Source organism: Myodes glareolus, chromosome 2 (genome assembly GCF_982192425.1).
Source record: "Myodes glareolus chromosome 2, mMyoGla1.1, whole genome shotgun sequence".
Lineage (NCBI taxonomy): Eukaryota > Metazoa > Chordata > Mammalia > Rodentia > Cricetidae > Myodes > Myodes glareolus.
This window is the reverse complement of record NC_142027.1, coordinates 67,509,737-67,798,094: the sequence shown is the minus strand read 5'-3', so window position 1 is coordinate 67,798,094 and position 288,358 is coordinate 67,509,737. Positions and strand designations below refer to the sequence as shown.

At 44.1% G+C, this 288,358-nt stretch overlaps 2 protein-coding genes and 1 pseudogene across 10 annotated transcripts in view; 2 read left to right on the top strand and 1 right to left on the bottom strand.

Annotated features, from left to right (window-relative positions):
* The window catches only part of Znf148 (zinc finger protein 148), a 127,460-nt gene extending 15,525 nt beyond the window's left edge, over positions 1 to 111,935 (top strand). For 2 of the 6 annotated variants that reach the window (XM_085685482.2, XM_048454097.3), the window contains exons 2-9: positions 29,002 to 29,083; positions 35,835 to 35,970; positions 42,631 to 42,979; positions 63,827 to 63,952; positions 75,336 to 75,459; positions 76,707 to 76,790; positions 103,440 to 103,558; positions 103,806 to 111,935. In XM_085685482.2, coding sequence (XP_085541608.1) covers positions 42,647 to 42,979; positions 63,827 to 63,952; positions 75,336 to 75,459; positions 76,707 to 76,790; positions 103,440 to 103,558; positions 103,806 to 105,404 — 2,385 coding nt within the window. In that variant the 5' untranslated portion in view covers positions 29,002 to 29,083; positions 35,835 to 35,970; positions 42,631 to 42,646 and the 3' untranslated portion in view covers positions 105,405 to 111,935. Of the gene's footprint in view, positions 1 to 1,174; positions 1,222 to 7,317; positions 7,443 to 11,600; positions 11,623 to 20,181; positions 20,203 to 29,001; positions 29,084 to 35,834; positions 35,971 to 42,630; positions 42,980 to 63,826; positions 63,953 to 75,335; positions 75,460 to 76,706; positions 76,791 to 103,439; positions 103,559 to 103,805 lie in introns of those variants that run through there. The other 4 variants (XM_048454099.3, XM_087901312.1, XM_048454102.3 and 1 more) reach the window with 4 other exon arrangements.
* On the bottom strand, positions 50,861 to 51,194 carry LOC146895630 (small ribosomal subunit protein uS14 pseudogene; annotated as a pseudogene).
* An 11,353-nt stretch (positions 111,936 to 123,288) lies between the features above and the next one.
* Slc12a8 (solute carrier family 12 member 8) lies at positions 123,289 to 275,423 on the top strand. Of its 4 annotated transcripts, XM_087901327.1 has the most exons (13): positions 123,297 to 123,833; positions 144,140 to 144,286; positions 148,423 to 148,614; positions 157,836 to 158,067; positions 196,757 to 196,870; positions 216,988 to 217,075; positions 218,988 to 219,075; positions 228,928 to 229,074; positions 238,272 to 238,887; positions 258,317 to 258,414; positions 262,204 to 262,321; positions 269,361 to 269,421; positions 274,275 to 275,423. In XM_087901327.1, exons 1-13 carry the CDS (start codon positions 123,786 to 123,788, stop codon positions 274,435 to 274,437), a joined length of 2,112 nt encoding a protein of 703 aa, XP_087757453.1. In that variant the 5' UTR covers positions 123,297 to 123,785; the 3' UTR covers positions 274,438 to 275,423. The 4 variants fall into 4 exon arrangements, with proteins under 4 accessions (XP_087757457.1, XP_087757455.1, XP_087757458.1 ...); XM_087901331.1 differs by lacking the exon at positions 144,140 to 144,286 and having other exon boundaries at positions 123,289 to 123,833; XM_087901329.1 differs by lacking the exon at positions 196,757 to 196,870 and having other exon boundaries at positions 123,290 to 123,833.
* Positions 275,424 to 288,358: the final 12,935 nt, after the last annotated feature.

The following is a 288,358-nucleotide window of genomic DNA, read 5'->3' as shown; positions in this document are numbered from 1 at the left end:
CCAAACTTAGCCTGTCCAGTTCTGTGGAGATACTGCCAGATACTACTTTCTGTCACCTTTTCCTTTGTACTGTCAAGGATTTGATGATTTTAAAAAAGTACTTATTAGTGTATGTGTGTGTTGTATATTGAGGTCAGAGGGTAGCCTTGTGAAGCCACCTCTCTCCACCTTTATGTGGCTTTGGGGGATGAGTGGTTCAAATGACTTTTTAGAGAATATTTTTAAAGATTTTAAAGATTGATGTTAGGTTGTTGAAGGCTGAGTTGGAGATATAGTGGTTGGGACATAGCTCAGTGGTGAAGTGCTTGTGTAGAATTCCTGCTGTAGGTTCCATTCTATCCCTAGTATTGCCTACTGTACTAGAAAATGATTTTTTTAAGTGACCTTTCTGGAATAGTTTCACAGAATACGAATGTTTTAGGCTTGGGATTATTAGCTTTGAGAGAATGAGGGACCAGACCAGAAAAATGAGTGACTGAGCAGGAGCCTATTTTATGAGTTATTTGGTAGGAGCTGGTACAAATTATAAAAGTTAAAATTAGGTGAGATTTTTGAATAGCCAAGTGGGAGTGTCCTGGAAGAGATTTAGAAAACTTGTTAGGTAAACTCAAGAATAAGTGGAAAGATGGGTTAGAGAAAAATTCTTTAAGGAAAATACAGCTCTTATGTAAGACTAGAGTGAGGGAAGACTAAAATGAGTAAATTAAGGGATAGAGAAGAACCAGTAAGAGGAAGGACTAAAGTTATTGAAAAGTTTCCTATTGAAGGCTGTCCGTTTTCTACCGTGTGTCTGGGAACTTTTGACGGCGGACTGCAGTTTGTAGGGTTGCAGGTTCTTTCCAAGACTCCAGGAGCCTTACTTTTCATTTTAGCCACCCGGGAATAGGGAGTCCTCAAGTCCCCTAGGATTTTGGAGCTCTGTACAGATCTGGGAAGCCTGGCAGAATGTAGCCGAGGCAAGCCGCCGGACTGTGGGATCCACGCGCTAGCGGCCCAGGCCCCTTGGCGGCGGTCAAAGAAGCCAAGGGATCTGGGAGGAGGAGCCTTTGTGCGGAGCGCGTGCGCCCGAGGCCTCTCCGTGCTGCTTCCGGATCGGCTCGGCGGGCGGCGGGGCCGATCTGCCGGTGTGCGTCGTCGTCAGTGTTGCAGTGGGGCTGCCGGGGCCAGGGGCTGCTGCTTCTCCTGCTGGCTGCACTGTGCTTACAGCTTATGGTTTGTGAGGTCAGACTGGAACTTGGTCTGCAAGACAACTTTGTTTAAAACTTGGAGTTGGGCGGAATATGTGTGCCGCAGTCCTTATGTTGGCTGTGCTAGTTAAACCTGCGTGGTTAGTGGTGAGACCGCTCCTGAGATCTTTCTGAGGATTAGGCTGTGGGGCAAACTTTTGCTCTCCAGACTGCGAAGTACTTTTTACAGTGACAGAGAACGGCTGCGTGTATAGTAGACTAAAGTTAGGAAATGCAAACTGAAAGCCTGCCCCTCTGACTTGTGTTTGTCATTATTTTATATAATAATTATGACTTGTTCAGTTTCACATATAGAACTTTGAAAAAGACTTAACTAATTTTGTGGAGAGCAATGATAAAAGTACATACTTTTGAAATTTCAAATGTGTTGATTGTTACCATAAATAAGTTAAACAGAATTTTAGAACTAATACATCTAAAAGTATGTTTGCAGTTGTCTTTTGGGTGTCGAAGGCAACCCTGGGTTTTCTCTGCCATTTCTGGATAGTATTATCAGCATGGTATGAGTGTAGAACCTCAACCTGAGGGAGTACTTTGTTGAGATTCCCAGTGTGCTTTGCAGCTGGGAATAGACTCTGGGTCTCTTATTCCCAGTCTGGTGACCTATCCAAGAATAGACTAATGAAACTGGCTATTTATCTGTTTGGAGGGAAATGTGGCCAAGTTGGTTTTATAGTAGCATTAAAAAACTGAGAAGATGAATGTGGCAATGTTTAATTTATTGTTGAATTGTATAATCTTAAGTGTAATTTATTTGCATGGGGTTTCTTTGCCCTTTCTTTAAAAACTTAAAGGCCTTGAGAATATTCCTTAGTGTAATTCCTTTTATGGGATTTATGCTGCATTTGTATTTGATTAAATGGATCAATACAGATGCTTGTGGCATTTAACTGCAAGGAAATGTTTTTCATGTGCATATTCTCAGTGGTTACAAGTAACCTAAATGCTTAGCCTTTTCAGAATGCCAGGGAGAAGAGGAATTGTGTTAACAGTCATTTCAGTTTAAAACCTGCTCTGCCGTGGCACAGGCCTGTGATGCTAGGAGGAGGATTACCACTTCCAGGTGAGTCTGGCCTACGTAGCCAGACTGTCTCAAAATAAAAATGAAAACAAAGCCTTGGACCTCTTTATTGAGGATGCTTAACAAGACACAGATAGAAATGTTTATGAATGTCTCGCACAGCTTTTAAGGACAAGTGATTTTTAATTTAAAAAATTTAATTTAAAATTAAATTAATTTAAAAAATTTAATTTTAATGTGTATGGATGTTTTGCCTGAATGCGTATCTGTGCACCACATGTGTGCAGTGTCCCCAGAGGCCAGACATGGGTTTCAGATCCTCTGGAACTGGAGTTACACCAGTTGTGAGCTGTCATGTGGATGCTGTGAATTGAACCTGGGTCCTGTGGTAGAGCAGTAACTGCTTTTAACTGTGGAACCATCTCTCCTGTCTCTCCCACAGCTTGATATGTTGTTATTCTCATTTCTACAGTAGCCATACAGTAGTATTTGGTTAATGGTCTTTTCTAGTTTTTAAGACAGGCTTTCTCTGTGGAGCCCTGGCAGTCCTAGGTCTTCCTGTGTAGACCAGACTGGCCTCCCATTCAGAGATCTGCCTGCCTCTGCCTTTCCAGTGCTGGAACTAAAGGTGTGTGCCACCATTTGTGGGTGATGTTTCTAATTGAGCATACAAAACTAGTAGTTACAATTAGGTATTTTAATTTTGCTAGAAGATGTTCCTAGCCTCTCTAATGTCTTTCCAACTATGTAACAAAAGAGTCACTGTCTTTCCCCTTTTCAAAAGGCCTAGAGACATTTACATTTCGTATATTAGTTCTCAAACCAGAGATGATTTTGACAATGTCTGCAGGTTTTTTGTTGTTGTTGTTGTCTTGCTAGGAGATTCTTCTAGTTTTGGTTGATAGATGTTAAATATGCTACAATGCACATGACAGCCTCTATAAGAAGTAAATGGTTGAGAAATTGTGAAAAATAATCATCCATCCAAATGTTTGTCTGTGGAAGGTACTTAGAGTGTAATGAACTACTTGTCAGCACCGTATGCATGGCTGATCCTTCCCCAGAGCAGTCCTCAGGATCATGGGTAGAGTGTATTAGAATACAAGATTTTGGAGCTGAACGTGTAGTAAGTGTCACTTCTTTGGTTTGTAGATAATGAAATATTGGCACTTGTGCAGGGTCCCATAGAGAAAGCAGAGCTTGCCTTTTGTTATTTTATATATGGTTTAGTTTTAATTAACTTATTTGATTGAAATTACTTTTAACCATCACCAAGGGAAAGAGTAGTATCTTGATATAATTAAAGTAATCAAATTAAAAAACTTAAACACTTGCATGACAAGAAGTAATCTTTTTTAGTATCCATTGAATTACTTTTTCATATTCATGTATATTTGTTGAACTTTTCAACAAATTATAATCATTATAAATTTCAATATTTACTTTTAACATTTTGTTTGTGTGCCTGCATTTTCATGTGGTGCCTTTCTTGAATGCTCTCATTTTTTGAGACAAGGTCTCTCATTGAATCTGGCTAGACTGGCTGACAGTGACCTCTAGGAATCTGCCTTTCCTCACTGGGGAAATTTTCCTTACATGTGCACCATTGCACCTGGGTGCTCAGGATCCAAACTCAGGTCCTCACGCTGCCATGGCAAGGACTGTATTTGCAGAGCCATCTCCCAGTCCCCTTATAGCTACTTTTAAAAAATGTCCAAAATATTTTTAAAAAAACTGTACACAATTTTAAAACAAGATCACTTATAGTTAATTTTTACTTAGGCAAAAATTCCTTCCTTCCTTCTCTCTGTGCTCTTTTCTCTCTCCTCTCCTCTCTTCTCCTTTCCTTTTCTCTCTCATCCCCTCTCCTCCCCCTTCTCCCTTCCTCCCTCCTTTTCTTTTTGTTGGCTCTTATATAAAGCAGGTCTCCAGCTTCTAGGCCCAGACAGCCCTGACTGTATGTCCTCCCGCTCTTCTGAGCAGCTGGGGTTACAGATACATGCTAACATGCTGAGTTTAGTAGACAAAACTCCTAACACGCAGCTAGTTATTAAAACATCTTTGAGCGTATCCATTTTTGTTCTTTTTTATGAGGATCACTGTAATAATGACTGGTGTGTTGAATCTACATCCCGCCTTGCAGGGTCTCTTTCAGTTAATTTTAGAAAATTTTTTTTGGAATCTTCATAAATGTAGTTAGGTAGAACATAAGTTGGATATTTAGGTGAACTATTTTCACATTTTGTAATCAGTGTACTGTTAGAGGAGGAAGTATCAGTAGGGTCCTCTTAATGCTCAACCCCCCTCCCCATGTTGCTTATAAACAGTTCCAACAAAGAAACAAGACCTCCCCCACACACAAAGGAAAAGGACAAAATACAAGTCATTAATTGAACTTAACCTGCTAAAAATTGTTTTGTATTAATTTATTTTATGTTTTTAGGTTTTTTTTTTCCGAGGCAGAGTTTCTCTGTGTAGCTCTGGCTGTCCTGACCAGAATGGCCTTGAACTCACAGAGATCCACCTGCCTCTGCCTCCTGAGTGCTGAGATTAAAGGCATGTGCCACACTGCCCGACATTACTTTATTTTTTAAATTAAATTATTATTGTGTAAGTGTACATGATATGTTGTATGTGTGAGGTACCATGGTGTGTGTGAGAGCAGAGGACAGCTTTGTGTAAATCAGTTCTTGCCTGGTTTCTAGGGTTTGAACTCAGGTTGTCAACTTTACAGTGAGCGCCTTTACCTACTGAGTCAGTCCAAAAATCATCGTATAAAAACACATATGTTTTACAGAATTGAAATGCATGTTAGAAAAAGAAAAAACAAGAGAAACTGTTGAGTTAATACTTTCATTTGTAGATGGAATGGCTTTCTTACATTTTTATTAGTATTTTATTATAGACATTTAAATAGAGGAAAGCAAAGCCTAGGCTGTTGGCTGTTCTTGTTTCATGCAGACTCCACCTTTACTGTGCTCTACCCTTTCATTTCTCTAAAAGATTCTGCTTACTTGTGCATGTAGTCGTAGTCTTGTGAGTAGACGTGCACATGAGTACATGGATGCAAATGCTTGTACAGGAGCAGAGGCTGGAGGAGCATGCCAGGTCCTTGTAGTTGAAGTTAATAGGTATTTGAGGCCGGTTACATAGGTGCTGGTATCCGAACTCCAGTCCGAATGGTTGTGCTGCAAACTCTGGTCCATCCGTCCCTATTTCTCCTTTTAGTATTTTGTTCATTCACTTGTTTATTGTGTGTGTGCTTGAGTGTACACCCATGTGCCCTGGTTTATTTACCTGTTGAGGTCAAAGGACAGTTTGTAAGGAGTCTGATCTCTCTTCCTACCTCTTGGGTCTCAAGGATCAAACTCTCAGGTTCTTAAAAAAAGCAAGTGAAAACTTTTTTATTTGCCAAGCCTGTTAGTCCTACAGCTCCTGTTATTTTTAAGATAATTTTATTTTGGAAAATTATAGGAAGTGGCAAAATTAATATAGAAGGCTGTGCAACTGGGTGTGATTGGTGGTGTACACCTTTAATTCCAGCTCTCAGGATGCAGGGGCAAGCAGATTTCTGTGAGTTCAAGACCATCCTGGTCTACTACACAGCAATTTTCAGGTCATCCAGAGATACTGTCTCAAAAAAAAAAAAAAAAAAAAAAAAGAAAGAAAGAAAAAGAAAAATGTTTGGAGACCTGCTGCTTTTGCAGGGGGCGAGGCTTCGGGTCCCAAAGAGGATGTGTGGAGTTGGCGGGGAGTGGTGGTGTGGGCACACAACACACATGAACTGAGAATGAATAGGGATGGCTGCCTATAGCGTTTAATTGAAAAGAGACTACACTTTTTATACTGTATAGTTAGTTGAACATAGGATTAAACGGAGACAAGGGGCTGGAGTGTGACTTGAGACCAGGGCTGAGAAAGCTAGTCTTGACCTTGACAATAGGCAGGACCACAAGTTCCTCTTCTTAGAGATAAGTAGGCTGCTTTATCAAGCAGAAACTTTCTTCAAGCCCCTAAAGGGATGGAGGCCCTATTTAAATGTCTGACCTTGAGGAAAGGACTTCTGGGGAGCAGACACTTAGTACAGTTTCTTAGTCTTACTATGTGGGCCTGTTCTCCTTATAATGCTCCCAAAAGGTCCTGATGTCTTTCTCTTTTCCCATTGTACCGTACCATTCTGGTTTCTCTGTATTTATTAACTTGTCCTTAATGGCCTCAGGCTCTGGATCTGAACTGTCGGCATTTTTTCCTTGGGATCAGGTATGTCCAGTAAATCTCTAACTTTCCTGTTCTTGGTGTAATTAGGAGGATACAATGGAATTTCTGGTTCCACAGTGGTGGGGATTTTTTTTCCCCCCAAACCATTATTCTGGGGGCTGGAGAGATGGCTCAGAAGTTAAGAGCACTGACTGCTTTTCCGGAGGTCCTGAGTTCAATTCCCAGCAACCTCATGGTGGCTCACAATCATCTATAGTGAGATCTGGTGCCTTCTTCTGGCCTGCAGGCATGCATGGAAGCTGAACACTGTGTGTGTGTGTGTGTGTATATATATACACACACATATACATACATACATATATAACATAATTATTATGTAAATATTATATATTATATATAAATACATATAATACATAATTATGTAAATATTATATATGCTGTATATTAATATATATAAAGAATTATTCTGTTAGGCTATCATTCTACACATTTTCATCCTTTACCAAAGCCCATACAAAACTTCCCAAAGGGAAGGGCAGTAATGGTAAGAATCATTAAAAATAAAAGTACAAAGGTGCTGGAGAAGGGTGGTCTGCAGTGTTACAATGCTGGAACTTGGTGAAGCAGCCATGGTCGCCATGTGGTCCATGTCGGGTAGGTGGGGGAGAATGCTATGCTTTCTTCATCTAGACATCTTATAGGTCACCAAACCCAGAAAATTGACATGGTACTTTATGGTTAGTAAGACTACTAAATTTGTAGTTTTTATAATTCTTAGACCTATACTAATTATGTATGTATGTATAATTTTGTGCCATTTTCCTTATGTAGAAATTTATATAGCCACTGCAATGAAGATAGAAAACTTGAGTTACCACAGAGTCCACACCCTGTGATAGTCCCTTCACTCCTGGCAGCCTGTTCCCTAGCTCTGTGGTTTTGCCATTTCCAGAATGGTATGTAGTGGTAAGATAATTTGTCTAACCTTTTACCTCTTGAGCTCGTTGTGTGTGGTGTATGTGTGTGCGTGTACGTACGGAGGCCAGAGGGAGGACTAACACTCTTGTTATTTTTTGTCCTGTTTCGGTGAGACAGGGAGGGTCTTTTGCTGAACCTGGAGCTAGGCTGTCAGGCCAGCAATCCTTTCCCCACCCCTCACAGGGCTGGGATTACAGGACGAGTGGTTTTTCAGTTTTACTGAGCCAGTGCTCTTATCTGCTGAGCCCTCGCTCTAGTCTTGAGGGATGGTCGAGTTCTTCATTTAAACCTAGGCTTAGTGAACATTTGTATAGGAAATGTGAGGATTTTGTGTAAATAAAAGCTTTCCTTTTTTTCTAGAGTGAATGTCCAAGGCTGAGATGCCGAGTTGTGTGCTGTGTGTACTGCCTGTGGTGGCTGATAGTTTTGGACATCTTTCCATGTTTGTATTCTGCTCACACTTTTTTAACATTTTGGTGAAATATCTTGTTCAGTCAGAATAATTTGCTTATTTACTATTGAGTTTTGAGATCTCTCCCTTCTCCCCTCTCCCCACCAAGCCAGGGCTTCTCTGTGTGTCCCAGACTTTCTTGGTACACTCCCTGTAGACCAGGGTGACCTTGAACTCAGAGATCCTTTTGCCTCTGCCTCTCCAGTGCTAGGATTAAAGGCTATGCCGCCACCTGTCTATTTAAGACTTTTGTTAGGTGTGTTTTGAAAATATTTTCTTTGAATCTATGAGCAGCATAGACTGCTTTTTAAAATAATCTTAGAGACTTCATATCAACACAGTCTCCAATTTTGATAAGGTCTGATTTATTTTAATTCATGGTACCAAGTTCAAGAGCCCCTTGCTTCAGTTTCAGGGTTTGCCTCTGTGTCATCTTCTATGAATTCTGTAGTTCTGTGATTCATATTTAAATTCACGATTGCTTTTGAATTTAAGATGTGGTTGTATGGTTTAGAGGTCGCTTTTGTTTGCCCTCTAGGTGCCCAGTTGTTTTAGCCCTATTAGTTAAAAAAGACATTTCTTTCTCAGGTGAAGTGTGTTTGCCTTTCTCAGTATCAGTTGAACGTGTATTTCCTACTTTTGTGCACTCTGATTTGTTAGCTGATCTGTGTCTTTCATGGCTTTGAGGACCTGACTTGCCTGGGCCATAACTGTGTGGTCTTAGAAGGCAGAATGCTTCCTTCCATTTTATCACTGGTCAAGATTATTACAACTTTTTTGAGGCCTTTGACTTTTCATATAAAATTCATCCGTCCGTCCACCCACCCATCCATCCGTTTATTTTTTTGGTTCTTCGAAACAGGGTTTCTCTTTGTAGCTTTGGAGCGTCCTGAAATGCACTCTGTAGATCAGGCTGGTCTTGAACTCACAGAGATCCTGTCTGCCCCTGCCTTCCAAGTGCTGGGATTAAAGGCACGTGCCACCACTGCCTGGCTTTCATATAAATATTAGAATCTCAATAATAGCTGTATCTTGCCACAAACTTGATAGGAATTCAGTAAGCTTATAATTCAGCTTGTAATACATTGTTTTGTAATGTAGACTTTCAGTCACTGACCAGGAGCTTTATAGAAATTTAATAAGCCTGTAGTTGAGTTTGGAATGAATTACTTTATTATGTAGACTTTCAGTGAACAGCGATTTCTGTTTATTTAGACCTCACATTGTAAGCACCATTGAGTTTTTCTTAAACAAATTTGAGGTAGTTCTAATATACCATATATTTCATCTTTTTAAAAGAGCAATATGGTTTTTATTCCCAAGACTGTGTGTCATCACTGTAATCAATTTTAGAATATTTAGCATATAAAATATTTAGACTATTTCACTACCTTAAAAAGAAACTGCCCTTATTTCTTCCTCTAAGCCTCTGGCAGTTACTAGTCTTTCTGCTTCTAGGAGTTGTCAGTTTTGAACATTTTATTAATTATTATTATTGTTAGTTTTTCAAGACAGTTTCTCTGTATAATCCTGGTTGTTTTAGAACTTGTTGTATGGACCAGGATGGCCTTGAACTCAGAGACCTGCCTGCCTCTGTCTCCTGAGTGCTGGGATTAAAGGCTTGTGCCACCACAGCCCATTTTATTGGAATCATAAAATGGATGGTTTTCTAGGTCCTGTTTAGTACGCTCTTACATGAGTAGGATGTATCAGTAGTTAATTACTTTTTAATGGATTAGTAGTAGCCTGTGTGAACATACTACATTTTGTCTATGAACTAATCAGCACTTCGGTTGTTTAGACTTTTTAGTTATTATGAATAATTCTGTTTCGAATATATGTGTCCATATTTTTCAGAGTAATTTTTCTCTTTGTGTATGCAATGTGTATGTGCATAATTGCATGTTAGTGGCCATATATGTATCTTGATATCTGAAATCTTCCTGATCACTCTTCCACCTTAATATTTAAGGCAGATTCTCTTAGTCAAACCAAGAGCTCATAACTAGCTTGCTGTAGGACCCGGTCTCCAGTCTTCAGTTTTTGAGACTGAAATTACAGGTGAGCTGCTATGCCTTTTTCCCACTCTTTTACTTATTTGTGTTGGGTTCTGGGGATCTGAACTCTGTAAGCAATTTGGCCACAGGAGGTTTCCCAGGCCACCTCCTGACACTTTCCCTCTTTTGTTTGTTGAGACAGGGTCTCACTATATAGGCCTGATTGATTCAGGCTTGAATCAGGCTTGACTTGATCTCAGAGATCCACCCACCTGCTTCCTCTGGGATTAAAGGCATGCACCACTATACTCTGCTGAAAAGAGACTTTTTTTTTTTTTTAATATTAAATGGAGGCTTGACAGGTTCTCTACAACTGAGCTACATCTCTACCTGATTTTGGTGTAAGCATTTGCTTTCAGTTCTTTTGTGTATATGCCATGCAGTAGAATTGTTGAGTATTGTGCCATCTCAATATTTAATCAGTTAAGAACTTGCAACCTTTCCCAAAGTAGCTTTACTATTTTACATTTCCATTAGCCTGTATGAACTCTTCAGTTTTCCCACATCTTGCCAATATCACCTGAGTGCCCTCTCCTCCAGAGTAGCCCTTGCTCCTAATTTAGGATATTTTTACTCCAACTTCCCTAGTGCTAGGGTGAAAGGGTTGTACCACCATGCCAGACTGGGAACAGCTTTTTTGATTATAGCATTCTTTGTGGGTGTGAAGTTTTATTTAATTGTGTGGTATTGTGAAATGTGTGTTTGGGCTTTATCCATTTCCTGGCATGTAACTCCTAAAATGTTTGGAATCTCTAATGAGTTTCTTTTGTATTTATTGAGTATAGTTAGGCTGATCTGGGTGTTCCAAGGAGGGGAAGAACAGAAGTTGACAAGATTATCATTGGACAGTAGTATAATAATTTATGCATACTTAGTGAGACCTCCTTTTGAAGCCCAAAAAATTGAGTTTGGGGAGATTCTGGATAGCTCAACTTGGGGAGGAGGTTCCTAGAGCATGTTGTGCTTGAAGAGGGTGTGGAAGCAAGGCCATTCTTCCCATGTTCCTTGTACATATGTGTTCTGATGTTCCTTGGTATCTCTTGCTTATCTTTTGTAGTAGGCCAATGATTGTGTTTTTCTGAGTTTGGTGAGAAGCTCAGGCAAATTAATTGGAAATGTGGGGTTCATGGAAACCCTGATTTATAGCAGGCTCATCATAAGCATTAAGTTTACCAACCTGAGGGTCATAATTGGCATTTTAAGGTGAAACAACTTATCTCCAGATTGAGTTAATTTAAAGATCAATGTAATGCCGTGGCTGAAAACAGTTTGGGAGGAAAGGGCTTACTTCACCTTCTAACTCTCAAGTCAGGGCAGGAATATGAAAGCAGGAACTGACAGAGACCATGGAGGAGTGCTATTTACTGACTTGCTCCTCACAGCTTGCTCTGTCTGCTTTCTTACACAATCTTGGACCAGCTGCCAAGTGGGGAAGCCTCTCTCCCACATCAGTCATTAATCAAGACAGTACCATATAGGCTTGCCCATATACAGACCAATCTTACGGAGGCATTTTTTTCAACTAAGATTTCCTTTTTCCAGATATGTTTACGTTTGTGTCAAGTTGACAGAAACCAACCAACACAGATACCCAGCTAGTATCTGCTGCAGAATTTGGAGAAATCTCTCCCATACTTCTTGGTGACAAAGGTCAGAATCTTTGTATATTCTGAATATTGTGACATGGTTTGTACATACTTCTCCCTGTAAGAATTGTCTTCACTTTCTTGATGGTACCTTTGAAGTTCAACACAAGATTTTTGGTTTTAAAAATACATAGTATGAGATCAGTGCTCTCTAAATTTTATTTAAGCATGAAATTAACTAGAAGCAGTGTTGTAAAGCAGAGCCCAGAAGCGTTTTGCTTTTTAATCACTGAAATTCTAGACCCATGCAACATAACTCTTAACTTTTACGTCCTCAGTCTCTGGCAACTTGCATGCACTCTGCCTCACTTCTGTGGTTGCTTGAGATTCCTCATGGTGGAGTCATACGCTATCTGACCTTCTGTGGCTGACTTTATTTTGTATCATTTTGTTCTCAAGACTTGTCCATGTTGAATCCCCCTTTTTAAGCTCTAAATAATTCATTGTATGTTTATACAACACTTTATATTTTGACATTAGTTTTGTACATGCGTGCTGTGCTCACATATGGAGGTCAGAGACTACTTGCAGGATTGGCTCTTCTACTACGTGGACTCCAGGAATGGAGCTCAAGTTGTCACGCTTGATGGCTGGTGCCTTTACTGCTGTCCCAGGTTAAGAACTGGCCCATATCATACATGTTTTCTTTTTTATCTATTAATATTCACTTGGCTTGTTTCCACATTTTAGTTATTGTGAAGAATGTTTAAATACCTCCTTGGGAGCTGATTTTTGTTCTTTTTGGTAAATATCCTTAAGTAGGATTACTGTGGTGTGATTTTGTTTTGAGGAACCTCTATAAACTTTCCATAGTAGCTGTTACCATTTTGTATTCCCATTAGTAGTGCACAAGTTTTTCAATTTTTTTTCTCTCAACATTTTATTTTATTTTAATTTTTTTTGATCATGGCCATCCTAATAGGTGTGAGGTAATAGTTAGGTGTGATTTTTTTTAAAAGTTAACTTTTCCTATGATTATGGCTGTCAAGTGTCTTTTCATGGTTTTTAAAAAGGATTTTATTCTTTCTTTGTATGTGTGTGCGTATGCATGTTTGTACATATGTGCACACATACTGGTGAGGGCTAGAAGAGACAGCTGATACCCTGGAACTGGAGTTACAGACAGTTTTGAGCTGCCAGTGTGGATGTTGGGGGTCTCAGCAAGCACTCCTACCTGCTGAGCCATCTCACCAGCTCCCTTTATGGTGCCGCCCCACCAACCTCCACCCAAGATAAAGAGTTTTGTGTAGCCTTGGTTGTCCTGGAACTCACTCTGTAGACTAGGCTGGCCTAGAACTCACAGAGATCTGCCTGCTTCTGCCTCCCGAGTTCTGGGATTAAACACCGCCTGGTGTTTTAATGTGTGCTTTTGTTTGCTTGTAAAACCAGGTAATGACTTGTGGGAGTGTTGTGGGACTTTGTTCTGTAGGTTAGATGTTCCCCTCATCAGATGCGGTTTGCATATCTTCTGCATTTCACAGGGTGCCTTTTCACGTGACTGTTTTCTTTGCTCAGTAGAATCCTTTTGGTTTCATATAGTTTCACTTGTCTGTTTTTTGGTTTTTTGCGTATGTGTTTTTTGGGTCATATCCAAGAAACAACTGATGTGTTATGAATCTTTCCTTCTTTCTCCCCCAGGAGATTGATGGCTTCAGGTTTTCTGTGTAAGCCTCTAAGGAATGGTGGTAGTGGCAAGCACGCTGGGGGTTGAATCCAGAGCCTTGCCATAAACGTGTGCTGTATCCGCAAGCTGCAAGCCGTTATGTAGTAGTTGCATTGAATCTGTAGATGAGTTAGTAAAGTATTCATCTTAACCGTACTAAAGTTTCTGATCTGTAAATAACAGATATCTGTATTGATCATTCTTAATTCCTTTCAGTCATGTTTTGTAATTTCAGTTGAAAGTATCTGTTTTGTTAACTCTGTAAGTTGGTATTTTATAGGCACTTTTTATACCTTTTGGTGGTACATTTGTGACTTCTCATGTAAGATGTAATTTCACTATGTAGTCCAGGCTGGCCTGTAACTTATTAATATAGGCTGGCCTTAAACTTTTTAGCCCCCTTGCCTCAGGTCCTGAGCACTAGGATAACAACAAGCCTGTGCCTGATTTATAAATGCCATTCTAGTCCCCCCCCCCCCCCACGGTTCCATGTTGCACAAGTCTTGTACTGCTGAACTCCATCCTTAGCTAATACAGACACGTAACAGGGTTTTTTGTTTGTTTGTTGTTGAGATAGAGTCTGGGGTATCCTTGAACTCACTAGGTGGCCAAGAATGATCTTGAACTTCTGATTCTCTTGCCTCTTCTCCCCAAGTGATGGGATTATAGGCATGCACCACCATGCTTAGTTTGTGTGGTGCTGGAGATCAAAACCAGGGCTGAATGCATGCAAGGCAAGGACTCTACTATCTGAGCTATGTTCCCAGCCTGATTGTTGTAGTTTTGTTGCACACACAACCTTGTTGAATTCATTAGTCCTAGTATTTTTTAGTGGGTTCTTTAGACATGTTTTCTAGAGCTTGCCTCCTATAGCTATTTACTTCCTTTACAACATTAATACTTTTTACTTAGTTTTCTTAATTGTTCTAAATTCCTCTATAGCAACACTTTCTAGAAGTAGCAAGAGCAGACATTCTTGTCTTATTTCTGATCTTAGGGAGAAACATTTACTATTTTAGCTTTAAGTATAATATTAACTGTGGCTTTCTGATAGACAGTGTTTATTTGATTGCAGTAATTTGATCAGCCTGTTCTGTTTCTAGTTTGTGTGTGTGAATACACAAAGGTACTTAATTTCATTAAAAATTTTCAATATTTGCTGTGGGAGCTCCTTCCATTCCTTCAGCCAATAATCTTCAAGATACCAGCCCAATGGGCGTGGTCTCTTATACTGTAAATGCAACTGTAAAGCTTGTTTGCTCCAGTTGTTTCTGTCATCTACTGCACATTTTGGAAACTGCTTGATTGCACTTCCTGCCTACTCAAATAATATCTCACTTCTTAGGCCTTCGATGGGGTTGAAGATTAGAAAGTCATAGTTATCATCCTCTTTTTTTTTTTTTTTGGTTTTTCAAGACGATTTCTCTGTAGCTTTGGAGCCTGTCCTGGAACTAGCTCTTGTAGACCAGGCTAGCCTTGAACTCAAAGAGATCCACCTGCCTCTGCCTCCTGAGTGCTGGAATTAAAGGCCTGTGCCACCCACTGCTCGGCTCATAGTTACCATCCTCTTATGATCTAGCCAAGCCTTTTCCAATACAAGACTTAGACTCCTTAGGATGGAGTGTTTATTAAAACATTAGGATGTGTTCCTTGCTTAATATTGTTTATGCTGGTTGTAGTTCTAATCTTATACTTGATATCTGTTCCTAGTATATATAGTTTTGTATTGGGTTTGGAGCTCTCTTATTTAAACAGGAGGAGGTGCTGTGGGAGTTCGTTTCACTCCTTCAGCCAGTAGTCTTTTTGATACCAGCCCAATGGGCGTGGTCTCTTATACTGTAAATGCAGCTGTAAAGCTTCTGCTCACTTCCAGCTCTAGACTCTGTTCCTGTTTCCCATTTGTGCAGAGGACTGTGATCTAGGACAGTGATCTGGGAGTCTCCTCTAAATAAATAACCTTTTACTATATATAATTCTGAACTAGTGTGGGATTATTTCTTGAGATGATTTGTTCAAAGTAATAGTTTGACTTTTAATTCTTCATTGGTTAGATGTGGCATGTGTTTTAGTTTTCTTATGCTGTGAAAAGTACCATGACCAAAAGCAACTTGGGGAGGACAGGGTTTATTTAATCTTAGAACTCTCGGGTTATAACGCCATCACTGAGGGAAGTCAGGGCAGGAAGTCTAGGCAGGACCTGGAGGAAGAAACTAAAACAGAAACCTTGGAGGAATGCTGCTTATTGTCTTACTCCTTATGACTTGCTTGATCTGCTTTTATTAAACAACTCAGGACCGCCTGCCCAGGTGGCACCTTCTCCTATGGTCTGGGCCTGCACATTAATCATTAATCGAGAAAATGTCCTATAGACTCATGCCTACAGGCAATTTAGATGGAGGCATCTTTTCAGTTGCGGTTCTTCTTCCCAAATATGCCTAGGTTTGTGTCAAGGTGACAAAAAATAACCAGAACAGCATATTACATTGATTTTTTTTTTTCAGAGTTAACCAACTTTGCATTTCTGAAATGACTTATATTTGGCTGTGGTTCACAATCCTATGTGTTGGTGGTTATGGTGTACTAATATTTTGGTGAGGATTTTTTCGTGTATACTTATAAGTGATATGACTTGTTTTTTATGTGGTATGTTTGTCTTGTTTTAATTTCAATAGTACTAATGTGTTTTTTTTTTTAAATCTTTCAGTGTAGCACTAGCTGTGCTAGAACTCACTGTGTAGGCCAGGCTGGCCTCAAAGTCACTGCATTCCCCTCTCTGTTTTGGGAAAAATAAGTGAACATTTGGATTCAATTTTTCATTAACTAACTATTAGATAGAAATAACTAGTGAACCCATCTTAGCTTTGAGATTTTTGTGGCGATAGACTTTTCAAGAACCCAGTTTTCTTGAATGTTATATAACTATATATTATTATTTCTTTTTCTTTTCTCTTTTTAACTTTTCAAGACAGTATTACTTTCTTCTTGATTGAGTTTTGGTAGCAGTTCTCAGAACCAGGGGTCAAATTTCAGAGCATAAAACTATTTGCAATATTCCCTTATCTTTTAAATCCAGGATCTCTATTGATAATGTAATTTTGTTCTTTTTTATTTTGTATTTTTTTTCCAAGACAGGGTTTCTCTGTAGCTTTGGAACCTGTCCTGAAACTAGCTGTTGTAGACCAGGCTGGCCTCGAACTCACAGAGAGAGAGGCCTGCCTCTGCCTCCCGAGTGGTGGGATTAAAGGTGTGCACCACTGCCACCTGGCATATAATGTCATTCTTGATATTCTTGTCATTCTTAATATTGCTGAGAGCCTCCTTTTTTGTTAGTTTGTTAGAGGTGTGTGCGTGGGGGCGGGGAAAACAGAGTTAGAGGTAGCCCAGGCCGCCTTTTGGGGCTAAATTGCCTTTGGGTTTTGAATTTGCTATAAAGCTCAGGATGACAAACTTTTGGTCCTCCTGCCTCCATCTCTGCAGTCCTGGTATTGCAGGTGTGATTCTGAGGATGGAACATTGGGGTTTGTACGTGCTAGGCAAGCATTCTTAGTCTGCGTTGTATCCTCAGCCAGGTTTATTTAAATTTTCTCTATTTTCTATCTCATTGATTTCTGCTCTACTTGTTTGAAGTTCATTTTGCATTTTTACAGTTTATTTTTTTGTTTTTACAGTTTGCATGAGTGTTAATGCATGTGTGTGTATATAGTCATGGTCGTGTTTGTGCAGTACTGGAGTCACCGTTGGGTGTCCTCTTCATTTGCTCTTACTCTTATTTTAAAATCTTTGTTACGTTTGTTTTTCCCATGATTTATTTTGTTATTTTAAATTACATACGTGCATTTGTGTCTGTGTAAGGGCATGTACACATGAATGCAGATGCCTAGGAAGGCCTAGACACCTCTCAGATGGGTGCTAGGAATTAAATTTGAGTGCTCTGCAAGAGCACTATGTGCTCTTGACTTCTCAGCTATCTTTATACCTTGCTGTTTATTTACTTACTTATGTGTGTGTGTGTGTGTGTGTGTGTGTGTGTGTGTGTGTGCGCACGCACGTATGTACTCCACTCATGTTCCATACTGCACATGTATAGGTTAAGGACAACTTTTAAGAATCAGTTATCTGCTTCCATCATGTGAGTCCCAGGGATTAAACTCAGCTGATCAGGCCTGGTGACAAGCACCTTTACCAGCCTAGCCACCTCACTGGCCTGCCATCTTATTTTTTAATTTATCTTTTTAGGCTCTTAAGGTTTTTAGAGTTTTATTAACTTATGTGCTTGGGTGGTTTGCCTGTATGTTCTGGAGTCTGTCTTTTGTATATGCCTTAAAGCCATCTTAATTATGTTAGTCTTACGTAACCTGGAGGGAAAGTATGTAAACCTCGCTTTGTTTTTTACTTTCTCCAAGTTTATATTGTCTTAAGTATTGACTAATCTTATCCATTGTTTCAAATCATTAAGCATTATCTATTAAACTAGTGAAGGAAGGCAGTGTCTGTTGTGTATATGCACTAGGGTTTCCTACTTTTGTTGTCCAATCTTTCCCATGCGTTAAGCTTCAGCTTCTCCTTCCGTTTGAGATGTTTACTTAAACTAATCTTTTAAAAATATTTATTTAAAACATTTATTTCATGTGTATGAATATTTTGCCTGCATGCATGTCTGTGTACCACATGTGTGCCTGGTGCCAGCCAAGGTCAGGAGAGGTTGTCAGATGCCCTAAAAATCAAGTTAGGAATGGTTATAAGCCAGTGTGTGGGTGCTGGGACCTCTGTAAGAACACCAAATGCTTTTAACCACTGAGCTGTCATCTCTCTAGCCCTCTTCAGTCATTCATGATGAGTAGATCTGCCAGCAGTGTGTGGTTTCAGTTTTTCATCTTTTGAGAGTTATGTATTTTTTGATTTCTAAAAGATAGTTTTACTGAGTGTAATATTAAATCTTCATTGGCACCTCACTTCAGTTTTCTAAAGTTTTTGGTCTCTGGTTTCAGGTGAGGAAAGAGTGTGTGTACATGAGTGCAGTGCCTGCAGAGTCCAGAAAAAGGATCCCCTGTGGAGCTGCAGTTAGAAGTGGCTGTGAGCTGCCCAACGTGGGTGCTGGGGGTCTCACCTCTGGTCTTTTGAAAGAGCAGCAAGGTCTCTTAACTGCTAAGCCATTTCTCTAGCCCCCATGCCCAATTTTTAAATAAGCATATTTTGTTTTAAATGCAGCAGTTCTAGGGTTTTTTTTCCACTTTTCGTAGTTGTTTTTTATATTTATTATGTATACAATATTCTATCTGTGTGTATGCCTGCAGGCCAGAAGAGGGCACCAGACCCTATTACAGATGGTTGTGAGTCACCATGTGGTTGCTGGGAATTAAACTCAGGACCTTTGGAAGAATAGGCAATGCTCTTAACCTCTGAGCCATCTCTCCAGCCCTGTTTTTTGTTTCTTTAAGACGGTTTGGTTATGTAGTTGAAACTCAAAAGAACTTGAGCTTCTCCTATTTTGGCTTTCCAAGTGCAGAGATTGTAGGTGTGTACCACTATGCCTCATTTTGGTGGTGATTTTATTATTATATAGCTTTGTTCATGAAGAATTGACACCTTCGAATGTGTGTGGTGCACATGTAGATGCCAGAGATTTACATCAAGTGTCTTCTGTTGCTTTCCATCTTCAAAAAAATTGCATACCTATTTTGTTTATGTGTATGACATGGTGTACATGTGGAACAGAGAACAGCTTGTAGTGGTTGGTTCTCTCTCTTCACCATATGGGTCCTGGGGCTCAAACTCAGATCAGGCTTGACATCAGGGTAGCCCTCTAGCCTTTTGTTTTCTTTTTAAAATTTTAAAAAATATTTATTTGTGTGTGTGTGTGTGTGTGTGTGTGTGTGTGTGTGTCTGTGTGTACATGTGCTCAGATGCCTGTGGAGGCCCCTGGAGCTGAATTTAAACAGTAGGTAATTTTAAGCTGCCCATTGTGGGTACTGGGAATTAAACTTGACTGAGTCATATCTCCAGTCCATTTGCTTTATTTTTAAGGTAGGGTTGCTCATTAGGACCCGTGGATCACTGATAGGCTAGACTAGATGGCCAGGAAGTCTCCTGGATCCTCTATGTCCAGTGTTGGGATTGTAGATATGCACTCCATACATGGCTTTTAGATCTTTAATGTTGTATAGCAGTTGGGTTATGGGTGTGAACCACTATAATCACTGTCTAATGTGGACAATAGTTGATTTCTTGTTTGAAAAATGCTATTTTTAGTAATAGTTTATACCATAATTTGGTAGACTGAAAGTATACATAAACAACATACAGATATACTTTGGGATTACTTTTAGCTGTAGAAGTTAATCTGATTTTCCTGAAATCAAACAAGAAGCATCTGGCATAAAAAAAACAAAAACAAACAAACAAGCATCCCCAAACCCAAAACTTCCTGTATATTGCCAAATTCACATACTTATCTAAAATTTGTCTGAAATAGAATTTTGTCAGTTAAATGCATTAAAGATAGTCTCAGAGGTACCTGTATGTATGGGTCTGTCTCAATAAGGAAAGAAAACAAAGCACTTCCTCTTGGATTGGTTTGACTGAGAGGAAGCTCAAGTTTGAATTCTCTACTTCTTTCCCCTGTGTATGCTATGGTATCTGTAGCTATGGTTTCTGGCTTGTCTGTACTCTGTGTCTGCTGTGCCTGCGTGATGTCTGACTGTCTGTCCCTAACAAGGGCTCTCTGTGCTCTGTATTGAACAGAACAGAAAGCATCACATGAGGAAAGAGCGGGGAACACTTTACAGAAATCTTCAGCAGTTTTCCGAGGGATTCCGTCACTCCAGCTGACCCAGCTGAACGGGATAGCAAACAGTACCACAGACATTTCATCATCAAACAATATCTGTTTCCAGCCTTTATGAATGATATTTGCTGTATAAGGTCATTTTTGATATATTTGCTGTTTTCAACAAATAATTGTCATAACATACATACATGTTATTCTCTGGTCAGTGGTATAGAAGAATACATAATTTAAGATTAAAACTATGCATTAGTTTAGGTTGTTAAAGCTTATTACATGGTAAGTCTAAGGCAAATAAGGCTGTTTATATTGTTCCTTTTAAAGGCAGGATAAACAAATAGGCTGAGTACACAGCAAGATATCAGTCTTAAGTCTTAAGTGAGCTCGATGCCTATTATTAACCGGGCAGTGAGATGCTTCAGAAGTTCCAGTCTCTTTGAATGTAAGAGATCGTTTCAAAAAATACATTACCACAAATAAGAACTTCTGAAATTATTTGCTATTCTTTTAAAAATAAGCAGAACTTATTAGTTCTGTAGTACTAAATTATTCTTCACATCATGCTTTTAAAACATTTAGCTAGATAGGACTGAACTATTCTTTATATACCTAAGATTGATCATGGTGTATTTGCAGAAGGCGAATCTCCCAGTTCAAGGCCAGCTTGGTCGACAGAGTGAGTTCTAGGACAGCCAGGGCCAAACAGAGAAACCCTGAAGCATAAATTCATAGAGGTAATAAAAGCTGATTTATTAATTGATATACATATAGTACAGAAAAATGCTGAAGCCACTGCTCATCATGGGCTGCTTCTTCGCTGTTGGGTCCCCCTCACACCAAGCAGGAGCCAGGGCAAAAGAGCAAGCGAGACTCCTCCTTTTCCTTATAAGAAAGAGATCACATCCACAGCCAAAAGTCAGGCCCAGAGGCAGGCACCCCAAAACTACTATCCCCACAACATTTTCCCCTTTTGTCTAAATAAGAAGGTCCTAAACCTAATACAAAGCTATTTATGTTAAGAACAATAGAAAGAAACACACACAGAAATAGAACTACAACCGACAAGAACAACATCAAGCAAGAAACACAAACACATACTAAATGTCCAGGCTATAGGTAATAGGCAACTAACAGATTATTCCAACAGCTGTCCTATGCTAAGGAGTCTTAAAGTCTTGTACCTAAAATGTCTTAGCTAAGATATGAGAGGATTGTAGCTGTGACTGTCTAGTCTTCAATCCCATCAAAGACCTGAGAGGGAAAATAATATTACTTGAGTAAGCAGGAAGTGCAAGCAAGCCACTTCTAAAAGGTACAAGAAAGACTGAAACAGCTGACTACCCAAAAGTCTCACTGTAATGTTAGGGCAACCAACTTTGGCTAAGGCCTGCCTAGAGTATCTGACAGACCATTTTCAGAAGTAGGAGAAATAAAAAGACTGCTCTACCCTGCCTTGGCAAGGTTCAGCAGTTGCTTTTGCGTGTATCCTGCTTGTCCAGATTGGACAGTGTGCGTACTCTCAGCAGGCATGGAAAGGGCAGTTCTTTACCCAAAAGGCCAGTTTTGCCAAGAAGAAAACAAGCTCCATATGGAGTGTCTTCGGTCCCCAACATTCTCTAAGGAATAGATCGGTACTGCCTGGAGCAATTGTATCTCACATCAACAGACTTCTGAGTTATTAAAACATTTAAATGCCATATTATAGGGCTGGAGAGATGGCTCAGAGGTTAAGAGCACTGACTGCTCTTCCAGAGGTCCTGAGTTCAATTCCTAGCAACCACATGGTGGCTCACAGCCATCCATCATGAGATCTGGTGCCCTCTTCTGGCCAGCAAGCGTACAGACAGACAGAACACTGTATACATAATAAATAAATCTTTTTTTTAAAATGCCATATTCTACAGGTCTATGACGTGTTTGAAGATTACTTATCTATGTGGAGTACATTTCTTGTGGAGTACATTTCTGTGCATCTAGAGAATGTAACTAACAAAACCATAAGTGTAACAAACATGGGCAGCAATTGACCTGTGATTCTTTTTTTTTAAGATTTATTTTATTTATATATACAGTAATCTGTCTGCATGTTTTGCCTGAATTGAACTTATGACCTGGAAGAACAGTCAATGCTTTTAACCTCTGAGCCATTTCTTCAGCCCGACCTGTAATTCTTAATAACCTACATAGCTAAAAGAATAAAGGTTCGCCTGGGTGGTGGTGGTGCATGCCTTTTATTCCAGCACTCAGGAGGCAGAGGCAGGTGGATCTCTGTGAGTTTGAGGCGAGTCTGGTCTACAAGAGCTAGTTCCAGGACAGGCTCCAAAGCTACAGAGAAACCCTGTCTGGAAAAACAAAAACAAAACAAAACAAACAAACAAAAACAAAACAAAAGAATAAGGCTTCACATTATGAACATAAACAATCTTTAAGCAGATGTGCAGCATGAGGACAATGACCTTGAAATTGTAACTATAAAAGTATCTTGATCAGTGATAGAAATGTATGATGTAATATGATAAAAATACCTTAAATTGCATCAATATACAAAATATCTTAAATGGAGGTAGAAACATGCATGCATATAACAAAATAACTTTATATTACAATATAAAATATTGTAAACAAAAATAGGAACATGCACATATATATTGTGTCAATATACAAATTCTCTTAGATAGTACTGCAAAAATTTACATATGTATCAGTGTACAAGAATCTATACCAATGTAAATTGTCCGTAACTAATAGTTGCTAAAATAGTTCACAAGTAGATGCACTAATCTACCTATTATCTCATCTCTACCTATTCCTCCTCCTTCTTTTCCAAAAGAAGCTCCTGAGTCTAAACTTAATTATTTCACCCCCCACCCTATTACAACTTATAACCAACCCTTAACAGATGACAGTTATCCATAACCCTGAATCTGTTGGGAGAGGGTGCGTAATTTTCTAGAATTACTTCCAGTTCTCTTTTGGGGGCAACAGTATCTCTATGGGATCCTGTGAAAAAAGTAAAATGATGGTTAAGTATCAAGAGTACTCTCTTTAACAATTGTAAACAGTCTCTGAGTAGTGGGAAAGGTTTTTCTGAAGTTCTATCTAGTTCTGGCTAGAGTGTTGTAAGAAGGTGCACCATCTCAGCTAGCCAAATTGGAATCATCTTGAGTAGTTAGTAGCCCAGAGTCAATCTTTGGGTGATATTTATCGGCTTGATGGCATCACATGAACCAGGTAGAATCGGTGTTGTGGGGCCCCATTGTTCTGTAGACTTCAGAGATTGCTGTTAGGAAAATTTATTCTTCACTGTGGAAGACTTAAACATTATTAACAGCAAAACGGAAAGTTTAAATTTTTGATCATATATAGTCATCCGAAGAAAGGTACCAAAGAGATGAAAAATAAGTTTGCGGAGTAGTAGAGTTTTGGGGAGATAACAGAGTTTTGACAGCAGTAGTCCCTAGATTTTTGGTTTTCTTCTATCCTAAACCAGGTGGCTCTCCTGACATGAGACAGAGACTGAATTTTTTACTTTTAACGTGCTTGGATTTAGAAAAGGAGAGAGCCATGCTCGAACTCCAAAGGCAGCTTTGATTTTTCATTGCGTTGGGACTGCAACTTTTCCAAGAAATAAAGAGATCTTTAGGTAGTGAGAATATTGATACCGTAAATCAGATTTTTCTTTGCTTGGTAATTTTTTCTAGATAGCTTTCCTTTCTTCTTAGACATGTTCAAGATCTTTTATTTCTTTAAGGTGGGTGTCTCTATTTTTCTGTAAACAAAAAGAACAGAACCCTGCCTTGATCCTGGTGGCGCACGCCTTTAATCCCAGCACTCGGGAGATAGAGGCAGGTGAATCTCATCTCTGTAAGTCTCAGGCCAGCCTGGTTTTCAGGTACCCCCAAAACTATTGGTGGAATTAATTTCTACAGCAAAGCCCTACCCCCCCAAAAAAAAAATAAGAAAAAAGTAAAAATAAAATAAAAATAAAAAAAGGACCAGAAGCCTTTTGAAGGGAAATTTTGAACATGAATTCTGCCACTTCTAGTTGTAGCTGTATGTTTTTAGTAAATTGGTGAGCCTTCAGCCTTCTTGTCTGTGAACAGTGAGTAGAAGTGTGACTAGTGACAGTGACGGTACGGATTGGACCCTTATCTGAATTACGTAACTAGGGCCAGAAGTGTTTTGAGTGGTGCAATCTCTTTCAATTGAGAGAATATTCGTATACATGTAATGAGAAATCTTAGGGATGACATTCAAATATAAACTTAAAATTAATTCTTTTTTCATGTATACCTAATGTATATAAACGGACAGCAATTTTATATAGTATTTAAAAATAGAATTTTGTGCATATAACAAAGTTTTATGGTATGGGAATTTTTATTTGCATCAGATTGTTACTCAAAAAGTTTGGGGGTTTAGAGTGTTTTGAATTTCACATCAGAGATACTCTTTTGTATCAGCTACAGGTTTATTTCTTGGATAACTGTAAGTTTCTGCGAATGTTGATCAGCAGAATCTATATAATATTCCCTGTATCTTCTATGTAAGATTAAAGGTCACCCTGTGTTTTTGGTTTTGAAAAGTTAACAAAGGCAGATTATTCACTCTCAATTTGATTTTTCCTGTGATAAATTGGTTAAACTTCTGTTATAGGATTTAGTACTTTATTACCTCAAACATCTATGGCGTGTAATCATCACTGCACGATTGTAAGCATCTCTGAACACAGTGTCTAGTGTCCTCCTGTTGCTACAGCAATGTCCTAGAACAAGAGCAACTTGGGAGAGAAAGGGTTGCTCTCAGAGTTGCAGTTCAAGGTCAGGGCAACAGAAGCTTGAAGCAGCTGGTCACGTGACATCATAGTCAGGAAATGGGGGTAAATGTGCCTACTAGTGTTCGGTTCCCTTTCTCCATTTTATACAGTCCAGAATCCCAGGCCCAGGAGTGGTTGGTCTTCCCACCTCACTTACCATGCAAACATATCCCTTCTCTTGTTCAAGTAACAACACTAATAATTATAATTTATGATGGGAAAGATTTCCCATAAAATAATGTTTACGGTTTCAGACTGTATTTTGTGTTGTGTACAGTTTATTTCTTTTTTAATAAAGCTAGTTACACATGTGACAGCCTTACTCAGTGTGTTCAGTATGTAAGAAGGTAAGTGTTCTTTGTGTGAAAATGTTCCGCAGAACTTTTAACATTTCAGAATCATTTCTCTAGGCAACATTTTGTGGTTAGATAGTAATAATGTCTTGATTGTGGGGGTATATATTAAATCAGCTTTTGAAAGGCTCAGGTGGAAATGAATGTTTATACCCCCCCCCCTTTTTATTTATTTTTATTTTTTCCGGACGGGGTTTCTCTGTGTAACAACAGTTATGGCCATCCTGAAACTTGCTCTGTAGACCAGGCTGGCCTCAAACTCACAGAGATCATCTTGCCTCTGCCTCCCAAGGGCTCGGATTAAAAGTATCTGCTACCACTGCCTAGCTGTTTATGTAAGGGTGCTGTGAATTGAACCTGGGTTTGATGCAAGAGCAACAAGAACTCTTGACCTTTGAGCCATCTCTCCAGCCCCAGAAATAATGGCAAATTTTATTTTCTATATATAGATTTTGCCATTCTTTTTTATATATTTTATTTTATTGAGCTATACATTTGTGTGTGTGTGTGTGTGTGTGTGTGTGTGTGTGTGTGTGTGTTCCCCTCTCCTTGCCATTCTTTGTATATTTAGTTGTGAAAACTGAATACGCGATGTACGCAGAACTGGAGAATGTGTATCTCATAGGACAGAACAGAATAGTGAGTGGCAGTGGAGTGCAGTGCAGATACTCAGTATAATTTTGAGTTTCATGGCTTGTGTTTTTCTGGTCTATTACTGTAGAAATACATATTTAAAATAGTTTTCTGTGTGGCACAGTAACACGTTTTATAGTTCTGGATGTTTGGAGGCAGTAGTAGGAGGATTGCTTAAGCTTAGGTATTTGAGATCAGCCTGGATAACATAGTAGAACTCTGTTCTAGCAGTAGTAAGAAACACAATTGATAGGGCCGGTATCTAGGCTCTTTTGAATGCTTGACTGTGGCAGACAATGAAGAGTTTACTATAACCTTTTGTTGTTGTTGTGGGGGGGGCAGAGCTGTTGTATGACAAAACTTTTCCTGGGAGATGCCACACACATATCTGCTCACCCCAGATAGGGATCTCATGACAGATCAAAGTACAGATGCAGCCAGAGTCCAACTTGATGAACCAATGAGTTTTATTGGGGTTACTTATAAATATGGCTGAGGGATTACTTATAGGGGCAGAAATGACTCAAAGACAGCTGCATCACCAGAGCCCACCCCAGGCGTGGGTGGCAGCTCACAGAGGCTGGAACTTTGAGCACACTGACAGCTTGCGGTGTCCTTTCCAGGTGCCTCTTCCAGGCAGCTCCACAGGTTTCTGGTTTTTCCAAGCAGATGGTCTGGTCTTGGGTCTTCTCTGCAGCTTGGCTTATCTGAGAGTGCTTTTTAGGGAAATCTTGTCAGTTTCAGGGACTTCCTGGAAAATCACCCATGCCGGGGTGGGCTTTGATCTATTGTGGGATCTCTATCTGGGGTGAGTAGGTGTGTGTGTGTTTGTGTGTCTTCCCAAGGAAAAGTCTTGTCACACAAGAACTCAGGGTGTTCAGCACAGTAGGCAAGTGCTCTGTCACTCAACTATATTAATGTCTCATGAAACGAATTCCTTTTAAATTAATTGAGAAAATAAGAATAACTAATCAGTTGAGCTGCTCACTGACTATAGAATAATAAATATCAGAAAGGGTACTCTTTGGAAACTCTTTATAAAACTGTATCTTTTATCATGTGCTTATTTCCTGGATATTGCAATAATGGCTTTTATTTATTTACAAGATTCTTACCATAGCTTGAAAGTGGGTTAGGGGAGTAGTGAGATGGCCTAGTAGGTGAAGTACTTGAGGACCTGAGTTCAGGCATGGTGGTTGCCTGTGATCCCAGGACTTGGAAGGCAGAGGCAAGAAATCCTGAGGCAAGCTGGCTAACTAGACTATTCACATCATCTAGTTCTAGATTTAATTTAGAGACCCTGCCTCAATAAGTAAAGTGGAGAATGAATGAGAAAGGCACTAATATCAACTTTGGGCTTTCACATGCACATGTATGTGTGCCATATACACTGGCGGGCTCCTAGTGTTAGGCTGCCACATGAAATGCCATGTCTGTTATTTCTGAATAGAAAATTACTTTTTGCCTATTTTATATTTCTGTTAATTCAGTTTTTAATTTTTATGGCATTCATTGCATATACCTAGAAAGATACTCAAGTTAATGTAAAGAACGTTAGATCTGTGTCCTATATTATTAGTACAATACAAAAGGAATGTTAATTTTCTTAGTTTTTGCTAAAAGGTTGATTATTACATAAAAACTAAAAATCACCCATGGAATATTTTAACACTATTAAATAATATTTGCTTTACAATTTAAATATACACATACCTACATACACATATACTTTCTCAAACTACATTCTTCAGTTTTTTATTTTCTTTTTGGGGAACAAGGGGGAAGAGGATGTGAGTAACCAGAGTCTCATATAGGCTAGGATGGCCTTGAACTTGTTATGCTCTCAAGGATGATCTTGGGGGGGTTTCTGATCTCTTGCTGCCTCCTCCTCCTCCTCCTCCTCCTCCTCCTGCTCTTCCTCCTGCTCTTCCTCCTGCTCCTCCTCCTGCTCCTCCTCCTCTGCTCCTCCTCCTTCTGCTCCTCCTCCTGCTCCTCCTGTTCCTCCTGCTCCTCCTCCTCCTCCTGCTCCTCTTCCTGCTCCTCCTCCTCCTCCTCCTCCTCCTGAAGTTCTGGGGTTATAGACATGTACCACCATGCTGTGTTTATACAATTCTCAATATTGAATGGATGGTAGACAGGTACATTCACAGCTACCTGCCCTACCTCTACCCCCTCCTCGAGACAGGATCTTGCTGCGTAGCTCTGTGTTGCTTAGACTTTGCTGTGTAAGTCTCTGTTGACCTTGATGGGCATCTTTCTGACTCAGTTTCTTGAATGTAGAATTATGGATATGAGCCACCATTTTGTGTGTGTATGTGTGTGTAGTGATATGAGTTCAGGTGCCTGTGGAGTCCTGAATAGGTTAGTGGTTCCCTTGGAGCTAGAGTTCAGGCTTCCCAGAATGAATGCTGAGAATTGAACTTGGATCCAGTGCAAGAGCAACAATTGCTCTTAACTGCTGAGCAGCCCCAAAGCTACACTGTTAATTTTAGCATTAGCCATTTCAGCAAGAGGCAGTGTTGCTGTGGGGTTTATCAGGAAATAGTAAGTGAGTAATCAACACATGGAGGGCATCAGTGCGTGTTTTGTTTTATATTTTTAGTTTTTTGTTTTGGTTTTTGAGACAGGGTTTCTCTGTAGCTTTGGAGCCTGTCCTGGAACTAGCTCTTGTAGCCCAGGCTGGCCTCGAACTCACAGAGATTCACCTGCCTCTGCCTCCCGAGTGCTGGGATTAAAGGCGTGCGCTGCCACCGCCTGGCTATTTTTACTTCTTTTTAAGACAAGTGTTTCCAGCTTGTTTGTGATCCTTGTGTGCAGTTTCTTTGTACAAGCAACACATTTGTGTTTTTTTCTTTCTCTAGTTTAAAATAATCCAAAATTATTGTCCTGACTTTTAATACATCTTAGTCCTTAACTCAACGTTGAAAAAAAGGCAATTTACCTTCTTTGATAATCAGTATTGATGGCCATTGCAGTTGGAGCACTAGTTGTGAATTGCTTAATCCAATAGCATCTACTTATGAAAAGAACTTTGTTAGATTTTTCACATTTAATTGGAACTGTTTTGCCTAGCTGTAAGAATGTGTTTAATTTGATTTTTTTGGGTGACTAACTTGTATTTTCATCCTTTACAGGGTAGAAGAGAAGAATCGGTGGCTTGGAAATTGAGCCAAGTGACCTGGTGGGATGGGTCTTTGCCTGACACATTTTATAGAGGTAATACATCTTTGTTTGTCCAGACTCTAGTTTTCACATAAGATGTCCCCAGACTTGTATAGACCCTCTTCATGTCCTGGATAGTCCTGTTGTACTGCTTATGCAGAGCATAGGCTTCAGAGACCAGCATGGCAGTGCTGTAAGTTCTGCACAGCTAGACTCTGCAGAGAGGTAGTGTACTGGGTTGTGAGGTAAAGCCCATTGGCTTTCATTTAACCTGATCCTTTATGTTAGTAGGACAGGTGATCCTTTTCTTTCTTTGCTGCATATCTTGGTCATTGTGTTAAACCTGTGCCTTTAACAAACAACATGAAAGAAAATGCAATATTTAACAGTTATAAACTCATTTATATATCTTATTTATAACACTTAGTATTTTAAGACAAGGTTCTCTTTGTAACCCTGGCTGCCGTTGGAACTTGCTCCTTAAACCAGGATGGCCTTGAACTCAGCTCTGCCTGCCTCTCCTGGGATTAAAAGGCATGTCCATACCTCACTTGTAACATGTATTGTTATGTCAGTTATTAATGGTCATACAAATTTTAAAGTTGTATTATGAATTTTTAAATTTATTTTGAGAATTCTTTATAACTTGAGGATTGAAAATATTACCAGTTTTTAGGATCATATTTTAGGGTTTTCTTTGTCCATGTCTTCTGGCAAACGTGATACCTACTATTTGTAACTGCCTTTACCTAGATTTCACTGTAAACAGTAGAGAATTGTCAAAATGTTAAAAACAAATGGTATTCTCTCCCGTTTTTTGTTAATATTATATAATTCTCCAAGATGTCTCTCTGGATACACAAGCACATATTTACTTTAAAGCATTTTTTTTAATTTATTTTTTTCCCCATGACAAAGTCTCTGCATATCTCATCCTGGCTTTAGACTCATTTTGTAGCTAAAATGGCCTTGAAGTTTTGCGATACTTCTCCCTTAGCCACGAAGTGCTAGGATTACAAATGTGTGACACCAACCAGGCTATATTTACATTTTTAAATTTTATGTATATTGTATTTCAGTGTGCTTTTAAAATAAGTTCTCATGTTTTGGCATTTCTTCTCATATTCTTTAGTATTTAGATATACCATGATCTTTTAAATTAGCCACCTATATATAACTATTTAGGTTTTTAGAGTTTTTCATGTAGTACAAATTCTTGGACATATCTTTGTACATAGTTTGAATGTACTTACAGTTTAAATTCCTTTTATAAACATTTTTTGTGTTTATATGAGCACACTAGCCAGCAGGTCTGTCTGTGTGAGCACGCTAGCTAGAAGGTGTTTACACTTCTGTCTATAATCCCGAGGCCAGAAGAGGACAATCAGTACTTTTTATCACTTCCACTTCTTTCATTTGAGGTAAGGTCTTTCCTCGAACCTTGTCTTTGTTTTCTTGGGTAAGCTCCTTTTCTTGGACCCTTGGAGCTGGAGTTGCAGGCTTTTGCAGGGACACCTGGCTTGTGTGGGTGCTAAACTCTGCCCATCATGGATTTGGAGTAAGGACTTTTAACTGCTCAGTCATCTCTCCAGCCTCTACTTAAATTTCTAAGGGAAAAATTGTTGGGCCAAAGATAATGGATGATTGACAGCTTGGATGAGTGTGTATCTCTACAGTGTATACCTCACATCAGTGGCTGTCACTGTGAGCATGGTTTATTCTTTTGACAACACTAGCAAATGATTTATTTGTCAGGTTTTTTGGAGGGAGTGGTCCTATTATTTTTTGTGTATAGTTGTATGTTAGGGATAGACTCCTTGTCATTTTGTTAAAGAGAATTATTTTTACTTTGTATTTGCTTTTCTAGTGATTTTGGTTTTGTTTCAATCTTACAGAAGCTTATTTTTTTTAATTGTTAGATGTTTCTTATCCTTCTTGGCTCTGGTAAATGTAGAGTTGAGAACTGTGCATAAGCGTGAAGAGATTGCCATCCCTGAGTATGTGATTACTTTCCCTCTCCATTGTAGTTTCTGTGAGTGACCCAAATTCCTAACTCATCCTAGTTTGACTTTCTTTTTCTCTCTTGGTGATATCAAATAGTTGTGTTATAATACTAGCAGTTTTCTAGAGTTAGTAAACTGTGATACTTTGCTGCGGGAGCTCCTGCTCCTTTAGCCAATAGCCTTTGAGATACCAGCCACACTAGGATGTGGTATCTTTCACTTTAAAAAAGCGGTGGCAGCCACTTCCGGCTATCAGACGCTTTTCCTGGTCGTGCAGGAGGCTGTTGTCTAGGACGGTGATCTGTAAGTTTTTCCCTTTAAATAAAAACCCTTTTATTAATCTTAATTCCAAACTGGTGTGGGATTGTTTTGTGACTTACTTCATTAACTGGCTTCCAACATGGGGCTCGAACCCACGACCCCGAGATTAAGAGTCTCATGTTCTACCGATTGTGCTATCTGGGTGCTGGGAACGCAGCCCTCTCCTTATACAACAATACTTAAAAAGGTCAACAATAGGTCACAGAAATAGAGACATAGAAAATGTAGTGAATGGGTTACACATCAAGGTGTGCACCTGCTTTCCAGGACTTGGGAGGTGGAGGCAGCGGAGCAGCAGGACTTGTTCAGGACTAGCTCTGGATGTGGTAAATTTGAGGTCAGGCTGGACTTCTTGAGACCATGTCTCAGAAAAAGGAGAAAACTTAATAAGTTTGATGTTTAAAAATGTAGAAAAGAAAATAATAATCCACATGGCCTCCTTGGCTGATCCACCTGCATTTGTGATTGTGACCACGCCTGTTTCTGCCTCCCCAGTCAAGGCAAAGCCAAGGAAGAATTGGAGGAGTCAGGTGAGGGAAGGGGATTTTGTTTCTTTGATGACTCTCTCTGAAGCACCCAACTCAGACAACTTTATTTGAGAATCATGGAAAGAAAGGCTCACTTCTTAAAAAACAAAGAAAACAAGTAACCTGGTAAACATGTCAGGATAGTCAGCTTCTCCTCTGGAGAAATGCAGTGCTGGATCTCTGCATTTGCTGCTTATATAAAGACATCTGTGAGTTCAGATTTTATTTTTGTTTATTTTTTTTTTTTTGGGACAGGGTCTCACCTAGAACTCTCTCTGTAGGCCAAACTGGCCTTGAACCTGCAGAGATCTGCCTGCCTCTGCCTCCTGAGTGCTCAGGTTAAAGGCATGTTACACCTCTACCTGGCTATAAATTCAGATTTTAAACAATTCAAGTTATAAAAAGTAATAGAACCCTTACTTATCTAATTAAAATTCATTATGGTTGGAGAACATATCTTTAGGAGTTGAGTCCTTTTAATTTTACTTAGGCTGTCTTGCTGCTTAGTGTAGTGTCTGTAATAAAGAGTGTTCTGTGCCATAGTGGAGTAGTCTGCTGAAGATTGTTCAGTGTGGTCTCTGCTGGAGAGCGTGCGTTTAGAAGAAATATTTTTCTTTCAATATCCTCTCTTTCCATCCAACTCCCTCTTCCCCACCGCCAGTCTGTGATTCCACCATCTTCTAACCTCTGTTCTTGATGGTTGTATTAGTTACTGTTCTGTTGCAGTGATAAAACACCATGGCCAAAGCATTTTCTAAAAAGCATTTAATTGGGGTTATGCTTATAGAGGGTTAGAATCTATGATGGTGAAGCAAACACTTGGAGGCAGAAACAGCTGACACCTCCCATCTCCAACAGCAAGCAGGATGCAGAGAGTAAGTACACTGAAAATGGCTTCCTCTGAAACCTCAAAACCTGCCCCTAGTGACACATTTGTTCCAACAAGGTCACACCTGATCCTTCCCAAACAGTTCTGTCAGCTGGGGACCAGGTATTCAAACATGAGCCTGTGGGCTGTTCTCATCCAGGCCACCACTGTGGTTTCTTGTGCATGCTGCCTTTTCCTCCTTATGTTTACTTTCAACAGTTTTATTTGGACGAATCCAGGAATAGGCCATTTTGTATCTCTTGTAACAGAAGTTCGTTGAGTTTGGATTTGTAAGCTTGTTTTTTTATATTAGTCAAATTTGGGGAATATTTGACTTGTGTTTTAATAAATTTTACCTTTTCTGTTTCCTCCTTGTATTAAGAAATACAAGTAAGCAGGGTGTTGGTTCACTATCTCTGGGACTCTCTTTATTTTTTCCTCTCTATATTGAGTAAATTTCTTTCTTTTATAAAGATCAACTTACTACATTTATTTGTTCTTGTTTGTGCAAGGAGTGGCACATATGGAAGGTAGATGACAGCTTGTAGGAGTTGGTTCTCTCCTTCCACTCAGCTGATCATGCTTGGCAACAGACACCTCTACCTACTGAGCAATCTGGTCGACCCTAATTGGGTAATTTCTATAGATGTACATTTAAGGCTACTGGTTTTATTTATTTTCATTTTTATATTTTTGCAGTTGTGAGTTTGTTTTTGAGTACTTGGCATTCATTTTGTGTATTTCAGTAACCATATTCTTTAGTCCCCAAATTTCCTTTAGGGTCTTTGAAATAATTTCTTTGCTTTATTGAGAATTTTACTTGTTAGCTGATTGTTTTCATAGTTAAAATAAGGTTGAAACATGATTTGAATTCATTTAACTTAATTTTTTGAAATCTTTTTTTTAAACCAACCTGTGAGGGCACTTAGAAACACCTTATATTGCCTGTGCTTTTGATGATCCCTGCCTGCCTTCCTTACTTGCTTTTTTGAGACAGTCTTTCTATGTAGTCCTGGCTGTCCTGTTACTGGAAATATAGACCAGGCTAGCCTTAAACTCATAAGTATCTCCTGCTTTTGCCTCCCAAATGCTGGGGTTAAAGATGTGAATCACCACATCTGGCTTGTGTCATCTTTTTCTGGTTCATACTGTGGACGGAGTCTAAGCCTCATGCGTGCTATCCAAGTGCTGCACTACTGGCACAGTAGCATAAGTTCTCATTTCTGCTATTTAATACCTTATTGTAGTGAGGGGCTGCAGGCAGGCCTGCTTTTCGTCCTGCCCCCACTCCCGCATGGCTAGCTTAGTCCCGGAAATAACAACACACAAATTGTATTCATTTAAACACTGCCTGGCCCATTATCTGTAGAGAGTTAGTTGCTGGCTAACTCTCACATCTTGATTAACCCATTTCTAATAATCTGTGTAGCACCACGAGGTGGTGGCTTACCAGAAAAGATTCAGCATGTCTGACCTGGTGGCTGGCTCTATGGCATCTGCCTCATTGCCCTCTTCCCAGCATTCTGTTGTTTACTCCGCCTACCTAATTTTCTGTCCTATCAGAGGGCCAAGGCAGTCTCTTTATTAACCAGTGAAAATAACACATAGACAGAAGGCCCATCTACATCACCTTATGGTTGTTGAAAATGGGTATTTTGCATGGTGTATGTTATACACGTATAATATTGCAAGTCGAGATTGTTGTTCCCCAATTCTCATATAGTTGTTATTTTTAGTATTGTTTATGTGTGGTAACAGTTCGGTTAAAAAAGGGAGCATATTTTATTTTGTACATGTTTTATTAGGAAAAATAAGCATAAATATCCAGGAAAATATAGAAATGAAACACTGAGCACCAATAGGTCTGTCTTAACTTTCAGATGTTTATAGAAGCTTCAGAAGTCTATCTTTGTTTGCTGTAACAAGCCTCATAGTAGCCCTGGCTGGGCTGGAGCTCACGTATATGGACTAGGCTGACCTCAAACTCAGAGATCAATTGCCATTGCTTCCTGAATACTGGGGAATTGTTACTGTTCTTGCTTTAAGTGGGCAAGAATATTTTTGTTTTGTGCCATGGCAAATATGTACAGTCATAGGCTGTTTTGTAAATCAGATGCAAAGTGTCTATGAACCCACTAAGTTAGGAAATTTCAGTCATAGTTTGATATTTTGCTCAGAAGTGCTTGCTGTCAGAAAGTTCGTCTGTGTATAGCCTGTGATCTTTGGTATTGGTTATATTACACATTTTCTGAATGATTATTTTCATCTTTTTGTCAGTTTTTTCCTTCTCAGATAACGCTGATGACATGTTCGTATGTTAAGATGCTCACATGACCTTAAGATGGTACTCTTCCTGTTGTGAATACAACACAACTTGTGCTTGTAGTTTTGAGACCTATATGTGTTTGCTTCTCTTTCACTTCACAGACTTTTTTTTTTTTTTTTTTTTGACCAAGCTACCTCTGCCTTTCTAGAACTGGGACTAAAAGGCGCGTGCACCACCACACCTGTGCACAAACCTAATAAAGTAGTTATGACTAGTGTCTTTGTGTGGTTGCTTAATCTGTGTTTTCTATTTTCATTTAGTTATATAGCCCTCTGAATATTGATGTAGTATTTAATTTCTCAGAGTTGTAGATTCCTGATCTAGGCAAATTATATCTGCCTAAAATCTTATCCGTCCATTCATCTATCCATCCTCTGTCCATGCACGTGACATATAAGGAAGGGAGAATTGTAGAGATCAGAGGACAACTTGCTAGGTCAGTTCCTTGCATCTTTCATGTGAGTTCCAGGACAGCAGGCTTGGTATCCTGTGTCTTTATCTGCTGAGCCCTCTTTCTGGGCCCAAGGCAGATTATTTCTTAGAAAGCCGGAGTTATATCTTATTTCCTACCTGCCACTGTTGTGCTTTCTCAGTCTCATACCTAAGAAACAAGTCAGTGTATTCTCCTTCAGACATGGCTCACTAAATGCACAGATAATCTCTTCGGTATTCATACAGTTCGCACATACATACTGGGTCACAGCATTTTCCCCTTTGAATGTAATGTGTCTTGCTTATTGTGTATGTATCTTTATTTTAGGAATTGAATGGCACAAGTGACTGAGAGGATATTGAGAGTTCCTAGAGCCTGTAAAAGGTAGAAACTCAACCATGATTTCTCTCTCAACTCAACAGCGTTCTCTTCCTTGAAGTCTTCATTTTTACTTCAGTCTCGGGTAACTTATTTCTCATTATCTTGAAAAATAATTTTATTTATTTTTTAAACTGTATTTTAATTAAGTTATGAATAAAAATGGTATACAATTTGAAGTAGCCATTCTAACTGCATGGTTCACTGCTGTCCAGAGCTTTGGACTGGTCAAGTGTTGGGAGTGGCTCCTTAACCCACTGTGTTAAAGAAGTTAATTTTTTCAAATATATACAAACTTTTTTTTGGATGATAGATTTTGTATTGGGTTTGTATAATAGTTTTAGTTTGGAATTTTATATCTGGAGGAGACTTTATATTTTTCTCAAGAGATATTTTATTTTATTTTTGAGACAGGGTTTTATTTAGTATGTAGCCCTGGCTGTCCTGGAACTCACTATGTAGACCAGGCTGACTCAAACTCACAGAAATCCACCTGCCTCTGCTTCCCAAGTGCTGGAATTAAAGGCACGCATCACTATGCTTGGATTCCTAAGAAATTTTTTAAAATGAAGCTGATTAACATATCATGTAATGATAAGTGAAATTCAAGTAGTAATTATTCTCTTGATTAATCTTCCCTAACAAAGATTACACTTTTACCCTACTATCCTAACATTACATTTTCCAGAATGTCTAGAGAAACTTTATACTTGAAAAAAACTTAGACTATTAATACACCATATATTTTTTGAAATATTTACAGAACTATAAGTGATGGTTAATGTTGTCAGCTTGTTAGAATCTAGAACTGTAAAAGCTAAGCCTCTAGACTTACTAGTAAGAGATTATCTAGGTTGAGGTTAAGGTTATCCTCTGAGAATGTAGGGGGTTAACTGATGTGAGAAGACTCAGAAATTGTAAGTGGGACCATCTTGTGAACAGGGAATCCTGTCCTGTTTAACATTCAACAGGTGAGCTGAGAGCTCCTGTGCTTCATTCTGTGTATTTTATCACAACCAAAGGAAAAGAAACTAAGATAACATTGTACTCTAAATGTGTACATATTGTTTATTTACCTGTAGTAAAATAAGTAAGCAGTCTATAGCATATTTTAGCTTATAGAGTTATCTACTGTGATAGGCTTATAATCATAGAAATGCAGTTTTATCTACCTGAAAGCTTGTTGTAAATTATCTCATGGTCTTTTGGAGGGTTTACAATTCTGATACTCCAGGGCTTGCCATTGCTGTGATTTCTTTGGGAATTGGGATAGGATAAAGTTATTAAGAGTGATTGAACCTAGAGCATTGTTCCTTCTAAGTATATTATTATTATCTAGACCATCAGCCTTTGCAATTCTGAATATTTTTTAAAAATTTTAAACTTTAAAAAAAAAAAAACTGTGTATAAGCTTTTTGCCAGGTTGTATGTATGTGCGCCATGTGTGTGAAGTGCCCATAGAAGCCAGAAGAGGCAATGGATCCCTTGAAACTGGAGCTACAGGTGGTTGTCAGCCTCTATGCTGGTGCTGGAAATCCACCCAGGTTTTCTGTAATAGCAGCAAGTGCTCTTAAATCCTGGAGCCTCTCTCCAGCCTGTTTAGTAACCTTTAGATGCCATCTTACTGAGTGTGGTTGCTATAGTGCCTGCCATTGGAGAGAAGAAAACTAAAGAATACTTTGCAATTTATTATTTTATTTAATATGTATGGGTATTTTGCCTGCTTATATATCTGTAATCCATGCAGTTGCCTGGTGCTTGTAGAGGCCAGAAGAGGGTATCAGATCTCCTGGAACTGGAATTACAGATGGTTGTGAGCTGATGTGTGTATGCTGGGAATTGGAACCAGGTTCTCTGAAAGATCAATCTTTTAACTGCTGAACCATCTCTTGAGCTCCATTTTGCTTTCTTTTAAAGGAATTGTATGTATCTCTTCCACTTATATTCCTTTGGCTATAACTTGGTTATTTGACCACCACTTGCAAGGGAGGCTGGGTAATAAGTTTTACCTTGGCAGCTATGTGTCTTACAAAATTTAAAGGTTTTTTTTTTTTTTGCTGGTAGTTATTGTTATGGGTGTTTTACCTTTGTGTATATATGTGCACCATGTATGCGCCTATACCTATAGAGCTCAGAAGATGGTTTTGGAGATCCTGGAACTAGAGTTACAGATGGTTGTAAGCCACTGTGTGGATGCTGAGAATCAAGCCCAGGTCCTCCATAAGAGGAGCATGTGTTCTTTTTTGTTTTTGTTGTTTGTTTTTGGCTTTTGGAGACAAGGTTTCTTTTTTTTTTTTTAAATATATTTATTTATTATGTATACAATATTCTGTCTGCATGTATGCCTGCAGGCCAGAAGAGGGCACCAGAACTCATTACAGATGGTTGTGAGCCACCATGTGGTTGCTGGGAATTGAACTCAGGACCTTTGGAAGAGCAGGCAATGCTCTTAACCTCTGAGCCATCTCTCCAGCCCCTGAGACAAGGTTTCTTTGTGTAGCCCTGCTGTCCTTGAACTCACTCTGTAGACCAGACTGGTCTCAAATTCACAGAGATCCGCTTGCCTCTGCCACCCGAGTGCTGGGATTGAAGGTGCGCACCACCACTACCTATACTCCTCATCGCTGAGTCATCGCTCTAACCCCATCACATAACTTATTCTTATTATTAGATAAAAAATAATTGCTTTCGGGTGTGGGTTTGGGCACCCAGCTGTCACACTAGAGTTTGTGTCAAGTTTAATTTTATTAAAAGCAGTAATAAAATTACTGTTTTAAATAGTTAATGCCTCTTCTGTTCTTAAATAGATCTTGGTCAGTAATCTAGCATATTAAACAAAGTATTAGGTGTTAAACATTTTTTCATTGTGCCTAGGGAAGTTTAAGAAGTATTTCTCACGCCTGTGTTACATAAAATGATGGAATTCAGTTTTCTAATGAACAGTAGTTTGAGTCTGTGCTGGCACTAAGTGTAATGTACACCAATTGTAGCAAGGACTTGGTGCGAGCCTGGTGTGCTCCTCCCCTACACTCCTCGATACAGATAAGCTATACCTGTTTCTTAAACAGCTTGAGTTGGCAAAAGTGTAATGTTTTAATTTCTCTGTGCCACTATTTTCTGATTTTTATAATATTTGAAATATATTACATGCTTAGATCCTGGTTTTTGAGTGTTTTTTTCTATTATGTGAGAGTATCTACTAACTTTTCCTTAAGTATTTATAGATTATTTTTCTATGGTTAAAATTGGTCAGTTTTATCTAAGTTGTTTTTTTACAAAATGGAGACCCTTATCCTGAAAAATCTCTAATTAGTAATTTTATTAATATCTGTTAAAATTATATTTATTATTTCAATATCTTCTGTTGCTGCTGGCATGGATCAGAAAGACCATTTTGTCTTGTTGCCATTATGAACATGGTTCTTAAGGCTGTTTTGAAATATTAACACTTAAAAAAATGTAGTTTTCAAGAAAGGCTTTATAATATACAAAATGGTATTTATAGAAAGATGTGTCTGAGAGCTGGACACATTGTCATGCCTGTAATTCCAGTACTTGGAAGGATAAGGCAGAGGATTGCTGGATTGCAGAGTGAATACTGTCTGAAAAAAACAAGATTAAAAACAAAAGCAAAGTCATATATGAGATGTATCTAATATAGACTGTGCCTAGACAAGAAGTATTTTGTCCATTCATTGAAAAATAAACATTTTGAGTAGATCAAAACTGTATTTTGAAGGGTACGAGAGTATAGCACACTCTTTGGAATGGAATGGAAATGTGAAGGGTCTTTCTGTATTGATAGGGTTTCTTCATAGCACCAAATGTGATATCGTGAGGCTCATATATTATGTACACGTCACCCCCTGCCAAGCACCCTCACATATGTGCTTTGTTTTTTTTTGAGAGACAGAGTCTTGCTCTGTTGACCAGGCTGGCAGTGGTCCTTTTGCTCCTGCATCCCGTGTGCTTGGATTGTGGTCAAGTAGCACTACAACCAGCTGGCTGCTTGATATTTGTATTTCTCAAGTTATATGTTTATAATGGGATTTCTCTGTGATTTGTAAACAGTGGAACTATGAATATCCAGATTAATTTAACAGAAATCCTCCAAATAAACAGGGATTTGGTGAAAATGTTTTGGTTCAAAAGTCATTTGTGAGGTCTCGGGATACAGCCCAGTGAATGCTTACCTTGCATGCACACGCTTTTGCTTGTGTCCTTAGGGCCTTGGTGGTTGGCCAGAGAAATAATTGCTTTTCAGAGTAAATTCCTTTGAGTGTGGGTTCCAGTGTAACGGTGGCATATTGTTTACCCTTGGAGAATAATATGAAGTTAAAAATTACTCTTTTCATAGAAAATAAAATGATATTTAGGTTCCTAAGCTTGCCCATTGTATTATTTTGACTTATAATGTACATTTGAAGTTCCATATTACTCAGTGACAGAGTAGGAAATAATGTTACTACCAAGTTCAATAAATAAACAGAAAGGTCGGCACTTGAAAAGAGAAGTATGTTGCTTTTTAATACTTGAATGCGGGTTATTTAAAGGTATTTTGGGGCTGGTAGAGTCAGGAATAATTAATGTTCCCCAAAGACCCATCCCCATGACCTACTTCCTCTAGCTAGGTCTCACTGCTTTAAATTTCTAGAATCTTCCCAGCACTACTCCTATTGAGGTGTCAACCTTGTAAATAATAGCCTCTTTGGGTAGGGAAAGCAATCTATAGTCAAACCAAATGTTAGGTCAAGAATACACACAGTTTCCTGAGCGGTGGTGGCACACACCTTTAATTCCGTCACTCAGGAGGCAGAGGCAGTTGAATCTGTGAGTTGGAGGACAACCTAATCTACAGAGCAAGTTCCAGGACAGCCAGGGCTACACAGAGAAACCCTGTCTTGGGTGGTGTTGGGGAACTACACACAGTTTCTCTTTTGATAAATATTTCCAAGGCTTATACTTTAAAGTTTGAACAGTGATCATTGATACCAAGTGTTTTCTGGTGCTGCAGGAAAACTGTCCAGTTTGTAGTTATCCGGTTTAAGTGTAAAGGTTTAACTTCATTTAGGATTGTAGGAGTCAGTAACCGTGGGCGAGAAGGAAGAGAATTTTCATCTTGACATATTATCTTCAGGGAGATTTTTGAAGAGTCAGGTCTATTTTCTCCTTGGACTGGTTCTTCTTATTTTAATTTACTTGCTCTATTTGAAGCATGCTATGTTCCTGTTCTAAGACCCTTACTGAAGTACTTGATGCTTCCTCTACCCCAAATACCCTTTGTCTCTAAAATGCTTCCTTAATTCTTATGTTTCAGCTTGATGTTATATTTTATTAGTTTGTTTGTTTGCTTCCCTCCAGATTTGATACAAGTACAAGAATGTAGTTTTCAATTATTGATCAAAACTGTGGCAGTTAAGATAGCCTTTGCTATAGGAAAACTTTGGGCTGGAGTAACAGTATCAGCTGGATGCTTATCTCTTGATAAAACACAAAAACAAAAGCTGACACTTTCTCCTAAACCACTTACTTTATGTTGTTTTTTTCTTTTTACATTTTCTATATTCTCTAAAATCCTCAAGTTTTCTTTTTCTTCTTTTAAATAATGGCACATGTGATAGGAGTAGGTGCAGTAGAAGTGTTTTGTTCATGTGCAAGTTCCTGTGCGCTGGGGACTTTCCACATTCTGTAAGAAAACAGTAGGTAGTTTAGATATAAGCGTAGTTTCTAGTATTTCCAAAGAATTGGCCAGAAAATCAACCTTTACCCCTTACACAACATTTACTTAGCTGTAGAATAGCTTATTCTCTAAGAAATGTGTAAAACAGAACGTAAAGATAGAAGTTATAAATGGTTGACCTTTAAGAGTTTGTTTGCTATATGAGGATTTTGAAAAGTAAAATCAAATGTTGCTCTTTGGTCATCATATGTCCTTCAGTCTGATAACATCTAGTACCTGGGAAGGCAAGACGAGTCTGAATTAGACTTTTGTGTTATTTGCTGTTTATAAAGGTCAGTGAACTGTTCACTGAAGAAAATACCATTCCCTTGATGATATCCTTAGTAAGTAAAAGGACATTTTAATTTTAGTAGTAATTGGAATTTAATTTAATTTTGGTCACTGAACCAAAGATGATCTTCAGCACTGTCTTTAGAGAAGAGGTCAGTAAACCATAGGACTCACTCCCTGTGTGCCATCACTGGGAGTGAAGATCCCATCCATCCTCTGTCCTCAGCGTGCAACAGTATTTATGCCTCCCATGCTGGGCTTGCAGGCGTGTGCACCATGCCGTTGTGACTGACTGAGCATGCTAGCCAAGCGCTGTACTAACTGAACTGCATCACTGCCCTTTTTAGTATTATGAGGGTTTTGTTTGCATTAGTGGTTTAACTGATAGTGTCCTTTGTCAGGTTACGTTTCACTGAGTTCGTTTTAAATTTTACGGCACTATAATATGTTGAAATCTGAAGGTTCTTGAACTGAAGCTACAGATACTTCTTCTAACCTATTTTGTGTAAGGGTCACTTTCAGTAATGGAATAGATTAGGATTATGCTTTAATTTCAGAGTGAAAACTGGTTTTACTTTTCTAGCCCCTGGAAGTCAATCTTGGTAATTATATAAATTAGATGAATAAAAAGTTTCTATTTGAATGCATACCTTTTATAATTTGAAATTAAAATACTACCAAGTTAGACATACAAACTAATGTGTTATGCTTTGTTGCCAAACTTGGTCTTTCTAGGCAGTTATACTTAAGCATGAACATTGACGACAAACTGGAAGGATTGTTTCTTAAATGTGGCGGCATAGACGAAATGCAGTCTTCCAGGGCAATGGTTGTGATGGGTGGAGTGTCTGGCCAGTCCGCTGTGTCTGGAGAACTGCAGGAGTCAGTACTCCAAGATCGAAGTTTGCCTCACCAGGAGATCCTTGCTGCAGATGAAGTGTTACAAGAGAGTGAAATGCGACAACAGGATATGATATCACATGATGAACTCATGGTCCACGAGGAGACAGTAAAAAATGACGAAGAACAGATGGAAACCCATGAGCGCCTTCCTCAAGGACTTCAATATGCACTTAACGTCCCTGTAAGTACGAACTCTAACTTGAAACGTTCATACTGGAAGTCACCAAAGAAGTCACACAGTTTAAAGGCTAATCATTTGTTAGTAAGCCGTGGACACCTATCGGATCTAAAAGGCAGAATTGGTGTCATTATTTTAGAAATCTATTTTTACAACTTTTGTGTTTTGGTCAAGGTTATGTGTATACTAGATTTTAAGTGCTTGCTTTTGAAAGACTGAGTTTATTAGCATTTGGGTTTTAGTTTGTGTTTTTTTGAGACTGGATTTCTCAATGTAGCACCCCCCCCCCCCCCGACCTGGAACTAGCTGTGTAGACCAGACTGGCCTTGAGCTCACAAATACACCTGCTAGGGTTAAAAGTGTGCACCACCACTGCCCCTGCCTAGCATCTGCGTTCTTAAAGAGTATGGATCCTGAACCTTAAACCTATTTAGAGAAAGATCACAGTCTGGGGGGGTTGTGCATTCTGTTTCTGCCTTTTTCTTGTGTGCTGTTGTGATTGACGCCAGGGATTCATGTGCACTAAGAACACTCTGCAGCTCTTCCCGAGCTTGCTGCTCTGCCTCATTTTCCTAGATGCCCCATTGTGCCTTTGTACACACTTGGTTGAATTCTGGCTTTGGAAATGATCAGCCCAACACTCTTCCCTATCCTAGACATTAGGGCTCGACACTGAATGTGCTCTCTTTGGCTTTTTGGTTGTGTTTGATTGATATTTGTTCACTTGCTTGTTTGTGGCAGACTGCCACTATATCACCCAGGATAGCCTGGAATTTGCTGTGTGGACCAGGCCATTCTTAAACTTTCTGACATCTTCCTGCCTCTACTTCCCGAGTGCTGGAATTTCACCTAGCCCCAAGAAAATTATTTTTTAGACATCTGTGTCTTTCTTGTCTTCTTCCACCTTTGTATTTATCTATAATGGTTTGTTTTGATAAAGAGGCTTGCTGTCAAGCCCAGGCTAGCCTCAAACTCTCTTGCTTTGGCTTTAGCTTTTCACCACCCCTCGTACTGGCGTTTATAGGCAGACTGGCACCATGCCCAGTTGTCAGTGATGGGGAAAACCAGAACCTCTTCCACCATTGGGACTAGAACCTGAGGACTTTTCCCCCTTTATTATTAATGCTGTACTTTTTTTCTTTGCTTGAGGATCATCATATATCTTGACTGAATATTTACTTTAGCTCTAACTCATTGTTGTTTTTGAGAGTACATAGTGCGTCTTCGTCACCATCCTGCCACTTGTACAGACTCTGGGTTGAGCTCTGAGACGGAGATGTGTGATGACTTGTCCAGTGTGCCCCTTGATGGATTGTGGATTCTAGAAGGCATTATTTTGTCTAGTTTTGCTATATCCCAGGTGTTCACACAGTGTGAATAACTGGACAACCATTGCCAGCTGTGCATATGTGCCCCACCTGTACCTACTCAGCTGCAGGGGCCCTTATAGTGGGTTACATGGATTGGTGTTTTGAGTGTTGAGTTGCATACCTTTAATGAATTCTAGTATAATTCTTTTTATACATTATTAGATTTGATTTGATAATACTTTATTTTTCCAATTTATGAGAAAGAGTGTCCTACAGTTTTATTTTCCCTCTGGTGTCTTTGTTTAGTTTTGATGTTTGGTATTGGAAACCTCAGAATGAGTTAGGAACGTTCCCTGTTCCTGTCTGGTGGGAAAGAGGAGTGAGTTGATATACTCCCGTTACGTGCTTGCTTTCTGGTGCTTTCTATTTTGGAAGACTTCAGAATCTCTGATAAATTCTTTTTTATAGATGCAGCCCTATTTAGGTCATCTATTTCTTCTGTGAGTCCTGGCAGTTTGTTTCAAGAAACTGGTCAGTTCTGCCATGTTTCCCAGTTTTCAGGCACAAACTGTCCGCAGTTTTCTTTTATTGCCCTTTTTATGCACACGTGGTTGCTTCTTTCCTGTGTGATAGCAGTAGTTTTCCCCAGCCTGGCTGTAGGCGTGTTCTTAAGTTTACAGCTGAGTAGTGCTAAGCTGTATTTGCAGTGTTGTACAGCAGCTCTCCAGAGCTTCCTTGTCTCGTGAAACTGACCCTGTAGCTGGTGAGGACTGCTCTGTAACCTCCCGCCAGGAGGGACTTGCTGGTTGTGTTGATATCTTTAAGAAACTTTTTTATTTCATTGGGGTTTTTTTGTTGATTTTTTTTGTTTTTTTTAATTTATTTTATATTTGATCATGTGTACATCTGTGTGTCTGTGCATGTGAATGTGGGTCCCTGTAGGGACTAGGGAAGGGAAGAGGGCCCTGGTGACAAGTCATCTGGTGTGGGTGCGAGCAAGCATGTACTGCAGGTGCCTTTACTGGTAGAGCCATCTAATTGGCCCCGTTCTTCCTTTGAATTAATTAGGTTAATTGATTATAGGTGCTTCTATCCTGACACGCACCCAGTACTATAAATTTCCCTCCAAGTGCTTTTGTGTCACACACAAATTTTGATGTTGAATTTATACTTAGATTCTCATTCCTTATATCTTTGATTGTTTTGAACTATGTATTATTTAGAAGTACATAGCTTAATTTCCAAGTATTTGATGGGGAGATTTTTTTTTTTTGCGCTGTTAATCTGATTTCTAGTTTTACTTCTTGTTGAACAGTAAATACTATTTGATTGCTCTGTTAAGGTGTCTTTTATGGACAGATTGTGGTCTGCCTTGAGACATTTGAGAAGTGTATACATTATACTGTTGGTTGTATCCGGTAGTCTATAGACTGCAGTAACTTTCATTGGACAGGCTGTTAGCCTGAACTCTCTTGTCTTTTACTTTCTGTAGTGATCTTTCCAAATGAGATAGAACTTCTTAGTAAAATGACTTCTTTGACTCCTCCTTGCCGAACAGCTAAAATGCACCCACTTCTTTCTCAGGAGGTTACTATACTCTCCCATTAGGAGATTTTTAGGAAATCAGACTGCGTTACTTCACAGGTCTACTATAACATTTTCTGTTTCTTTTGTACATGGTATATTTATGGCTGTGATATTCGTGTTAATGTTTTAGCTTTTGAAAACTTTCTCTTTGTATGATTTTTATTATGGCCAACTTACTTTGCATTTCTTTGCTTGTAAGATTTTTGTTATCCTTTAAGACTTATTTTCTAGGTCTTGCCTTTAAATATTATGAGTTTAAATTTTTTTCATTATTTTTGATTATGTATATGTGTCTTCCTTTTTTTGAAATAGGGTCTCTCTGTTTTGTAACTCTGGCTCTCCTGGAACTCACTGTGTAGACCAGGATGACCTTAACTCACAGAAATCTGCTGCCTCTACTTCCCAAGTAGAGGATTAAAGGTGTGCGTCCCCATATAAGGGTATGTGTGTGTTTGCGTGGATGGATATGTGCATGTGGAGGCTCGAGGTTGTCTTCCCTGGAGCTGGAGTTACAGGCAGTTGTAAGCCGGGTGCTGGGAACTTAGCTCTGCTTTTCTGCAAGATCAGTATGCATTTTTAACCCCGGCCCATCTTTCTAGTCCCAAATTTTGTGTTCTAGATACCTAGGCTATAGGAGGCAACCCAGGGTTTTGAGTGAAGATGCATTTTGTTTTTAATTGAGGAAAGATTTAAATTGAAAAACTTCTGTTTCATTTCAGAGTTCAGACAGCTGCCTACATATAATCCACAACCCATCAAAATATAGAATGTTTTCATTATTCTAGATGGTTGCTTTGTAATTCTTCCCAGTCATTTACCTCCATAATTGTTCTGATTTTTTTTCTGTCCTAGTTTATTGTTGTCTTTCTTGGAAATTTTATGCAGTTGAATTATATGTAGCTCTCTTGTCTGGCTGCTTTGGTGAAGCATATTACTAGTTTATATCTGTATTGACTGAATATTTGTACTTAATTCTTTTTTCTTGTTGATTAATGTTTTATTGCTTTAATATCTGAACATCCATGATCTTACTGTTCCTTGTGTGTGCTTTATCATTTTAATAAAGCTACTATTAAATGTATTTATTGCACTTCCCTTTTTCTGCATTTTTGTATGTATTCTCTTGAGTTTTGATTCTATTTGACTGACTTAGTGTCTATCTTTAAGTCAGAATCACTTTTTGACTCTATCCTCCATCTTAAAATTTGAAATCAACTAGAATAATTTCTCCAGTTTTGTTATTGTATTCCTTGTATTCCATGTGCAGACTCAGTCTGAGTTCAGAGCTAGCTGGGTTTTTATTGTGGATCATGTTTGATTCTAGGTATTGGTTTGATTATAATCAACATTTAAACATAGTGGCTTTTAACTCATCAGAGTATGTCTGTGCAGGTTTCTAGGTTTTCTTTAAATCACCCCAGCATTGTCTATGGTTTCCAGTGTTGTGTAATTGAACATATTTTGTTTGGATGCTGTAGCAAATAATATTGTTTAAAGTATCAATTTTTAATTGATTACAAATAAGGATAAAGAACTGCAGTTGCTTCTCCGGTTGATTCTGTATTCTGTGGTCCTGTTAGGGTTGCCTGTCAGTTCTCAGTTACACTGTATATTCTACTTGTTTACCAGCCAACACGTTTGCCTGAGCTCCCTTTCTTTCCGGAGAACCTTTTGCACTGCCTGGGATCTAGTATCTTGAAAAACATCTTTTAAGAAATGTGTTTGTTTCCTGACCATTGTATCTGGCACCTCAAGCCTGCTAGGCATATACTACTCTTGACCTGCATTGCCCTCCATACCCCGAGCCCTGCTTTGGCATTGTGCATTGGGTAGGCTTCCCATGCAGTACCCTAACAGCTTGGGGACCAAGAAGCTCTTGGTTGGGTAATAGGAAAGAGCAGAAAGGGGAAGAGACAAAAAGTTAAACATTTGTAATCAATTCCTGCCCCCTTCCTAGCCCTCTGCTTACCTCAAATCTGGTTTCCGCTCTATAATTTGGTGTTTTTGAGAATAGACTGAGTTTTTCACTTGACATATAAATGAATCAGAGCTGTTATTTGTAATCCATTGTTGTTAGGTCAGGTCAGCATTCTCTTATTGAAAGACAGTGTGGTTGTTTGTTTCAGCTAGTTTGTAAAAAGCTGTTATGGACAGAAGTACCTGGGAATTGTGTGAATATAGGTGTTTCTATCTGCAGAATGACTGTCCTTCCATGTTCATAGCCCATCACCTACCCATGACCACTCCTAACATTTTGCTGTGCCTGTGTTTTTCATAGGCTGTTGCTTACAGGATTGTGAAGGTTTTTCCTCCTTATTAGCACGTTGGAACTTTTCTCAACTTTTTATTCTTTCAAAATGTCTGCTTGATACTCTATTTGTATGGTTACCCAAACTGAGCTGTCACTTCTCTTAAGATAATGATAAAGGAAACTTAAAAATTGGTCATGCTATTTAACAGATGGTCAGAATTTGGGATTTATGTAGCATTGTTTCATACTGGGATGTAAATAGACAAGAGGAGTTTTTTCTTTTCTTAGACACATATTGCTGTTGGTGGCAAGGAATAGGGTTTGGGCTTTAAGTTTGCCTTGTTTTTTTCATTGAAAAGAGAGTTTCACCCAGAGCAGTATGATCCTGTTTCTCAATGTGTGTAGACTTGGAGTAACAGGCTGCTCTCAACATTCTTTAGAGTGTGTTTTAAAAAATGACATTGAACATGGTTTTTTTCTTTCCTTTGTTCACACACTTGGAGATCACAAAGAACCCATTTCATATTACCTCTGGCTAGTTTAGAATTAACAGTTGGGTTTTCTCAAGCTGTTAATGACTTTAGATTCTGTACTCATAGAAATTCTCTCTAGTGTTTATTGAAAGTTATAGCTAAAGGTTCTTATTTGTGACAACTTCGTTCTCAAGATTTATTTTGATTTTCTACCCTCAATGAGTAGAGATTAACTGTTCAGTGTATAACTTACTCATTGGACATTTGTTCTCTGATATGCACATTTAAATTAAAACTTCACTTCCTTAGTCTCACTGGGGAACACTTGAGACACTTGTCAGCTATTGGTGTCTGTTGGGCAGTGTCCACGCAGGCTTTTTTCATCACTTCGTCTGTCTCAGTAGACAGTGCTGTGTTAGAGGCTTTGCAGCCAAACACAAGTCATCTTAGAAAATTAAGAAAGATTTCACTTACCTTCTTATTCTTACTGAGTTCATCAAAGAAGATTTGAGAACTCATAAACGTTTATGTTTTTTTCTTTTCCATTTTGATGACAAGCATTTTTAACAGGAAAGGTCGTGTGTGTGTGCATGCATGTGCAAAATGGGAGCAAATTATAGTGAACAATATTTGTCTTCTCATAAATCATTGGATTGTATCACTTTAGTGAAAAGATTTTATAAATTGGGAGTTCTCTGAAAATGCATGTTCTTGTCACAGAGGGGCATACAGAAAATATTTCAGCTGTATATAACCCCTGAAAGATCTACTTCAGGATTTATGTGATATTCTTTTAAACATCTTTTAAAGCTTACATGTGAAGGTCAGAAGAAGCTTGCAGGAGTCAGTTCTTACCTTCCACTGTGTGAGTTCTGGGAACACACTTTAGCCATCAGGCTTAGGGGTGGCTGCTTGTACCTGCTGCAGCTTCTCAGTGACTTTGTGTGACATTTTAAGTCATGAGTTTCTATGCTGTAGAGGAGCATGATAGAATTGTAGCTCCACTTCACTGTGCTTTGTTTCTTTGAGCCAGTTTTTAATAGGCCTGCAAACTCAAAATATATTTGGCTATTGGAGTTCTTACTGTTTTGCTTTGAGTTCTTACTGTTTTTCTGTTTGCTTGGGAGTTATAAATTTTCCTGAAATCCTATCATTAAGAAAGATGGTATAGGCGATCATAATTATATTGTATACTTTTTCAAAGTCATTTGTAAGTTATAGTCTGTTCTTAATTACTATTGCATATCTTCAGATTCATTCGGGAGAGTCAGTAGTAATTGTTACGTTTGTGAGCTGTTGATTCTTGGCTTTTGTTAGGGCTGTTTTAAGAGGATGTGTATTTTTAACATTCATATACTTTCTAACTTCAGCATAGCCTGGATATAATTTTTAGAGGCAGTTGAATTAGTCTCCTATTGGTTAGAATGGGGAATAGCAAACTTGTCACCTCTAGGTTGTTCTTATTTACTCCTGTGCTTCAAGCTCTTAGAAGTCTTACTTGACAGGAATCAGTCTCTAAACTGAGAAAACATAGCTGAATGACCCTTCATAGTCTTTGATGAGAAATATGTTATTGTTTACAATTGCTCATATCAGTTCTTTTTTATTAATTTATATATTGAGACTGGGCTATGCTAGTCTTGACTGGCCCAGAACTTATTCTCTCTCTGAGAGAGAGAGAGAGACAGAGACAGAGACAGAGAGAGAGTCAGTCTTGGGCTGGCCTCAAACTCACAGACATGCTCATCTCAGTTCAGTTTATAAGTGAATGAATTAGAGTAACAACTTTTACAGGTTGAGTTACTTTATCTGTAAGTAATATTTTATGTGCTATTTACATACGAATAATAAGATTTTGGTGATGGGACCCAGGTAAAAGCAGGAGAGTCAGTTTTGTTTCACATACACCTTTTTACACAGAGCCTGTAGATAGCGTTATGCAGTATTTTTACTTTGTGTTTAGAGTGTAGTCTTATACAGGAAGCCACGATCGCAAGGTTCCACTTGGACATCATGTCAGCGCTCTGATAGAGATTTTGGAATTTGGAATATTTTGTAGTTTTGGATTAGGAGTGCTTGATTTGTAGTGAGCAAACCCAACATATTCTGCTTTTCACTGTTTTCCTCTGATCTTAAGTGAATTTGACCCAACTCACCATCCTTTAACCCCATAGGTGGATGTAAATTATTAATAGATTTCTCTAGATGGCTTTATGAGAATTTCTTTTTTTTTTGTTTTTTTTTTTTTTGTTTTTTTTTGTTTTTTTTTTTGTTTTTTTTTTGTTTTTTTGTTTTTTTTTTTTTTTGACGGTCTTCACTTTTTTTTAATTCTTATGTACAAAGACTGGCATCGATCTGTTTCACTGGGTAGAGTCTTGAAGAATCCAATCAAGTTCGCTTAGTCCAACTTAATGAAGCCGATATCTTTCACGTACTGCCGGAAACACTGGCGGCACATGTTCAGCCCGTATTTCCGGATCAGACCGTGGCGGTTTGAACAGACGCGGCAGGAGCGGGATCCCTGGCCGAACTTCCGCGGGTGACTCCAGTAGAGCTGCTGGTGACCCATGTTGCCTCACTGACGGCCGACGAGCCAAAAGGCCTTTATGAGAATTTCTAAGTTGGATTTCGTTTAGGTCAGGGCTAGAGGGTCAGAGGTGTCTATTGTACTTGTATTTTATAAAATGACCAGGTAGTTATTAGATGTTAAAATACTATGACAAGAATAATAACACACAAAAAAGGTAAAAGTTCTTTAGGCTTATATATAACTCAGTTACAGAGCGTTTACCTTGGATGAGCAAGGTCCTGGTTGGGGTTTAATCTTTAGAAACAAACCACACACACACACACACACACACACACACACACACACACACACACACACACACACACGCCTGCCTGCCATCCTGCCTGGATGGATAGCTGGATATTCCTTGTTTCTGTCTTTAGCCTATTCTGATTATAAAGAGATTACTATATTGGTATCCTAGAAAATTTTTAATTTGTAGACAAACATTGTATATTTATTTCTATGTAGTATGCTTTAGAGATACTATATAAATAAGAGTTCCATCATCACATTTGAAATTGTGCTTATTTAATGATATTTTGTATAGATTTTCATGTCATTGCATATAAAACTGCCTTGTTTATTTTAATAGCCAATTAAATGGTATGCTATTTTTTACTTGACTTTTATGTTACTGCTAGGTCTGTTTGAGTGAAATAATGGTAAAAGGAATGCTTGTGCATGTATCTATACACATTTAGATTCTGCAATACATGTACATGTATTTATTAGATCAGAACATTCGTAAAGAAAATTGGAAGTATTCCAGGAGTGGCAGGGGCCACCAGAGCAAGCCACTTCCCCATAACCATCTTCCCATGGGATCCAAGACCTGAGATAGAGCAGCCTGCAAACTGAACCTCCTTCATCCTCTGCCTGTACAGATTGTGTCTGCCCTCTGAGCCCCAGAACAATGCTACTTGAAGAGAGGGCTGTGTGGCCCTGCACCAGCCTGGACCCTGGGTTCAGACAGAGGCGCTGAGCCCCGTGTCAGTTTGTTAAATGGTTCTGTTCTGTTGCTCTTTCCCACTCCTTTATGATGACATTTATAAAGGAAAGCAAGCTGCTTGCAAAGCCTGGAAGCCAGGGAAATGGTGGAGTGTACCGGAGGCTTGGGTTACCTGGTCCTCTGGATGGGAGCCCCAGAATACCTCTCTTGTTAAAGGGCCCCTGATTCTTCCCAGTCCCTCTCTCTCCTCCAGCTATGGCGATGGCAGAGGCAGAAGAGAACTGTCAGCCCAGTTCTCATAGGAGACAAAAACTCGTCATGGGCTTTTCAGAGAAAGTTACACCTTATGCTCGTACATTGTCTTTACCATGTGCTAGGATATCGCATTCAACAGGACAAAAAAAAAATGTAAAATACTTGAATGAACTTGTATCATAACATTAATATTATTGAGAGTGTCTGCTTCCCAGGCTGAAGTGATTCATTCATTATTCTGGTCCTACTCTAGTCCTTTGTAATCGGTGGTAATTATTAGCTTTTCTTTTTAATACAAAAAAAGTATAAAAATAAAAACTTGAAAAGGCAAAAAAAAAAGAAAATTGGATAAATTGTTAGGTTCATAAATTTGTTTCATAAATGCAATCAGTAGTAACTCCCATGTGCCTAGATTAAGGCATAGAACATCACTAGTGACCCTGAGACTTGCCACCCCCCATTCCTATTGTCCTTATGCTTTTATTGTGTTCTGTTAGTGTTCTTGAGTTTGAATTAAATATAAATAGAACCATATATACTGTGTACTCTGGGTTTGTTTGTTGCTTATGAAATATAACCATCTCATCCTTGTAGTAGGTTATTTTCATTCCTGAGTTTATTGTTCATTCAAGTATTGTTACAATTAGACTGTTTCTAGAGTGGCTGTAGGTGAGCTCAGACAGCAGAAGGGATAGTTTCCACCCCCAGCACATCTCCCCCCAGCACTGCCCCCCAAACAGTAGGCCTGTTTCTAGATACTGACCACCCTGAGAGCTGCTGCTTTGAGTTTTCCTGCATATTCGTACTCATTGCTTCCGGCTGTTTCTCAGCATACAGTTCTGTAGTTGGCAAGTGTCCTGCTTACTGCCAGAGTTTGTGATTGGTTTGGCAATTTATAAAAATTGCTCCATATTCTTGGTATCTGATCTTGTCATGTACTAGATTTCAACTGTAGGCATTTTAGTTGTTTAGTAGAATGAAATAGGATTTAGTTTTCCTTTCACTGGTACCTTGTTGTGTTTAGTGACACTTCTTGTGTTACTGCTTGAGTTGAGTTTTTGTAGGTGATGTGAGAATCAAAAAACCTTTCTGATTGCTATTTCGTTTTTGAAAACTAAGCCAGAGAGATTTTTTTCGGTTTCTCATTGATTGCACAGTTGGGGTATTGTAAGGTAAGATGTGACTAATACAAAGTGTTTTCCTTCCTTCATGCCTTTCTTACTGTCTCTCTGTCTCCTTCCTCCCTTCCACCCTTCTTTCACTCCTTCTCTTCTCCTCCCTTTCTGTCTTACTTATTCTTGGTTATGTCCAGGGTATCTTGCAGGTTGGCCTCAAACTCACTGTGTAGCTGGGGATGACCTTGGAGCCCTGCTTCTCTTGTCTCCACCTCCCAAGTATGAGGATTGCAGCCATGTATTACTGCTACTGGGAGTCTTTCGTCTAATTAAGGGCTTATGCTAGAGTGGAGTTGATGTCATTTTAGGATAAGGAAGTAATGCATACTTACTGAGAAAATACTAAAAGTTTTCAACCATAGAGAACATAAAATGGCTGCTATAATCTTACTATCCTAGAATAACCACTAGTATGTTTCTTAGATAGCTTTTTAGAATTTCTTTTTGTCTTTGTTTTCCTGTGTAGGTATTTGTATGTTTGGGCAATGTTTGTGTATTTGCAAAAAGTTGTAAAAATGTCTTTTCATACTTACTTCTGTTTACCACTTAACCTTTACCATGAATGTTTTTTGTCATTCATGCTAATCAAGTGTGATATTTCTAATAACTGTTTAATGCCTGTAGCTTATTATTGAGTATTAGATTTTGTAGTTTTTATTATCATAAATAGTTTTGTGATGTTATGTGAACATTGTAATGTTTTTGATTTCTTCAGCATGGATTTCTTTAGGTTTTGGATATATATTGGTTAAACTATAATTCGCACACAAAAAAGCAACAACTTGAGTTTTTGTAGTGGTATTTGAAAATTCCAACTTAATATCTCTATAAATGACGTAGCAGAAGAGTTTTAAAGTACATTTCTGTGTTCACATATGATCCTGAGAAGATAGCAAATGTTCTCGTAGGCTAGAGAAGAAAAGAAAAAGAGAATCAGTAGATGGGAGTCTATATGTGTATGTATGTGTCTGCAGATTATATATATGTATGTAGTTACATAATTTTTATTTAAGTTTGTTTATTATTTGGGGTGAGGATGTGTGCCATGGCACATGTGGAGGTCAGAGGACAACTTTGTGGGAGGCAGTTCTCTCTCCCTTTGTCTTTTTGTGGATTCTAGAATCAAGCTCAGGTTTAACATATTTGTACATACATGTTTTGCCTGCATACATGTCTGTGTATCACATGTATACCTTGTGCTTACAGAAACCTGAGAGGGTTTTGAATCCTCCCTCCTCCCCTGCCATAACTGAAGTTACAGACAGTTGTGAGCTGCCATGTGGTTACTGGGAATTGAACCCTGGTTCTCTGAAAGAACAATCAGTGCTCTTAACCTGAGCCATCTATCTAGCCCTGAAAGGAGTTTAAATGAAAGGAAAGATTAACGAGCTTTTAGTTGTATTAAATTATAGATAGTGAGACGTATAAGTGAAGCTATTTTGTAGCAGTTAGTTGTCCTCTGCATGTCTAAGCAGCCACACACCTGCAATATGTGCTGGGTATTAATGGCAGATATGTTTATTTGGTACCTTAGGTTTTAAAAGTATTCTTTTTGTAACATTATTTGCTTTCTTTCTGGTAGGAAGTGGCTCTGACTGTACCAGTGGACAGCTGCGGAAATGACTGAGCTAATGAGTAGCTTCATGACTCTCTTGTGTACGGCTGTCAGCTGCTCTTTTCTTTCTTTTCCTTTTTCCCCTCATGCATGAGTGCATGAGTGTGCTGCAGGCTTGTGACCTTATCAGTTTAGTTAGGGTTGTTTAGGCAGTATGGGTAAAGGGTGACTTACTGGTGGTACCATGAAAGAAATGTTTCTTCTCTCCCCCATCAACCATTGACTGACTATAAATCCTCAGGGAGAGAGGGTGCCTTGTGGGCTCTCCCTTCTGTGAAGGGTTGTTGAGAGGCCCAGGTGCGTTCCGGCCCTGCGCAGACAGGCACTGCTGGTGTGAGTTGTTGAGTGCTCTGGAGGTCTTGGTCCCCGACTATAGCATGAGAGTGAGAGACCTGACTCAAGTTACTTATTGGCAACAAGGGTATAAGAAATACCCCACAGAAAATAGGAGTTAGGGTCTTAGTGTCCCTGGATATAGAAGACTTAGATTTAAGTTTTTACATTCTCTTTTTAAATAATGCACTTTTAAGCAAGACTTAATCTTTTTGAGCCTTAGCTTTGTTTTCCAATGGGGTTAAAACTTAACCTTGGAGTTACTTTATAACTGCAATACTGTAAGAGTCTAGAGACTATGTATTCCCTACCCACCACTCCAATTCACAGTATCCTTAGCGCTCAGACAGAGCCTGGCATGTGGAACCCAAAGCTCTGCGTTTTTGACAGTGCCACAGTTGCGATCTTGTGTCCCCTTCAGGGAATCCAACAGGGGAGTTAATGACTTTTGTCATAATTGTCAAATTACCTTTGAAGAGATACATTGACACACCGTGTTTATCATTTCAATAGGATTATAATCCAGTACAGCCATTGCCTGTTTGTTCACTCATTTGGTTCCAGGCTGAGCCTTTAGGGATTCTTCCCCTCATTTGGCTCCTTTTGCCATATTCTGACCCTTTTTCATGCACTTGAATTTCTGGCACCACGGTGCTGTAGTTTTCACCACATACTCTGTTTTTTTTTTTTCCTGTCCTAGATGTGGAATCAGCTATTTCCTAAATAGTCATTGGTTTGTTATAATTGGATAAGGATAAATAGAAACTAAGTTCTGGGTGCTGGATGCAGTGAGTGTCATTCCTTCTTGGTGATCTCAGCCGACAGAACTAGGAAGTACAGGTATGTCTGCTCACCCACATGTGTGTGCAGCATTTATACGAGTGCTTTATTTTGATGGGGACATGCATTTCTATGAAAAGAGTGGATGGAGGAGGAGGAAAAGAACATGACTGAGGTGTGTCTACATCAACCGTCACTTTGGTGTGGGACACTCTTCACACTCTTAAACTGAGGACTTGGAAGAGTTTTTCCTGTGTTGGTTACATTTAATATTTACTTTATCAAAATTCAAAATGAAGTAATTTAAGGTTTTATCTTAATATATAAAAACAAAAGTATTATAAGTAATAACATCTTTGTTAATAAAAGCCTTAAATCATTTTGGATTTGTTTATATTTTATACTTTTGAATATTTTTTCCTACATATATGTCTTTGTGCCACATGTATGTCTAGTACCCATGGAGGTCATAGAGTTGGAACTGTACTTATAAGCAGTTTGAGCCACAGTGACACTGGGATCAAACCCAGGTCCTCTGTAAAAGCAGCATATGCTCCAAACACTGAACTTTTTTTTTTTTTTTCAGTTCCAGCCTTTTTGTTGTTGTTTTGGTTTTGGTTTTAGTTTTGAGACAGTATTTCTTTATGTTGCCTTAGAACTTGCTCTGTAGACCAGACTGGCTTTGAAATTAAAGAGATCCCCTTGCCTGAGTTCTGGGAGGCACCACCATGTCTGGTCTTCTTTTGTTTTTAAAGATCTACTCTGTGTGTGTGTGTATACCTGTGTAAATTTCCATGCACCGTGTGTGTAGGTGCCCTTGGAGGCCAGAAATATCTGATCCTCTGGAACTGAGGCACAGGTAGTTGTGAGCCACCTGATGTAGGTGCTGGGAACCAAACCTGGGTCCTTTCCGAGAGAAGTTAGTGCTCTTAACTTCTCTACAACCCCGAGAAAATAACTTTCATAAAATTAAACATTTTATGAGAAGTGAGTTGTGTATTTTTGTAGCTTTCGTTATAGTCTGTCTGACTCGGTATAAAATGTTTAGATTCTATACTTGCTAATGCATCCAGACTCTGATCCTGTCACCTGTTAAACAGCCATAGATACTGTACTCAGGAGAGTGCTGTGAGTAAGGAAGGTAGTGTTGTGACAGCTGTTTAAGCCAGAAATACGACATGAAGAGTGTGTCATCGCCCTCCAGGAGTCCCCCACACTTGAGAGTCATTGATGTGAATGTAGTAAAGCACTCATTGGAAGCGTGTTATTGAGCCAGGCCAGAGCAGTGGCCATGAGGCAAAGGAGAGGACTTGAGTTCATGCAGTATCGTAGAGGTTAGAAGAATGGAGTTTTCAACTGAAGTGGTCAGCACTGCTTCATTGAGACAACTGGATTTACTCACTCCATTCACTTTGATCGTTAACTAAAAGATGCTGACATTGGAGCAGCATTTACATTTATAGTAATAAGTATCCTTGGGATTCTGCAGCTTCCTCACAGTCAGATATGGTTTATAAGAGTTTGCATACAGTCGTGGGTCAGGCAGAGGAGGAGGTGTGATTTGTAACCCAAAAACCTCTGTTCATCAGTATGTGCATTTACCTTCCTACCCTAATCTGTAGCTTTGGGAGCTTAGAATTTGAAATCTTCCTGCTGGCTGGTTGTAACTAGTTCTTTCAAGTGTCCAGAGTCAGTCCTATAGCTTTCCTTTCCTCCTCTCTCCTCCTGTCTCTCACCTTAGATATCTCCTTTCCTGTATTCCATAAACGTCTCAAGTGGTATTAGCATTCTTTCTCCAGCCCAGTATATTTGCAGTACCAGTAATTGTGGCATAGCTTTCTTTTCACGCTTAATGTTTGCTATGCTTGTGATCATCTTGATTCAGATGTGTTCCAGGCAATGCTTTGGGACAGGTTCCTTCTGTTCCTTTTTGCATAACTGTGTATTACTTTTACTCTCAGCATAACTTTGGAGACAGTTAATTTGTTTGGATACGCCAAATAAGAATTATATTTTCAGAATCTTTAACTTTAAGAAGAATGTTAAGTAGAAAAGTTTGGGTTCATAAGAATTTATAGCAGACATTGCTTTGAGTTTCTTAGAAGAGGAATAGGAGCTGGTGGAGTCAGAGGCAAGGTGGTATTGTAAAGAGGTGGTGAAACAGCAGAACCTTGGTGATGGGTGGGGGAAGCCATTAACAGAGTTAGAGGGAAGCTGAAAGGTGCTTTTCTTAGTAGATAAAACAATAAATGAGAATTTAAAAATTGAAAGTTGACAAGAATATAGTGCTTCAGAAGTAGAGAGATGGGTAAGCCCAGATGTGTTTGCTAGTAGATCACAGTAAGTCATGAAGGCTGGGATTAGTAGCTGGTTGTTGATTCGCTGCCAGCAAGGCAGTATTATTATCCTGTTCTTCACTAGAGAAGTAGTTTATAGTAATGTGTTTACAGAAAGTTCGGCAGAGTTGGTGGTGTGGCTAGATTTGTATGTGTGGTGTTGGGAACAAGAAAGAAGGGACCAAAATGATCTCAAGGACTTGGTTATCTTCATTCTGGGAGATAGGGGGAGGAGAGTAAGTGAGCATTTGTAGACCTTATTAATATGTCAGCCAGTATCTGTTACATTATTAGCATTACTGGGTTTGGGGACAAAGTTGGGGAGGAAGGCAAGTTGTGAAGTAAAAATTAGAAGGAATAAATACTGACAGTTATAAATCTAATTAAGTCTCTCGTTTCATCCATGAAACCTATCAAGTTGTCATCTTTTTCTGATTCTCTCTTTGCTGTTTTTCCTTTGTACCATTTCATCCATTCATTTAGTTAGAGAAGGACGTGCTGTCTTGAAGTGTTAGTTTTTTTGTTATGTGCCAGAACTATGCCATTTGTACATTTAAAGACTTGGGAAAAGGAGATCTCATGTAAGAATGTGTTCATCATAGCTAGAGTGGGCACTTCACACAAAGAGCTCAGTAAGTGTTGTTTTATTCTTTAAACTTTACTGAATTTGGTACCAAACAGGCACTTAGTAGCAAGCAGATGAGTACAAGATAGAAGAAATTACAACAAAAAGTGTTTTGTGTATACATGGCATCTTTAAATAGTAAGACATACTTACTAATAGATAATTGAAATAAGTCTTAGGGAAAAATGTCATTTTGTACTCTGAACTTGAATTAGATTCTGGTTTTAAAAGTTCACTAGGTCTCTTTATTTATGTTCAAACTTGCAAGAATAAAAATTACCTTTGAGACTGTAACAGAACCACTTGGGGGCAATTAGTGGGGTGCATAGAACTTGGGGGACTCGGACCATAATAAGAGCAGAGAGTTTAGAGGTTTAGGTGGGTAACACATTTGGGTTTGATTACTGGGTTTTGGAGTCAGTCACACTGATATTTCTATACCGAAATTCAGGCTTTGAGGTAGCCACGGGGATGCTTTAAGGGGAATGGATGACATGACTAAACTCAAACGACAGGGAACAACAGGGTTTTGTTTTTAAGTTTGATATATTTTAACTGGGTGGTGGTGATGTGCACCTTTAATGTCAGTACTGGGGAGGCATGGCAGGTGGGTCTTTGAGTTTGAGGTTAGCCTGGTCTACAGAGTGAGTTCCAGGAAAAACAAAAATAACAAAAATGATGTATTTTGCAGACAGTGTTTTTAAATTCTATTACGGTTTTTAAAAATCTGGTAAGCTAGTCTTTTTAGCTATTTAGCCATTTATTGACACCTGCTTTTATCAATAACGCAGTTTAATATTTGTGAAACACAACACCAAGAAAATGATTTTCTTTTATCAAGAGTTCCCAGACTAAGGAACTCAGCTGGTAGAGTGCCTCCTAGTTTCAGGTTAGGTTCCAAAGCTGCAGAGAAATCCTGTCTAGAAAAACCAAAAGAACAAAATGATCAGTTTGCATGCATGTGTAAGTAAAACTGCATTTTGTTTTGTTTTGTTTTTCTTTGCTTGTTTGTTTGTTTGTTTTTCGAGACAGGGTTTCTCTGTGTATCTTTGGCTGTCCTGGAACTAGCTCTGTAGACCAGGCTGGCCTCGAAATTACAGAGATCTGCCTGCATCTGCCTCCCTGAGTGCTGGTATTAAAGGCATTACCACCATGCCTGGTTTAAAACTGCGTACTTGTAAAGACTTTGGTTTGTGAATAGCTGCTTATTGAAGAGTTTATGGGTCTGTCTTTACTCTCTTCTAAAGAGTTCCTGTTGCTTTCTTTTTTCTGTTTTTTTTTTCGTTTTTGTTGTTGTTGTTGTTTATTTGTTTTTTTGTTTTTTGAGACAGGGTCTCTGTTTATTCCTGTCTGTCTTGGAACTCACAGAGATCTGCCTGCCTCTTCTTCCCCAAATCTGGGATTAAAGACCACACACCCTGTGAGTTCCTGTTTCATATTGCTGCATTATCATGGTTTTTTTCCTTCAATTTATAAGCTGAAAAATGTTTGGATTGCCTTTTCAACCCTGTGAAACTGGAGCAATCCCACAGCTGCTTTCTGTCTCCTACTCTGTTCGTTGTGTGCCCAGCCTGAATATGTGCGTGTATTTCAGTGAGCCTCAGAAGTGAGGTGTGATTTTTACCATTCTGTGCTGTCTTCAAATAGCCCCTTGTTCTGTAGCCTAATAGAATTATCAGCTAAGTAATAATTTGCTTGTTGGCTTGTGATTTCACAGTTCTTCATTCCAGGAATTCATGATCGCTTCCATTTCTTTATTTTGTCATTCTGTTTGAAACCCCTGGTTCAAAGAACTTAAGTATTGTGCTCACAATCCCTAACAGCCACATGTCTTCTAGTTTACACTGTTAGTCTGTAAGGTGGTCTTAGTCTTTGGTACCATAGGTTTGCAGTTTTTTTTGCAAATATAGTCATGCTGTCTGTTGTTTTGGGGGCACAAGCCTGAGCCTTGGTGGCCCTAACAGCTAGGCTCAGTCTCCTGTCCACAGCACACCAGCTAACAGAAGTAGCAGTGAAAAGCCCAGAAAGGAAAGTTGGTTGTTATCCTCATACTAAGAGGAGGATCTGAGAGAGTATGACTTGCAGGTTCATCGTTGGGGTTCTTAGCAGTTTCGGTTTGAACAGAGAACAAGAGCATAACGGCATGACAAGGCAGTCATGGTCATGGTGTACTCCTGCCCGGCATTGGCCTGTCCTTGCCAGGGCAGAGTCTGAGGTGCACTGGCCTTTTGTCAAAATTGTGTGAAACCCTTTCCCAGGAAACCATCTTCCCCCTGCTGCCTCCCTCCTCCCCGCTCCCAGCTGGCTTGCGCTTTGGCTGTCCCCTTCCCTAGCATGAGATTCCTGGGGAAATAGCAATTTCTTGGGACCAGTGTTTGAATGGTCTCATGGGCAGTGAGAGGTACCTTGTTCTTGTCAGAACACTTAAATCATTAGCACCTTTTGTTTACTTGGATGATTTTCAGAGACTTTTGCTGTATTTTACAACATAATTTCAGAAAATTTGTTTTCATTTTAAGGAGAAATTTAAAAGGTTATGGTGAAGAGGGAGTTGACTGAGCATCCTCAGTCTGATGAGAATGGAGTGTGTGTTAAAGACAAGCAATTCTGGAACCAAGATTTGAAGACAGGACAACAGTGTTGACATAATATATCTCCTGGTCTCTGTTTTTCTGATTATTATGTAGTAAACATTATTTCTTGGGTAAAACTATATACATTTTCATAGTTACATATTTGGTAATGATTTGTTGAAAAGGCTAGGAAGAAAGTGGCTACTAGTCTGTAAAAATGTTGAGCTTAGGAAGGGGAAACAAATGTTGAACATGAAAACATTGTTTTCATCATTTGATTTAGTTTTCTCTTGATATGATCAGTTTTTAGAATTTTATACTGTTTTATTAAAAAAGACATCAAGATGTAAATGTAGACATAAGTTCCCGATGTTGTATTGACTTGTTGGAACCTAACCTCTCTTTGTGTTGTAACCTCAGTTAGTTCCTTAGTGTGACAATGAAGTTGGAGTTACTGACCTCCACTGTACACTGTTAGGTCTTACAAACATCCCTGTCCAAGACCTCATTCATCTCTTTTTTCCCTCTGGTTCAGTGAAGTTTCTTAGCTTCATATGCTCTGTTTTTGTTTCTCAGCAGCCTATTAGTTCTTTAGCACTCTGCATAGTTTGCACATATGCACAGCCACTCTATGTAGGTCAACAAAAGATGGAAATACAGTTTCGGGGTAGGTGGTCACAAAAGACTTTTATTTAAGCATGACAAACAGAAAGTAGGGAGGTTTTATTCAGTGTGCACACCCTGGGTAGAAAGATGTACAGAGGTCCAAACCTAAGCCTCGTGTTTTGAGCACTGCCCAGAACTTTAGAGTTAGAAGAATCCATGTAGGGCAAAGAGGAAATTAAAGATCAGCAGTTCTGTCGTGGTACAATTCTCCCATCATTGTCTTAGCTCTACTTGGTCTTGAAGAAGTTTCTTGCTTACAGGGATGGGGTGGTTATGAGGATAGGATTGCTTCAGCTCCAGGGGACTCTGTCCTCTGAGGATATGCTGTCCTGGGCATCCACGGTGACATAGAAGAAAGGCTAAGGACAATGATTTATCTATGCCATCGACCATTCAGAAGATGAGACAGATTACACAGATACTCCAAAAGTAAAGGCGACAAACAAGATCAAAGTAGAACCAGGCTTTTATCCTGAATTTAGTCACTTCGAAGCCAAAGTGAGGAGTTGGCACTTTTTGGCATAGGTGGTTTCAAAGTGCCTGCTGCAGTCCTCCCTTGTGTATGGATACCCTCAGTCTTGAGATAACGAGGACATCAGCTAGTCTAATCTGTCTGGTTGCCTGGGCGAATGATAAGCAGTATGTATGAAAGGGCAGACCCTAATGACAGAACACATAGGTAAACAACAGGGTGTTTGTGTCTGAAAATAGGAGTCATTTCTATTGGGAGCCACACTTGTTACAAGCATGAGTATGAATTCTAGTGAACAGAATTTAGTGTCAGGTAACCATGCATAAGGTCCATTTCTCTATAACTTCCTGGCTTAGTTACACTTACAAGGGTTAACCCAAGTGACTTTGGTTTTGTTACTGATTTTAAGACAAGGTTTTGCTGTGTGGCCTGGTGTGCCTCAACCTCATGATTCTTTCCCTTTAGCCTCCCAAGTGTTGGAACTACAGGCATGTGTTACTGTACCATTTCAGTTCTTATACCCACCCCCACACCCCTTGTCTCTGAACAGTTTTTCTCTAACATTGTGGACTCTAACAGAGTGGACTTTGTCCTGGTTGGTTTGATTTGGTTCCCGTGTGTAGGGAGAAGGGACAGGTGACAAGGAGTTAGTAGCAGTAAACCTTTTTGCCTAAATTCAAACAACTTAAGAAGTATAGAATGAGTAGGCAGAGCCTACTTGGAACCCATCCTCAAGTTTTAATTCTGTCTGCCCTGTGGGTAATGTCCCGAGCATCCCCCAAAATACCCCTCAGGTTATTTTGTTAGAAGCTGTACTTCTGCACAATGCACATTGGACTTTATGCATTTCTAAAATCAGCTTTGTTTTTTTTAAACAGATAAGTGTAAAGCAGGAAATTACTTTTACTGATGTATCTGAGCAACTGATGAGAGACAAAAAACAAGTCAGAGAGCCAGTAGACTTACAGAAAAAGAAGAAGCGGAAACAACGCTCTCCTGCAAAAGTAAGAGAATGTGTTAAGGTCTGGTCACTAACCTTTTAATTTTAAACTGTTGGATTATCTTGCGGGCAGGAACCTATTTGGACTTTAAGCCAGATGCAGAAGTCTTAACATGGTTTAGTACAGTTGGTGTGCTATACCAGCTTCTGCAGGAGGGATAGAGAAGAGAGATACGTACCTGTGGAGATGTGGTGGGCCGTGATTTTTAATTTCTCTCTTTCTCCCACCCGTATCCCTTTTTTCTGAAAGTGAACTTCTGTGTTTCCATATGTCCCTTGTATTTAAAAACCTACATGATATATAGGTTCTTACTTGTTGTTCATAATTAATACAAGTGTTAATGTTTTGTGAAAGTTTACTCTGATTATTCATCATAGATACCTTTAATAGAATGTACGCTCCCTGAGGGCAGAGACCTATTTTATCACAGCTGTATCAAAGGGTCTGAAGGGAGGCTAAATGAACCCTTAATATTTTGTGGCTCAAGGAATGGGTTGGTAATAAATACTTTTAGGAGTTGGTCTGCTTTTATGTTTTTTACTCTTGCAGTGGCAATGTCTTGATGTTCCCTAGTATGTAGCATTGACCATTCATCTTCAGTTACTTCTCCCATGCTTTTACCCTATATAGTAAAGAAGCTACTCCTCCATCCCCTTTTTAAAAACAAGATCTTATATATCCAAAGCTAGCATTGAACTTAATTTATGGCCAAGAATGACTTTGTGTTTCTGATTCTCCTGCCTCTACTTCTTAAGTGCTAGGATTACATAGGAGTGTGTCACCATGCATAGTGTTAGTCAGTGCTGGGTACTGAACCCAGGGTTTGATGCATGCTGCACAAGTGCTTTGCATCCTGAGCTACATCATTAGTTCCCCATTTAAATATCATATATTATAATATGTTTTTTTTTTTCAAGCAGGGTCTCAGTATGACCTGGACTAAGCTGGCTTTGAACTTGGAATCTTCCTACCTCTACCTACTGATTGCTAGCATGAATTACAATGCTGATTCAGTAGCAGGGTGGCTACTTACTGTAATTTTTATTTAAATTTTTATTAAAAGTCATAATCATTATCATGTACAATTATATGCTGTAATGGGCTAGAGCAACCAGTACTGGGTTGCAAGAGCAGATTGCTAAAGTTTAGCAGTTTTGTGAGTCAGTTGATAATGGCATTGTTAGCTATTAGCATTAACCATTGTGGGGTTGTTTACACTGTGGAGATGGGAACTGCTCCTCTCATTTCCCGTTGTTAGCGCACCTCTTGCTGCTGTTTTAGGGATATAGAACATATGCCTAGTGTATCAAAGTTTAAAAATTACAGTATAAAATCATTGAGTTCTATTTCTTTTTTTTAAAAAAAAGATTTTATTTATTTAGTATACAGTGTTCAGTTTGTGTTTATGCCTGCACACCAGAAGAGGGTACCAGATCTCATTACAGATGATTGTGAAATTGAACTCAGGACCTCTGGAAGATCAGTCAGTGCTCCTAACCTCTGAGTCATCTCTCCAGCCCCTAAAGTTATATTTCTAACAGATTTTGACTCTCTGCCATATTTCTGTTTTCAAAATTTAGTGAATTTTTATAAATGTAATTTTCTGATTTTTCAACTGTACAGTCTGTTTAATCTATTTTTGTACTAAAAGTTAACAACAGTAGTCTTTTGTTTTTATAGTGCTAGGGATCACACACACACACACACACACACACACACACACACACACACACACACACACACGTCCTTCTTATCCTGGGCAAGAATTATACCATTGAGCTATATTCTCAGCTCCGTAAAGTTTTGTAAACATTTTTCTTAGCTATGTACTGTCTTACTTTGACCAGCTCATGTTATAATTAACGATTGTTTCCTTGAGCATTGCTGTGTTGTTGTATTCTTTTCATCTCCATTTTGAGCCAATGCTGTACATTTACCATTGTGTTATAGAATCAGAGGGTATACGCTTGATTTCCATCACTGTTCAAGTTATATCTCCATGGGGTGGATGTGGCTGGTGCTCCCTGCACTCCCGAGAGCACGGGGCGGGGTCAGACTTGACCTCTTTAGCTTACCATGAAGTCACTCTGTGTTGGAATCATATTTCTTTGTTTTGGGTCACACTGAATTCATATTTCTTATTTGTTTGACATGTCATATTTCATTTTATGGAATCCTTTTTCTCCCCGATCCCCTTTCTTGTTTTTCTCAGTGATTGTAATTTGTTTTTATTGTTACTGTTCTTTACATCAATAAATCAAATTCCTCAGAGTAATTTCAGGGTTTGTGAAAAGTTAACTTCTAAAACTGCAATAATAGTTGATTGTTCTACTTTGTGCTCACTTGTTTACATATGGGGACTCTGTTTTGAGAATTTAAGATTTATCTATTTTTTATTGTATACATATGAGTGTTTTGCTTGCATGTATATCTATACATCACATGAATGCCTGGTGCCTGCAGAGGCTTTAGAGCTGCTGTGGACCTGTAGTTACAGGTGATTGTGTCCACCATGTGAGCATTAAGAACTGAATCTGGGTCCTCTGGAAGATTTTAAATTGTATATGTGCTAAGCTGTATATTTTCCTAGATATTTTATTACCATGTTTTTCTGGTGCTAGTCTGTAGTTTAATTCTTTTCTTTTTTTAAGGATTTACTTTCATTGTTTTAATTTTATAAAATTTTTATGTTTTATTTATAGGAGTATTTTGCCTCAGTGTATGTATATGCATTACATACATGCCTGGTATCTGTATTGGATCTTCCCCTGGGACTGGAGTTATGGATGGTTGTGAGCCGTGTGGGTGCTGGGAACCAAACCCAGGTCCTTTGCAAGAGCAACAAGTGTTGTGAACTACTGAACCATCTCTCCAGCCTGTTGCTGCTGTTGTTGTTGTTATTGTTATTATTATTGTTGTGGTTTTTTTGTTGAGGGTTTTCTGTAACAAACTTGGCTGTCCTGAAACTTACTTTCTAGTTCAGACGGGCCTCAAACTCGGAGATCCACCTGCCTCTGCCTCCCAAGTGCTGGCGTGTACTATCACACTTGGCAGTTATATTTTGATTGTGTGTGTATGTGTGCGTGCGCTTATGAATGCTGTTACTCTTGGAGGACAGAAAAGGATATTAGATTTTTTTTATTAAAGATATTTTATGTATATGAGTACTCCATCTACATATGTGACTGTATGCCAGAAAGAGGACATCAGATCCCACTATAGATGGTTAGTTGTGAGCCACCATGTGGTTGCTGGGAATTAAACTCAGGACCCCTGGAAGAACAGCTAAGTGCTCTTAACCTCTAAGCCATCTCCCCAGCACCAAAGGTTATTAGATTTCCTGCCACTGGAGTTACAGGTAGTTGTGAGCTGCCTGCTTGTTACATATAGTGGGCAAAAAAAGTGTGGCTAATTGATTTGCAGTGTCCCAGATGAGTGGTTGCTTTGTAGGCTGCCTGCTCACAACTGGGAGTCAAACCCAGGCCCTCTGCAAGAATGGTGCAAGTTCTTAACCACTTAACCCTTCAGCAGTCCCAGGTGAATGCCTTCTGAGATTCTCACTGAAGTCCACATTATTACTATCCAGTAGAGGATTACCCAGAACCTTTTGTGATGTGCTGTCTAGGCCTTTGGTGGGTGTGAAGAGGATGCTGAGGTTCACACCCAGTGCCTAATCTGTGGTAGACAGGTGCTTTACTTCTGAGTTATATTCGCATGAGTTATATGAGGCATTTCTCAAAACACATTGTGTATGCAGAGTTTTGTTTGTCTAAGTCAGTTTTTTGACAATTTCTAAAAGCACCACCAAGGTATTTTGTCCTGATCAGTGTTGTAGCCAGATGAGAGACAACCTGTTCTAAGTGCAGTATACACAGGACAGCATTTCAGGACAGTCCTTTTAGGGAGATCTTAGAACAGTGAAGTACTGTAAATAGTACAGAGCAGACATAAGTGAGAATAACAAAAATAGTTACTTTAAAATTGTTTACGGCAGCCGAGCGGTGGTGGCGCACACATTTAATTCCATCACTCATGACATAGAGACAGGCAGATCTCTGTGAGTTCGAGACAGCCAGGGATACACACACACAAAAACATCCTGTTTCAAAAAAATTGTTAACAGCAGGAAGTGGTTGCATATGCTTCTAATCCTAGCACTTGGGAGGCAGAGACAGGAGGATCTCTGTATGTTCAAGGCAGCTTGGTCTACAGAGTGAGTTCCAGGATAGCTAGAACTGTGTAGAGACCCTGTCTTAAAAAAGGACAAAAACCAAAAAAAAAAAAAAAATGTTCTTATATGTTACATGTAGTAGACAGAACAGTGTGGCTACTTTTAACATTGATCTGCAGTTTTCTAGATGAGTGATTTCTTTGTGTCTGAAGTGTTAGAACTTTGAAGTGTAAACCTAGTTGTTTCCAATCTCTTCCAAAGTGTGTTAGTGCCATAGTTCAGATATTTTATATAAGTAACTTATTCTACCATTTTCACATGAAGCCAGACAAGTTTATCTTGAGTTTATAGTTTATAAATCAATGCATTGATTGAAGTTTTTTTTTTTACAATTTTTAAATTTCTTAAAGTTCAAGATGTTGTGTATGCTAAGAAAGTGTTTATGACTTTGGGGAAAGTTGTCAGAGGGTGAATGTTTAGAAATAATACGTAGTAGATGGTGTGAGAACTAGAATTTATTATCTTTAGAGGGCTAGTCTCCTTCATAACTTTTTCCAAACCTTGGTCTGCCCGTCACCAGTGTCTGTAGCATATGCTGTCATTGTGTCAGATGGGATCTGGTGAACATATCAGAGCTCTCGTCAGGTTAGCTGTGCTGGCTGGCACATTGCTCCGCCATCATCAGCTGCTGCAGACAGCAAGCAGTAGTTACGCTGGGAACCTTTGTCATCTTAAAGTAGATGAAATGCTTTGTAACTGGGTTGAGGACTAGTATCTAGGTTAAGGGATTTTCTCCATTGTGAAATAATCTGTTTATGAAAATAGAGGAAACTGTAGTCACTTTCTCTTTCAAATGTCAGATTCTCTTTTGGGTGGGGGCTTTTATTGAAGTAGATTGGGTTAGAACCCAGAGCCTCATGCATGCCAGATAGGTGCCCTACTGGAAGTACCTGCTATGCCCCAACCACAGATATTTCATTTTTTACCAAAATAGTACATTTAGTCATAAATCACCCTCTGGTGTCTCAGTGCTGATGTAAATAAACCTTTGAAATCACATATATAGTGAAAGAGCTGTGTGAGGAGACTGTTCTTCCCCTCACGGTGGAGACTTGAGCATTGGACTTTGGAAATGCTTCTGCTTGCTTCACTGTCTCATTCCTTAAGGACAGGCCACTCATTACATTGCTGAACCTGTGGGCTACTCAGCCTCACTTTGAATCTGCCATTGTTCTGTATTACAGATAGCTAGAGTTGTTAGAAGCCTGTGGAGTCTGTCAGTGTAACCCAGTCTCAGTGTATTGTGTCAGTGATTGAACACCCCACCTCCCAGGCTCTGTTGCTTGCTTGTGGTACATTTTCCAGGTACAGACATCTAGGCTCCATCTGTGAAGACTCTTACTTGCGGGGGGTGGGGGGCAGGAGTGGGGATGTATGTATATATACGTGAAAAGAATACTAGGTGATTATGATGTACATGTAAGCTGAAGACCCTTAAATCTTGATGAATGAAGTATTGCCATTAGACTTTTATTATCTTTACGAGACGTTTTCCAGCTCAAAAGAATTTTGTTATTATTTCCTTAACATTCATGAATTCTACGAAGCTTTTTAATAAAGTTTAATATTCTTGTAATCAGGTAGTATAGACAATTGCTAGGCTTTTCAAACCCTTTAGTAATCAACTAAGAAAAAGCAGCATAATTTTAATTACATCTATTCTTTTGTATTTCTCCTTTTAATTTAACAAATAATTTGAGTGTGCAGTCCCTTGACAGGAGCTAAGGAAAGGAAGTGGGTTGTTTTAGAGCCCTTTAGGAAATCTGAGTAGAAACTGATTGTTTAGAGTGGTGCTGAACTCCTGAAGGATGGGCATGTTGCACACATGGGTTATAAACCATGTGGTCATCTCCCAGCAGTTTAGTATATGCCATTGGTCCGGGAAGAGAGTTGAGATTTGGGGATCAAAAAGATTTAAGAAAATGATTGTTAAATGAGAAAAAAGTATGTATTATTATTATTTTGTTTTTTTTGAGACACAGTTTCTCTGTGTAGTTCTAGCTGTTCTAGAACTCACTCTGTAAACCAGTCTGGCCTTGAACGCACAAAGATCCACCTGCCTCTTCCTCCCAAGTGCTGGGATTAAACCCATCTGAAAAAAATATTTTAAAAGAAGCAGAATGGGTGTGTTAGACATTTGTCACACTCTCTTTTCCATGTCTCGTTGGTTTTTGGAAGAACTGTCTTTGAAGATTAACTGAGACTAGAAATGAAAATAGGAAAGCAAACATAATGCTAATAAGAAAATGAAGGAAGAAAATTAGAAACGTAGCATACTAATAATCCATTAATCTGGTTTTCCCCAAAGAGTGACTGCATTGTGGAGAAATTGTTTTCCATAGAGGTGAACCATTAAGAAGATTCTAATAGTGAGAAGAGGCCATCTTTTAGAGGTTCTCACCTGCTTGTCTGCACTCGGGAAACATGAGTGTTTTTCAAAAAAAAAAAAAAAAAAACAAACATGATCTTTTCTAAGATCAGTGGTCAGTGAGATGGTGTGACTGTCAGGACCCATATGATAGACGGAGCAAACTGACACCCCCCCCCCCATATACAAGTCTTTTAAACTCTCAAGACCAGTATGACAAATATGAGTCAGAGTCCATTCTTATAACATAGTGAGTTTCATATTCTGACACTGGTAAAGCTTACTATTTGAAAATGAAATTTGCTAATAAGTAAAATGTGGTGTAGAGACATAAAATCCTGAAGAAGGAGATTGTGAATGTGAGGGACTAGCTCTGACCAGCTTAATCAGATAACTTTTACTCTGCCATTGTTTCAGAGAAGGAAGAAAATTCTTTTTGGCAGGGGGTTCAAGACAGGGCTTTTTGGTGTAGCCCTGGCACTCACTCTGTAGACCAGGCTGGCCTTGAACTCAGAGATCCACCTACCTCTGCCTCCTGAGTGCTAGGCTTAAAGGCTTGGGCCACCACTGCCTGGCAGGAAGAAAATCTTGAAAGTACCTTTCACACCCTCAGTTGTAAGTTTAATAATTTACAACTCATAATTGGTGAGGGTTTAAATCAGTGGTTCTCAACCTTTCTAATGCTGTGACCGCTTAATACAGTTCCTTATGTTGTGGTGACCCCCAGCTATAAAATTTCATTGCTACTTCATAACTGTAATTTTGCTCCAGTTATGATTGTAATGCAAATTTCTAATATGCAGGATATCTGATATACAACCCCTGCAAAAGGGGTTGTGACCCACAAGTTAAGAACCGTTGGTTTAGATCATTTCTAAGTTCTCTTGGGTTTGAGTGGCTTAAACACTGATGTCAGTTAATGTTGAAAGGTGTCATAAGTCCATAGTCATTAGATTAAAATATGAATGGATGATTTTAGTAGTATGCACATACAGTGTGAAAAGCCATGCTTGTCTTTTGAGAAGAACCTTTTCTCATGGAGGAGTGTGATTGATCCCGGAGTGAGGTCTCTCAATTGAATAAGCGGAGTTTAGACCTTTGCTTGGTAAAAAGAAGTGTATTACTAAGAGAGCCCTCCTCACTCCTAAGGCCCCTCCCACTCTCCATGTGCATGTATGTAATAAATATATAAATAAGTATATGTGGTTCTAGCTAGAAATAAATTTGTCTCAAAATAAAAATACATGGTGAACCATGAGATTAGGGACACAGAATAGCTAGGAAATTTCATAAGATACCAAACAGTTTTTTTTCCTGTAAAATCTTACTTTAACCCTGTTAGACAAATATGAAACTCACAAGAGTTGGTGGATGTTTGCATTACTGCTAGTTTGTTCTCCTGGGCAGAGGAGCCTGACTTGCTCGGTCTGTGTGATGCGCTGATTGTCTGAAGCAGTGGTGACGGGAGGAAGCTTGAGCTGCTGCTCTGAGGTCGAGCTTCAAGGAGCACACCTGTAATTCCAAGCTTGGAACTCTGGACTCTGAACATGCTTGCCAGCAAAACAGAATCCCCAACCAAAACTAAAAACTGCTGCCTCCTACGTCCTAGGAATTAAAACATGAACCTCCAGCTTCTGCTGCTGTAATGGTGATCATATGTTGAGTGGCGGGAAAGCAAATCAAAAATATTTTTTGCTACTAATAACAAGCAAGACAGCTAATCTTTAGGGTAAATGTCTCAAATCATTGGATCACAACTTAAAAAGATCCTGAAAGGGTGTAAACAAGAATAAGTCAAATTGGCTAGAGAGATGGCACAGCAGTTAAGAGCACTGGCTGTGGAGAACCTGATTCAGTTCCCAGCAACCACATGGCAGCTCACAGCCATCCATAATGGGGTCTGATGCCCTCTTCTGGCATGCAGGCAGACATGCAGATAGAGCACTCATTCATAAAATACATACATAAATAAAATCTTTGTAAAAAGGATAAGTCAAGTGTATACTGAGGAAGACAGTTTGGCAGAATTAGTATGCTGTTCTTCCATGCCTGCACTTAGTCTTGGATTGCTCTCCTTTCTATGGTACCTAGTCAGTGGATGATCTGAAGGCCACTAGATGGACAAGTACATTTTTAGAAAACTTTTTATTTTGTTTGTTTTTGTTTAAAGAATGAAGTGTTAAGTTGTGAGGGCTATTTGGTATGGGTAGCAGGCAGCTAACTCTGTCAGTGATAGGTGCAGAATCCACTGTGCCCCAAACTCCATGTTTGGACATTGGGATTATAGCAGTGAATGAAACAGGCAAGTTCGTGTGGATACATTTCGAACAGATTGCAAATAGGAAAAGCCATTGATGTTTGTTTGTGGCAAGGTGGATGTTTTTCTAACCCTCTAAACAAAAATATGTGTTACACTGGCCTCACAAAGGAAAAGAAAATTAAATTTAAAATGTCTGAGAATTTGATATTTGTACTTGAACTTATAAATATGCTGGGTTGGTTTTAGTGTGTTTGCCATAATGTAGTGGTATCTGTTTCATCTATGTAATTCTGCCTTGAATTAATACTGGAATGAAGATAGCATGACGACTTCCAGTGCTGAAAATAATTACCCAGAACTCCTAGCTGTCCATAAAGGGTTACATCCGCTTCACAGAATGCAGCATAGGCCAGAGTTATGCCTACAAGACCTTTTCTCCCCATTGCTGTGCTGTGGAAAGCCATTGAACTGCCATGGCTTTTGGCACTCAGATCTTATTTTTATCAACTTATGTGAGAAGCAGAAAGCCTGGTATTATCATCTTATTTATTATATGTAATACTTATCATCATTTTTTGCATATTTTGAATCCTATTTTAAGAGTGTTTGTGTATTTTCTTTTTGTACAATGTTAATTTACATTATTATTATGTGACTTAGAGGAACTGAAAAAAGTTGAAACCTGACTGGCCAGAAATCAGACTTTTATTCTCACTGTCTGTTCAGGAAGCTGTGACACCCACTTCCAGTCTCCTGCCAAATGTGTCCCTTCTATGTGTTGGGTGCATAGACTTGAAGCATTGTTGACCATATTGGCAATTTGCCCAGAACCCAAATACCCTGTATAATTTGCATACTAATTATCATTGATTTGCATATAGTATAGGCTGAATTGTCTCCCTGAATTCAAAGTAAAAAGATACTCTAAAGATTAAAGTCATTTTTCCTTCACTACTTCTCTTTTCTAGGTTGAAGAAGGGATCATAGTTGTGTGTTTGTAGGCCCTAGTCAGTTTCCACAGTCCTTTTGTATTTCTTAAGATGCTGTCCAGATCTCTCTCTCCTATGTTAAACAATCTGTTGCCTTCCTGCCTTCCTGCCTCCCTGCCTTCCTGCCTCCCTCCCTCGTGTTAGAGGTGAACTGTTGCGTTGTAACACGGGTCCCTCTACATAGCCCTGGATGTTCTGGAACTCTCTATGAAGACCAGGCTGGCCTTGGACTCAGAGAGATCCACTCGCATCGGCATTCTGAGTGCTGGGTTAGTGCGCCACTAATCTTAGTTTACTTTCTGTAGGCTTTCATCTCCACAGTTGTTTCCCACTCTGGCTCATGCCTCCTGATCTGGTCCCGTCTTTCCCTCTTTTCGTCCTCAGGTTCTTGCTATGTAGCCCTTGGACTCTCTGTCCTCCTGCTTCAGGCTCCTGAGCTCCATGACATCTGACATTCTCTTTTAGTTTTCTATGCTTCTTCACATCATATTCTGCCACCTTCCCTCACTCTTCAGTAATGATAAAAGGAATCACTTTTTCTTATCACTCTGCTATGTGTCTAATGGGATAAAATGCTCACGCTGAGTAAGTTGTTGTTAAGGTAGGATTCACGAGAGTGAAGGTGAGCTTTTATTGGTAACTGTCCAGCCCATACTCACAGTGTTCTTAATTGCAAGATACTCAGGGTGGTTAAACTGGTTTCTTTTCTCCTGTCTTCTCACTGGTTTATCTGATGAGTATTTTAGGACATGTTCAGCAGTGCTAGCTCTACAGTACTTTAGAGGTGCTAGATGAGACAAAGTACTGGGAAACTTCATTTTCTCGTTTTTAAAAAATAAGAAAATAATAACAGGTAAACTCTTACCTGACTCAAAAAATGTTTTAAGTCTGTACAGTATATCCATTATTTTATGTGCTTAGTTTATCATCCTTTTTATTATGTAGTATATTAAACATATACAAATAAGTGTATGTTCATGTATACACATGAACACTGTATATTTAGATAGATAATGTTTAGATGCTGTCTCTATAGATAGTGTCCTTTTGTATAAAAAATTATGCAATGGGTTCTGAACTTTTTTGTGTTAAACCATTCCTGATGTTTATTTTATTCATGTAGATAGAATTTCTCTATTTACAACCACATAGAATTAAGTTGTATTGGTTTTCTGTGCTTTAGCCATTCTCAGTAATTGATTGATACCTGACTTTTCTCTCTGCATGCCAGAGAATTTGAAATTGAAAATGTAACTGTGCTCATCCTAGCAGCCCCTTACAGGAGCACTCGGGCTCCGGTGGCCGTAAGCAGGACCACGGAGGTGGCAGAGTGCTTCCAGGGTTTATACTGCCTTTCCCCAATCTAAGTACACCGTACTTTCCTGCTTTAAAGGTGCCACTATTCTAATAATCGTTTCCAGATTATTTCTGAAGAATTTACAAGCTCCAGTGACCATTGCTTATATTGTCCTTTTAAAACGTAGTATTTATTTACATTTTAAAAACTTTCTTTTGTTTTTGCCTTTTTTTTAAACTAGATCCTTACAATAAATGAGGATGGATCACTTGGTTTGAAAACCCCTAAATCTCACGTTTGTGAGCACTGCAATGCTGCCTTTAGAACGAACTATCACTTACAGAGACATGTCTTCATTCATACAGGTATTGAACAAAAGTGGGCTTGTGGCCATTAAAATTATTATCATTGTTATTTTTATCTTCGTATAAATATCATCCAGTCTTAAGAACCTAGCTAACTTGGCATTGTCAATCAGAATTTGTAGACAAATTATCAGGAGGAAAGCAAGAAAGACTTAAAATAAGAAGATAAAAAGCATATATATATATATTTATATTTATATATACACACATTTAATAGTCTTAATTGGGTACTTACTTGGCTTAAAGCACTCTATTTAACTAGAGAAAGTGCTTAAGAATGTATTAAGAACCTGTCACCCTCCTCTTTCTATGCCAGGACAGCACAGGACCAGCACAGGAAATCAGATATTAGAAATGATAGCTAACAAAAGTAGAAGTTAAAAATTGTGAAATTGTTGAAAATAGGACTGAAGATTGAGAAGCTGCTGGAAATGTTAGATGACTTGGTGGGTAAAGGAGAGGGCAGTGAGGGAGAGTTGAAGGACCAGGACAATGCGGTGATGGCCAGAAGCCCAAGGAAAGGAGATGCAAGGAGGCTGTTAGGAGTGCCATACCCTCAGAGACAGAGTGTGTGGGGAAGGTTCTGCGGAGCGAACACCAGGAATCACCTCTGTAAAGGTCTGGCCACAGTGGGTGGGAAGGCATTTGAGACTTGAGACTGCTCTTGTGAGGTGTGGTGGGAGGTTGTCAAGGAGCATTGCAACATTGAAGCAAGGCTTTCTGGTAGAACAGACCACCAACACTCTGAAATGAAGCTGGATTTCAGCAGAGAGGGAGTGTTTCCAAGCATGGGTTTCTCTCAAGTGTGTTTATACACTTGTGAACTTTGTGAAGAAAATAGGTAAAAGGGCAAAGAGGGATGGGGATGGTCAGTCCCAGAGAACAGGGCAGGCATGACTTCAGATAAGGAAGAGGAGGTAACCTGAGGTGTCCTAGAGAGTGCTTTCTTAACTTTTGTATACCTTTCATTTTCTTTTTTTTTTACTAGACTCTTTTTTTTATTAGAAGGATGTAAGTCAGGTTTTATTTTTATATGATTATGAAATGTAAAATTTTAAATCCTGTAGGAAATTTTTGAGAGAAAATAAAACTGTTAATGAAAAATGGTTTTTTTTGGTTTTTTTTTTTAATTTTATGGTGTTTTAGAATTTTCCAAAATTTGGGCTTCTAAGACTTATCCTCAGAAGTAGTGACTTAAAATGTTGTTTTATTCGTTAACTAATGTATGGATGTCAAATTATTTTAAGGCGAAAAACCGTTTCAATGTAGTCAGTGTGACATGCGTTTCATTCAGAAGTACCTGCTTCAGAGACACGAGAAGATCCATACCGGTGAGTGCTGCGTCCTCCCTAAGATCGCTGGCATCCCATCAGACGGAGGGAGGGAAGGTGCCCAATAAGGCTCATGGCCTTTACCACCCTAGTCATTCTTTTTGCTTAAAACCAGAAATTTCAGCTGCCCTTTTTTTCTCTTGGTAAAGCAGTATTGTTAGATCTAGGCTTTAATGTTCTGTCCCAATGAATTCCTTTGAAATAGTTTCATAATAACGTAAATTAAATATGAGGAGGAAATGTTCCTGAAGTAACTGTTTCTTGAGCTAAGTAAAATCACTCACACCAATTAGCTTGTGGACAGTTGAGTGGTTTGGAACACTGTATGTTGCCCCTTCATGTCTGTCCTCTATATGGCTTACTATGTCAAGAAAGTGACAACTGCCAGTGTCTCCATCAGTGTTAATGATTTACAAACAAGTATTTTGGAAGATCACTTTTTAGTTTGTGTTAAAATTTTAAGACTCATTTTAAAGCAAATGTATTTTTTTTAATAAATGTAAAACCAAGTTTTATAAGTGACTTGATTTGGTAGACTGTTGGCTTTTCTCCTTTGATATCTCTAAGCATTGTAAAAGATGTTTCTTTGAAATTGATTAAAAGTTTTTGGGGGACTAGAGAGCGTGCGCAGCGCAAAGTTGGTATGTCTGTAGAGTTTTATATTTCAATGGAATTGAGAATGATGATGAAAATATACTAACAATGAAAAGATTAAGTTCTTTAGCTTTCTCTGGATTACTACTCAGTTAAGTACCTGCCCCACTGTTATTTAGGTGTAGTTTCATAGTGCATGCAGAATTTGTGAACTGGGGTCCTTTGACACACTCTGCCCAGTAGAAACAGCCTTCATTGTCAGTAACTTCCCTGCATCTCTGTTACCACCAGAAAGAAGCCTGAAGTGGCTGTTGTGCTGCAACACAGCAACTGTACAGCGTGTCTGTCTGCGTTTGTAGTTTCATTTTGAGACAGGGTCTTGCTCTGTGTCTAAGATGGCCTGGATCTCAAGTCTGTCCTTATGCCTCAGCCTCCTGAGTACTGTATTATCAGTGAGCCACCATGCATGCCTGGTTGGATGTTCTACTCTTTAAAATACTGTTTTGTATATCACTTTCATATATACAGTAAAGAAAGTGTGCAGATTTTTATGTGACTTAATAGTTAAATTGAAATTTCAATGCAGTAATGAAACCATCGGATAAAAAGTGAAAGTACTTAAATATTTTCATGTGTTTGTTAGATTTTGATGATTTATTTAACTAGTGGTGGATCCTCCAATGTTTTTCAGGGACTAGGTATACACAGACTGTATGGAAGGGCCCTCTGTTTTCTTTTGTTTTGGAGATAAGAGACATATAAATAAGCATAACATAATTAATTGTTGTAGGTTTCTTGAGTTATTCAGGGGAAGCCTTAGAAAAGCCACTGAGGCCAAGTTAAAAATCTGTGTATATGAATGAATGGATGAATGGAATCTGAAAAATGAGACATGTTTATTCTTCTGTCAGTTGGCATGTTCACAGCGGTGAACTCTTAAGGCCCTACTCACAGTCTTGTATGTAATAGCTCTGTCCTGTCCTAGTTTTATTCCTGACAGAACAACGTAGGGGAAAAGCATTTATTCTAGCTTAAAGTTCCAGGCTGCATCCTTCCTAAGCAAGACAAGGCAGCAGAGAGAACGAGTGCATACATGCTGGTTCACACTCTTCTCTAGGATCCTCACGGAACGGAGCTCCTCACTTTAGGCTGGGTCTTATCACAGCAGTTAATGTAGTTAAGACAGTTCCCCCACAGACACGCTCACAGACCTACCAGATCATTCGAAAGTGTGTTACATTCACTATTAAAACTAAGTCAGATTACTAATTGAAAACACCTGTACTATGCTGGGGTGCATTTTGGATTTGAGTATGATGAGCAGTTTATTGAGAATTCACTGAACACCAGGTGCCATCATCTAGTCCTCACATGGGTGTTGAAAGGCAGGGAGATTAGTATCCCCATTTTGTCAGTCAGAACGTAGTGGGACATGAAGAGAAGTGAGGACTTCCTTAACTTTCTGCAGTCTAGTAAATGTTGTCCAGACTACAGCTCAGGCTCTGTCACCGGAGACCAAGATGCAATCACTTAGCAAAACGAGCCAGGAAGTAGAAATACAGCTTTGGGCTTTTTGAGTTTTTCTTCCTGTCACTCAGCCAGTTATGACCTAGCTTCTCTGTATGCTTAGTAACATCTGAAAGGAAGGGAAAGCAAAGGCCAGAGTCCTCATGTTACAAAAACAGCTTAGAAGAACATAAGAACTCCAGAGGAATCACAGCGAGGCAGAGTCGCTAGGATTCCTGCTCAGAGCTCGCCCGCCCACCCTCCTTCCCTCTCTCCCCCTCCCTCCCTCTCTCCCCCTCCCTCCTTTCCCTCCTTCTTCCTCCCTCCCTTTCTGTCTCTCTCTCCACACATGTGCTACAGTACATACCTAGACATTAGAGAACAACTTTCCAGAGTTGCTTTCTAGTGTTCCATCTTGTTTTGGGGCAGCTTTCTTTTATTTCTGCCGCTGTGCTTTCTGTCCCAGGCTATTGTTCCCCTGCCCGTCTTGCGGTAGGAGGCCAGGGATTACAGATGTGTACTGCCGCATCTGGCTTTTGTGTGGTTTGGGTAGTCTGAACTCAGTTTTCCAGGCTTGACCTGCAAACACCCACTGAGTCAGCTCTCCAGCTCCAGAAGTTCCTTTTGAAGACTCTGCTTTGTTCCATTGTCTTTCCCTTTGCCAGCCCCCCATCACATTTCCTATCAGGAATTAATAAAAGGGGAATCAATTTCCCTTCTTTAGTTAGTGTTCAGTTCCTTTTGTTTAAATGTTTTAAAAACATTTAAAGACAGAAAAATACTTTGTCTTCAAATCAAATTGCCTATTTTGGAACACATAAGAAAAATACTTTCTGCTCTAATGTTCTGCTCTGCTTTCTGTTGGCTGTAATAAGCACTACGGTCAAAAGTGATTTGGGGAGGAATAAGTTTATTTAACTCTATAGGTTGCAGGCCATCATCAAGGGAGGTTAGGCCAGTAGCTTAAGGCAGAAACCTGGAGTCAGGAACTGCTGCAGAGACCATGAAGGAATGATGTTTACTGGCTTGTTTCCTCGGGCTTGTTCAGCCACTTTCTTATACAGCCCACACCTGCCCAAGGCTGGCACTGCCCACAGTGGGCTAGACCCTCCAGGCTCAGTCAGCAGTCAAGGAAGTGCCCACAGGTCAGTTAAATGAGGTAGGTCCTCAGGTGAGATTCCCTCTTACCAGTTAGTTACGTTTAGGTTTGTGTGAAGTTTACAAAAACTATGACATATACTTGTGTGCTTTTCAACTGTTGAACAAGGAATGAGTTACCCGAGGTCAGCTGATGTGAGGTAGTGCAGTGAGGTGAACCGTCAGTTTTTATTTGTTTGTGGAGACAGGGTTTCTCTGTGTAGCCCTGACTGTCTTGGAACTCAGTTTGTGTTTTGTAGACCAGACTGGACTTGAACTCAAAGATTCACTTACCTCTGCCTCTAGAGTGCTGGAATTAAAGACATGTGCCACCAAGTCTGGTTCTGAACCATTGGTCTTTCAAGACTCCTTTCTCTTTGCAGCCTTTGGCATCCTGGTAGCCCTCCTTACATTGCTCCTCCTAGTCCCTCACTGCCTTTCCCATTTCTCCATTTGCAACATGAATAAAAATGTTACTGGCTTGGCTGATTTGACAGACACTTCGATAGATTTGCTTTTCTATTTCAAACATTTTAACCTGCCCTGGACTGGTTATCACTTAAGCCTATTCCTCATATTGAGCTTGTTTGTTCAGCAAGGGGAAAATACTTTGTCTTCTAGAAACTAATCCCAGAAATTTGGTTCTAGACTAGAACCCTGAAAGCTTATGATGTGAGTTTCCTTGGTGATGTGGAACTCCTGCTCGGGTATATGCTTCCATGATACTGCCTCTGTCCCGTCCCTGCTGGCTCTACTTTGTGTGAGGTGCCTTTCCCTTTGCTTTCACAAAGAATCTGTAGAACAGGAAGGAAAAGTGTGTGACGACTGTGGTCTTCTCAAGACAGTTCAGTCTGTTCCCCGTGGAGAGGAGGGATGGGGGAGTAGGAATCTTAGGTAACAATTTTTAATATTTTCTAAATTTCTTTAGTAAGTTACAGAATATCTCTTCTCATATTTAGTTTTAGCAAACTATGGCTACTTTTTATAATGGCAGCAGTTTATTTCAGTAAAAGTTGCATGAAGCCATGTCTGTTTATAGGGAAGTTGATATAAATACTCCCTTCCAAATTACAAAATTTTTGAAAAAAGTCTAATTACTGAAAATTCTCTTTATTGACTAGGTTTGTTGTTTCCGGGGCTGGTGAGCTGGCTCGAGAGGGTTAAGGCAACTACTGTAAGCCAGGCCTCACAGTGTTCGTCCCTGGGACCTACATAATGTATGTGTGGAGTGCTGTGGTGTATATGGTCCACCCCCAATAAATAAGTAAATAAATGTAATATAAAATTTAAAAATTGGGGTCTTATTGCACAATGAATATAGTAAGTAGATGTGATGACACACCTCTGATCCTATTACTTGGGAGGTGGAGTCAGAAGCAGGAATTCAAAGCCATCCTTAACTCTACAGTAAGTTCAAGGCCAGCCTGAAGATCCTGTTTATAAACAAAATAAACAAAAATGTTTAAGAAACATTGGAAAATGTTGATCCACTTCTTGACCTTGACATAGTAACAAACATGGTAAGTAAGCTGGGCTATGTGAGACCCTGTAACAAAAACAGAATAACAGACCTCACCAGTGGCTTGGGAGAAACAGACATGACACCCAAGCCTAGGGAGCAGCTTAGGAACGTAAGCCATCGCTTAGCTTGGGCTGTGCAAACACTCTTCTAACAATGCCCTTGGTAGTCTGAGCCCCTCACCTGCCTGTCCTGCCCATGTGCACCTGCAGTTCTAACTACCTTGTAGGAGGAAGGCTCACTTGTTCATCCCAGCCACCCAGAACCGAAATAATCACACAGAAACTGAATTAATTAAATCACTGCTTGGCCCATTAACTCTAGCTATTATTGGCTAACTCTTACATCTTAATTTAACCCATTTCTATTAATCTGTATATCACCACAAGGCCGTGGCTTACCAGCAAAGTCTCTGGAGGCTCCATGGCATCGCTCCCACTCTGCCTTCTTCCTCCCAGCATTCCGTTTAGTTTTGCCCACCTACCTAAGTTCTGCCCTATCAATAGGCCCAAAGCAGTTTCTTTATTCATTAATTGTAATCACAGCCTACAGAGATAAATCCCACATCAGTACCTAGCAGGCTTCTCACACACAAACCTACACCAAGCAGCACCCACGCCAACCAAGTGTCTCATGTAGCCTATACATGCCTCATATTCACCATGTAGTCAAGGAGGACCTTGAAATTCTGATCTTCCTGCCTCCACCTGGAGAGTCCTGGTCTTGGAAACATGTGCTGGCATACTCGGTTTTATGAGGTATAGTAAAATGAACCCAGTAGCCCACAGTTGCTATACTGGGGACATTATCTCATCCTATTCTCAAAGCAGTCCTCATCAACAAAGGGTATTCCTGTTTTACAAATAAAGAAACCTAAGTTTTAAGACAATATTAGTCTTTTACTCTAATATATGCAGCTGGTTAATGACATCAGCCAGCTCTTCTGAGTTCATGCTGTTAACCAGTTGCTATTGAAAGGGTACATCAAGCTCAAAGGAAAATTTGAATTGGCAACTTTTGCTTCTAACAATAAAGGCTTATTTTTGTTCACTCAAGAACACTGGCAGTTCTGCGTCTGGCTTATAGCCTATGGGTAATTGGGTGTGCTTGCCTAAGATGAAGTCTGTGGAGCAGATTGTAGCCAGGATGGAGTGAATGGAGGCAGACAGGATGGGAAAAGGGTGTAAATGATTAGTGGGTAGAGGAGAGATGAGAAGAAAGATTGATTTTAGAATTATATTGGCTAATCTTGATATTAGGTTATTAACTATTGGTTTTCTTCTTTGTTTATAAAGCACGGAGCTTGAATTGCTATGTTAGAAGAACAGTGGAAATTAGGACACTATTGGGGATATTTTGTTGTTTGTTAACTAACATCAGATTTTAACATTTAAGATTTTCCTTGTAATTTATTCAAATAATTGGAAATGAGTTAACCGTATTTATATTTAGACACACAGAAATATTTCTTTCAAAATAATAAGACACCGTTGCTAAACCTCAGAGGTGTAATATTGCCTTAATTTGAAAATTAGAAAAGGCTTAGAAACCATAGGTCATTAGAGCAAAACAGGAAAGGAAAGTGATATTTCTGGGGGCTTAGATCTTTGCCATGTTTGAGTAGTATTGAAAGACCTCATTTTCAGGAAAAAAGCTGTGCAGATTTCTTAGATTTAATAAGTAGCACTTGTTTTGTAGTCACTTCTGACCACAGCAGCGGCTCTAGAGCCCAGTGTCAGTATGACACGCGCTTCTCTCCCTTGAGCGCAGACGTTTGGGGACCTCTCAGACTTCCATGTTTGAAGTTACCTTTCTCATAGCTGTTGCTTTGCTGTGTCAAAGCCTGGATTAAGTCAGTCATCAGCATTCATGACCTAAATAAGTTTGTAGATGTTTAGATTGGCTGACAGAGACTTCCTGTTTGTCAGTGAAGTTTTTATAATAACACTTAGCCTTAAAATTCATGTAATTAATTAATTAATTAATTAATTTTGTCTAATTTGTACGTAATCCTGGTGAAGAAGAGAGTGTAGCATCGTTGAGTAAATGAAAGTCCTTGCAAGGTTATTCCTACTGTTCTGAATTCTTTGACAATCTTTGCATATTATTTCTGCCAGGTTTTTCTTATTTTCTAAAAATACTTTAATTTCATCATTTCAGCCCACATTTGAGTGTTTGAAAATATCTTATTTGTTTTGCCCTTGTATTTATTTTTGATGAGAGTTTGGCTTTCATTCCCTTTCATTCCCAGAGGTGAATGAAATGGACATGAACAGCACTGAAAAGGAAGAACAACGTGGGTGAATTAACAGTTTAATGCGAAGGAAGTGAAGTCTAAGCCTAGGAGGGCAGTGGTTTCCAAACCCCCGCCCACCTCGTGACAGCAAACTTATCCTTTAATCTGATTTTCCTGTGAAATCCAGCATGGAAAGTTAGCAGTGAGGAAGGCCCGACTGTGGTCCCCAGCACTAACAATGAAAACAGCCAAGGAGTTAATGGTTTTCCTTAGCTCTTGATAAGTCGGTAGATGACACCAGTTATTATCATCTGGTTCTACCTAGTGATGCTTCAGACACCAAATATGTGGGATGGGGCTACGGGTATAGCTCAGTAGTGGTGCGGTATTTGTCTAACAGAAGCATGATCTTAGTTAGGGTCAGTACCTAGCACTACCAAAAAAGAAAAAATGATTCCTCACACCCATACTCCAACAACCAATTTTCTATCTCCTAGGACACCATTTGAGCCCTATAATTGGATGCAGTTCTGCCAGTACTTGAGCTGGAATGCAGTTCCACAAAAGGGCCTGAACAAAACCACCCTCTCTTCAGATGTAATTTTAAGTAAACTGAAGGCTCCCATGACTCTATACTTCAGTTTTATAATTCATAGAACTTAGAAAAGTCCTTTACTTGTATTTACCACTTTGCTGTAAAGGATATGGACGAGCAGAAAGATGTGGCGTGAGTCTGGAAGGGTCCAGAGTTGGAGTACACACTCTCCTCGGTGCATTGGTTACTAGAGGCGCTCTGAGTGTTATGCATGTAAGGGCTTCTAAGGAGAGGTTAGGGAAAGTATGATGAACCTCGAAGGCTGCTTAGTTAAGACCTGATCTTTTTGATGAACAACTTCACCTTGAAGCTGTCTAGGGTCCCACCAAGACTCAGTAAAACAAAAGAGGCTTTTCTGGCCCAGGAAATTCCCAGGGATTTAAGAGTAACAAAAGACTCTTCCACTTCCATTGTTGAGGAAGTTGGAGAGATTTCAGGCACTCTGTCAGGATTCGGGGACAAAAGATGGTGAATGATTACAGCCAGTCCGGAAGACATAAGTACTTTGGGAGCTGTGCTCAGAACCTGGAGGCAAACACCAAGACCATCTTACATTGTGCCAGGGTTGCTGGTGGTCTTTCTGCAAGAAGTCAGTGCTGAGCTTCAGTGCCTGAGGACTCAGTCTCTCTGGAACGTAGGCGAGAATATTTTTAAATACAGCCACATACTTTCAGTGAGTGAATACTGTATTGAGTTGAATCTCATTAAGACTTTTTTTTTTCCCTTTTAAGATTATTTTCAAAATGTCAGTCTAACCTGAAGCGAGTATACCAAGTTTTGTTATAACTGACAGTGGGAAAAATATCTACATAGAGCAGAGAAAAGTGTTTGGTGTACTAATACAAAGCTGGGGCAATGGCAACTATTTAAAGTTGGGCCTTTCATTGTGTTATCTGTGAGTACTGCCTGTAGAACACTTATAGGAATGAAAGCAATGAGATTTATTTGCTCTAGTGATTTAGCTCTCACAGACTGTGATCCTGACTTTCCTACTGTATAGCGCTTTGATGTTTTGGAAGTGATAAAGCTTTAGTGGCAGGTTTTTTAATGTTTATTTATTTATACATGTGTGTGCATGCGTGTGTATACCATGGAGATTTAGAGGGCAGCCCTTGTAAGTGGGTTCTCTCCTTCCACCATGTGGATTATAGGAATTGAATTCAGGTCCTCAGTCTTGACATTATGCATGCAGTATCTTTGATTACTCCTTGGATCAGCAAGCAAATCTAATCTATTTACTGTCTAGTCTTTATGGGAAAAATATGTTATCTCAGTTCTCTTCTTCCTCTCTTGGTTCTTAGGCCTCTGCTTTGTTGATATTCTTGTCTACATTCATTCATTCATTCGTTTGTTCATTTGTTCATATATTTTATTGAGACAGCATCTCACTGTGTACCTCCAGCTGGCCTGAAACTGTGTAGACAAGGCTGGCATTTCAGCTCAAGAGATCCACCTGCTTCTACCTCACAAATGTTGGGGCATTAAAGGTGTGCTCCACTACATCAGGCCACTGTCATTTATTTGGTTGCACTCATGGTCCCTCCTTACACTGAGGGTTGCTAAACTCCACTGTCTGTGGTTCCCACTTGCTGGCACTCTGTCCTGTCATGTTTGCCCACACTGTGTAGTACTTGGGCTTTAAGAGTCCTTTTCTCTACTGGGACCTATAAGTCAGTGACTGCTTCTTTTCTAATTTTTTGTTGTTGTTGTTGCTGTGATAAAACACTGACCAAAAGCAGCTTGGGTGAGGAAACGGGCTTTTTTTCAGCATATAAATTACAGTCTACCATCAAGGGAAGCCAAGACCCAAACTCAAGGCAGGAAGCAGCTTGGGTGAGGAAACGGGCTTTTTTTCAGCATATAAATTACAGTCTACCATCAAGGGAAGCCAAGGCCCAAACTCAAGGCAGGAACTGAAGCAGAGACCATGGAGGAAGAACGTTGCTTACTGGCTTACTCCTCTTGGCAACTTCTGTCTACCTGTCCAGTAGTGAAACCACCCACAGTGAACTGGGCCTTCTACATAAATTAGCAATTAATAAATGCCCTACAGACATGCTCACAAGCCTATCTGATGCATACAGCTCCTCAGTTGAGGTTCCTTGTCTGAGTTTATCACATGGAGAACTGAAGCTAACTGTGACATTCTAGGATACATTTTCTTATTCTAGGAGGGAAGAGCTGTGACATAGTTAAATTCTTATCAAAGCAAAACCAAAATCCAAATGTAAATGGTATCTGACATCTGGGACTTACTCGTGGTCTTCTCGACCCCAAAGGGACTGAGTAGTTCCACCTCTGTGGTTGTGCCGTTTTCAGCATACATAGCTTGTTAGGTGGGCTCAACTCCTGCTGCTGTTGTAGTCAGTTATCCCATGGTTCTGACATTTCCAGTGTCAAGGGATCTCAGGAGCAACTGAGGCTGCATCTTCACCAGTGACATCTTGGCTTTTCTTCTGACCATGCTGCATGATGCCAAGCTGCAGCTTCTCCAGGGACCCTTCAATACTGTGACTTTCATGCAGTCAGAACCAAAATGCACGTGATACTCTGCTTTGGTCCCATGTGGACCATCTGGACTAGAGCTTCTGTATTCAGCCTTGAGGAATACTTCCAGAAGACCCCTGCAGTGATGCTTCTCTCCTGTTACTCACAGCTGGCTACAGCTGACCTGCATCCACGGTCGCAGTGAAGCTCAGGTTTTACTTCAGTGATGCTGCTCTCTTCTGATTCTTGAGCACCATCTCACTAGAAACTGGGTTCATTATTCAAAATTAAACAAATGACCTGATAACTATTGCTTCCTTCTAAAAGGCAAAAGCCAAGCCTTCTTTGCCTGCCTCTTAGAAGTCTTCTGAGCTCCCACAGAACAGCCCACAGAGTTCTGAGCCCTCAATGGCTTTCCCTCTCCTGAGTTCCACTATCATCCCAGGAAGCATCGCGGTCAGGACCTTCACAGCAGTACCTAACTCTCTAGTAACCATCTGTGTTCCAGTTTGCTGTTCTATTGCTGGGATTAGACACTTGGACAACCCAGAAGGCAAATAGCCTGTCTTATAGGTAAAGTACTGTGACTGAGGGGAGCTCCCAGCAATAGGATCTGAAGCTGCTTTCCACTTGCTTCTCCTGACTGCTCGGATGCCTTTCTTAAAGAGCTCACTGCCAAGGTTTGGCACTCCCGTAGTGGGCTGAGTCCTTCCATACCAGTTAGCAATTAAGGAAATGTACCACAGGCCAATCTGAAAGCAGTTCCCTTTTCCCAAGTGTGTCAGGTTGACAGCTGAAGCTAATTATGATTTCCCCTGTTCATCATTTTTCATAAATCTTCAGTGTCTTCATCTAAATTCTGTCATTTATCAGAGCTACTCCCTTGCTTGTATCCATGTCCATTGCCCTTCTTAAATGTTTTTATTATCTTTTTTATGTATATTAGTATTTTTGCTTGCATGTAAATCTTTTTACCACTTGCAGGCCTGGCTACTGCGGAGGCCAGAAGAGGGCACCAGATTATCTGGAATTGGAGTAATTGATGGTTGTGAGCCCACATGTGGGTGCTGTGAATTGAACCTGGGTGGGTCCTCTGGAAGAAGAGCCAGTTCTTGTCTTTATAAGACTTTCTATTGTGTGCCTAGGGTCCCAGGGATTGAACTCATGACCCTATGCTCTGCTACCAAGAGCTATTTTCTTTTTTTTTTTTTTTTAATTTTGTGATTTATTTATCTTTTATTTTATGTGCATTGGTGTGAAGGTGTCAGGTCCCCTGGAACTGGATATTCAGACAGTTGTGAGCTGCCATGTGGTTGCTGGGAATTGAACTCAGGACCTCCGGAAGAGTAGTCAGTGCTCTTAACCTCTGAGCCATCTCTCCAGCCCAAGAGCTGTTTTCTTAGTCTCTCCCCCACTACCACCTCTCTTGTTCATAGTACTTACTTGACTGAACTTTAATTTTAGTTAAATATAATCATGAATTTCTGTTCATTTGACTTGGAATAAGAAAACTATGTAAAACTGTGTTTTTACGTTTTTATTTATTTTGTAAGAGGACAAGAGCAGTATGTGTATGCTACAGCTCATGTATGGAGGTCGGAGGACAACTTCCGTGAGTCGGTTCTTTCCATCATGAGTGTCAAATTCAGGTTGTCAGGCTTGGCAGCAAGCATCTTTGTCTACTCAGCCATCTCAGTGGTCCCAGGAGTGAGGATTTAACACTGGGGTCAGAATACCCACTATAAATGTTTTTCGTGGTTCACTCGTCTGGAATGGATCTGTATTCAGTCAGTGACCATCTCACCATCTGGTACTGTAACAAACAGAGCTGTGCTTATGTTGTGTGTTGTCTTGTGTCTACTTCTTCACTACATAGCATGCAACAGAGCTGGGTAGTTGGGACAGAGAGTGTAGACCCTTCAAAGTCATATCTATAATGTGGTTTTATTTTTTTAAAACACATTGAAACTTTTATTGTATTGAGACAGGGTTTTACTATCTAGATCTAGCTATCATGGAACTCATTCAAACTCAACAGAGATTTGCCTGCTTCTGCCTCCCAGGTGCTGAGATTAAAGACTGGTGTTGCATGTCTGTGCATAGTTCTTTTAAAGGAAAGGGTTATCGGCTTTTTCTCTTAAACAGGTTTTCAAACTTTCTCCTTTCTATAAAACCCAGCATTTCTGCTTCCTCACTCTTGGTTGATTGCCTGCTTACTGTGTAATAGAGAAGGTTGGGTTATTTAGGCGTTGAGATAAATTCCTAACACTGCATGTTTTCATCCATATGTTGGAAGGTGAGCTTCTTTTGAATGATAACAATCGAGAGTAGGTAAAGATTATAAAAGTTTGCAAAATCAGGGTGGCAAAAGGAGATAGAATCTCTGTGTCACAGGCTCTGTGAAGGCAGAGACTGACATCTAATAAGCAGTGAGTGAAATAAGCAGAAGTGATGAGGAGGTGGAGTTTGGGAAGATTTAAAGAGCTTAGTTATTGTTATACATAGCTTTTTTATTATTTATTCATTTGGATTTTTGAGACAGGGCTTCTCTGTGTAGCTCTTGCTGTTTTGGAACTTGATCTGTAGACCAGGCTGGCCTTGAACTCAGAGATCCTCCTGCCTTTGCCTCCTGAGTGTTGGAGTCAAAGGTGTGTGTCACCGCCCAGCCAATAGAGGGCTATTTTAATTTTAGGGGAGAATATATGTTGAGCTCAAACTTAACAAGATTTGCATATCAGACAATATTGCTACTTTTAGTGTTAGTTGTCTATCTTTTGAAGAACACATCCATCTTTGTAAACATGCTGTATATTGATGGAGAAGTTATGTCAAATTCTTCTATCATATTTGATGGTGGTACATTTTCTGTCTCTTTGGATTTACCTCTTCCAGAATATTATTTAAATGAAAATGTATGGTGTGTAGTCCTAAATCTGACTTTTCTTAGCATAGTAAATTTGAGACGCTTTTTTTGTGTGTGTGTTTTTGATGAATCAGTAATTTGTTCCTTTTTATTGCTTTCCATTTTATGGATATAAGCACTTGTTGAGGCATTATTTAGACTTGTTTTCTACTCTAGCTGGAGAGATGGCTCAGTGGTTAAGAGCACTTGTTGCTCTTACAGAGGACCCAGGTTCAGTTCTCAGCACCCACATGGTGGCTCACAACCATCTGTAATACCAGTTTCAGGAGATCTGATGCCCTATTTTGACTTCCAGAAGTATCAAGTAGGCACATGGTACATAGGTAAACATGTAAACATGCATTCATGCACATGAAATAAAGTAAATATTTTAGAAATTTACATAAAGCTTTTTGGTGAACATGTGTTTGATTTTTGAAAAATACCTTGTAGTGGAATAACTGGTCTATACAGCAGAAGGACATAGGATCTTATAAGAAACTAGTAAACTATTTGAAAATAATTGCCATTTTGCATTTTTATAGTAACTGATGAGTTGCTTATTTGGTTTTGAGACAGGGTCTCACTGTGTAGCCCAAGCGGGCTTTAAGCTCATCTTGCCTAGAGCTAAGATTACAGGTGTGTACCACAGTGTACCAGTTGATCTGCATCCTTGGCATTGTCCTATGTGATTTGGCCATTCTAGCAAGTTTGTACTTTGTATTATTGTGGTATTTTAATTTAAAAAATAAGTTTGTTTAGTTTTCTGTGTATGGGTGTTTGCTTGCAAATATGGGTATGCTTGATGTGATGCTTACCTGGTTCGAGTGGAGGCCAGAAGAGAGCACTGGATCCCTTGAGATTAGAATTACAGATGGTTGTGAACCACTTTGGAGGTTCTGGGAATCAGACTCAGGTTCTACACAACAGCAGCCAGTGCTCTTTATTTGGATTTTCCTAAGGACCTAAAGATTGAACATCTTTTCGTGTTCTTATCTGCACTGATGTAGTTAAGAGTGACATGTTTGATTCTCTCATTCATTAAAGAAAATTGGATTATTTTCTTACTGTCGAGTTTTGAGATAATCAATTGTGTAATTAGTACCTTGTCTGCTGTAGATTGATGGGAAAGACTTTATTCAATCTTTTCCTGGATAATATAACAATTAACATCATTTACCATTAATATTTCATACAAATACCATTTGTATTTCTTACTGTGATATAAAAAAGATGAATTTACATTACTATATTTTCTGAACTATATAGAAATGTTAGTCTAAACTGACAGATACTAGATTTTGTTTTCCCATTACAATTAGAACATGTAAGAAAAGGTTTGGAGCCCATGTTTTATTACTTATCTCAAAAACCAGTAATTTAGGTGAAGAGCTCTGGTTTAGTCTCTGTCCCCACTACCCATGCCTGAGTATGAGGCCTTTGAAGTGTGCGGGCACTGCTCTTCTCCAGTGGCTTGCTCATGACCACTAAAGACTTTACTAGCACTGCCTGGGCTCTGCAGCTAACAGCAGCTTCTGCCAAGTGACAGATGGGCCTGCTTTTTCTTTGGGTAGTCCGCCTTACAGTCATGGCCTTCGTGCTGAAATCCCCTGAACACTTGGCAGAGTCAGTCAGCCTGCCCAGTGCCAGGCCCATGCCATCTCTTGTCTTGACCTGGCAAAACCACCAGCTTAGGCTTTCATGTTATTAGGACATAGCCATACCAGAGGCCCAGCTCTATAAACCAGGCCGAGCACAGGATGCAGTGGACACTAGCAGGAGCCGGGGTGGGGGTGGGGGGCGCCGCTGTGTTTCACTGCCGTTCTGACCCTTTACTCAAACAAACAACGTGAAGTCCGAGAGTATCTCCCTCTGCAAAACAAATAAAAGTTCCTTATATTATTTTATATGTGGTATGTAATACAAACTTACATTTAAGCTGGGTGGTGGTGGTGCATACCTTTAATTCTAGCACTTGGGAGACAGAGGCAGGCGGATCTCTGTGAGTTCGAGGCCAATCTGGTCTACAAAAGCTAGTTCCAGGACAGGCTCCAAAGCTGCAGAGAAACCCTGTCTTGGGAAACAAACAAAAAACCACTTACATTTGAATAGCATATATTTTCTAGAAATCTGGTTTCTGTCTGTCTGTCTGTCTGTCTGTCTGTCTATCTAATCTATCTATTGATCGAAATCCAGCTGAAGAATTGAATTTAAGTTGGCCAGATCGATCGCTCGATCTATCTGTCTGTCTATCTATCTATCTATCTATCTATCTATTGATCAAAATCCAGCTGAAGAGTTGAAAGGAATTTAAGTTGGCCAGACATGGTGGCACATTTCTGAAATCTCAGCATTTCAGAGGCTGAGGCTGGAAAATCACTGTAAGTTTGAGGTTAGTGTGGCCTGCATGCCATATTTTAGCCAGAGCCACAGTGCAAGACTCCATCTAAAACAATGTGTGAATAAATAAATACGAAAAAGAAACCAATTGAATTGAAAATTGTCATTGAAAAATATTTGAATATGACCATTTTGTAATTGTATAGAAAGATTCATGCTATACTTATAATAGTTACCAAATTGTGTGTGAAAATACGTTGTAATCTCAGTTAAAGAGCTGCATTCATGTTGACTAATCTGAAAGTCAGTAGCAAATCATGAAAACTTGCTCCCATAGAAACAGTTCTGTCAGGTTGTAGGTTACTATTTTAATACTGCTGAGCTCTCTGTTTCCAAATACTGTTATAAATCACTAAAATAGTTTTTTTTCATATAGTGTATTCTGATCAGTTTTCCCTCCCCCATTTCTCTGATCTTCCCTTCCCTCACTACCTATTCAACTCACCCTCCCTTTGAGACAGGACCTTTATGTAGACCAGGCTGGCCTCAAACTCACAGAGATCAGCCTTTCTCTGTCTCCCCTGTGCTGGGATTAAAGTTGTACACCATCATGCCTGATCTTTTTGTCTCTTGAAAACAAACAGGCAAATTAAAATAAAACAAATGGGGAAAAATAGAAAAGTTAGAGACTCATACACATGCAGACACATGCACACACAAAAACACACTTAAAAAATTGGAAGCCATTAATATGTAAGCAAAAGAACAATAAGGTATAAACTCTAAAGTCCTTCCCTCCCTCAGACAGGGTTCGCTATATAGCCCTCGCTGTCCTGGAATTTGCTCTGTAGACCAGGCTGGCCCCGAACTCAGAGCTCCACCTGCCTCTGCCTCCCAAGTGCTGGGATTAATGGTGTGCACCACCACTGCCAGGCTAAAGTGACTTTGTAATCACTGACCAGAGACCGTAGAGTGAAAAAGAGGGCGACAAGGTGCAGGCTATAGAGGAGACAGAATCTAAGAATAAAAATAGAAACAAACAAGGGTCTGTCTAGTTAGATGGCTTAGTGTGTAAAAGAGCTTGCTGATACCTGGCTCATACAGTTGAAGAGAAAACCAACTACCCTGCGTAGTAGCTGTGTGTGGATATGCAAAATGAGGTAGGTATATACTAATACAGCTATGTGATAATTTATCAACCACGGTAAGCTTTGGATGTCTGAAAGTTTAAAAGAAAAAAAAATGAGAGTAATATAGAAATAGCAAGGAATGAAGCACTTTGAAAAACTATAATCTTAGACTTTTAATAATGTAGTCTAGATTTAAACTGACTCGCCCTCTTTTATGTGCTTTGAAGGAGAAAAACTGCTCTTCAGTAGATGCCACAGTAGGTGACTCAGCACTCTTTTGGGGTGTGTGGTCTTTTTGTTTTGTTTTTTGAGAGGAGGTGCACTAGTTTCTGTTACTGCAATGAAATACCATGACCCAAAGAAACTTACGGAAGATGCTTATGGTTCCTGAGGGAGAGTTCATAATAAGAGTGGAGGCATAGCAGCAGGCAGCCAGACGAAGAAACAGAAAGTGAACTGAAAGTGTCTCGAAGCTATAAACTAGAGGTTCTCATCCTGTGGTGGTTGGCATCTAAGATATCCTGCACATCAGATATTTACATTAGGACTTACAGCAGTAGCAAAATTACAGTTATGAAGTTATTTGGTGTTGACAAGCTTAGGGGCTTGTACTAGTGTATATAAGCTTGGCTGATAGGAAGATAAAGTGTAAAGCTTATATGGTGGCACACAGCTGTAATCCCAGCACTCCAGAGGTTGAGAGTTTGAGGACGGACTGTACAGTATAGCAAGGCTCTTACTTGTAAGAGAGATTGAGGGAGAGAGAGAGAGAAAGAGCAAGAGAGAAACAGTATGTCATCATAGTTGTGTTCATGTGTTGCTCAGCATCTGAGTAAGAACATACTTAAGTGCCTAGGATAGTGGTTCTCAACATGTGGGTTGCGACCCCCACAAGGGGGATCACATGCCAGATATCCTGCATATCTGATACTTATACTATTTATAGCAGTAGCAAAGTTACAGTTATGAAGTGGCAACGAAATATTTTACGGCTGAGGTCATCACATCATGAGGAACTGTATTAAAAAGTTGCAGCATAGGAAGGTTGGAGATCACTGAATAAACCCTCAAAACCTACCCCAGTGATGTACTTCTCCATCAAGGCCATACCGCCTAAAGATTTCTTAAGCTCCCCAAACAACATCATCATCACTAGAACCAAATGTTCAAACACCTGAGCCTACTATTCTCAAACCACTGCACAGTCTCCCCAGGCTGGTCTCAGACTTTCTGTATATATCCTGGGATAGCATTGAATTTGTGGTCCTCCTGCCTTGATTGCTGGAATGACAGGCATGTGCCCAATACCTGGCCCATGTTTCTCAATCAGAGATTATACAGCCTATTGATTATAGGAGGAAATAAGAGCCAGGAAATAGATCTGTTTTTTCAAGATTATCAAAAAGAGGCTTTAAAATGTAAACTATCACTAATGTATTTTGGAAAATAATTGAAAAAATGAATTTTGCCAGAGAATTGTATCCTATGAAAAAGAACATGGAAGTTCTAGAATTGAACAGTATAAGTGATATAACATAACCAGCTTAATGGAGGAGTAGCGACCATAAAAGAGATTAGCAAATCCAAAGTTACTGAGAGAAAAATAGCATGGAAAAGGGAAAAACAGATGAGCACCGATGGAGGGATATTTACTTGAGCAAGGACAGCTTAGCCGTGACTACACCACTGGGAATGAACTCCTCCCACACATAACCATTAAGGGCTGTAGCTACAAATATTTTCCATTCTGCTGGTCCCCTGGACTGGTTTCTCTCTACCCACCTGGTCCTGCTCACTAGCTACTGCAGTTGCTTATGAAATAATTACTGAGGCTTAATATTAATTACATATTCTTTGGCCTTTTAGCTCAGGCTTTTTATTAACCAACTCTTACATTTTAAATTAACACATTTTTATTATTTTTTATTTTACCATGAGGCTCGTTGTTTGTTGCCTCATTCTTGTTGTGTGGCTACATGGTGTCTCTCTGACTCCGCCTTCTTTCCTCCTCTATCTCTGCTTGAATTTCCCGCCTTGCTTTATTCTGCCCTGCCATAAACCAAAGCAGCTTCTTTATTAACCAATGGTAATAAAACTTATTCACAGCATACAGAGGGGAATCACACATCACCTCCCCTTTTCTCAGAGCGTGGTGAGGCCTTATGAGCTCTCCCCCATCCATAACCGAATGCCAATGGGTCCAGTTCTGTGGAAGTCTGGAGCAGTAGCTACTACAATAGCCATTTTGTGTCAGGAAAGCAATGCATAGCACTGACGCCTGCATCTTCTGGTTCTTACAGTGTCTGGGCTTTGGAGGGGCGATAGAGATGTTCTGTTCAGGGTAAGCACATTGGTCAGTCTGCGGGTCTTCACATTAATTTGTCACTGCAAACAGAAGTGTCTCTGACCAGGGCTAAGAGCAGCACTAACCTATGGCTGTAAACTTCCACTTTTGTTTTTAGATAGGATTGCACGTGTCCCACCCTGACCTTGAACTCTCTTTGTAGTTGAAAATAACCTGGAATTTCTGATCTGTCTTGCCTCCCCATTGCTGAGATTATGCACATGCATAGGCACATTCTGTTTATATGGTATTGGGGATCAAACCCACTGCCTTCTGTGTGCTAGGGATTCTGCCAACTAAGCTATATCACCAGCCCTAGCTCATTTTCGTTTCAGCAGATATAATAAAGCCATTCAATTTTATATGACAACTTCACAGTGTTGAAAATCTATGTAGAATTCTGTACCCAAGGAACTGCCCATTAAAGTTTGGATAGGGTAAAAATGTATTCAGATGAACAGGAACTAAGTGGTCTCATGATATACAAACTATAAACATTTTCTTAGGTAGAAAATAAATGACCCCATAAGAAAACGAGGAAATGGGGTCAGCAGCATGGTTTAGCAGTAAAAGTTCTTGCAGTGCAACACTGATGTCCTGAGTGTCAGTCATCCCTAGAACCTGTGTAAAATGGCCAGATGTGATGACATGTATCTGTAATCCCAGCGCTTGTACAGTGAGGCAGGAGATGTGCCTGAAGTTCATGGGGCTGCTGGCCTGGGTATATAGCCCAGCAGAAATAAGGAACATGTTTGCTGACCCTACATGGTGCAAAGAGAAAAACAACTCCCTAAAGTTTCCTATGCCCTCCACCTGCACACTAGGATACACGTGCACCTTATACACATACATCATACACACAATAATTAAAAAAAGAAAACATGGAAAGGCAGAAGAGTGACAAGAGACATTAAATATGTGGCTACAGGTAAGCAAGTGGCTTTTCAGAATCACAGTGACTTACAGACTTAATTTATTTTTAGCATTGAAGTGTATAGCTGTTGCAGTGGAACCCATCTTCTAAGTTCCTAGCGCTGCCATGGAAGTGATAATAATTTGCATGAAATAGTAGAAGCAAGTACGAGGCCAGCCTGGTCTCCAGAGTTAAGTTCCAGGACAACCAGTACCACATAGAGCCTGTCTCAAAAAAACAAACAAACACCAAAAAAAAAAGAAAAGAAAAGAAAAAGAATAATAAAGCAGATTATAGTTAGTTTAATCAAATAGGACAGAAGAAAAAATTAGGAGATACAGTTTGTATACACTTTACCCTAAATTTTTTTAGGGTAAAGGGCACCTTTACCCAAAATGTTAAAATTGAAATGGTTTAGATTTTGTAATTCATTGCTGTTACAGGCGTAGCCTAAGAGTAATGTGATAAAAGCTTTTAATATGCAGGTGCCATATTGTAACATACATTGGAAGGTTAAGTGTAGAATTGGCTTCTTGTTTCATTTTGGCACTCAGAAAGTTTTGGGTTCTGGAACATTTCAGATTTCAGAATTGTGGGTTAGAGGTGCTGAGACTGTGCCGGAACTGCCCCACAGCAGCAGAGAGGAGCAAAAGGGACAGAGACCTGATGGTGAGATAGCAAGCAAATGTTCAACCCAAAACAATTAAGGAAGTACCCTAAGTGTAAATAGCTTAAATAGTGCAAAATAGAGTCAGGCTGTACCAAAACAAAGCCCTGTGATCAAGAGGGATATTTGGTATGTGAGTCCACAAGAAGGAGCTGGGCAGTGGTGTCACACGCCTTTAATCCCAGCACTCGGGAGGCAGAGACAGGTGGATATCTGTAGGTTCGAGCCCAGCCTGGTCACAAGAGCTAGTTCCAGGACAGGCTCCAAGGCTACAGAGAAACCGTGCCTCAAAAAACCAAAAAAGGAAAGAAAGAAGGAGGGAAGGAAGAAGGAAGGAACTGAAAAACCAAAAGAAGTTAGAATTCAGTAAGTAACAGTTAATTTCACCTCACAAAACTTCAACTACAAATAAGAGATTTGCTTGAGACGAGATTTCTCTGTGTAGCACTGGCTATCCTAGAATTCACCCTGTAGTCCAAGCTGGCCTCGAACTCTGCCCTCCCCCTACCTCCTAGGGCTAGGATTAGAGGCATGCCCCCCCCCACTCTTTTCATGGAGAATCTTCAAACCACGGTTCACTTAAACTGACACTGACGTGTTTTCATGTTACTGCAGCATGTCTAGTTTTTATTTAATAAGCTGATTTCTACTTAATGATTTGTAATTTGTCTCAGATGATTTTCATTAGAATGTAATTTCCTGGGCAGTGCATGGGCTCTTAGCCTGATAAATGTCTTTTTCAAACCTCCTGAGAGGACTATATTAGATATCAGTCTTGGTGCTCTCAAAAGTCAGAAGCAGAATTACTAGGGGTGCAGTTACTAATCCATGTGTTCAGCAATTCTTATTTTATCTTTGCCCAACTTCAGTTTAAGGATATTTTCATTTGATCTGTATGGCCCAGTTGCTGAATTATAACTATAATCAGTTTCTAGATGTAATAACATTAATTGACTACCAGCCTTTTTATTTTATTGTTAATAGCTAACATTTTTTAATTACTGCATTGTGCTAAATTACATTCTCAAATGACTAATTTTCATAAGTTGTCCGCTTAATGTTTGGTTCTGAGATACACTCTAACGTTCCGTTTTACAGATGAGAATATCTGTGGGTTTATTTAACGTCTATAGTTTCTTAGTTAAATGCTGATACCAAACCTAGCTCTTGGCTGTAGAACCTGCACTCAAGAACTATTTTATGTTGCTTCTCTTAATACTGCATTATCTTTTGGCATAATAATTTATTTTCCTAATACATTTTAATGTCTACTCTTTTTAAGTCTCTTTAACCAATAAGTTACACGAAATATGGTGCCTCTTGCTTGTAATCCCAGCACTTATAGCTAGGACAGGTGGATAGCTGTGAAGTTGAGCAGCCTGGGTTACAGACCCTGTCTCAAAAAAGTTAAAGTTGTGCAGTATAAACTTCACTTGTCAAGAATATTTTACTAAGACCAACTGATCTTTGTCAGAGGTGTGATTTCTTCTTCCTTTTGTTGGGTGGGTCAAGCAGGATCTCTTACAGTTCAGATTTGTCTTGAGCTCACTGTGTAGCCAAAGGTGCCCTTGAGCCTGCTTCCACTTCACAAGTACTGGGATTCTTGGTTTCTACCACTGTGCCTAGGTCATAAATAGATTGGACCTAGGTTGAACCTGGGTTTTTAATAATTTATTTTTAAATTATTTTATTTAATAAGTTTTTATTATTTAAAAGTTTTGCTTACAATGTAGTTTCATGACTATTAAATACTTTCCACTCATTAAAATAAGAACTAATTTGGAGGAGTTTTGTTGGAAATGCACATAGCAACTTGGAATCGAAGAAAGGTTAGAGCTGAGAAGTCAAATTTGAGGCTAGCCTGGTCTACAGAGTGAAGTCTAGGATAGCCAGGGCTACACAGTGAAACCCTGTCTCAAAAAGACAACAGAGGGAGGGAGCAAGCGAGCGAGCACAGTGATAACTTAAAGTGGCCAGTTGTGCTTCTGTCAGCAGTCTCTTGCTGTGCTGTGGAGTTAGAGGGGGAACATGTCTCCTGGCAGGACCACTGGTTTAGGGTTACAGAATGAAATGTTTTTCAGAAGGCTTATATGTTGAAGGCTTGGCCCTCAGCAAGTGGTTAAAGTCCACTGAGAGTTGATTCAGTTATGAGGGCTCTGACGTATTCAATGGATTATCCTTTGGATTTATAATACGATGACATTGGGAAATAGTAAAAAAATTAAAGTAAGGTCTAGTTGAGAGAAAGGGATCAGGGGAAGGCTATACTTTCTCCTGTTCCTTCCTGTTTTCTCTGCTTCCTGGACACCATGAGATGAACAGCTCTGGTCACTAGTCCCTTGTTCTTAAAAGTGCTTAATTAATCACCAGTGTTGTGTGTGCATATGCATGTATGATGTGAACATGTGTTTGGGCATGTATGTGCCATGGAGCCTATGTGGAAGGCAGAGGATAAGACCTACAGTCAGTTCTCTGATCTCACTCTGGGTCCTAGGGATTGAACTCGGCTTGTCGGCTTTATGTGGTTGTGTTTGCTTTTCTGCCGGTGATAAAATGCTCTGGCCAGAAGCATCTGAGAAGAGGAAAGGGTTTTATTGGTTGACACTGCCCAATCACAATCCATCATGTAGGGAATTCAGGGTAGAAACTGAAGCAGAATCCATGGAGGAATACTGCTTACCCTCTCTCCCACTCAGCTCTCCCACGCTCAGCTTGCTTTCTTACACTACCCAGACCCATGTGTGTATGAATGATGTCCCCACAGTAGACTGGGCCCTCCCACATCAATGTCAGTCAAGACAATCATTCACAGACATGACCACAGGCCAGCTGATGGGCGCGGTTCTTCAGTAAGGTTTTCTACGCGTGTACCTTTATGACTTTTCCGTGGCTACCACCACTGCCTTCAGTTTTCTACCTCAACACACTCACAAAACAGTGGAGCCAGCCGTAGGCTGGAACCTGGGAAAGTGTGAGCCAAAATAATCTTCCTTTTATTTATTTCAGATATTTGTTGCAGCAAGGAAACGGTGACTAACACAACTAGTTAGAAGGGCATTATATCACTTTCTAGGTCAGGAAATGTCTTGAACTTGGGTGATAACAGTGGGAAACTAAGAGGAACCTGTAGGCTCCGTTAATTGGGCAAATACAGAAAGACAGAGTCAAGTTGTGCAGGCCTGGTTTGCATAGCTAAGTGAGCAGCAACACCATTGTAATCTAAGCTGTGGTTGAAGATCTTAGGTTTAGTTTGAGATGTGATGTATTTGAGATGCTTAATTTTCAGAAATGTCAGGTGTGGAGAGATGGCTTAATGTTTAAAAGGCATTGACTGCCCTTGCAGAGGACCCAGGTTTAATTTCTAGCATACACATGATGCCTCCGAACCACCTATAACTCTAGTTCCAGGGTATCCAACACCTACTTATGGCCTCCTCCAGCACCAGGCTCACATGTGATAAACATATGTGCATGCAGGCAAGTACTCATACACATAAAATAAAGAAAAGAAATCTAAAGTGAAAAAGAAAGAAGTAGATTATGTTGAATAGATAGATTGGCAGTGTGTATCTGGAGATCAGAGTTCAGCATAATTAAAGCCATGATCATAGATGAGTTTTCTTCCTTCTTGGCAAAGAAAACAACATAGAGTGAGAAAGGCAGATAGATGGCTCAAGGATGGTCTTCTAGAACTAAAGCTTTGCGTTCAGAAGGAGCAGTTAGAGGAACTGAGGGGTGTGGATGTCCTAGAAGCCAGGATGAAGTGCAGTTCAGTTCAGAAGGAACAGTGTCACCTAGCTGAATGGCACTAAGGATCTTTTCGGTGATTCCCAATAGCGTTCTGAGCCTGGTGTGGCACCTGCCACAATCCTGGCATTTGGAAGACTGAGGCAGGATGGTGAATTTGAGACCAGCATGGCCTTAAATAGCTAGTTTCATGCCATCCTGGGCTGGGTTGCAGCATCAAAAAGATCCATTTTGGTAGTTTGGTGGTTAAACCTAGTTTGCAAAAAAGTTTAAAGAGGAAGAATTGGTTCAGACTGTCAAAATCAGATGATTGTGCATGAAGCCTAGGTCCTTGCAATACTCATACATATGATCTACCCAATAGCTACTGTAGTAGAATACCTACCTAACTGAAGTAACACAGGCTGATGGGTACTTCATAGAGAAAGCACGTTCTGTCAGCTTGCCATTGGGAAACTAAAGGTCAAGGCTCTGTAGCTCTGTTACCTCAGCCTCTGTAAGGGCCCTAACCATGTCACATCATGGCAGAGTGTGAGTTATCAGACGGCGAAACATGAGGCCAGAGCAACCACTTAGTTCTCTTGAAAGAAGTAGCTATAGGGATACCAAAAATGTTAGTTCCTTTCAAGGTGATGTAATCACTTTACACTAGGCTCCATTTCTTAAAAGATTTCACCTTGCCTCCCAGTGCCATTACATCAGGAACATTTGTGGGACACACTCAAGTCATAGCAGGTGCCCATCTGTTACAAGATTCTTACATCCTTTCCTGTAGGCTGCTGACGGTCTGCAGTGTCATGTGACCAGCGTGGAACACCACAGTCAGGACTAAGAAACCGCAGAGTCCTTGGGCAATAGGAACAATGTTTGTGGGACATAATGAGGTTGTCTTTCTTAGCATTATGCTTTCCTGAACGAGCTTTAAAATAATCACAAACTTACTACATTTCATGTAAATTTATATGTCAGTCTTAAAATTGTTTAAGTAGTCTATTTAGATTGGCTTCCTTTTCCAACAGAGGGGCTCAAGCCCTTCAAGAAAAAAGCAGTAAAAAGGTTGTCTCAAAAAAGTTTCCTTCAATTTTTTAATTTTTCATAGAGAAGATGTATTGGTCATTTTACTTCCACTTCCATTCAGCAGCAGCAGACACCCAAGTTCCCAAATCAGGAACACCAGCACTACTACTCTTTAATGTAGCATGTAGGAACAGTAGCTAAACCAGGCAGGACACAGGTTGCAGTCTTGTTCTGCAGGGTGCATGGTCTGCATAGTGAGACCTTATCTCAAGAAGAAAACCAAGAGGCAACTGAAAAAAGTACTACAAACACATTATTTCATTAGCATAATGAAAGATATACCTTATATACACATACGTGGGGGATATAGGGAAAGAGACCATTTTACAGTATTCAGTAACATTCTGTTGAATGTGTGATGGGGAGCATTAGTTTTCTGGGAAGCATTCAAGAGCACCCTGTTACTCCGCTGTTCACTCAGACATCCCTGTTTATCAGCGCAAGCTACTTGAATTCACAGTAATGTTTCCCCATAGCTAAGAAATCCTTCGGGATTAAAGAAAGGGCTGATGAGAACAGTTGTGTGTCCAGTTGATAGCACTCGATTTAATTCTTTCCTCAGACAACACCAGAAACTCAGGTTTGAGTTAAGAGAGGCAAATAGACCTTACTTTTGTTTTGTGTCTGTAGTTCTAGGCATGAAACTCATGACTACATGTGTGCTATGCAGTACACACACACACACACACACACACACACACACACCAGAAATGTTTTCCCCAACCCCAAACCTTACTTGGGAAATTTTGTCCCAGTACTGTTCATATTAGTAAACTCGATTTTAAGAGGTGCTTTCCTAGGATTCCAGATCTCATTGACTCACAAGTGCTTTTAAAGGAATTAGAGTCATAACAACCCTTATGACCTGAGTTCAATCCCTAGGACCCACATGGTGGGAAGAGAAAATGGGTTCCTTCAAATTGTCCTCTCACCTTCACACGTTCCACAGCACGCACGTGTCCACCTCCAAGTAAATGTAGTAATTTAAAATTAAAAATTAGAAAGGAAAGAAACTAAGACTAAAATAACTGTGCCCGGGCTGGCCAGCCAACTCAGCCCATGTTGATGCTTGTTGTCAGGACTGACTGAAAACCTGAAAGTTCACACCCGAGACTTCCATGGTGAAAGGAGGAGAGTGACTCCCACAAGTTATCTTTTGGCTTCCTTATGTGTGCCGTGGTGTGTGGCACATGAATGAATGAGTAAATGAAATCTCCAGGTGTGATACAATATTTTAAAAAGTCTGTACCCAAGAATTACATTAGATTGCATCAGTGACATTCATTAAGGTGTCTGCTTTCAGCCTTTAGTATATGGAAGACTTTTTTTTGGTCGTTACGAAGGAACAAATTATTGTGACTGTCTAAAGTTGTTTATGTTCAGAAATTCTTTTGACAAAGCAGTCCATGATTTTAACAATGTTTTGTTCTAACTTTTTTTTAAATCACGTATTAGGTGAAAAACCATTTCGCTGTGATGAATGTGGTATGAGATTCATACAGAAATATCACATGGAAAGGCACAAGAGAACTCACAGTGGAGAAAAGCCTTACCAGTGTGAATACTGCTTACAGGTGAGTGAGCCGGTGTGAGTTCTCCTACCAGCTACAGTGTGAACTGACTGACAGATACCACTTAGTGCTAGAGCCATCTGGGATTTTAAGCTCTTTGATTAGATTTATAATAGAAATTTGATCAGTGAATTGGTTTGGAATTATTTATATTGTTATTAATTATCTTGTTTCTTTTCTTCTTTTCCTTGTTGACAAAAATTCATAAAAACAACAACAAAAATCCACTTCCAACCTCTGATTTCAACAGTATTTTTCCAGAACAGATCGTGTATTGAAGCATAAACGTATGTGCCATGAAAATCATGATAAAAAACTCAACAGATGTGCCATCAAAGGTGGCCTTCTGACATCAGAGGAAGATTCTGGCTTTTCTACATCACCAAAAGATAATTCACTGCCAAAAAAGAAAAGGCAAAAAACGGAGAAGAAAACATCTGGAATGGACAAAGAGAGTGCCCTGGACAAGTCCGACATGAAGAAAGACAAGAACGATTACCTGCCGCTCTACTCCTCGAGCACTAAGGTGAAGGATGAGTACATGGTCGCAGAGTACGCTGTGGAGATGCCGCACTCTTCAGTGGGAGGCTCCCATCTAGAAGATGCGTCTGGAGAAATACACCCACCCAAGTTGGTTCTCAAAAAAATCAATAGTAAGAGAAGTCTGAAGCAGCCCCTGGAGCAAAGTCAAACCATTTCACCCCTCTCCACTTACGAAGACAGCAAGGTTTCAAAGTATGCGTTTGAGCTTGTGGATAAGCAGTCTTTACTGGACTCGGAAGGCAGTGCTGACATTGATCAAGTGGATAACTTGCAGGAGGGGCCCAGCAAACCTGTGCACAGCAGTACCAATTATGACGATGCCATGCAGTTTCTGAAGAAGAAGCGGTATCTTCAAGCTGCAAGTAACAGCAGCAGGGAGTACGCTCTGAATGTGGGCACCATAGCTTCTCAGCCTTCTGTCACCCAAGCAGCTGTGGCCAGTGTCATCGATGAAAGTGCCACAGCGTCCATGTTGGATTCCCAGGCACTGAATGTGGAGATTAAGAGCAATCATGACAAAAATGTTATTCCCGATGAGGTCCTGCAGACTCTGCTGGACCATTATTCCCACAAAGCTAATGGACAGCATGAGATTTCCTTCAGTGTTGCAGATACTGAAGTGACTTCTAGCATATCAATCAATTCTTCTGACGTACCCGAAGTCACCCAGTCAGAGAATGTTGGATCAAGCTCCCAAGCATCCTCGTCAGACAAAGCTAACATGTTGCAGGAATACTCCAAGTTTCTGCAGCAGGCTTTGGACAGAACTAGCCAAAACGATGCCTATTTGAATAGCCCGAGCCTTAACTTTGTGACTGATAACCAGACCCTTCCAAATCCGCCAGCATTCTCATCCATAGACAAGCAAGTCTATGCAGCCATGCCCATCAATAGCTTTCGATCAGGAATGAATTCTCCACTAAGAACGACTCCAGATAAGTCCCACTTTGGACTGATAGTTGGTGACTCACAGCACCCGTTTCCCTTTTCAGGTGACGAGACAAACCACGCCTCTACCACATCAACAGCAGACTTCTTGGATCAGGTGACTTCTCAGAAGAAAGCTGAGGCTCAGCCTGTCCACCAGGCTTACCAAATGAGTTCCTTTGAACAGCCCTTCCGTGCTCCCTATCATGGATCCAGAGCTGGAATAGCGACTCAATTTAGCACTGCCAATGGACAGGTGAACCTTCGGGGACCAGGGACAAGTGCTGAATTCTCAGAGTTTCCCTTGGTGAATGTAAATGATAATAGAGCTGGGATGACATCCTCACCAGATGCCACAACTGGCCAGACTTTTGGCTAAAAAATAAAAATATATATTGTAAATAATACTGGCACTTTAGAACAGATTAATCGAGAGTGGGGTTACTCTGTGTAAAATGGAGTGCTATACAGATTTAAGAGCAATGCGTTCATAGCAAGCTGTTAAGAATAGCAAGATAATCCAATAACTGCATTTCGTTTGGTTAGTCCTCATTCCTTGAACTGCCTTACGTGTTGTCACCGTTATAGAAGCAATGCATTACTTGTTTTAGATCAGAACCTTGCTATTCACCCACACCAAGATAAAAAGGAAAAAAAGACTTTCGCACAATTGTTTCCTAACTGATAACATTGTACATTCTTAGGAGAGTAGTAATTGTGTGAAATTTCCTCATATTGTTTCTGAGTTTTTCAGCATAGTATTGCACTTCAGCAGGGAATCCGAGGAGACTTCACAGACAGTGAACTTAAAGTTTCAATGTCAAGAGATTATGGCTTAAATAAGTAGTTTGTCCTGTAGGGGGGAATAAAAAGAAACCACCTTAAAAAATGACATGCCATATACCCTTGATCTTCATTTTGCATTATATTGACATGTGTTTTTTTTAAGAAAAAAAAAGTAATAAAAATCTGATAGTCTAAGACTCCACTATTTAAAAGCCTAATTACTTTTAAAGTATGCATACTTCAGAACTTTTACCAAACCCAGCTGTCGGAGCGGTCACTTCTCGTGGAAGTGTGCATATCAGTGTCAGTTTCTTTGTACAGCTACACTTAGATATTTTTTATGATTTTTTTTCATGTGCAAGTATCAAAGTTTGAAGTTTTAGTAAAAAAGAAATATTCTGTAGATTACATTCCCAAGAAAATAATGCTTACACAAAATGTATATTCCACGTTTGAAAGCTGAGATGTATCTTCCTTTACACACTTCAGTTGACATAGAGCACTTAGAATTAATCTGGTATTTTTGATTTCTCAAAGTTAAAAACTAGATTTTTTAGGTTTGATATGGTTGTGTCATAATCATCTCGTAATTGACAATTTTGTTTTTTGGCAATAAAAGGAAGTTGGGATATCTTTGGACTGTAAAACCTGGTTTAATTCTTCTCTTTCTGGACTCTTGATAGATTGGATAATTAAACAGTATCCCAAGAAACTAAAGCAATGGGCATTTTAATTGCTTACTTAAGTTACTTTTAAGTGAATACTGCTCATGACAGTTTTACAAGCGGAAGTGCTTACTGATTCCAGTAACTACAATTTCTTTTTCAGCTAGACAAGTGATCGGAAATTTTTTGTTGCATTTCAAAATCTAAATAAACTACAGACTTTATCCTTATACCACGAATGTTTTTTTTAATATATGTATACTTTGTCTTAAAATAATACAGCATGGTACAATAAATAGTGCTTTTATATACATAAATATATATATATATATACACTTTAATGAAGAATGATGGTTTGAGTTATACATTGGACAGGTTTAATTTTTGGAGACTTAACATTAGTTACACTGACTCAGCTCTCCTCTTTTATCTGTTCCACCTTTTTGGGTTTTGTACTTAAGTTTCTGCCATCTTTATCACAGTGCACCAGTGGTAACCTGAAACTAGTACCCTTGGGAGGTGAAGCTTTCTGTAACTTCCATTTTGACTTTGCTGTTGACCCTGTAGATCTGCGTGCTTTGTTTGAGTGTTGAGTATGTTATCCATTTAAATTATTTTTCTTTTATTTAATGCTATCCCAAGACTGTTCTCATAAAGAAAGGGAACAAAGACATACCCTCCCCCAGTACCCTTCACTTACACTCATTTAGTTTTTTAATATGTTGGTATTTTTATGACAAGGAATATAAGTTATGTGTAATGTGGCTTCCTCTACACTTTGTTATGAAACTTGGCTTGAAATCATAGTTTTCCCATTTGACAGCTTTGCTGTCAGATCTTCAAGAACTTTAAGACTTCTTTGAAGTACCTATTTTAAGTTCTGCCATTATTGATCCGAAGACTGATGTGTGTTTATGGCACATCCTGTATCTGCAGGCATGCTTCACGAGATGAGGTGTTATGGGACCGTGTTCACCCTCAATGGGCGTTTGCATTTTCTCATAGTACTTTTGATAAGAGTAGACATATATTTCCCAAGTTGAGCCTGATTTAAAAAAAAAAAAGTTCCGCTGAGAACTTGATGTGTTTCTTGTACAGTGTAAGGGTTTCCTTTGTAACATAACATCACCAGCACAGGGTTAAGAATGTGACAGTTACTGAGTGGTTCAGGTAAGCTTAGGAAGAAAAGCCTTTGAAAGTGGAAGTTCTGTAAACAGAATTTCAGGCGTTGCATTCCTGTCTTAAACACATTTCTTTACATCTACACGATGGCAGACTTTCCTACCAGGTTAGAAGCATTTGAGATAACCGATAGCCAGCATATTTATTGACTTACCGTTTAAGTACAGTCAGCACTCTTACTGTGAAGTCCCAAATGCCTCCCAGGCTCAGCTTGTTTCTTCAGCGTGCGAGAAGCATCTCAAAAGTTTGTGTTTCTCCACTTCGGCTCAGAAAGTTCTGGGCATTAGAGGAAGGCAGTGGCCTTGTGTGCTGCTTTAGAGGGATCCCTGTCAGCTCACACTTCTCATCTCTCTCAGTGAGCAAATTTGTCTAGAGGAGTGGCTCCTGGCGCCCCTCAGCTTTTGCTCGCCTTGAGCCTGTTGCTTTCTCTCACAGGTCATTCCTGGGCTGGGCTGGGCTTGGGAGACCTCCCACTAGACACGGCAGGAGCTCTCCAGCACCTGAAAGCATTGCTTTTTGAACTTCGGTTCTTACTGCATATGTATTTCATTGGGTTTGGAGTAGCTGAGTGGCTCCTACTTTTTTGTTTGTTTGTTTGTGTTTTGGATCTACAGTGTGCATGTGCTACCTAGTCAGGTAGGAATCCACCACCTTAGCTCTGACTCAGGGTGCCAGCAATGGGTCATTTTATCTCCTGAGAGGTAGAAAAGGCCTTGTGCTCAGGGCAAGCTTTCATTCCCACAGATGAGAAACACTTGCAAAGTGCCAGTGAAGTTAGATCTTTTGCCACTCTTTGACTTCATTAATTTGGGTTTTTTAAAGGGCTGTTTTAAAAAAAATACAAAGAGGCCGGGAAGCTTTGCGTAGGCACGCTGTACTGCACTCCCTAGGGTCTGAAACGAGCGCTCGTCCTTTTCCAGTCTGTTTACTTGAAGAAGCACTATTATAATCAGTGAGAATTTATTTGAGTCTGCAATTTAATTTAAACCTTTTCCGTTTCAAATTGCTTTATTTCAGGGAAATAATTTTCCAGTTGTTTTTGCTATATTCTGCAAATAAAAACCGTGTGTTTCCTTTTTCCACCTAAACTTTGGTAGGAAACAAACTAAAGCAGACAAACATTTCTTGTTGTGTTTGTTGCTTTCTTTAATCCAATGGATAAAAAAAGTAAAACCCTGTAAACATTATTTTATTTTTTTATGCAATACCATGCTGTAAATATGGTTCATCGAGTAAGGATGTACCTATGATTGAATCTTTAATTCTGCACAGTTAGAGTTTATATATAAACGTGTCTTGACAATCAAGGACTTTGATGTGAGTCTTCCTTTATGATGTTTATTAATGTTATGCATTCCATTTGTTTGACGTGAGTACCAATGTGCTAATTTGTATTGTCTGAAAGTATGTAATGTTTTTACAGCTTGTTTTTAAGACTCTGTAAATATGTACAGACCAATCACAGTACGGCTTTATGTTAGAAGGCGTGTGATGTTGTACTGTATGTAAGCAATAACACAGCAGTGCTAACTTCCAAGTAGCATCAGGAACGTTCTATTGCAACATTTCAGAGCTATTAGTTATCCTTATTTCATTTAATAATGATTATCTTTAATCAGTTTTTATAAGCAAATTCCATTGTTCCTTCTGTTGGAACGTAACACTGTTTACACAGCCTAATTGACGTTGCAGGGGAGACAGGCTAGACCTGGCTTCGTCTGCTCTCACTCTGTCTAAGCATTGAATGGCCTTACCACTCTTGAGCAAAGATGGAGAAAGACCGCAGAACTTAGTGCCCATCACACTGAAGGAAGGGATGTGTTTTTTTTTCCTGCTTCTGTACCGCTACCTAACTTCGTGGTTTGCTTTGGATTTTAATATGTGTTTCTGTTTTAGATTCAAGCCCATAAGTGTTCAGGTAACTTCAGTTCAATTGTGAAGTTGATAAAATTCTTCATACTTCATAGTTACATTTCAGTGATTCTAAACTTTCTACTTTGATTTTTAGATACTTATTTTTCAAGCTTGATTTCTCAGCTGACCAGATGAATTTACTCAACTTCAATACAAAGAAAGACAAACTTATAGCTTGAAGTGAGTAGATACTATACTGTACAGAACAGCTCTCTGAACACCGTCACTGCTTTAGAAATGAAGCCGCCAATTTATAAATGATTATGACCTACATTTTATAGGGAAACGTTTTTAATGCTAGTCATTTATATAATGTGCTTTGAAGGATTTGCTAGTCCACTCCTGTCACTTTTTAGTACACTGGTACCTTTTCTATGTAATGTATGCTTTTTATTATTGTAGCAAAGCATTTCAGTAGAAAGAATTTTGCAACAATATGGGGGAAATTTTTCATTGTCGGGTTTGAATTATACTGGATTTTATCTGTCTAGTCTTACTTGTCTTTATTTTAATGCTGTCTGGAAGGGACCTTGGTACCCAAATAAAGCAGGTTAACCTCATTGCTTCAAGGGCATACTGTGTAGTGCTGAGTTTCACCTGGAAATCTGATGACTTTGAAAAGAAAAACACATTTATAAAAATTGTACAGAAGAAATTAAATGTGTGATGGAAATCCTGATGGTGGAGCACGTTGAATTTTCTGAGAACATAGTGTTATTTTCCTGGAATCCCTTATGCCTTCTTTGTATTCCAACCAATAAAAGAAAACTTTGTCATTGAAAGTGGTAGGCTGATAGGATATTCTGATTATACAGTATTACTTTCTCCTGTCTTATTTTCTGACCCCTTCTCAATCAATCACTGTAAATTTTTATTTTCTACTTCCTATTGCTAATTAAACATGTATATAATGTAGAGGCCGTTGTATAGAATTGAGTGAATTGGGTTGCTATGCTTGATTGGGTAGCTACATGGAAATATTTGATGGATACTGAGAAGTCCTAAGATGCCAGAGTAAATTTACGCGGGAAAGGGAAGGCCACAGCAGATGGCTCCTGCCACCCCTAAGGGGTCGGTGGGAGAATCATCTGCAAATTATCAGATACAAAGTGGGGCTTTTCTTCCCTTTCCCCAAAACCGTGAGCACTAGATTTCAAAGTCTACTCAGGTGAAATCGCTTCACAGTGAAACTTAACCACATTGAAATTTTCACTGTTAAATACTATATTTGTGATATTTTTAAATACAAACTTTTACACTGCAGTCTGCAGCCTAACCATTGAAATTTAGCCAAGATATTTTAAAAATATAATTGTCCTCCATGTATAATTGTTTTTAAACAATTGGGAGGATTTTTTGTTGAAAGATTTTTTTATTGTCATTGTAAAAAACAAAATAACCATCTTGCTTGACCCCCACATTATACCATGAGTGAATCACTGAGCCATTCAAACACAGTGGTGGCTTGTTTCATGCCTGGTCATGAGACATGAACTGACATTGCGAAGTCTGATGAGTTCCTAGCCTTTGGCACTGTCGTCATAGAGTTCCCCTCGCCTCTTGGAGTTTATGATGCTGTTTTATGTATTGTGATACTAAAGGAAGCTGTTTTACTTTATTTTCAATTGAATTATTAGATTAACTTATATTTGCAAATTCTGCATTTTAAATGTGGACACTTGGCTGTTTGAAAATAAAATACAGAATACAGTTTTATGAATAATTTTCTAGCTGAATTTTTCACAGTACTTTGAACCAAATGACTAATGATAAATATGCAAAAAAAAATGTGGTACACAGTTAAGAGGAAAGGATGTCCATGTGGAATTGATAGGTCCATGGGTTACGTAACAATGTCAAGGCCTTTACTGTGGCTTGCTGTGGAATGTCACTAGTTGTAAGATAAAGGTGCCTGTTAACTGTCATCAGCTAGTTCAGATTGAGCCATGTTGAGTTAGAGCTAAGAATATGTGTGACTTTTCTTTTACAGATCAGAGTCCGTTAACCTTTATCAGTAGCACCATGGGATTTCTTTTTCCTCCATTAGCGTAGATAGATTTGTTTCCGTTCACCAACCACCTTGCCAGGGCCTTGTCTTCTGACAGTGGGTGTATTGTGAGAAAGCAGTCTGCAGTTAACAGTGCTTAGGTCCTCGGGACGAACGTCAGTGCTCGGACCCTGGCTTAGCACGGTGCTGTAACCACCTGTACGTAATGGTACCACTGATGGTCTACTATTGCATTTCCTAGATCCCAGTTCTTGAGTAATTTGGCTCGGTGGGGAGAGGGGTGGGGAGATGCTCTACCGACACTTCTCCCACCTTCTGAAGATAAACAAAAAAAATAAAATTGAAGTCACTTGAATTAATGTGTTGTCACTGAGTCTTACTTGACAATTTATCGTTCACAAAATGGTTTTTTTTGTCTAGAGTCTGGGCTGAAGCTACAGTTCCCAGCTGTTCAGTTCCTGCCTCGCTGAATCTGCTGGGTGTTAGGATAAGCAGCGTCTACCCCTGGGTCAAGATTCAGTGGAGGCGAGAGCTTTAAGTAAAGTAAAGCGAAAATGAGGGTCTCATAATTTTAGTGGGTTTCCCCTCTGCCTGCCCCCACTCCATCATTTTAAGATACAATGGATAATTAGGACAAAACTTTTTATCTGTACACTTAGGCAGATGTAAGGGCTGGGATGGAAACACTGTGAACAAGAAGGACATTCTCAAATGCCTGGGAAAATAAAAGTTTAAAAATGGCCTTGACTTGTAAAATGGAGAACATTTGAGCCTTTGCCTGTTCATTCACTGATACAGATGAGCTTTTTAAAGTTGTAACCTTAATGTTCCTAACGTCTCGTGTCCTAAAAGCTGAAGCCAATGCTCCTGCGGTGTAGGGAAGGGCGCCAAGAGAACATTCCCTGGAACAGGACTTGCGATTCCTGTTGACTTGGATCTTCGTTGGCTGGGGCCCAGAACCTTCACCTACTTACCAGACACTCTACTAAGTGCAAATAATAGATGGCTGTGGCTACTAGTGTCTCTTTTGTTAAGGATACGTTTTATTTTACATGTTTTGCCTGCATGTATGGCTGTGCACCATCTAAGTGCAATACTGGTGGAGTGCAGAAGAGGGCATCAGATTCTATGGAACGGGAGTGTTGGGGCTGTGAGCTGCCATGTGGGTGCCGGGAATCGAGCCTGGAGCCTTTGGAACAGCTGAGCCATCTCTCCAGCTAGGCTACTAGTATCTTAACCAGAAAACATTGATTGTGATGTCGACTACAAATACGTGTGTCATGGTGTTGTGCTTTATATGACCAAAGCGAAGGCAGGCTAAAGATGTGTCAGCATGTGCTGCGTACTTCAGATCACTTTCCCCAATAAAGGGCTAAGTGGGAAAGCATGTTTATTCTCTGCTTCAGTGTGATTTTTCTGAGAAAAACGAAATTTAACAAACCAACTCCAGAAATAAGTATGTGGAGACCATTACAGAGGAAACGGAGAACACTGTCAAAAAGTTACCTTCACTGGGAACCACCAGATTTATGGGTAGTGTTCATACCTGGAGGATGAAGCTGGTGAAATAGTCTGAAGGAACTGGCCTGTTCCAGGTCTGGGTAATCGGTGCTCTACGGATTTACAAGGGGAAGCTATCCAGAGGATGACCTCTTACACTAGGGTGCTGGAAGCCAGTGCTGGGGCTGGTGTCCTGGCAGCAGCTAACAGCCCCCGTAGGAAGGTGTTACTGTGTTGAATGTTCTGTGCTCACACACCGCTGCAGCTTCCTTCCAGTGTTTTACAGCACTCTCCCGTTTTCTCCAAGGTCTTTGGACCTCCCCTGTGACTGTCTCCCTTTGTGTGGGGGAGCTGCAATACCATCACTTTGGCAAACTGCCAGCAAATTTGCTAGAGCACAGACTACGATGACAGGCTAAGGACACAGCAGTGAACGGGGGCAGGGCAATGTAGAGCTCTCAGATGAGAGCGAACAACTGCCGAGTTGAGTCTCTTGGTTTAAGAGGGGATGTTGGTGTTCAAAGCACGAGGGGATATAGTTTGTAAGACTTGGGCAACAACATGAGCGGTGATGGTGGGAGAGAGCGTGGGATGTGGTTTGGTCATGTTCCTCCAGGCTGTGTTTGCAAAAGGAAATGGGATGGGTCTTAGAGTCAAAGAACTGGTTGTCCTTGATCTTGCTAAATGACTTTGTTAGAGCCATTTCTAATCCTCAGTGGCTTCCACCATTGACAACCTCTCTCTTCTACCGTCAAATTATTTGAGGCAGAAATGTGTAAACTATAAAGCAGTTAGTAGATTAATGTATGAGAAAGGCAAGACCCAAACTGGGCAAATGCTGGTAGCCTCGCATCGTGTGAAACAGTATTAAGAAGTTCTGGCTGACAGACCGTGCAGAGTGAGCAGCTTCAGTCCATTAAGAAGCATCCCCAAATCCAAGACTTTGATCCCCAATGTCTTAGAAATGGATAATTTCAATACCTAACTGATGGATTGCTGACAAGATGTAGGCACACTAAAAGATATTTCAAATACTGTCTTATCCCAAGTTCTGTGTACGCCACCTCCACACCCTTCAGAAGGTTGAAGGTAGAAAGTATTGAGTTGACCGTCGGAAAAGGAGCTAGCTGACAAGGTGGGTAGGAGTGGTGTTAACTTCTGTAAGAAGAACAATGCTTACAATTTGTGTAGGCTAATAAGTGTATTGCAGAGTTGTCAGGACATAACTTCAATTCAGGAACAGATCTCAAAAAGCTTGGTTAAAGTAGAAGTGGTTCCGAGGCTGGAGAGTTCATTTGCTACAGGTGTGTGTGTGTGTGTGTGTGTGTGTGTGTGTGTGTGTGTGTGTGTGTGTGTGTATTGGTACCTGGTAAAAACCAGGTGTTGGATCCCCTTGAAACTCAGGTTACAGGTAGTTGCGAGATGCCCAACCTGAGTGCTGGAAACAGAAGTCTGCAAGGACAGTGTGTGCTTTTAATCATTGAGCCATTTCTCTGGCCGCCTTGGAGGCAGGCTGAACACTGCTTTGCATTGCAACATTGAAGGAACAAAAACCAGAAACACTCTATAAAAGTAAGGGAATAAATAAATCAAGCGGAGGTCTGCAGTTGCTCACATCTGTTTAGAAGTGGGTTAAACTATAGAATGCCGTACCTCATTAAGGTTAATGTCTGTTTTTAGATAATGATAGTAGAGAAAATTGCAAAATATTAGCCTCTTGCTGAGAGAAAATCAGGAATCCATGGGTTAGTTTGTAAGCCTCTCAAAGGTCTTTAGTCCACAGCCTCAAGCTGCCTCCCATGAACGTGTAAGTAAGTGATGGCATGGTTTGCCTGGTAGAGAAGGTATTAAGGTTGCTGTTTGAATTCATCCAAAGTGGCATTACAATGAGGCCATGATTGGGTGAAATTCTGCACTAAGCACAAGCTTCTAAACAGGACTCCCAAAGAAGGTGCAAAAATCCAGGGCCAGAAAGAAGTGGAAGGTACCTCAATTCCAGCATTCCTGAGGCTGACGCAAGCAATCTTGTGTTCAAGGCCACCCTGGACTACATAGCGAGACACCCTGAACTACATAGTGAACATTTTTTTTGTTTTTTTGTTTGTTTGTTAGTTTTTTGAGACAAGGTTTCTCCGTAACTTTGAAGCCTATCCTGGAACTCGCTCTGTAGACCATGCTAGCCTCAAACTCACAGAGATCTACCTGCTTCTGCCTCCCAAGTGCTGAGATTAAAGGCATGTGCCACCACAGCCCAGCAATGAAGGACCTTCTTTATGTGTTGGAACTACTTCCCAAACCTTAAAGTGAAAAGGGATAGGGCATCAGGCCAGGACAAAAAGACTCTAGAGGCAGCGTGGTACCCTCGGTGAGCAGAGCACCAGAGTGATCAGAGATGAGGATGGCCAGGGCTCCCAGTGGCCTGGTGGCCCCAGCCTTTCCCAGCTGCAAAGGGACAAAGGCAGAAGCTGAGGCTCGGTGGAAGATGACTTTGTGCTGGATTTAGTTCAATATGCTTTGTACCCTGTCTATAGTCAGAATGTTGGCTCACAGTGAGAACAGGCTTGGGGATGCTACCCTAACACTTTGGAACCCCCTTTCCCTTTACCACCACCATAGCCCAAGCCATTCCAGGCTTTCCTGGGTTCTTGCAGGTTTCCGCACACCTACGCTGGACCTCCAGTCCTTGCCCCAGATGGGCCATGTGAAACCCTTTCAGAAGCTCCGCAGCTGTCTGGACCAACTGCTCTCCTTTCCTTGGTCCTGCTCAGATGTCTGCTCCCCAGCACCCCTCTTCCCCAAGAAGGCCCCAGGACCTTCTGCCTCCCGCTGATTCTCAGTGCTTGGTCATGGCCCTTAATGCTAGAGTGCTTTCTCTTCACACTTTGCTAAAACTCCCCTCTCCACCCTGGCTTCCCCCACACAAGAGTTTGTCCTCATTTGCCTGATGAGATTGTTTCAGCTGTGTCTGAGTTCCCGCTGCCATGTTTGTTTTCTTAACCTGGTTCGCTATCTGCTAATGCTGTGCGCATCAGTAGGAGAATTTGAATAATGTCTGACTTCCTCACCTGTTCAGAGTGATCTTGCTCCTCTGTTTGTTCCGTGTTGACCCCAGGGGATGGCCATGCACAGGTATTTGGTGGGTGTGCCTGAGGACTAGAGTTAATGAGACGAGGTGCAATGCCCAGGAGTTTGGGGTTCTGGGGTTATAGCATTAGATGGTATGATTTTCAGAATGAAAGGAAGTGTAGAGGTATGAAAGCAGCAGAGCCATTGCTCTGGATCTCAGTCCCCAGCAGAATGGTCCATAACTCTCACAGGTGACTCGGCAGGTAGTGTGAGCTCTGGATAGGACTGAGGAGCCTGGGCCTTGAACACATTAAAGACCTGGGGCAAGGTCATGATTAAAAGAGCCAGGCACTGGTCCAGATCTGACTGCTCATCTACACTCTCAAAGGTCTGCCATTGGAGCTTCTGTGTGTGACCTTTAAGGAGATATCAGAATGCCAATCAGTGTCGCTGCAGTCCGGAAAGACTGCCGCTGTTGTCATAAAGCAAACAGGACCTCTGTGTGTGCTTTTCCGAGCTTCCAGGTCCTGGCCTGTGGCAGGTGGCAGGTGGCTGATACTAGGAGAATGACTTTCTCTAGTTGCAAGGCAAACTCCCAAAGTCAACAAATGCCTTAGATCCTGGATGAGAAACCTGCTGGACAGGAGCTGGGAATACCTGAAGGGAGGGGCCTTGCCCTCTGTACTCAGCCCTGCCCAGGAAGCCAAGCAGGATTCTGTTCTCTCTAGGATCCTACCTCTACTCCTCTGTCCCACTTCCAGGAATGCCCAGTAGTGCTTCTGACAGACAAACTTCCCTTGGACTTACCCAAACTGACGCACAATTCAAAATCCAGAAAGGAAACAGGCAAGGCAATGTACACCTGTAATCCCAACTGAGGCAGGAGAATTGCTGAGCGTTTGGAGGCCAGTCTAGGCTACTATTGAGTTCTAGGTCAACCTGATATACAGAGTAAGACCCTGTCTCAAAAAACACAAGCGAAGCCTTTAATCCCAGTACTTGGGAGGCAGAGACAAGCAGATCTCTGTGAGTTTGAGACCAGCCTGGTCTACAGAGCTAGTTCCAGGACAGGCTCCAAAGCCCCCCCCCCCAAAAAAAAACCAACCCACTAGATACGTGGCTCAGCAGTTAAAATCATGCACTGCTTCTGCAGAGGACCTGAGTTTGGTTCCTAGCTCCTATGTCAGGTGGTCCACAACCACTTGTAACTTCAGCTTCGAGGGATCCAGCTGAAGGATCCTCTGACCTTCAAGGGTACTTGCACACATGTTCACATACACACACACATACGCACGCACGCACGCACACATGCATGCACTCACAAATAAATGTTTAAAAAAAAAACCTTAAACTTTATAAAGTATAGTTCAGGCCTGGAGGGATGGCTCAGCCGTTAAAGACTAGGCTCACAATCAAAAATATAAGAAAATATAGTTCATTAACCAGCTAACTATTACCACGTAACATATTACCCCTCTCAGGGACAACATTTATACTCTTTCTTGCCATTAAGGTTTTAATTAGAGGGCTGGAGAGATGGCTTTCTGGTTAAGAGCATTCGCTGCTCTCCCAAAGGACCTGAGTTTAATTCCCAGCACCCACACCCAGTGGTTCACAACTGTCTGTAACTTCAGCTCCAGGGCATCTGACACCCCTGGCCTCTGTGGGCACTGCACACATTTGTGCATACAGACACACACCTACAGAAGATAAAAAAAAAAAATACTAAATCTCTAAAACCGACCCTAGAGGAAGACAGCCCAGTGAAATGGTATTTGGGATATTGACAAAAAGCTGTAGGATGAGAAATTCCATAATTTCCATAGCTGGCTGACCATGGGCAGTGGAGGGCTTTAAAGACAATGCCAGTGTGTCCAGCTCCACCTCAGACAAGTCAGGTAATGAGGTTGGGAACTCATGGGTAGAATCTAGGGAGGGGTGTTTTCTGAACCCACTCCTGGACTGTGGAGTACAGGCTGGGGGAGGTGTTTTGTACACCCCATCCTCACATCGCTGTTGGTCGTGTGCAAGCCACCCTCGAATCGCCGTTGATTGTGGGCACCCCATCCCATACTCACTGATGTTCGTGTGCACCCCATCCTTACTCACTGATGGTCGTGTGCACCCCATCCTTACTCACTGATGGTCGTGTGCACCCCATCCTTACTCACTGTTGGTCGTGTGCACCCCATCCTCACATTGCTGTTGGTCGTGTGCACCCCATCCTTACTCACTGATGGTCGTGTGCTCGCCATCCTTACTCACTGTTGGTCGTGTGCACCCCATCCTTACTCACTGATGGTCGTGTGCACCCCATCCTTACTCACTGATGGTCGTGTGCTAGCCATCCTTACTCACTGATGGTCGTGTGCACCCCATCCTTACTCACTGATGGTCGTGTGCACCCCATTCTTACTCACTGATAGTCGTGTGCACCCCATCCTTACTCACTGTTGGTCGTGTGCACCCCATCCTCACATCGCTGTTGGTCGTGTGCACCCCATCCTTACTCACTGTTGGTCGTGTGCTCGCCATCCTTACTCACTGTTGGTCGTGTGCACCCCATCCTTACTCACTGATGGTCGTGTGCACCCCATTCTTACTCACTGTTGGTCGTGTGCACCCCATCCTTACTCACTGTTGGTTGTGTGCACCCCATCCTCACATCGTTGTTGGTCGTGTGCACCCCATCCTTACTCACTGATGGTCGTGTGCACCCCATCCTTACTCACTGTTGGTCGTGTGCACCCCATCCTTACTCAATGATGGTCGTGTGCTCGCCATCTTCACATCGCTGTTGGACTTAGCCTGTGCTTTCACATGTCCTTTCTGCTTTATTCTGCCCAAGCTCTGCTTCCTCCCCCGGCTTCAGATTTTCAGACAAAAGAAGTCATCTTCTAAGACAGCGGTTCTCAATTTCCCTAGCTCTGCGACCCTTTAATACAATTCCTCACATGCTGACCCCCAATCATAAAATTACTTTTGTTGCTACTCCATAACTGTAATTTTGCCACCTCTATGAATTGTAATGTAAATATCTGTGTTTTCTAATGGTTTTCGGTGACTCCTGTAAAAGGATTGTTTGATCCCCAAAGGGGTCGAGACCCACAGGTTTGAGAACCCTCTGTTGTAAGACATGGTTTCTTTGCCAGCCTTCATACAGAGGGGCAACTCTCAGCACCAGCCTGTGGAAGGAAACAACTGTTCGGGGCTCTACACGCAGCTCAGCTGAGTGAGATGCACATAGCAACAACCTCACTACAGCATCCATCTACTAGAACCTGAGCTGTTACTCAGCTGAAGAAAGAGTTTAATAGCTGCATTATTGTTTTGACATAACTGGCTGTGGGCTGGAGTAACAGGAAATTCAAACAACAAAATGGATAAGAAATATTTTTTGGGGGTGGGTGGGTCACGACTATCATGGTTGGGTTTTTGATGTATTTACTGTTTATTGCTATGTGACAAATTCCTCCCAAACTGATTTGCTTAAAGCAGCCACTGTGTGTCAGGAATTCAGAACAAGCACGGTTTGCTCTACAATGCTCGGGACCCATCTGCTGGGGGCTGGGATCACTTAAAGGCCGGGCTCACTCACAGTTGGGTAATCCTGGCTACCGCCTGGAATATCTACACACCCTTCACAGTATGGGCTCTGAATCCCAGGTAAGCAGTCTAAGGGCGAAGGGGCGGATAAACACTCACTGCCTTTATTTCTTAGCTCGTGAAACCGAACAGTGTCACTTCTTCCATGTCTTTGGTCAGCCGAGGCTCTTGCAAAAGCCTGCTCAGTCTTGAGAACAAACGGAGACCCACCTCCTGAGGGAATCTCATTTCTTGCTTTGAGGAAAGCAGATGCGAGGGGAGGGATCAGTGCAGCCATCTTGGGAAGATACAGTCAGCCCACATTATTTGTCTTTTAACTTTCTTACTCGTTTCCCCTTCGGCCTCTAAAGTAACATGTACTTGTAAGGAAAAAAAAAAAAGTCAATAAAGTTCAGATTTATCCATCGCAGTGAGTTCCCTCTCCTCCATCCCTGTCTCAGCTCCTCCCTGTAGAGAGAAACACAATAGCTCGACGGTGTTTTCTGGGCACATGACACACCTACAGACAAAGGGTTCTAGCGCACCACTCCCGTCGTCCTGCAGCTTGCTGGTTTTATTCACTATGTGACAGGCGGAGCTCAGGGTCAATCCACAGAAACCGCCTGACATAAACCCCTGGCTGTCCTCGTGTGGCTCTGCCCTAAAGTAACCAGTCTTCTGCTAATGCGTGTAGGTTTCCATGTTTCAACTATGGCAAGTAAACAATGTAACCGTCCTACAGAAGGTGGGCGATAGCTTAGAAATGGAGATGTTTTATTCTAAGAATATGTCAGATACAGATTTTTGGCACAGGAAGGTTGTATGTGTGTGTGTTTAGGGTTTTTTTTTTTTTAGGTTATTATTAAGATGTCATCTAGCAAAGCATACTTTTCTTTTCTTTCTTTCTTTTTTTTTTTTTTTTGCAAACAACTGAGCTTTCCTTTTTAACCTTACATGAAAAAGAGACATGGGCACATGTGTTCTAAGGTTTAGAAGCCACTTAACAAGTTTTGAAGGAAGCTCTTCTCATTTATTTCGAAAAGGATTAACCACAGGAAGTCGTGGTTATAAAGAGGGGGGCATTTCTTTTTTTTTTTTTTTTTAATGCCATAAACCCAGGCTTTATGTGAAGGTGAATGTGGATTCCCCAAAGTTCAGGCTGGTCCTCAGCGGTAGGCTGCCCCAAAGTTGGCAGCAGACAGGAACCTAGCTGAAGTTAAAAGGTGTCATGGATCACTTAAAAACGTGAGGAACAAAAAAGGCTTTACTGGTCATGCAGGTGACTGATGGCCGTGTAGTGGATCTCAGCAATATGTCACCCTGTCTATCTGTCCATCCTCTTCTCACAGATGGCCAATCTGTGATTTGTGCTGGGGGAGCTGGGAGGTGCTCTTGCTTTTGCAGAGATAGGTTATTAAAAACCTCTCTGCAAGAGGAGAGGGTGCCTGAACTGGCCTTATCCCAAAACCACACTGATGAATATCTTGCATATCACCATAGAACCTTCATCCGGCGATGGATGGAGATAGAGACAGAGACCCACATTGGAGCACTGAACTGAGCTCCCAAGGTCCAGATGAAGAGCAGAAGGAGGGAGAAGATGAGCAAGAAAGTCAGGACTGCGACTGCGTCTACCCACTGAGACAGTGGGACTGATCTAATGGGAGCTCACCAAGGCCAGCTGGACTGGGACTGAATGAGCATGTGATCAAATCGGACTCTCTGAATGTGACTGACAATGGGGGCTGATTGAGAAGCCAATGATAATGGCACTGGGTTTTGATTCTACTGCATGGACTGGCTTTTTGGGAGCCTAATCTGTTTAGATGCACACCTTCCTAGGCCTGGATGGAAGGGGGAGGGCTTTTGACTTCCCACAGGGCAGGGCACCCTGACTTCTCTTAGGACTGGAGAGGGAGGGGGAGGGAGGAGGGGAAGGGAAGTGGGAGGAGGGGAGGAGGTGGAACTTTTTAATAAATAAACAAATTTTTTAAAAAACTCCTCTGCATGGGGGCTGGAGAGATGGCTCAGTGGTAAAGAGCATTGCCTGCTCTTCCAAAGGTCCTGAGTTCAATTCCCAGCAACCACATGGTGGCTCACAACCATCTGTAATGAGGTCTGGTGCCCTCTTCTGGCCTGCAGACATACACACAGACAGAATATTGTACACATAATAAATAAATAAATAAATAAATAATAAAAAAAACAAAACAAAACTCCTCTGCAAGTTGCAGCTAAAGCTCAGGGGTAGAACAGAGCCCGGCCCTAACATAGCCCTGGCTGGGTTCCTCTCCCAGCACTGTAAAGCCAAAACTGAAAACAAAACTCTCCAAACAAGCGAAAACCTCTTTTCTTGCAGTGAACTGCCGATGCACACAACATAGAACGGACGTTGAGGGCCTTGGTGCTCAAGTGTGATGCGTCAGGAACAAAATGATAAATATCGTACTATTCTATTTAGAGGCTGTATCCAGAGGAGACGCAAAGATAGAAAGTGGGTGGGGCCGGGGGAGCGTGCATTTTCTGTATGGGGTGATGAAAAAAGTTTTAGACGTGGTGATGACGGACGGTTGCGCAACACCGCGAGCGAGATTTAACCACCCTGAACTGTACAGTCAAAATGGATCAGACGGCAAACTTTACGTAAGACACCTTCGCAGGAGCAGCTTCGCTGGAGCAGCAAAGAGAGGATGGGGCGCCGCTAGTGTTCCGGGGCTTTGCCTTCCCTTTTGTTTTAAAAGAACAGTCTCTATTTTTAGGTATTTCACACAAAGGCTTGTGGGCGTGGGAAGTACTCCCAGCTGCCCTCCTGTTTCTCAGAAGCTCACATTGAAGCCTAGCAAGTTATTTAAGGTTTAGGAACTATGCCAGATTGAAAATGGAGATAATTTCATCTCTCTGTATGTTAATTCCCCCTTTCCCCTGCAACCTCAGGCCCTGGAAACCTTAGTTCACCCCTAGGGACGGCGGTACAGTGGTCTTGCTGAAGTGGTGAGGGTCATCCCCCTGTCTCTCAGCATGCCTGTGGCGCTTTCTGGTCTCTAGAAGTGCCATTTCCTGACTGTACGGTGTCACCTGGCTGAACCGCCGCCCTTCAGGACAGGTGGTGCCCGGGTCTGGGTCTCTGGTCCAGATGCTCTGCGGGGGCTCTGGGGCGTGGGCGTGTAAACTGCAGGGCAAGTGGCCCGGAGCGCGGCCACGTGGCGGGGCGGGGTGTGGTGGGCGTGGCCGCGGGAGCCGGGACAGGAGCAGGTGAGGGCTCCGGTGACGCTCTGCGGAGGGGGAGGTACGGTCGGGGTCTCGAGGACCCGACCCTGGCACCTTGAGCCTCACCCCGCCCCCCCCCGCCCCCAGCTCTTATTGAGGTGACAGGTCCCACACCCCCTTGACAGGAATCTTCCCCAGCTCCTCCCCCCCCATTCGCTGGAATCTCTGGAATCTTCTCCCTGCGGGACGGGGAGCAGGGTCGCCTCAGCCCTTATCTTTCTCTCCTTTTCTTCCAAATACCGCGGACAAGGTCCCTCAGGAAAGCCAGGGTCTCTGGTGGCCAAAACTGCGCTGTTGGTTCTGGCTAAGGCTCCTGGGGACTCTCCCCAGTCTTCCGGCTCCCATTCTGCCTAGCCTCCCTTCCACCTGCACTCGCCACCAGGCACGGGGTCCAACGAGACCATAATGCACATTGCGCTGGACAAAGCGTGGCTAGGACATTGGGAAAGGAGTGTGGGGCTGTGTCTTTAAGGGCTGGTTAGCTGAACAGTCAGGCCCGCCCCGGCCCCCCACAATTCAGGAGTTGGGAAGCTGGGAGTTCCTGTGGCTTCAGGGCTACAGGAAATGAGCAGGTGGGCTCTGGACTGTGATTGGGGTACCAAAGCGGTCACTGAGGTCCCTAGGTGGGACCCGAACAAAGTTTCTGTTTAACCCAGAGCCTTAGTGCAGAGGAAGGTTGGATGGAGGAGAAGTAGCAAGAGAGGGAGGAGTCGGCCTGACCAAGGGTGATGTTTGCTTTCCAGAGTGGTCCCCCCACCTAGAGTATCAGGACCTCACTTCCTGGAGAATGGCCCAGAGGTCTCCACAGGAACTCTTCCATGAGGCAGCCCAGCAGGTAAGCCTGGTATAAGGGTGGTGATGGAGCTGCCAAAGGTGTGTGAGTCAGATGCCATCAGACAAGGAGCAGAGGGGGACCGTGGCAGTGCAATATTTTCAAAGCAGTTATCTTAGAAGTTTACTTAGGCATTAAAAAAAAGATTCTGGACAACCTTTAACCGTGTACAGAAGGTCTCTTTCGGCATCATTTGTAACGTCCTCCACCCTCCACCCTGTTATGGGATGTCTTCCACGAATGGGGCAGACTCAGATGATGTGAACTCCTTGTAATATCGAATCAGACCGATGTGAGGAGGTAAGTTTATTTCTGGAAAAGCTCATCTACTGAAGTCAGAGGCATTCTGGGCTCCCTGATGTCTGCTAGCATTTCGTTCATTTTTTTTTTCTTAAGCCCTTCCTGATGGTTATTAGTTATAGTAAGCATTCAGTGTATAGTCGATATGGAATTGGAGGAAACAAAAGCCCATAGCTAGGTGCTGATAAGATCTCTGCAGACTGTGTTTACCCACCTTGGCGCTTCATTGCCCCTTGGAGTAGTAATGCTTTGTAGAGAGGTGGAGGTTTCCCTGCATCATAACAGAGGGAATGAGCCCCTCAGAAGGAGAGAATCAACTCAGAGCATATAGCAAGAGCAGGTTCTAGAGCTGGAAGTCAGGAGGTGGAAGGGGGGTCCACACTGTTAACCCCCTCTTCATATGCACAGACACAGGCGAAGGAATGCTGCCTGGTCACTGGCAGGCAGTAAATGCTCAGGAAAATACACTGCTCCCTACCCTCATCAGATGCGGGATTTATTGCTCTGGCCTTGGCACTTACTATAAATGCTCACACAGCCCTAGGAGCGGCCAAGCTGCTTAGAAATGAATGACTAGGAACTCAGACTATTTCATCACAGGCTGGGCTGGAGCTCAGCGGTACTGCAGTTGCTCAGTGCAAGGCCCCGGGTTCCATCCGTTACACTGAGAAAAAACAGAACAAAATACAAAAAGATAATTACTCTTGGCTAGAGCTGTCGATTCCTGGGCAAAAGGGCTTGCGGCCATGTTCTTGTTGTGCTTGGGGGGCCCCAAGAGAGCTTCTTTTTATTTTTAAATTACTGTCTGTTTATTTATTTGTGGGTGCACATGCCACCCTTGAGTGGCTCTTCTGCCATGTGGGTCCAGGGCTGGCAGCTGCCCTTCTACCCACTGAGTCATGCCGCTGGTCCTCAGAGAGCTTCATTTGTCCAGGTCACATATGTATTTGCTTTGACAGTCTCTCACATAGTTCCCCTGTGTTTTCTTTGGGTGGTAAGACCCAATATGTGCCAGGCGTGGCACCTCAGTCCTGTAACCCAAACACTTTGGGGACAAAGGCAGGAAGACTTTCAAGCTCAAGTCCAGCCTGGGCTACATAGCAATATCATATTTTAAAAGGGTGTGCGTATGTGATTATATACTCTCAACATTTGTTTATGGTCTATCCTTTTTTGTTGTTGTTAAAGATTTTAAGTGTTTGTTTATTATGTACACAAGGTTCTGCCTGAATATACACCTACATGCTAGAAAAGGGCACCAGATCTCATTATAGCTGGTTGTGAGCCATCACGTGGTTGCTGGGAATTGAACTCAGGACCTCTTAACTTCTGAGCCATCCCTCCAGCCCCTATGGTCTATTCTTAATAAGCACTGTGTTGATCATGAAAAAGAACCCCAGGTGGAAAACAGGAGGCCTCAAGAGTGTGAAAGGAGAAACGAAGAGGGCATCCTGGGTCTGCATGAGCGGATGTGATCAGACTGAGCCTGGTCCTCTCCTCCCCCTTTAAAACTTTCAGCGGCTCCCTATATCCACCACCAGGTTGGGAGTGCTCACTCTAGCCTGTGCAGCCTTCTGGGGCCTGAATCTCTAGCATCTGCTCTGTACTCTACCCCTCAGGCAGGCCACACCACTCCCCAGTGTCTTCCTCTGGTCTAATTAGTTCTCACTAGAGTGGTTCTCACTGGAATGCTCCCAGCGCCCGGGCAGTGACTGGCATTTAAGTCGACATTGAACATTGGTTGACGGGCCAAGTGGACAAGCGACAGGCAACTGTGCTGCAGAGTCAGTCATTTGAAGTTTCCTAAGCAGATGGCTGCTTTTAAAATGTGTACAAAGGCCTCAGTGTTGCATTCTCTCCCTAAATATCAGGGGACTGTGCAGGGTCCAGCACCAATGCCTCTGGTGCTCACTGTATACAAACACCGAAGTCCATCACTTTTTGTTTTTGTTTTTTGTTCTTTTGTTTGTTTGTTTTTCGAGACAAAGTTTCTCTGTGGCTTTGGAGCCTGTCCTGGAATTAGCTCTTGTAGACCCGGCTGATTTTAAATTTATAGAGATCCCCTGCCTTTGCCTCCCAAGTGCTGGGATTAAAGGTGTGCACCACCACCGCCCAGCAAGTCCATCACTTTTTAAAAAGTTTATTTTTTTTAAATTACATGTATATGGGGCTGGAGAGATGGCTTCACGGTTAAGAACACTGACTGCTCTCCCAGAGGTCCTAAGTTCAGTTCCCAGCACCCACGTGGCAGCTCACAATTGTCTTTAACTTCAAGATCTGACACCCTCCAACAGACACGCATGCAGACAAAATACCAATGCACATAAAATAAACATAAAAATTTTTAAATTATGTATGTATGTGTATGTTTGTGTCTGTGTATATGTGCATGTGAGTGCTGTGCCGGCAGAGGCCACTAGAGGGCGTTGGGTTCCCAGGAGCTGGAGTTAAGATCCTATGAGCTGTCAAGGATCTTACAGGGAGCCAAACACTTCCATCCAAACAGCCTTCCATCTCGACTTCTTCTTCTCTCCTGCACTGTCTCCTCAAGGGAACCATTTTTTTCTTGACTGGGCTGTTCATACCCTCCCTAACATCTCTCTCCTTTGTTCTGAAGTGGTTCTTTCTACAATGTTGACCTGTGCATTCGATCCTCTGCTGAAAGTCTTTCAGTAGCTTCTCTTCCCTCAGTTTCCACTTCAGACTTTTTGTTGTGACCCTCAGACCCACTGAGATCTGACTAACCTAACCTGCCCACTGTACCTGGACCATTGTACTTGCAGTGTAGCATGACAGTGAGCCATTTCTATCCTCTCTCCTTGGGGGAATCTGGGAGCTTCCTCAATACTCACCATTGTGCTTGGAGTATGGCTGATGCTCACACATGCTGGCTGTATGTATGGGATTGCATGCGCTGCCATTCACCTTGGGTCTTAGTATTGGTGGACATAGAGCACGTGTTAAATTTGGGAAACACATCCTAGATGAGAGAGGAGGAAAATTCTGATAGCCACCAGTTAGTGAGATTTTCTTTTTCTAAGCGCTTAATGTGCTTTGTCTTCACATTCTGGGATGGATCCAGCGGCTTTGGTCTGATGGACAAGGGCTGGGGCATTGCAAGGGCAGGCATGTTATCTTTTCTGGTGCATGCCTTCTGCTCCAAAGTTATGAATAAATCACCCAGACAGTAAATCAAAGCCCTCTGTGGGAGCCAGAGGGTAGCAGACAGTAACTCAAGGACTTCTGTGAGAGAGAGAATAGTAAGGTAGCCAGTGTCTTTGAATCTAAACTCTAGGAGTGGTTGGCCCTCAGTAAATGTCTTGTGAACCTTTTTGTAACCTTTACTCCAGTCATGGTGGTTGGGAATTCTAAGAAGAGCTTTGGAGCTAGTACGGGGTCAGAGCCTGGTAGAAAGACAGGCTGGTGGGTGTTGTGTAAAACACATCAGTCTTGACCTCCTTTCTCTTGATAGGAAGCTGCTCGTGGCTGTTAGTTAGTGAAAAAGTGGAGAATTGGATTCTTGGTTTGGCTTTAAGCATTTTAGGATCAGATGGGCATAGGAGTGTGTGTGTGTGTGTGTGTGTGTGTGTGTGTGTGTGTGTGATGAACTCACTGAGAATGGGTTGTAGATCTAATGGTTAGGAAGGTCACCTGGACTCAGGGGCTGATTCTACACTCTGAGTTCAGGCAGTTTCTTCCTTCACTGAACCTGTGTCCTAACCTGTGAAATGGCTGTACTGGCTGGGCCCCCTCTAGAGGCTGAAGAAAAATGAAGGAGAAAATGCATGTAAATTATCATATGGGATGTAGTTCATAGTAAGCATTCAGGAAACACTGGCTGGTAATAATACAGCTGAGGTAGGGAGGTGACATTTAGTCCACGGAGTAACCTTATAAATGATCAGGAGGACCGGCTGGCAGATGAACACATGATCTGGCATGGCAGAGTTGGGCAGCAAAAGGACAGAGGCAGGAAAGGAATGTCAGATCCAGACTGGCAGCAGAGAGGACTGCTTCCCCGTGCCTGAGCTTCCCTGGGTCCCAACCTGTGGACCATCCTCCTCCTGCCCCTTGTCTCTCGTGTTGCTTGTGCAGCAGTGCTTGACTTCCAGCTCTTCCCCTTCTGTCTTCTTCTCCATTCCACCTAAATTAGCTTGACCAGTAATGGGAAGAGCATCTGGTCAAGTTTGAGTCCAGGGTGAGCCGGAAGGTAGCGCTAGTAAGAGAAGTGTTTTAGTCAGGATTTCTATTGCTGTGATGAAACACCATGACCAAAAGCAATGTGGGGAGGAAAGGGTTTGCTCTGTTTGCACTTACACTTCACAAGTGCATCGTTTAAGGCAGTCGAGGCAGGAGGTCATACAGGGCAGGAGCCTGGAGGAACCTGATGCAGACCAAGGAGGGTCTTACTGGCTCGGCCTGCCTTCTTCTAGAACCCAGGACCACCAGCCCTGGGGTGGCACCACTCACAATGGATTGGGCCCTTCCACATCAATCACGGATTATGACAATGCCCTATAGGCATGCCTGATCTTATGGAAGCGTTTTCTCAGCTGAGGTTTCCTCCTCTCAGGTGACTCTAGCTTGTGGCAAGTTGACATAAAAACTAGCCAACACAAGAGGTAAATCAAAGGAAACATGTCAGGAAACAGGGGTCCTCAGAGATCCTATGGTCCAACCTCTTGCTTAGCGTGTCAGGAAAGAAGCCCGGAGATCTCAAATTTCTTGCTCCAAAACACGTGACAAGGAGTGGCAGGGCTGGAGCCGAGTAATGGCTTCAAAATGCCGTCAGGGATGATCCAATCTCCAAGTTCCACTACTACACATGGGTGCTAGGATGTATCATTAAAACAAAGCAAAGCAAAAAAACCAACAAACCCTCTGTTCTCATTTCTGAGTTCTCATTAGCCTGTTTACACCAGGTTTGATCAGGTGGCCAAAAGCAGGAGTGAGAGGGAGCCAGGACTTTTACTGGGGTTCTGCGGGACCTGGAAGGCAGGGTGGAGCCAACAATTTGGGATGGGTCAGAAGAATTTTTCTGGATTTTAGATTATAGGAATGGTCTCTAGTGTGGAGGCCCAAAGAGGTCAAAGGTCAGAGAGTTTGGGACTTGTTTCTTGTTCATTGAAGATTATTGTGCTTCTAACTCAAACAAAGGCCCCACCTAGTTGTAAATCAGAGAGTTCGGCTCTTGTGGGCTGTTGTCAACAGGTGTGGCTAGTTGCCAGACCCCGTGCTCCTGAAATAGGGAAGTAGTTGGCTCCCACCTGAAATAAAAGTCTAAGGATGCAACTAAGTTCCAGTTCCCTTTATGAAATAACTTGGGATTCCACCCAGGGAGTGGTTTGCCTACAAAGTATTTGGTCTAGGGCAAGTTTGGTTTCCATAGCCTGTGATTTTCAATTAATATGTTAATGCAGTCTTTTACTCCTACCTTTTGGGGTCAGGGGTATTTTAACCAACTGAAAATTAAACACGGGCGAATTTTCAGTACTCACTGAAAAATTCCCTCCTGATACTATCCTATATGTTTCTGCGTTTTATTATTATTTTCATTCACGTCTTCGTATTCTTTACTATATTTCTAAATCCCCACACCTCCACTCTGGGGAAGTATTTTTGTGGAGGCTGTCCCCTGTCATTGTAGTTCCCTGGTAACTGACCCTGGGATAATTTAGGTTCAAAGAAACATTGGCTTGGTGTTCAAGAATGGGCGACCGCAGCTGTAGACTCAGATATAGGTTGGTTTGCATATGAGAGGCACAAAACTGGCGAAGTCCTTACTCTGTGATAGCCAGCAAGATTGGATTTTGCCTACTTGTGAATGAATGAATGACTTGGGTTACTTCACACATCTGCATTGCCTTTTGGTACATTTCATCCATGGCCAGAAGCAGGAGGAAATGCTATCTTTGTCACTATATAATAGATTGGGGTTTCCAAGAAGTCTGGACATTAGTGATGCTGAAGGACTATTCTTGTAACTTAAATGAGGTGCTACTGGGTGGTGCTTAAGTGCTGGTCTAAGTGCTTTCTATGGGGGTGGCTGAGTTTTAGCTTCATTTCGTATTTTTTCTGATCTAAACATATCTCTTCATGAATGAAAAAAATGAAAGAAAAAAAATATGGAGAATTAAGTTGTAGATATAAGGGGAAGGCAGGCAGGGGAAGAGTCCAGGCTGAACATGGCTGGCAGACTAAACCGAACCTTGAGGGGAAAGAGAGGAAGGACGAGCAAGAGAGAAGCCCCCAACCAAGAGGCCAAGTGACAAAAAACACGGCTCAGGCTCAGGAAGGGAAGCAGAAGCCCAACCTCCCTGGGAGGAAGAGGTTTAGAGTAGGGGACAGGGTAAGAAATGCTGGGAGGAGCCACAAGCACTAAGGGATACTGGGAGAGCTGGGAGGAGCCATGGGTACTGAGTGATGCTGGGAGAGCTGGGAGGAGCTACAAGCACTGAGCAATGCTGGGAGAGCTGGGAGGAGCCACAGATACTTAGGGATGCTGGGAGTCAAACTATCCTATCCGACCACACCGCACCTTCTGAATAGGAGGCAGCACCCAGGCAGCCCGCAATGCAAACCACACACACACACACATACACACACACACACACACACACGTTTTATTGTGATTTCGTGTTACCACTTCTCAGGGCAAAGCGCCTGTGCTAGTCAGTGGCATGTCATTACAAGGAAATCCGTGAGCTGAAGAATTTACAGTGTGGTAGGGTTTATTTAGCTCCTTATTGGGGGAGGGGAGGTTAAAAGCTCTGCTGAGGATGTGGATGGTGATGGAGGGAGCACGTGACATAGGGAGTGGTCCATCTTGAGCTAGAAGGGTGGGGGAGGGGAGGGGAAAGAGCGTGGGCGTGCACACCACCACCAGTGTGTGGCTAGGCGGTCTTCTCCAGAGTGGTAGCTTGCTGGACTGGCTACATTGCAGGTAAGGTCTGATGGGACTAGGTTACGCCGTACAGGCTGAGTAGTCCATCATGAGAGTTTGTGGACCTGTTTGTTAGCTGTTATATGCCTCAGCAGTTCCGATCTGGTGCCGGAGAGAGTTCCTGTCGTTCTGATGGGCAGCTAAGCGTGCTGGCGGCAGCAACAGGAGAGGCGTACAAGAGAGAAGCAGAGGCGGGAAAGCGAACATAGCTGTGTCTCCCTCAGACCTCTTCACCCAGGCTGCCATCGGAACCTGCTGCCTATTCTAGGGGAAGGCCCTGTGCTCTCAGTTAACCTAGCCTGGGAATACCCTTCCATAGGACTGATCCTAGGTCCAATCAAGTCAGCAGCCAAGATTAACCACAGTAGAGGGTGTGCTCCTCCCTAAGGAGCCCAAGACCTCTCCGTAAGACTTACAAGTTTTTACCTAATGGTCCATGTCATTCCTCTACCTGGAAACCTAAAGTTTGCCTATGGAACATGGGATCACTGGACATCCCAACCATAGCAGCTCGTATGTACGTTTCTTTATTTGGTGAATGCTTTTTCCCCCCACATGCAAAAACCAAAAATAAACAAAAAAGAATGAGGGTAGAGGGATTAAAAAAACACTCATTTATATGAAAATTTGGGATGCTCTCCTGTAATCTCCCAGGCGTAGGAACCACGCCTGTGGTCGCCATGGTCACTGGTTGTACAGGCGCTGGCGCTTACTGATCAGCCAGGAGCCGTGGAGACCTAGCACCCTTCTGTAAGCCGGAAATAATTGTGTCCTTGCTGTAATACAGAATTCCCGTATTTACAGATTTTCAACTATAGAAAACAATGTCATAGCTCATTTTTGCGTGTCTGTTGGTTAACGAATAATGGAAAACAATAGCAAATTACAGTTCATTTTAAAGGCACAGAAGCCGTGGGAGCAGACATTCATTTTACAAAGGACTTCATGCGGCCTGCTTCAAATGTGATTCGGAACGAAGAGATTGTTCTCGTGACCCAGCCACTGAATCCTATAAACAGATTACCGACGTCAGCTCAGCAAAATCAAACCGATAAACCCTGATCTGTTTAAAATATGTCCAATACGTCGTTGCTTTTTCTTGAAATAAAAACCAAGTGTTTTTATCATTGCTGCACTTCATGTGTGCAGGAAGAAACCCTTAAGCATACACACAGGGGCACGCGTGGAAATCCCTTCTTCCCTGCTGCTTCCCAGAGCCACCACTGCAAATGCTTTCTGGTCTCTATTTCCTTTACTGGTGATCGTTATCACCTTACATAAAATACTGATAACTCAGTTTCTGGGTTATTAATTTATTATCAGTTTATTACTGATTGCTTATTACTTATTGCTTATTACAATATTACTTATTGCTTCCTGATACCAAAAATAAGACCTTGGCACACCTGCCTGTCATCTTCCCCACTCTCCGCTGGCGATGACGTTGTTGAGGTTTACATTTCTGTGTTCTCGGCAACCATAATAAACACTTCTTCCTTAATATCGTTGATTCTAAAAGTTTTAGGTCAGCAAATGGTGTTTATGTGGTGCAGTTGTGTGCATGTGCTCAACCAAGTGGTCCCATATACCCAGTGCCTTTGCTGTCTGAAGTCTTCATTTCCTTCCTTTTTTTTTCACTTGCTCATATGCTGCTACCTTGATTTCTTATATCCTTGTCACTTCTTTCTGGGGCTTCTTTTATCTTTTGATTGACCCAGTTTTTCCACACATGGATCAGAGATAACAAATTAGTCTTTCCTTTCTGACATAGAAACTGGAGGGTGTTTTTTTTCTTTCTTTCTTGTATTTCCAGAAGGATATTTTGCACAGATTGGATGCAGAGTCCATGTGAAAAGCCAGGTCTGCTCTCAGGCTGGTTATTAAGATTAGTAAAGTGTTTACCACCATCTTTCCTTTCACAGTAGAAAGGGATTTGTGTTGCAAAATAGTTCTTTCACTAAAACCATTTCTCTTAATAGGAAACAAATCTATTGTTACGTCAAGTAAATTCTTAAGCATCTTGAATTCTTAATATGGTAATTACTGGTAGATACTCACCCACATAAGCAAATCCTCTTGGCTGTGTGTGGTCATCAGTAAGTGTATCTGTGTTGTGTGCATGGAAGCCAGAGGTCAATGTCAGGTGTCTTTAATTTTTGCTTTCCATCTTGTGTGTGTGTGTGTGTGTGTGTGTGTGTGTGTGTGTGTGTGTGTGTGATTTTTCGAGAAAGGGTTGCTTTGTAGCTTTGGAGCCTGTCCTGGAACTAGCTCTTGTAGACCAGACTGGCCTTGAACTCACAGAGATTCACCTGCCTCTGCCTCCCGAGTGCTGGGATTAAAGGTGTGCGCCACCACTGCCCGGCCCCATCTTAATTTTTTTTAAGACAGTTTTTCCCTGAACCTAGAACTCACCAATTCAGCTAGACTGAATGGGCAGCAAGCTTGGGAGCTCCCCATCAGTCCTGGAGTTACAGCTGCGTACCACCATGCAGGACTTTCAGGGGGTTGCCTGGGGTCTGAACTCAGGTCCTCTTTTTTGCATAGTGTCCTGGTTCGGTTTTCCGTCGCCATGACCAAAACCAACTTGCGGAGGAAGGGGTTTAATTTAGCTAACAGGTTACAGTTCATCATCAAGGGAAGCCAGGGCAGGAGTCCACGGCAGGAGCTTGAAGTCAGCCAAGGAATACTGTATACTGGCTTGCTCAGCTACCCTTATTCAGCCCCACCTGCCCAGAGGTGGAACCCACTCCTTATATATTTTATATCAGTTACCAACTTTTAAAAATGCCTCGGAGACGTTCACGGGTTAGTCTGATTTAGACAACTCCGCAACTGAGATGCCCTCAGATAATCTGGGCTGTGTTAAATGTGCTAGCTGAGAACTGTGACTACAGTGCTCTATGGCCTGAGGCATCTCTCTCGCCCTGCAGTCTTCAGTAGTTGTTTTTTTTTTCTATTTATTTATGGCGGGGGCGCACACAGGAGTCACAGTGTGCGGGCAGAGGTTAGAGGGCACGTTTAGGAGTCAGTTCTCTCCTCCCATCCATCAGACACAGTCACCAGGCATGGCGACAGGTAGTGGACAAGACTGAGGAGGGTGCTTTCCATTTTCTGAGCTTATTTGTGGTCCCACCTTTCATTGTGGTAATAATGTGACATAAAATTTATCATCGTAAGCATCATTAAAATATTTTATGTCTAAATTTTAATTACGGTATGTATGTATGTGCAGGGGTTGTGTGCCCATGTGTGCGGAGGTGCCTGGAGTTATAGGAGTTGGAGTTATAGGTGGTTGTGAGCCTCCTGATGTGGGTGCTGACCAGTTTAGTAGTATTATGTTTATCTGTAATACTGCGAAACCTTATTTTTAAGCTTTATTTTGATAAGATTTAAAACTTCACATTTATAGAACAGTTTGCAGTAGCTCATTGTCACACACAACACCCCCCACTACAGACCTGGGCAGTTTTAACCCATACTTGCTACTATTTTCCTTTATTATTAGGTTTCTCTTGTCCTTATGATTGCCCTCTCTCTTATCCACATGAGAGTATGGAAGACTGTGTGCAGGTATGTGTGTATGTGCGTGTGTGTGTATGTGTGTGTGTATGTGTATGTATTCCTTGAGAATAAGAATTTTCTTTATCTTGGGGGCTGGAGAAACAATTTAACAGTCAAGAACACTTGCTGTACCTTCCTGGGCCTAGGGGGAACGGGGAGGACCTTGGACTTCCCATAGGGTAGGGAACCCTGACTGCTCTTTGGCCTGGAGAATTAGGGGGAGGAGGAGTGGGGGAAGGGGAGAGGAAGGAAGTGGGAGGAGGGGAGGAGGTGGAAATTTTTAATAAAAATATAAAAAAAAGGACACTTGCTGCTCTTTGATGGACCATGTTTGGTTCCTAGCACCCACATCAAGAAGCTCAGAACTGCCTGGAATTCCAGATCCATGGGATCCAACGCCCTCTTCTGGTCTCCTTGGGTACCTGCACACAACATGATACACATACATACATGCAGGCATTCACACAAACACATAGGAATAAATCTTTGAAAAATAATTTTCTTTTTTTCTAATTTTTCTCAGTAAGTAATAAATTTCCTGAAGTCAGAAAATTTAACAGTGTATACTCTATTTTAGAATCCATAGTTCATATGCAAAAGTTACCCATACACCTCCTGGTCCAAGATTCAGTACAAGCTTTTTCTGTTTCTCCTGACCTTGACTTTTTTTTTTTCTTTAGTTTTTCATGACAGGGTTTCTCTGTGTAGCTCTGGCTGTCCTGGAACTTGCTCTATAGACCAGGCTGGCTTCTGACTCAGAGATCCACCTGACTCTTCCTCCCAAGTGCTGGGATCGAAGGTGTGTGTGACCTATACCTGACTGATTTTTCTGTTGGTTTGTTTGGTTGGTTAGTTGGTTGGTTGGCTTTTTTTTTTTTTGACAAGTTTTCACTCTGTAGTCCCTACTAGCCTGGAACTCACTGTGTAGCCCAAACTAATGGCAATCCTCCTGCCATGGCCTCCCAAGCGCCAGAGCTACAGGTACAAGTCACCATGCCTAACTGAATAAGACAGTTTTTAAATACATGTCCAGTTGTGATGTGGGATGCCCCTCTGTATGTTGTGAATATGTCTTATTACCATTGGTTAATAAAGAGGCTGTTTTGGCCAATAGCCTGGCCAAGAACCAGGTGGGAAATCCAAGCAGATAGGAGAAAGAAGGCAGAGTCAGAGAGATGCCAGCCGCCACCAAAGGAGTAAGCTGCCAGAGCATTAGCAGTAAGCCACGGGGCACGTGACGATACATAGATTAATAGACATGGGTTAATTTATATAGAGAGCTAGCCAGTAAGCATCCTGAGCCATCAGCCAGTTTGTAATTAATATTAAGCCTCAGAGTGGTTGTTCAGGAACTGCCGAGCAGGAGAAAAACCTCGAGTTACACAGTTGTTTTGCAGAATGTTCCAAAGTTTGTGACCTGGTCCCTCATGCTTAGGTTTGTGAATTATACATACTGACAGGAACCCCACTGATGTGGGGGTGTTCTCCAGGCATTGTATCAGGAGTACAATTGTATCATTGTATAGTTCCTGTTGGTCCCACATGGTGATGCTACTTGTTACATCAGATGGAGTCTCATACTCAACAGACCAGTTGTTAGGGCTGCTCTGAGACCTACAGCTTTAGCCCTGTTGATAGCTATGGATCTTGTGATTGGCTGTCACTGCTTCTCGGCTGCAGATGGTGGTTTTCTAATTCCATAATACCTTCCCCATACCTTAGTATGTTTTTTTATGTAAAAACAGGCTGTCTAAGGGCTGAAAAGTTGGCTCAGAGGTTAAGAGCACTGGCTGCCCTTCCAGAGGTCCTGAGTTCAGTTCCCAGCACCCACATGGTGGCTCACAACCATCTGTAGTGAGATGGGATGCCCTCTTCTGGTGTACAGGTGCACATGTAGATAGAGCACTCACATGCATAAAATAAATAAATGAATCTTTAAAAAAGTCTAAAAAGGGGGGGCTGTCTAAATCCAGTATAGCACTCTGAAGGCTGAGGCAGGAGGATCACAGGTTCAAGGCTAGCTTCAGTTACATAATAAGACTCTGACAAAAAGAGGGTGGGGGCTTTCTCTTGTTTATTTCAATTTATTTATTTGCTTATATCTGCATGGATTCAAGCTCTTTCTTTTTTAATTTGCAAATTTTTTATTTTTTAAAGATTTATTTCTTTATTATGTACACAGTCTTCTGTCTACATGTATACCTGTATGGCAGAAGAGGGCACCAGATCTTGTTACAGATGGTTGTGAGCCACCATGTGGTTGCTGGGAGCTGAACTCAGGACCTCTGGAAGAGCAGTCAATGCTCTTAACCTCTGAGCCATCTCTCCAGTCCCAAAAATTTTTATTTTTTTATATGTGTGTGTGTATGTCCTTTCAGTCTTCAGATTTCTTTTATCTTTTCATGTGTGTTCATGTTGAAGTGTGTGGATGTGGCTATGTGCATGTCATGATTCACATGTGACGGTCAGAGAACAACCTGTGTGTCTCCCCTTGCCTTCCACATTGTTTGTGACAGGGCCACTTTATTACCTACACTATGGACACCTGGTTAGTAGTCCTTGGATTTTTCAGAATTCTCCTGTCTCTGCCTCCCACAGGGAGCCCACCATGGCAGCACTGGGATTACAGAATTGGCTGCCACCAGCTTTGCATCAGTTCTGTGGGATTTGAACTCAGATCCTCAGACTTGCATGACAAGTATTTTACCTACTGAACCATCTGCCTAGTCCTAGATACAAAATTTTCTTCTACTGCTATTGTTTTTCATTTGTTTTTGATAATCAGCATGCTACATATAGCCAGTGGGAGTTCTTCAAATCTGGCTCCTATGTTCTAATAACATTGCCTTGTCTTCCTTCCTTCCTCCCTCCTTCCCTCCCTCCCTCCCTCCCTCCCTCCCTCCCTCCCTCCCTCCCTTCCTTCCTTCCTTTCTTCCTTCCTTTCTCCTTTTTAAAAAGCAACTCCTTACTTTGTTGTGGAATATTTAATTACTCAAAGATATGTTACATTTGTTTATATTGTAGACTATTACTTTAACTGTGTAAAGGTGTGCTGCATTTTTTAATGCCGTCGGGATGTGTTAAATTTGTTTATGCTGCATTTGTTTAATTAGGTAAAGATGTGTTGCCTTTGTTTTGCTTGCCTGTCTAAGGCACCTGATGGGTCTGATAAAAAGCTGCACAGCCAATAGCTAAGAAGGAGAGGGAAAGGTGGAGCCCGTGGGCGAAGAGACTAAGTTTAGGAGAAATCTAGGAACAAGAGAGAAGAGAAAAGAGATCGAGGAGAAAGAGGAGGACACACCAGGGGCAAGAAACCAGGCAGCTGCAAACCAGCCAGAAGTGAGAAACAGTGAAAGTCAGACATGCAGAAGGAAAGAAAAACTTTTGCCCTGAGGTAAACGGCAGATAAAAAGAAACAGGCTAATTGAAGTTAAAAGAGCTGGCCAGAAACAAGCCTAAGCCAGCCGGAGCACTCATAACTAGTAAGAAGTCTCTGTGTCCTGATTGGGAGCTGGTTGGTGGCCCGAAAGAAAAAGCCTGGTGCATTACTTCCCGGTAGAAGCCACGTACATTCGTCCTGTAATTGTTTTCCTCAGTCTTCTTCAAAGAGCCCTGGTTCCTTAAGAATGGCATCTAGAAATGAAGACCTGAGTCCTAGGCATGTCCTTTGCCATGGGAATGTCTTTGCTTATAGGTCCCTTAGAGAGAGAGAGAGAGAGAGAGAGAGAGAGAGAGAGAGAGAGAGAGAGAAGGAAGATGGGTTTGTAAGCATATACATGTGTACTTATTTTTCTCCATATACATACTTAAATTCAAACTGTTAGCTCTTGTTCCATTTTCTCACACGATTCATTTTTCTCTTTTTTAGTTGGAACCCGAGATAGCTATTTATTTATAGTGTGTAAATATGTGCGAGTGTGCATGTGTGGATGTGTGCGTGTGGAGGTCAAAGGACAACCCATGGGAATCAGGCTTCTTTTTCTACCTGCCTCAACCCATCCTTGGCCGTTTTCTTTTCCTCCAGAGTGACAAGCTGTGAGCTCATAGTTCAGATGTGTTCGTTAAAGCCTGGCAGGTGACCATAGGAGCAAAACAAGGGCCTGCATTCACGAGCCGCCTTTGGCAGGAGTGTGCGTCTCACTTCACTCAGCATGCCGGTACAGGAAGGAGAGCGCTTCCTTGCTCCTGTTGGAGAGTCTCTGTCCCAGAGAAATCTCTGTCTCTCAGAACTGAGAGTCAGGGTTATCTCAGTATTGCAGAGAGCTAGAATCTGGCTTCTTGACCCAGGGGTTTGGGAACAACTCTGGCAGCCGGCAGCCCTAGATGTACTGACCCCAGAGACCAGACAGACTCCCATTAGCTTCCCAGAGGGCTGAGGGTCCTCAGGAGAGAGAGGGACCCACCCCTGAGCATCCTTTCCCTTTCTGAGGGATTGATGTTGTGGTTGCCTTCAGCTGTCCCGTTGACACCTCACCTGGGAGGAGGGAACACGAACTGAAAAGTTGCTCGGGTCACACAGGCCAGGGGCCATGACAGTGAGCTCTTTTCTCAATTCCTAATTGGTGTCAAGGGCCCAGCCCACTGTGGGTGGTGCCATCCCTCAGCAGTTGGCTCTGAGCTGTGTAAGAAGGGAGCTGGGTAAGCCAGAGAAAACAAGTCAGGGAGCAGCCTTCCTTCATGACCTTTGCGTCAGTTCCTGCCTCACCTTTCCTCGCTGATGGATTGTAACTCTCCTCCCCGAGCTGGTTTTGATCAGGGCTATTGCAGAAATAACAATATGCAGAGACATAAACGAAAATAACAGACTTGCTCCTCACTGTGTTCATCTTGCTCAGCGGGCACACCTGCTTCCCAGTGTTCCGCGCACCAGGCCCACTGACTGTGACCCACTTCCCTTTCCTCAGCCTGCATGTCAGTGTGAGCCACTGAATGAGATTCTTGTTCCTTTGAAACTGATAGTCCAGAGCTGAGGACAATTATGTTCTAAAGGCAGCTGCCAACAACTGGGATCAGGGAGCCCCTGACACCCCCAGAGTTGGCTTCACGTTGGCATCTCTCATCCTAGCCTCTTTTTTCACCCTTTCTCTCCTCTTCCAGTGAAGTGGGGTGAGAACTGGCCCTGCCCTCTCCTCTGATGCGTCTGCTTCTGTTGCAGGTGGTGGCTCTGCCCCCCTCATAATACCTGAATAGGCTGTCGCCGTGCTGGTCTATGGGTCTGGACCATACTTTCCAAACAGTAACTCAGACAGTCATGTGAGATGGCATGATATCGCATGTGGGGTGAGGCTGGGCTAGTACTGATGCTGGTGCTTCTACGAGGAGAAGAAGAAGAAGGGGTGCCTGGGAGGCAGCGAGTCACTTCCACGGGCTCTGGAAAGTTAACTGGAGGCTGTGTGGTACTGACTGGCATTCTATGCTAAGGGTCTCCATTCCATCTTCTTCCTTCCTTCTTTCCTTCCCCCTCCCCCCTTCTCTCTTCTCTCTTTCTCTTTCTTTTCTTCCACTGACTTTAAGGGGTCTTTCTCCATAAGAACACTGGAATTGCAACTGTGGTCAAAGCCAGAAGTGAAAGTCTTTGACCACTTGTAAAAGAAGGCAGCAGCCCCCCACTCCAACCCCCTGAGACACGCGACTGTGGCTCAGTCACCAAACCAGTTCACAGCAGCTCTACTGCCTTTCTCAAGGTAAAAGGTGTCCTGTGGTTTGAACCTGCTATAGTCAAGCACTGTTCAGGCTCATGTTCTAGAGTGTGAGGGTCAAGGCTTCCACAGCCTTCAGAGTGGAAAGATGAACACGGTCCCATGGGCATTCATAGGGTAGACCAGATGGACACAGGCCCAGGGTGTTAGAGCCCACGGGGAAGAAAAGAACATGTTGTCTTTAAGTGAATGCGGTCTAGTGTAGAGTGTACACCCCACAACCTGGGCATGGCTTAGAGCCCCAGCTGGAAGACTTAGGACAGCCAGGTATTTTCTTATCTCCAGGCAAGGCCATCCCACCTGTCTCCCAGGGCAGTGGGAATTCAAGGAGAGCAGAGCGTTGATTTGGAGGCAGACTGGTAACTCTCTCCATTGCTGATGGCTGCCATTATTACTGTCTCTAATAATAATAGACCCATAACAGACCCTAACAGGAAGCTCACACAAGCACAGGAGTTGGGCTGTGCCTGGAATCCTAGTTAACAAGCCTGTGTTCACCAGCCCTGTCCCTTGGTACTGTGTTCCAGGACAGTCTCAGGTGGCAGAGTCTTTGCTCTGAGCCACATTAGTCGCTGAGCTTCCGCATTTGTGGTTTGTGAGAGGCAGATGAACTAGTAATGAGCAAACACAGACGTCAGCAGAGCTGAGAGCCGGCAGTCAGGGGTGACCAGAGTCTCACAGGGCCTCTGCATCTCCAGCCTAATTCACTCCCCAGTTATTTCTTGATGCCTCCTCCCTCAGTTTTCCCTTCCTGTCTTCTTTCCTTCCTCTCTCACTCCTCTCTTCCCTTGCACTGTCCCTGCCACTTCCTTTTTCCTTCTCTCATATCTTTTTAATTAATTTTTTATATTATTATTTTGTGTGTGTGAGAGAGAGAGGGGGTGGTGGTGAGATGGGCACACGTGCCGTTGGACACATATGGAGGTCAAAAGAACTTTTAGGCAACAATTTCTCTCATTTCCTATGGGACCCAGATACTGAACTCAAGCCATCAGGTTTGTGCAGCAAGTACTGTTAACTTCTGGCCCCAAATTAAAATTTTTTTTAAAAAATTTATTTATTTATTTATTATGTATACAATATTCTCTCTGTGTGTGTGCCTGCAGGCCAGAAGAGGGCACCAGACCTCATTACAGATGGTTGTGAGCCACCATGTGGTTGCCGGGAATTGAACTCAGGACCTTTGGAAGAGCAGGCAATACTCTTAACCACTGAGCCATCTCTCCAGCCCTAAAATTTTTAATTATAGTTGGAGACTGCTTATTCATTTCCTGGCTGCTTAGACCCGAATAATCACACAGAAACTATATTAATTACAACACTGTTTGGCCAATAGCTTAGGCCTATTTTTAGCTAACTCTTACATCTTAAATTAACCCACTTCTATTAATCTGTGTATCGCCATGAGGCTGTGGCCTGCTGGTAAGGTTCTGACTGGCAGTTGGCATCTTTCTCCTTCTGCAGCTATGCGGCATCTCCTCGACTCCACCTAGTCTCTCCATGATTTCCTGCCTGGCTTTATTCTGCCCTGCCATAGGCTGAAGCAGCTTTATTCATCAACCAATAAGGCAGCACACACACACACACACACACACACACACACATATATATATACACACACAGAAGGACAGCCCGCATCATTTAATTAGCATAAAATATGCACGTATGTACATATTAAATAGTACATACAGTACTATTTAAATATGACCTGGAATGATCATATAAGGGTGTTTGGCACTCCTGTGTCAAGCACCATCAGTTCTTGTGCTGGGAACCTTCAGGATCCTTTTTGGGATCTGTAGAAAATCTGTGCAGACAATAGTCTGCTAGTTCCTCCTCCCCGACTAAATGCCCTGATCACCCATAATCCAGGCTCCCTTCCTCCCCTCCCCTGCCCTTCTTCCCTCCACCCCGCCCCTGTCCTTCCTCCCTTATACTGGCTGGTTTTGTGTGTCAACTTGACGCAAGCCAGAGTCATCAGAGAGGAAGGAGCCTCAGCTGAGGAAATGCCTCCATGAGATTCAGCTGTAAGGCAGTTTTTCAGTTAGGTCCCAGTCCATTGTGGGTGGGGCCACCCTGGACTGGTGGTCCTGGGTTCTGGAAGAAAGCAGGCTGAGCAAGTCATGGGAAGCAAGCCAGTAAGCAGCACCCCTCCATGGCCTCTGCCTCTGCTCCTGCCTCCTGGATCCTGGCCTGTTTGAATTTCTGTCCTGACTTCCTTCAATGAACAGCAATATGGAAGTGTAAGCCAAATAACCCTTTTCTCCCACAACTTGTGTTTTGGTCATGGTGTTTTGTCACAGCAGTAGAACATCCCTCCGTCCTCTCTGTCCTTCCCTGCCTCGAGTGAGCAGCACTCCCTTTGAGGCCCTTCCTTGGTGGGCTAGTGTGGGAAGGGGAGAAGGAAGGAACTTCGTCTGGGCTCTTTGGTTTTCAGCAGTGTAGTTATCTAGCGTTGTCTGAGGTCACAGGCGTGGCCATTGTTCTTAGCCAGCACGGAGCCAGGCCCTTTTGACTCTGATCTTCGATTGTCTCCTGTGGCTTGCCTTTTTTCTGCCTTCTCTTTGGTTTATAGGTAATGTCACTAGAGTTTTTAGGGCAAAAATTTAGATTACAGCATCATGAGTTTTGACCACCCATCCCTGACATACAGTTAAAAAAGCAAAGGTAAAAACCAGATTTAGTTAGTCGGCTACGTTTGAGAAACAAGGGATCCAATGACCCTACTCCATCTTTGGGAATACTGACATGAGTCTTAGGTTTAAACAGAAAAAGATTTGGGTGCAGCGGGAGCGAGAGGTCTGCATAAATGAGCAGTCCTGGTCAGGACGTGGCCTGGCTCTGCAGGCTAGTCTAAAAACACTCTTTATTGCTGTCGCTGGTTGAAAGTCACTGTCTGGCTCTAGAAGATGATCACTTCCTCTCCAGGGTGTACCCTCACCACTATGGATAGTTGCCTTCAGGGTCTGGTGTTGCTGGAATTCATGGTGGCTGGAGATTTAGGACAGTAAGTTATCTCTGTGCCTTCGGCCTTGAAAGAGTGTGGGCTAAACTAGACAGACGCTCCGTGAGTGGTCAGCATGCCTGTGAGGTGAGCGGGTGTCCCACAGTAAGGAAGCTGGACACAGGGTGAAGGCGGAAGCGCCAGGCACTCTGACCTTCGGGGCCCACGTGAGGCGTCAATGCAGTTGGTCAAAGCAGCCTCACGAGCTCACCTGCTGCAGACAGTTCTCGTGATACCTCTGAGACCTTCCTCTCTCCTGTCCTGCCGAGGATTCTTCATCATTGCCACACGGTTTTATGGTGCCGGGGACTCTGCTGGTGGCCAAATTTAAATAAATCCCTCAGCCTGTGCAAGAGCAGTTCCCAACCTGAGGGAGTACCGGTTTTGTGTATGTTTTCGTATACCCTAGCTTTTGGTCATTTTAGTAAGGGTCTCCAGTGGAGGGTTTGCCTCAGATAGGTTCTACTGTTGTGATAAAACACCACGACCAAAAGAATTTGGGGGAAGAAATGGTTTTTTATTTTACAGTTCCACGTTACAATCTGTCACAGAGAGAAGGAAGGCAGGGCAGGAAGTGATGCAGAGGCCATGGAGGAATGCAGCTTCCTTACTTGCTCTTTATGGCTTCCTCAGCCATCTTATACCTCCCCGGGCCCGCAGCCGTCATTACTCAAGAAAAAGCCCCCAAGGCTTGCCTACAATCTGGCAGGGCGATTTCCCCAATGGAGGTTCCCTCTTCCAAAATGGTTCTGGCTTTTGTCAAATTGACAAAATTGACCTGACTTCACTATGTCCTTTGCAGGGCATCCTAGCCCAGCCCCAGCCCTGGTGGAAGATCCAGCTGTTCATGTGGGAGCCGGTGCTGTTTGGGACCTGGGACGGTGTGTTCACATCCTGCATGATCAACATTTTTGGGGTTGTACTCTTCTTGAGGACTGGCTGGCTGGTGGTGAGTGATAAGCTGGTGGCCCTGGGACGCAGCTAGGAGATCCCACAGCTTTTCTCCTGGAAGGAGAAGCGGGAAGCACAGTGAACAGCTGGCAGTGTTTTTAGCGTATGAATCCTGGGAGCCTGGGCCTCAGAACTTCCCTAGTCAGAGCCTCAGGATGGACCAGGCTCTATGGGGTCAGGGCTTATTGTGGGTTGGACGAGAAAGCGGGCAAGAATCAGAGAGATGGTGATTTTTACTCTAGTCTGTGGCCCTTCTGGACTTCCTGATATTTGTCACACCACTTTATGCCCCTCTGAAACACCAGTCCCCAGGCACATGGTTCCTCTCTCACAGTTCCTCCCTCACTGCTCCTGGCCTTGTTCATAGGGCTGCTTGGTTGGAGGTACAAGATCCTACCTCTCAGGGTTTATTGCCCAGGACAGACCCTCTTGTACCAGAGTCTAATGGTTAAGTTCGTCTTCAACACAGAGCACAAAGGACCTCTTTTCTATGCCTTGGGCAAAAAAAACACTAAGGTGCTTCCCTTGAGGATGTGTGCCCTGAGCCGGGTTTCCAGACCCCTCACACCCTGACACCCTGCCTTCTCACACGTGAACTTCAATAGCTCGAACAGGCAGAACAAAAGACCACCCGGTTAAGAGTTACACACCAGTGAATGCCTGGTGTGTGCAGACACTAATGCTGCCAACGGGATTGTAAAATGCAAGATTTTGTCCCTCTGGTGGTAGAGACTCACGTTAAGAGAGGTCTCCAGAGCATTGTGGATGCAAGGTGTCTGGGGAAGCTTCCAGGAAGGGGAGCTGGAGGCTTGAAGGCTGGATTGGGCTGAAGAGGTGAAGGAAGAGATCCATTCAGAGGGACTGTTGTCCACAAGTGCTTGCCAGAGACATAGCCAGTACTGTGGGACACCCCCCCCACACACACACGAGGTACATCGTCAGGTAAGATGAATCAAGGCATTTCTGTTGCAGTCTAGAGGCAGAATGCGCCCTTGGGAAGCCTTAGGCTTAAATCGTTTTGTTAATATTTTTTGTTGTTGTTTTGGTTTTTTTAAAATTTTTTTTCTTCTGAAGTTATCAGTGTCAGGAAAGAAGGCAGCCTCACGCTGACCCTTTAGTTATCTGTTTATTTATTTGATTTTTAAGAAATGGACATCTAAGCCGGGCATGGTGGTGCATGCCTTTAATCGCAGCACTTGGTAGGCAGAGGGAGGTGGTATCTCTGTGAGTTTGAGCCCAGTCTGGTCTATCCAGGACAGCTAAAGATACACAGAGAAACCCTGTCGTCCCCCGCCCCCCACACACACACAAAAGAAGAAAAGGGAAAAAAAAGAAAAAAGAAAAGAAATGGCCATCTAAATTGATCCATTCCCAAAGGGAAGGTGTAAATTGTGTATTCACTGCTAATTGCTGTGTAACGAACTGCCCCAAACGTCAGCAGCTATGGCACACATGTGTATTCTGTGGTTCTGAGGTCTACATACTCAAGAACCCTGTGAGGCCACAGTTGCTATCAGTCAGGCACATGTGGAGTCTCTCCTGGATCATCCAAGTACCATGGGGCAGACTTTTGCCACATCTCTTGATCTCCTTGTGGGGTTGTCTCTTTCCGAGGCTGTGGATTCCCACCAAGGCCTCAGACAGAGTGGGAGCAAACTCCTGCGTGCGGTGGTGGCTGTCATCTTTCCAATGTCCTAGCCTCAGAATGATGCCCGTCACTTACTTCTGTGGGACCCTGAAACAGGTCCACACGGGGCAGGAGGCCACACAAGGACAGGAACACCAGAGGCAGGGGTCACAGGCCAGCTTTGAGTTTGTCTGTCTTTTTGTTCTAAAATAACCTCTGCCTTTCAGCTCTGCCTTTGGTATCAGACTTTTGATCATGAAAAGATAAATATGCAATGCCAAAAACGAGACAGAGTGTCCAGGGTATGAAATTGAAATAGATATAATGCCAAAAGCATTTCTTAAATAGAAAATATTAGCTCTAAAACAACATGGAGACATAGTTTATGAACTATTATGCTGACAGTTCTGGTCTGAAAAGCCAAGGTTGTTCTTGGGATGGGATATTTATATATCCATGTATAAATATACATACATATATATATATATATCCATGTATACAGCTTTCAATTGTGAACAAAAGAAGAAAATGGTTCTGTAGGATTTCACTGAAAGTGTAATATTAGCAAAGTCGGTAGTGGGAACACTCAGATGCCATGCTCAGGTGTCTGTGTCTTGGGGACACCAGCATCCCAGGACCTGGGGCTGCGCTATCGGTGGAGTGGAGGGAGCCACATGGGCACTTTGGCTTCTGTCAAGCCCTTCTCCACCCTTGGTCTCACTCCTACTGCCTAACACTGCCACCACACCAGGAGTTCAGCAGTTTCCTTTGCCATCTGGCAGTAGCTGGGCTTGGCACACGTGGCTGTTGACATTCTCCTTCTGAAGGGAGCTCACGGCTCTCCTTATGCACCAGTCTAGGCCCTGGGGACATCCAGAGGGTGCGTTTATGAGCTGTGTAACAATAATTGATAATAACGGCATAACATTATAGCAAAATAAGATATAGCAAGGAAGGTTTAGCAAATGCTTATGTGACAGGTGGCTGTCAAGGTGATGGAAATGTGTTTAATTCTCTGAAATTGAGTATTTCCTGACAGCCGTGAGGCAGACATCGTCTGTTTTATGAGGAGACAACTCCATGCTGTGAAATAGCAAAGGCACAGTTGAGCTGCTTTCTGTCTGCTCCCACTGCACACAGTAGGCCTGCAGAGCCGAGCTCTCGGCAGACAGACGTCCCCCTGTCTGCTCCCACTGCACACAGTAGGCCTGCAGAGTCCAGCTCTCGGCAGATAGACGTCCCCCTGTCTGCTCCCACTGCACACAGTAGGCCCTCAGAGCCCAGCTGTCTGCAGACAGATGTCTCCTAAGGCACCCTCCCTTGGCTTAGGTCTCCAGACTAGGTCAGATGTGCAGAGGTCCTCTTTTTGCCAAGGATTTGTGTGACTGGCAGTGACCACTGCTGCATTGTCACCGCGGTTTGTTATGCTTTGGTGCGGCCCTGAGTCTCCTACAGATTTTTTGTTTTCTTTGTTGGTTTTGCTTGCTGGGCTTGAACCCAGGCCTCATAGGCGAGTGCTCTGTCAGAGAACTACACCTTCAACCTTGCATTTCACTTCTCTTCTGTTTTATTTCCTCAGGGAGCTTGACATAATGAACAAAGATACCCATAACACTTTAAAATAAAAAATAAACGAAAATTGTGAGAGAGGGGATCATTGAAGGGCCTATGCTTGTCTCCTGACCACCTCTAGTTGGCCAGGTCTCACTGGCAGGCAGTTGACCAGGGTGTCTCTGAGAGTGCCTCTCCCAGTGGCCTGCAATTGAGGGGTGCTCAGGTTGCCTTGCTGGTCTGGAGTGGAGAGCAAGATTGCAGGCAGACAATGACAGCAACTGGAGGAAGAAATTCTGAGTACTGAGTCTTCAAGGCTGCTTTGGAGTTAACCTGGCAAGCCTGTGGAATGAGTCGAAAGGGCTTCCTAGTGAGGGGTACTGGTGTGGGTAAGAGCATGGCAGGGAGAGCGCGTAGCCTTTCATGCTAGGTCACGGTTACGCTGCACAGCAGATTTGCAGGCTTCTGGTGAGTCTTTCCTGTTTTAATTTGACTTTCATGCTTGACTACCTGTCTGTGTGCCACATGCATGCCTGGTGCGTGAGAGGTCAGGAGATCAACCCCTGGAACTGGAATTACAGATGGTTGTGAACTACCGTGTGGGTGCTGGCAACCGAACCCCAATCTTCTCCTAGAACAGCAAGTGCTCTCGACTGCTGAGCTGTCTCATCTCCCCAGTCTGGCTGGAGAGTCTTTTGAGTTGCGTTCATCTTAGTCACACGTGGTATGAAGTCATTAGAGTTTGAAGGGTGGACCCTCCACCTATTTGAAACTTCTTGTAGGCCTTTGCTCAGAAAAGAACCAGGAGGTACTTTATACTTCTCTTCTCCTCGTCCGTCTGTGGCCCCTTTGGGCAGTGGCTAACCCAGCGGGTGGAGGCGCTTAGTGCTTCTATTGGGAACAGCTCTGGTGAGATGTCGCTCCTCAGTCTGACTCCTCTCCCCCTTCTGCTGCAGGGAAACACAGGTGTGCTCCTGGGCTTGCTCCTGGTGTCCTTCGTCATCCTTGTGGCCCTCATCACCGTGCTGTCTGGCATTGGCGTCGCAGAGCATGGCGGGATAGGCAGTGGTGGCGTCTACTCCATGATCTCCTCAGTCCTTGGCGGGCAGATGGGAGGCACTGTTGGGCTGTTGTACGTGTTTGGACAGGTGAGGCCGCAGCACGAGTCAACTCCTCACCTCTACCGTTCCTTTGCCATCATCTCCCCTTCCCCTTTCTTAGTTTGCCCCAGGGGAGGCAAGGGTGGAGTGAAGGGCCCCACTTGACAGAGGACCACACTGGGTTCTGAGGGGGAGCTTGCACTAGCAATCCAGATTGGGAGCCTGAACTCCAGAGCTCTTGTCACCTCTGCCTCATGAATTCCTGGTGTGTCCATGCCAGAGGCTGGGAGCTCTCACTTCTGCTGCCCTTCTAAGAGGGGGTGTGCATGGCAGGGAACCCTCTGCCCTTGCCCTGTGGGTGGGCATTGTGCCTCTGCCAGAGGCCTTTCCTGGAAGTAGTCCTTTCCTATGGAGGTGAAGCTCCAACAGGCCTGATGGCTTGGGTGGCCTTAAGCAGACCACAGGCCCTCGGGTGGATGCTAGACTGAGGTGCATGACAACGAGAAGGCCACACATGGGCTTGGACACAACAGGCAGGAAGAAATTCCATGGCTCATCTAAAGCTTAGTTAGCTGGGACACAGGGATGGGGGTTTGATGCTGGGAAGGCACCAACTCACACATTAAGAAGTAGCTTTTTGTAAGTGTGGCTTGAACCAAGAGGGTTTTTAATGGAAAAGCAAATGATGGTGACTGAAAAACAATTTAAAAAGAAAAAATGGGTTTTCTTGCTTTTCGTTTGAAGCAGCAGAGGCATCAGTGTAAATACACCATATTCCCTAACAGCACAAAGCCTAGTGCACAAGTGTGTGTGAGTGTGCATGTATGTGCACATGTGTGGTGAGTGTGAGAAAGTATGTGTGAGTGTGCATGTGTGTGTGTGTGCTTGCATATTTGTGTTTGCATGCATGTGTGTGTATGGGTGTGTGAGTGTGTGTGCATGGGCGTGTGAGTGTGTGTGCTATGTGTAGGACAGTGCATGGGAGGCACCTCACCACTTGCTAAGAAAAGGCAGATGCTTTTACAGGAGAAAGATCCAGAAATAAGATATAGGTTGAGCATCCTGAATAGAAAAAACCCAAAGTCTGTAATGGTCCAAAAATCTAAAACTTTCTGAGCATCATATCAAGCAGGGTTAAAATTTTGAAGTTGAATGTGGTGGATCTGCCCCTAATCCCAGCATCTGAGAGGTTAAAGCAGGGGGATTGTTACCACTAAGTCAGTTTGGCAAAATAATAAGATCCTGTCTCTAAACGAAAATGAAAACAAAAACACTCCAAAAAACCCACACCAAACAAAAATCCAAACAACAGAAAACCCCACCAAGCCAAACACTCAGATGACAGAAAACAGCAAACAAATAAAACCCACCAACTCTCCGATTTTGGAGCATTTTTGAAGCTGGATTTTCACAGGAGGAAGAAGGTCAAGCAATAACATAAGGTTTATGTGGATGTTACAGAACCCAAGAGTTGGGAACATGCGTGGCCTCTGTGACAGCCGTTTCGTAATGTCCGGCAGGCATCACAGCCTGCGTTGCCACCCTAAGAGCTGCCACAGGAGCTGCAGGATGGTCACATGGACAGCCTCAGTTTCCCCACTCTCTGGGCAGACAGAAGGTGAGGACAAGAACACCCGCAATGGGGAGAGGACACGGGGTCACCTAGACTAGAAGGAAGAGTGTTCACAAAGATTTGCCCAGCAGAGGCAGCCATGGTGAGAAAGTTCTGGGCCCAGGCCTGTCAGCAGTCCTTGTGGTCAGTGCCTGCCGGTCCCTGACTGAGCTCATCTGGGCAGAGTCTCTGGCTAGGGTGCTGTACCTTCCAATCCTTACACCAGCTTCTGATTCTGATTTGCTCAGTCTTTGCTGAAGCTGTTGGTGTGCACACTTCCAGGGATGCTGACCTGCAGGGTTTATGAGATGCCTTTGTCTGGTTTTGGTGTGGGGCTAACGCTGGCTTTAAGGACTCAGTTGGTGGGGGTATGAGGTTCCCTCCTCTTCCAGTCTTTGGAAGTGCCTATAAAGGGTTGGTATTAATTCTTTTTTTTTATTAGTCAAATATAACATGTTTATTCTGAAATCATAATTATGGCCTACCAGCTAAGTTCCAGCTGACAGCTCATGTCTTTTTCCTTCTGCAGCTACATGGTTTCTCCCTGACTCTGCCTTCTTTCTCCCAGCATTCAGTTTAGTTTTCCCCACTTAGCTCTATTCTGCCCTATCACAGACTCTTTAAATGCTAAGTGGAGCAGAGCAGTGTAACCATCTGGTCCTGGTTTTCTCAGTTGCCATTGTTTCAAATTTCCTGATTATTGGCATATTCCCTGCCTACAAGGGGGTGTCTTGATCTGTTTGGTGTAATGTTGGTAGGTTGTGTCTTTCTACATATTTTTCTGCTTCGTCCAGGTTCTCTGGAGTACGGACACATATGTGTTCCTTCTTTATGTCCGCTGGTAATGTCACTTCTCTCATCCCTTACTTTAATCTTTTGAATTCATCTCTCCTCTTGACCAAGCTAGATAAAGATTTATCTGCATTTTTATTTCATCTTAAATCGCAAAGAAGGAGGCTTTCGTTGTGACATTTTCATATGAAATTTGTCTTTACCAGTCCCTCTTTCCCCATCTTCTGCTTCCTTCCTTGTGTCCTTTCTTCTCCAGTAGTCTTCTTTCTTTCTTATTTCATGTCACATAGCAAGCAACTAACTCTTTAGGTCTTACTATGTAACCCTGACTGGCCTGGAACTCACCGTGCTGGTCTTGAACTTAACAGAGCTCTGTCTGTCTCTACCTCCTAAGCTCTGGGATTAAAGGTGTGGGCCACTACCACCTGCATTATTTTTTATTTTTAATTGTGTGCATATGCCAGTGGTGTTGAGGGTTTGTGCATATGAGGACAGTGCTCGTGGGGGCCAGTAGAGGGGGTTGGATTCCTGGGGTCGGAGTTAGCAGCTGGTTGGAGTCCTTTGTATCATGTAATATATGCTGTTAACCCTGTAGGCGTCTCCAGCCCCTATATTTTAAAACTATTATTTTTAGTTGAGAATTTCATATGATGTGGGTTTTTTGTTGTTGTTGTTTTTGTTTGTTTGTTTTGTTTTTCAAGACAGGGTTTCTCTGTAGCTTTGGAGGCTGTCCTGGAACTTCCTCTGTAGACCAGGCTGGCCTCAAACTCACAGAGATCTGCCTGCCTCTGCCTCCCGAATGCTGGGATTAAAGGCATGCGCCACTACCGCCTGACTCATATGATATGTTTTGAGCATATTCAAACACACCCCAACTCTTCCCAATTCACCCCTCTTTCCTTACCCACCCAACTTTGTGTCTTTTCCCCCCTCATCTATAGCTTAGGATGACCTTGAACCCACAATGAATCTAGTCTCCTGCCTCTGCCTCTCAAATGCCAGAATTCCAGACCTATATGCCTGATTAGAATCATTATTTTAAAATCTTGCCGTGTGGCCTGGAGAGATGGCTCAGCAGTTAGGAAAGAGCGCCAGCTGCTCTCCCAGAAGTCTTGGGTTCGATCCCCAGCCCGTACGATGGTCCACAACCACCTTGACTCCAGTGTCAGAGGGTTTGACTTCCTCGTGGGTACCAGTTACCCACGTGGTGCACAGACATACGCACAAACAAAGTACCCATCCGTGTAAAATAAAATTTAATAAATTAATAAAAAGCTCCACGTGAAACAACCAAAACGTTAAAAAAAAATCTTGCCATGTCCTGTACACACTCAATCCTTCCTCCTTCACTTCTGAGGCTTGGCTAGCTGCCCTATCCTATGGGACCAGACCCATGGCCAGAGGACTAGATAGCAGCTAGAAGCCCTCCTCCCTCCCTGTGCCACTCAACGGTGGGGCAACTGAGGGGCCTTGTTGGGCTACTTACTTGGATGTGAAAATGTCTGCCTTCAGTATGTGTTGACTATGCAAAAATATTTATCATGGCAGATCAGCTCCGTGCTGGATTCCCTACAGCAAGAGCGAAGGATCAGAAAGCCTTTTTAGACCAGAGGCCTGAAGGTTTCGTTGTGGGAGGGAGCACATCCACTGACCATACCGTCTGCCTACTGCAGTCTAAATTAGGCTTTGTGCCTGAAGGAGAGTGTGGAGGGATGTCTCTATCAGGACTCAGAACTCCTGAACACCTGACTCAGCCAAAACAAATACCCTGGGATGGAGGTGTTCTCGCCTGAGAATATGCCTCTTCCTCTCTTTAGAGTGGTGAGCACCACCCCACCTTAGGAGCCGGGTAGTTACAGATGTTTCCATGTTGAGAATGGTAAAGAGAGAAGTCCCTGATTATGAAGAAGGAAAACAGTTTCCCACTGTAATGAGCGCTGGGAATGTTTACAGAAACTCAGCAATGCTTTCCGAGGAAGAGCTTTTTCCAGCCTGGGTGCCTGAGGGCAGCTGGCTTGCTCAGGAAGGCTTGGGGTTCAGACCCGCCCTGTGTCAGCTGTCCCAAGCCGGATGTGGGCTGAGGCCATGAGTTCTGAGCCAGGAGGGAGTATCCTTTCTGCACTGTTGGAGCTCATGCGCAGGCTCCTGTTCCCCTGAGGCGGGTTCACTTTGTAACTGGGTGCAAGGTACTTTTGTCAGAATACCCCAAATGTGTGCAAGTGTGGCGGTGGGAGTGTCTATCTGTTTACTATCGGAAGGCAATACAGTAACTGGTGGCATGGTCGCTCTCCCCTTCTCCCCACTCAGGATCTCACTATATAGCCCAGTCTATCTGAATATTGCCAAGTAATCCAAGCTAGTCTTGAATTCACAATCCTCCCGCCTCTACCTTTTTAGTGCTGGGCTGTCAGACAAGTGCTCTCATCGTTAGCTTGATAGCGAACCCCGACTGTCAACTTGGTTGACTGTGGAGGGACTTAGTAAAGCCCACCTCTTGCTGTGTCTGTGTGGGTCAGCAATCAAGGATCAAAGAGCTGTCCTGACTGTGGGTGCCACCGTCCAGTAAGCTGGGGATCGGACGGAACAAAAGCAGAAGAGAAGTCGGAGCAGATGATAACGTTTTCTGCAGCAGGTGCATAAATGCTGCGACCACCACCCATGAATATCAAGACTCCGGCTTCGGCAGCCTCTCAGCACAGACCCTCTCCAGTGACTGCCAGGGAGCTTCCAGACCCTTGGCTTGAGACTGGTTGCTGCATCTTGGTCCCTCTTGCTCGGAGGTTTTCATCTTCTTGGACATAGCAGCCATTGGCTTATCTGGTTCTCCAGCTTGTAAACGGCCATGGTGGGATTACCCCGTCTCTTCCTGTGCGAGCCAACGCAATCAATCCCCTTTTGGGATTACATATGCGTTTGCTGAACCCTGGCAGGGAGAGAGTGCTTCTGCTTTTCCGTGTTTGCAGTGGAACACGGGCTTCCTCTTACCTAAGCAGCAGGAGGACGTGGTGGCATTGTGCTGTGGTGTCAGGGGTTGGCCAAGCCAATAGGACTTCTCCCAGGCAGATTTATCTGAGTTGGAAAGTGGCAGTGAGGTAGTTATAGTCACTTGACTATGAAAGTCGATACATCACATGGTATTCAGCGAGGGCTCACGTCACACTTGGCAAATGGAGGGCACCCAAGAGAGAAACCACGACTGAGTTCTTTAACCTGCATTTGGTGTGTGCACTTGCCTGATTCTGTGTTCACATGGTTATAGGTGCATGTGTGTGGGCGTGTGTGTGTATGTTTGTGCATGTTGTGGAGGCCTGAAGCTGACATTGATGTTTTTCTCGGTTACTCTTTATTTATCGAGGCAGGGTTTCTTGCTGAATTTAGAACTGGTTAATTCCGGTTAGAGGATTCCTGGAGATCCCCTTTGTATGTCTCCTAGTGGAATGCTAGGATTACCATCGGCCACCGCACCTGACCGACTTTTCCCGTGGGTTCTGAGGATCTGAACGCTGGCCTTCACATCTGTGCAACGAATGCTTTACCCACTGGGCCATCTCCCCAGCCCAAATGTTTTGTTTTGAAAGGGTGTCTGTATTCTCGGTGCAGGAGGTGGTAGAGTCTGGGCCCAGATAATTCTATAGCACTGGCGGTAAGTGCAGTGTTTGCCGAGCGGCAGGGGAAAGAAGAAAGAGTTCACGGAAAAGGAAGAACTTGAGTATTTGTTCCTGGGACAATGGCAAGGGCAGAGCTGCACTGTAACCAGCAGAGCCTGGGCTCAGTGAAGTAACCGAGCTACGGAGGGAAGGGGACTGAGGGTGATGTTTGTGCAAAGTGATGCTTATGCCTGTGGAGGCATTTCATTTGTATTTTAATAAATAAAGCTGGGGATCGGGAAAGTAAAATAGTCACACTAGCCAGCCTTACAGACCAGGCAACAATGACACAATGACACCCACCATTTTTTTTGTCCCCCCTTCCCCAAGACAGGGTTTCTCTGTGTAGCCTTGGCTATCCTGGAACTCACTTTGTAGATCACGCTGGCCTCAAACTCATAGAGATCCACCTGCCTCTACCTTCTGAGTGCTGGGATTAAAGGCGTGTGCCACCACCACCTGGTTTAATGACACACATCTTTAATCCCAGTAGCCTCACTAGTTTGCCATAGAAACCTGGCGGTAGTGGTGCACACCCTTCATCCCAGAACTGGAGAGGATTATAAAATGAGAGGAAACAGCTCTCAGTCTCAGTCTCGTTCTGCGATTCCTGGAGGCAGGATCGCCATTTCAGACTGTGGTCAAGGCAAGAGACTGTGGCTGGCTGCTTTGTTTTTCTGACCTTCAGGTTGAACCCTAATTTCTGCCTCTGAGTTTTTATTAATCGTGCTTCACATACCATCAACATTTTAATACGTTTGTTTATTGTGCATGTGTGTATGAATGTATGTGTTTGTCTGTGTGTATGTATGTGCAAACTGTATGTATGTGTTTGTATATGTGTATATTGTGTATCTGTATATTGTGTTGTGTGTATGTTGTATGTGTAGAAATGCTCAACCTCCTTAGCCATCAGAGAAATGCAAATCAAAACAACGCTGAGATTTCATCTTACACCTGTCAGAATGGCTGAGATCAAAAACACTGATGACAGCTTGTGCTGGAGAGGATGTGGGGTAAGAGGATGTGGCTGGTGGGAGTGCAGACTTGTACAGCTGCTTTGAGTGTTTCCTTAAGTGTCTTTCAGCCATTTGAGATTCATCTGTTGAGAGTTCTCTGTTTAGGTCTGTTACCCCAATTTTTTTTTATTGGATTATTTGTTCTTTTGATGTCAAGTTTCTTGAGTTTTTTGTATATTTTGGAGATCAGTCCTCTGTCTGATGTGGGGTTGGTGAAGATCTTTTCCCAGTCTGCAGGCTGCCATTTTGTCTTGTTGACTGTGTCTTTTGCTTTACAGAAGCTTCTCAGTTTCAGGAGGTCCCATTTATTAATTGTTGCTCTCAGTGGCGGTGCTGTGCCTTAACTTTCGATGATCCCCTTGTTTCTGTCGCCTGAGTATTGGGATTACTGTGTGCCCGGCAGCCAGATAAGTAGAAGAATAATATTGCCACGGATTGTGACTCATGTCTATAATTCCAGAAATCAGGATGCTGAGGCAGAAGGATTACTGCGAGTTTGAAGCTAACTTGGGATAGATAGTGAGATCTAGGCCAGTCTGGGCTACAGTGTTAGATCCTGACTTTGTCATGCCAATGTCATGAGTCCCCCAGAGTCCCCCAGAGTCCCCCCAGCAGTCCGAGTTTGTACACAAAAGCAGGGAGCCTTTATTGCAAACTCGAGCGTGGGCTCTCCCTCTGCTCTGACACAACGGTTGGATCAGACAGCATGGGCTCAGCTGTGGCAGGGTTTCTAAGGAGTAAAGGATGGGATGGGGAGGGGAATTCCAGATTTAGATGGGGGCTGAGCTTCTGATTGGGCAGGAGTGGGGCAGCAGGAGTCTTGTCAAACAGGGATTGGTACTGGCTTTGCGGCAAGGAAACTGGCAACCTATGTACAAATTAGGAAAGCTATCCTCAATGTTCTGGAGCATCTAGTACTTGTTAGTCTCAATTCTGACTGGTCCCCTGCAGGGTACAGTCTGTGGTTTCTCCTAGTTATTGTAAGGGTGAGGCCTAGTATTGTTAGACTATGGCCTGTCATGGCTGCACTAAGGTTAAGTTAGGCCTCTTCAGTCTCAACCAAAACCAAATGATACAAACCAAACCAAACCAATCTGACTTACAGGCCTGGGAGAGTTTTTTCAGTAAAGTGCTTGTTTGTAAGCCTGGGAACATGTGTTTGATCCCCAGAACCAGTATAAAAACTAAACACGGTGTGATGGCATGTACCAGAGAGACAGAGGTAAGAGGATCCATGGGCTGCTGGTCAGCCAGCCTGGCCTACTGGGCCAGCCCTAGGCCACCGGGAGACCCTGATTCAAAAAAGATGTGGTGGCACATGTCTTAATCCAGCTCTTGGGAGGCAGAGGCAGGTGGATCTTTGTGAGTTCAAGGCCAGTCTGGTCTACAAGAGCAAGTTCCAGAACAGGCTCCAAAGCTCCAGAAAAAAACAAAAAACAAAAAACAAAAAACAAAAACAAAAACAAAAAACCTGTCTCAAAAAGTTAAAAGAAATTGCATTCAAATATCTGTGGGAGTACGCTGCTGTGGCTCTGAGGACAGGGCCCTGCGTGCATGTTTGTTGTCGCAATTTAGTTCTTGAATAATGCAAGCAGAGAAGGCCTTTTGACCCAGTATCCCATAATCTTTTTGCCTTGGTTACCATTGACAGCTCTCAACCTGGGGCTCATTCCTCTCTTGTTCAAAATATGAATGAGCAAAAATGGGGCCTGGAGGCAGGTTCCCTTGTGGAAAAGCAGGTTTGACCTGGTGCTGCCTCCCAGGCAGTGAGCCACAGTGCTGGTGAGTGAGTGTGTGTGTGTGTGTGTGTGTGTGTGTGTGTGTGTGTGTGCATGTGCATGTATATGTGTGTATGCACGTGCATGTATGTGTCTGCATGTATGGGCATGTGTGTGCACGCACTTATGCATGTGTGTGTGTGTGAGCAGACAGGTCTGTAGCTGATGCCTCTCTGTGGCTGGTTCTCACCTGGAATTGGCTGATGTGTGTATGTGTGTACACGCACTCATGCACGTGTGAGTGTGTGTGTGTATGTCTGTGAGCAGGCAGGTCTGGAGCTGATGCCTCTCTGTGGCTGATTCTCACCGGGAATTGGCTGATGTGTGTATGTGTGTACACGCACTCATGCACGTGTGAGTGTGTGTGTGTCTGGAGCTGATGCCTCTCTGTGGCTGGTTCTCACCGGGAATTGACTGGCAGTGTGTTGCAGGTGCCATGTACATCACTGGCTTTGCCGAGTCCATCTCAGACCTGCTGGGCTTGGGGAACATCTGGGCTGTGCGAGGAATTTCAGTCACTGTACTTCTGGCTCTGCTGGGCATCAACCTAGCAGGCGTCAAGTGGATAATCCGCCTCCAGCTGCTGCTGCTGTTCCTGCTGGCTGTCTCAACCCTCGACTTCGTAGTGGGTTCTTTCACCCACCTGGACCCAGGTAGGCCCTTCAAGTGCAGTCCTTTGTAGATGCTGAGTACCCTTTCCTCCCACAGACTGTACCTACAATTTGGGTGGGGTGGGCCTCATCAAGTGAGCAGCTGAGGCTCCCTGGGCCCACAGGCTCCTCTACGAACACATATGCATGTGCGCACACATGCACGTTTACCTCATGGCTTGTCTCCGATTCTCTTTTGTTTCTTTCTATTAAAAAAATACAGAAAATGTAGATAATACAACTTCCTCAAAACAAAACACAAGCAGGTGGGTAGGGACCAAATTCATAGCAACGACTGGGATATGAACCCAGAAAGAAACATGGAGTAGAGAGGAAAGCAGACTCCGAGGTTATCTGCCTGTTTTCTTTATTTTAAGAGCTTGATGTAAATGTATGTTTCTGAGCATGGTGGAGCCTGCTTGTACATATCTGGGAGGCTGAGGCCGAGGCAGGACGATTATAAACAAAATACTGAAACAAGCAAACCACGACAAATGGTGACAACCGTCATTTCACAGAGATGGTTACCAAAATGTTTGATTATCTATTGCTTTCTATGCTAAATTATTTCTCAGAATAAAAATGTGTGTTCCTTACCTAAGTTTAAAAACAATCAAAAGGCTGGGGATAGCTTCTCACTCTTTTGAATGAAGTAAAAGGTTTATCCTTTTCTTATTTTATTGGCTCAGGGTTTCACTGTGTAGCTCCTGGAACTCACTGTGTAGACCAGGCTGGCCTCGAACTCACGGTGATCCACTTGCCTCTGCCTCCCGAGTACTGGGACTGAAGTCATGTATCACCATACCCATTGAATATTGAAACTATTCAATGAACTCATCACCGACGGATCCAGCTGCTCGCAACCTGTGGACAGCCTAAGACCATGAGAAAACACAGATATTTACATATGATTCATGACAGTAGCAAAATTGCAGTTATAGAGTAGCAATGAAAATAATTTTGTGGTGGGGGGGGGTCACCACGACATGAGGAACTGTATTGGAGGGTCTCAGCTCTAGGAAGGCTGGAATCACTGTACTACTCTAGCCCAGGGTTTCCTCAGCCTCTTGAAAGCCCAGCAGTGTGAACCGTACATCCCATGACTCTGAATGACATAACTTTGCCACTTTCAGATTTGTGTTGTTTTAGCTTGTCCTCAGAAGGCACAACTGCCACCAGGATGCTACAGAAAGGCCTGATGCTGCACACCCCAGGAACTCTATGTTTATATGGAACAGAGACCAGGCTTTAAAGAGAGAAGGAGATGGGGACAATTGGTGTGACTAAAACAATCATGCAGCCCAGACAGGGCCCTGTGATGGTGGTGGTGCGGAAGGAAACCACAGCTGATCTTACTTAGCCCCTACCAGAATGTCTTGAGATGGGAGCAGGCTATGGTTTGTGCTAACACATGGCAGAGCTAGGGTTTGAAGCTGGATATGATGCTGTAGCCGAGCCCGTTCTGTGGTAGGAAGAGGTCTGTTTTCATATAGCAGGCTTGTCTGCTCTCTGCTTCCCCCTTCTGGGTCACCCCTCTAGGGGAATGTGTCACAGTAGTGTTGCAGGGATATCCTGACTTACAGGGAAGCCAGGATATACTTAGAGCCGCAATAGGACAGCCCTGGAGGTGGGGGGTAGAGCTGCAATAGGACAGTTCTGGAGGGGTAGAGCCGCAATAGGACAGCTCTGGAGGCTGGAACTGCAATGGGATAGCTCAGCCCTAGAGGAAAGGTGTCCTAACTATCAGGAAGTCAGGCTACCTGAAGCTGGGGTGCGGTGGAGGATGGTCTCCCCGCAGGATATAGGGATCCTGCTTTTCTCCTGGAGAGCCACTACAGCTAAACTCTGCTCTGTTCCCTTACAGGAGCATCCTAGCAGAGCTATCTGCTTCTCTGGCCCAGTATTTTGTTATGCTAACACTCTGCTAATGGGGAAGCCCCTGCTGAAATGTAGCAGTCTCTTCCAGCGCCTATGAGAAGTTGTTACTTTTCCTGCCTGTCCAAGGAGCGACCTAGCAAGGTTCTTCTGTTCTGCTCTGCCTTGCTGAGCCCCCCTAGGGAGCGTCTCAGCAAGGTTTTTCAGCTCAGTCCCCTAAGGGACAGAGCAAATGAAGGTCGTCACCCAAGACTCTTTTGAGAAAGAGATTTATTTGGGAAGAAGGAGTCCAGGAGAGTGGCTGCCTCTGCCAGGGAGGGATTAACCGCAGCTCCCTGGCAACCTTAGGGCAGCCTTGAACTAAAGCAGTGGAGAGGTTTATATAGGGCTTCCCAGGGGTGGAGTTTTCCCAGAGAGAAGATTTTCTGCTCAGGGATTGGTCAGTTTAGCTGGTCAGGGGCAGAGATGGCTCTGACTTCATGGCCAGTCTGTGTTTCTTTCACTGGTCCTTTTGAGCTTTTTTGACTCTAATCTTAGGACCAGGGCATATTTCTTTCGCTGGCTCTGATTCTAGGGGCAAGGTGTGTTTCTTTGATACTGATTTCAGAGCCAGGGTACATGTCTTTAGTCCTGGGTTCAGGGATAAAGATGTTTCTTTCCCTGGCCCAGGTCTCAGATCCAGGATGTGTTTCTTTCACTGACTCTGGGTTCAGAGTCAGGGTGCTCAGTGATTGGTTGGCTTCCTGCTCCATTTGTCCCCTTTACCCTACAACCCCTGCATTGTATTCATCCTTATTATAGATGGTTGTGAACCACTTGATGTGGGTGCACAAAATCGAACTCAGGTACCCTGGAAAAAAACAGCAAGTGCTTTTAACTAGTGAGCCCATCTCTTCAGCCCCTAAGTCTTGCCTTTTAATTGCTGTTGTTTGTAGACTGTTCAGAGTTGAGTTGGCGTGTAGTACCATTTCTTCAGATATTACATTCCAATGTCAGAAATTGCATGTCCTCTAAATTCCCTGGATGTTCCCTACTGACATCCAGAAGCTCCGCCAACTTAAGCTCCCCTGACTCCTACACAGAAGGGGTCCTCAGGACTCACTCCAGTGCCAAGGGCCTGGTGGTGGCCCTGGCTCACCTAAAATGCTTTCTTTCCCACGCTACCTGGGGCTTCTCTGCAGGACAGGAGGTGTGCTCTTTTCTGACCTTGCTCCATCCTGCAGCAATGGCTCTCACACCGAGGGAGACGGACTGGTCTTTGACTGCCAAACTGTCAACAAAGGGAGAAACAGTCCACCCAGTCCCTGACTCCCTGCCCTCCCCTCCACTGTCACAGTTGCTAAGATACTACAGTTGATTGGCAGGGTAGGGCCGTTGGCCACCATGAACTTCACTAGACTCATGTGTTTTTCTTCTCGATTGGTGACGTTCTTGGCTGCACTTCTAAGTAGCTCTAAATGCTTGTTCTTCCTTCTGGTCAATACATTAGTGGGGTGTAGTATGAGCTGAAACTTTTTTTCAATAATTCCCATAGCAACGGGCCCTTCTAATATCTGTTTTTGGCATCATTGGTTTTATCAAACAGACTGTTTTCTCTGCAGTTAAAAACCCACACTGAAACCAGGCCATAAACCTGTGGGATGGATTTAGCAAAATGACTTCAACTATTAAGGGGAAAAAAGACATTTGAAAATAGACTGGAAGGAGCCGTGCCTGGATGTTAACAGTGGTTGCTCAGATGGTGTATAGCTGTATTTTAATTCTACTTTTCCTTCAGTTGGCTGGTGTTACTTTTTTTTAAAGATTTATTAATATTTGTGTGTGTGTTGCCTGCGTGTGTGTATATGCACTATGTACACGCCTGGTATCTGAGGAGGCCAAAATAGGGAATCAGTCAGCTCCCCTGGATGGTTAGGAACTGACTGCCATGTGGGTTCTGGGAACTGAGCCTGGATCCTCTGTAAGAACAGTAGGCGCTCTTAGCCACTCTCCAGACTAGTGTCACTGTATATATTTACACACACACATACACATATATATATATACATACACATATACATACATACATATACATAATACTCACACACATATAAACATATACAACACACACACACGCACACACACACACGGATGGAAAACTGGCTACCCTGATATCCTCTTCTGGCCTCTGGGGGCACCAGGCACACAGGCATACATGTGGTGCACAGACTGATAAAATACCCATACTCAAAAGTTAATATTTGAAAATTTAAACAAACAAAAATAACAGGCCAAAAGTTTTTAGATCTGCTTATACTATGGCTTCACTTTATTTGCATTTTAAAGGTAAAACAAGTCAGGCATAGCCTCATGCCTGTGATCTCAGGAAGCTGAGGCAGGATTGGCAGGATTGGCATGAGTTCAAGGGTTGCCTGGGCTACAGAGTAAGACCCTGTCTCCAAAGAGGGAGAGAGGAAAAGACGAAAGAAAGCAAGGAAAGGAAACTTTCTGTTTTCTATTATGAACCCCCTAGATCCTGACACCTATAAGGGATGCGTAGACTCTCCTTTCCCGCTCCGTTTTCCACTCCTTGGGTCCAGGAGGAGACGGGCACATGTGCATGCCTGTGTTGAGTACACACAGGTCCACACTCTGCCACTGTCCCTGGTCCTGCTCTGGGGCACCTGTGGGCATCCTTCTGTCTGTATGCAATTTAGTCACTTTAAAAATACATTTATTTTTTTGAGATCATACTATATCATTTCCCATTCTCCCTTCTTCCCCCACACCCCTCCTCACTTGCTTTCAAATCCATGCCTCTTTTTTCATTAATTGTTGTTACATGCATTTATGAATATATTCACTGCCTGACATTCCCTGTTACTGTTTTGAAAATACTTTGAGTTAAAAGTCCTATTACTGTATTCTAGATTTGTCCAGTCTTGAACCTGTGGCAGATGAGAGCATCCTGTTCAGATGTGGTAGCCTGCTTCTGCAGGAGTAAGTCATAAATAGAGTTCACAGGAGGTCGGTCGAGTGCACTTTAAATGTTGCTGGGCTCTGCCATGCCGCCTTCCAGATTGTTCTGAATTCACAGTAGTGGTAGATAAGAGTTATTGATTATCTCTATCTTGGGAAATATTGGGTGGTCATAATCTTTTAAATGTCTGCGTGGTATAGATTGATGTATTCCTTTTCTTTCCGTTTGTTTTTTGTAAGCGATTGAGGTTAATTTTTTCACGTTTTTATTGCCTCTTTTGTCTCTTTTCTCTTGAATTGTCTATAATTCTGTTCTCTCCCACTCGGTTGGTTCTCGCGTTCCCTGATGGTTCCGAAAGCTCTCTCTACCTTAGCAGTGACTCTGATACAGACAGTGTTGGTTTACTTCTGATTCATGCTAGATGTGTGCTACAGACACTGAAGCTTTCCCTGATGTCATCTCTCCTTTTAAGATTCTATGTAAAGAAGTAAGAATACATAAAATGCCCATTTTGATCCAAACTATATGCTCTATTCATTTCCTCATGTGTTTTCCTGAACTAAAATGTACTCTGTGTGTTAAGTCCCTTGACTTGAACAACTGCTGCAACCACAGAGCCTAAAACCACAGAGATTTATTCTCACATGGTTCTGAAGGCCAGAAGTCTGGAATCAAAAGTACCTGGGGGTCACTGTCCCTGCAAATCCTTCCTTGTTCTTCTTCGGCTTCCAGAAGCCCAGGTGTCCCCTAGGAGTGGCTGATTGTTCTAGTTCTTCCTCCATCTTCACATGGACCTCCTCTGTCTTTCCCCTGTGTGCATAGTGTTTTAACAAAATAACAGAATGTGTCACTGCCGATATAGCCAACCTGATAATCCAGACAGGGATCTTTAGGTACCTCTGCAAGACCCTGTTTCCAAATGGGGGTCTCATTTATAGGTTCTTAGGTCTTGGTGAGGATACACGTTTGGAGGCCACCGTTTGCCCTTCCACACACACTCCATCACTTTTGATTTGCTTTATTTTTCTATGACCAATCCACTATGTAGAAAACGCCCCCATAGAACTTTCAGCTGCCCCTGGGGTCGACCTAGAGCCCCTCTTGTGGGAGCCTCTCTCCAGCCTTGCTTTTCCTAGAGAGGCTACCCTGTGCTGGGTTCCAGCTGGTGTGCAGGAGCTCCCCACCTCTCTGCCCAGGGTCTGGACCCTCTCCTGTGGGTCCCAGAAAGTATCCCTTCTCTACATTCAGCTGTGATCAACAGTGGATAAAAAATTTCAAGCTGAAAATGCTTTGGATTAGAACTGTGAAGTCATCTTGCTTCTTTCTAGCATTCCACAGCATGATGTGTTTGGTGCTATTCTGATTCCCACGCCTGCTTCTTCTCCAACTGTTAAACATCTCCTCTCTAGCCATGAAGCCCTACAATTCCATAACAAAAATTGTAAGATTTAAATTTATTGTGAATTTTTATGTATGTGTGTATATGTGAACATGCATATGGGTTCCCATAGAATACGGGAAGGGGTGTCGGATCCCTTAGACCTGGAGCTGTAGGTGGTCCTGAGCCACCATGTGGGTGCTAGGAATCGAACCTGGATCCTCTAGAAGAGCAGCCAGTGCTCTTAATCACAGAGCTATCTCTCAAGTCCTTGCAAGAACAACAATAAAAATCTATTTATCAGCTTGAGCACCTTCAGTTTTGGAATTACAGATATTTCTTTGAGAGTCTCCCCTCTACACACATTTTTTTTCCTATTTTATATGTGTTCTTTTTTTAAATTATAAACAAGTATAAGAAACAAATGTTTACAGGGTAAAACCATTGTCCCACAGCAATACCACCCCCCTTTTTTTAAGAACAAGAACTCAGAATCTAATATCCTTTGTTTAGGTTTTCTCCTGACCATTATCCATAACAACTTATCACCAACCTTCTAAACAAAGGAAAATATCCATAGTCCATTTTTTTGGGAATGAGGTAGTAGTTTTCCAGGCTACTTCCTGCTGAATTGGGGCGCTGATAATTTTATGGGGACCTAAAGAAAATTTAGAATTATGATCAAGTCTTATTCTTTAAGTCGTTATCTTACCATGCTGACCTTGAACTCAAAATCCTCAACCTTCTCAGCACTGCAGTCACAAATGTGTACTACCACGCCCACCCAGCTTACCCTCTTCCCCCATTAAATCCTAACCCCAGCAATCCTCCTTTAAAAACAATTTTAATTTTTGCAGCTTAGGTTGCCCACAAAGAATATTAAATGGAAAATTTGAGATATAATTCATGGATTTTTATCAACCTTTCATGAATTGTTCATAAGGTTCCCAATTACTCTGTTTTGTTTGTGTTACTCTTTCACTTCATCATAGGTGTGTGTAGGGAAATGCAGGATTTAGTGGGCTTTGCAGGGTTGGTTGGATCCTGGAACTGTTGTTCCCTGGGGACATTCGATGAGCACCACAGTTGGATATTAGAATTCTTGGTTTGACTTCTGGAGCTCGGCCTGGTGCTTGGCTGTGGATCTCTGCATCTGCTTTCATCAGCTACTGGATGAAGGCTCCCTGATGACAATGGGGACACTCACCAATCTGATTACAGGGGAGGCCAGTTCAGTCAGACACCCTCTCCACTGGGAGCAGAACTCCTGGTTTGAATATTTGTTGTTTGAAATGATTTTAAATTTTAAATTATTTGTGTGTGTGTGTGTGTTTGTGTGTGTGTGTGTGTGTGAGAGAGAGAGAGAGAGAGAGAGAGAGAGAGAGAGAGTAGAGAGAATGCATACTCACACTGTGTCCTTCTGTCTCAAGATGCCTTTCTGTGCCATATTCTCTCTCTGCCCTGCCTTTCCTCACCACCTCCATCCCTCACCACCTGGTTACACCCTGCAGGCTGGCAGCAAGGGTCCCTTTTTCTTTCTCCTCCCCCGGTCCCGTCTTTCCCAAAGCACAGACTCCTGCACCAGACCCAGACGGGCACTGCACAAAGCTGAACAGCATAGCAGTTTAGACATGGCTCTTCCAAGCAAGTGTCTTAAAGCTCCTAGAATGCCATTTGGGGGCTCATATGTTCATTTATATAAGAAGAGTCTCGGGCCAAAATGATCTCACTGCCATGAAAGTCAGGCAGATATAGAGAAGATACGTTTTAGAAAGTGGAGTGACATGTGGTGTGTTTTAATTCTAGGTTCTCCGTTTTAAAATGAAACTGTGAGTCTCCAGGCTTAATCCTTTGGTTTTCCAGGAAGGTGCTTGTCACAGTTCAGTGACAGACCCTGCATTTCGCAGCCTGTATTCCACACTCTGCTCCACCCCGGTCTCATGATGTCTCCTCTCAGTCAGTCAGCAGGGCCTGGGGCAGGCTCATCTCATGCAGAATCCAGTAGGAAGCTGCTTGGTGAGGCGGGGGCTTGTTTTTGGCTATGTGGAGGTCAAAAATCACTGCTTAGAAGCTGTAAAAAAGGAACAGCAAGCACGCCTGCCTCTGCTCTCTGCTGAAATGGCTGTATCTAGGGTTCCATTGAGCGCTCAATCTCGAAACCCAGGACTTTTGCTCAACACTGAGCCCTTGCTGCTTGTTTGTTAGTTTTGTAGGGTTCCACTGTAGTGCAGGCTGACCTGGACCTTACTCTATAGCCAAAGGATCTTGAACTTCTTGATCCTCCTGCCTCTACCTTCTATGTGCTGGTATTAACGACATGTCCTGCCATGTCCAGCCTTCATCTGTGATACCTGATATGTTTTGCACATTGGCCATATGTGTCGATTTGAAATAGCATTTTCCCTTTTAGTCTGTGACATAATGCCTTGGCTTTCTTCTTGATCTTCCTATGCCTCACATCTGGTCAGGAGAGCACGGGGCTCAGTCCTCTGCTGTCGGTGAGAACCCGTGTCTTCTTCCTTATTGTCCAGGCTGCCCTGGTTCACCTGCTTCCCCAGATTTCTCCAACCCAGCCCTCACATTGCCGATTCCTATGGTTCACATACCACCTTGAATTAAAGTCAAGGCACTCATACCCCCCCCCCATTCATTATCTTTATTTTTAAACATTATGATAAATCTTATTATCTTTTAAAAGTAGAATCATCTTTTATTTATTGATAGTCTCATACATGTAAACAATGAATCTTGATCCTAGCCACCCCACACCCCCTTTTTACATTCCCTAAACATCCGCTAAGCACTCTCCTGCCACCTTCTGGCCCACTCGGGTTTTGCTGTTGCTTTAGTAACCCACCAAAGCCCGTCCATACTTTCTGTTGAGTACCAGCGCTGATCTTGTTGACCGATCTTCTGCAGATAAGCGTAGCTTCAGTGTGTTCGTGAGTGAAATGACCACGGCATGTATCCAGAAGACAGCATCTCCCAGCATGCCCCTCCACACCTTGGCTCCTACATTCCTTCTGTCTCTCTTCCGAGATGGTGTCTGAGTCATGAGAGTGGGATGGAACACTCAATAGCACTTAGTTTTAGCACTTTGACCAAGGCTAAGTGCAGCATTAATCTATGGGTATACATATTAGATAGCAAAACCACACTGTGACAGAGGCTGGGCAGGGTTATTTCCCTACCTCAGAGATGCAGAAGCAGCCATTTCTAGCGACCCAGGCCTCCGTGTTCAACTCCTTGCTGGTCTAACATACGAAAGAGGCAAAATTTGGGAGTTAATAGACCTAGGTTCCTGCCTAAGGCCTACGCCCCATCCGTGGACTTTTGAGCAGGTTTGTAGTAAAGGCATGAGTTCCATCCTGTGGAGCAAGGTGAACACAAACATTTTGACTGCTCCTCTAGAGCTTAGAGTCAACCTGTGTGGTTGGCTAAGAAGGGCAAGGCTTGGGTTTTCCAGAATGGTTCAGTACTGGGAATGGAGGCAGGCAGTAAATACTGCTATGTAGAAGAGTCCACTAGGTGAAAGACAGCCAGACTACATGGCCTTTTCTGTCCCTGCAAGTGCAGTTAGTTAGCCTGTGGCAACCATGAGGGACGTCTTCATGCCCTTACTGCCCGTACACCTACCTGTCTCGTACCCCATCTCTGGGACTCTGCTTCACTCTTGGAACAGAAATGGGGCCAGGTTGCTACTGTAGCATCACCTTCCCAGCCACCTTTCTCCTGCCCCTCGCGGTGGGCACCAACTCTGCACACTTGTCTCCAAGTGTTTTCTGGGCTGTGGTCAGGTCTGCCTGAAGGGCCTTGCAGTGCCCTCAGTGGCCTCTGTGTGGAGTTGCAGTCTGCTGGTTCTCTGGCCTCTGGGCAGGAGGCCTTGTCCGAGGGCAACATGCTCAGCCCTTTTCCCTTCCCTGTCCTAGGAGGAAACTCCTGTGTGTGGTGGACGGAGCCTCTTGAGCCGGTGTTTACACTTTGCGCTGGGACTAGGGATGGGTGGTGCCATCCATCGGGGACTGTCACACGTGCTCTCAAGTGACCCTCATAAACAACACTGGACAGGGGCTGGGCAAGGTTAATTCAGAGAGGCAGAAGCCGCAGCCTGGAGAGGGGAAGTGATTTCTGAGAACTCAGGCCTCTGTGTGCAACTAGCTCCTTGCTGGTCCAGCAAAGAGAGGCTCAGCCTGGGTGTAGACATAGAACACTTTCAGTGAGGGTCCCTGGCTTTCACTCCAACCTTGGTCCCAGAGTGCTGAACCCTGTCTGTACCCAAAAGCACCAGTGGAGACTGAGGGAGAGCAGGGAGAATCCCAAACCCTGGTTTAGTCCGGCACCTCTGGGTGGAGACCGTCCATCTGTGTTTCCAAACTGCTTGGGGTCTGGGGATCCCTGCCCTGTGTCCTCTGCTTGTACAGGCTTTTGCCCTGCCGCCTTCAGAGATGGGCGGTGAGGTTGAGTGGGAGTCAAGACCGTGGCTCTTCATGCTCGGGTTCACAGAGACCTGGAGTCGGGAGTGGCCTAGAGTGTGCTGAGAGAGGGGGGCTGATCTTTGTTCCAAACTTCTTATGTGACTGACACTCAACCAAGAGTTGCACTCGCACATCCTTGCTCTCTCTCTCTCTTTGTGTGTGTGTGTGTGCGCACATGCACACACACACACACACACACACACACACACACGTGAGGAAACAGCAAGCAGCACTGGTTGCTAGGCACCCTACGTGTATTACTCTAGCCACCTTTGAAACAACCAGTTGGGGGCAGTGAGATGACATTGTCCATTCTATGGACAAGGGAGTTGAGGTCCCAAAGAGCTTCTACAACTTCCCTGATGTTGCATTGTATGTGGCTTGGCTGGTGTGATCTCAGAGGCACTGGCTGTCACTGTTTGCCATCGGATGAAGGTGGAGTCCCCAAACTACTTTCGTTCTTTCAGATCAAGAGGATCTGCGAGCCTGAGGTCTCAGCCAGCCTTCTCTTGCGTGGTCAGAGGGTCAGAGCAGAGCCCACTGAAGGGGAAACAAGAGGCAAGATGGAGGACTGTTAACACCAGGCAGGGTCATGACAAAGCATGTTCCCCCAGTGCCACCAGGAACAGAGATCAGAATTTAGCGCTCCTCAGCCAAGGAGTGCTAGATTCAGGTCCACAATCGGGCAGGGTTAGTGTCGGCCATCCAGGCTCCTCCCTGTGTAGCCTGCCTCTGACCTCTGGGGTCTCTAGCTGCAGCCTTCCTCCTGGAGGGCATGGTAGCGAGACCAGATGGTTCCACACAGGTCCTCTGCATCGCAGGCCGAGGGCTGCCTCACCTTGGCGGAGGCGAGCATTTCTGCCATTTCCTAGGATTCCTTGACAAGGTACGCCAGCTTAGCAATAGACAAGGATTGCAGCCTTCGAGATTTGGGGCACAGTAACAGGAAAGAGAAAGCGGCAAATAGTATTCCTTTATTTTTGAGTCAGGGTCTCACCGGATAACCCTAGCTAGTCTGGAATGTGCTGTGTTGATCAGGCTGGCTTTGAACTCAGAGATCTGCCTGCCTCTACCTCTGAGTGCTGAGAATAAAAGACAAGCCACCATGGTGTTTAATACTAATAATTTAATAATTTAATTTAATAGTAATAATTATCACTTTCCCTATCTTTTGCTTCTCCTCTGTCTATCTGGACTATCTTGCTTTCTGGTTTCCTTCCTACTTTCCTTCCTTTTGTCTCCATGGTTGGATCCTTGGGATAAGCCCGTGTATGGGGGTTTCTGGTCTAACCCTGATCATTTCTATTGCTGTCTTAAACTCTGTTGGTATACTAAAATTTTTACCACTAATTGCATGCTAGTTTATTTAGCTAAAGGCGTGATGCCTTGAGGTTACAGGTCATGTATAGGCGTTTGGATGAATGGAAGCAGGCTAAAGACATGATGCCTTGAGGTTACAGGTCAAGTATAGGTGTTTGGATGAATGGAAGCAGGCATCATGGGCCTTTCAGTCTTGAAGAGCTGGTCCATCCATTTGTATCAGAGCCCAGCAAATGCCACTCACCACAGAGGGCCTGTGGGACAAGTTCTTGTTACAGGTGCTGGGCCAGAATCAGAATCTGGAAGCTCTACAGTGTTGTTGCTGGTTTTGTGGGTTTTTTGTTGTTGTTGTTGTTTTTTGTTTTGTTTGTTTTTTTTTTTGAGACAGGGTTTCTCTGTAGCTTTGGAGCCTGTCCTGGAACTAGTTCTTGTAGACCAGGCTGGCCTCAAACTCACAGAGATCCACCTGCCTCTGCCTCCCAAGTCCTGGGATTAAAGGCGTGCGCCGCCACTGCCCAGGCACGAAGCTCTACAATGCTAAAGGAGAGATGAAGTTGGGCCTGCCTGGATCCCCTGCCTGATCCCCTTCTTCACACCCCTTGTTTGCTTTGACAGTGATCTGGGGCATACTGCTGGAGTGTCGCAGTAGGACTGAGGAAGTGGGACTCCAGAGGAGGCCCAGTTGCTGGGATCGTCCCTTTGGTGGCTTGTCACAACAACATGAATTCTCAGGGGACAGGGATAGACCTCTATCTATCCTAGGCTAGGTCCTAGGCAGGGTTTGGGACTCCTTGTTAACTGAGCAAACGAAGGAACCAGAGTGATGGGGGCACTAGGGAAAGGTCCTGGAGCCTCAGCGGAGGTAGAGGGCTGTCACCCTTGGCCCGCGCAGACCTGGGTGGCTGATCCTCCCCAGGCTCCCCCCAGAGAGGCGCCAGCCTTCCTGTTTTGGCAGCGGCTCTCAGGTATTCTGTCTGCACAGGCTCAGCTGGCAAGGGATCTCACAATGCCTTCACAGAGGGCCAGCCCTGGGTGGAGTCCGGCTGCAAGTTCAGTCAGACCTTCTTGGGCAGAAGGAAGGAAGACGGGTTACAGTTGTGAGAAACTGTGGCTTTGAAAGTCTTCCTCCTGACTCTTCTGGTTTGCAAGGCGCGGAGGTGCTTAGGGAAGCATTACACGTTTGATGAAAGAGTGGGGATGAATCACGGGAAGTCAGACCGCACATCTTACCTTCCCCAGGTCACAGCGCGATATCTACGGTATCTCTCCTTCCTCCCTTCTCCCTCCTCCCTTCCCTTTGAGTACACAGGTGTCGTGTTACCCATATCCACATCCACATGTAAGTAAATTCAACCAGAATCTAGACAGCTAGGACCGGGTGTGTGTGGGGGGGTGTCTTCTGATTTGTTCTTTCCAACTGCTTGGGTCTGAGAGGAAGGCCAGGGATCTGGGATGTTGGCCAGACACTCCCCTCGACCAGCTGGAGTCTGGCTGGGGATTTGTGGATATATGCAATGAGCAGGCAGTTCACACACCAACCTGAGGGGCCAAAGAATAAAACCAACCTGACCTACACAGACCTTCTTTGCCTGGGACCAGATACCAGGTGAGGCAAATGTGGGATGATGGAATATAATTTGCCATTTGTTAACCAATAGCCCGTTGTTTCTCATCAGACTCCTCCGGTTATAGCACATAGGATTGCGGTGATCTCATTCTTGACCAATGGCCAACGCATTCAGCTGTCTGGTGAAATAATCTATTAACTGGGCACCTGCCAATTGTCTGGAATAGGAACGAGTTCAGGCATATGTTTTAAAAAGTGATAACATTGTTATGGGTCCTGCCTAGACAGGGAGATGGGAAACACAAGGCAGCCAGCACTAACCCCGGAGTTAGACTTAGATGAGGTGTTGTGTTTGGAGTAGACGCTGTACCCTGTGACTGACCCCTTTCCTCGGCACAGTTCTGTGGCGGTGGTTCTCAACCTGTGGGTTGTGATCTCTGGGGAGCCAGATGACTTTTTCATAGGGGTTGTCTAAGGCCATCGGAAAACAGACATTTACATTACTAACAGTAGCAAAATTACAGATACAAAGTAGCAACGAAAATAACTGTGGTTGGGGGTCACCACAAGGTGGGGAACTGTTTTAAAGGGACACGGCATTAGGAAGGTTGAGAGCCACTGTCCCTTGGGATCTAAGGCCTCACCACCGTGTGCCCACTGCATCTGGGCCTTGAATGAGAACCGAGGCACAGAGAGCTGGAGGGCCATTTGTTGGGTCTCACAGCTGCCATCGGATCCCACTTCTGCCAGCTCCTCATTCTGTGGCTGTGTGAGCACCTGTGTTTCCAGGGAGCCCTCGCTCACAACTGTGTTCAGGCCGTCAGACACCTTCTGCGCGAGGACCGTGCATAGCCAGACCCTTGGGATGGAAAAAGCTTAGAAAAAAGGCTCCAGTGTGACCGTCACTTCTCTGTAGTGATGACGACAATAGCTGTCTTTTATCAAACACTACAGAGGCCAGGCATTATTAATTTTTTTGCTTTCTTTGTACCTATTTATTTAATTATTACACAGTAAGTGTGTGCTTTGGTAGTCCCATTTTGTCGATGGGAGAGTAGAGGCAGTGAGTGGTAAATATTTGCCCAATCACAAGGTTAGATGAGACTCAAATAACCTAAGCTCTTACCCATGATACCGTGCTATGGGATCTGGGTTGAGGAGGAAGTCTGGGTGGCTTCTAATTTCACAGCACAGCGAAAAGGCCCTCCCTCTCCAGAGATTATCCTCTAGACTCGTGGCTCGTCTGTTGGGCTGTACCAGTTACCTGGTAACAGTGCTATGCTATCTTCTTCAGGTCTTTTTCATTCTAAGCTGTCATCTCTCAGACAGAGCCTGTCAGGTGCTGTCAGTCCCAAGGTCTGCGCACATTGTCTCTGGTGAACGGTGCTGGCTCTCAGCTTCCTCCTTGGCTAACTTGACCTTCAGTTAGCACCAACACTCACACATCTACTTTTTAGCTTTCAAAATATTGTTGCTGTCTTATATAAATCTTACAGATTTATATCCTTTTAAAAAAGTCACAAACAAACAAACAAACAAAACCTCTGCTGCATATTAATTCAAGTTAAAGAGGAAATAAAATTCTGCATGTGCATTTAATCTGCTTTTTTGACTCAGAAATTCTGTGTTAATTATTTTATATGGTAAACTGACCACATTTTAAAGATACATAATTTCATTTACTTCTTGCCTTTATAAAGTATCATTTTCCCATCTGGGAGTGGTGCATATTGGCTCGTCTTTCTGGAGACATCTCCCTTCTCCAGCAAAGCCCAAAGTCTTGTGTTTGCTATTATGTGGGTTATACCGGTCCTGGGGGCAGGGGACATTTGTGAAAACCTGAATAAAACTATAAATAAAAGGTTTCAGCACCTTCTAGAAGCCATTTGGGATAACAGTGTAGAAGAACCATAGTCCGTTCTCTTGGTTGGCTGCTGGAGTGTGATTTCACACATCATCAAAATAAACATTAAAGAACCCTCGCTCTCCACAGAGGGGCAGCTTTCTGGGCTGGCCTTTAGTCCCAGCCGCCAGGAGGTCTGAATTAGAATTGAGAACAACTTCCAAGCTGACTGTGAGCGCCCTGGCCACACACACCGTAGGGGATTTGAAAGCTACAGATAGAGAACTGAGTGCCGGGCGGGCATTGCTCTGGGGAAAACTGCGACTCCGTGATTACAACCCCTGAAAATCGTATCAAGAGAAAGGCTTCTCTTGCACAGAGAGCATCCCACAATCACTGGCTGCACTTATAATACAATCAGGGTTCCCTGGGGCTGAAAATGAGCAGAGGAATGGTCTCCTTGGTGGGGAAAACCTAGGGCCAGGTATGGTTGTGCATGCCTGCAGCCCCAACACTGGGAGTCCTGAAGCAGGTCAGAGTTTGGGGTCAGCTTATGCTACACCATGAGACCCTGTCTCAAAAACATCCCAGCCACCCCCCTCAAAGGGGAACAAAATGAACATTTAAATTTTAATAGGAAAATGCATTTTTTTTCCTAAAAAATATTTTGTCATGGTACATTTTAAGGCTTGTCTAACTGATATTCTTTCCTGAGATCCTTTATTTCTTCTTGTCCTTCCTTGGCCCCATTTGTCCCTGTCTCCAGTGTCCCCCAACCTGCCTCTGTTTCTTTTTCCTCTACTTGATCAGTTGACTAAAATGCTTTTGCTTGAGTTCCACTCTGTGCAAATGTAATGCTTGGTATTTTTTTCAATTTTTTGATACATGGTTTCTCTGTAGCTTTGGACCCTGTCCTGAACTCACTCTGTATACCAGACTGGTCTCAGATTCACAGAGATCCGCCTGCCTCTGCCTCCCAAGTGCTGGGAGTAAAGGCGTGCACCACCACCTCTCGGCATTGCTTGGTATTTTAAGATACAAGAATAAGGCCCAGTCTCTCCTCTAACTAGACAGTCAATTCACCCCACTGAGTGTTTTTTTTTGAAAGTAATTTTATTAAATTATAAAAGTTTCCATTTCCGTCCCTCTTCCCAACCCCCTCCCACTCCCCCCACTCCCTCTCCTCCTCCCTCTTCGTCCCTTAGGGCAGTCAGGGTTTCCTGCCCTGTGGGAAGTTCAAGTTCCTCCCCCCTCCCTCCAGGTCCAGGAAGGTGAGTGTCCAGACCGACTGGATCCGCAAAATCCAGTGTATGCAGAGGAAACAAGTCCCAGTGTCATAGTCAATGGCTTTTCAGAAAGACTTCAGGCCAGCCACATTCAGAGAATCCGGCCAAATTCAGAGAATCTGGTTAGATCACGTCCTTGTTCAGTCCCAGTCCAGCTGGCCTTGGTAAACTCTCATTAGATCCGTCCCCTTGTATCAGTGGGTGATAGCATCCCTCGCAGTCCTTATTTCCTTTTTCATTTTCTTCGTCCTTCTGCTCCTCATTTGAACCTTGGGGGGCTCAGTCCGGTGCTCCAATGTGGGTCTCCGTCTGTATCACCATCCTTCGCCAGATGAAGGATCTATGGTGATAAGCAAAATATTCATCAGTATGGTTATGGGCCAAGGCCGGTTCAGGCACCCTCTCCTCTGTCCAGAGAACAATCTGGGGATCTCTCCTTGGACCTGGGATCCCATATATAATCAAGTCTCCTGTAAACCCTAAAATGACTCCCTTAGTTGAAATATATTCTTCCCTGATCCCATATTCATCCTTCCTCCCTCCCCCCCAACCCGGTCCACCAAGCTTTCCCCATTCCTCCCCTTCTCTCTAACCCTCTCCCCTTAAAGGAAAATCTCTGTGTTCTAGGAGCAGTGTGCAATGACCTTGACTGGAGGCTACCAAGAGCTAAGAGAACAGGCACCTTAGAGGTTTCACAGGACTTCACCTGAGAGTGAGCTGGGGAGGGTGACCCTGGGGCAAGGGGACAGTGTGAATGCAGACTCAGAAGTGAGAAGGTGCGTGGAAAATCCCAGAAGTGCAAAATTAGCTATGTGGTGCTTACGCCCAGTGTAGGATGGGGAATGACAGAGGGCTAGCTAAGAGACTTTCCGGGCTTCCAGAGGTAGGGGTGTGTGTGTGTGTGTGTGTAGGGGCGTGAGTGATGTTAGCTCTTTTTGGACAGTGCGCATGCGCTCTCTCGCTGACAAACTCCAAAGTCTCCTATTCAGGACAGTCAACACCATGTGGGTTGTGTCCTCATTCTGGGGGCCTTTTGTGGAAATCTCTGTAACTAAGGATTCAGAGGCTCCTGGAAGTCATTTGGGATGACGGCGTAGAAGATAGAGGAGTGTTTTCTCCTGCTAGGCTGCGGGAGAAGAAGGAACGTAAATCCTGAAAGTTTGCATTTGCAGGGTCAGGATGTGGAAACAAAAACAAAAAAAATAAATAAGCAAAGCAACCACAAAAGGTTAGCATCTCTTCAGCTCACAGCCACGGCTGTCACCTGCTGTCCTCTCGTGCCTTGCTCCCAAAGGGGGCTCTGTCAGTACGGGGCCTCATGGGAAGTCTGTAAGCCAGCAGCAGGCTCTCTGGGGACTCTGTGTGCCCATCTCCGACCTGAGAGTGTGTCCGTAGGGCACAGGGAGATGTTGGACTAGGAGCAAATTCTCATGGGCTGTGTCCTCAAAAGACATGGCAAGCGTGGAGGGCATCAAAGACCTCCTTGATCCTGTGGGGCAGTGCGGACAGGTCAGGGTTCAGCCTATGCAGACAGAACTGGCCAACGTGAAAAAATGAAACCAAGTTTTTTTTCTCAAAGCAAAGACATGCTCCTCTCAGAGAGTCCGCAAGATGAAAGCAAACGGAGGGGAAAAGTTCCCCAGAATCCTGCCACTCGGGGAAATACAGGATAATTAGTCTCGTGACTTCCGTATTTCATGTTTGTGTTCATTCAGTACTGAAGATAAATTGCGATTTTGTATTCGAAACAATGCAGGCTTATTTTATTTAAATTGTTTTTACATTTATTTCTCTGTGTAGTCTGGCTGTCCTGGAACTCGCTCTGTAGATCAGACTGGCCTCGAGCTCACAGAGATCCACCTGCCTCTGTTCCTGGAGTTCTGGGATTTAAGGTGTGTGCTACCCTATTTCCGTTTTTGGCCAGTGCCACTGTCAGGAGCATACACACCTGCAAACACCGGCAACAAAGTTTATTTTAGCCTGGAAACCTTAACTGACTTTCCTCTTGTTAGTTTATGACTTAAAATAATAACTTTTCAAAGGTTACAAGATCCTGTTATGAATATCTGTTTTTCTCCATGTGACTCGTTGTGGGTAGGCACACATGTAATCCCCAACCCTGAAAACCTGTCCAGCCACAAGCACTTGTGGCTGGGGCCCCTTCTATGTGGTAGAGAAAGAAAGGAGCCAAACTTGAGCATCTCTCTTCCCCAGAGAACTCTGGCCAGCTCTGCCTGTGGTGCGGTGGCCATGCCTGCTTACTCTGAGCAGAATTCCTTGGCAAGGTTTCCTGGGTGCCTCGTGGTTTTGGGGCTTCACATAGGCAGCGTCTCCCATCACACCCTGCGGGTTCCCTTGTCTCTAATGTTGCAGCTTACAGGCCAGATCGGCAGCTTAAATGGACAGCTGGGGTGGGTCTCTGCCTGGCCCCGAGCCTGGATTATCCGTGAATGGAGCCATGCTTTGCAGGGGAAAATAATGTCTGTCTCAGAAGGCTTCAGCCCAAACAACGGCCTCCTCCACCGAGTGTAGAGATGGTAAGGGAAGGCTCCCATTTCTCTCAGAAATTACATCACTTAGATATTCTATATGAATGGTGTGCACATGTGTGTACCATTCCCCCACTCCTAGTGTTTTCACATTCATGTCTAGTAGGCCCTCAGGTATTTGTCTACCTCAATTGGCACAGCAGAATCCCACAGGGCCCTGGCCAGACATTGCTTACCAAATGGCCCAGATAAGATTATTCTTTGAAACAGTAAATACTGCCCATTTCTATTTATAAGGAGCAGAGGTGGGAGGTGACTGTTGAAAACAGGATCTTGTTGTGTAGCCCAGGCTGAGTCTAGTTTCCTTTCCTTTCCTTTCCTTCCCTTCCCTTCCCTTCCCTTCCCTTCCCTTCCCTTCCCTTCCCTTCCCTTCCCTTCCCTTCCCTTTTCTTCCCTTTTCTTCCCTTTTCTTCCCTTTTCTCTTTTTTCTCTTTTCCTTCCTTCCTTCTCTCTCTCTCTCTCTCTCTCTCTCTCTCTCTCTCTCTCTCTCTCACACACACACACACACACACACACACACACACACACGCACACACACACAGTGTCATCCTGTATAAGCAAGCAATGTCTGATCAATCCCTGTAAGAGATCTGCCTGTTCTCCTGGCCCATCAAGGAATCTGAGATTACTGATTTTTACCCTGGGTGCATCCCTAAAGGATGAAGGTCTTAAGGTCATGCTGGTACCAATGGACCAGGTTCAAGGTCTGTGTCGCTAATGGGGACTACAATGGTCATGTTTGGTCTTGGTGTTAAGTGCTGTAAGGATGTAACCACTGCCTTCCGAGGAGCCATCATCTTGGAGAGGAACTTTCCATTGTCCCTGCATGGAGGGGTTTCTGTGGGAACAAGATTGGCAAGACCCACACTGCTCTGTGACAGCCACTCTGGCTCTTTCCTGCCCCCGGAGGCACTGACATAGTTTCTGTTCCTGTGCCCAAGATGTTACTGATGATGGCCAGTGTTGATGATTACTACACATCAGTCAGGGGCTTCACTGCCACCCTGGGCAGCTTTGCCAAGGCCACCTTTGATGTCATCTCCAAAAACTACAGCTAGCTGACCCCTGACCTCTGGAAAGAGACCAAGTCTCCTTACCAGGAATTTACTGACCATCTCGTGAAAACCTACACCAGAGTCTCAGTTCAGAGAGGACCCAAGTTCCAGCTGTGGCAGTCATGTAAGGGTTTTTATACAAGAAAAATAAAGTGAATTAGGTCAGAGAGAGAGAGAGAGAGAGAGAGAGAGAGAGAGAGAGAGAGAGAGAGAGAGAGAGAGAATATCTCAGTTTATAGCCCAGGGCTCCACACACATGCCCCTTCTGTCTTAGCCTCCTGAGTGTTGGTTTTATAGATGTGCCCCAATATACCTGGTTTCCCCTGTTAGACCCCCACTGGATCATCTTAAAACTACGAGAAACCCAAATGCTAGATTTTCCAAGGTGAGTCAATTGCAAGAAGTTAAGACTATTCAAAGCAAATAGAAGAATAAATCCAGGCAGTATATCTCCTTGCTGTCTGAGTGAGCATTATAAGCCTAGATGGCTGTTATATGAGGAATACTCTTGTATATGCTCCAGTTCCTAAAGTAACGAGGAGACAGTAGTTATAACCACAACAGACGTTGGCATCCAGATAAGCCCGCCAAGCATGCATCTCTTCACCCCAATTCCTACTTGAGACAAGAGGGAAGCTGTGGAGACTCAGAGTGGAAGTGACTTCACAGAGCAATCAACCCACAGCTCAAGTCCCTGGGCTATGATCAAATCTGCCCACGCAACATCAGGGAGGAAGCAGCGGGACTTAGACCTCAGTCCCGGCTGTGCTATTTCCTCACTCTGTGACCTTGGGGAAACCACCTGTCTGCACAGCAGCTTCCGAATCTGGGAAACAGAAAGTAAGAGCACTCCCTCTCAGAGCGCCCAGAGATTAATGGATGCGATAGACTTTATTTTCTCAAGTCTAGACTGCTGTCAGTTTTAATACACTCAGAAATTTTCAGGTGGGAAAAATCTAGTGTACAAAGTGTGTTCCCTGTAAAGCATTCAAATTTCAGAGAATCAGAATGTTAAAGATACTCAGCCAGGAATGCTCAAAAGGGTCCTCAGTTCAATCTCAGCCCTGAGGTTGGGGGTGGGTGATGTGGGAGTCCCCTCTGGATGTTGTGAATACCATTGGCTAATAAACTGTCTTGGCCTGTGATAGGGCAAAAGAGTAGAGCTAGGCAGGGAAAACTAAACTGAATGCTGGGAGAAGGAAGGCAGAGTTAGGAGAAACCATGTAGTCCCTCTGGAGACAGACGCCAAAATTTTGCCTGGTAAGCCACAGCCTTGTGGTGATACACAGATTTGTGGAAATGGGTTAATTTAAGATATGCGTTAGCCAGAAATACACTTAAGCTATTGTCTAAACAGTATTACAAATAATATGATTTCTGTGTGATTATTTCAGGGCTGAGCAGCTGGGGACAGACAGGCGGCCTCATATAACAGGTGGGGGAAAGACAATCATACTCATATTAAGGACATAGGACAATTAAGAGCTTTGGCTAAGAGAAGATTCTAGACAGATGTTACCGTGGATGGCCTTTTGGGTGGAGGATCAGTGTTCTGTGCTGGACTTTTCCTGTCACCGTCTAGCAGTCAGAAACCAGGCTGCCTCTCTAATGTGTCTCTCGGACGCTATCCCATAGTTAGGTGCCGAATCCAGTGTGAACAGGTTTGGGCCGGTTGTTGTATCTTTGCTGTGTGGATGTTCCTGTTTTAGAAGATCAGAGGGCATCTTCTCATGTGCTCTGGACTGAGCGGCTCTTCACTTTCCACAGCTATCTTCACACTTTACCCATGCCTCCAAGCCAGTTCCATGTCACTGCAGGGTGAGGGGTAGGTTGTCTTGGTCCAGCATCCAAGGCACTGCACGGTCAGGGGGTAGATCATCATGTTAGTCTAGCATTCAAGGGCAAGGAAGGGGCAGAGGGCCAAGGCCACTGTCTCTACCTTCTCCACTCAGTCTCTTCCGAGAAGAGAAAGAAGACACTGCAGGTTGCTCAGAGGTAGAACATGTGCTGGTGTGCGAGAGGTCCAGGCTTCCAACCCCAGTGTAAACAAAAGCTGTGTGTTCACTTCACGGCCACCCAGACCCAAGTAATCACACGGAAACTATATTAGTTACAACACTGGCCAATGGCGCAGGCATATTCCTAACTAGCTTGTATATCGTAAATTAACCCATTTTCTATCAATCTGTGTATTACCACAAGGCTATGGCTTACTGATAAGGTTCTGGTGTCTTTCTGTTTTGACAGCTATATGGAGTCTCCCTGACTTTGCCTTCTTTCTTCCTCTATCTCTGCTTGAATTTCCCGCCTTACTATATTCTGGCCTGCCATAGGCCAAAGCAGTGTCTTTATTAACCAACAGTAATAAAACATATTCACAGCATACAGAGGAGACTCCCACATCATCCCAGTGCCACAGAAGACAGCAAACAGACAGACCAACAGACACTCTAGCAATGTCCACTGATTCTTGTTGAAGAATTTCAAAGCATTCTTATAATAGGCCCGGTACCATAACAAAATAAGACTATTCCCATACCTATATCCTGTTTTGTTTTTGTTTTTGTTTTTTTGAGGCGGGGTTTTTCTTTGTAGCTTTGGAGCCTTGCCTGGAACTCGCTCTGTAGATCAAAACTCACAGAGATCTGCCTGCCTCTGCCTCCCAAGTGTTGGGTTTATAGGTGTGAGCCACCAAGCTCCACAGGTCCTGAAACTTGCCTCAGTGTCAGAATCACTAGACGAGCGTGTGTGTGTGTGTGTGTGTGTGTGGTTTGCATCTGCGTGTATTCCCTAAGAGCCTGTGACCTAGGACTCTGGATTATGAGAACTACTTCTGGTGACTTTTTAACTTTTCTCTCATGTGAGCATACAAAGTGACAGATTCTTTATGGCGTTTTCACACCTGCGCTGCTGTGCTTCTTGTGTGCCTAGCCAGACCTGGCAAGTGTTGCCTTAAAGGACCCTATAGGATTTCACCTTTTGTACTGTAAGGGGAGCTTTATTGATGCAGGATCTGAAGCTAGTCTTGTAGCATCCTTGCACACACGCCTAGTCCTGCCCCAACACGCACAGCACGAGTCAGCTAGCGGCCCAGAAGCTCAGTTTCCCAAGGCTTGAGATTTCTTTCAAGGGCATCACCTGAAAGCTCACAGGACTAGACTCAAAATTTGGGTTGCAATCTGCATTTTAGACAAATACACCGGCGATTCTTAAGCATGATCAGATTTTGGAACGATTGTTGTTTACAGTCCCATGGCTCTGTAAAGGGTGAATCCAGGGTCCGCACAGGCGTGTAGAGCGGACTGTGTCCGAGGCAGGCAGGCCTTTTACTGTATGACAGCTATCTGCGCACTTGCCTGGCCCTGGGTCTTCTCGTTCACCTGGCAAAGTCTTCCCTAGGGACAAGTCCTTGGGTCCCTAGTAGTGCTGGTGCTATCACTGAAGCCACATCCCACCTCCCTATTTAGGTGACTGGGGACCTTGAAACTTGCTCTGTAGAGCACAGCAGCTTTGAATTTACAGAGACCCTCCTGCTCCAGCCTCCCAAGTGCTGACATTCCAGCACTCTTGGCCTCTACCTCTCTCTGTTTAATCTAATTTAGTTTAATATAAACGTCATTATTTGGGGTATTAGGAGCTTCCCGGTGAGCCTGGGGTTCTTAGTTCCTAATATGGAGTCCAGAAGTCCTGAAATTTCGAGAAGCCTTGTAAGTGGATAAGAATATTTTTCTGGGAGAGAGTCCAGAACTCTCGCCAGCTTCCCAAAGCCATCCTTGGCTCTAAAGGGAGAAAGATTGAGAATCGGAACACAGGAATTTTAGAAACAGGGGAAAGTGATAAGCAAAGGCCTGGGGCTGGTGGGGATTTCTGAACGGCTGCCGTAGCCAAAGCAAAGCCCTGATCCACAGGTTCCTCCGAGTTAACTCCCCTCTGCTTCCTCCTGCTTCTCTGTGTCTCTCTTTATTTCTCTCTGTCTTGTTCTGGTTTTCTCTGCCCGCATCTCACTGCCCTTGCTCCCACCCCCACGGTGTCCTCCTCGTTAACTCAAGTGAGGCAGAGGCAAATTGTACCCTCAGTCTGTTCCACCTGTGGAATATCATTGTATGTGGGCAATTCTTGTTTTTAAGACTTATTGGACTTTTACTATTTCCCTGGTTGAGGGAGAGAAACTGGGCTTTAGGTGCCCCAAATTCCTGCTTTATGGATCTAGCCCCTGTGTTTCCTGTGGGCAGAAAGGCTGGGGGGGGGGGGGAGAGTACTATAAGCATGAATGTCTCACTCTTCCCATTTGTCCTGAGTGTGGTTATGATAAAGAGGGACTGACCAGAGTGTTAAGCCCACCCTCCAGCTGAGATGTCTCCCCTGGACTGTTCCCATTTGATGGCATTCGTCCTGAAGGGCAGAGAAAGAAGCCACAGGCAGAAGAGGCCATGGCGCCTGATGGATACTGCTGAACAAGCGAGAATCAGTGCTACCCGGTTCCTACTGCTGAACAAGCGAGAATCAGTGCTACCCGGTTCCTGCCCTTGTGTGGGATCCAGCTCTGTGGGTCGGAGACAGGGCTGGAGCTCTGGAGATGGATGCCTGGTGTATGAAATCACTGGCTTGGGAGGTTTCTTTAACATCTTGCTGAGCTCCAAAAAGCGGGGAGTTCCAAGGATGTAGAGGGTGGAACTCCGAGGGGTGGGCGGGCTCACTGTGCCTGGAACGCCCACCCACTCAATGCTCATCAGGACGGGCAGAGGTAGGCCGCCTGTGGCACTGAGGAGCTGCAGAGTACTCTCCTGTGGCCGTGGGAGGGCAAATCATGGCCCTTTGGGAACTCTGACCGCGTGGGAGGCACCATGATGGTGGGCCTGTCAATCATACCTTAGATCACTCACATTTGGTTGGGAACCGGCACTCGCTGTAAGTGGCTGGTGCGGAACACCCACCCAAGGTTGGCTGGAGATTTGGAGCCTGCGGAGGCTGGCCAGGTGGAGCTGGCAGACTCATGCTTCCTCAGAGTGTTGGCATGATAAATTTACAAGTTATACACTAATAAGGGGATTAGAATGGTTCTCGCCCTGCTTTCTTCGCTGTGTCCTCGCTCTGGTGTACAATGCTGGGAGTTCTGGTCTTAAGGTGAAGTCCCAGGCCTGCTCTCTCCAGCTCCCAGGTCACTCCAGTCCTGGACCCTCACGCACTCTGCAGGTGCATGCAAGCTCCTCCTGGTGGACAGGTTCTGAAAAGGCTTCTGCTTCAGGCTTAGCCCAACCCCAGCAGGCCAGGCCTGGGTAGCCTCTGGAACACGGTTCTGGGAACACATCCACAAGTGAATTTCTGGGCCCTACAGGGAGTCCGTAAGAGGCTGTTGTCGCCGGCCCAGTGGGAAAGGTTGTATCAGTTACTGTAGTTGTCAGTTGTCAGAGTCCTACTTTTAAAGTTAGACCCTGCAAAGCAAATCCCAGTGTGGCTGAAACTTGCTGTACAGACTCTACCAACCTTTGTCCCGGTCTCCTCATGTCTGAAAACAGGCAAGAATGCCTGCCTTGCCGGACTGTCAAAGAAGGACGTAGGATACTGTCTGAATGAGGCCTTCTGTGGTGCCTGTCATGAAGCAGGTGCTCCACAGGGAATTATTGTCACTGTCATGGCTTATCCTAGAAGTCACTGGCTTGTGCACCAAGACAGCGTTTCTCAGGTCTCGAGGTCTAGGGATCTTATGAAAATGAAGATTCTTGTGCTGCAAGCCAGGGATGAGGAAGGAACAAGGACATCTTAAACAACACTCAGGTCCGCTGCTTCCGGGACTAGGCTCTGTCATGAGGCCAGCTCCTGGCTACTTTAATCCAGGCCAGCTGCATGAGACCCTCAGTCCTCTGTGTTCCTTTACGCCATCTGTCATCAGAACACTTCCTTCCCTATTAAAAAACACTCCAGGTACCACACCCCAAAGATAACGGCCACTTTGAGCAGAGGAATCCGCTGAAGCAGGAGGGAACTTGTTGCTGACCTTGAGGCGGTCTCTTCTGATAGGAGATGCTCTAGACAGCACCCAGCTCTGCGTGAGCCCTTGCAGCAAAGGCACAGGAAGGCTTGCAGAGGAAATCAGAACAGGCAGGTACACCCCTGCCTGCTTCCTCTCAGCCTCTGAAGACTGGGGTGCCGAGAGCAGTGAGCCCTGCCAGCCCCTGTGGGGACATGAGAGCAGCATGAAGCTTCAGGGCCAGCATGCTGCCGCTGTCACAGGGCTGCCCAGGTCAATAGCAAACTCCCCAGGACTAGCTCTGGCTCATGGAGACCCCGATCGAATGTTGCTCGCAGACTATGAGTCCTGGTGACCATGAGAGTCTTGGAAGTGGGAACATGTGGGCTAAGTGCAACTGGGGCAGGGGACCCTTGGACTGCACCAAAGTGTTAAATGTGAGCTGGGAACAGCTGGTCCTGAGGTACCCAAATCTCTGCTTCTGTTGGCGTTGTTGCCAATCCTCTCACCTCCACTACTGCTACACCATGGTTTCCAGGCTGACGTCAGCAAAGGGTTCCCAGGATGCCACTTAAACTCACAAACACACAGGACTTTGCCCACATCTGTTGCTGGCAGCTGGATCACAGTGAGCCTTGCACTGGTCTCTTCCCTGCTGGGCTCCAGCTGGCCCTGTTGGGAGAACAGCAATGTCTGGGAGGCCATAGCTTTCTTTATAGCCGACTTCCCGTAGGCCTGGACCACAGAGTGCCCTGCGTTCACTGTGTCTACATGGGTAAAGCAGGCAGGAGCTGGATCTAAAGCAAGGCTGTAGGCTGTGATCCCCAAGGGCTGTGTGCAAAGAAATGGGTTTTTTTTATTATAATAAAATACCTCTAAGGCGCGAGTTGATGTTTAAACTATTTTTAGGTATGCCGTTCAGTGAGGTGAGTCACAGTCACCCTGTATACAGCAGGAACCCCAAAGGTTCTGCCACCCCAAGTAGACACCAAGTTACGGGGCCCCAGAGAACATCCTTTCTGCTGTGTGTCTCTGAATTGGTCTAGTCTGGTTGAATAGTTCATGTGGATGGACTCATATGGTAGTTGTCCTTTTAATTTGTATTTTTAAAGTCCACCTATGTTGTATCATGTCCAGTGTTTCAGTTTCATTTCTCTTTTGTATGGTGTATGTGTGTGTGCGTGTGTGTACTGCGTGCATGCATCCATGTCCATCCATCCATGAGTCTGTGCATGCATAGACCAGAGGCTAATCTAGAGTGGTGTCCCTCAGATACTATTCACCTTGCTTTTGAGATAGGGTCTCTCACTGACCTGGAATTCACCAAGTAGGTAAGACTGACTGGCCAGTGAGCCCCAGGGTTTCATTTGCTTGTCTCTGTCTCTCCAGTGTTAGGATTATAAGCATGTGTTAACCACACCCAGCTTTTAGAAACATTTGATTAGGGAGCCAGAGACATGACTAAGTGGTTAAAAGCATTGACTGCTCTTATGTAGGACCTGGGTTTGGTTCTTGGCACCTACAAACATCTATAACTTCAGTTCCAGGGGATCTGATGCCCTCTCCTGGCCTCTTCTGGCACAAGGCACACACCTAGTACCCAGACATATACACAGGCCAAACACCATACACATAAAATAAGACATTTGCTTCCTTAATTAATGTGTGTGCTCACACGTGTGCAGGTAGCATGTGCAGAGGCTAGAAGAGGGCATCAAGCGTCCTCTCCTCTCACTCTCTACCTTCTCTTTTGAGGCAGAGTCTCTCCCTAAACCTGCTACTCTGTTTTCCCAGCTAAGTTGTAGGCATCTGAAGGATACCGACTTCTCACATGATGGGATCTGATTTCCTGTCTTCCTGATTACGGAACAAGTTTTCCTGACCTCTGGGTTATTTCTCTGGCCCTCTGACTTCTTACATGTGGGTGCTGGGATGTTGAGTTCAGGTCCTCATGTTTGCAAGGCAAGTACTTTATCTACTATGCTGTCTTTCTAGCCCATGTTTCATTCCTTTTTATGACTGAATAATATTCCACTGCCCAAGTATGCCACATTTTTGCTCATGCTTACATCTGCTGATGGACACTTGGCTTGTTGCCAATGTTACTATTAAGAATATTTTATATTTTTGTGTGTCCTGTAGGGCTAGGCACTAGAGCCATCCTAGAAAAATAGCTACCTGGTACATAGTCTAACAGAAAATTAGACCAAGTAGCCACACAATAACAACATACATGGTTGCTGCCACGGGACCTGTGAGGACAGGCGTGTAGACTCCTTGGGTCCTGCACTTGCCCGACCAGTGCTAACCTTTGGTGTAGGAGTCTCTTTTCCTGGGCCTCAACACCTCTATCTGTAAAATGGGTTTCAGGTTAAAGCCTCCTGTGATATTCTCAGGCTCTGTGATGCTGAGTCTTCATATCGGCCAGTGGTTCCCAGCCTTCCCAGTGCTGAGACCCTTTAGTACAGTTCTTCATGTTGAGGTGACCCCCAGCCATAAAATTATTGTCATTACTACTTCATAACTGTAATTTTGCTACTGTTATACATCTTAACATAAATATCTTTGGAGAGAGAGGTTTGCCAAGGGGGTTGCGGTCCACAGGTTGGGATTCATTGTTATTGTTTGTTCTCTGTGACGCTGTGATCGGAGCCCAGGGTCCCGTGCGCATTAAGCACATACTCTACCACTGATATACACCCCCAGCCCTAGGCCGAGGGAGTCTAAGAAGGTTTCTGCTTTGTTTCCTGGGTAGAATTGGGTTGGAGATGTGCGGGGCAGGAGCTGCGTGTTTCAGTGTGTTAGCCTGGTGCTGGGCCGGTGTGTGGCTCTGAGTGGCGATGGTCCTGCACTCTGCAGGGCCACCCGGCCTCCTCAACTGCCTAGGTGGCATATCCACAGTGGAGTGGGGTAGGGATGGACTTCTGAGATGATAGTCCCCATCAGCGTGGAGCTGTGAATGGGTTGGCTGTTGGGGATGTCAGGTCAGAAGTTTAAACCTGGGAAATGGATGCCAGAGGCAGGGACAGCCAGAAGGAGTGAGTGGGGCCTGGGAGGAACCCACAGCTAGGGTGGAGACTTCCTGTCAAACAGCCCCTTGACCTGGCAGGAGAGCACATTCCTTTCCCCTCAGGAGATAAGAGGCCAGATTTTCCTTTCTCAGGGGCTCCTTCACGCCGAGAGTTACACAGGCCAGATCTGGGGTGGGGTGGGAGGGTTCTGGGGCCATAGTGCCCTGTGTAGGGCCCCATTTGACCCTAGAGCGAGGGGCTCCCTTGCACTGCTCCCTGCATCCTTGGGGAGTTGCAGGCTTTGCAGGGGCAGCACAGACTTAGAATCTGCCTGGGATCCTGGTCTCTGTGACTCCCATTTTACCTGAGAAAATGCACCCAGGTGCTGGTAGCTTAAATGCCTCGCTTGAGGAAAGCACTCCATGGGGCAGCGTCCAGCACAACCTTTTCTGCCCCATTGCTGTCCTCACCTCAAGATACTGCTTGTCCCTTGGGGCCCAAGTCGAACTCGGTCCCCATTCCTGGCCATCCTCTGTGGGTGAAATCTTTTCTCATTTCAACTTATAGACTCCAAGATCATGGTAAGGGAAAAACTCAGTGCATTAAAAACAATTCTAAATATGTATTTATGGTTATTATTATTGCTGTTGTTTTGGTTTTTCAAGACAGGGTTTCTCTCTGTGTATCCCTGGTTGTCCTGGAACTCATTCTGTAGACTAGCTTGGCCTTGAACTCAGAACTCCACCTGCCTCGCTTCCTATGTTCTGGGATTAAAGGTGCATGCCATTCCCCCACCCCCACCCCAGCTGAAACTTTTAGTTTATGATGGAGCTAGAGAAGTAACTCAGAGGTTAAGAGTGTTTGCCGAATGTAAGACTTTAGTTCCCCGCACCCACGAGCCACCTGCAACTTCAGCTCCATGGGCTCCCTCTGGCCTCTATAGGCAACCGAACACATGTAGTACGTGCATACAGACAGACAGACAGATTGTCACATCATATAAAAACAAAGTAGAAAATGTATGTGTATTGGTGTTTCATTCGTGTGTATAATTATGTACAAATGTGTGCCTGGAGGCCGCAGAGGCCAGAAGAGCAGAGGGATCCCCCAGGACTGTGAGCAGCCAGGGAGGTGTTGAGAACTGAGCCCTGGACATCTGGAAGAGCAGCCAGCGGTGCTCTTAGCTGCTAAGCCATCTCTCCAGCCCCAAGTACTTTTTAAAGTAGAGGCCATGATCACAGATGGAACAGCTTGTTGGCTGTTAGAAACCATCTTGCAACAGGAAATGTTCACCTTCCCTTCCACACGGGAGAATGCCTTGCTCCGAGAGGACCAGGCTGCTCTTTTAGAATGCAGAGGTGGCCAGAGTCCAGTCCCTGGACACTTGGTGACTCCCCTACCAAAGCAGAGTGACTATCCTGACATCCTTCCTTCCTCAGGCCCTTCATCCTCTTGGAGGTGTGTGTGTGGTGTAACTCTGTGTGTGTGTGTGTGTGTGTGTGTGTGTGTGTGTGTATGAGTCTTGCTTTTTTGCTGTTTCCTGGCAGCCAGTCCTGCTCAGGGTGGAGGCCTTCCCCAGGGCCAGAGGAGGCTCCAGGCCTCCAGACTGCCTTCCCTGGGCAGTCTGGGTGGACCCCGCAGGCCCTGCCCCATTTCACATTTCCATTCTGGCCCCTGTTGAATGCCCTGCCCTCTCTGTGTGTTTTCTCTCTGGGTGGGGGCTCAGACCTGGAGACCTGGTTCACTCCTCTCCCCAGCGTCCCCTTGAAAGACAAAAGTTACCAGGGCTGAGGCCAGAGAGTGATGTGAGGGATAGTCCCAGCTCATGGCCCAGAATTCCTTGAGGGCCCCTTCTAAGCCTGTCATAGTTCCCCTTTCTTCTCTGTAATCCGTGAGCTGTGTATCCTGGTTATGTCCTATTCTTTGCAGGGCTTTTGGCGACAATCTCTTGCTCTGAGGCCCAGACAAGCCTCAAACCCTACCTACCTCAGTTTGAGATTGCAGGCAAGCACCTCCCTGGTTAACTTTAGTTCTGTTTCAACACACTTTTATTGGACACCTTTAATTGTTCCGAGTGGGGAACCCCTCCCATCGGGACTTGGCGGTAGCTTTTGATTCTCAGGTCTTCTAAAGTCCCTGCTTTCCCTGTGCAGTCTGGTGTCCTTAGTTGTCAGGGTGACTCGGTCTCTGCAGGCTCACATGTATCAGTCTGTCATGTCTGGAAATGCCGATTTCCTCGAGTTCTGCACCAACCCTGGCTCTCCCGAACTTCTCCTATCCTGTCCTCACAGACCTCTGAGCCTCAGGGGTGGGGGGACGTTTGCTCAAGAGATCCCATTTAGAACTGAGTGTTCCAGAGCCCCCCTGCTCTCTGAACACTGCCCAGTTGTGGCTCTGTTAGTGCCTATCTACTGCAAGAAGAGCAATGTACTGGATATCTATGAATAATAATAGTCCATTATGTATTTACTTATCATAGACTAGATCACACAGAATATATAATTATAATATATAATATAAGCTTATATAATTATAAATAATTACTATAATTATATTTATATAATCATATAATATACAATAATTTATATATTATATATACTATAATAATTATATAGTATTTAATATATAATATTAATAGCAATATGTCATCTTATTGCTGTTTCTTTAGCAGAATAATAGCAGTAGGTTTTCCCCAGGGGTCATGACCTATGACCTCAGGTTCTCGGGCACTTTAGCAATGTCAGACATGGTTATGTACAAGACCTGCCCAGGCTCAAACCAGACAGAACTTTGCACTGAGAAGGTGGGCGTGAGGGCCCACCCCTAACCACGAAGCTCTTCGTAATTGACATCTCCTGGTAAAGAACAAACCCAATGGTGTGTCGCTGCATATGTCAAACATATTCCAGGGCAGACCCCATGCCCAGGAGTTGTTGGCCAACACAAAGCGGTTTATGTGGTTTTGGGGTGTGTGTGTGTGTGTGTGTATGTACGTACACTTTTTATTTTGTTTTGCTATTTTTTTTGTCTTATTGACTTACTTTCTTTAGTTTGTTTTGATTTTGTGGTTTTATTTGTTCATTTTTCCTATTTTGTTTTTGTGTTTTATTGAGAGAGAGAGAGAGAAAGCATGATGTTGGTTGTGTAGGTAGAGGGAGAGAAATTAGGAGAGGGGAAAGAATATGATTAAAATATATTGTATGGAATTGTTTTTTAAATACAGATTTTTTTTTTTTAAATAGCGCAGTCAACCAGAGCGCAGTTCCCTTCTCTCCTCCCCTGTCTGTCCTCTCTCACTATCTGCACTCATGAATGCCTCCAATGTCACTGATGATTCAAAACAGTGGGAAATAAAAAGCACACAGGGCCAGTGGCACAGACTGGCTGTAGCTGCTTTGTTAGTGCTGGTTGCCATCTGCTGGTTCCTGGTTCCTGGTGGTAGGGCAGGGGCTGCTGGGCAGGGGCTGCTGGGCAGGGGCTGCTGGGCAGGGGCTGTGGACCAACCAGGGCAAGAGGGGGGAGGTGGGGAAGGGGCCGGAGCCCACAGGAAAGCCAGCTTGGGTTTGGTATCCGGCACAGGAATTCAGCCGTATGTTTGGGTGCTGTGTGTCGAGTCCTGGGAATGAGGCAGCTTTCCGAGGGAGTAATCTCTGAAGAGAGTCTCTCCTGTACCCCTCAGAGTGTGGCCTGCAGGCCAGGGCTTGGCATCACCTGGGAACTTGTTAAGAATGCAGGGCCCCTGAGAAGGAAGGGCTCATCTGGCAGGGAGTCTGTGGCGGGACCATCGTCCTTATCTTCTCCTCGGAGATCTTGGGCAGCCCTATGCCTGGAAAAGACCCTCGCACCCCATGACCAGGCAAGAGGAACCCAGCGGGGACTTCTCCCAAGGCCATGCTTCCCTGTGGTCGTCCTTCCTGCCCCCCCCCCCCCACCTTCCCATCTGCTGCTCTGGGAGCGAATTCCCAAGGCCCAGGCTGGCAGCGTCCCCTCATCTCAGTGTCTTTTGCTCATTGTCGCCTTTCTGGGCTTGGGCAGTGGCTCAGCATCTGGCTCCCGGTAGCCTGTGCACTAGATGGGGCCTTTCACTCCCTTTCCTTACCCTTCTCTGGCAGGCTACTTCAGATCTGCCCAGATCTCTGTCCCCAGAGTATGGCAGGTAGTGAAGACACAGCCCTCCTGGATTTCAGTCCGACTCCACAGCTGAGGGTGTGTGTGTGTGGGAGAGTGAACTCTGGGGGGGTGGTGGTGCATGCAACAGGAGGCTTGAGAGCGGTACTTCCTGCCGCGGCTGTACTGTACTTCCTTCTTCTCTGAGGATCCCAGCATGCTGAGCCCCGGTGGCCTTTCCTTACCCTGCCTGGGTCCCTCCTGCCCCTCCCTTCGGGGCTGTTTTGGTCCCTGTGCTTTCCCAGAACCGTGGCCTCTCCTTTCCTTTTCCTGTGATCTCTCAGGCCCCACCCTCCCCTCAGTCTAGGGGGCGCCGGCCTCCCTCCCTTCCTCTCTGCAAGCCCTTCCTCCACTCTTTCTATTCCTGGTTGGAGCAGCTGCTCCCATTGTCCGTTCCCAGGAAAGGGATGTCTGGTTGGTCTCTGGTCACTGGTCACTGGTTGTTGATTGCAGGGTGGAGGACCTGAGCCCTAAAGAAAGCCAGTGCTGCGGGAAACTCTGCCTATGGTGCACAGTTCACGGCGCCAGCACCCGCAGCGGTTTTTAGAAACCTTATTTTCTAAGTTGGTCCACAGTCACAACCCGACACCCCCACCAAAGTCTCAGCTGCCCCTACTAATTTCACCATGAACTGTGTGTGTATGTGAGTGTGTGTGTGTGTGTGTGTGTGTGGTTGGGTGAGTACTGACATGGCAGGTGCCACAGGGTGTTTCCCAGCAGCCACTGTGCCGGGCTGGCTAGGTCTGTGAGCTCAGACAACTAACATGGAGACCCAGAGCTGCTCTTTGTCGCTACTTGTGACCAGAGCTGAAGATAATTGGGAAAGGAGGAGGAGGGCTTCCATGAGCATCCCTGGGGGCGAACACTAGGCCCCCAAGGACTACAGTGTATTGGCAGCATCATGGGAACCGGAGTGACCCGATTCTGGGGAGAAGTCAGGCCTTTCTACAACACAGGCCTTCAAGGGCATCCCTCTGCCTCTTCCTGCCTGGACTTCTGACGATTTGTTTTTTCTTCCCCGGCCCTGCGCTGTTTTTGGTCTTCCTAAAAAGTACACAGCTCAGAGGGGCCCAGAGTATTTTTACTCCGTGGCTACAGAAGCAGATGTTCAGGTCAAGCCCAGACGCATTCAGGAGCAGCAGCTGCGGGTCGTCAGCATCCCAGGCCCTTCAGAGTTGGAAACGGCAGCTGACAGGACCCAGCTTTTGCAGCAAGCAAATGACATTTGAGCTGCAGGAAGCAAACTTAGGTTGGGACTGTAGCTCAAGGCTAGGGCACTTGCCTAGCACCCTAGTCCTGCAAAACAGAATCCCAAAGCCCTCTAGGGTGAAATACAGAAAGACAACACAGTGATTGGGATACTGATGCTGGGCTTGCTCCCAGCAGTACCTCTCTTGGCCCTTTGGTCTCCTGGTATCTCTGACCTGCAACACCGCTCCGCAGGATCTGCCTGTCTTTCCCAGAGGAGGGAAACACTGGCTTTGGGACTGACGAGGAGTCTGTGCCACCTGGATCTGTGTGTGAAGGAAGCAGTGTGGCAAGCCTTTGTAGGAGCTGGCCTGGGACTTGGAGCCCTGAAAGGAAGGGAGGGAAGCAGGACGGGCAAGAGTCACAAAGGCCTGGAAGATGGGGAGGGGGTGTAGGAAGTAAAGTGAACCTCTGACACTTCTTTTTTTGTTTTTGTTTTTTTTTTTGGTTTTTTGAGACAGGGTTTTTCTGTAGCTTTGGAGCCTGTCCTGGAACTAGCTCTGTAGACCAGGCTGGCCTTGAACTCACAGAAATCCTCCTGCCTTTACCTCCCAAGTGCTGGGATTAAAGGCGTGCACCACCACCGCCTGGCTTATTTATTTATTTTTAAAATGAGCACGCTAGGTATTAGATACCATTATGGCATATGTCTTAGTTAAGGTTTACTATTGCTGTGAGGCAGTACCATGGCCATGGTAGCTCTTATAAAGGGAAACCTTTAATTGGGTGACTTGCTCACACTTTCAGAGGCTCGGTCCATTATCATCATGACGGGAATATGGCAATGTGCAGGCAGACGTGGTGCTGGAGCTGAGAGTGCTTCATCTTGCAGTCAACAGGAAGTCAACTGACTGTCACACTGAGTGGAAGTTTGGGAAAAAGACCTCAAAGTCCATCCCCACAGTGACACACTTCTTCCAACAAGGCCACACTTCCTAATAGTGCCACTCCCTTTGGGGGCCATTTTCTTTCAAACCACCACAGCATGTCAGTCTTCTATAATACTAAGTAAGCACTGCAGTGTTTGGCTCTGATACTGGTCCTCATGCATGCTAGGCACGAGTAAAATCCTGAGCTAGCTATACTCTAGTTCATATTATCTGTCCGTCCGTCCGTCCATTCATCCATCCATCCATCTATCTATATTTGAGACAAAGTCACATTCTGTAACCCTGATTGGTCCTGAACTTTCATCCTGTGTCTCAGCCTCATGAGTGGCTGGAGCTACATGTTTGTGCCCCAGGGTCTAGCTTTAAATGTCTTTACCAACCTCTAAATGATTGCAAGTCTCCAAGGTTAGAAACCCAGCTCCTTCCCCAACATAATTGCAGGAAAACATTGGCAATATCTTTGTTCACAAAGTTCTTTTCAAAGGTAAGGTTATTCCCTCGAGAGAGGCAAACAACTAGACTTAACCCAGGGCAAAGGGTCAGGGTAGTAGGATGTGGGTGTGTTGTAAGGAGTGTGCCCACGCATGCTCATGTGCACATCTAAGTGTCTGTGCGCCTGTGACTGGGCCAGCGTGAATGTGTGCTTGTGAAATACCCTTGTGTATAGGTATGAGTCTGTGTGTGTATGCAGATGTAATGTGTGCTTGGGAACATGCCAATGTCTGTGCTGCGGAGTTGTGTGCTAGTGTGTGCTTCTGAGTGTGGCACTGTGATGTGGGCTTGTGAATATGTCATTGCCCCGAGGAGACAGCATCTGGGGCCTCCTCTGCCCCATTCTCTCAGCCTGTAGATGTTGAGAGGGAGAGGTAGAGAAGGCTTCCCCGTTGACACCACTAAGAGACTAAAAGGCCTTTGAGCCTGCAGGCTGACCAGGCAAAACCCTCAGGCCAGGGGACCAAACCCTTCCTGTCTGAAGATGTCCTTGGAGGCTGTGGATGTGAGCAGTATGGAATGAGGTGTTTATGTGCTGTGGGCTGGCCTGCTCAGGGTGCACAACCCTGGCTCAGATATGTGTCATCCCAGCCTGACTGAGCTGAGCTCCAAAGCAGGCTGCCTGGTTTTCTCCTCAGGAAGACTAGTCAGTGAGGTCAGCCAACGGCTAAGCCAAAGTTAACTTAGCCTGTTATTGCTTTTTGTTGATGGGGGAGGACCAGCTGCAAGGAGGCCAAGCCATTCAGAAACCCGCTGTGGTACTTGGGATCTAATATGCCAGAACCAAGTCTATATTCAGCCAAGAGAAAGCAATTGACGATGATTTGAAAGTCCGTACCGGACTCCCCAAGGCTCTCTGTATTTCTCTGAGCTTCTACTTCATTATTTTCTTGAAGAATATTTTCTCTATGAAGTTATGACTCCTGGAAGCTGTGGAGGCGCGTGGGCTCTAGGGAGCCATCGGAGACCAGGGAACTCCCTTTATGCGGGGAAGCTCTGAGTAGATGGGGGCAGGGCAAGGCTAGTGGTGGGGTCTGTCCCCAAGCTCTGGGGCACTGTGGTGTGTGATGGCAGGGGTTGGGGGCAGCAGTTCATAGATACAAGCTACCTACTTCTAGGGGACAAGACTGAAAGGCAAAGCGGAATATCCTGGGTGTCCCTGAGCCCAGAACGTTTTACCCATGTCTCAGAATTCCATGGCCTGCTCTTACATCGCGCATGCTGTTCAAAGTGACCTCTTTTAACAAAGGAAGCAAAACGGATTGAAGGCCCTTGAGAAACTCTGTTAAGGTCAATGTGCAGACATATTTAAAATACTTTGAAGAATTCAGACGTCAGATGTTCTTGTTAGAAAGGAGCTTGTGAAGGAGTGTGGCGGGAAGCCTGGAAAGGAGATGTGCCAATGGCCGGAGAGATCTAAGAGAAGATGAGGACAAGGTCTGTTTATAACCTACCTGTTGTGTGCCAGGTAGAGTGGAGGTGTGCCAGAGGGGATGTCCCACTTCTGTGGGTGAGGGGCTAGAGAGAGGGCGCAGTGATTAAGAGTAAGTACTACGGTCACAGAGGACCTGAGTTCGGTTCCTGGCCCCCACATCAGGTGGTTCACAACTGCCTGTAACTCTAGCTCCAGGGGACCCTATACCTTCTTTTGGCCTCACGGGCACACACGGATGCATCCACATAAATAAAATTAAGTATTTTTAAAACAAGGACTGTGGTTGAGACTGGAAACAAAGCTTAGCTGGTAGCCTGGGGCTGCAGTGCTGGCTACAGAGTGAGATCAGGGCCAGCTCGAGCAGCTTGGAGACACCCGTCTCAAAATTAGAAACAAAACCAAGGCTAGAGATGTGTGATAGGCCAATTAGCATGCGTGAGGTCCTGAGATCAATGCCAAACAAAAACCAAAAGCAAAAAACCAACCAACGAACCAATGAAACAACCAAACAGAAACCCAGGCATAATACTGATGCTCAGAGAGAGGGATAGTGGGGCAAGGAACATGAACCCCAGTGCAGGCACAGGAGAGGTAAGGGGTGAAGGGGACTTGGCAGACGGCTTCCAGGTTGTGGGAAGCTTTGACAGTCAACTTTAGGAGTCTGGACTTTATTCTTTAGCTCTCAGGGATCCAACGGCAGGTTTTGAAGCAGGAATTTATATCAAGCAATACATAAATATACCCTCACTGAAAGATGGTGTCGCCATTTGAAATCTATAAAGGAAAGACAAAAAAAAAAATTGTCCCCCAAGCTAATCACTCTCCTCTTTGCCATTTCATAGCTGTGTAGCTGTAGGTACAGGTACACAAGTCAGGTTTCCAGGCTCTATCTGTCGTCTGTCTGCCTCTCCTGCACACCCTGCCTTTGAATGTTCAATATCAAATACCTGCACATGGTGACTTGTGCCCGTAATGCCGGCAACTCAAGGAGGCCGAGGCAGGAGAATCACAGTAAATTTGGGGCTAGGTCAGACTACACAGTAAGTTCCAGGCCAGCCTGGGCTACAGAATGTGTCACTGTCTCAAAAGAAAAGAAATAAGTATTTACCATGCTGTAAGCAATGCAGTGTCCTTGGCCGCTCTGCCCCCATTGCCTTCCTTTATGTCATTTCAGAACACGGTTTTATTGGGTACTCCCCAGAACTGCTGAAGAACAACACCCTGCCAGAGTACAGCCCCGGGGAGTCTTTCTTCACTGTGTTTGGGGTGTTCTTCCCAGCAGCTACAGGTAGGTGTCTGTTCCTTCTCACTCTTGCCTGAGGGGTGTAAATACTTGATTCCCGAAGCTCAGCATCACAGTTGGCCTGCACGCTCTCTTGGAATGGGCAACTGACTTTGGCGATGGCGTTTGTTAGCTCTGCCTAAAAAAGTCATTATTTTCACAGTGGGTTTGCCTGTTCGTAATTTCTGAAGGCCTCAACCTGATTTTAGTAGTCTTCCCTCTTTATTCAGATTACGTATCTTGACCAAATTAGTAGAAGGGACATCTTTCTCTTCAGGCAGAATAAGATGGATTCTTCAGCAGGACAAACTGCCTCAGGACAAACTCATTTTATAAACTCATTTGTAGAATGAGTTTAGGCCGTGTCCCCGCCCCGCCCCGTGCCCCATCTGCCCAGGGATCAGAGAAATTAGGCCCTGGGCAGAGAGTGAACCTCTTCATCCCCCCTTCCCCAATTTCTGCTCTGCATGACTGCGGAGGAGACCATAGAAGAACTCCTGCCTCATGTGTGGATCCCTGGCCTAGGAGGCAAGAAGTTAACACGTGACAGGTGGCCCATGGGAAATGCACAGGACAGGGCTGTCTCCAGAGAGAAGACCAGAAATGTGTCTCTGGTGCTGACCTGGAGCAGCTGTCCTCTGCTTCCTATGTGTGCACGGCCTGTCCGTACCACCCATGTCCATGCACCGTCCCCATGTAGGCAAAGGGGTGGGAAAGGAGAAGCCCCTAGGATGTCTAATGTGAAAGAGACTCCAGACACGTGTTGGCAGGGGTGTGGAGAAGCCACACTTGCCTGTCCTACTGAAGGGAAATGTAAAATGGCCACACTACTTTAGAAAAGTTTGACCGATTCGTAAAAATTCCATATACTCAGCCCCCACCCCCTGTGATTTTCTGGAAACAAGTGCTGGTGTGAAGACCTGAAGGTGAAAACTCAAAGCGACTTAGTGTGGGCTAGAGATGGCTCAGTGGCCAAGAGCACTCCCACATGGCTCACAACTGCCTGTGACCCCAATTCCAGTGGGGGTCAAATGCCCTCTTCTGATCTCCACAGGCACTGTGCGCAGCCTGTGCGTGCGCGCGCGCGCGCACACACACACACACACACACACTAAAAATAAAAACAAAATACTTAAAAATTTCATAGTCCCCAAATGGAAAGAGCTTGAATGCTCATCAGCAGGTGAGTAGATAAATTGTAGGTGTTATGTATTAAGTAAAATGCTACAGATCCCCGAATGGTTGCAGCAGGCAGTGGGTCCTGAGACCACGCCACAGGTCCCCGAAGTGGCGGCAGGCAGCAGGCTGCAGGTCCTGAGAGCAGCCAGTACCATGTAGGGATGGTGCAGTTCCCCAAGTGGCTGCAGTGGGCCACAAGGGGCAGCGAGTCCCAGGCAGGGAGCTGTGTGGTGGGTGAGAGACCTCTATGGGGCAGCCAGTTCCATGAGGAGAGACAGATGGATGGGCATGCCATGAGACCATGCCTCAGGTCTCTGAAGGTGGCTGGTCCCGGGCAGGGAGCCATGTGGCACGGGTGAGAAACAGAGACATGGATAGGCACGCTATGCAGAATGAGGTTAGATATTTATTTAGTGGGTTATAGAGGGGAAAGACGAGAAGAGAGAGAGAGAGAGAGAGAGAGAGAGAGAGAGAGAGAGAGAGAGAGAGAGAAACAGAAGGAGGGAAGGAGAGAAGTAGGGAGAAGAGAGAGAGAGAGAGAGAGAGAGAGAGAGAGAGAGAGAGAAACAGAAGGAGGGAAGGAGAGAAGTAGGGAGAAGAGAGAGACAGAAGCTGCCTCTTTGAGAGGGAGACTGAAAAGAAGGGACTCAGGCTAGAAGCTGAAGATCAGCTTGCCTCAGTGGAGGGGGGGGAAGGAGTGGGTGTGGCTTGTCTCTTAAAGGGACAGAGCAGACCATTACATTTCCATCTCTCTCTCTCTCTCTTTTTTTTATAATAATAAAAAGGTGGGAGTTTAGGTACAACAGGTTAAAGGAATTGGGGCGGCAGATTCTCAAGACTTCTTCCTGCTTATTTGTGGTCATTGTTTAGGGGGGAACCTGAGAAAGTTGGATGCTGGTCACATCCTGGTGTAGCTGGTCTGTTTGTTTCCGTCTGGTTTTGTGGTATAGAAATGTCTGATGTCTCTTATACCTGTTTAAGATATTGGCAGAACAGAGGACAAAGTTAAGTTTAAGAAAAAATTTTTTAGGACCAGGGAATTGAGGGGGCGTGTATCTAACCTGTTTAAGGTGGATCCTTCAGTCTGGCTCCCTGGAACTCACAAGAATTCTTTGGTTTGTGAAAACAGAAGTTTTAGACATATGCATTGTATAAACAGTTGCATATTTATGTCAGAATGACTGTGACAGATATTTTTGCACAATGAAAAGTATGTTTAAGACTATGGAAGGCAGCATGAGAGAGAAATTTGATAACTTGTATTTGTCATACCTTTATAACTTGCAGGTCTTGTATTTGTATTTTACTGAAATTTGTTTGGTAAGGTTGTCCTTTTAAACTGACAAAACCTCTCAGCTGTCAAACTGCATCAGAGATCTTTGAAAAGGATGAAATTTTACTTGAGTTACTGATTAAAAAACGACAGAGAACTTACTTGGTTGGTACCTAGAGCTACTCCTCAGGGTCCTCCATGGTCGCTGAAGGTCATACTTGCCTTTTGCTGTTTAGCACAGGGCCTGTCAGGCTCTAGAAGATCCTGTGGGCTAAGAAGTCTGTAGGAAGACAAGCCTACCTTGACCTGAGCAGCTAGGCTGTCAATTCCAGCGATTCTGTCCACTGTCTAGAGATCTTCAGTTTAGATGAAAGGCAGTTTTGGCTAGTGGTCAGTGCTTGGCAGTTGAAACAAAGTATGGATGGACGTTGTTTTATGCCCATTTGTCTTCTGTCTTCTTTGGAGGAAGTAGAGTGCTGCTGCTAGGAGCCAACCTGTTTCTTTTTGTTATGAAAAGTCTTTTGATACTTAAATATTTAAATATCACATTCCCCAGATCTCTGAACAGTTGAGGGCTCTTTATCAGGTAGAACTACAGTATAGAATCTGCCTGGAGAGCTGGGTCCAAGCTTGACTGTATTGTTTCTCAACAGGAAAAGAAGAGTTGGATTAAATATAAAGTATTTTTGTAAAAGACTTAAAAGTACATGCCAGTTTAAGACATGAGACTTAATGTTTTTGTAGTCTGAAATGAGATGCATTGAACAGACAATTAAACATTTAACAGTAAACATAGGTGCATTTAAGTTACATGTGTGAACACTTACATGCGTGAACAGGAATTGGGTGAAGTGGACGCTCTTGGTGGGCCCTATCAAAGGCATGCCACTGCGCAAAACACACAGGCAACAGAGTCAGCAAGAGGAATTTAGAGACAAAAATATAAGTAAACTGGTAGACCACGCAGAGTATACTTCAGTAAAGATGGTGGAACTTGGTCACCTGACCTGGCTCTCAGTTAAGATGGCAGTGAAGTCACCTGACCTCTGTCAAGATGGCGGTAAGTTCACCTATGTAAGAGAGTTAACACCGGGGAACCAGGCAGGGAATACCTCAGTAAAGATGGCAGAACTTGGTCACCTGACCTGGCTCTCAGTTAAGATGGTGGTAAGGTCACCTGACCTCAGTCAAAATGGCAGTGGTCACACATTGTATGGACTAGAGGCATGATCCACCCCATCGCTGAGCCACCATGCCACAAGCCATGGTGGGGAGCAAAAGGCTAGAATTGAAAATAGCTGCCTCGTGGATCCAACCAATCTTGTTGGCAGCAGTAGTGGTGGCAGAGATAGTCTGAGGAAAAGTGGAGCCTGTGGGACACTGGCAGAGTGAGGTAGGAGCTGAAGAATGGGTGTAGGAGCTAAAGGAACAGAGGTAACTGCCTGCTGAGGTCGAAAAGGCAGGGGTTCATTAGCTGGGTCCAGAGCAGAAGTGGAGGGTTCTTCCAGCTCAGATGGCATAGCCAGGAACCTGTGAGCAGGTGAACAGCTTGCAAGGACAGAGGGCTTAGGCTTGGAGCTTAGATAGTAAAAGGCTTGGCTATAAGGAAATTCCTTCCGTTTGCCTGTGCGCTGACGGTAGTTAGAAAGCTTCCATAGAATATTGGCATCAAAATGCCATTAGGTGGCCACTTTAAATTGTTATCTAAATTGTAAGAAGTCCATTCCTTGAACAAAGGTAGACAAGTGTGGGAATCTATAAGTAGGGCATTAAGGCCTGGGGTTTTAGGGCCTCTAAAAGACATCCATCCCAGGGGTAGGCTGGATTGATGGACATGGATGGCTTGCTACCCATAGCTGAAACCGTGAAAACCCACGAGGCCTATAGGAAGACGTCTGCCCTCTACAGGCAGGGTGTGAATTGATGGCAAACGTGGCAGGGCTTGTGGACCGTGTCCTCTGCCTATAGGCAGGGTGCTAAAGCGTGACTGGCTCTGGTTGGGGCTACTTGGAAGCCCTAGAGGCCAGAGGCCGCTCCGAGAGGTCTTTCATGACTGGGGGTGTGGTGGGGTGGGTATGTGTGTGAAATGGTTTAATTAAAAATACTGCGGATCCCCGAGTAACTGTACTGGCAGAAATGCTGCTGGTCCCTGAGCAGTGGCAGGCAGGGGCAGTGGGTCCCGAGAGTTGTGCAACAACAACAACAACAACAACAACAAATCTGGTTCCAGATCCCAACCCCTTCAGAGTCACAGCACTAATGAAATGGATTAATTCAAACTGCTGCGATCCCCAAGTTGCTGCAGTGACAGGCATGCTGCAGGTCCTGAGTGGTGGCAGGCAGCGGGTCCCGAGAGCAGCCAGTTCCAGGCAGGGACTGGCGCAGTTCCCCAAGTGGCTGCAGTAGGCCACGAGGAGAGACAGACAGATGGACATGCCATGAGACCACACTGCAGGTCTCCAAAGGTTCTGGGTGGTGAGCCACATGGTGGTGGCGGGTGAGAAACAGACCGATAGGCACGCCATGCAGAGTGAGGTTGGATATTTATTTAGTGGGTAGTGGGTTGTGGAAGTATGGAAGGGAAGGGGGAGAAGGAGAAGAGGAGAGAGAGAGAGAGAGAGAGAGAGAGAGAGAGAGAGAGAGAGAAAGAGAAACTGCCTCTTCGAGAGGGAGATGGTAAAGGAAGGGACTCAGACTGCAAGCAGGAAGGAAGATCTGCCTGCCTCAGCAGGCAGGGGTCAGGTGTGTGTGAGTGGGTGTGGCTTGTCTCTTAAAGAGACAGAATAGATTATTACAAGGGGGAGAAAAGAAAAGAAAAGAGGAGAAAGAAAAATCCGAGGGACCCTCACTACAGTGGGTTAGCCACACAGCAGGAAAGCCAGGATAAAAGGAAGAAATTATTGATAGATGCAGCAAAGACATATGAGAGCCTCAAAATAATTATGCCAAGCAAGGCAGACAAAAAAGGACACAGAAAGCTAAAAAAGGTAAAACCACATAAACTCCATTTATCTAGCAGTCTAGAAGAAGCAAGTTTTACTTTGCAGACCACAGGAGGATGCCTGGGGATGGAGGTGAGGGGGGTGGAGGTGAGGGGAGTGGAGGTGAGGGGGTTAGAGGGAGTGGCTGCTGGGGGACAGGACACTTCAGCATGAAGAATACATTCTGGGTTATGTTGATGACTTCCTGGGTGTATCTGGCTGTTTCATTGGAAAGATACATGTAGTGATATATTGAATCCTCCAGCATTAACCCCTATCTCCGACCCCGAGTTTTTACTGTTAAGACCAAGTAGAGTTTGTACTACACATGCAGCTTCCTGAGTGTGAGTTATGCTGAAATGAAAGAAACACAGCTTTAATCCTGGCCCAACCCCACCCCCCCGCTTCTCTGGTGAAGGCCCAAGGTAAGGTGGCTCCTAGCTCCATTGCTTACCTGCTCCTGCTTGACTCTGCCACACTCTCCCTGAGCGTCTCCTCGAGGTCATCGGTGATTTCCGTGTTACTAAGCAGTGAGCATATCTGATTTCCTGCTTTACTTGACCTCCCAACAGCCACTGCTTCCTCTTCCTCTTGCATGCCCAGCACACGCCACCAGTGCCTTCCCTCCGTCTGCTCTCCCTTGCCTACTAGTTTCTCTTCTCTGTCTGCCTGTCGGTGGTTTGACCTTCTCAGGCTGCTCCTAGTCCCTCTTTCCCCCCCTTATTTTTGTGTGTAAGTGTGGGTACACATATGGCGGACAACCTCAGGTGTTGTTCCCCAGGATTCAGCCGCCTTGGTTTGTGAGACAAGGCCTCTTGTCAGCTTAGAACTTGCCAACTTGGCCAGGCTGGCTGGCCAGTGCGTTCCAGGGACTTGCTTGACTCTTCAGTACTGGAATTACAATCTCGTAGACTATATCACGTTGTCACATGTTAGAGATCGGGTTCAGGTCCTCTTCTTAATCTTTCCCAATCCCCTCACTTAGCGATCACCCACAAAGCCGAGGACTCCCACATTCACCCTGCTAGCCCAGGCTTCTCAGCACATCCCAGAGTTTCTTCAGTGGTCTGTATGACATCTGGGATACTTCAGACTAAACGAATTCAGAACCAAACCGTTTCTTGCCTGCCTCCAACTGATTTTTCTCTTTTCTCCTGTCTTCAGGGATGGTGTCCAGTAGCAGGGACAGATCCTGACCCCTCCCATCTTCCTTCTAGGACTCTCCAGGTCCTGACAAGTCTACCTTCCAAACAGCACTGGATTTTCTTCCCTTTCCCGCCTCTCTACCACCTGACCACTCTGTTCTGAGCTTACAGCCCTCGCTTAGACCCTTGCTCACCCATACCCCATCCCCACCCTCAGAAATGAACCTAAAACCTGACTAGGTAGGTAGACTCCTGGCCTGCAGATCCAGATTGGTCAGAAGAATGTATCGCTTTCATTTTTATAAAACAAAAAGAGAGTTGATCTCTGACTCCTAAGATGCACCCTGCAGAATGATTTAAGCTTCATCCCTACCCTGATAACTCAAAACCAGTGCCAACCATTCAGGATGCCCTACCTGGCGCTGCCACAGTTCCATCAGTTCCAGCTTTTGGACTCTTACAGTGCCAAGGCACTTTGGGTGGGCTTGCTGGTGTGCATCTGTGTACTGCACAGAGCCAGCCCCTCCCCTGTCCTCTCTGCAGGGCCTTCACATGTCTGCTGCCTTTAAGCTGCTTTGGGAGCTGAGAAACCTGACGGATTCGAGGACTCTGCATTTAGGGCCTAAGCATTTCCCAGACCCTCGGTTCTCTGGGCCCTACCAGCACTGCAGGGGAATGGGTCCCAGGTCCTTGTTGTTTCAGAACTTGAGGGTCTGTCTTTCCCTACTCCTAACCCTAGGGGCAATCGTCTATGTAAGTGCAGTGGGGAGGACTCCTGCCCTGGCTCTATCTGCCTTAGGTGTGGCTTGTGCATTCTCTCCAGCTCCCCCACAGAGAAGGGCCTTTCCTCATGTAAGATTTTGCTTTTGCTAAAATCCTTCATCGATTTTGAGCAAGGGACCCCTGGAGTTTTATTGGATTGGTCCCCATGAGTTATGCTGTTCCTGCTCTGTTTCCCTATGCTGTCTCCACGACTTTGAATCAGTGAAGCAGTACAAGGACACAGGCTAGGGAGGAACAAACCCGAATACAGTCGGGCAAATTCCACCGTCTCCCCCACAGCCACCCATCAAATCTAGGCCAGCTTCCTCTTGGATGGACAGGAAAAGAACAAGGGAAAAGAGAAGAAATGAGAAGGAAAAAAAAACGATTAACATTTAAAACTGCTTACTCGTCGCCCCTGCCTGTCCCACCAGGCCACCAATGAACATACAGTCAAGGGGTCCACGAGTTCCCTGGGTCTGGCAGGGAGTTCCCACCAGGTGAAGACTCCGAACCAGAGAGGCCAGGGTAGCAGGGCAGAGGCCTGGGCAGGAGGCAGGTCTCCCTGTGGCTGCTCATGCTGCTGTCATCACAGAGTGTCATTGGGTCCCCAGGAGTTGTCTTCAGAGTGCGGTCCTGACGTCCTCCTTGTTCATGAGTGAAATAGGTGAGCAGTGCCTGTTCTGAGTGGGGCGGGTGGTGACCTCCCTCCAGGTGAGAATCCACCCTGGCCTGCAGCTGGAGAATGCCCTGTGGGCAGGAGAGCTGAGCGGAATTAACTTTGAGATCAGTCACCAAAGCAGCCACTTAACTTCCCACCTTTTCTTTCCTTTTCGTGTGTGTGTGTGTGTACAGAACCCATGGCCTGCTGCATGCTGGATGTGTGCTCTACCACTGAGCTACATCCCAGTCCCTTCGACTTCCTGTCTTTTAAATTACTCTTCCCTCTTAATAACAGCACTGCAAATTCTGCTATCAGGAGCATCTGTATTTCTTTGGAGACAGCCAAGAATATCGGTTGAGATGTATTTTCTGAGACCGAGGAGTGGCTCACTGGGTAAAGTACTTGCCAAGCAAGCCCGATAACCTGGGTTCTGATCCCTGAAACCCACATAAAAACCAGACACGGGAGGACAAGCATCTCCAATCCCAGCATGCCTCCGGGGAGAGGGAGATGGACAGAGGAGACGCAGGATCTCTAGACGGTACAAGCCAGCTAACCTGTTTTATGCAGGGACTTTGTCTCAAACGAGGTGGAAAGGCGAGGTCTGGCACTCGAAGGTTGTCCTCTGTCTGCCTGTCACATGTACCATGGCCCACACTTGGCCACACCCCTACATGTGGTGAACAAGTATCCACTCCTTGACACATACATGCATTCACAGACACAGATTTGTTTTCTTTTGTGCTTTCTGAAAGTATCTGGAGCCGTCCACATGTCAGATCATCCCACTGAGTAGAGTGCCTGCCACACAGGTTCTTTTGTGCCATCTTAGTGGCCTGGCTTTTCTGAGCCTCCTTCTCTTTGGCAGCCGACTGGGCTGAGAACCTCTGCTCTGAGTTTGTTTCCCCTACTGGGGAAGGTAGGGTGCATAAAGGATTGGGAAGGGCCCGATGGAGATCATACAGGTAATTAGGAAGCAGAACGGGGGAGGGGGCAGGTTACTCTCCCCTAGCTCTGCTTGCCAGGGCCCCAAAGTAAACACGGAGGCAGGCTGAATGATCCGCATCGCTTGTTTTCTCCTGGCAGATGTTCCGTTAAGCTATGAAAAGCATGGATGATTGGCAGTTTCCATGGTGACAGATTTGCCAGGGATTAGCTGTGAGTGAGTCATGTCTGGGACTCCCTCCTGCACCATCCTCTTTCTGGCTGTGGAGAGGGGAGTTTCGGAGAATAAGCATTTTGCTGCACCCCCACCTCCAGAGCCGTATCACTTCCGTAACCTAGACACTTTCTCCAAGGTGGGAGGTGTCTTCAGGGGAGCAGCAGGGCATCAGGGGTGGTGGCCCCACTTCATTTATGAAGCCTGACCCCCTGTTCTCACTGAGCTGGGCTCCATTGCACCCTGTGGTAGGGGTTGCAAGGCTGAGAGTAAGGGCTGGCCTAGAATCTTCATTTGCTCTGTTTTTCAAAGCAGTTTCCTTTTCCAAGTGGCACCACTAAACCCTCCAACCCCAAACATCCCTCCCTACAGGGTTTTCCCAAACACACCCTTACAGAGTTAGCCTCTCCAGGAACCCGGGACTGTAGCTCATGGGGGACATGGGAGCTCGCCGAGAAAAATACCAGTTGTATGAAGTCACGAAAACCTTGTGCTCACATCCCAAACTCTTACTGGAAAGGATAGGAGGCTCTTTGGCCACAGTCAGCACTCAGGGCTGTGGTTGACCACACCCAGCATAAAGGACTTGGTGGGAAACCAGCAGCTTTTTACCAGAATGTCCATAGCTGCCTTCTTTGTCAAGTTCTATTTCTGTGATGCCCTTGACTCTTGAGCCTTCCTTCCTGTTTACACACATGTACCCTGGGAAGCTGTCTGTCTGTCTGTCTGTTTGCGGGACTAAGCCCTGGCTCCCCAGTCAATTCCCCAAGCATAAGTTCCCCTGCTTACATCCCAGTTAATCACCTCCCTGACCCAGGATATTAGTGCTGACCCTACTACCCACCCATCCCCTAAGCTGCTCCCCCAACCCCTCGCGTATTGTCTGCCATGAAAGAGGACAAGACCCCAGGTTTAAGGACGAGAGAGGACCAGGAAAGGATGGGGCAGATGCCACTTCATCCTGACGGACTGTGGGCAGGAAGAGAGGAAGCTCTGCTATTTTTACACACTTGGTTAATAATTTTATCAAACAATTACAAATACAGTTGTTATTGTCATAGAGCCTGTTGTACCACACACTGTGCTGAGCTCTCAGTATACAAGTCTTTCGTTTACCCCCCCCCCCGTTCTAAGAGAAACAAGGGTGCTACCTCAGTCTGCTTTCTATTGCTATCACAAAACACCTGAGACTGGGTGATGGACGAAGAATAGATGTTTATGTGGCTCGTGATTCTGGAGGCTGGAAAGTTCAAGAATATGGTGCTCACATCTGATTGGCATCTGGCAAAGCTTTGTGACTGTGTATGAACATGCTGGAAGGCGTGATGTGGTAAAACATAGCAAAGCATGCTTGCTCAATTTTCTCTACGCTCCCACCCAGCCCATTGTAGTCCCTCCTCTACCAGCCTATGGTGTGGGACCATGGTCTGTATTCTGTCAATTATATTTTAAATAAATGCTGATTGGCCAGTAGCCAGGCAGGAAGTATAGGCGGGACAATGAGAACAAGAGAATTCTGGGAAGGAGGAAGCCCATTCCTCTGCAGTTGTGAGCCCGCCACAGAAGAAGCAAGATGTGACTGTCCCACTGAAAAAGGTACCAAGCCTTGTGGCTAACATATACTAGAATAATGGGCTAATATAAGTTATAAGAGTTAATAAGAAGCCTGAGCTAATGGGCCAATCCATTTATGATTAATGTAGACCTCTGTGTGATTTTCTTTGGGACTGAATGATTGTAGGAACCAGGCAGGACAGAAACCCCCCCCCCCAGCAGACCTAGTGTTGGAACTACAAGCATGTAGTTCCAACACAGAACTGGGAAGTTCTGTGATCTGTGATGCCAAGAGTGGAAGCCAGGGGCTCCATGCATGTTAAGTTAGTGCTTTACCACTGGGCCACACCCCTAGTTTTTTTTTTTAATAAAACCACTAATGCCCCCATGTGGTTCCATTCTTATGACTTCTTCTTATCTTAGTTACTTCTCAAAAATTCCATCTCCAGATGCTATTAACACCCCCCAATGTAGCCCAGGTTGGCCCAGAGCTTGCGGTACAGCTGATCCTCCTGCCTCTGTCCTCCAAATGCTGGGATTACAGAGGGACACCACCATGCTCAGCTAAAAAGAACTTTTCACGTCAATTTCCAATGTGTGGAACTCTGTGACACCTCCCACGAAGCCAGTGAAGCCTTGGCTTCAAGTTCCTTCATTTGCACAAGTTCTTGCTAAGCCCACCCTAATTTCATATTCATTGTCTTATATATCTACATCTGTAAGTTACCTAGATCTTTCCTTGAGGTCCACTGCTGTTCACTCAGATGGTAAGCAGTGAACCCCACTGCTTCTCAGGCACTGAAGAGAGGACTCTGTAGGAGAGGACACATGATGTCTGGGGTATTCCTGTGCAGAAACCAGCACACCTTGTTTGAGCCTTGGGATGTGCAAGGCCCTGTGTAACTGGGGGTTTCTCTCCCATCTGTCAGTTTCTGAATTACCACTCTGGGGTTTAATATTAATTACAAACTGACCCATTAGCTCAAGCCTATTATTAACTAGCTCTTACAACTTAAACTAACCCATTTCTATTATTGTATATTTACCATGAAGCATGTGGCTTGTTACCTCACATCTTGCTTCCCCCCCGAGACTGCTGGTATCTCCTGACTCCACCTCCTTTCCCCCTTTAGCTCTGCTTGGATTTCCTGCCTAGCTATATTCTGCCCTGCCATAGGTCAAAGCAACTTCTTTATTAACCGATGGTAATAAAACATAGTCACAGCATGCAGAGGGACATTTCACATCAGCCCTGTTTGATACTGTCTGCCCCAGCAGCATCCGGACAGCTTTGGGGAGATGGAGGACTGGCAGAAAGAGTCCTGCTTGGGCCCAGCAGGCACACCTCGGGCTTCCCTTCTGGGAGACCATCTTCTGGGTCTGTCTCATTTTGTCTGGTCTGTGAGCGTCATCTTTTCTCTTCCCACTGAGCAGGAGCCCAGCTCTTTCCCCAAGGACCAGGGGGCATTTGCTGCTGATACAGACCCCGTCTGGAGCTAAGAAAGAGTCAGCATGAATCAGTCAGTCACTTTGGGGGTTCTTGTGGGCCCCCAGGCGTTAACTTCATTTGGTGATCTGAAGGACAGTGTGACAAACCACGGGAGTACAAAGTGGGCAGGGCTCGGACGGCGTACAATCTCCCACAATCTCCCAAAGTGAACGGCCCTCCATGCTGGGGACTTGGGGGCAGAATGGAGTCCTTGCAGGGGACCAGTGAGGTATAGTGGCCAGCCAACTGGTGATGGCTGAGGACCTTGCCAAAGGGCCTGGATTTAGGAAGACCATGAAGGAGATGGTATTAGGGTCAGAGCTGGAGCCTGGGACATAAGCCCCCGACGTCAGATTGATCTGGCAGCAGGCAGGAGGACCTCAGCTCTCTAGCCGAGCCTCAGCAGCAGGACTTGGCACTGGTGCTGTGCACATTCGTGTCTCTGTGTGTGCTGATAAAGCAATGCTCTCCCAGCCCTCCTCTTACTCCTCCAAACACCCAGACGCCACCACTGTGTGTTCACACTGGGTAGTTTTGGAGCTGTGCATCACAAAATGTATCCTCGCACCCGTGACGTGATTAATTGGAGCAGACATTAGACACTAACTTCATGCTGGGAAATATGAATTTACGATACCTATACCACTCCCTACCCACTTCCCCAATTTTGGTAAAGTTTCTAAATTATTTGTTGGTTACCTTGATAACTTCAAATACTTAAATCCCTGTTATTTTATCATATTGAGTTTACATCTCTTTATTCCTTCCTTTGGTTAGGTAGCTGAGGGTCTCTGGGTTGTTTTGAATTTCTTGTTTTATATATATATATATATATATATATATATATATATATATATATATATATATAATGTAAAATATTTGAGTACTTTAATTACTGTCTTTATTTTAAGGGAATCTGTCTGAGCCTTTTATATTTGAGGTTTTGGGCAATATCAGGAAATCTATAGTAAATTGATGAGTAGATCAAATCTCATGAATAATTAAACTTTCAGTGAATAAACAGTGTCACCCCCTCACTCTGCCACCCACCAAACAGTTTTCTGTGTTCTGGTCACCAATGAACAGTCTCTGGAATTATGGAAACAGATTGCTCCATATTGCAGGAAATGTCTTGTCCTTTCTTTTGTGTCTGAGTGTTTTACCTGCCTGTATATCTGCACACCGTATACATGCAGTACCCTTGGACGCCAGAAGAGGGCGTCTGGGACTGGAGTTACTGATGGGTGTGAGCCATCAATGTGGGTTCTGGGAATTGAATCCAGGTCCTCTGGGAGAGCAGTCAGTGCTCTTAACCTCTGAATCATCTCTCCAGCCCACTGTTTGTTCTTCTCTAGTAAACATTTAGAAATACAATTTCCCGATGACAAAATAAATCTAGTTAAAATTTATTTTAGCTGCTATAGTATTTTCTGAGCCTTTCCCTTGTTTGCTTTAATGGCTAACCCAAAATGCATATACTTGAATTATGTTCCAAGTTTTCTCAGAAGTTGAGGAAATTATAGCCACTGACTTAGGTTTTTGTATTCTCCGTGATAACGGTGATTTTAGTGGGTCCTCTCTAACTCATCTATAAGTTTTATTTTACTCATTATTAATGTGTGTGGGGGCACATATGTCTCAGTGTGCCTGGGAGGGCAGGGAGCAGCTCTGTGGAGTCAATTCTCTCCCTCCACCTTTCCGTGGGTTTTAGAAGTCAGACTGTGTGGCCATGGTTGTGCAGCATGGACCCCCACCCACTGAGCCATCTTGCCTGCTCTTTTAGTATCAGAGGGCTGTAGCTTGACTTTCACGTTGCCATGGTGTGTAATAGTCAGCTGCTTTTGTAATCTCAATGTTCTCTCTGCCTTTAGTTTCAGAGACTGAAAAAAGCAGCAAGCAGGGCCTGTGACTCTATGGTAGCTGTTTGCTGAAGGACAAGTTAGCAGCTGGAATTCTGCATCCCCTGCAATTCCAAAATGGTCCTTGTGCCGTGTATGAAATATTCCTAATAAGGCTAAATGAACCAACTTTCTTACCTCCAGTGCATGTCACATCTTAGTTTTCTTTGTATTTAGACCTTGGATTTTTTTTTCTTACTTTTCCTAGATTTTCAATAGTATTTTTTTAATTGTTGCTGAGCAAGCAGTCCACACATCCCTTAATCAGTGCGTGTGACCATGTCCCTATTGCTTCTTCTGTTTCCCACCCAGGACCCCTGTCCTTCTACTTCATCCAGTCTATTTATTTATTTATTTATTTATTTATTTATTTATTTATTTATTTATTATGTATTCAATATTCTGTCTGTGTGCATGCCTGCAGGCCAGCAGAGGGCACCAGATCTCATTACAGATGGTTGTGAGTCATCATGTGGTTGCTGGGACTTGAACTCAGGACCTTTGGAAGAGCAGCCAGTGCTCTTAACCTCTGAGCCATCTCTCCAGCCCAACTTCATCCAGTCTTGGCTCCTCTCTCTGTTGTCAACCTGCTGTTCTGGGCTTCATGTCAATCCTGAGCTTATTTGCATTTATTTTTATTTATTTATTTATTTTTGGTTTTTCGGGACAGGGTTTGTAGCTTTGGAACCTGTCCAGGAAACGCTCTGTAGCCCAGGCTGGGCTCGAACTCACAGAGATCCGCCTGCCTCTGCCTCCCAAGTGCTGGGATTAAAGGCATGCACCACCACCACCCCGGCAATCCTGAGATGATTACTGCTGCCTTCTTTCCCTTGTGGATGATAGTCTCATTTTGCTGGAGTACAAACTTTAGCAGCTTTCTCAGGAATGATATGGGAAGTTAAAGTTTCTGAGCTCTGGCCCACTTAACTTTACTTCCCCTTAATTGATAACCTGGCCAAAATGCTAGTCTGAAAACAATCTTCCTGACAAATTTCAAAATTAGTGTTTTTAGAATTCAGTGTTGTTGCGAAGCCTGATGTGGGTCAGCTTTTAGTTTTCATTGTTAATGTTTTTTATTAATATTTATTGAGCTCTACATTTTTCTCTGTTCCCCTTCCTGCCTCTCCCCTCCCCCCTTCAATCCTCTCCCAAGGTCCCCATGCTCCCAATTTACTCAGGAGATCTTGTCTCTTTCTACTTTCTACTTCCCATGTAGATTATATCTATGTAAGTCCCTCTTAGTGTCCGCATTGATGTCTAAGTTTTCTGGGATTGTGATTTATAGGCTGTTTTTCTTTGCTTTATGTTTAAAAACCACCTATGAGTGAGTACATGTGATAATTGTCTTTCTGTGTCTGTGTTACCTCACTCGAAATAATGTTTTGTAGCTCCATCCATTTTCCTGCAAAATTCAAGATGCCATTTTTTTTCTACTGTGTAGTACTCCATTGTGTAAGTGTACCACATTTTCCTTATCCATTCTTTGGTAGAGGGACATTTAGGTTGTTTCCAGGTTCTGGCTATGACAAACAAAGCTGCTATAAACATAGTTGGGCACATGTCCTTGTGGCATGATTGAGCATCCTTTGGATATATACCCAAAAGTGGTATTGCTGGTTCTTGGGGAAGGTTGTTTCCTAATTTTCTGAGAAATCGTCACACTGACATCCAAAGGGGTTGTACCAGCTTGCATTCCCACCAGCAATGCAGAAGTGTCCCTTTTCCCCACAACCTCTCCAGCATAAGTTGTCATCAGTGTTTTTGACCTTGGCCATTCTTACAGGTGTAAGATGGAATCCCAGAGTTGTTTTGATTTGCGTTTCTCTGATGACTAAGGATGTTTTGTTTTGTTTTGTTTTCCTCACCAGCACTTGGGTTTCTCTGGAAATGACACAACGGTGTATTTAGGTGTGGATTTCCCCCATTCTTTGTGCTGGGAAGTAGTGGGAATGAAGACGCATGTCTTTAGTTTGGGAAAACTTCTGTCTCTTAACCTGGAATTCTCTTTTATCTTCTCTGTTTCTGTTATCTCTCTGTTCTCTGGCTATTGTAACCTCAAGGTTTCTCTCTGGTTTCCTGAATTGTCCAACCTTTTGCTATTTCTATCCTACGTGCTTGGGCATACACTTAATTTTATTTTTCAGATCTACAGCATTTAAAATTTATTACATTTAATTAACTAATTTGTTAATTAATTAATTAATTAATTAATTGTATGTTCCCCCATGTGGGTCTCAGGGTCAAACTCAGGTCATTAAACTTGGCGGCAAAAGCCCAAATCCACAGAACCATCTCGCAGCCCAGATTTATGGCAGTTTTAACTTTAATGATCATATTTTTAACTTATACTTGTTCTTTCTTGTTGGAATTTTTTTCTCAGCAGTTTGTTTTTCTGGAAGAATATTCTTCTTGGATGTATCTGGATCTACTCTAGTAATTAGTGTTTTCTCCACAATTTTCTCAGTCATGATTTACGTGTTTCTTCCATGGGGGCTGCTCCGTATCTATTCAGGTGTTTACTTCTTGGTTGAGGCTCTCCGCCCACCTCTGGTCATTGTGTGGGTTCTTGTGTTGTAGGCTGCCCAGTTCTGTTTTCCAGCTGGGTGGGAGGGTAGGTGCGCCTTTGTGTGCCCAGCTGAGTCACGGGTAGAGCTTCCTTTGAGGTGCAGCAGTCACACTGGCAGCCTGGCTGTCCTCAGACCAAGTGCCAAGACTCCCAGGAGCCCTCCCAAGCCGCCTCTTCCAGCCCTTTCTTGCTGCTGTTTTTGATTATCTCTGTGTCCCAAATAGGAGACTTTGCCTTCTTAGCGTAGATGTGTTCTCTTTGCATACGGGCACTTATTAATCCCGCCAACAGCATTTTAATAGTTCCTTCAAGGAGAAGGGGAATGAATAGAAGAAAAATAGGACTGGCCCACCAGGTCATTTTCAACCCTGTTTTCCCCATATTGGAAAATTGTCTTGAGTTTTGATGCAGTTTAGTTGGCAGAGTTTGCCTCGTATGCACGGGACCCCATGTTGGAGCATCAGCACCGTATGCCATGGTATAGTGGCACAAGCCTCACAAGCCTCTAATTCCGGCACTAGTAATGTAGTCAGGAAGATAAGTAGTTCGAGAAGGCTCTCCTGTGCTCCATAAAGTTCAGGTCAGCCTGAACAGGAGACCCTGTTGAAACAAATAAACAAAAGATAAAAATGGTCACTGTAAAGCAAAAATAAATTGTAAAAAAAAAATAGATGTTCTTTCATCATGCAGAAAAAATATGATTAATATTTGTAAAGTTGTTCTAGCTCCGTGTGTGTGTGTGTGTGTGTGTGTGTGTAGGCCAGAGGACTACATTGTGTGTCTTCCCCTGTCATTCTCCATCCTGTTTTCTGAGACAAAGATTCCTCACTGAACCTGGAGCTTGCCAGTTCAGCTAGGCTGGCTGGCCACAAGCCCCAGGGATGCTGTCTTGACCTCCCAGGGCTGCGATTACAGGCATATGCTACCATTCCCTGATTATGTGGGTGCTGGGGCCTCGAACTCAGACCCTACTCTTCACGTGGCCAGCACTTCGCGGACTGAGCCCCTTCCCCACCCTACTCTCCCTCTCTGATAACAGCGGGAATATGCCGGTTGTTTCTTCTGCTAAGCCTCTTGAAGCAGTAGCTTTACCTACTGTCCTATGTCACAGCATGCCCTGCACTGTGCCATCTGAGTCCTGTTTACTGAAAGGCATGCCGTCATCATTCACTTAGCCAGTCCTCTAGTCTCAGACATGAGAGAGTTCATAACCTGTTGGCTACGCCTTTCCCCATGCTTGTTCTAGTTTATCTGGTGCTGATATGAAACTTTCTGACCAAAAGAAATCTGGAAGAGAAAAGGGTTTATTTATGTCCTAGTTAGGATGTCTGTTGCTACAATGGAACACCATGACCAAAAATCAATTTGGAAGGGAAGCGTTTATTTGGCTTACACTTCCATATCACTGTCTTGACAGAACAGAAACTCAAACAGGGCAGGATTCCGGAGGCAGGAACCGCTGTGGAGGAGTGATGCTAACTGACTTGCTTCCCAGGGCTTGTTCAACCTGCTTTCTTACAGAGCCTGGGACCACCATGGGCTGGGCCCTCTCCTATCAGTCACTAATTGAGACTTGCTAACAGCCTGCTCTTGCTGAGATGTTTTCTTAACTGTGTTTCTCCTCTTCAATGACTCTTGCCCCTGGCAGGTTGACAGAAAACTGACCAGTACATTGTTCTAGTAACAGCCCATCGGGAGGGAATGCAAGGAAGGAACTGAGGGAGAAACTGAATCAGAGATCATGGAGGAATGCTGCTTACTCTTGCATGCTAGCCTTGGGACATAGCCCACAGTGGGCTGGGCTCGCCCCACCACTCATCAGTCAGGATAATTCCTCACAGACATGTCCACAGGCCAATCTGATTGGGACAGTTCTTCAACTGAAGGTCCCTCTTCCCAGGTGGCCTTAGACTGTGCCAAGTTGGCAAGATGGACTACACAGTACAGTACCTTTGGCAACCTGGGTAAACTGTTAGTGGTGGAATCGCTGGGACAAATGTGTGTAGAGTCACATCTTGGTCCAACATTCGGGGTTCATTTGAAATAACCCCCCTGTAGCTTTCTGGCCCTAGACTCTCACTTGCTCTGCTTCTCCTGGGTTCCCTGAGGTGTCATCAAAGCAGAGACATTAGAAGTGTCAGAATTAGACAGACCTGGGCTAAAGCCTGGCTTTGCCAGTTACCGAATGTGAGCCTTTAGGCTGTTTCTGTCAACTTCTCTAGTGCTTTTCCACAAAACAAGGGAATAATTCCCTTCCTCAGGTGTGGTTGTGGTAAGGGTTAAACTAAAAGAAAATTTGCACAAAGCACTATCCAGCCCCGCAGATAGAGAGCCAGACTACCACGGTGGTATCAGACCCACGCCATCCCTGAGTCCACTAAAATCTCTTTCAGGGCCACGCTCCACGTGCCACCATCCCCACCTGCTGCATCAGTTTTATGGCCACGTGTCCCACCACAAAGAGTTGACAGCACTCATGGGCCGGGCCCTCATTCCACTTCAGAACATTTTGCTCTGTTGCGTATGTCTAGGGGGAGACATAAACGTATGTCTAGTTTCTTCTCCCAGCTCTGCTATTGGCTCCCCGCCACGATGGATGAATTAATTTTCATTATTTTTTTGTGGGGTGGTGGGGGGATAGTTTTTTGAGACAGGTTTTCACTATGTAGCTCTGGCTGTCCTGGAACTTGCCATTTAGATTAGACTGGCCTTGAACTCACAGAGATCTACCTGCCTCTGCCTTTCAAGTGCTTCATTGGTGTGTTTTGGAGACTGGCAGTGGTGGCGCGCATCTTTAATCCCAGCACTTGGGAGGCAGGCGCAGGTGGATCTCTGTGAGCCAGCCTGGTAGAACTTGTAGAGGAACTAGTTCCAGGACAGCTAGGGCTGTTACACAGAGAAACCCTGTCTTGAAAAAAAAAAAAAAGATAAAGGAGATCGACACAGATTTTTGTCATTTGGAACCATCTGGTAGGTCAGGAGCTGTGAATATGGCACCCCATTTTGGTTGCTGGGGAATACCTGACCCTGGGAGGACTTGAACCCCCAGTGAAAGAGTTGGCAGCAAAAGAGATCTGCAGGCCCTTGGCTCCTGCTGAGCCATTTTTGGCATTGTCCCTGCTAAACAGGCGGAGCTCAGGATGTAGCATCAGAACCTTTGTGTGGCTTTGAGCACAACTCCCTCATCCTTGGTGCTTTCCAGGGAGTGATAAGGTGGTTTGTAGTTAGGAGGGATTTCCTCCTGAGCATAGCATGCTCCACAAAGGCCCCTTTCACCGCCCTGCAGATGCCTCCCCAGTTGCCAGGGGAGATGGAGCCGGGGGCCCTGCTCGCACTGCTGCAGATGGCAGTTTCCAGGAAAGGCCCCAGGAGAGGAAGGGACCACCCTGGGGAGAGCTGTTTCCTTCACAGAGTTCCCTGCCTTACTTTCTCTCTTGTCTGGGTGTCTTTCAGGAGTCATGGCTGGCTTCAACATGGGAGGAGACCTGAGGGAGCCCGCTGTCAGCGTACCTTTAGGCTCCCTGGCAGCTGTTGGCATCTCGTAAGTCCCCGTGTGAGCTGAAAAATGGGAGAGAAAACCCCAGGCAGAAGAAGGGACTCCCCTTTTGTTTTGAGAGTGCCCTGGCTGGGACCAACCTATTTCATATTCCAATCCTCCTTTTTACACTCGATGGGCTGGAAAATTCACGTCTGCTGGGTTCAGACACTGTCCTTTTATAGCTGCTGCCTGAGAATTCTTCGAGAGGAGGAAGGTCAGGAATGCAAACCAAATCCTTCCCTGACCACCCCTCCCAACCACCCTGCCTCTTCTCCACCCTCATTTTGAACTTGGGAATTTTTTTTTTTAACCACTGAGTTCCCAGGGTCATGGTGGGAACGTGGAGATGAAGCATGCTGCAATCATAGACTAACGTCTGCATCCTGTTCATCAGCTTTCTGAACTTCTGTGAGTGTGTGTGTGTATGTGTGTGTGACTCTGTGAGTGTGTAGGTAGGTAGGAGTTTGAGTAGGTGTGGGTGTGTCTGCATGTGTGCGCCTTATGGATGGAGGGAGATGCTGCCTGGTAGGAGGAGTGTCAGAGGCTCAGAGACGGGTCCCTTTCTTCCCCGCCTACTCCCCCAGGGTTGTTGGTTTCTGGGGTTTTTGTTCCCCTTGTGCTTCTCTCACCAGCAGACGGTGACATGGCCTTGGGTCTGTTTTGGACCCTCTAGAGTCTTCTCCCATTTCCCTGGTATGGGCAGAAGGATGCATCTCGCTCGGCCCTCCCTGGATAGATGTGGGAAGGCATGAGGGACAGGCAGAGCCCCGATATGAGGAGCTGACGGTGCCCGTATACTACAGTCCTTTAAAACATTAAGGTATCTACCTCCAAGCGCTTACTGCAGCCACTCCGCTGCTACCAGCCAGGCTCGGGACTCCAGGCCATGTATGTAAAATGTGAGAACACTGGGAAGAAAATGAAGAGAACAGAAAGAGCCGGGTGTTGGGGAGGAAGAGGAAGAAAGTTCCACATGAGCAGTCTGCCCTGCTTTAGATGGTGTATTCTGTCATTGCCCAGATGGGAAGGGGTGGATCTCGGGATCATGTGACTTATTCTCCCATAATTGGGCAGCTTGGTAGCAGAGCCAGGTTTGGCTCTGCTTATTAATTCTTCCTTCTGTGTACTAGTATGCTTTGTGCTGCTGCGATAAAACATCATGACCTTGTGGGAGGAAAGTGTTTATTTCAACTTACAGTTTATGGACCATTGTGGAGGGAAGTCAGGTTGGAGGCAGGAGCTAAAGCAGAGACGATGGATGGCTGGCTGCCCATGCTCAGGTTGCCCAGGGATGGCAGCATCCCCAGTGGACTGGACCCTTCCTCATCAATCAGTAACCAAGAAAATACCCGCCACACTCCCCTACAGGCCACAACACAGCCCCAACTTTACAAAGACATTTTCTCAGCCGAGGTTCCCTCTTCCCAGATGACACTAGCTTGTGCCAAGTTGATGAAATACTAAGTACCTGTTATCTGTGGTCTAGAGACCAGAGGCCCAAGAGATGATTGGGTAGTAGTTTTTCTGTTGGAGGAAGATGGGTGGGCTGGGGGATAGCAGGTCAGCCCTGGCCAAGTCCTGGTAGCTGGTCTTTCCCTTTCTCCACCTCAACATCCTTCTTTAATATAAAAATAAAAACACTACTCCCTTGGTCCCAGAGGAGAAAGAATACAGCATGCAGCTTCCCAGGCTAGCTCTGTGGCGTCACGACTGGCCTCCTTTCATGTCACAGGTTCCCACAGGCTCAGTGGGGGTGGGGCTGGGCTGGGGCTGGGGCTGGGCTGGGGCTGGGGCTGGGCTGGGGCTGGGGCTGGGGCTGGGGCTGGGCTGGGGCTGGGCTGGGGCTGGGGCTGGGGCTGGGGCTGGGCTAGGGCTGGGCTGGGTGGCAGCTCTCTCTCTCTGTTGGATTTTGCAGGTGGTTTCTATACATCATCTTTGCCTTCCTGCTTGGTGCCATCTGCACCCGAGAGGCCCTCCGCTCTGACTTTCTGATAGCTGAGAAGGTGGGTGCCTCCCATGTTCCCCAATGGGCTCAATTTGCAGGGCTTGTCCTATGAACACACAACTGTAGCTCTGTCTGGGAGTCTGTACCATCTGCAGCCCAGGACCAAACCAGAGTCTAGAGGACAGACATGTGGAAAGTGGGCAGCATCTGTTCGTGGATCCTTAGGATGGTCCCCAGATTCCAGCATCTAGAGAGGGGCACAGATGCAGAAAATAGGGTCATTTTTCATGTAAAGAAACCAAGGCAAAGGGTGGGGGGAGGCAGCTCTTTGGTAAAATGTTCACAGTGTAAGCATGAGGCCCCAAGCTGCCCCCCGCCAGGATCCATGTAAAATGCTGGCAATGCTGACACATGCTTGCAATTCTAGCACTCGGGAGGAGACACAGGGAGATCTCTGGGGCTTTCTGGCCAACCAGTCCAGCCTAGTTAGTGAATCCAGGTCTCAGTGAGAGACCCTGTCTCAGAAAAGCAAGGAGGAGGGCCAGAAAGATGACTTAGTAGGCTAAGGTTGGTTCTGCCAAGCTTGATGACCTGAGTCATGTCTCCTAACTCACATGATGGAAGGAGAAGGGTGGGTGTCTTACTACGCATGCTCCATAGTGTGAATATGCATATGCACACACACACACACACACACACACACACACAAAATGTAAGTTTGAGACACATGGAAGATAAGTGGAGAGCTTCTGAGGCCGACTCCCAAGGTTGACCTCTGCCAGCCACATACTCACATGTGCCTGTTCATGATCAACAGCGGTGGGGGTGGGTATCAGAGAGGGAGACAGAGACATACGTGGAGGACGGGGATATCAGAGCAGACAGAAGAATCCTGTACTTTAAATTCCCATCCACACAGTCTGTACATTTTTGCCAGTAGCTTCATCTGCTACCTGAGAGTGCTGCCCTAAAGATGAAAGGAAGGTGGGGGACAGGAAGGAGTACAGTGAACAGGGAGGTGAGGGAGGGGAGGGGTGCAGTGAACAGGGAGGTGAGGGAGGGGAAGGGGTGCAGTGAACAGGGAGGTGAGGGAGGGGAGGGGGTGCAGTGAACAGGGAGGTGAGGGAGGGGAAGGGGTGCAGTGAACAGGAAGGTGAGGGAGGGGAAGGGGTGCAGTGAATAGCAGGAAGGTGGAGGAGAAGAGGGGTGCAGTAAAGAGCAGGCATGCCATGGAGGCAGGCAGGCTCCCCTATGAATCTCAGCAACTCTGGGTTGGTCTGGCTGTTACATATTTGTTTCTGGGCTGCAAACTGGGCCAGAATAGTGAGTTCCTTGAGTTCCACAGCTTCATTTACAGACTGGAGGTCATGTGACACCAAGGATGCTTATTTGGCATGGCTTAAACTCACATGAATAAGATTTTCTCAAAAATCCCCTAAAACTCCCATTGTGCCTCAAGTTCACGGAGGAGGAGCAAACTCTGAAATTCCCGTCATTTCCCGAGAATGGTGGCCAGTTAGGAAGGGTCTCTTGAGAGCTCCAGCGCTGTCCTTTGGTGTGACAGGCACAGAGGGCCAGTGATGGCTGAAACCTGCCGCAGGAGGCACAGCATGCTTTTTAAAGATGTGCTCCAGTTTGGTCTCCACAGTCACGTGGGTCTCTCTACACTCCAGTACAGGTGCACCTGTTTTCAGAGGTCATGACCTTGGTTCTAAAGCAGGGTGGGAAGGGAGAAGAGCTCAGGTCAGGAGAGAGGTGGCCAAGAGCCGCAAACCTCAGGGAAGGAATGTTTGTCCTCAGTTATATATACACATACACTCACACACACTCACACACACTCACACGGATACACACGGACTCGCACACACATGGCTCCATCTTGAGTTTGACCTTCACGGGCCTCTTCTCGGTAGACTGAGGAGCGAGACCGCAGGTGAGAAACTGAAAGCCACAGGAAGCCGCTGAGGTCTGAAAGGAGGTTTTGCTAGGACACCTGTTTGCTGCTTGTCTGCAGATGTAGGGCGAGGGGCAGGCTTGCTCGCTCCACCTGCCTCTAAAGCATCTTCCTTTAGCGGCTCCCTCCACGGTTCTCCTTGACCCAGCAGAGACTCTGGTCTGGAGAGAGGGAGACAGATTTCCCGCTGGGGTGGGGCTCACTCTCCTCTACTTTGGAGGGAAAGCTCAGCATGGACATGGGAGGGGCTTTGTCACTGAGGAAGACCATCACAGCACAGATCAAAAACATCTCCAGAGGTATGGGCTATAGCCTCCGTAACCTATAGCCTGAAGGTCCTCAGTAATGAACCCCAACAGAGGGAACTCTCTTGGGAATGCCGCCTGTCTTGGGTGGTGAGACAGGCAGGCAATGCCGTTTGGCAGCACCCTCTATGCAGGCTTGACTATGGTGTGTAGGATGTGTGTACATACATGTGCCAGGGTGAAGAGTGAAGCAGTGACTTTGGAGGGTACCCAACCATTTGCTGGGATAGGCAACTGAAAGGCCCACGAAGAAAAGCAAGGGACTGTTCTTGGTTCTCAGCAGATACAGTGCAGGAGTGGACAGGGGTGGACCAGCAGGGAAGACTGCAAGAGCATAGCCTTGCAGCATCCTCTTCCCAAAAGATCCCACAGGATCTTTCCCCAGACGTCCTCTCCCTCTCCCCCTGCCCCCCCCCCCCCCGATCTGACTCTGTTGCAGCAGCAAACACTACATCAGACAGTGGGTTGGGCCATGTGATCTTACCACCAGAGCCCAGAGAATTTCAGCTTGTCGAGGTGTCTTACTTTGACGACCCATGGTCCTGATGTAGCTCAGATTCACATCTCAGTGAAGTCTTGGTTTTAGACTGGACTGCATTTGTCGGAGTTCCCCGAGGTCACCTGCAGACACGGAGCAGCTGGCTTTGAACACACGCTCCTCTGTGACTTGTGTCCCCTCCCAGGGCTTTCCGTCAGAACGGTTCCCTTGGATGGCTGCTGGCTTCCCTCGGTCCTTTACCATGGGTGCCTGGTCAGCTGACCTGCGTCTGTTGGGCTTTCCTGAAGCCTCTCTGCTCGATTTCTAATTCTTCATCTCCCCAGCCCAGCTTCCCCATGCCAGAGGAACTTTCCCCCGGCTTCTGCTTTCTTCAAATGTTTTACTGCGTATGACAGTTATGAAATGACCTTTAAATTACTGTGTGACACACGGCAGGCAATTATTAAATTTTAACCCCTTCCCACTCCTCCTGGGGACATCCTCACAGGTGGAGACATTTTATCTTAGGGACACTTTGCCCCCGCCTTGCATCCTCCATGTTTAATTCAGTTAGAAAGGTATCAATCCCACTATTCTCTGCAACAAAGGACCTGCCTAAAAACAGTATTGCGGGAATAGATTATGTTATAAACACTCACTCCAGGAAGTGAGTGTCTATAACAGGCCAAGAGGGCCAAGAATCCTAAGACATGCCATTTCACAGGATAAGAGCAAGTGAAGGAGGAAGAAGACACCGAAGGGTCTTTGTTATAGATGGAAGTCCCCCAAGTCAAGCCTAAACCTTTAGGTCGATCGTGGCTTCATGTATCGAGGAGGGGTTGTAAAAGCCCCTGACAATTTCACTACTCTATGCTGTGCCTGGGATGGACAGAGCCCATGGCTGGGGTACCACAGTGCCCCCCACCAGCTGAGCCTTCCTCTGCTCACATCACAGGTAACACTGCCTCTCAGAGGCAAAGCTGACTGCCTCTTTGTGGGAACTGGCTGTCAAGCAGAGGCAGGATTTGGTAGTGTGGAGGCATTGCCTTCTTAGTTCACTTGAACATGTGGCTTATTGGGGTTTCTGTCTCGCCTGGTACCCCACAACCGGCAAGGCCCAAAGAAAATCACACAGAGATCTCCATAAGTTATAAAATTGATTGGCCCATTAGCTCAGGCCTCATTGTCCCGCCTCTATTCCTGTCTGGTTGACCCGCCTATACTTCCTTCTTGGCCAATCAGCGTTTATTTAAAACATGATTGACAGAATACAGACTATTATCCTACACCATGTGGGGACATTGGGGTGCCCCCGACAGTAACATCCAGGAGCCACAGGAATTAAATGAGGCAAACAAAGTGGGGGAGTCCTACTGTGGCTGAACAAAGCGGACACCAGGGGTAACGGTCAGGAGCAGAGAGCCATATGTAATATCTGCAATGAATTACTTCCATCCATCGTCACCAAAATATAATTTAGGGTTGTTTGCACCCATATAATCTTTTAGAGAGATAGCTTTTTGTGATGGCAAGGATGTTGCCTTTTTTTTAAAGAATTATTAACACACATTTGCTCAAAATAAGTTCTCGTTTCCATGTCTACCAATATGTTTATCAAGTTTTCAATACAACATTAATGTGGAAACGGGTATGCCCTGTGGGAGCGGAGAGCAAAGCTGGGAACAACTCCTGCACGGATCTACGGTGCCTGCTGAGCCCCCACCGAGCCAGGACAGTCACCGCAGTCGATGCCTGGGTGGATGATGGCTGTAAAGAAAGGCTAGGATCCTGCGAGAAAGAGGTGGATTCTAAGAATTTTGTCATTTGTCTCCCTGTAAGGGCCAACATTTTAGCTAATTTACAAAATTAGATGAATAATAGTTTTATATAAAAAGTAGTAAGTGAGCAGACCGTTCTAAACACAGGACATAAACTAGCCATTGTGCCTGGGCGATCCCCACTCTGACCCCAGCCCGAGGGTTCTGCAGGAATCCCAGGGTGTATCTGTGGAAGGCAGCCCAAGATGAAGTCACCAGTTACAGAGATCACGGAGCCAGACACTGACCAAGTTCCTGGGGCCCAGCCAGCACTGGAGACATGCAGACTAGAGAGTCTCATTCCGGTGGAAGACATGCTTTAAATGAAATTAAAAGTGACACATGTGTGCACACATATGCACACACACACACACAGAGAGGCATGCACACATACATGCACATGCCTGTATGCACACATTCTTCTGTACATTCCACATCTGTACATTCAACCCCTAGATTTAAACATTTTTAGAAAAAAAATGCAAAAAAGGTGGTGCATGCCTTTGATCCCAGCACTAGGGAGAGAGAGGCAGGTGGATCTCTGTGAGTTTGAGGCCAGCCTGGTCTACATAGTGAGTTTCAGGATAACCAGAACTATATAAGACCCTATCTTAACACCCTGATCCCAACTGCATCTGTTCTTAAGATAGCTTTTCTCTTCATTGGTCCCGAACAAGTTCAGTCATTTGCATTAGGTGTTACATGTAGTGATCTAGAGGGGAGTGAGAGTGTATAACAGGATGTAGGTGAATTAGTGCTGGATGTTTTGCCATTTTCTATCAGGCACTTGAGCGTCCAGATTCAGATACCCTTGGGGTTCCAGAACCCATCCTCCATGGACACTAATGGATGATTTTCTAGCCTTTTGGGTAAGAACCGGTCAAATTTCGGAAGGACAATCCATGCCTGCCTTATGAAATGTCTCCTTCAGGAGTGAAGGCAATGGATGAACTATGCTGTGCCCAGCCATGCACACTGACTGTGCATTAGAATTACCTGGGAGACTTTTTACAAATCAGTAGCTGTGTCCCGCTGAGCACTCATTGAGTCAGAGTCCCTGGGGTGATTCTTGGGTCAGGGCTGGAAGGAGAATCACTGAGTTAACATTTTAAAATGTTTTTTTTGATAAAACAACTTCCTCCTCCCCCTCTTTCCCTCCCCTCTCTTCCCCTCCCCTCCCCCCTTCTTCTTCTTCTTCTTCTTCTTCTTCCTCTTCCTCTTCCTCTTCCTCTTCCTCCTCCTCCTCCTCCTCTTCCTCTTCCTCTTCCTCTTCCTCTTCCTCTTCCTCTTCTTCTTCTTCTTCTTCTTCTTCTTCTTCTTCTGTCGACAACGTAGGATGCATTTGGCAGAGAAGATGCAAAGAAAGATTACAGATAGTTTCTCTCAGGATGCCGGGGAAACACTCACAGAGGCAGCTTCCCTAAAGCTGTGTAAACTCGCCAGGGCTCAGGCCTTGTCAAGTGCTCAGGCTTCGCTAACGCCAGCCTTTGCCATGGGCAGAGGCTGAGATGCGATTCCGCTGTACTCCTAAGGAGTGCAGGGCTCGCGGGCGAGATAAACCGTGAGCCTGGTTAACTCTCCCTCAGGGCAGAGAAAAGCAAAATGTTAGCAGAGCACATGAAGTGATGGGAAGCATTGCTAACTGTGGTTTCTAATAATAAGGTGGTAAGAGAAGGGGAGGACAAGCCCGGGAAACCCATGGCATTGAAACACGGGGCAGAGGAGACCCACCTGGGACGATATGACACTGGTGGGTGGGAAAAAGCAGACCACAAGGAACTAAGGACAAAATGGCTCTATAGCGGACCACACTGGCTCTGTCCAGACTCTGACTGCCTTTCCTCTCATTTTGCTGATTATGAGACCCACATTTAATATTCAAAAGCTCAAAGGACCAGGCCCTTTCTTGATGCCCCTTTGCAACCCTAACAGGTCAGATGGTTGAGATGAGGTTGATGGACACTTGAAGTGCAACGTAGAAGCCATGATAACAAGATGGTGAGGGCAGGATGCAGGATGCAGGGTACCGACAGTGCCCTCGCTGGACTGTTCCTAGTGGGGACTGTGAACCTCCAGTGTCCTGCAGATAGACACATTTCTTTTCAATTTACTTCTAAGGGGAAGGTCACATGCACAGAGGTCAGAGGACCACTTGGGGGTCCCAGAGATCAAACTGGTAGCTGGGCTTACAGCAAGTGCCTTTGTCTGCTGAGGCCTCTCACCAGCCCTGACTGTTGTTCGTAAGTGCTTTCAAATCAAGAAGCCTGATTGGTATGGGGGTTTATCAATCAGATTATCACAGATTAGTGATAATCTGTGAAACAGGAAGTAGATTAACCAGGGCCTTGGGTTCAGTGTGACTGGGGTTTATCAATCAGATTAGTTTAGTGATAATCTGTGAAACAGGAAGTAAATTAACCAGGGCCTTGGGTTCAGTGTGACTTAGCCCATTGCTGTAGCAGGGTAATGAATCATAGTTGCTCTAGTTTGCATCTCTATTGCTATGATATGATAAAACACTACACAAAAGCAAATAGGGGAGGAAAGGGCTTATTTGCCTACAGGCTGCATGCAGTCCATTGGCAAGGAAAGCCAAGGCAGGGGCTTGAAACAAATCAATGGAAGGACCCTGCTTGCTGCCTTGCTCAGATAACTCTCATGTGCAGTTCAGACTCAGCTGCCTAGGGATGGCACTGCCCACAGTGGACTTGGTCTTCCCGCATCAACTAGCAATGCAGAAAATGTCTCATGGCCACAGGCCAACCTGATGTAGGCGGTCCCCCACTTGAGACTTCCTCAGATAAGCCTGGATTGCATCAGGCTGACACCTGACGCTGACTAGAATGGTGGGAGATGGAGAACCTTCATCCAGAAGGCTGTAAGCGACCAAGCTGAAAGTTCCATCTAACCATCGGTCATATTTATGCAAATGAGCACTTGAAGAGCCCAGTTCGAGTCACTATGTCTTAGGTTAGGCGATATGGGGAGAGGCTGCCGGTTATGAGAAAAGGGAGCCTTCATGATGGGATCATGACTCGCCCAGGGTCGTGGACAGCAGCGCTGGTCCCCTGCCAGTTGGCACCAATGGAGTCAGCTTCGTTCTCTCTTGTTCTGTCTCTTGACACCTGTGCGATGTATGGGTTGTGGATCACATCAACTAATTAATTAATTCGCCATTTATATACCTCTGTTGGGCACTGAGAATACTGTTGTGAAAGATCGTGAGGCCTGCTTACCTGAAGACAGTGGGTTGATAAAGGAGACTGTGGTAAGCCTGTCCTGTCCTCACGCCTCTTAACACTGGGGAGCAACCACTGTTAGGAGGAGACGTGACGAGAGATATCTCATAGAGGAGATGGGGTTTGTACTGAGCCTTTTTGTTTGTTTGTTTTTGTTTTTGAGACAGGGCTTCTCTGTAGCTATGGAGCCTGTCCTGGAACTACCTCTTATAGACCAGGCTGGCCTCGAACGCAGAGTTCTGCCACCTGCCTCTGCCTTCCGAGTGTTGGAATTAAAGCTGTGTGCCATCACCTTAAAAACGTATGTGTGTATGTATACCCAAATGAGTTTATGTGCATGCAGATGCCTGTGGAGGCCAAAGGGCAGCAGATTCCCTGGTACTGGAGTTATAGGCTGTTATAAGTTGCCTGATATGAGGTACTGGGGTCTGAACTCAGGTCCTCTGCGAGAGCAGTAAGCTCTCTTAACCACTGAGCCACCTCTCCAGCCCCCGGTGCTGATTCTCGATGCCCAGTGTTGAACATTAAGCAGATTAGGGAATGTGGTCCCAACACTGTGCTGTGCAGCGGGGGTGGGGGAGTCATGAACTGTGCAGGGTCCGTTTATCTACCAATAGGAGTTATAGTTGGGGCTTTAGGATCTGGGTTCAGTTTGTCACTCTGGCAGGGACTTAGGGTGTCACTCAGAAAATACAAGAGCCCGACTGGACTCCTAGCCAGCCACTGGTTCTCAAAGTGTGGTATCTAGCCATTGGTTTCAACATTACTTTGGAACCTTCAGGAAATCCATATTCTTAGACCCCCCCCCCCCCTCAGCACCTCCTGAATCTGAAATGCTAAGAATAGGGCCCAGAAGCCTATTTGAGAAGCACGGAGATGATTCCCATGCCTGCCCAATTTGAGAACTAGTATGTAGTCCATATGAGAGATGAACTAACTTGAAATGTGGGCGAAGGGGAGTGGGCTGGGGAAGGGGGACTCTAGCCTCCAGGCTGAGCTGGGGGGAAGCTGGACAGTGGGAAGGTACGCCAGGGGAATCGAAAGGGCCAGGCGTGGTCCGACTGGCAATAGCATGTCTGTAGTCCCAGAGCCTGGGAGGTGGGGGAAGGGTATTGTGAGTTAAGGACAATTTGGACCTGCAACAAGACTGTCTCAGTGGACAAAACAAACCAACAAACTTAGCAAGCACCAGGGTTAGGCCCTGGAAGCCTTCAGAGGCTCATCTCTGGCTGTGTGGTCCTGATGACTTGATTTGGAATCCCTGGAACGCATGTGAAAAGCCAGATGAATTGTCACATGTCTGTGATCCCAGGATTTCTGCAGCCAGATGGGAGGAGGAGGAGGAAAGAGAACCCTCCAGGAGCTTGCAAGTCATCTAACCTAGAGTACGCAGTGCAGAGGCAGGCAAGAGAGACCCTGCCTCAAAATGTGCAGTGAGGACTGATGCTCCAGGTTGACTTCTGACCTGCAAGGTGTAGGGGGCACAGAGAACCCTAGAAATAAATAGTAAATATTTGTAAATTTCTTTATAAACAGTGTTGGTCATTGAATAACTATATTAGTAAGATTCCAGGCACTATCATACAATGCCTGAGATAGTTGATTTATAAAGAGAAAAGTTAGGATCAGTAAGATGGCTCAGCAGGTAAAGAACCACTTGCAGTCAAACACAGTGGTTTCAGTTTGATCCCCAGGACCCATGTGGTAGAAGGAGAACACCAGTTCTTACAAGTTTTCCTCTATTCTCCACATGCCGGTCATGGGATGCACCCACACATCTCCACACTGACATAAGTAAACTGTAACAGAAGTCGTATTTTGTTTTGGTTTGAGGGGGGTCTTATTTCGTGACCCATTGTTTTGGGCCTCTTGTAGGCATACCAGTGGCTACAAGCATGTAGCACGGCAAAACCGTCTTCTCAAAAGCAAAAGAAGGGCCTGAGACCTCACCATCCCCTGGGAGGCTCAGAACTCCCACCAGGCCCTGCCTTTGATGGTCGCAGTACTGTTCAGTAGGTGCTGTCCTGGGGTGGGGTGAGGGCAGGCCCTAGCACAGAGGCCACTGCGGGACATTCAGGATCAGCCTGTGGTAATGGTGGAACATCTGCCTCACATAGGTGTCCCTGGTTGGCTTCCTCTTCCTGTTGGGCTTGTACATCTCATCCCTGGCTTCCTGTATGGGGGGACTCTATGGAGCCCCCCGGATCCTGCAGTGCATCGCCCAGGAGAAAGTGGTTCCAGTACTGGCCTCTCTTGGGCAAGGGGTGAGTGACTCATTTGTTTATAGGAGCTCTCTCTTTCTCTCCCTCCCTCCCCCAACGGTCCTCCCTTCCTCTTCCTCTCCTTCCCTCCCCCTCCCTCTCATGGCTTTTCTTACTAAAGTTTTTCTGGTCTATGTCTCTGCTCTCTGGGGTGGGGCAAAGTAGAGTTCAGAGGCGGTGTCTTTCAGCCCTGTCCCTGGGTGGGTTAGCTGGTTACTTAAATAAAGCCTCTTACATATCATAGCCGCCCAGCTTCCAACAGAGTCCTTTCCCTCAATAAAAACAAATCCAAGACCCTCCAAGTTTAGCATAAAAGAATCTCATTTAAGAGAAGAGCAGGCCCTTGCAGCGCTGTCTTTGCCACAGGCTCACTGTGTCCTGGTTGGTAATGGTGATGGTAGTGATGGTGGTGGTTTTGGTAGCAATGATGGTAGTGGTGATGGTGGTAGGGGTGGTGATGGTGTTGTCCTTGGTGGTGATGGTAGTGATGGTGGTAGTAGTGATGGTGATGATGACAGTGGCGGAGGTGACAGCAGCAGCGGCTATTTGATGAGGCTCCACACTCTGGGTTCTGGGCACTCTGTGAGCTATCATGGACCAAACTGTAACTGATTGTGAATAATGTGGTTGAGTGATGGCTGGGATGGACAAAAGAGACTTTCCTAAAAACCAATAGAAATAGATGCTGGGAATCCCACTTTTCTGTATTGTGGTTTATAAGCTATACTTTGTTTGTTTGTTTGTTTGTCTGTTTGTTTTTTGTTTTCTGAGGCAGGGTTTCTCTGTGTAGCCCTGACTGTCCTGCAACTAGCTCTGTAGACCAGGCAGGGCTCAAACTTAGAGATCTGCTTGCCTGTGCCTCCCGAGTGCTGGGTATTATAGGCATGTGCCACCACTGCTCGACCTATACTTTGTTTTTGTATTCTTAGTCCTTTCTGATTTCAGCCTCATCCACTGTAATTTCTCCCCCTCTACCCCACATTGGACTTTTGAGTCACTGTATAGCCCAAGATTCTCTGGCTGCATGTTTTTATTTATTTGTATGTGTGTGTGTGTGTGAGAGAGAGAGAGAGAGAAAGAGAGAGAGAGAGAGAGAGAGAGAGAGAGAGAGAGAGAGAGAGAGAGAGAGAGAGGTGGGTGGGGAGAGCATGTGCTAGAGCGCACACATGTGGACAACTCTCTGGAGTCAGTAGTCATGTCCTTCCACCTGGGGATCATGCTCAGATCAGCAGGCTTAGCATCAAATGCCTTTACCCACTGAGCCACCTCAGTAAACCCTGTTTGTTTCTTGAAAGAAGCTTGCTTGAAACTTACAATCCTCCTGCCTCCACTACTTGAGGGCTGAGCATGCAGGCACTCATGACCACAGCTCCCTCCGTTTCTTATCCTCAGTGGACATGGGCCGGGAGGAGCCGTGGTTGTTACTTCAAGATCAGACACTGATATATCAGACACCTTTATTCTACTTCATTAAGATACTTTTATGTGTCTGGGTGTTTTATGTGCTACTACATACTACTTGCATGCCTAGTGCCCACAGAAGCCAGAAGAGGGCATCTAATTCCCTAATTAGATTTACAGGAGGTCATGAGCTGCCAAGTGGGTGCTGGAAATTGAACCGGGATCCCCCAAAAGAACAGCCAGTGCTCTCAGTGGTGGAGCCATTATCCCAGCCCTTCATTTGTTATTTTTTTAAAGAGGTGCTGTGAACACAGAGTTCAAAACTAGAAATTATATAAATGGTGTCCACTGGGAATTTCTCCTCCTCTGGCAAACCTTTCTGCCTACTGTCCTAACCTTAGCCTTGTCCTTCGGGCACTGTTTTCCCTAGGTTTTCATGGTTGTTGTTGGTTTTTGGTGTGTGTTTCTGTTTGTTTCTTTTGTGGGAACTGAATACACCCTTGTCTCTGTGTGTGTTTGTGTATGTAGTATATATTATGCATGATCAACCTCATGTGTTTTCTGTAACCACTCAATCACTCTATACTCTGTCTGTCTGTCTGTCTGTCTGTCTGTCTGTCTGTCTATCTATCTACCTACCTACCTACCTACCTACCTACCTACCTACCTATTGAGACAGGGTTTCTCTGTGTAGCAGCCCTGGCTGTCCTGGAATTCTTTGTAGACCAGACTGACCTCGAGCTCACAGAGATCCACCAGCCTCTGCCTACCGAATGCTGGGATTAAAGGCATGTGCCACCATGCTGAACTATATTTTATTTTAAAAATTATTATAAAAATACATATATATGTATATATGTGTGTGTGTGTGTGTGTTGTGTCTGCATGTGTGTCTGTGTGCCACTTGCTTGCAGTATCCATGACGATCACAAGAGGGCATCAGATCACCTGGAACTGGAGTAACAAATGATTGTGAGCTGTCAAATGGGCACTGGGAACCGAAACCAGGTCATCTGGAAGGGATCAAGTGCTCCTAACTACCGAGCCATCTCTCTAGCCACACCACTTTATTTTTTGAAGCACAGTCTCTCACTGATACAGCTATGGCGGCTGGCCAATGAACTCTAGGGATCCCATCTTGGTGCCACCAGCAGTCTGTGCTGGGTGACAGATGCAAGCCTGCATGCCCAGTTTACATGGGCACTGGGGATCTGAATTCAGGTCCTCATGGTCATGTGACAGGCATAACCAACCAAGCCATCTCCTCAGTCTCCCCATTTGTTTTTCAAATAAATGCTTCTAACTTCACACAACAGACAGCTCTCTCAGTATACTGTTTATTTTATAACTTGCATTTTAAAAATTTCATGTAGTTTAGAAATCCATTATTGATATTAATGTAAAGAGGATTTTCTCATTCTTTTTCCTCTATGTTGATGTGACTTAGTCTATTTAGTCAGTTCCCTGTTTACTGATACTTACACAAGTACCGTCCAGTAAACAGTGCTGTAGTGGGTATTTCTCTCTTCCTACCGCTGCTGCTGTATGTCTGTAACTTACATCTGTATTGGCAAATACTTTGAGTACATTTTTATGTGTGTGATGATTTTTTATTTCTTTACTCTTTGACAATTTCATACATGGGTGCAATGTATTTTGCTCATAGCCCCCTCCCACTCTCTCTCCCTCCCCTCACCCAAGAAGTCTCCCATTTCATGTCCTTCCCTCTTAGTCATAACCCACTGAGTCCTGGGAGTGCTGCCTGCAGGAATGTTGACTGGTCTTATTGACTTCATTTGTGCAGGTAACCATAGCTGCACAACTATGGTGAGTGTCACAGCCATGTCACGTCCAGATGACGTACACAGCCCTCTTCCCCCTTTCCACCTCCTTCTCCAAGATGTTCCCGTAGCTTGGTGAGGGTTGGTGTAGACGTCCCGTTTAGGGCTGAGCACTCAGTAGTCACATATGTTTATGTGTCTCCGCGTTAACTGCTGCCCACAACAGAAAGAAACTTCTCTGACTTAGATGAAGAGCAGCACCAATACCTAAAAATAAATATTTAGAAGGCAGTTTGACAACATGTCCGTTTATCAAAACAACAACAGTAGGTTCTCCCCTTAGGGCCTATGACCCCCCGCCCCAGCCATGGGCTTTTGAATAGCTTAAAGTGCCAGGCTTGAATTCTTCTGTGTGGAGCAGTCCTCAAATCCAATCAGAACGTGGTGGGTAACCTCCATAGCAGCCATGCCACTATGGCTCCAATGTGTATGTCTTTGTATGGTCACATTTAGGGTTCACTGCTAGGCAGTACCATCAATAAGTTTTCTCTCCCAGAAGCCTGCAGAGCATCTTTTGGCCCTATGCTAGCAGGGGAGAAGTCCTGAGATTAGTTCCAACTTTATTTTCTATGTCCTGAAACCCAGATGTGGTTGTCTTCAGCAACAGGTCTGACTGACTCTATTGGGTTACTTTTCTGGTCCTGTAGTAAAATACCTTGACCAAAAGCAACTTTGGTCGAAGGGATTTATTTTTGTTTACATTTGTTCAATAACCCATGACTTCTGGGGAATTATTGTTCACCTGTGCAGCATGGACATGGGTTACTTGTGTTCAAATGCCTTCTTGAAAAAAAAACTATATACTTAAATTAGCTTACAAACTAGCAGGTCTCCATAATGTTTTCATACATCCTCAGTGCTGGTTAGCCTCTCCCTTACCTCCTCCCCTCCCCTGTCCTTTAACCTCCTTTCCCACCCTTTCACATCACAGGCTCTACCATCCTCTTACCCTTAAAGCTTCTTGGCTTCCACTTCTCAAAGGGACTTTCTAGCTTCCGGGCTCCAAATCACACACACACAAATCTCCAAGGTGGAAGCTAGGATCCACACGAGAGAGAATGTGTGGCATTTTCTGCTCCTGAGTGATCTCACTTGGTGTGATATTTCCCAGGTCCATCCATGGTTCTGCAAATTTCATAACTTCATTTTTCTGTACTTCTGAATAAAATTCCACTGTGTCTACATGCCACAGTTTCATTATCCGTTCAACAGCTGATGGACATCTGGGCTGGTCTCATTTCCTAGCTGTCGTAAATTGCTATGAACATGGACGTGCCGGCACCCCTGTACACACAGGGGTTAGGCCTTGGCTGCATCATACAAGGCTCTAGTTTGAGGTCTCTGAGGAGCCTTTCTACTGACTTCCATAGCTGCTCCAGTTTACCTTTCTCCCAGCAGTGGATGAGCATCCCCTTTCCCACACCCTCAGCAGCATTTACTGTTGGCTTTCTTAATTCCTGACTTGGGTAAGGTAGAATCTCAAAAATAGTATTAATTACATTTTTCTTATGGCTAATATGGGCACACACCACACACACACACACACACACACACACACTCACTCACTCACTCACTCATACATTCAAAGAAAAGAAAATTGAATTAATCACATGGAAACTGGTGATTAGACCAGATCCTGACGGTCAAATCATCTCTGTAAAGGCCCCCACAGACATCAGAAGTGTGCTTGACTGAAGCCCTAGGTGCCTCTCAACACAATCAAATTGATCAAGATTAGCCATTGAGACAGAATTCTGTTCCAGCTGTTGTATGTAAAATGTTGATGAGGCCATAGGAACATTTCTACCTGGATCTCAGGCCTCTTCTTCCACACTGTGTCCAGGAAGCTACCCTATAACATTTCCTGCCCAGATGCCTCCCCGCCCCCACCTCCACCATCTGCAAAGGCTTCCCTCTCACCATCTAGATAGAGTCGGGGCATAGAGTGAGAGTCCACATACAAATGTGAGTCCCCCTCCCCAAGTGTGGGGAGGCTCTGGCCTGGGGGCTCTGTGTAGGCATCCATTAACGAGGAAGACTTGTTGGGTGGTGGTAGCTCAGGCCTTTAAACCCAGAACTTCGGAAGCAGAGAAAGGTGGATCTCTGAGTGCAAGGCCAGCCTGGTCTACAGAGTTCCAGGACAGTTAAGGCTACACAGAGAGACCCTGTCTCAAAAATAATCCCAAAAAACAAAAAAAGCCTAAAACCTGGCCTTTCTCATTATCTTGTAGATATGTCTGCCAAGAAAGCAGGATAGACATATTTGTTCATATTTGTGTTATTAGCTTGGTCTATGTTTGTAAATATTTAGACACAGTGTGTTTGAACCTCATTTGCACTGTTGCCTTAAGTGACAATGACTGTGTTAGCAGGAGCATTGTCTATGGCTCATTGTTTTGTTTTTGTTGACAGGGTTCTTCTGTGTAGCCCTGGCTGTCCTGGAACTCACTCCGTAGACCAAGCTGACTTCGAACTCAGGGCTCTGCCTGCCTCTGCCTCTCAAGTGCTAGGGTTAAGGGGTGCATCACTACCGCCTGGCTTCTATGGCTCATTGTTAAGTGAAATGTTTTGCCAGTGTACAGTAGAAATGGCCTTTCAGGATATCGAGATTTGTGTTCCCTTTATCGTGAATGAAGTTGATTATCTCTTCGTGTTTTGTAGAGGTCTGTATTTTTTTTTCTGCCATTTGGCTTAGTTTCAATTTCTAGAAGCTCTTTGTTAGGAAGGTTAACTCTGTGACCTGTATTACAGACATTTCTCCCTGTTCGTCACGTGTCTTTGAACGTTAAAGTTTCCCTCAGCCCCTAAAAAGTTCTTCATATAGGGTTAGATTATACTAATTTATTTCCTTATCTTAATAGCAGAAATGTAAACACAGTTTTGAGTTATAGTGAACAGAATAGAAAATGTCATAAAATCAATGTAAACCGTTTTAAGAATAAGCTTGAGGCAAGCACCTTGTGGCCTCCACCCATGAACCCTGCAAGTCTGACTCTTCCACTTCAACTCCCTCCCCAGTGAGGCCCTCCCCTCTGGCTCCACACCCCCTACCTTCTGTGATGGCTTTTCCAGGGGTCTGCAGGCTTTCCAAGTGTCAAACAGCGCATTGCAGGTTCCGGGCCTTGGCCACCAGTGCCGGGCTCTGCTGTTGAAGCTCATGAATTGCCACAGAGAACACCTGACCCTTGACCAAGGACACAAATCTAAATTTCATGTAATTCATGTATAAAACCTATTCTTCTTTTTGATTTCCTAAAAGATACAAAGCTGCGTGTGGCTCATGGCATAAACATACTCTGGGATTTTGCCCAGGGACCTCAGCTTGCAACTCTGCTCCCTCCAAGAGCATCTCTGAACAGTTCACTTGCTTCTGAAGATTAAGTATTCCTTCTCTATAGTGTCCGAGGCCAGGAACTTTTCAGATTCAGGGCTTTGGGGTATTCTATATTTATAACACAATATCTTTGAGGCCAGCTCTAAACATTCAGTTCATGTATGTTTCATATACACCTAGCCACATAGCCTGAAGGTGATTATACACAGCATGTTTAGAAATTGTAGGCATGAAACAAAGCTTCATGGTGTGGGGCTTCCCAATTTAATTTCCACTCAAATCAAATACAGGCTTTATATAATTCCAGCATTTCAGATACAGTTTTTATACTGAGGATATCAAGTCTGTAAATGGAACTGTGCATGTGTGAGAGTGTGTATGTGAGTGTGTGTGAGTGTATGTATGTGTGAGTGTGTTTGTGTGTGAGTGTGTAAGAGAGTGTGTGTGAGAGAGTGTGTTAGTGTGTGTATGTGAGTGTGTGAGAGAGTGTGGAGGGTTGTGTGAGTGTGTGAGTGTGTGTGAGTGTATGAATGTGTGTATGTAGTGTGTGTGAGTATATGTGAGTATGTGTGAGTGTGTATGAGTGTATGTGAGTGTGTATGTGAGTGTGTGAGAGTGTGTGTTGAGTGTGTGAGTATGCGTCCTTCTACACTATACTTCCCATCATTATGCTTCTGAGCATCCTCCTCCTCTTTGCTGTGTCTTATTATGGGGGGGTTATGGATGATCCTTGTTCTAAATGAAAATTTAGATTAATCCCAAACTGTATTCCTAGTACTGGGTTCTTTTTCCCAGACAGCATTTCTCTGTGTAGCCTTGGCTGTCCTTGAACTCAGAGATCCACCTGTCTCTGCCTCCTGCGTGCTGGACTTAAAGGCATGCACCACCACCTCCGTCTTCTATGACTGAAATTTCTTCACCACACAATATGTCTGTCTCCATATCTGAGTAACGCCTGACCTTTTCCAGGGTATTTGTACTAGTCGATGCTGCTGTAGAGATGGATGAGGCGTTTGAATCCTCTATTTTTACGTGTTTGCCATTTCATGGGTATTTGGAAAATAGACACCTTTATCTGCTGAGCCATCTCACCTGCCCTGTCTGTCTTTTTCCAATTATGCTGTAGGGGTTCATTGTCTGTTTTCCATATCTTTTTATCTGAAACTTAAAGAAAATGAGTTTCTAAGGACTTAGTTTATTTGCAGTCGTTTATTGTTAGACTCCGCTAAACCACTTCAATAAAGCTCCCCAAAACTAGTTCTCAAGCATCATAAAAGCTTTCCTCTTCCTCCTTCCTCTCCTCCCCTCCCCTTCTTTCTCTCCTTTTTAAAGACTGTTTTGGGGAAGGTTTCTCAGGTCAGCATGGGTTCCAATACGCCCTTAAATGCCACGGTTGGTTTCAGAGGCATACTGGGAGCTTTAGGCTGGAAGTTCAGCTGGGAGCTGGCCACATAAAGCTGATGTTTAAAGCCATGAACAGGGGTAAGAGCCGAGTGGGTGAGTTTAGGTGGAGAAAAGAAATGGTCAGGAGGACAGGCATGGGGCGAGTTTAGATCCAGTCTCTGAGGCTTGGGGGCTGGGTTAGGAAGACCGAGAAGGAGAGCTGGTGGAGGGGAGGCAAATGGAGAGAAGCCAGATGCAGAGTCGTCCACAGAGGAGAAAGGCAGCTGGGTCAAATGAAGTTCACCAGGTTGTAGTGAGGAGCTGCGGGCAGGCCTGCTTTTCGTCCTGCCCAGCTCCCACACGGCTAGCTTAGCCCCGGAAATAACAACACACATATTGTATTCATTTGAACACTGCCTGGCCCATTATCTCTAGAGAGTTAGTTACTGGCTAACTCTCACATCTTGACTAACCCATTTCTAATAATCTGTGTAGCACCACAAGGTGGTGGCTTACCGGGAAAGAGTCAGCATATCTGACCTGGTGGCTGGCGACCTGGTGGCTGGCTCCATGGCGTCTGCCTCATTGCCCTCTTCCCAGCATTCTGTTCTGTTTACTCCGCCTACCTAATTTTCTGTCCTATCAAAGGACCAAGGCAGTCTCTTTATTAACCAATAAAAATAACACAGACAGAAGGCCCACCTACATCACCAGGTGACGAACAGGGGACCCAGAGGTGAATGCACCCTTGGTTCCAGAACTGTGAGTGGTTGTGGTAATGTCAAGGAAAGGCAGTTAAAACATCTTCCCACATCCGTGCCTTCTTCCACGAATGCCTGGCATGTGTAGTTGTGTGCGCATGAGCAGCTTGTCCGTGAGCTGTCCCACAGCCTGAGCAGGGATCAGTGGTTTGTAATCATACGGGGGCCTCCTATTTGGGGGAGTTGAAACACCAAGACTTCCAAAGCTGTACAGTAGTGAGCCATGTTAGCAGTGTTGTGGTTCATGCCTCTGGTATTTAGGAGCTCCTACGGGACCATGTTGGGTTTGCGTTACCATGTGTTAGCTCAGGTTTCACATCAACCCCATGAGTTGGAGGTTATTTCAAACGTCACGTGGAGAAAAGTTCCTGAGACATTATGTTTGATTTTTTTAAATTATTTTTTTAATTTAATTATCAAATTTCTGAAATTTTCTATCTGAAATTTCATAATTTTGTATTTTTGTTGTTGTTCTCATAGAAAGGGCCAAATAAAACACCTGTAGCGGCCATTTTCCTGACCAGCATGGTGACCATGGCCTTTGTCCTAGTGGGCCAGGTGAATGTTCTGGCTCCTGTTGTCACCATCAACTTCATGCTGACCTACATCGCGGTGGACTACTCTTACTTCGCCCTCTCCATGGCTCCATGCAGCCTCTCCCAGTCTCCGGAGCCGGCACCCAGAGAAGGTCCAGAGGCTCGGCGCTGCTCTGAGCATCTGCTTCGGGACAAGGCTCCCAGCTACGGCTCTGACACCCCTGCTGGAAGCCTCTCTGAGGGCACTCTGCTCGAGTTCAGCAAGGACATGGACCAGCTCCTCCAGCCCAGAGGGAGACTCGAGACGAGTCAGCTTGGGTCAAGACAGGGGAACCGGATCCCAAAGAGGAAGTACAGGAAGGGTGCCAAGCGAACCCTACAAGATAGCTTCCTCTTGGACCCCGGGTCACCTTCGTCTTTTCCTACAGAAGACTCTGAGGAGTTGTCCGCTGCCTCCTGGGAGGCGCCAGAGTCCTATCTGAACCAGCGGATATCTAGGAGTGTATCACATGATCAACTTGTCCCAGATCTGTGCACCCAGCCTAGAGTGAATGGAGACGGTAAGAGCATTGGATTTATGTTGGGGCCTCCTATTTCGGGGTGACCACCAGTTGCTTCACCTACCTTTTTATTACACCCCAGTTTTCATAACTTTTGATAATTTTAATATTTATTTCAAAATGTTAGAATTTAGGTGTCAGTTAAATTATTTATAATTCTACCCTGTTATATATACAGTAGCTAATTTTAGACAAGCATTCCTGTCTATTGTGTATAGGAGCTGGGAGCCAGAGCTAGAAATCGAATATCATTTTCCTGTTAGTCAAAATTCGGTTGAAATTTAACCATCGTGAACCAGATTAAGTTATCCTTTGTCAAGGACTTAATGCTAAGGACTCACTAAGTTTTGTTGGCAGAAGAGGGCTCTCCCAACCCAGGCACCATGGAATGAAGGAATGGTAGCTGAAGGATTGTAGCGGTTCTTCAACCCCACAAACATAATGTCACAAAGAAAGTCATTATAGAATGTGAGAAATCCTGAGAGAAAGAGAAAACATCATTTTTGAGAACCTGCCATATCCCAGGTGCTTTATATCTTGCTATAATTTGGATCCGGAACATCACCCAAGGGTCCGAGTTAAATGCATGCCCCAGGATGGTGCAATTGGGTGGTAGTAGAACTTTAAGAGGAGGGGCCTAATGAGAGGACTTCAGGTCATTGGAGGTAAGCTCCTCATGGGGACTTGGGGACACTGGTGCTCTCTCTGCTCTCCTTTGCTGTATGGCCCATGATATAAGCAGTTTTATTCTATCACATAGTCCCACTGTGGTATGACACCTTACTAGCAAGCCCAAAGCAGCGGGACCAACTAGTCACGGATGGACACCTCTGATACTGTGGACCAAAATAAACCTTTTTGCCTTAAAAGTTGTTGAATTAGCTAACTTTTTATCACTATGGCAACATGCCTGAGAAAACAACTTAAGGGGGAAAGAATTTATGTGGGTACCATTTCAGAGATTTCTATGCATACTCAGGTGGCGCTGTAACGTTTGAGCCTGTGGTAAGGTTGAGGCCTTACGGTAGGAAGACATAGCGGAGAAAACTACCTCCCAGCAGTCAGGAAACAGAAGAGCACAGAAAAGAGCTCCCAGTGACCACATATAACCTAGTTCCATACTTTCTCCAATCAGGCCCATTTCCTAAGAGCTCATTCAGTACAGACTCATCAATGAATCAATTGATCCAATCGTAGCCCACCTCCAAACTCTAGCTCTACCAGGTGGGGGCCAAGCCTTGTAGTAAGACTACAAGTAAGACTTTCAGGAGTGCACTTCTTATTGGGTCATAATTGATTGAGTAAACCCTCCCAGGTGTTTGTTACACCGACAGAAGCTGACTTCTGCACGTCCAGTACTTCATGTAGTATAATAGGTCCCAGTGTCTTCCAGTTTACAAATGAAGACTTCCGGGGGAGCCATCGAGGAGTTTGAGCAGACCCCTTGCTTTGCTTGCTGTCACATGGTCTCCAGGAGCCCGCGTGCATTGGATGTCTAGGTCCTTTGTGCTGTACCATCTCTGTGCAGATGGGCACAGACAGGGAATGAGACAGGTCATAGCAGATGTCTGAAGAAGAACACTTTGTGTTTTCTCACAACTAGCTTTTCCTTCTCCTAACTTGGTGGGGCACTTTCAGTGGTAGAAGTGTTATTAAAATATAAACCATAATTTATTTTTATCAAAATCACAAGTGTACAGTTTAATAAGCCAAATAGCATTAAAAGTCAGAAACAGTTTTCACACCTCCATACTGTTCCCCTTCACCCTTCACAACCCGCAGTCCCATCCCAAACCAAAGAACTTAAGACTCAGTCCAAAACTTTCTTCTTCTGTTAGCCTTTCTGTGATTAAATGATATACTTGTATTGTCCTCCCTTTTAGTTTTAGTTAGTTGGTTAGTTAGTTTGTTTGGTTGGTTTTGGTTTTTCAAGACAGCGTTTCTCTGTGTAACAACTCTGGCTGTCCTGGAACTCACTCTGCAGACCAGGCTGGCCTTGAACTCACTCACAGAGATCTACCTGCCTCTGCCTCCCAAGTGCTGGGATTAAAAATGTGTGCCATTACAGCCCTTAGTTTTAGTTTTATGAGGCAGAGTCTCACTGTGTAGCCATGGCTATCCTAGAACTTGTAGACCAGGCTGGCCTCACACTCACAGACATCCCCTGCCTCTGTTCCCTGGGTGCTTGGGATTAAAATTGTATGCCGCCATGCCTGGCAGATTACAGGCCATCCCTTTGCCACACATCAGAGCTAAGGAACAAGGAATGTCTCAGCTACAATAACGTTCTGTTCACTCTATTTATTTCACTTGCTGTTGCTGCCTGCCCATCATTGGATGTCCTTTCTGTGTCTGAAGAATTTCCAACATATGAAGCTTGGGAGTAGGCAGAGGAAGCCATCACACTCAGAGCCACAGATGTCAAACACTCAGTTTTATGGCATCAGCTGCAGCTAGAGTTTAGGCATGAGACCAAGGACATGCCAATCAGACAAACCTTCCTTAGACTGGGAACTGGAAGTCTAAGGAAATGAGGACACCAGAGAGCTCTCTGGAAGTCTGTCAGAAGGTGCAGGACAGTGCAGGAGTTGTATCCCCAGATGCTGCTGTTACAAACCGTTTTTGAGTGTCAGTCAGCCTGGCTCCAGAGTCCTGACCTCGTCTCTAGCTTTTCCAACTGTTTTATTTTTAAAAACTTAGTTAAAATGCGTTCAATAAATAATTACTGTCTGAGCCATTTTTAGTGTACAGATTAGCATTATTAAATATATCTGTGTTTGAGTTAGATAGCTACTGCCATTGTCATTTCCTTCTGATAAAGCTATATCCATTAATCGATAGCTCCCCTGCCCTTTCAGGGAGCTGACTTTTCACTGTTGGGGACTGTCCCCTGCTGAGCCTACATCCTCGGTGTTGGAGTGATGACTGCATGTTAATCTTGTGCTCACTTGAGTCAGGCTTCTCTCTGAGTTCGAGGCCAGCCTGGTCTACAGAGTAAGTTCTAGGACAGCCAGGGCACAGAAGAACCCTTTCTCAAAACAACAGCAAAAACGTTTTTTGTTAACTTGCCACACACTAATTCACCTGGGAAGAAGAAACCTAACTGAAGAAAATGCCTCCATCAGATTGTCCTACAGATTGATTAATAATTGTTGGGGGCGAGTCCATCCCACTTGTGTGTGGTGTTACCCCTGGGCAGGAGGCCTTGAGTTGCATAAGAAAGCAGGTTGACCAAGCTACAGGAGCAAGCCAGTGATCAGCACCCTCCATGGCCTCTGCTTCAGCTCCTGCCTCTAGATTCCTGCCTCCAGGTTCCTGCCCTGACTTCTTTCACAATCAACAATGATCTGTAAGATGAAGCAAACCCTTGCCTCCCCGAGCTGCCTTTGTTCACGGTGTTTATCACTGCAGTAGGAAGCAAACTCGGACAATGACTGATCGCAGTTTGTCAGCTGAAGTTTTAGGACATTTTCTTCCTGCAGTCTCTTCGTTTGCCCATTTATTCAGGAATTCTCCTGTCAGCCTGGAGACTCGGGTGGGGTGTCCAGGGGCACTCTTAACTTCAGGCATACGGGGCTGAGAGGACACTTGCTTAGAAGAAACGTGATAAATACTCCCACTAATTTCTCAATGCCTCTGGTTCCCTAATATTTTAGGGTTTTGTTTGTTGTGTTTTGAGATCTCAGGGTCTCAATACATAGCCCAGACTGGTTTTATAATCATCATGTATCCTAGGCTGGCTTTAAACTCAGACTCTCTGGTCCTGTGACTGGAGTCACACACCTCAATGCCCAACAAGACCTTTATATCTTTGGAGATTCTTTTTCTCCCCATCATTCATCATGTTGATATTGTATATATTTTTCTTTATCCCACAGTATTTTCAAGTATATTATGTTTATTTCTTCAGTTCATTTTCCAGTTTTCTTTTGCTGGAAAAACTGTTTTTTGTTTTCTGTTCTTGACAGGGCTAAAACTCCATGAATAAATGTGAGCCAGCTCCCTTCCCAGGATGCTGCACACAGACACAGCCCAGCCAAGTCTCCTGCTGCTGCTGTCACTGTTTATGTTGTCCACAAAATTCCCGCCTGTTCACTGATGTCCTTGATAATTTCCCGCAGCTCTGTTACTTACACATGCGCGCGCACGCGCAAACACACACACACACACACCACACTCACACGCACGCACACACTGTCACACACACTCATCCACACACACACACTCACACATATGCACACACACCACACACACACGCACATGCACGCACACACTCTCATATATACACTCTCACACACACTCATTCACACACATACACACTCACATGTATACATACACATACATGCTCACACACATGCATGCACACACACACTCACACACGCACATACACACTCTCACACACATTCATTCACACACATACACACTCACACGTATGCATGCACATACATGCTCACACACACATGCACACACATACTCACACACACTCACATACTCATTCACACACACATACACACTCACACGTATACATGCACACACATGCTCACACACACACACACACACACACGCACGCACGCACACACCGTCTGTCTTGTTAAACTTAGTCCTCTGCACTCTTGTCATCTTGTTCTCCTTTCTAGAAAGGACATCACAAATTTATTTCCCAATTTTTCTTGCAATTTTGGTTTTAAACATTGCTTGCTGTGTCAGTCATAATGAAGCTTGATTACCAATAGCAAAATCACAAGACAGTAGTGATTTAACCTGTCTCTTACAAAAGGAGCCCGAGGCAGGCTCAGCAGCTCCACGGTCCTGAGTGGCTCAGACTCCTTTTCTCTTTACCATCCTCACATTAGCAGATTGTCCTGCAATACAGGGTGGGGCCACGGGGGTTGGGAGGGCCTTGCTGGTACATCCCATCCAGGCAGGTGGGGCTGCAGGGGTGGGGGGCCTTGCCAGTGCATCCCATCCAGGCAGCAGGCGAAAGAGAGAAAGGGAGAAAGAAGGAAAGAAAGAAAGAAAGAAAGAAAGAAAGAAAGAAAGAAAGAAAGAAAGAAAGCAAGCAAGCAAGCAAGCAGGCACAAAAGATGAACTTCCAAACTGAGTCACATGGGGGTCTTCCTCGAAAGCCCATTCTGCCTCGCTGTGTTTCCATGGTTGGCATTTAGTCACGTGATATGGCTGACACACGAGGGACGAGCAGATGTCTGTTTAACCTGTGCGTTGTTACTTAGAAAATGATGCTTTGCTTTTGTTTTCTTCTCCAGAAAGGTGTAAACCACCAGTCTGGGCTGTGTTGTACTGATTTTAATCTCCAAACACTTGGGTTGTAACTTGACTTGTCCATATCTTCATTTTTTTTCTCTTACCTTGAATATCATCCACTGTTTGTTTTCTGGATATAACTGCTTCTGTTGTGTCTTTGACATATAGCATTACTTTCTCCTGTAGAAGTCTTTCTGCTCTGGAATTTGTTACTGTTTTCTCTAGATTCATATGTATACACACACACACACACATATATATATAAAATCTAAATGTATATACATAAATAGTTCTTTATCTATATATAGCTACTATAACAGGCTTCCGTATGACTCCTCAAATGGCCTTTAGTGTCAGCTGCCCCTCCCTGTAATCCCTCCTTTACTTCCTTTTTTGCTGCCCCTTTCCATGTAATCCTGTTCGTTTCTCCACCCCCACTGTTTTTCCATAACTATATATTCTATTTTCTCTACATTAGAGGTTCCCTCTACTCTCCTTGTCCCTTAGTCTATACTTGACCTCTGTTATTATGTGGATAGTAGCATTTCTATCAAAGGCTTAAAAATCTAACATCTAACATATAAGAAAATACACGTCATATTTGTCCTTTTGGGTCTGGGTTGCCTTACTCAGGATGATTTTTTATAGACTTATCCATTTACCTAAAGATTTCAATTTTAAAAAGCTGAATAATATTCCAATGTATAAATGTACCACATTTTGATTTGCCATTCATCTGTTAATGGATATCTAGGTTGTTTCCAATTGCTAGCTATTGTGAACAAAGCATCAATGAATGTGGATGAGCAAGTGTCTCTGAAGTAGGGTGTAAAGTCCTTGGGTATATGTAAGAGTGGAATATCTTCATCTTGAGATAGATATATTTCCAGCTTCCCAAGGAACTGCCATGCTGATTTCCATAGTGGCTGTACAAGTTTGTACTCCCACCAGCAATGAAAGAATGCTCCCTTCACCCCATGTTGTGCTTTGAAAGAAAACAGTTCCCAAGGGAGTGGAAATATTAAGAGGTGTGGCCTTGTTAGAGGAAGTGAGTCACTGTGGAGGTGGGCTTTGAGGTCTCCTATATGCTCAAGCCATGCTTAGTGTGACACCCAGTCCACTTCCTGTTGTCTTCTGATCAAGATGTAGCTAGCATTATGTCTGCCGGCACACACCATGCTCCCCACCATGATAATGGACCAAACCTCTGAAACTGTAAGCCACCTCCTCAATTAAATGTTTTTTCTTTGTAAGAGTTTCTGTGGTCATGGTGTCTCTTCACAGCAATAGAAACCTTCACTGAGACACCCCACATCCTTGACAGCATGAGCTGTCATTTGTTTTATTGATCATGGCCATTCTTACTGGTGTAAGATGAAATCTCAAAGTAGTTTTGGTTTACATTTCCCTGATGACTAAGAATGCTGAACATTTCTTTACGTGTTTCTCGATCATCGTGTTTCATCCTTTGAGAAGTCCCTATTTAGTTCTGTTCCCCATTAAAAGAAGATTTATTTGTTTAGGTACTTTATGTATATGGGTCTTTTGTCTGTGTACACATTTACACACTGAAGAAGGCATCAGAGCTCATGTGACTACAGTTCTCCACCGTGTGCTTGCTGGGACTTGAACTCATGACCTCTGGGAGAGCAGCCAGTGCTCTTAACTGCTGAGCCATCCCTTTGGTTTGGTTCCCCATACTCTATTTATTTGTTTTTGTTATTGTCTTGTTCTGTTTTCTGAGGTGGGGTTTCTTTATGTAGCCCTGGATGTACTGGAACTCACTATGTAGGCCAGGCTGGGCTCAAACTCAGAGATCCTCCTGCCTCTGTCTCCCAAATGCTGGGATTAAAGGTGTGCAACATTTATAAATTGTTGTTTTTAGTACCTGCGCTATTGATGCTCCCTTTAGAAAGTCTTTTCCTGTGCCAGTGAGCTCAAGACTTCTCCCCACTTTCTCTTCCATCACATTCAGAATAAGGACTTACATTGAGATCTTTGCTCCATTTGGAGTTGAGTTTTGTGTAAAGAGATAAATATGGGGATCTATGCACATTCTTCTACATGTAACCATCCAGTTTGACCAGCACCATTTGTTGAAAATACTGTCTTTTCCCCACTGTGTACTTCTGGCTTTTTTCAGTCCAAAGCTAGGTGTTCATAGGGTCTGTAATTCTATCCCATTGCTCAATGTGCTGTCTTTGTGCCAAGGCCATGCTGTTTTTATTACTATTTTATTACTCCGTAGTAAAATTTGAGACTGGGAATAGTGATTCCTCTAGCAGTTCTTTGTTTATTCAGGATTGCTTTAAATATCCTGTTTTGTGTGTGTGTGTGTGTGTGTGTGTGTGTGTTTTGGGGGGGGTGTTTGTGTGTTTATATGAAGCTGAAAATTGTCCTTTTAATTTCTGTGATTGTTTCTCTCTATTTAATTTGATGTTGACTATGGGCTTGCTCTAAATTGCCGTTATTATGTTGAGGTATGTCTCTTGTGTCTCTGGTCTCTCCAGGACTTTCATCACAGAGGACTGTTGGATTTTGTCCAAAGGTCTTTTCTGCATCTAATGGGATAATCACATGGTTTTTGTCTTTCAGTTTGTTTGTGTGATGGAATGCATTTACTAGTTTATGTATGTTGAACCATCCCTGCATCTCTGGGATGAAGTCTTCTTGATGTGTTCTTGGATTCGGTTTGCCAGTATTTTCTTGATATTTTTTTGTATCTATGGTCATAAGGGAAATTAGTTTGCAATTTTCTTTCTTTGTTGGGTTTTAGGTGGTTTTGGGTATCAGGGGAACTGTGACCTCATAAAATGAATTGGGCAATAGCCCTTCTGTTTCTTTTTTTGTGGAATAATTTGAGGAGTATTGGCATTTATTCTTAAAAGTCTAGTAGAATTCTGTGCTAAATCCATCTGGCCCTGGGCTTTTTGGCTGGGAGAATTTTAGTGACTGCACCTATGCTGTTAGGGCATAGGTCTGTTTAAACTGTCTGATCTTGGTTTAACTTGGGTAAGCAGTATGTATCAAAAAAATTACCCACCTCTTTTAAATTTTCCAATTTGGTGGATTACAGATGTTTAAAGTATATTCTTATGATTCTCTGGATTTCCTTGGTGTCTGTTGTTATGTACCCCTTTTCAGTTCTGATTTTGTTAATTTGGATATTCTCTCTCTATCCTTTAGTTAACTTGAATAAGGGTTCATCAATCTTACTGATTTTCTCAAAGATCCAACTCTTTGCTTCATTGATTCTTTTGTTTGTTTCTATTTTATTGATTTCAGTCCTGGGTTTGATCGTTTCTTGCTGTCTACTTCTTTTGGTTGTTATTTCTTCTTTTTGTTCTAGAGCATTCAGGTGTATTACCGAGCTTTTCTTAGATCACCTGTTTAACTTTTTATGGTTACAACTAATGTACACTTGGCATTCTGTATCCATGGTCTTATATCCATAGATTTAATCAAATACAAAAGAATTTGAAAAAAAAATGTTGCCACCGTCCTGTCTTGTATTTAGTCCTGTGGTAATTGCGTCTATACTGAAATGAAATGTTGTTATTCTTTTTTAGCCTTATTCACTAAATAATACATTTTAATAACTAGTTACACAGCATTACATTGCATTAGGCGCTATAAATAATGTAGACATAATTTACCGTGTTAGAGAATGTGTAGGTCTATGAAAGCACTACATTTCATATGTGAGATGTGATTTTTCATATCCATGGGGGATCCCGACACATGTTATTAGTGGATGACAAGGGGCAGACGACCGTCCTACGAGCCATTTAGAAGATCTGAATGTAGCAAGACTTGTCACTTGGGGCACCTCACTGCAGAATGTCTGGGAATAAGCTGTCCTCTTCGCTGGTCTGAATGTGAATAGTTGAAGGCTTTCTCCAAGGCTCTTTTATTCCTTTTGGGTCTAATCTGCGGTGGGGGTGGGGCAGGGAGACACAGATGGCAGCTTGCATTCTGGGAGTTGGGTGAAAGAAGGGCGTTAGCAAGTCCTATTGTGTGTGGGGCCCAGACCTTCAACCCCCTCCCCTTCTCTTTGTGTCAAGCACAGATACAATGGCTGGATTTCTTTAGAGGAAAAACACCTTGGACAGGGGATTACAAAAGCAGAGCTTGGACTGTGGTTTACTGGGAGAGGAGAGAGTCTTAGTCTGTAGCGGAGACAGACCCCGTCATCAGCCGACTGGCCTGAGCTCTGCTGAGGTCCTGCAGGGGGATGGCGGCTCCTGTTAGCACCATCTGTGGGCCCAGAGTTCTCCTCTTCTGCTCCGTGTAAGCCAGCCTCGCTGTCCTTTCTCCTTCCAGGACTGACTTCTGTCTCTGCTCTCTGCCCTCCGCTTCCGGGTTCACACTTGTTTCAATACCTTTCTGTCTTCTGCGTGGATTTTCCAGACAGACATGTGGTCAGTCTGTGAGTTTAAAAAAAAAAAAAAGATTTTTATCTATTATTTCTCTGTTTACGTGTGTGTGCTCACTCATGTGCCACGGTGCACATGCTGGTGCAGAGGTTAAAGGACAACCTGCAAGAGTTGGTTCTCTCCTTCCACCATGTGGGTCAGGTCATTAGGCTTGACAGAAAGGGCCCTTCCCTGCTGGGCCATCTCACTGGGCCAGTCTGTGATGTTTAATGAATGAAGTGGGCACTGTCCTGCGGTCTAGGCTTAGCAATGCCATGACTTTGATTGACTGTTCCCTCTGTCCCCCTTCCTGCTACCTTGTCCTTTGCACAATTACCCCTCAACTCATTCTTGGACTTTTGCCAAGTCCCCAAACTAGTGTGCCGCCTCCAGACCCTCCCCCTTCTCCTCCTTGAACTGCCCATGGATTGACTTCTCCCTCTTGCTTAGATGCCTCTCTGGACTCCCAGCCCTTTCGTCAGAAGTCTGGCTCTGTGTCCTAGGCCCAGCTCTTCAGCTCTGCCCTCGCCTCCCTCTGGGCCACATACTCCTGACCACCCAGTACAGGGCACCACCCAGTATGGCCGAGCCCCAGCTAGGGCCTGAATCCATCCCGCTCCACTCCATCCTGTCTTTCATAGCCTGTGCTGTCCCCCTCAGGCTGCTTCGCCTCCTCCTCCTTTCTCTATTTGGAAAGCTCTGGTGTTTAAAATCCATCTGGCTTTCTAAAGACTTTCACCCCTTTTGAGGACTTAGAGAATTTTTCCACTGCAGCCGAAAACACTGATTCCTAGGAGCCGCCTAAGTCCTTATCACACTGCTAGACATTCACGTCGGACTTCTTCCCACGCCATCACTGTTCCATCCAGCTGCTTGTCTTAAGGAAAATAAGCACCCCTTTCTTCCTCTGTCCTGACCTTGGTGCTTCTCTGGAGCGCACACTGGGCCTTTTCACCTTTGCACCCATCGCCCTGTCCCCTCTTTGGCCAGGGAATGAAGCAACCGTTTGGTGAGGTCTAGTGAAGTGGATGAGCAGTTGAACAGATGTGGCCCACACTTTGAAACCCTGATCAGTAAACTAGACAAGAAGAGTTAAACTTCCAAAGGTAGTCTTTGATAAGCCTAATGCCCTCGGGTGATAAGAATGAACTGGGATCAAGTATTCCTGAGGGCATTAGTCAGAATAACGTGGGACTGTGTTTTATAGTGCACATACACACAGAGCCCTTATTCCTACCAGCTGGGCAAGAGAGATACTTTTGATTTCCATCATCAAAGAAAAGAGGAACTGATTAACGAGAAATAAAAGCCATTTGTGCGATACAGTGTCACAGAAAGGACCAATTATCCTGCCAAACACAACTGATAAGAACATCATTATTTTTAAAAACAGGAAGGTCAGGCTCCAGGTTCTTCTCAGAGGTCAGGAGACATGAATACACAGTTTACATTGGAAAATCTGGTGCCCAGATTCATTCATATCCATTTGACAGAGTTTTAGGAATTTTTTTTATTTTGTTTTGTTTTTTGTATTTTGAGACAGTTTTTCTATGTAGCTCTGTCTGTCCTGGAACGTACTCTGTAGACCAACCAGACTGGCTTTGAACTCAGAGATCCACCTGCCTCTGCCTCCCGAGTCCTGGGATTAAAGGTGTGCACCACCACGTTCCGGCTCAGAGTTTTATTCTTGGGTATATACTACCAGTACCTAAATTAGCAATCCTGCCGAGTGTCTCTGTGAGACTTTACAGCAGTGAGTTTTTAATATGAACTGTTTTGTCCCTGAGCCCAGAGACAGGCGTTTGTTATTAGCCTTTTACGAATGATAAAACTGAAGCTTGGAGAAGGTGGGCGCTTCAGGATGCTAGACAGTCAGGATATTAGCACAGGTTTGTCTGACATCAAAAGCACAAAACAAAGTACTTAGTGGTTTAGAGAATTGACTGCTCTTCCAGAGGACCCAGGTTCTATTCCCAGCACTTGCATGGCAGCTCCCAACCATCTGTAACTCCAGTTCTAAGGGATCCAGGGCCTCTGCAGGCACTTCATGCGTGTGGTACACATAAATGCATGCACACACATATAAATTTAAAAAAATAATGCATGATTCAAAAGTGCATGCTGAGGGTACCTACTATGAATTAGACTGTGGTACCAATTAAATGAATACAACCTAAATCATTTTCTAGATTTCACTGCTGCGCTGTGTGGGGGGCACACACCTGTAATTACAGCATATAAGAGGATGGGGCAGGAAGATTACTAGGAGTTTGAAGCCAGCCTGGGCTACCTAGTGAGTTTCAGGCTAGCCTGGGTTGCACAGTGAAATACTGTCTCAAACAAACAAGGACATATCTATTAAGTCATTATCAATTGTAAAAAAAAAGGTGCTTGTCTGTTAATCAGATATAATTTGCTATAAGCCACATCAGTTAATTCATTTTTCTTGGACCCACTGATTCAGGTTTTTTCATCAAATTCAAGAACAGGTTGAGCATTATTGCAAGTGTTATTTCAGCCTTGGGTTTCTCTTGTCTCCTTGGAACTTCTATTCCATGCCTCTGGTCTCTGCCATTGTCCCATAGGCCACCGAGGCTGATCCATTCATGTCTCTGTTCTTGCTATACTTTCTGCCGATCTGTCTTTGAGTTCACAGGTTGCTTTGCTCTTGAGTCCGTCTAGCATGCTTTTCATTCCGTCTCTGTGCTTTGTAGTAGGATATTTGATTCTGTCTCCCTTTATGGTTTGTACTTCTCCATTGATAGCTCCTGCGTGTTCTCTCTCTGTCTCTCTCTGTCTCTCTCTCTCTGTCTCTCTCTCTCTCTCTCTCTCTTGGTTTTTCAAGACAAGGTTTCTCTGTAGCTTTGGAGCCTGTCCTGCAACTCACTCTGTAGACCATGCTGGCCTTGAACTCACAGAGATCCTTCTGCCTCTGCCTGCTGAGTCCTGCAGCTCCCAGTCTTAAGGCCATTGATACCATAACCCTTGGCCGTGGGTGCTCTATTTTCCTTTAGTCCCACACGTGTTTACGATGAATGGTCTGAAGTCTTTGTTAAATTTCACATGTAGACTGACCTATAGTTTCTATCTCTTGATTTTTGTTTTCTATAAGAATGGATCAGTTTCCTGTTTTCTTTGCAGGATGTCTTTTAATGTTGGGTTGAAAACTTGACCATGTACATAATATATTGTTAACATCTCAATTCTGACAAGTTCTTGTAAGTTTTTGTATATTGGCTTTGTTGAAGTAAAACATCTAGATCTGACCTGTGGGATGAATCTCCCCTGCAGTGTATGTAGCAGCCACTGCTGATGCTGTTTTGTTTTAATGTGCATTGGTGTTTTGCCTGCATGTGTGTCTGTATGAGGGTTGTCAGATCTCCTGGAACTGAATCTTCAGACAGTTGTGAGCTGCCATGTGGATGCTGGGAATTGAACCTGGGTCCTCTGGAGGAGCATCCAGTACTCCTAACCTCTGAGCCATCTCTCCAGCCCCGCTGCTGATGTCTTTAGTTGGTTTTATATTCTAGTTTTAATTTTCTACTTTTGGAGAAGCCTGCCCCCCTCTCCTGGAAGGTGGCTTCTGTATCTACAAGGCCCGTAGACTTTTGCCAGCTGTGCAGGGGGTGGGGCAGGGCGGGATGGGGTGGGGCGGGGCAGAAAGCACTATTAGTTTGGGACAGGTCTCCAGTGTCCCTAGGCTTTTCCATTTTGCCAGACATCCAGGCCTTCCCAGTCATCCAGGGAACATGGGAGCTAGCTGGGCCTGCAGCATCTTTCCTTTCAGGCTCTCCCATTGAATCTCTAGGCTGTTGTTTGGCCCGGCTAAGTCTGCAAACTGCATTAGCGAAGTGGAGGAAGGGCAGGACGCCCCATTCTTTTTCCTGTGCTCATCACATTTAGCTTTAAAAGCTAGCTCCTCTCCCTGATCCCAGTTCTTTGTCCCCTCTGGAAGCTTGCAGCTGGCAGGAAGGCCACAGAATCCCTGTCAGCACCCTAAGCTACAGCAATTGTTCTGTTTGTTTTTAAACGTTCTAAACTCACGCTCTTGTGATGTTCTGTGGGCAGACAGTATGTCCTGATCAGATCCAGCACTTTTTTTGGTTTAGTGTTTGGTTTCGTTGGTACTGAACACAGGGCCTGGCTATCCCAGGCAAGCTCTCTAGCACCGAATAACAGCCTCTGCCTTGTTTTTATTTCTTATTTAGAGACAGGGCCTTGCTAAATTGCTTATGCTGACCTTGAACTTGTACTCCTCCTGCCTTGGTCTCCTGAGTATGTGAGACTACGTTCCTCCCTCCCGCACTACAGAGCCCTACACTTCAGCAGGGTTTGAAAAATGAATGATTTTCAATTATTTTCCTCAATTGGTAAGTTCCTGAAACCCTCAGGTAATTGTTTTTTGTTTTTTGGTTGTTTTTTTTTTAATTTTGCACTTATTTTGAGAAGGAAGACTATCTGGTCTCTTCACATTAAAAGCCTCTCTGGTTCTCTGACCATGGAAAGCCCTCTTTGAAGACATACCAGGAACTGGAAAGTTATATAATTGACCTGATGTGGAAAAATCCGTTTGGGGAGTTGTGTACCAGGGAAACAACCCAACCCAAGCAGCAAACCAAAAAAATGTGTGTATGATTATTATGGTGACGTTGTTTGTATTGATGACAAATTAGAAATAAACGATCAGCATTTGGAAAGTAGCTAAGCAAATTGTAATATCAGTATGCTTTAAAATATCATGCAGATTTTATATACAATTCTGTGCAAACTGTGTCAGCTTAAATCTTTGGTTTCTATGTGCTGCTTAGGATCTGTGTTTTATATTCCAATAGAGACGCAGAGGGGGAGGGCAGGGAATCTTAGCAGAGTCCCTGCTCATCACACACAGACCCTGGGTTTGATCCCCAGAATCACCAAAAGGGGGAGAAAGGGAATGAATTTTCAGAGATGGTTTAGTAGAGATTTTAAGCAACTTCTGCTAAATCACTTACATTCTTGACTGAGATATGGACACAGTCGGGTTCCCCCACACTTAAGATATTTGTATGTGCGCGAGTTTCATGAATATAAGACACAGCCATGCCACTCGCTTTGAGGTCAGTACCATGTATTGTTCGTCACTTTGCTATTATTAACGTGTGTGATGCGCCGCTTGGCTCCCATGTTGCTTCCCAACTGTGTGCTTGAGAAAGTACAGCTGCCTTCCTGTGTTTGCTCCCTAGTACTGCTGGCATGAGCAACTGTCCTCTCCCCCTCAAACCTTCGTAAGATTTGCTCTTATAGTAAAAAACCTGCCAAGAGAAAGAAAACCTCCCTTCAGTCAGTCTATACGGTCATTTAGAACTATGAGTAACTGCTTGTTTTGCTACACTTGTGTAAAGCCATTGAGAAGCCTGCTGTGGATTGTTCCTTCCATGGCTGGTGACTATGGGGACAGTGTGACGCACACTTCTATTCCAGCTCTTGGGAGGGAGACACAGAATCATAATTTGAAGACCAGTCATGGTTAAACAGTGACTTTGAAGCCAGCCTGGGCTATGGGAGACTTTATCTCAAAATAACAAAATCAAAGCTAGGTTGTCTACTTGCCAAGGGAATAAGCAAACCTCTTCCTTCTCCTCATGTACTTGGATCCTCCCACCTCCCCCCACACACATATGCTCACACATATACACCCCCACACCCCACACACATACGCTCACACGTACACCCCCCCCACACACACACACATACACAACCACGCATACTTCCTTTAGAAACAATACAGATGCTTCTTTTGGCTTGCTGTAGAGGTGTGTCCTGATAAGCCCTTAGTAACTTGAAGATATGGTGGGTGGGAAGTGCATGGAACACGCCCAAGCCGCTGCTTACGTGCCTCAGCAGCGCAGGCCTGTTAAATGTCTGTTGTTTCCCTTCGCGGTCACAGGACTGGAGGGAGAGGAGGCTCTGGCACAAGAGAGACTCATGTTGACCCAAAGACCAAAAATCCCCCCATACAGCCCCGTTCCCAGGGGATGCGTATCATCACTTGTGTGCCTTGGACAAGTGGAGTCAGGAACTAAAGATGGAGTTGCGGTTGTACAAGATCAAGTGTTGGGAAAGGGAGAGCTTAACATCCGGCACATCTCAGAGAGGCAGAGATGCGCATTCTCGGCCAGCAGTCTTTCTTCTGAACCAAGAGGGCACCTGTGTTTCATTAAGCCTGTGATCGAAAGGAATGACCCATGGAGTGCCATGTTAAAGTTACACATCTCAAATCAGAGCTCGCCTAACCAAATTCCTTCTTTTAAAAAATAAAAACAGTAATGGAGCCAGGCATGGTGTCTCATCCCTGCACCCAGGAGGCCAAGGCCAGAGGATTCTGAGTTCCAGGCCAACCTGGCTTTCATAGTTAGACTCTGTCTCCAAAAGAGTCAGTGGAGCCATCCATTCAAACCAATGGCACCCCTTGACATTTTCCTTTGATCCACTATTAGACTTACTGGGTACTTCTTGTACACAAACTCTTAAAGGCCCAGAGGTTTAAAAGAGGCTCTTTGTCATTCAAATATGGATGTGTGGAACTCCAAGTGTAGTACTTGTAAGCACACAATGAAATCAAATGGGTTTTGAGAGCATGTCTTTGGTGCTCTCTTTTGGCTTATTTCTTCAACCACAGGTATGGAACATCCCCATTTCATGGTCCATTTTAAATGTTGGAAGAACATGCTGATCAGATTCAGGAAGGTTTTGGTGTCATGAAGTTTTCTTTCTTGTGAGGGAAGATGAATGATTAGCAAATATAAATTGCTATATAAGTGATAAATATGATAAAGAGTCAAAAACAGTGGAGTTGTTTTGAGTTTCTCTCCATTTACTTTGATGTTGGTTGTTGGCTTCCTGTATGCAAGCAAACACTGCGTGTTGGTTTCCTGGCCACCCAGACCCGAATTACATAGAAACTATGTTAATTACAACACTGCCTAGCCAATTGTTGGAGAGAGGGCACATTTGTTGGTCCCCGGCTGCCCAGCTAGCTTAGACCTGAAATAATCACACAGAAACTGTATTAATTAAATCACTGCTTGACCCATTAGCTCTAGCTTCTTATTAGCTAATTCCTACATCCTAATTTAACCCATCTCCATTAATCTGTGCATCACCACGAGGTCGTGGCCTACCAGCAACGTTATAGCACGTCTGTCTACAGTGGTGGCTCCAAGACTTCTCTCTCACGCTGCCTTCCTCCTCTCGTGCTATTGGCCAAAGCAGTTCTCTATTCATTAACCAAGAAAAACAACGCACAGACAGAAGGACCTCCCACACCAGCCAATGGCTCAGGCATATTCCTCGATAACTCTTATAATTTTTTAAAATTGTTTTTATTAAGCTATATATTTTTCTCCACTCCCCACTTTTCATCTCTCCTCCCCTTCTACCCTCTCCCATCGTCCCCATGCTCTCAATTCACTCAGGAGATCTTGTATTTTTCTATTTCCCTTGTACATTAGATCCATGTATATCTCTTTTAGGGGCCTCTTGGTTTTCTACGTTCTCTGGGATTGTGATTTGTAGGCTAGTTTTTCTTTGCTTTAAGTCTAAAAACCACTTATGAGTGAGTACATGCGATAATTGTCTTTCTGGGTCTGGATTACCTCACTCAATATGATGTTTTCTAGATCCATCCATTTGTCGGCAAATGTCATTTTTTCTGCTTTGTAGTACTCCATTGTGCAAATGTACCACATTTTCCTTATCTATTCTTTGGTTGAGGGGCATTTAGGTTGTTTCCAGATTCTGGTTATGACAAACAATGCTGTTATGAACATAGCTGATCACATGTTCTTGTGGTGTGATTCAGCATCCTTTGGGTATATACCCAAAAGTGGTATTGCTGGGTCTTAAGGTAGGTTATGTGATGTAATTGGATTAATCTGACCTACTTCAGATAGGTATGTTTTGGTTTGGTCTGGGTTTGTTCTTGCATTTAAGTCATAGACTCTTTGTGTAGTCCAGTCTGGCCCAGAATTTGTGATCCTTCTTTCTACCTTAGCTTCTTGAGCACTGAGATTACAGATCCCATCACCACAGTGGTCCATGGGGATTAGTTCTAAAGGGCACAAGGTCCAGAGAGGATAGCAGACATACACTGAAGCATATAGCGATTGCTAGCCGTGGGTCCTAGCCTCAACATGGATCCTGTCCCCTAGATACATGTAATCCAGGGGTGTAGAAACACATGGATACGTATATAAGAATACACATACAAATATCAGTAAATTCTGTGAGAGAAAGGTGGTGGGACAAAGGAAATCTGGATACCATGAGAGACTAGATCGTTGGGATGAGCTCTTGTGATACAGTGATATGAGCTGTGACCTGAGGGACAGATAATGGACAAGCAGAGAAATAAGGGATCTATGAGAAGTGGATCCCAGAAGGATTCCAGACCTACCCATCAGAGGCAGTCCAAGGAAAGAAGAAAACTGGTGAGTGAGGGGCTGGAGAGATGGCTCAGAGGTTAAGGGCACTGGCTAGTCTTTCAGAGGTCCTGAGTTCAATTCCCAGCACCCACATGGTGACTTATAACCATCTAGAATAAAATCTGGTGCCCTCTTGTGGCCTGCAGGCATACATTCAGACAGTATACTGTGTACATAAATAAGTCTTTAAAAATATTTTTAAAAAGATTAACTATCATAGTAAGTGGGCAGTGTGGTGCACACCTTTAACCCCAGCACTCAGGAGACAGAGTTTGAGGCTAGCCTGGTCTACAAAGCTAGTTCCAGGACAGCAAGGGCTGTTATACAGAGAAACCCTGTCTCAAAAAATAAAAGAAAAGAAAAAGAAAACTGGTGAGTGACACAGGACCAGGACACAGAGCAAAGAAGGAAGGACCGGGGGAGGAGCTGACACATTCAAGGTATTTTGGCTGAAGAATGAGTTTGATGCTGAAGAGTAAAGATGAAGGAATTGACACATTTCCTGAGCAACTAGCTATGAAGGTTTAATGTCAAAATACAGTATAAACACACAGCAAAGTTAACTCAGCTTTTCCAGTTGTTTGAATCACCATGCACAGCAGCGCTCATGGTGATTGGAACACATAGTAAACGATTTACATGCTTTTTCATGGGTAAATGAGCATGTCTGGAGTTAGGTAAACCGAGAAGGCAGGGAGCTAAATAAAACATGCCACTCTGAGAAGCTCCTACGTGCCTGAAACCCATGATGAAGGAAGTGGAGCGTGTATGCATTTGCTCTCACGTCCTTTTGTCCCCTCCATTTCTTCAGTGGTCCGTCTGCTTTGTCAACTTCTGCTCTACATCTGAGACCAGGCTAACTTAAATGCCCAGCCGTTAGATGGGAGTAAAAACTATCCTGTTGTAGACAAAAGCCAGCCTGGCCCATCAGTTCTAGTGGTCACACGGACATGAACACCAGGTGTCCGACTCCCTGCTCTGACCCCCTCCACCTGAAGGAAAATGAGATCTGGACTTTGAGTACCCCCAGACGACAGATATGGACAAATGTGCTTAGACTGGGGCGGCTCCGGCTTCTACTCTGGCCTTTCTTCCCATTCTTTTTAGGTCTGTGCCTGGCATGAGGCCAGAAGCCCTTCACCCTTTCTTCTCTGTGAGCAAGTGCTAGGAGCTAGCTCTTGGCCCAATTGCAAAATCAGGGGCTATGAACTTGTAGATATTTGCTTGTAAAAATAGAGAGGGATTGGTAGTTAAGTCGGTAATGAAGGATTTGGCTAATTCATTTTTTAGATTTCTTTCTGAAATGCAGACTTCAGGAACAAGAGGTCCAGAGGAGACCAAGTGCTTTCTACACTTGGATGTGTAACCCCTGGGTCTCCCTGTTAGGGGTGAGTAGTTTCATCTTGATTTTGGAGTCCTTAAGAAATGATTCAGATGAAGGGTGTGTGTGGGGGGGTATGATTCAGGGAAGAGAAAGTATTAATTAGCATCAACATGATTAAATTGATTGCTTTATTAGAATTAAGATGAGACCACTACAACAAGATTTACTTTTAATCAACTGCTCATTTTAATCAATTATCTACTATTTAAACAATCATATCTGATCACCCCTGGGTTACTAATTTCATGCTAATTTGTTGATTGTAGGGAACAGTGTAAAATAGTGTGATAGTTAATCTCAAAGGTCAACTTCATAAGATCTAGAATGGATTGGGAGACAGGCTTTGGGGCATGTCTGTGGGGCTTTTCTTCATCCACTGAGGTGGGAAGAACTGCCCACTGTGGGGTGGCACCATTCCCTGGGCTGGGATCCTGGGCTGAGAACGTGGGCTGTTGGAGCTCTCTGTGCTCTAGACTGTGGGTACAATGTGACCGGCTGCCTCAAGTTCCCACTGCTGTGACTCCTGACTATGACAGTTATGACTGTGGGCCTCTAACCGTGAGCCACCATAGGCCCTTTCTCCCTTAAGTGGCTTTTGTCAGGATCACAGCAACAGGAACAGTAACTGAGACAGAGTAGCAGCTTGCTGGTGGCTTCAATTAAGGGGTTACCTTCAAAGGGTGTTTCCCCAAAAACTTGCTTTAGTAAGTGTACTCTTTTCATTCCGAATCCAGAATCAGGATTCTAGATCCCGATTTTAAAGTTGACAGTTGACGCTAACCAACCACAATTCTACCCCTTGCCAATTTAACAACTAAACCATTCACTTTTAAGCCCTAACTTTTCACCCCTGGCCCTTATATGCTCATTTCATTTTGAACAATGTGTTTAGTTGACATTGAAGGCCCCTGTATCCTTCAACAGGTTCAACAGGGCTTAAAAGCCTAATGTGGAAGTTTGATCTGAGATGCAAGGCAGTCTCTTAACTCTGAACTCCTACAAAATCAAAACAAGTTACATACTTCCAGTAGGCAATGGCACAGAATAAATATTCTCATTCCAAAAGGGAGGAACGGGAGCGTAGCAAAGAATGATCAGAACAAAGCGAAACCAAAATCCAGCAAAGCGTACATCAAATCCTGCAGTTTTATGTCTACCGTCTTGTGGGTGTGGAATTGTACGGGCTCAAAAAGGTTTGGGTAGCCCTACCTAGATAGCTCTTCTGCCTGTGGGAGCTTAGTCTTTCTTCTTGGGCCCGCTGCCCTTTGTGCCTGTAGCTTTCCTCAGCAGACAGCCCACAGTCCAGGCATCGCCAATATCCTGGGATCCGTTACTTTATAGTAGCCTAGGCTCCACCTCACACTTTGACAGCATGGCCTCTCAAGGCCCCTCATAGAGGCTCCGGCCTTGCTGTACACTGGCAGGTCTCAGTGTCTCTCTGGCACTGTGGTTCAAGATGTCACACACCCCGAGCCGAGCCTCTTTCATGCATAGAGAACCAGCACTACAGTGGTGGTGCCGCCAAGTCCTGCTGCCAGCTCTGGGTGCAGCTTGACCTCCTGAGACCACAGTTGTAGCCGTTTGTGTGCTAACCCTGGGAAGACATGCCTCCAGGCAGGTGCCTCTGAGGAGTGGGGAATTCCCTTCAGTGACAGTCTCTATTTCAATTTAGGCTCTTCCCTTTCCAATAAATTTGTGTTTTTACAAAATGGACCCTTTAACGAGTGGGGTCTTGCCCTGAGGATATCTTTCCTGTTGTCCAGTTGCAAAGCGGAATGTTTCTTTTCAACGGTTATAGCCTCTTTTTCAGCAGGCTCCTTGGTCTCGTAGTTTAACTTACTAAACTCTTATCCTCGACAAACCACACCTTACTTCTACCTTTATGTTCAACTTTTTTAAAAAAATATTTATTTATTTATTTATGTATGTATGTATGTATACAATATTCTGTCTGTGTGTATGCCCGCACACCAGAAGAGGACACCAGACCCCATTACAGATGGTTGTGAGCCACCATGTGGTTGCTGGGAATTGAACTCAGGACCCTTGGAAGAGCAAGCAATGCTCTTAACCTCTGAGCCATCTCTCCAGCCCCCTATGTTCAACTTTTTATACATTTTCACGGACCTGAAAAGTACAGCAGAGAGAGCATACCGTAGCCTGGATACTCTCCTGTCTTGAAATTCCTCTACCAAACAAATTAATCTGTCCTCTTTACATTCATTTAAGTCCTTAGAACATGGACAGAATAAGTCACAGTATTGGCCAAAATGTCACGTGAATGCCCTCTAGCCCAGTTTATGATAGAGTCCTTGTTTCTGTTGGAAACTTCAGGAGCTGGGTCTCCACTGTCTGAATTTCTGTTGGCATTCTTGTCTTCCAAGCACCTACTAGAGTGGTTGATTAGTCTTCACTTACTGCCTTCAAAGGCTTTACCATCACAAAGTTCCAAATGCTTCTACATGCTGCCGGAAAAGCCAGCTTCAGAGTGCTAAGAACCTTGTGGTCAGGTTCATCACAGCAACGACTCCACTTCTGGTACAAATTTTCTGTCATAGTTAGGTTTCTTGTTACTCTGACAAAAGCAACTGAAGAGGGAAGGGGCTTGTTTTGGCACATTGTTTGAGGACGCAATCCATCATTAAGGAGAATCCTTGCAGCAGGAGCTTGAAGTAGCTAGTCACATTGTATCCATAGTCAGAGAGCAGAGGAAAATGAACGCCTGTGCTCAACTGGCTTCCTCCTTTTCCTGAGATCTAGGACCAAAGCCTGGGGGAATGGTACCTTCCCCATTGGTCTTAACACCTCAGTTAATCTAATCAAAATCACCTCCACAGTCATGCCGAGGGGCTAACCTAATCTAAAGACATTCTTCCCACGTGTCTAGAGGATTGCCCTCTCTCCTGATTCCAGATCCTGTCAAATTAGCAGCCACTGTAACCTTTCTTGGTTTGCTTTCTAAGGTTGTGATAAATACTGACCAAAGGAAGGGCTTTATTTCAGTTTGCAGCTTGTAATCTACCATGAGAAGAAGTCAGGGCAAAACTCAGGGCAGGAAGCTGGAGGAAGGAACTGAAGCAGAGACCATGGCATGCTCCCCATGGCTTGTTCAGCCTGCTTACTTATACACCCCAGAACCACCTACCCAGTGATGGTACCCCTCTGCAGTTGCTGGACTCTTCCCCATCAATCAACAATAGTTAAAAAAAAAAAAACACCTTGCAGAGTGGTGGTGGCACATACCTTTAATCCTAGCACTCACTCAGGAGGCGGAGACTGGAGGATCTCTGTGAGTTCAAGGCTAACCTAGTCCAGTTTAGCCAGTTCCAGGACAGCTAGTTCCAGGACAGGCTCCAAGCTACAGAGAAACCCTGTCTCGAAAAACAAAACACAAAACAAAACAAAATCAAAAACCAACCAAACAAACAAACAAATGCCTAGAGACTAATCTTATTTAGGTATTTTCTCAACTGGGTTCCCTATTCCCAGATGACCTTAGTGCACATTGACAAAAATAAAACAAGCAAAACAAACAAACAAACAAACAAACCCCACATAACTAGCATGCTACCACCGTAAGTAAACTTCATTATTTATTGTAAGTAAACTTGAATTATTCAGACTTTACTTTTAAGTATTTTTATCTACTTTTATTATTTATAAGTAGACTTTAATTATTTATTTAATTATTAAGGTTGTTTCGAGACCTCTGTCTCCTGAGGTCTTGGTCTTGTATTTTGTTTGCCCTGTACAAAGCCATCAGGGGACTTACTCTCCCTATCTGTTTCTGTAGGCTTGTGCATCCCTTCTCATCATGTTTGTGATCCAGTGGGTCTACACCCTGGTTAGCATGGGTGTTGCTGTCCTTATGTATCTCTACATTGGCCAGGCCAGTCCAGGTCTTTACCTTGGTAAGTAGCTAATTCACTGCGCTACCCTTTCCCTTAATTTTTTCTAGTTTTCAATGAAGACTCTTATGTTAAAAGAAATGATATATGCATCATTATAAATGAAATACTCTAGAATTAATTTTAGATTTATGACAACAATGGTGAAAGATTCGAGGCTAAAATAATACGTGGAAATAAAGTTCACCGATGTTGTATGATGCTACACATGTCCTGTGCTGCGAGTTAATGCTATCATAGCATTTGAAGCTAGACTGGGTTTAGTTTAAGATGTATAATGTAAACCCTAAGCTAACCACTAGGTAACAGAGTGAAGAGTTCTAGTCAATAAGTCAACAGAGGTAAAAAATTGAATGGAAAAAAAAACATATTAAGAGATGACTCAGTGGGTAAAGACACTGATGCAAGGCCTGGCAACCTGAGTTTGATCCTCAAGACTCACATAGTAGAAAATAAAACTGACTTCTACAAGTTACCCTTTGGCCTCCACATAGGTACTGTAGCAGGTGTGTGTGTGTGTGTGTGTGTGTGTGTGTGTGTGTGCGCGCACACACATACATGAAAATAATTAAAATAAATAAATATAATTTTAAAAATTAAAAGCACGTCAAAGACAAAAGAGTAAAAATAAGCCTAATGCAGAATATTTATTGATAATAAAAAAGCAAAGACATGACATGAAGTGCATGCCAGCTTATGGGCAGCAAAAGTGGGAAGCCAGCCGAGTTAGACAAAGAACATCAGTGATTTATATATATAAGCATATCTATATTGAATATCACAGTAAATATAGCTAGTTCAAACATCCCCAGTTAAGTGGCAGTTGAATAAAAAGAGTGACCCAACTATATGCTGCCTACAAGAAACTTCTTTTAATTCATACATTTATTTTTGCAGTGCTGATTATCAAACCCAGGGCCCTTGTATACTAGGAAAGTACTTTGCCCTTGGACTACATCCCCAGCTAAAGACATCTATTTTAAATAAATAACACACAAATAGGATAAAACGAAAAAGGGTGTGAGGCTAACGCCAATCAAAAGACAGCTAAAGTGGCTTTATTAACATCAGACAAATATTAAAGTAAAAGCTGTTGCCGGTGATCAAGAGGATCACTTGGTAAAGATGAGGGGGACACTCATGAAGAAAACATAATAAACCTAACGTTCATGCCCTTAAAAGCAGAGTTTTGGAATCTCATAGAATGAAGGAAAAATAGAAAAATTCATAGCCACACAGATTTCAGGATCTGCTCCCCAATAATTGATACATATAGACATGCAGTTAGCAAGGCCACAGAAGACTTGAATAATACTGTCAACAAGCTTGTTCTAATATTCATGGCCCAGTCTCCCCACAAACTGCAGAAATCACACTCTTTTCAGTAACAGGAAACACTCACCAGGATATTACAGGATACAAAGTTTTGATCAGTTGAAGAAAATATTTCTCTGAAAGGGGAAATAATTAGAAATAAATAACAGGAAGATAATGGGAAAATCCCCAAATATCTAGAAGCTAAAAAATTATTAAATGACTACGAACTGTAAGGAAATGCAGAAACCAGCTGAAGTTTCAAAGAAGAAAACAGAACTGAAGTTGCAAAATATTTTAAACCAAATGAAACCAAAAATGCAAAATATCAAAGTTGTAAGTTATAGCTAACAGAAATTCATAGCAACACACGTGTGGATCATCACATAAGAAAGTTCTCAAAGCAGTGACCCCAGACCTCCGCTTTGAACTTAAGAAATTAGAAAACAAGGAAGAAGAAAAAGAGGAGGAGGAGGAAGAGAAAATTAAACCCAAAGTGTGTGTGTGGGGGCAGGACAAGGACACAGTGGGTGTCACAGGAGAAGTCAGTAAGATACAAAACAGGGGAAAGAAAGAGAACACACTGTGTCAGTCACTTCTCTGTGCTGTGGGGAACACCAAGACCATGGCAGCGCCCAGGAGGAAGGGTTGATTTGGCCTGAGGGCCCCAGAGGGTGAGAGTCTATCTTGGCAGGAAGCAGCAGGCAGCAGGCATGGGACTGAGTGCTGAGAACTCACATCTTAAAACCGACAGAGAGCATGGAGAATCGGAGAATCGGAGCAGGGGGTGTGTAGGTGGGGAGGGTGGAGGGGAGGCTTTAAAACCTCGAAGCCTGTTCCTAGGGACACTCCAGCAAGGCCCCATTTCCTAAACTGCCCCAAACAGTGCCACTATCTGGGGACCAAGGGTTCAAACACTTGTTCTTATGAAAGCCATTCTCATTCAAACTCCCACATCAGTGAAACAAAGTCAGTAAAATCAGTAGGCTGCTGGCCAAACCCATCAGGATAAGATAAGACACAAATGGCCAAAGCCAGGAATAAAGAGATTATATCATCGGAGAGCCTGTGTGTGTATGAAGAGGAAAATAGCCGAAAGCACACTGTTGTAATTTCAAAAGCGGCGGGAGAGACAAAGATGCCATGTGACAGAGCTGTGTGGAGGGGTTTTTTATTAGGAGAAAGGGATGGAAAAAGGGGAAAAGGGAGGGAAGGGAAGGGGAGGGGAAAGAAAGGAGAGGGGAGGGGAGGGGAGAGGAAGGGGGGGAGATTGGCCTTTGGGGACAGGAGCAGCAGAAGGAGAGAGGTGGGAGGGGGAGAGACAGAGAGACAGGCAGAGAAGCAGAGTTAGAGAGAGAAAAAGAAAAAGATGGGCAGTGGGCAAGGCCCACCTTTTAAAAGGGAACGTAGTGAATGTGCACAGGAGCTGTTCTTAGTGGCTGATCTTTTTATCAGGAACCCACTCCCTAGATAACTAACCCATTTCCTACATAGCTATTCTACCCTAGGTAGCTAACCCACTCCCAGGATTGAGTGTCACTCCAGTTAAGAGAACAGAGCCACCATGGCTAACCCATTTCAGGATACTGCCTTTAAATGCTTACAGAGATTAAGTTCCCACACATGAACTTTGGGGGACACATTCAAACCATAGCACATAATTTATATTTTCCGCAACAATAAAGCAATTTTAAAGATGTACTAACAGCTGAGTAATACTCCATTGTATAAATGGACCGCATTTTCATTACCTATTCATCGGTTGATGGACATCTAGGATGTCACCATTTCCTGGCTATTGTATATTTGCACAATGCAATATTAGTCATCTATTAAAGATGAAATTATGGAATGTGCAGGTAAATGAATGAAATTGGAGTCATAGTAAGAAAGGTAGCACAGACTAAGAAAGACACATGTGGCATGCTTTCTCTTACATGTGGATGTTAGCTTGGAATCTTTAGATATGTATGACTCATTCGGAATAATCACAGAGGTTAGGAAACTAGTAAGGGACCACTGGGGGTGTGCTTTTAGGAAGCTAGTAAGGGACCACTGGGGCTGTGCTTTTAAGAGAGGGAACATGGAATACAGCAATAGAATGGAGGAAGGGTGAATAATGGGACAGGGAAGATTAAATGGAGTGGGAGGTTCGGGAGGGCAGCGTAGAGCAGGGAGTATGGGGAAGGATTGCTACCACTTTTGGAAAAGCCATTCTTACTACTGTAGAAGCTTCATAAAATATACATATATACATATAAAATAGCTTAGTAGTTTAAAATGAAGTCATCCTGTAACAGGGGACAGTACTCTAACAAGATACCACGGGCTAACAATTAGAAACCTTAGTACCAGAATGGGTTACCTCTTTTTGAATCCTAGCCCATGAGGCCCCATATAGAACCCAAAATGTTACAGGCGATTTCCACTATTCTTGGTTACCCTCTGGAATCTGGCTAGAATCATGGTGCTGGAGGGAGGAGAAAGCAATCATCAGCCCACCCAGCTGTAAACCCTGTGAGCTACTCCTCTTTCTCCTCTTCCTCCTCCTCCTCCTCCTCCTCTTCTTCCTTCTCTCTCTCTATCCCTCTCTCTCTTTTGCACAGGCTCTCATTGTATAGCCCTGACTGACCTGGAATTCACAATACTTAGATAAGACTGGCATATCACAGAGATCCGCCTGCTTCTGCTTCCCGTATTCTGGAATTAAAGGCATGTGCCCCCAATACCCAGCCTGAGAGTCAGTTTTCTGTAGTGGTGCAACCTCTAGCAAGTTAGCCACACTCTCAGGTTGTGCCCACTCCCGAGAGCAGCTGGGCAGCACCCAATGGATTTAAAGAAGAAAATTAGGAGTCTGGTGGGTAGCAAGGTACAGTTGCCTCTGGAAGGGGTTGAGAGGAAAAGTCACAAGTATGATAAACATTCATTGTATACATTTCTCAAATAATTAATAAAATATTATTTTTTAAAAAAAAGATGCATTGGAGGGGGGTCTGGAGAGATGGCCTAGCAGTTCAAAGCGCCTTCTATGCTTGCAGAGACTCAAGCTCCTTTCCCAGGACCCACATGGGGTGGTTCACACCTCCTACGACTCTAGTTCCAGGTCGTTGAGTGTCCTCTTCAGGCCTGAACTCATGTGAACATACCCACACTTATAGACACAGTTCAAAATAAATAGGAATGTTTTTCAAACGATGCATTGGAGACTACGGATGTAACTAAGTGGAGTGCAGGCACAGGATGCCCAAGGCCCTGAGTTTAATCATACACATATTGGGGCCCCTTTCTGGAAAACTCCATGATGCTCCAGTTTGATGCATATCTTCAATTCCAACCCCCAGGAAGCAGAGACAGGTAGATCTCTGTGAGTGCAGGGCCAGCCTGGTCTACAGAGTGAGTTCTAGGCCAGATAGAGATACATAGTAAGACCCTATCTTAAGGAAAAAAGTAATTAATATCAAGTCCTAACTAAATTAGATGGAACAATCTAGACATACTGAAAAAAAGTTCTTCAGAATGACTGTAGTTTGGCATATATATTTATACAGAAATGAACTTTCGATATTTAAAGTGAACACATGTACTAAAAAGAATGTCTTAGGAAGACAGTAATGCTATAAAGAAGTCCTATATCACCTAATTTTAAAGATAGAGTATACTTTAATTAACATAATGATTACATCAGTGATTGCTTTATCTTAGGAAATCTAAATATTTTCTCAGAAATCCAATCACAGGAAAGTATAAAATAAAATTTCAGGCCAGTGTCTATAATTTAGATAATTTAAAATTTAAATGATCACATATAAGTAAGATCAATTAGTAGCTGTTTTATTTAGCATCTTCTTATAGAATGTACATTGGTTACCTGAGCATATTAGGATTCTCCTCTCTGCAATTACATATACTACAGTAGGCCTGTGTCTGCTGCTCCGCTACAGGAGCCCATAGGGTACCAAGACAAGGTTTTAATGTCAGCATCTTGAAATGCTGCTGATTTCCTGACCATGTAGTAAACACAATCTCTAGTTGATTTCAACTATATCTGTTCATGTAACTGAGGAAGGCCTTTTCCGAAATCATGTTTGATGAATTTTCCAAAATCATACATAATTTGAGCTGGGCATAGTGGTGTGTGCCTATAGTCCTAGCACTTGAAATGCCGAGAAAGAAAGACCTTTAAGTTCAAGGCCAGCCTGGACTAGAGTGAACCCCTGTCTTGGGTAGGAGTGGTTATATATAATTTATCATGCCAAGGCTATGGTGGTTTGAAGGAAATGTCCCTCATAGTCTTGGACATCTGAATACATGGTCCCATTTAGTGGTGCTGTTCAGCGAGGTGTAGGAGGTGTAGCCTTGTTGGGGCACGTGTGTCATTAGGTGTGTGCTCTGAGGGTTCAGAAAACACACATGGTTTTAAAGCACATGCTTGTCACAGTGTGGTTTCTTGGCTCCCTGATTGTGATTTAAGATGTGAGTTTTCAGCTTGCTGCTCCGGATGCCCTGCCCACCGCCATGCTTCCCTGCAGTGGTGGTGATGGACTCTAAGCCCCTGAGACCACAAGCCCAAATGAACCCTTCCTGCTGTTAGTTGTCTTGGTTATGCTGTTTTATGGCAGCAACAGAAAAGTAACTAAGACAGATCAGACAAAGGGATTTGGTTTTTTTTTTTTTTTTTAGACAAGGCCTTACTATGTAGCCCATAGAAATATCTGTCTGCCTCTACCTCCCAAGTGCTGGGATTAAAGGTATTTACCACCACAGCAAGCCCAAATAAGGTGTTTTTATTTGTTTGAGATGGGGTCTGCTTTGGTAGCCTGTACTGTCCTGAAATTCAATATAATGTATATTGCATGCATCATATATAATAATATATTACAAAATAATTATTAGATAATATAGTCATATGAATGTTATATATTTATAAATATATAACATGTATAAGATGTATTATATACTATATCAATATTAATATAGTAATGATATATTATTTAAAATATGATTTATAATGTATAATTTTGTGTAACAATATATTGATATTATATTATATATTATACATAAACATATAGTATATTGTGTATAATAAATAAATGCGTGGTAAATAATGTTATATAAATATCTGTTTCACTATACATGTGTATTTAAGGTTGAACTTTATTCTGATTGGTGTGTCATACACAAAGGTTATTTGGCCAGTTCAAAAAACAAAAAAATAAACACCTCACTTCAAACATTTTTATGTTGTTCACTTAACACCTGTTAGAAACTTCCTAAGTGCCAGATCCCATGAGATTATGAGGATGAAAAAGCCACGTTCCCTGGTTTCAGAGTGTGTGGTCCTAGTGGAGGGACTGGACAGCATGCATTCAGCACACACATGTGAATCTAAGAAGAAGTGTCAGACAAATGTGTTTTAACTCCTAAGGCAGGAGCAGCAGGCATCCCTCTACTTTCTTTGCCCTAGGCTCCACCCACTCTCCTCCGAAGGCATTTGGAGTTTAGAAATGAGTTTTCGGAAACTGTACATGAGCAGGAGGCAGGCTGCTGCCAGGCTGTATGACACTGAATGTTCTTTGGATCAAGTGGAGAAGCGTGATAGTTCTATGTATGTATATACATGTGGAAGTTGTGTGTGAGCGTGTTAAGGGGTGTGCAAACTCCCCATGAAGCTAGGGTTCAAATTATCTATGAAAAATTCTCAAAATGTATGGCCATATCTTTCCCACAGGCTCAGCTTCGAACTTCAGCTTCTTCCGATGGATGAAGTCCCTCCTGATGCCCTCCTGCAGGTCTGTGCCCACTGGGGCTGCTGAAAGATTGGATGAGTGTCCCAGTCTTGGGAAGTGCCAGGGGGTCTTGTTCCTTGGGTCTGGATTGTGGTGCAGAACTTTACAATGGAGAAGCTCAGTGAGTCTGACGATTGCTCCTCGCTGTCCTCCTCCACACTCAGCACCCAGCATGTGCTCCTCACTGTGGTTCTCCACACTCAGCACCCAGCACGTGCTCCTTACTGTGGTTCTCCACACTCAGCACCCAGCACATGCTCCTCACTGTCCTCCTCCACACTCAGCACCCAGCATGTGCTCCTCACTGTCGTCCTCCACACTCAGCACCCAGCACGTGCTCCTCACTGTGGTCCTCCACACTCAGCACCCAGCACGTGCTCCTCACTGTGGTCCTCCACACTCAGCACCCAGCACGTGCTCCTCACTGTCCTTCTCCACACTTTCAGCACCCAGCATGTGCTCCTCACTGTCGTCCTCCACACTCAGCACCCAGCACGTGCTCCTCACTGTGGTCCTCCACACTCAGCACCCAGCACGTGCTCCTCACTGTGGTCCTCTACACTCAGCTCCCAGCACGTGCTCCTCACTGTGCCCCACACCTCTCCCCCAGCTCAGCTCGTCAGAACCTCTAGCAGGCTCATGTCCTCTTCCCTTCTTGTCCTCAGTCTTTAGGAGCCAAGCCTTTATCTGGAGTCTGGGTGACAGGTCACCAGAGCTGATCTGTCAGAGCGGAGCAAGTTTATAGTCTAAGTCACATTCCTACCAATATTTAATCATGCCCAAGATCAAAGCCTAAGGAAATGTGAAACTGGATCTCATGTTTGTCATCTCGGGTCAAAGGTAGCTGGTGTCATTGTACTCGTGACAGTCACTCTATAAGCCAAGCATGGACATGGATGAGAGTTTGCATATGCGCATATGGTCACACACAAACACACATACACCCCACCACATTCATGCACGCATCTCACACACACACACACACAAACACCACACACATGCACATAGGCATAACACACACATATATACCACACACACCACACACACACATAACATACACACAAATACCACACATACACACATATACCACACACACCACACACGCGTACACACACACACACACGCACACACATAACATACACCACACACATGCACATACATAACACACACACACACACACACACACACACACACACACACACACATGGAGCTTTATCCTAAAGAGAATATTTCCTGCTGCCCCTTCCCTCTGGCTCCTTCCCACCCTAGTTGGAAGCCCAAACTTCCTTATCCTTTAAGGCCTTAGGATACTGGGAACTACTTCCGCCTTCTCTCCCCTTTCAATATCAGTGAGGAGCCAAAGCTGCAGGCCAGGCAAGTCCAAGCAGAAGGCAGCCTGGGGCTTATTTGGTTTCATCTGGATGGTTTGATTTTGAAACTCTAGATGTGTGGTTTGTGTTTGTACAAATATCTGCACTTTCCACGCCCAGACATTGCTAATGAAGATTAGGACCCGTTCCCATTGATTCCAGATGTAAACATAGAATCCTTTTTTTTCTTTGTGTTTTCCTCTTAGGATTTTTTTATGTGGTAAAACACACATAACATAAAATGTATCACCGTAATCATCTGTAAGTGCAGAGTCATGGTATTAAATACAGTCGTTGTCATATAGCCATCGTCACCACTCATCCTGAACACTGAACCATCACTCTGCATTCCCTGGCATCCATTTTTCTTTAAATTATATGCATTGGAAAGGGGGTATAAGCACATGAGGGTAGGTGCCTTGGGAGGCCCGAGTTACTCGATTCCTCTAGAGTTGGAGTTGCAGGCATTTGTAAGCTGCCCGAGTTGATTGCTGGGAACAAAACTCGGGTCCTCTGTGAGAGCAGAGCTTCCTTTTCAGCGCTGACTGTCTCTCCAGCCCCTACCCATTCATCCTTTCTGGTACAGCTCTCTGAAAATACTGCCACTCTGTTCAAGTTGACACAGATGTGAGAATTTGGTGCTATAGCTTTGGGCAACAAAGAAAAAGGTGTAGGGGGTGGAAACAAAGGGAGGAGTCAGAGAGATTCGAGGGCCCATGGGAGTAGAATGAGAACTCTCTCTCGGCTGCTGTGTTTGCTGACTGTTATATGTCCTCCTTGGAGCTGTGGGAAATGTGGGGTGACTGTGCCTTTCTTCCTGTCTGAGGCCCGAGGCTGGGTGGCTTAGGTCACAGCACACCTACACAGATCTCTTTCCCCCCTCACCTAGTTCTGAGAGAAAGGAAATTAAGTGGAAAGAGGTTTGGTATAGAAGCTGCACACAAAATTTCAAACTTCAAGTATGCAGGTGGGGATATTTGGTGTAATCTGATTTACAAGAATATAGTCAGTCACTTCTGGCTTGAAAGCCTAAAAAATGGCCACAGGGTTTACCAGGGTTCCTTCAGCTGTGTTCTGAATTCCTGGGACGTCACCTCCAAGGTCGCTGGTTGGAACAGAAGTTAGTCTACGCGGCTCCACGCTCAGTGCACAGCCCTGGACTAGTGAGTAGGTTGTGGGGGCTTGGCCGAGCTCGCTGGCCTCACCGCAGTTCCTAGGCGTGTTGTGATGACTTAGAAGAGAGAAGGGCCAAGAAGTAGCTTAAAAATAGAAACTGGTAGCCCTGCTTTCTGCTCTGTCGTTTTGACTTTTTCTAAAACATCCTTCAAAACCAAGGGCAAGGCACTGTTAAGTATGCTTGGGATTTGCTGTGTTCTGTTCTTTACTATACCGGTACCTCACGGTTACTCGGTGAGGTGAACCCTCACCTATAGAAGCTTCCTTCCCGGAAGCCCTAGCAGCTGTCCGGATGAGGGTCTGCAAGCAATCCTAGGAAGCTGCTTTCCCTGAGTCCAGAAAAATGCTTCTGACTTTGACCTACTCAAAAAAAAAATTAGCAAAACATTTATGATTTTCTAGTGTGGCATTTTGGCCACTTCTGTTTTGCAGATTTCACCCTTACAGGAGCAAATTTAGTTTTCACAAATTCTTAACCTAACAGATGGCTGTAACGCCAGGTTCACGTGATGGACACTCCCAGAGTCAGCAGCACTGCTGCTGCTGAAGTTCTACAGTCTCGTGTCCTTGGACCTCCATCTTTTTACATCGCTCTTTGTATCTTGCTTTACACCCTGATTTGAGTACTTGAGCGCTACTCTGAGTAAATAGCTGATTCTTTTGGGGGAAAGATTTTCAGAGGAAACCTGTACCTCTGGGAGAACTCAACGCCCTAACAGGCTATGGACCATGTGGAAGGGTCATGGAGGGGTAGGAAAACGGAGGCATCCTGAGGCCGCTATCTGGCGAGGGACAGGGCTAAGAGCAGCAGCAGTACCTTCTTCAGCCTCTGATACCGTCCTCCGGACAGGCCTGGAGCATGATCTTCACTAGTGTATCTGCCTGGACTCAGCTGGTGCCAGTAGACGCCAAATCTGGGCTTCTCTTTGTCTTTGCCTCTTTGGTACCCAAAGCCTGGCACTTTACCTCTGCCGCTTGCTGATCAGCCTTGATGGCCTAGAAACCACTCCTCACTCAACTTCCTTCCTTCCTTCCTTCCTTCCTTCCTTCCTTCCTTCCTTCCTTCCTTCCTTCCTTCCTTCTCTTCTTTATCTCTCTTCCTTTCTTTTTTCCTTCTTTTCTTTCTTCTCTTCTTTCCTTCTTTTTTCCTTCCTTCCTTCCTTTCTTATAGAATATCTTTCATTTATCCTTTGCTAATCTCATACATGTAAGCCGTGCATCTTGATCATATGCACCAAGACCCCCAGGCACCTGCAGCCCATCCCCCTTCCCATTTCATGTCCTCTCCTTTTTTGTCATGACACCGAGTTCAATAAGTGCTGCCTACTGGAATGTCCATTGAGCTTGCAGACCATGTGAGTAATCCCAGCTGCACTGAGCTCAGAGGTGCAGTGGCCGTGTCCAAAGGACAGCATCTCATGGGACCCTCCCTCTGGCTCCTTCATCCTGCCCTCTTCCTTACATTCTCTCAGCCTTGGTGACAAGGATTGGCACAGATGTCTCCCTTAGGGCTTACTGCTCAACAGGCATTTACTCTCAGCGCTTTGAGCAGCAGTGAGTCTGTGTGTTACCTGATGCGCACTACGGAGAGAAGCTTCTCTGGCTAAGGTTGAGGGCAGCACTAATCCGTGTCTATAAGCAATAAACTTAGAAAGCAGTTCGACATGTCCTTTAGCAAAACAACAGTAATAGGTTCCTCCCAGGATCCTGTAACCTTCTAAGTCATGTCTTCCGATCAGGTTTATGGTACCAAGCCTTAATTCTTTTCTGCGGAGAGGACCTCAAGTCCAATCCAAAGGCAGTTGGCTACCTCCATGGTCTCCCTGCCACGACTGCAGCCACGGCATGTCTTGCCTAGAAAGGTGGCGCTGTAGTATGCAGAGCTGGCTGTAGGGATACCGTGGCTACCTTTCCTCCCCAGCAGCCAGTGTAACATCTCAACTCACTTTCTAATGAATCAAAGCAGTTTCTCGTTCCGCTCTTCTCGTCTGACAAGGGAACAAAGGGAAGTGGCAGAGCTCTCACCACCCTGTCTGTGGTGCGGGCATCTCTTATTAGAAAGTATCGATTGATGCTGATCCGCGTAATGTCCCAGTTAATGCCACTCTCTTCCCTTCCCTTGGTCCCGTGTCTCCTACTTTGAGTTCACAGGCTGCTATAGTTCTCAACAGTTACGTTTTAAACATCTGCACACATGCTGAACGTTAGGACAGCTGGCACTTGCCCAGTGTCCCTCTCCAGGGAAGACTGGCTTGTGGTGTTCATCTCTGCTGCTTCTTCCCTTCCCCCATCCTTTGTCTCTCCTTGAAGGAGCCTGAGGTCCGCCCGGGAGCAGATCATTTTGGCTCCATCCCTGGCCAAGGTCGACATGGAAATGACTCAGCTTACCCAGGAGAACACAGACTTTGCCGCCCGAGATCGATACCACCATTCCTCCCTCGTGAGCCGGGAACAGCTGATGCCGCCCTATTAGAACCTTGTTGGGCTCTTCCGTTCTAGAAGCTGCCCTGGAGATGGAGGACCAAAATCTCAGAACCTTTGGAAACTGCTTCTACCAATGAGAAACCCTAAGACTGGTCTCACCACAGCCTTGGACACCAGAAGTCACATTCTGGTCTGAAGCAGCATGTCTGAACAGATACTGGGTGTGGCCATGGATTCTATGTGTACCCAACCTGAGCAGCCCGCAGACCACCAGGATGATCAGGTGACCTTAAAACAATCAGATGTGGAGAACCAAAACCAGATTCCTTACTGTAAGGACCACAATAAACATTTATTTTATTTTTTAAAAGTATATACTATACTCACATGGTTCCAAGTCACAAAGTATAATTACATGCAGGGTAAAGGTCTCCTTCTCTTCCTTGGTCCTCATCTACTTGGTTCCCGTCCCCGCCACAGAGGTAACCATTTCTCATACCTGCGGCGGCCATGTTTTTACAGATAGGAAAGGGGGTTCTTATACCTTCTCATCCACCAGTGCAGCTCTGTCTACACAGTCTCTGCAGCATCTTGCCTTCTCCCTTACGATGCCATGAAAGCATTTCCACGATGGTGCTCGCAGTTTCCTCATTATGTCTCAGTGCCTGCAGGTGCCATAATTTATTTAATCAGTCTCACGATCATTTTGATTCATTCTGATTTTTGTGCTATTACAGACACTTCTGCGGTGAGTCGTTATGTTTGTGTGCATACCAGCAGATAAGTTCTCAGAACGGGGATGCAGGATCAGTGCGAATGTGCATTTGTAAGCTGTTACCGTTTGGAGAAGTGCTTTTTAGTTAAAGAGTCAAGTAAACTGGCTGGGCATGGTAGTCACCTGGAATCCCAGGACTCAAGAGATGGAGACAGGAAGAATAAAAGCTTGAAACCAGTCTGGGCTGTACGGCAAGGCCCTTTATCAATGAGGGTGAGGGGGAAAAAGAAAATAAATGACTGTGAATTGCCTAACCGTGACTAGTGTTGTCAAAAGCATGTGTAGTCCCCGGCTCCCTGACACCTTTGCAACTGTTCTGTGACACGGATAGCGTGAAGAACTGAGCTGGGCCTGACACTCATCATTAGCATCCAGCATGGGTGGCCAGGATGGAGGGCCAGGCTTCCAGGTAAGTTCAGCCCCCTGGCCCAGGCTCCAGCCCACCGCTGAGCATGGAGGGATGGACTGCTGGACCACTTTAGACTCTTCTCCTGAGATGCTGTGCTCACCTTGCCTGCGGCATGGGCCTCACATCTTCAACAAGTGCCACCCACGATTCCGCGCTGGACAGACTGTGAAGACATTTTATAAAACACCTGTATCTTAGGTGGGAAAGCTTAGAGTAGCTGAGGGCTGAGAAGGGCATGAGGGGTCAGCTAGAGCTTAGAACCTTCTCTTCTGGAAGACCAGATCTCATTCGTGACATCTGGAAACAAAACCCAGCTTTGCCTAGAGAACAAGGGTCCAAGCACCTTTAGACACTTTTAAAGAACGCAGACTTGGGGTTGGAGTAAACACGGGAATAGCAGAACCACAAAAAGAGCCAGCAAGATGGCCCAGGAGAGGCACTTGTTGACCAGCCTGACCACCCAAGGCTAGTCCCAGAATCCACAGGGTAGAAGGGACCTCCACAGATGAACTGTGATTTATACCACACACGAGCATCTCTCTCTCTCTCTCTCGTTCTAGAGGATCAGAGACCCTCTCCTGGCCTCCACTTGTGCCAGAGAATGTGGTATACATCCACATATCCATACAGGCAAACATCAATACTCATAAAGTACAGAAAGGACAGGCTGAGCTGAGACAGGTTTAGTAACAACACTTAGGAGGCTGAGGCGGGAGGCTGGTGAAATAAAGCCAACTATTCATGAAAAGCTGAGGGCAGTGATCCCTGAGGACCTGCTTTGTTTTTATTTTGTTGATGGAGTCTTCATGTGGTGCAGGCTAGCATGTAGCCCAGGCTGACCTTGAACTTGTAGTTCTCTGGCCTCAGCTGCCATCTCCAAAGGCCGTTTTAAGGAAGAACCTGTATTCGTGAAGTTTCCTTTGGCTACTGTAATTAATCACACAGCCCAGATGCCTTAAAACAGCAGAAATACATTCTCCCCCCCCCCCCCCCCGCCCCATGGCTGTGGTGTACAGAAATCTCAAATCAGTCTTACTGAGTCAAAAACCAAGGCCAAGAAGCGATTCTGAACTCCCCCACAAGCCCTGGGGGAATTTGTTTTGTGTCTCGTCTAGCTTTGGTGGCTGCCAGCATTCCTGGATTTGTGACCAAGTCACTGCAATTCAAAGCCAGCACCACAGGTCACAGCTGCCATGCATTGCCTTCTGGGGACATGTGAAGTCCGTCTTCACTTTTATCATCCATGGAGGTGTGCGATTGCACTGAGGTCCCCAGATAACCTAGACTGAGCCCCAGCTCCAGCACCTTGAGTTAATCACACTTGCAAACTCATTTTGAAGTGAGGGGACGTTGGCAGGGCCTGAGAAACAGGCCACGGGCAGCTTGGGGACCATTTTCTGCCGGGCACAGAAGACTTTGCCTGCATCTGCTTTTGCTGTTTTGAATTCTGCACAGCAGGCTTAAGATCAACCGCTCTGAAGAAGAAGGCAGTGAGCTGGAATAGCCACAAAGCCTGAATAAGATGACACCAAGGCCAAAAATAATACACAGAAGACTCAAGAGCATCCTCCGATGGGCTCCGTCTTACAGAGAAAGATAAAAGAGAGCGGGGTCATTACGAAAATTGAAAACTGTACACGCAGTGTCAGGGACACCAAAATGAACAAATAGCTCAGTGTTGTGGGCAGGAGGCAGGCAGAAAGTAGGTTGAGCCTCTCATAGGATCAAAGTTCTTATATTTAACCCCAGCTAGACCACGTAGCTGTAACATTGATCAGACCTCAGCCTAGGTCCCTTGGAAAGGAAATGTTCACAAGCTACCACTTCAGTAAGGAGTGAGAGGTGGAGGTGAGAGGAAAGAGGGCCAAGGCAGGGTGGCCAGATTCACAGCCACGCAGGAGCGCAAGGCCGGATGCCTTTTTGAAGGCCCTGAGAGACCGCAGAACACCTGTCTCAAGACCCGTTTCCAGAGGGAGAAGGAGTCACAGTTTACCTCCTGGTTCCTGTCTCCCCAAACTGAAGGGGAAACCCAGAGGGCATTAGCCACCTGCACTTGTAATGTGTGCGTGTGTGCGCGCCTAACAGTACTGCGTGAGAGCCTGACGGGAGTCCTCCTGGAAGGAGTCAGCTGACGGAGCCAGCAGCCTGACCAGAGACAGGTGGCGCAGATGGTACCTCAGGTGGCACATTAACAACTGTCGTATAAAACCCACACATTGCAGGTTTCTACGATGACTAAACATGCCTTCCAGGGGCTCATTTGCACAAGGTGTGTGTGTGTGTGTGTGTGTGTGTGTGTGTGTGTGTGTGTGTGTGTGTGTATATATATGTATATATATGTATGTATGTCAGGGTTCTCTAGAAGAACAGAACGATATATACATATACATATATATGTATATATACATATATATCAGTTATATATATATACATATATATATATCATCAATCATACACACACAGACACACACACACACACCATCAATACCTTACAGGCTGTGGTCCAGCTAGGCCAACATTGACTGTCTGCTCAAGGAAAACTCCAAAATCTCAGCTGGTTTTCTGTCTACAGTGGAGAAAGTTCTCATGCCAGCAAAGGACGGCCTCAGCAACAGGACAGATGAATTTGCCAGTGAAAATGAGGGCAAGCAGGCAAGAAGCAAAAGCTGCCTTCTCCCACGTCATTTATGTGGGCTGCCACCAGAAGGTGTAGCCTAGATTTAGGATGGATCATCTCAAAAGATTCAGTCCAAAAAAGAAATAGGTTTTCTCAACTGCTTGGGGTTTAGCTGTTTCCAGATGTGGCTGACAATGAAGATCAGCTAGCCATCATGTAATCCTAAAGGGTATTCTTAAATGTCAGCCCAGTTAGTATATGTGGCTCTTCATGCAGATTCCTGGGCTAAAAGTTCTGCCAAGAAGCTGTAGGAGACGATGTCTGAATGAAGGAAGATGATTGTATCTGACCTTCTGGGGCCATGAATGAGTCCCTCCCTTAAACTATTTACTGATTGACCCACCTAGTAACTCATCTGCCTAACTACCCACTATCCGTTGGTCTGATCATTGACTAACCTGTTAACTCCTCAGTCAACCGTCTGTCAGTCAATCCTTCCACTCTACTCAGCCCTTCATATACAGTGCCTGGCACCCACCTCACCTGGTCCAGGTAGCTCACCAGTTGTAGAACTGTCTCAGATAAAGATACAATCACAGTCATTCAAAGAACTACTCAGCCACCAACCCTGGCCTTTGTGTGTACAGCCCAATCCTCAGAGCATTTTTTTTAATGTTTTTAAATTATTTTATGTATATGAGTGTTTTACTTGCATATATGTCTGTGTACCACATGCATTCTTGGTGCCTATGGAGACCAGAAGAGGACATTTGATGCCCTTAGACTAGGGTTACTGATGATTGTGAGCTGCCATGTGGGTGCTGGGAATTGAACCCAGGTCCTCTGGAAGAGCAGCCAGTGATCTTAACCGCTCAGCCATCCTTCCAGCCCCAGCCCCAGTGGAGCATTGTTGAACTCAAGGCTGAGAACGAGAACAGGGGTAACTTTCTCAGGTGTCTCTGAAGGTCATGCTAATCCGCTGTCTAATTTGCATAATCAGATGCAGCATGCATAAACAATTTAAGTTGGTGTGGATTCTGAGGTTCAAGATTCAATCATTCCCTTCAGGGTTCTGACCCAGAGTGTTTAAAGATGGGACACAAGGTGCCAGTTTATGTGGTAAATATTATTGTTTATTTGTATGTGAGTGTCTGCATGTACACAAGAAGGTCAGAGAGCTATCCCAGTATCCAATGGAGTTAGAGGCCGCTGTGAGTTGCCTGATATGTGTGCTGGGTCTTGAACTCGGGTCTTTTGCAAGAGTGGAGTAGCTCTCTTAGTCACTGAGCCATCTCTCCAGTCCAGTTTCTGTATTAATTCTCTAAAGGGGTGCAAGGCTTCTGTCGACTAGTAGTAGATAAATGTAGCTGATGTCAGCAGTTTGGATGAAGACCCCTGGTGTCTAAGGTATTTCCTCTAACTCCAAAGTCCCTTCAGTGAGGAGCCAGAACCAAGGCCCAGCCTGCCTTAGCACCGAAGCATATGAAAAGAGAAAAGGTCAGCTTCGTGAACCCAGGGCCTCATGCACGTTAGGCAAGTGTTCTTCCAACTGAGCTACACCCCCAGCCCAACTTCCTATTGCTGCCGCAACAAATTCAGTGGCTGGAAACAACAAAAAACACATTTTCTCCCAGTTAGAGGTCAGAAGCTTTGATGAAATAAGTTGATGGTACAAAGGGAGCCATGGTCTCTAGAGCAGTGGTTCTCAACCTGTGGGTCTCGATTCCCGTGGCTAATCTCTATCTTCAAAAATATTTACGTTATGATTCGTAACAATAGGAAGATTATAGTTATGAAGTAGCGATGACATAATCTTCTGGTTGGGGTCACCCCAACATAAGGAACCATGTTAAAGGCTGCGGCCTTAGTAAGGCTGAGAACCGCTACCCCACAGGCCCTAGAGGAGTTGTGTTTGCCTCCTCCAGTTTCTGGGAGCTGCCTTTAGCTCTTGTGCCTTCCACCTTGACTCCAGCGTCAGCAAGCTACCCTCTCCAGCCTGCTTCTCCACCACAGCTCTTTTTCTGGCTCCCCTGCCTCCCTCTTCTGCTTTTAGGGACCCCTGTGATCATTCTGGAGCTAACCAGTAACCCAGCATTTTCTCCCATCTCAGAACCCGTAGGCACCTGTGCGCAGGTTTCCTTGCTATGTCTGTCACATAGCCCCAGGTTCTGGGTTCGGGGATGCTGTCGTCTCTGAGGAGCAGCCTCTTCCTGTCACATCTGACAGGCTCAGTTGCAGAGGAGAATGAAGTGCCATTTAGGAAATGACTGGATGTATGTCCTAGGTACTCAGTGGACAGCCAAGACCTTTGCTGCAAGAGGACCACAGGTTTGCTGAGAGACAAGGGAGGCAGGAACCCAGATTCTGAAGTGAATTTGAAACCATGTTTGTTAGAAGATACAGGAAGAAAGGCTGAGGAGGTGGCTTATTGTGTAAGAGGGCTTGCTGTGCATGCATGAGGACGTGAGTTCAGATCCCCCGCACCCATGTAAGAGCCAGGTGAAGCCTCCTCCTGCCAGAAGTGTACACACTTGTGTTTGTATTATCCGTGTACATATACAGCACACACACACACACACACACACACACACACACATTTAAATTTTTAAACAATAGTAAAAGAATGCATGAATCTTAAAATAGAAAAGAATGTACAAAAAGCCTTTTGAATCAAGGAACAGGGTGCACAGAAATAAATGAGATCCAGCCAGAGACAGCAGGCTCACTTCAGTCTGCCAACTGGTCTACCTCTCTTTTAGACAAGTCCACTAATGCAAGCTTTCTGTTACCCGGCTCAAGTGCAATCACTAGTTGTGTGGTCTTGGGCATGTTTTTCGTCTCTTGTCTCTGTGAACTGGGAATGGACATTCCTACCAGCTAGTGCACGGAGCTCTGGGCACTAAATTAAATGAGACTTTTATAAAACAAAATATTTCTTTTGAGGAGACAAAGATGGGGGAGTGGGCAGTAGTGTGAAGAGCCACCCCCACATTATGTCAGTTACTGTGGGCAGCGCAGGCAGAAGAATTAAAGCCCCACAGGAACTGCAATGCGTGTTGGCACTCGCTAGCCTGGAATTTCAGAGGAGTGGAGCCCTGCTGCTCCAGGAGACCATGTGGCATTTTGTGAGCCACAGACCTAGCAGGACACCTTCTCCAGTCAACAGCAGATCTGGGGCGCCGTCCAAATCGGAGCCGGGAAAACCAGGGCTCTGCCCTTAACTCCATCCTCCGCCTGTCAAATTCTTCTGGTCCCCCCCTGTGCCCTACACACCTCTCTCAGCCTTCTCTCTCATCTGCCTAGGGCCTTGAGTACTTTTCTCTCTCATTCTTCTGGGTGGATTCCAGAGCGAGCGTCCATCTCCTTCCCTGCCTTCACCCCTTCGAGCCTGTCTCCTTGGAGTTCACATGGGCGCCTGAGAGGAGAGGTTTGGTGTAGTGGTGCCATGCCCTGGATTTTCTCTGTGCTCTCCTCACTCTGAGGCAGGGGAACTACAGAAATCTCACTAAAGCTGCCCAGCACACCCGTAGCTTGGAAACATATCAGGCTCTTTCAGGGAAATTTAGCAGCAGAAAGAGTTGCCAGTTCTCAGCTGAGGCATGGAAGGCCTGTAATTGTTTTTTTTTTTCTTTTACTCTTTGTGGGCCCACCACCTAGCTCCCAAATAAATACGCAGAGACTTATTCTTAGAATGCTCAGCCTTAGCTAGGCTTGTTTCTAGCTAGCTTTTCTTAATTTAAATTTTCCTTTTGCCTCTGGGCTTTTACCTTTCTCTGTTCTCTCTCTCTCTCTCTCTCTCTCTCTCTCTCTCTATATATATATATATATATATATATATATATAGCTTTCCTTCTTACTCAATGGCTGGCTGGCCCCTGGCACCCTCCTCTCCTTTTTCTTTTCTCGATCTTTCCTCTTTTTCTCCCAAGCCTAGATTTCTCCTCTTATTTATTCTATCTGCCTGCCAACCCCTCCCATCTCTCTCCTTCCTAGCTATTGGTCATTCAGCTCTTTATTAGACCAATCAGGTGTTTTAGGCAGGTAAAGTAACACAACTTCACAGAGGTAAGCAAATGCAACATAAAAGAATGCAGCACATCTTTGCAACATTAAACAAATATTCCCCAGCATAAATGAATGTAACACATCTTAAACTAATATTCCACAACAAGAGCCTAAGCCCCTAACTCTTGCTGAGGTATTCTTTGGAAAGTAATATCCAGGATAAAGAGCAGATAGCAAGGAAGACCCCCCCTCGGGGTCAGGGGTCCCCCTGCTGGCTGTGCTTCTGGAAAAGTAGCCCATCTCACAAAGCTGGGGCTGGTGCCATCTCTCTAGGCTCTGGTCTGATGGACTGAACTGAGTGAACAGCAGAGAATTCTCCCATCCTTCATCAAGTGACTGGGACTGCAGCCCCCTTTTAAGAGGGGGAGACTGGTTCCCTAAATGGTGTAGAATAATGGGCAGCCTGAATTTCTTTTCCTTCTAAGCTACTTTATTTTGGGACCAAAGAGATGCCTCAGTGGTTAAAAGCTCTTCTGCTCTTGCAGAGGACCAGAATTTGGTTCCCGGGACACACATGGCACTTAGAACCTTCTGAAATCCCTGCTCAAGAGGTTCCAGCGCCTCTTTCGGTTTCTTTGGGCACCTGCCTTCGTGTACACACACACACACACACACACACACACACACACACACATACACACACACACACACACACAACCTAAACAAAAATAAAATATTAAAAATGTTTCATTTTCTTTTCAGCTGAGGGAAGTATATACATGTGATGGTATACATATCAGCCTGTGTCGAGGCCAGAGGACAACTTTGTGTGGTGGGTCCCAGGGATTGAACGCTGGTCATCAGGCCTGACTGCAAACATCTTTACCTGCTGAGTCATGGAGCCATCTCACAGTTGCTTTCTTTCTCTTTTCTTTGATAATACAGTAACAACAATAACAATTCTGTGTGTGTACACATGCATGCGTGTACCTGTGTTCCTGGCTATTTTTGTTAAAGAAAGCACCATTATAGTGTGGAGATTTGAAGTATGGGCTGTGTGGCATACATCAGATTCACTTGGGGGAAGCCCTAGGAAGAGGCAACATCTCATAAGATTAGCAACGACCAACAGGAGAACCTAGTGAGTGCTGATTAGTGAGACGTGACAGAGGGCATGTGAATTAAGAAGCCGGAAGGAGCAAACAGCACCAGTTCAAATACCACCCCCACACTGAATGTCACAAAGGCTGGTACACCAAAAGACAGTATCAGTTTGCGGTTGAACTCTTCTGACATGGGTGACTCTGTGGTTCTGAATCAGTCAGGGCCCATTTGCTGCTATGATAAAGATCTGTGTGTCTCAGTGACTTGACTCTAGAAATGCATTCCAGTCCACGATACAGTCTGATACAAGTCTGATACAAGAGAGAGGGGCAGAGCAGGGCTCTGCACGGGCACCGGAGACGCAGGCTTCTTCAACATCTCTGCCCTCGGTGGACCAGAAGATGGGAGCACCAGCAGGGTACCAGGGAGGTCAGACTAGACACATCATCTCGCTGACAGGCTAGGAAACACAGGTGCTGAGGACAGGAAGGAAATGGCTTTAGAGGACATAAGGCCTGTTCTGTCACTGTGCTCAGGACAAGAGCCGATGAACCATGGTCTTTCCTGATGCAGATCTCCCGATCTGCCCCAAGTGGTTTGTGCCTTCACTCGCTCATCCAGTGACACAGTCTTCATGTCATGCTTGGAACTCCGTTTTCAGGAGTCTCAAGAGCCCTTAAAGCCCAGTGTGGTGATCTGCACTGATGGTCCTAGCCTCTCACGTGAGCCCAGGAGCTTGGGACCAGCCTGGAATTGCAGGATTTCATCTGAAAGCTAAAATGAAGCCTGTGAACATTCTAGCCGATGGCAAGTTTTTATTTGGTCTCTGAGAGAACCAGAAGTTATTTGGAGTTAAATACGGGCATAAAGGGATTCACCAAGCTAAATTGTCTTCTTTGAATGTGAAAAAAAAAAAAAAACGAAGCTGACTCAGCACGCTTTGAAGATTGATTGACAGAGTTGCTGGAATGATTGTAGCTCCCAAGGTACTGATTTCGAAGGCATTGATTTAGACGAAGACATTTCAGTAAATGGACTATGGGACTGACTTGGTAACTTTAATTTATGTGCTGTCTCTTAGTCACGCATGTATCGGTTCTCTTTTGTCTTGCTGGAAATGACCACGATGTACAATTTTAAATATTCTTTCTTTTCCTTGTTATGTGTATGTGGTGGTGGTGTTTTATAAGACCTTTCCCGGGGAGACACAGCACACACACCGACTCACCTGGCCAGATAGGATCCCACCACAGTACAGATGACACCAACGTCTAGCTTGGTGAACCATGAGTTTGACTGGGGTTAATTCCAGGAGCAGAAATGACTCAAAGACAGCTGCCTCACCAGAGTCCAGCCAAGCATGGGCGACAGTTCACTAAGCTGTGACTCTGGAGCACTCTGCACAGCCTGCAGGCGGCTCAGCCGGTGGAGAGCGACCTTTCCAAGTGCCTCAGTGGATCTAACCCTCTTCCTGGCCGCTCAGCTGGTTTCTGTTTCTTCCAGGCAGAAGGTCTGACCTAGTCTTCTTTGCAGCTTGGCTTATCCCAGAGGGACTCTCAAGCAGTCTTTATTTCTTACTCTGTCAGGGAGGAGCCTGGTGAATCTGGTCAGTTTCTGGAACTTCCTAAAGCTGTTTTTAATTGTTTACCTTTCTGCTTAAGGAGCTTCCTGCAGAATGGAATGTTTCCATCTCTGTGGAAACTGTTCTACGCTAGGTACGTGTGTGGGCCCGTGTGATTGCATGTTATATGTGTATATGTGCGCATGCGGAGGCCCGAAGATGATGTAGGGAGCCCTTCTGGTTTTCTACCTTACTTATTAGGCAGAGTCCCTCAATCAAACCCAGAGCTCACTAATATGGCTGGCACCAGTTTGCTCTGAAGCTGGTAAGCCGCCACGCCAACTCAGCATGTCCCTGTGTTCTGGAGAATCCCGGGCCACTCAGCATGCTTATACAGCAAAACCACTGAGCCATATCCCTAACACAGTGTTAATTATTCTTGATGTGCCCTGCCAACCTAGTCAACCCGCCATGGATTCGTCCGGTCACTCAGTACTTCCTGAGTGTCTACATGTGAACAGTTTGTCTTTATTGACCTCTGACACTTGATGACCACCATTGCTGTCATGGTTGCCTGAGGCTGCACATGTGGTACTGGGAACAGAGCGTTCTAGGACGAAGAGGCAAGAATTGAGTGCAGCCCTCAGGTGGGCCAGCTGGCACTGGAATAGGCTATACTTGGATGGTGCCACCAAAACCTTCTGAAAATTGTCACTGTAGTGGCTCATGTCTGGGCACTACCCTGGGTTGTTTTCCAATCTGTCCTCTATTAGCTGGCTGGGCTTCTCCTCTCACCCCCTCCTCCCCCAACAGTGTCTGTATCACCCCGGAGGATGCAGCACCTCTATGTTAACCCTCCATTAGAGCTTCTGTTCTAGTTGGATGCGATGGCTCATGCTTATAAGCCCAGAAACCAGGAGGCTGAAGCAGGAAGGATTGTCGTGAGTTTAACCTGTTCTCATAGAAAGTACAAGAGGTTCATAGCAAGGTCCTGTCTCAAAATTAAAGAAAAAAGATAGCATTCTCTGTTTGTTTTGCTTGGAAAACCCTGAAGCATCCTTCAGGTAAGCAGTCTAATGTCTAAAACTAAATCTTTGAATTAGAGCCCTTTGTATTTATGTAAAATAACTCACAGTGAACGAACAGGCTCCATCCTTTCTTCTAATCTGCTTGCTTAGCAAGGCTAGGAACTAAGTCTTTTATTTTATTTTTATTTTATTTTATTTTATTTTATTTTATGTGTTTGGGTGTTTTGCCTGTGTGTGTGTACAGTGCCCATAGGCCAGAAGAGGGAGAGAATCAAATCCCTGTCACAGGAGTTATAGATAGTTGTAAACAGCCCAATGGCTGCTGGGAATTAAATACAACAATTTTGCAAGAACAGCAAGTGTACTTAACTGCTGAGCCATCTCTCCAATCACACACACACACACACACACACACATACATACATATACATATATATATCTATATATGTGCATACACATGCACGCACATACTCACATATAAATATATCTTACTCATCTTTCAATAGCCAGAGCCTAGCATAATGTCTACTGGTACAGAGTAGATGTACAGCATCTGCTTCTCGAATGACCATTTGGCTGTAACTCTGCATTGCTGAAAGCCGCACAGTCTCTGTTTCCTTACACATCGGGTAGGAGTGGTTTCAGCTGCTGACACATGTTAGAATTGTTGGGGGAGCTTGCAAGGAATGCTGATGCTCAACCCCTATGACTGGGGAATCTGGTTTAATAGAAGAATCCTATGCAGTAGAATTTTGAAAAAAAGTCAATCCCCCGCCCACAAGTCTACTGTCCAGACATTGATGTCCAGTTTTCAGGCTCTGCCTAGTGTCTCCATCTCTCAGAAGGCTCTTGGAGTTCTTCCCCAGAACACTCTGGTACATATGGTTTGTCCTTGGGCCATCTCAAAATGGCTCTGCAGCGTTAGGTCACACCGTCAGAGGTTGTGGAAGTGTATTACACAGGCCTAGGAGAAATGCATTTAGTTCTGTGTCAACCAGCAGTTAAGAATAAGGACTAGGAAGGGAAGGAGTGAAATATGGGAAAGTTGATTGGAAAGAAGGCATAAACAGAGCAAAGAGGCCGAGGAAGAGGTGACAGAGAGAATGATCCAGAGGCCCTTGAACAAAAAGAGAAGCTGAGATGCCCAGAAACTGAACCACAGGCAAAACACCTATGACCAGACAGCAACTCTTGGCTAGGATCCAGCAGAATTCGGGGAGGATGGAAACTTCCAGACTCATGTTGAGTGGGGTGGAGAAGAGTGGCCAGGGGAGTGCGGCAGATCTGCGCTGCAGGAAGGTGGATGTGTAGCATGCATGTGATCCTGGACTGAGTCAGAGGAGAAAGCGTGAAAGCAAGTTTTTGCAGCGTTGGAGACTGATCCCGGATCTGGCTCTTGAGAAGTGTGCGGCCATTGTTGATGGCTGAGCGCACTAATCTCTCTGCCCACAATGGGACTCTGGGCTTTCTGCTCCTTCCCTGGGGCCCTGGCCACTTTGCCCAGTGTCCCGGCATCCCAGGAATTTCCCTGCTGTTCCAGAGAGGATGTTTCATGCTGCAAGGTTTTGCAAAATAGAGAAGGTTTATCAGAATCCTATTGCACCAGCGGAGAATGTTCCAGGCTCCTTGACGTTTACAGTGTGTAGCTGATTTTATCGGAGGAATGTTGTTTGGAGTGGAGTGGCCTTCTCCAATGGGTAGACAAGAGACGGAAGGTCATTTGAGGATCCTCCCCAAGCTATGGAAGTTGGTGCTCAGCATTGCTGTACATAACGCTTGGGACCCTGGCCAAATCATGAGCAACCCTTCCTCCTTGGAGGAGGTCCCGGCAGTTTCCAGAGGGACTGGGTGTTTACATTCTCACCTTGGCCCTGAAGGGCAAAAGCCCTGAGCCTTGCTTGCACCGATCGGCAGGGCAGAGAAACAGCAAGGAAAGTCTCTGGAGCCGTAGCTTAACTCTGTCTGGACAAAAGCAGACCATTCCTGACATTCCAGAAAGGGGACAATAAGGCTTCTCCTGGGCAGATTAAAAACACAGAAAGGGGTTTATTCCTTTAGCTCTTTGGTCAGCATCCCAAAGGCCCTCTGCTTCCTGGAACTCTGAACAAAACAGCAAAGAAGCAGCATGAGACTGGGGTTCCACAAGAGACTGGGGTTCCGCCTCTTCTCCTTCAGTTCCTGGGAGGTTGGGTCAGCTCTGCAGCTGGTGTGCCATGGGCCTTTCGGAGCAGTAGATCTCCGGGCAGAGGAAGGTGCCAAAAGGCATGCAGAGGCCCAACCTGGGATGGGAAAGGGAGGAGTAGACAAGAGAGGCCAGAAGTCTTCGTCTCTGGTGGGAGGGTAGTAAGTCTCTTTGTGGTGGATAGGGTTGAACTGTCCCAAGAGCAGCTGCTGACCAGCTGAGGAACGAGTTGGGTAACCACGGAGCACTCTTCCATGCTCCCATCACAGAGGTCTGGGTGGGTCCCTGA

Excerpts from the sequence above, each read along its gene's own strand:
- Slc12a8 (XM_087901327.1), top strand. The coding sequence starts at position 123,786 with ATGGCCCAGAGGTCTCCACAGGAACTCTTCCATGAGGCAGCCCAGCAG. Across the intron at positions 123,834-144,139 it reads TCCATGAGGCAGCCCAGCAG|GGCATCCTAGCCCAGCCCCA; the intron begins GTAAGCCTGGTA and ends TGTCCTTTGCAG. Across the intron at positions 158,068-196,756 it reads TTTCACCCACCTGGACCCAG|AACACGGTTTTATTGGGTAC; the intron begins GTAGGCCCTTCA and ends ATGTCATTTCAG.